We start from the raw sequence: 288,358 nt of genomic DNA on the forward strand, positions 1-288,358 counted from the left end.
ATTCTGTAATCTTTTAAGTGAGGGCAAACTGCTTTAAAGTTTACGACTAACTTCGTCAATTTGATCGTGCCACCCTAAATGCCTATACTTTACTGATAATACTTAAGTTTTTGACTGAAGTCATGAATGGAATTTCTGTACCATCTATTTTGAAAAGAGGAAGTGTGGAAAAATTCCCTTTTGAATACATTTGTATACTACCAACAAGGACAATTTGGGTTTTTTGGATTTATCAGAAACTACGTTATTGCTTAAAAACTTATAAACTTTAAAAATATTACATAGAAAAGTAAGGAAAGTGTGTGTTTTATAAGAAAAGTAGTTCGTTAATATCAATCCATATTACAGTATCGGGCATTTGAATATACACAAAAACCAGGTCTAGTATTCCAAACGCTTTAATTACGCAAATAAAAAAATTGACGAGAAAAACAGTTTTCTCGTGCCACATGAGTGGTTTAGAATACCACCCCAGTTAAAAAAAATGTGTTAAAAGTTCATGGGTTTTTTTTACAGAAAATAAATATTTGCGTTTTTATGACTAACCCAAACATTTTATGTTGAGGGCAATTTTTAACGGATTGTAAAAAACTCAGTATTCCGAAATGGGAATTAAATTCGAGTAGAGTGGGATTCAAACCACGGACCTTTGAGCCGTAAATCCGAGACACAAGCCGCGGTACCATAACCTGATTATATTGTCAAAGTTACATTCACAGATAGATAATTAAAGTTACATTTTCATCAAAATGTTTAAAATAGTTAACATGTAAACTTATAAATTTAAATAAAAAACAAACCAGTTTACTTATTCCGACGAAAACGCAACAATCAATATATACAAGGCTGTAATCTGATAAAAACATAATCATTTATATAAAAACACCGTTTTTTTTTTCTAAATTGCGCTTTTTTTATTAACTCAACCTTAAAACCACATTTTTTAAAGGTTTGTATATAAATATGATGTATACTGAAAAGTAAATATATAATTTCCGACCCGCAGATTTCGTATCTTGAAATTTTAACTATACTTTGGTACATTGGTACTTACATGAAAACATGATATAATATTAACGAAAAAAAATCTAAATATTCGAGCATATTAAATTGAAAAGGATAGTTATTAAAGAGAAAACATTAGTTTTGATTCAAGTCATACAAATTTTGTGATATTTTTCGTAAATTCTAGGTTAAATTCTTCTTCTATAACTCTTGAAATAATAAAATAGTTTAGTTTAAAGCCTTTTTAAGGAACAATTGTTTTTTTTACGAATATTTTGGTTAAAAATGTATTTCATTTCTACAATGTGTATATTGCAAAATTTAAAAATACATATCAGTTAATTTACGACATAAATTCACTATCTTTAAATTATAAAAAAAAATTGACTGAAATCATTTTTCCCTATATCAATACCAATATACCCAAAATGAACGTAGATTTTTTATCAGAAATATTTTTAAAAAAATGTTTTTTATGTCCTGTTTTTAATTAGAAAATTGACGAAGTTTATCGTTATTTTTATTATAGAAATAAAATATGAGTTAAACATTAATCCACAAATTCTGAAAAACTGGTGACTGGCTTCATCGCTTTCGAAACATTTTCAAAACTGGTATATTTATTTTAAAATTTAATGTATTTTTACAAAACAATAAAGATAAATAATTGGCAATTATATAATAGTTACTTTTATTGAATCGTTTTTGTGAGATGATATTTTGATGATATTTCAATGAGTTAAAATATTGTCAATGTAAATTCTTTCTGTGGTTTAAGCTCTTTATTGTCTCATTCTAATGAGGCTTGTGACTGTGAATTACGGTAGAGAAAAGGATTTTAAAAAATTTAATTAGTAAATTTATTACAATGGGTACAGTTTTATAAAATACGCATGAATTAACACTGTTCATTAAAGATTTTACATTGGGTTTATTTTTTGGTCTATTGTGTTTAAAGAATTTCTAATTTTTCTCATTTGTGGCCTTTGGGAGCATAATAAATTATTTTTTCCTATTTTTAAATCAAAAAAATGGTTATGTTCTATTTTGTGATTTGTGAAATTTGAGTTTTCATTATTTTAAAACCAGGATTGCCTTTGTTCTCTTATGCTATTTTTATTTACCTACTTTATTTTTTTATGGTGCGATTTTAAAAGAACTTTGTTATATAATGTCAAAACTGTATGACTTTCTTGCGTTTTATAACCATCATATATTAGTACAACAGGGCTTTGTCGATTTCCTGAAAGGCTTTGCCGAGTTTTCACGCTGTGAATTGCTCTCAACGGAAGGGTAAAAAGAAACCCGTTTCACTTTAACAGGGTTACTGAAATAACGGTAGATTAATCAGCACGATAGGCCTTTTTCTTTCAACGCAGCCTAAGTATTCTGTGTACATTTAAATAATATCTCCTACATGCAAACGAGTTTTTGTTCTAGCCGAGGCAGCTTGATACCTATCTAGTTCTTTAGCTAATATAAAACTGTTAGAACAGACTTCTTTAGCGATTGCATGTAATGATTTAAAGTTGAAAATACAGTTAAAATTACTTTCAGAGTATATTTTATGGGCTATTTAAATGGGAAATCTTTACGGTTATATAGCTTGAAATCGTGAATCAGAATATAGTAACTAATATATTAATTGAAACATGATTGCAACCTTACTGCAATTCTGGCTTCGCACCCTAGCAAAAAGTCTTTGAATATGCAGGTGGCAACTTTGTTGTTATTTATATTTATTTTTAGTTCTGCTTTATAAATGGCTTGAATAAATAACTGTAATTACTTCGATACAGAGATAAAAATTTAAGGCATATCGGGGCATATTAGCTGGATGTACACCTTTTTACAAATGTATATTGACGGTTTTTAATTATTTTTTTACTATAAATTTGAGATTGACAATACATAGCAAATAAAAAAATACAAAACGAAAAAGAAAATCCCACGTGTGCATAACCTATAGATGGTATACTGATTTAATATTTGTTAATTATTACGGCTTAACGCGGACCCTCCTTAAAAGGATTCAATAAATTATTGTAAAAAACAATAATAGGAAGAGAGTCTAAAATAAAGGAATGCAAGCCTACTCTAAGAGCCTCGTATTACTAAGATGTAACAGCGTATCTGGAACTAGATAAAAATGTATTAGATAAAAATAAGCTACCCACTCTGAACTTTCTTTCAGTGACATGAAATATATCGATATCCGAAGAGATATTTATTTATTTTAACACTTTATATTCGTATCCTGTTTATACACTTACGCATAAGGGCGGGCATATTGCCTTAAGGCAATTTCTTTCTACCATCCCAAACAGTTCAAAATCTGTTTGTATATTATAATATTTTCAATATGAAACAAAATATTTAAAAACATGTATAGTTTAAAAATAAATAAAATAGACTTAATATCGGCACTATACTATGAAAAGATTTGAGGGTAAAAAGGGAAGGAAAGAAGAAAGAGAGTGAAAAATTTCAAATACTCAGAAAATAACATTTTAAATGTGATTTGACTGTAATTAAAGAAGAGGCGTCTCTGGCATAAGTGGGTAGATTATCCCATAATCAAGCAGCTACTACTGTGAAAAAAGAGACAAAAAAATACAAAAATTAGAAACGATTGAGTAAAGACACTGTTTTTTCTACTGACATTAACTTTGTCAGACTGGTTCTGCAAGGAGAAAGATAAATAGATTAAACCACCCAAAAAAAGAAAGAGATTCCGATTTGTCTGAAAAGGAAAATTATAAACCATGTGTACTGCCAGTGACCATGAAACCAGTCAAAAACCATGGCCTTTACAAAAAGAAATGTACAAAATCTCAAATGCACACAGTGATCCATGGAAATATCTATGCTTGGTATAAGCCTAAGAGACAGAGTAAGAAATGAGAAAATTAGGAACAAAACCAGAATAGCGTGTATGATAGATCGCGTAGTGAAACTGAAATGGAAATGGCAGAACATGCTGCAAGATAAGGCTCCACAAGATGAACACCTAAAATTTTAAGATTGAGACCTTGAGAGAATAAGAGAGGCTTCGAAAGACCTTGAAAAAAATGGTCCGAAGACATAGCCGCTGTGGAGGGTAAAAACTGGCTGCAAACAGAATCCAACCGAAAGAAATGGAAGGTTATGGAAGAGGTTTATATCCAACAGTGGAGGGCAGAAGGCTGTAGAAGAAAAAGAAAAAGCCGCCAATGTCTAAAGTAGTCATTAGGAACAAACAAAAAATACTTGTCATTACTCCTAAGTTCAATTTCAATCGAGAAAAATACGTGAGCAAATATGCATTTCTTCTTTTCTCTTAACGAATGTATTCCCAGTATGAAGTCTGAGAGGTACAACTACAGAGAGTATCGGTACTCAGTAATTTCATCTAAACCATCTCCAGTATAACAGCGTACTTCAACTCGTGGGGCGTCCAGATCAGAGATCCTCACTCAAGTCCACTTTGAATGTTGCACTAATGAATGATAAAAAAGCATAAGAACACGAGTATTATACGAGTATACACGCAATTACACTGGCTCTGTATCCGGCATCGAAGAAACATTCACATTTTATCACTTATTTACAATATTTTTAATGATCCTACTTCGCCTGTTTATCTCTTAAAGAGCTCTTCCAACCTCTATCACAGCATGGGCTAACTCTTCGTTCTAGTAACAAAAATACCCTCACAATATCCATTCACCGCTTTATTTTTTTGCCTTGTCTTTCACAGTGGTAGATGCTCGATTATAGAATAATCTATCCACTAATGTGAGAGACGGCCCCTTCTTTATCAACATTCAAATCACGTATGAAATATCACTTCCTGAATATTTGAGTCTTTCTTTTTTCTTCTCTCTTTCCTTCCCTGCTCTCTTCATAGTATAGTGTAGATATTAAGTCAATTTCTATTTCATGAAAAATATATATGTTTATCAATATTTTTTTTCATATTGATAAAATTATAACATACCAACAATAATGTTCATATACCACTGATTTTCTAAAATTGAACAGTTTGAGTAGGTAGAAGGAAATTGCCTCTAGGCAATATGCCCGCCCGCCCTCATGCATATGTATGTCAACTGTATATGTATGTAAAGTAATAAAATAAATAAATGAATATTCCAAAACTCCTTATCTGTTCGGAGAACAAATCTCAACCAACGGACGCCAATGTAGTAAGAAATATTGTAAGCAATCAAAACATTGACATACGTTTTTATATTAAATGAATATATTTTTTATTCAAACACAGTATACCAAAGGGTTATGGCAAAGTTTTAGACCTCTAACTTTCAAGTTGCATTAACTATGCAAGAATTTCTAAGACATGTATAAGACCGAACTAACAATCGTCTTATATGTAATCTGAATCTAAAACGTGAGAGGCTTCATCGAAAGCTTTGGTGCATTCCACGAAAGCTCTCAACGACTGTATACTATTAAAACAACACTTTCTACACTGATTTACTTGAGTTATCTTGTAAGAATACTGTAGTATTGGAACTTGGTAGTATACAGGGTGAACACCCTTAGACCTGTACAATAAAGGTTAATTTTTACTAATTACAACAAAGGAGGAAAACGTTTTAGAGACGGAAATATTGAAATGTAAGGTAATGACCTGTCATTGGCTGGTTTAAGTGGCTACTTTACACATTGTGTAAAATACATTTTTTCTTTGTTTGGCCATCGAGATTTTTTTAATTCTTCTATCATTCAGTGAAAGTTTTTCCTTCACATACACGAACACTGACTATTTGAGTGAAGTTAAAAAGATAAACCTTTGTCGTTCTGAAGAGATTCAACTGATTGAATTATTTCCCACATTAAGGAACGCCTAAAAACAATTATTTCATTATTATTCCTCTTTTTTTCGACCAGTTTATAATAGTATTTTTAGTTTCTCCAAATGTTTACAGACAAAAATTTGATTTTACCCATATAGACTTAGAAGATAATTTAAATTTAAAATTTAAATTAGAATAATATAAAATATTCTCCATCTCTGTTGTAATTTGTTAATTTTAAAAGGGGGTGAAATTCGGTATTTTGTCTTCAAACACTTGAATAAACTCGAAATATTATAAGGTTAATGATTTTATTATAAAATTAAAACCTTCATTAAAATGTCAAATGGGCCTTTAGATAATACATACTAAAAAGAAACCACTTTTAACAACAAAAAAAGTTGAAAACTGCTCGAATTAAGAAGCCCGTTATTTAATATAAAAAGTTGTTTTCTAGAAAAAAACGTAAAAATTAAAATCTCGAACACAGTAAACATTTTACAGAACACGATTGACTTTTTTTATAGATGTACAATAAAAAAACTACCAAGTGTATGAATTACCAAGAAGAAAAATACCACGGCCGTGATTATGAACGATATCTTCATCGGTACATATCGAGACGGTATGAAGTAAAATGCATATTCATGGGTGAAAATGTGTTTATTTATATGAAAATTTAAAGTACTTTTGCTGGTAACCTATAATTGAACATGTTAAGGAAAAAAATAACGTTGTTTATTTTTCAAAGAGAAAATTTTATTAAACTAAGTAGATAAAATAATCACTCGGAAACGAATGGAGGCGTATATAAAAAAAAAAAAAAATAATAATTTTAACTTTTCATTCAAATACGGACTCTGGATCTTAAAACAAAGATTTAAACAGACATCTTCGACACGTTTTTTTAAAGAACACTATTCTTAAATAAAATATATTATTGAAAAATACTTACGAAAGTGCGATAGATCTCATACTTAATATTGTAAAGTATTTCATATTTTGTCATATAAAGAAAAATGATTTTTAAAAATTTCATTTTAAACTAAAATATAATTTAAGGTAACTAACACGAAATCAAAGATAAAATAACAGCAAAAATATAATATCTCGCAAACAGTATTTTATTTTAACAACGTCAGACTATATTTTAAATGTATAAGTTTTCATTTCTTTTACTTTGTTGACGAAATCAAGGTAAATTAATGACGCTCGGAGCAAAGTAGTTTATTCTAGGGCAGCGAAAGAATTATAACGAATACCCTTATTTTATTACCCTTCTAGTATACTGTTTTGTACAACATGATCATCATCATGATAATTATGACTGTTTTGTATAACGACTAAGCTTCAACAGATAATAAAACAAAACATCAACTTTAATGTTGAAGGCAACCAAATAAATTTATAGATCTTATTTATATTTAAAGTATTGATAATAAAGTCTGAAAAAAAAAGAAAATAAAAGAATTTTGCAATTTTTAAACGCAGTTCTTTCAAAATCGCGAAATAAAATAAAATTTGCCTCATTTAAAAACAGTCGTTTTCTGAAGTATTTCTGCGACATGTCTTGATTTCGGATACATCACATTTTTTTACCTCGAGTGTCTGGTCACCCTGTATAAGTATTATATTTTATGTCGTGGTAATGGAGTTTGCATGGTTGTCTTTGTAAATGTACGGAGTCATCTTTTCTAAGATTATAATTGATTTATGGATATGGTAAATGGCGGTTTGATATAATTCACTACGAGTGTTGTGAAATAGTGTGTAGGTGTCGCTTGAAACACTTGCATATAAAGAGTACAGGGTACAAAGGGTGAATGTCAATTTTTTATTTTTAAATTTAACTTTTTTGAGTTTTCAGACCTCTTGGATATAAAAAACAAATTCACCAATACAAAATAAATTTCCTGTTTTATGTTGTTTTAAATGGTTTTCGTTAATATTAAATTATCGGTTTATTCCCAGTATTTAACTGACGTTCACCCTTTATCCCCTGTATGCATTTTTTTCTTGTTCAATTATCTAGGAAAGTAGAGCCATATTAAAGAAATGTAAATCGTTGTGAACTGCCGTCAGATGCCATAATTAGTTCTGTTCTTTACATGCTGTACCCTTCATATATAATAGGGGTTCAAATCAAGTAAGATAAATAAATTATTTTTAAATTTGTTGCAACAGAGAAGAAAAACATTTTTGAGAAGGAATATGGGAGTCTAGGCATTTACAGGGCTTATGACCTGTCATTAGCTGGTTTAAGTGGCCACTTTACACACTGTGTAACATTCACATTCTGCCCATGTTTGAACATCCACATTTCCTCAACGCTTCCATTTGTTGAGTTTGCAAGCATTTGAACATACTCAAAACATTGTTGAAATTCTTATTTATATTATTTCTACTATCCAACAAAAAATCAATACTATTTTATGCGAAGTTAGAAAAGTCACATTTGTAAAATGCCTATTTATTGCCTATACAAAATCTAATTCAATTCTTATGAACCAGTTAAGTTTCCATATTATATGACATGTTTAGGTAATTAATTAACTGTGTTTTATATTTCTTTTCAATTACAAAAAAAAATGTTTTAAGGCGAAAAAAAAAATAATTTTACACTCGCTCAAAGTAATTAGATGAAAAAAAATATATTATAGGCTATTAAAAATTAAGATTTAAGCAAACATAATTGAAGAAGTGAAATCAGAAAAAAAAACTAGTAACTTAAATAAGTAAGATAAAAAAATATTATAAAATAATAAAGCTATACTTTTTAAGCAAGGACATATTGGCGAACAAAATGAAAACAATATTTTCAAAGCTAGAGTACATACATGGATTACTAAAAAGACTAGACAGGAAGCTGAGGAATATGTTTCATATATAAGAATGTAATTATAGTTTCCTGAAAATCCTTTTTCGTTTTATTGATGTAGATATGTTTTTAATTTTTATTTTTTTTATTTCTTTTAAATTTTTACACAATTGATGTGAAATTATGTACAATTATGTATGAATAAAAAATACACTGACACTCCGGAACGTGCCTGTGGGCCAGTGGAGTGGCTATATCCATAAAAATATATATATATTGAATGTACCTACCTATTGTATAGACATATTGTTAACTATGTATTTGTATTGTATTTTATATTGGATTAAATAAATAATAAATAAATAAATAAATTATTTATCATTAATGCAAAAGTTTTATTGAAAAGTAACATTAAATAAACATTTATAACATTTGTGAAAAAGGAGTGAAAAAAACAGGTAAATAAAGAAGAACAAATAAAAATATTTTTTAAAACTGAGATATCAGTTATTTAGGATTAATAAATATTAATATAATAATAAATACTCTTGAATTTTCAAAACAAATTAAACATAAATATTGCAAAAAGTCTTTTTGCGGATGATAATATTTTAAGACTAGTTATTTTCAAACCTATTGAATTTTATTTTCTAAGTTAAAAATGAAAAAAACAATTATCCACTAGATTAGTCTCCCAAATATTACTAAACATTATTTAAGATATTAATTTTGTTAGTTTTAATGCATATTAAGCCGAATCCCTTCAAAAGTTTTTAATTTTTGCAACGATCAATCCACCTTCACTTTTATGCAAGTATTTTGTTTATTGATGAACTTAATACAATATCAAAAAAGAAAAATAAAAACAAAGAAAGGATAACAAGTTAATAAATAAGAGGTTTTATAAAACAATTAAAAAAATATATACGAGTATAAGTCGTGATTTTCTTGGTTTAATGAAGGTAGAAAAAAGAAAAGCTCATACTCATTATAATAAGCGCCCTTGAGGTATTATATTACGAAAATGGCGCTGTATAAGTTATCCATAGTTATATTATTTATAATATGAGAATAATTGGGGTTTAATTTATACTGACATTTTTTTTTGACAATATACGAGTATGTTATAGGTACAATGGTTAAATGAAAAAAAAAACATGAAGATAAGTATTAAATAGGTCGAATAAGGACAAGAATATATTTTAAAATTTCTGAATCTCTAAATAGGGCACCCATAAACAATCATATATTTCCCCATTGTTTTGAGTATGTTCAAATGTTTGCAGACAGGCTGGATTTCCTCCTAAGGGAGTTGTTGGATCTTAATTTGTTGCAATAGAGCTTGCAACAGTTGCTTGAACTATTTTTTTTTCCTTCTCCGTTTTGTTAAAATAATTTTTCCCTCTTTGTTGCAACAAATTTATAGCTTAAAAACTACCTTAGGAAAAAATTCAGTCAGTTTGCAAACATTTGGATATATTTAAAACATTGTTTTCAGGCATTGACTAGTGGGTGAATTGGTTCAGCCGGATGAATCTCATTCATTAATCTCACCATATTATATAAATCAGAATTTTGTGACTTTGCTTTTTCTAAATGACAGTCTGATCTTTACGTTTTCTCTGATATTGTGAGCTGTTCATGTTGGTTTTACTAACTTTTTTCAAAAGTTCTTTGTTTTTATTTTTAAAATTAATAGAAACAAGACACAAAACATAAACATCATCATATTGTAAAATATTATTTACTTATATGTGATGTGTTCTGAAAATAACGGGAATTTTCAAATTTTGCGGTTTTTTTAATGCTTATTCATCTTTGTTGAGACATCAATATCTTTACTTTATGTATTGCTCATTTTTAGTTCTATGACTCACGATGACAAAGTTTTGCGGCGTATTTAAGTTTAGACGGCGTTTTGCAATATTCCATTGCATAGGTTTAAATAAGTCAGCAATAGAAAATGATTATTATAAGTGCATGTTTTCTTGGAGCAGTTCCCAATGCATAAACCGACCCAGATTTTTACGTCATTCCGCTTCGTGATTTCTTTTCAATGCATTCCAAATGTGTTTTTTAAATGTGAAAATTAATATTTTCAAAGGGAGGTACAAAAAATTATGAAGAGTTTTATTTGGGTTGAAATATGCGATTGATATAGGTAATTATTCGTTTTAATCAGGTGTTGCTGTTTTACAAAAAAATACAAAAGATTATTTTTTTGTATAGTTTTTCCCAATATTAAGTTTTATTTGGTGATTCGCGGCGTATTATTTTCTTCCTCATTGGACACCGTTAAGCTAAAAATATGGTTATACAAAACAACAAGTCGAAAAGTTTGACAGTCGTTAAAATTTTCATACGATCTGTGTTGATAGAACGAGGTCCAGAGCCTTCAAGCTTAAAACAGTCGGCAATAGCCGACTTTTTCGTGCTAGTAAATCTTAAACTTCTGAAAAAATATTATTTCTCATCACTTCCTTCAGCTGCCGTGCTGAATAGTAGCATTCAAATATAATATTAAAAATTAAACTTTTCCGGAAATTTGTTCACCGGACACTCAATTTGTTCACCGACATTTATAAATTGTTCAACACTGTATAATTCAACATTTTTCTCAAGTGAAATATATTTTAAGTAAAAGCAAGACCAATTTTCTTCAAATTATTACGGCCGTTCAGATGCACACGGAATTATTACAACGTGTGTCGTTCGCACTCTTTTCTTACGTTTTGGATCGCATTACAGCATCCATTATCGGAAGTGATGATGTCAATATTTAAACAGAAAATTGGGTACGATTCCTGCTTTAATTATTTTATCATGATTTCATTTTTTATTATATATATTTTATATATATTTATCTCATAAGGATATTATCGAACTAAATGTGATTCTTTACATGCATACGCGTACATATATAAATAATATAATATGGAAATATCACTTTTTTACATTTAAAAATAATAAAGGTCTATAAAATACTGCACAGTAAAAGAAATGATTGCTAATTATTAATGGCATAAAAAAAAACGTTCAAATTTGTAATTTTGAATTCTCGCAAAAACTGACATTCCATTGGCCACGCCCCTAATACGTCACGATTTATGTTTATTTGTTTCTTGCCATTAAAATTTGCGTTAAACAATATCACAAACCTTGACGTTACAACAACCAAGGCCAAACACGTCGCGTTTTTCTACGAACGTGTTTTTAAAAATGTATTATTTATATTTATTTATAAAAGCATTTCTCTAGAATATCGGTATTGATTTTGAAAATACAATAAAATATTCTAAGTCCATTTCATATATTTTTATTGGTATTCGTAGTTTGTGAAATTTCTCAATTGCAAAAGATAGCTTTACATTGCACCGGGAAAATGGTGAAAATATACAAGCTTCTGTAAATAAACACTTTAATTGCAGAATTTCTCAGCATCAATAATGTAGTGTAAAATTTCAACCCTCGATGGTAAAAATATTATTTTATGCAATTAAATATTCGGGGTAGATAAAAATATTTTATGTTAAAAGGCAGGCAGTGTTAAATTTTCTAATCTTAATAACCGTAAGAAAAAAGACCAAATTGACTAAAATCATATTTATTTTTCTATTTAATTACGCCTTATGAGAATTTTTATATAAAATAGATAAACTCTTAAAAGAAAGGGAAAAAACATTTTAAAGATTGTCAAACTCTTACCTTTATCTAGAAGTGCACAAGGCACTACAATTTTCAATAAAATCTCAATCATTTGTTACAGGAAGGTAATGTGATTAGTCTTAAGCATCATCTAGGGACAGTGAAATATTTTACAAAAATCACCTTTAAAAACAAATAGTCAACCCTTCCAGGAATCGAACGGAACCTCAAGCATAGTAGGCAAACGTATCACCAACCACACTAAGAGGTAAACGTTTCTTCGTTCGATTTCTTCTTTCAGGATTTTTACCTGAAAGCAGACATCGAGTCATAAACACTCGTCCAAGATTTGTGTTCTTTTTCACTTACACAACTGTATTTATTGAATATACCGCCTAAGCCAATTACAACTCTTGTATGAAGGGAAAATGTACTAGAAATGGGACAAAAATAACATATAACCATAAAGTAATGACAAACAAGGGCAGTAAAATATTTTTAAGAACACGATTAACATACAAGACTTTGAACTAAGCCATGGGAATATGTTTTCATCACATGCTGTATCAGTAGCGAAGAGATCTACAAAAAGCGGAAAGATCAAACCCAAAGAATTTCAAGTTGTGTGACGAATTGTCTAATTTCCGCATTCTAGACATTAAGACATAAAATCAAAGGTTGCTCTTAAAAGATTTGATAACTAGCGTACTTCGACTTCTGGTGACACGGTTAGGAAAGTAAAATCAAATTTATTGCAACAGCGATGGGACATTACTTATAACTTTTAAGTATTTGAAAAATGCATTAAGGGATTGTTCTCTATCGACATAAAAAGAATTACCATTTTGCATCCGAGTAATCATGCCACTTTTCTAAGAAATCGATGTTGGACAGACTCGACATAGTCAATATAAGTCCATTAGAATTTAGAGCATATAAGAGAAGCATTTTCTATGTAATTGTATGCTGTATTGCAGTGTATTTTTATCATATTTATAACAAGAATAATGTATAAAAGGCTAAAATTCTATGAAGAGATGCCTAAATTTATGAAGGATGAAAGAAAACTTTTTGATTTAAAAGATACATATTGAGTATTTTAATAGTAAGTGTAAATTTATAATATAAATTCGTATACCTATTTAAATGAAACTCATTATTCAAATATTAAAAATGTCTATTCATAATAAAATAAATAAATAATTGTTATTTAATCCAAATAAACTCTTCTACGGTTGAGGTTTCTTGGTACATATTGCAGACCTATTTATTTGAACACTTAAATAAACAAATTTCCTAAACTAGAGAACTTGCAAAAATACTCAATATAAACCACTGTTTACCAAAAAACAAACCAATCTCGTGTAAATTTATACTTAAATACAGATTTATGTTAAATCTTGAAGTCAAGGCATCATACAGGGTCTTTTGACCTGTCGTTGGCTCGTTTAAGTGAACATAATAGAGATAGTGAGATTAAGTATAAACTCTACGGTAAAGATTTTTTTTTCAGGAAACCTCTCCATCTGTGTTAAGAATATATATTTTTTAAATGCATGGAATGTTTTATGACAGTATATTTCAACAGAGAAGAATAACACTTTACAGAAGGAAATATTTAAGTCTAGGAATTAACTAGTTATAGTATTAATAAATTTTTCTTTGTATTTGTAAAAATTATATTTTAAAAGTACTGTATGCAAAATAAATAAATCAAACTAAACTTGAATAGTAAAATGCATTCCTTGGCGCAAGTTTTTCCAGTTTTTTATGGTTATTTTATTATTGACGAACACAAAAGAGCGTGTAAACTTGGGCATCCTGACAAATCTGCAATAGCGGAACACTTTATAAACATCGGACATTTTTTCGCATTTGAACCGAAAATATTGCATAAACCCAGAAATTACAGTGCACGAATAATAAAAGAGGCAATTGTAATACACAGACACCCAAATAACGTAAACAAAAACGACGGGCTTAAATTAAACTCAACATGGTTCCCAGTACTGCATACTACAAAAATAAATAGAAATGTGCCTACTGCCGACTGCGACACGGAACAAATTATTAGTAATTAAACACACACTTTTTTCTACAAAAACACTCAGTTTACCCTGAAGATGGCTCCTGCAACTGTAGCCAAAACGTCGGAATAAATCCAACACACACGGTATCACCCAAAAAAAACATATTTATAACAGTGACCGTGAAAACCTTCGCACCAATCTGCCAAGGATCCTCAGAACAGTTGACAAAATCACACTAAACAGTAGTGTTGGTGTGTTTTTGCAGCAAAAGTAAGCATTCAAGAAGCAAACGGTGTTATCACTCATGGGTAAAGGGGATATATACAGTTAGATTTTTTTTTTTAAATATATTTTTTATTATTTCATTTTCGTAACGAACATATATTTAAGTATACACACAGAAAATTATAGTTATTATTTTAGAAGTTTCACGCATATTTGCAGACGTGTCAGAGCGTTTGAAGGCAGACTGGAGCGGCGGCGCTTACCTAGAGCTCTGTCCCTTATATTTAACTGCATATTTAGAGCACACAAGAGGGAAGAATGGTCCGCAGACAACACCAACTCGAGTTATTAGAATCTGCCGAAGGGTGTATGATATGACCCTGGAATAGACAACTCGTTGTAAGTTGTAAAAAAATACTCTATGTAAAGTGCTTTTGAAACTTTAAACGGGTTTCTCTTAAAACTGTGTTTTTAAAGTCGATGACCAAGACTTATCGAAAACAAAATTATACTTTACTTTAACGAAAGTCGTTTGGCTTTTGTAATTTAGATAATCCAATGTAAAGATATCGAGGTCACCGCAAGTCACATTTTTTGAGAAGAGCTCCTGGAAATCAGCTATAGCAGCTTTCAAAATTATTATTTTTACAAATATTTTTTTTTTAAATGTTGTTGAAAGTGACCGTAATATGTGTACACATTTTAACATTGATGAATTTTAAAGTCTTCTAAGAAAAAAATCTTAAAATATCGCTTTTTTTAGGCCTCTTGACTGTATATAACCACTTAAAGATGACACACTTGCCATGTCTGCATAGATCTCGCCATGACCGAGCCTACTGTACTTTTAAATACTTTCAAAGACTCTTGGTCTTAAGATTGTTGAGATTGTAAAGGTCAGTTTATCTGTATATACATAATCCTCGGTACGTGTAATGTCAGCGTACTCCTCCTAAACGGCTTAACCGATTTACGTGCGGTTTTCAGAGAAATGTAGATCTTTGCGCTCTGCGTGTTCGTAGATATTAAAATCTTCAATCAAATATGAAATAAAAATTTAGGAGCATAAATGTTTTATTCATCGATCTACCAGGGTTGCATTCTAGGAAAATACATTTGCAAAAAATGAAGAGATGTTGTTTTTTTAAGTATTTAAAAGTTTGTTTTTGAATGTTTACAAACAGCATTTGTTTTTTGTGGATCTCAATCAGATTTTTTCCTTAAATTCCTTATAATTTCCACCCATTAATTTCTTTTTTTGGGTTTTTGGTAAAACTAGAATAATATTCAATTCAATACATTTAAAAAAATCATATTCCTACATAAGTACACTCCTTTGTTGGTGAGACGACCGGAGTTTGACGTTTGCGAAAAGAATGTTACGTTTGAAAAATTATTTATTTTATGTTTTGGAATTCAACCATAAACAAGTACCTACCTAAATTCAGTATTTGTTTAATATTTACAATTTTTAGTTATGGAATTAAATCACAAACGAGTACCCAGATGAAAAGTATTTTTCCAAGATAATAGCAGGCAAGTCAACGTTCGGGCAGGACAACGTCTGTCGGGTCTGCTAGTTTACTATATAAAATTAATTCCAATCCATTAGAGTTTTCATAGGCCTGTTGATTAGCTAAAAAACAACTTCCTATTATAATCGGGGCCTTTGTCTGCATAAATTTAAAAACATAAAATATTGTTGATTTTTATGAAATTAACTTGAGTTTATTTTGAACTTACCAAGAAAACATAAGAATATCAATATAATGTTACATTGGATATCGACAGAATAGCATTTTGAAAAGTGCATGCAACAACGCTGTTCTTATATTAGTGTGAAAAAACCCGTTTTTGCTCACGATTCTAATCCACAACAACCGCAAAAAGCACATCAAAGCCTTTAATACACAAGAAACCGTATCGAAAGGGCAAAACCGGTATATTTTTCTTAATATTTTTCTTTGAAATGATACTTATTTTTTGTGAGGTGTCGGCATGTTAGATGGCCGAGTGTTAAGATCGAGATGGAACATAGCAAGAGAATGCGGTACAAAAGAATAGAATTACCTCCAGGAAAATGTGATAGTTCATTTTATATGTATGTACTCGAATAGTCTTATTTTATACATACATGCCTGTGTATTGTGTTCATAAATTCTTGTTGATAACGCCACTACTGAAGCAATTTTCTTTTTTTTTACTTATTTTAATTTATTCTTTTTAGAAAACTTCTTCTTTTTGTTCCTCAGCCTTCTGTCCTCTACTGCTTGATATAGGCCTCTTCCATATTCTTCCATTTTTCTCGGTCGGTTGCTACTTGCGAACAATTTTTTCCCCCTACAGCAGCTAAGTCGTCGAACCATTTTTTTTAGGTCTTCCAACGCCTTGCTTTTTCTCCCAAGGTCTCCATCTTAAGGGTCCATCTTGTGCACTGCCACTTCAGTCCTGCTACCTGCTCCATATTATCCGTTATTCTGGTTCTGTTTCTAATTTCTTCATTTCTTTGTTTTATCTCTTAGGCTTAAATCAAGAATAAATCATTCTATAAATCGCTGCGTGCATTAAGGCGTTTCTACATTTCTTTGTGTGAGGGCTATTCTATTTTATTTTATTTTATTTAGGAAATCAACAGTTCTACATACATATTTTTACTAAACAAACAGATATAGTGTATAAACTCAGAACTAATAACAGATTTCCACATGGTATACAAAGTTAGTAAAGAAAATATATTACACATCAAATAAATACATACAATTTATACATATAAAAATGTTATTTTCATGTACTCAATAATCAGAGATTTTTTAATATTTATTTTAATAACATTAAGTTACTGTAAATTAGGCGGGATAAGGACAAAAATGCTTGAAGAGAGGATAAGGAGGGGAGGTTAGATGTACATATTTATTATTATAGTCTACTAAGTTACATAATACATTTTTAGTGTAAATTTTAAATCTTACAGAGTGATGTTTGTGTAATCTGTATTTTTTAAATTTTGTAATGTACATTGAAAAAGTCCTACGAAAAAAAGCATTTTTAACATACGATGTTTTACTTATTGGTACATATAACAGGTGGTACCGTCTACAAATCCTGGCTGGCACATGTATTGTTATTAAACCAAGCCGCTCTGTACAGTCAACCATTCCTGTCATAATTTTGTAAAGCAGTAGTTGGTCCGCACACACTCTGCGGTATTGTAGAGAAATGATTCCATGGAAGGTGGAGGCAGTGAGAGTAGATACATAAGAAATACCGGTTTTGTATTTAAGGTACTTAATAAATTTGTTTTGAATATTTTCTATTCTATTTATATATATGGCATACTGGGGATTCCATATCTATAGTCTCAAATGCGTATGTAGTCACTGGCAGTATTCATGATTCGTAAATTTTCAGATAAATTAGAATCTCTTTATTTTCAAGTATATGCCTAAGTTTTCCAAAAGCTGCCCAACTTATACCTGTTCGTCTTGGCAGCTTCGTCGTTTGGTTTTCATATATACATACGGAAATGTTAACGTTTACATATTACAACAGATATAAAGAAAATTTTAGAGAAGGTAATATAGAAGTCTAGGCATTTACAGGGCTTATGACCTGTCATTGGCTGGTTTAAGTGGCCGCTTTACAAACTGTGCAACATTCACTATTTCACCCATGTTTGGACATCCACATTTCTTCAATTCTTCTATTTGTTGATTTTGAGGTTAAACAGCTGTTACTTTTATTGTTGTGAGGAGATTCGTCTGATCTGACTATTGATTTTTTTAAAAGTTTGTTTTCATGTATTCGCGCATGAAACGCATTCAAAAGACATTAATAATTGTAATTTAAATCAACAATATTTTGAGTTTTATCAAATTTTTGTTGACAATGACTAGATTCAACTCCCTAGGGTGCTGTTAATATTCACATATTACAAAATAATATTTTAGAGAGGGTAATATAAATGTCGGGCTCGTGGTGTAATAGTCAGCGCGTTTGCCTACTATGTGACAGGCCTCAGGTTTGATTCCCGACATGGCTGATATGAAATTTTGATTCAAAAGGGTGTTTTCAAACCAGGATATTTTATAGTCCCTGGACTGGTACCTGAAGCGTAAAACTGATCATCTTACCTTCATGTAACAAAACATATCAAGATACTCTGCGATTAGTGTACCAATGCAGTGTCTTTTGCACCATTATGTGCAGAAAGGGAATGATGATGATGAACATAAAAGTCTAGGCATCTACAGGGCTGATGACCAGTCATTGGTTAAAGTGGCCATTTTACACACTGTGTAACATTCACCAATCTGCCCATATTTGAACATCTTTATTCCTTCAATTCTTTCATCCGTTAAAGTTTGTGAAGTTAAATAATGAATTGAATGAATGTAGATGTTTAAATATGGGCAGAATGGTGAATTTATAATATAAAAAATCAAACACTGATTTGAGTCTACCAAACACCTTATTTTATTTTCACAAATATTAAAAAAAAAAATTGTGACAATTGTTTCGCCTTGTTGGGGCATTTTCAAACGAATGTGAAGATTAGATGGATTGAATGTCCTTATATAGTTATATAATTCAAGGTGTTTAAGTAAAAAAATAAAATTAAAATTATAAAATCATTTCTCAATACAAACATGTATTTAAATAAAAACTTACTTTGTAATAAATTCTTCTGAAATTTAAATATAAATTCCTAAATTCCCCATTACCTATTAAACACTAAGCCATGCCCTTAACTATTAGTTTTTCCCACAATTATGATTAATGTTTATTGATATAAATTTATATTATCATCATCATTCCCTTTCCACACCTAATGGCGCATAGGGCACTGCATTAGTACACAAATCACAGCGTAAATTGATAATTTTTGTTATATGAAGATAAGATGATCAGTATTACGCTTCAGGTACCATTCCAGGGGTTACGAAATATTTTAGTGTGAAAACAGCACTTTAAATAAACATTTCATATCAACCAAGTCGGGAATCGAACCCGAGACTTCTTGCATGGCAGGCTAACGAGCTTACCATTACATTACGAGGCCGACATATAACGACATATAATTATACTGTGTTATATTTATATATGAGAATTACTAGATAGTTAATTTAAAATTAGTACTTTTAAAATTATAAGTTTTTTTGGGCAACAAAATTTTTTTTTTTTTTTACATAACTCAAAAAATACTTTTAAAAACTGAAAAAAGATAAAACAAGGTGCAGATACCTTACTGCATTTGGCCGTTTTTTCATTGCAGTTAAATGCAAATAATTTGCATCCGAGAAACTCGTTCATTCTTGTACTTACATGTGCTGCGAAATATATATTTTTAGAAAAGAGTTTCTTGCATCTTAGAAAGCAGTGGCGTATACTGAAATATGTTAAATAATATTATTTATAATATTTAAATTCAAAGCGCTAACTTTGTGGCTATCCACAAACGCCACTTGACATAAAGACTTGATAAATACCATAATATAAATCTCACGTATCTGATATATTTAGTGTAAGGTATTGTCCCTGAACAAACATTTTGAACTTTTTCACAGATGGCGAATGGTAATTATATTTATTTATTCATGCGTTTCATAATATATACAGTTTTTCGTTCACTTTGCATAGCTGTATGAAACAGTTCTTATGATTTTCTTGTAGTATTACTGTAGAATATTTTATTACTTAAACTTTCTACTGAATATGCCGTATAACTTTTAAGTTTTTTTTTTTTTTTTTTAGAAAAAAAGAAATATTTGCGTTTTATGATTTACCCAAATATTTAATTTAGAGGGCCATTTTCAACGAGTTGTAAATAACTCACTATTAAAAAATGGAATCAAGTTTGGGTAAAGTGGGATTCGAACCACAGACCTTTGGTCCGTGAGTCCGAGACACTAGCCACAGGACCACAACCCAATCATTTCAATTTAATCAAGTTAATTTTTCAAAGATAAATATTGTATGATTTTTAGGTTTGATTTTTTTTTTATAAATCTTAGGTATAAGGAAATTTATTAAACTTATTTTTTTTTTTTTAAATATATATATTAAGCCAAATATGTTAGTATTATAAATGTTTGTAAGAGGCAGATTTTTCAATTGTATTAATAAAAGAAAAATAAAATATCCATTAGATTTAGTATTTATTAGACTCTGTTAAAAATAGGAAATAGGATTATGTTCATTTCTATGTAATGCTGTGGAAAAGAGTACCTGGTCAGCACCATGTCAAGGTACACCTAATAAAGTGAAGGTTATCACTAGAGCCCGCCCAGGGCACAGCAGATTGAACTAACACCTTGCTGGAATGAACCTTTCTGAAGCTTCTAGATGTAGGTTCTGCAGTGCAGATAAAAAAACACCCCTACAAATCGTACGTGGATGTGATGCTTTGCATCATAAAAAGACGTTAAAGAGCTCACCCCCAACCTAATAGTCCGATACTTTACGGAACTAGTCTTGGAGAAGGAAATTCAACAAAGTGAGAACTCTGGCCTTCCACACAGTAGCCAGGATCTTTATAGACCTGGGCTTGAAAGGTGAGAACAATTCACGGGGACCCGTCACAATAAATCTTTACAGGTCGCAGTGATGTCAGAAGCTTGCATAGTACTGACCCCAACCATTAAGAATAAGAATTAGATGTTTATTTCTTAATTGAACGTAGCTATGCAGAAAGAAGCCAGTCTACAATTTTGAAGAAATGAGATATTGATGTTATCGGATGCAGTAAGGCCAACTCTAAGTTCTGCTAAAAACAGCCAGACCGCTTTCATACAAAACACGATATTAATCACCTCCTGAAAATGGTGTCGATCACATAAATGGCATTTCTCAATTTGCAGAAAACACCCACAGCACTAGAAAAATCTAATGGTTCTTTAAAAATCATTAAAACAGGTCCAATACATAATTAGATTCTTGATTTTATTATTTTTTTTAAAATGTGTGTTTTGTTTATTATTTGTTTAAGTCATAAACATTCCAGCTGTTGTGTAGACTTGATTATTTACTCTTTTCACAAAAGTCAACAGATGGAAGAGTTGAGGAAATGTGGATGTTCAAACATGGGCAGAATGGTAAATGTTACAAAATGTGTAAAGTGGCCACTTAAACCAGCCAAAGACAGGTCATAAGCCCTGTTAATGCCTAGACTTTCATATTCCCTTCTCAAAAATGTTTTCCCTGTTGAAATAAATTTAAATATGAATAACTCCCTAGGGAGGAAATCCAGCCAGTCTGCAAGCATTTGGACATACTCAAGCATTGTTGTTTTAACTAATATTTTACTTAAAAGGCGCATAGACATATGCGCACGCATCCTCGTGTAAAAAGAGGTTCCGGTACGAAATAAAAAAAACACGAAATGACCCAATTACATCTTTGAAAAGAAATTAAACATTTTTTTAACCTTTTAATCCACGCCAATGGATTTCAGTTCCGAGATCTTGACGCATACTATTTGCCTTTCGGTCGTTAACCCCATAAGCTCCGCGCAAACTTTATTTTTTATTTTTAAATTCGCCGGGACTTAATTCTTCTTTTAACCTCTCTCCTCTTCCCTTTTCCATTCCTCCCGCCTTTCTAAAGAAAACCCGTTTTTGTATCGCCAAGGAGAGCACAAGGCTGCTTCACAATGGACACGGAGTTAGAAAATGTATAAACAATATCGTTTTAGGCATGTTAAAACCCCTTTTTATAGAATATTTATCCGGGTGCATGAAATATACAGTATTGCCTGTGAAATTGAAATCAGATGCCTAGACGAGTACATATCGTCGCGTTGGGGAAACAAGTTTCTATCTGACAAAATATGATTTTTTCCATTGAACTTTTATTATATTTATATTTAAATATCAATTCTATGTAAACTAAAATGTTTGAGAAAACTTAAATAAATTCTAAATTATTATTAAGTTTATTACGACAAAATTAATAAAAAAATAAGACAAAATAATGTCTTCATTTCAAAACTTTTATGTCTCAAAAAAAGTATGAATCCACCTAAAACCTTGTTTTTTCCAACGCGACAATATACCTACTCTCAGGTAAAATCCTGAAAAGGAAACTAAATGGGGATGAGTCAGCCTCGTAATGTAGTAAATAGCATATTTGCTTACCATGCTTGAGGTCCTGGGTTCAGTTTCTGTTAAGGTGGACATGAAATATTTGTTTTTGCAGCATACAACGAAAATTGTTTTAGTCATGATTCATATTTGTTGGCAAACCAAGATTAAAGGTTTTACCTAAATACAAACTCATCATTATACTTAAATATGTACACTTTTGACTGTAAGTCTCTTTTTTAATAATAGCAATGTTTTGTATTTAAATGGAAGAACATTTACTTAAGCAGATGTTTATAGACTGAGTTCTAAACTTTGATGTGGGTGGACTATGTTTTTCTTTAGTTAAAGAAATGCCCCAGCACTAAAATTTCGATCGAAAAATCTCAAATTCTCAAAAATTTTCTTTGCCATTTTTCTCTGTACGCTCACGATATTTTATTTATTTATTTTATTTAATTAACATAAACGGCAAATCTGCGTTTTACAAAAATGTATAATACCAATATAACTTTTTTTTTTAAAAACAAATTTCCTTTTACCCAAAATTTATTTAAAAAATTAAATCTCAAAATTATTCAAGATTAAGAAAAAAAATTAACCTAAAAATTATACAACATATTCAGTAGAAAGTTTAAACAATTCAAGAATAAATGTAGAACACAAAATAAATAATAAAATATTTTAAAGTAATATAACAAGAAAATCATAAGTACTGTTTCATACAGCTGGGCAAAGTGAACAAAAAGTAGTAATATTATCAAATGCATAAATTCATAAATATAATTACCATTCACCATCTTTAAAAAAGGTTCTATTAGAACAATACCTTCATCTAATATATCAGATACGTGGGTATAACTATTGCCGAGTTCATGAAGTCTGTTTAATACAGCATTACAAGTATACACTGTCCATGAATTGTTGCTACAAAACGGTGGCACCTGTCTAGTCATTCTTCCGGGCACCCTGAATTTGATAAGAGATAATAGTTCAGGGCAATTCCATATTGAATTTACAATATGGATTAAATTTTAAAGGTCATTAATTTTACTTCTATCGTTAAGTTTTAACAAATTTAATGTTTTTAGTAAAAAATCGTAATTTGAAAATTCATGATTGATTCTAAGTTTAAAATTTATATACGTGAGAAATTTTTTTGGACTCTTTCAAGAAAATTTTGGTGACAGTTGTAGTAAGGAGTCCATATTGTAGAGTTATACTCTAACTGGCTTCTCACTAATGAAGTATACATCAACTTCAAAGTGCCTATGTTTTTTAAATTCCTTAGTCACACGTAACATGAAGCCTAACATTTTTAAAGATTTACTAGTAATGTTATTTTTGTGACCAATGAAGTAAATTTTTTGATCAAAAACAATACTTAGGTTGTGCATCTCAGAAGTTGAGCCTAATTGCACATTACCCATCAAATAATCAAATAAAATTGGGTTTTTTTATTCTAAAAAATCTCATTATGTGGCTTTTTTTGATATTCAATTGTGGTTTATTGGTATATATAAATAAAAACTTTAAAAGTTTTCAAAAGAATTTAAAAAAAATTTACATACAAAATAAACACTTAAGATAAACTAAAGTACCAACATTTGTTTAAAACACATTAAAAAAATAGTTCTTCATTTGCTCGTCCTGTTCCTAGATTTTAAAATGCGTGCTTTAAATCCTTGTGGTAATTTTTTGAACTCTTTGAAACATTGTGTTTCGAGGATCTAGTACCACACTTCATAGACTTCACTAATTGAATTTAAATTGTTTTTACTAGCCAAATTTGGTATTTTAAAATGATGTCTAGCACCTAAGTAATAATTGTTCAAAGTACATATTTTTAAAATAATTATTTGGGCAATAATGAAGCTGGCTTTATCAACCATGCCTATAAATGTATGTTTCGCATTGGTTTTTCATTTTTTTGTTTACAATTTCGTAGCACGAAATTCTTTCATCTCAACTCTCCAACCCCTTGGAACCCACACTAGTTTTAAAACAATTCCATTAATAAAATTTAAAACATAAGACCACGAAAATTTTGGGATTATTTTTTTTTCTTTGCAACTGATTTTGCATTGCGTAAAAAAATAATATAATACCATTTCTAAATTTATTTTGTTTTATGAGGAAAAAATACTTTCTCATTTATTTAAAGTATTTAGGTTTTAGTGAAAATTTTTCATAATTTTAATTTTCCGATCCTGTTCTAATAGTGCATAGAGCACTGTATTACTATACCAACTGCGGTGAATTTTATCATTATTTGTTACTCTTGAATATAAGATGATCCGACTTATCATTAAGAGACTAATGCAGGGACAATGAAATATTCTGATATAAAAATACGTTTTCATGTTTTTCAATATTTCATGTCAACCATTTTGGGAATCAAACTCGTGACATCTAGCATGGAAGGCAAATACGCTGACTATTGGATCACATTAAAAATAAACGATGTAATAGGCTAAGCCCAGTTTTTTTTTTAGGTGGGAGTTGCATTTATTATTTATTTTTATCAACACTTCTGGAGGATTGCGCCTCGAGCTGCTGTCTCAGAAAGCCAAAAAAACGGTAATGCATCAACAGGTGTAGGACATCTTGAGGTGTTACATCATCACATGGGCAGCTATCGATCTTGGAGATCTTAATGAGATGCAGGTAGCTTATAAACCTGCCGTGACCCTTAAGGATTTGAGTTTTTCCAGAGCCCCTCCTGAAATCAGAGACATGGTAAATGGTAGGGAAAACATCTCAATAAATAGTCCGGTAGTTTCATTTAACTAACGGTCATTTCAGAGTTGAAGGGTCCTGCTTCTTATTTTATTTTTGGCATAGTTAAGCTGAAATCGGGGGCTGTCTTTTAAATCTATGGCGGCTTTCGTGGGGTAGCGGTCAAGATGCTTGACTCACGCACGTAAGTTTCCGGGTTTGATTCTTGGTGACAACACAAAATGCCTGGGTGTTCTGCACTGTAATTCCCGATCTGTTGAGGTGTAAAAAAAACAAAGTAGGTAAATATTTTAGGTCGAAATTCTTATGAGTAATAGTTTTATACCGGGTATTAATAGCTATACCCAGTCTGTCTTTAGATAGTGAATAAGAAAATTGTGAAGAGCTCTATTCACCTTTTTGTGTATTGGTTGGCGTATTCACCTACCCAGGTATATAATACCCGATTCATAATTTAACAAATGAACAAAATGCGTTGCACTTGGTCGGCGGCCTCTGTGGTGTAGTGGTCAAGACCCTTGACTCACGCACGGAAGTTTCCGGGCTCGATTACCGGTGAGAACACAATTTTTTTTTTTATATGTGATTTTTCTCAAGCCTGGTTGTTCTGTAATGTAATTCACCACTGTAATTGGGCCTCCTGGCCTGTTGTGATGCAAAAAATGAAATGAAAAAAAAATGAAATGAACTAATGCAGTACCCAATGCACCACTGGGTGTGCAAAGGAGTATGATGATGATGATGAAATAGAAAAGCATGTCAAGCGAAAATCTCGTGTAATCTTTTAAGAATGTACATAAATAATCCTATTGGTGTATAACGGTCTTGAAGGGGTTAAAAAAACAGCGAAGATATTTTTTATTGAGGCAGGTCTTAACATTTAGGTGCAGAAATAGAAAGGGAAAAGGCGTTAACTTAAAAAATCTTAGGATAGGTCGGTGTTACACTGTACTCGTGTTGCACACAATTGAGTTACAGTTTATTTACAATACATCTCTCCTACTCTCACGGTCAAAAGTCTAAACCCATTTTTTAAAAATTTATTTAATTAGTTTTGTATGTCAACAATGCTTTTAATATGTTGAAATGTTGGTAAGTAGGTTGGACTTTTTCCGTATGGAGATTTTAATGTCTTGATTTGTTGCAACAGAGATGGAAACAAATTATGTTAACGGAATATGGAATTTTAGGTATTAAGTCATAATAAATGTAAACAACAAATGTCTCGAGCAAGTAGAAGAATTTGTGTATCTGGGAAGCATGTTTTCAAGAGATGGAAGAGTAGAAAAAGCTGTTGAAAGAAGAGTGAATGCGGGCAACAAAATGAACGGAGCACTAAGCACAGTAATTTCTAATAAAAATATGTCAATCGAAACTAAACTGGCAGTGCACAACGGAGTTTTAGTCCCAACACTTATGTATGGAAGAGAAACATGGAACTGGCAGAAGAAGGATGAAAGCCGTGAACGCAGTTAAAATGCGATCTTTTAGACTAATGTGTGGGAAATCAATGTATGACAGGGTTAAGAATGATGAAATCAGGCGATAGTGTAAATCTGAGACAAGTATAATTGATAAGATTAAGAAAGGGTCTCTGAGATGGTTTGGTCACGTAGAACAAATGGACGACGAGAGAATGGTAAAACAAGTATATATGGCAAAAATGAACGACAACGTTAGACGAGGACGACCAAGGAAGACGTGGCATGATCAGATAAACCAAAATCTTAAGTCTGGTCATGTCAAAAGCAGACAGAACCGAAGGGCATGTGTGACAAGATGTATGAATGTGGAAGAGGCTAGGATTGTATGCCAGGATAGACGTGTGTGGCGGTCCATTCTCTCTGCCTACCCCTACGGGGAAATGGCGTGATGGTAGTAGTAGTAGTAGGTATTAACAGGGGGTTACGACATGTCTTTGGAAGGCAAAAGTGTTCTCTTTACGCATTGTGAAACATTCACTATTCTTCATCATCATTATTCTCTTTCCCCACCTAATACTGCATAAGACACTGTTTTGGTACTCCAATCGCAGCGTATCTCAATCATTTTTCGTTACATGGAGGTAAGATGACCAGTCATACGCATCAGGTGCCAGTCCAGGGGACTATGAAATATTTTAGTTGAAAAACACCTTTTGAAATAATTATTTCATGTCAACCATGTCGGAGTCGAACCCGAGACCTCTCTGGTGGCAATGGTAGGCAAACGCGCTGATTATTACACCAGGAGGCCGACTTTACCATTCTTAACATAATTATAACCGAGATGAAGAACACTTTAGATAAAGAGTCCTGATCTATAAAAAATCAGACAAACTAAAAAAATTGCTGATACAACGTTTTGCCCATACATAAAGATCCATCCCAACTCTTTCAAATGTGCAAAGTAGCCATGTAATCCAACCAATGACAGGTCATAAGCCCTGTAAATGCCTAGACTTCCGAATTCCCTTCTTATTTTTTTTTTAACTCTTAGTTTACAAATTTATACCAATTTTGTATATTAATAAGAAATATTACGATTGGGCGAAAATATAAATGGAAATGTAAGGATTAAATATTTTAATAGCCGCCAAGTATGAATATGGTAGTATCTATCCTTCTTTTGGCACCCAGTGGTGCATAGAGCACTTTATTGGTAATCCAAATGCAGCATTGATCGATTATCTGTTACATGAAGGCAAGGTGATCAGTCTTACGCTTCATGTGCCAGTCCTGAAACAATGAAATATTGCAGTTCAAAACACATTAGAAATCAATATTCCACATCCACCCTGCCAGGACTCCAACCTAGGACCACAAGAATGGTAGAAGAACGCGCCAACCACTACACAACGCGGCGGAGTTCTCCGCTCGATTTCCATAGTGAGGATTTTTACCTTGGAGCAGCATTTGAATCGAAAATGTTTTGTTCTATTTTACAAACAAAATTGTTTTCTTCATCCGTCTGGACACAGAGTACATGCTTATACTTTTTAAAGACGGTTTTAAGATAAACAACCTTATATCATCATTCATCATTCCATGACCGCTCCCTTTTTGGAGCATATGGTGTCCACGATCAGTCTCCAGTCCCCTCTGCCTGCTGCTAAGCCCCGTGCATTGCCCAAGTCGGGTTTTGCCTTCAGTTGCTCTGACATGAACTGCTGACGAACGGTTAGCAGCAAATGTCCACAACGGACGTCGAGAACCGTATGTGTTGAAAAATAAGCAAGCGTGGTTAAGACTCTCCGGAGGCAACAATTTTATATACAGACCAACAAACCATCACGCCTTTCACCTTAGGAGTAGGTAAAAAGGATAGAATGCCATATCATTATCTCGTTGCAACCATATCTCGCTTACTTTATATTGATCCATCTTCTCAAGCACGCTCCCCGATTATTCCAGCATTTGACCATGGTCCATCTTTGAATAAGTATTTGTAGGATTGAGTCATACCGTGTCTTTCTTACTTTTCTTCGTTTTCTGCATCGTAAACACTATAAGCCGTTCATTTATCGTCCATTCGCTCTTCACCTGCATGTCTAAACCAACGTAGAACTCCTTTCTTGATTTAGTCGTTATCGAAATATTGAGATCCATGATAAGCATTATTGCTTTTTATGGATCTCAATATTTCGAGAACCATCGTACACAGTTAAACTACACATTCGCCTGAGAGATAGAATTACGGTAGCATTTAGCATCCTTTTATTTTGGTTTTTTTCAATTTCATATTTTGACTCCTTTATGCATAGTTTATGTCGCCTCCTGAGACAAATTTTTTTTTGCCAAAGTTAATTTTAGTGCGCCGTTCACCCTGTTCACGGCACTAGCCCTTATTTCAACATCTCTCTCAGTATTTCCATCTCTAGTAAACATGCATCCTAGATACACAAATTCAAACGAAAGGCTTTTTCCCATTGATCTAAGATTGAGTCATATTTTCTTCCCTTCCAAAAACCATCATATTAAATCTCAGCAAATCTCTCCTCTTGTACTCATCAAAGACCTTTGTGACCAAGAATTGATGCAGGTCCACTTGATTCCTATCAAAATGCACGGCCATCATCACTATTAAAAATGGTAATCCAGTTGTGATAGAATGGGGTTTAAATCTCCGTTCTTTAGCTCTTGTGTGGCTGTGATGTCACAATAGTCGACATAGGACACTAGACTCAATATATCCCTCTTATTTTTTAGAATGATGAATTCGTATTTTTTGTAATCTTCAAATGGACATTTTCACACCTGATTTGGAAAGTAAAATTTGTATGACTATGCTAAATGCAAAGAATTAAGAATAGTCCAGAAACCGCACACGCATATCAAACAAAAGGCGACTCAACTACTCATAAATGAGTAGGTTTACGTTTTGACTCATTAGTTTCTTTGTAGACGTCGCTCAGTACGCAACTCCTGATTTGAATTCAACTATGCTGTGTCCTTTTAAAGTGTAAAAATACTGCTAGGACATTAAAGAAACAAAATGGTATCACATTTCATGTATAATCAGCAAACGAATGTTTAAGTAGCAAATGCATTACTTAAAATTTGAATTATTTTTCCATCTGTCAGATTGTCGAAGAAACAAAATTGAAATTTTGTTAGTGATGCCAGGGTAGTAACTTTTTTACCCTACTTTGCTCATCTAATGAGAGAATTAATGAAAATTGGATCTCAAATTAAACAACTCTGTGGTGGACATTTGACCGACATTATCTTCAAAACAACAAATATTATTTAACATGATATAAAAACATCCGTTTTATGTAAAATAATATTTTTTTCATATTTAAGTTAAGAGTTTATTAATTTAATTACTCTTATTAAATGACCCTTTACTTATCTAATTTGTTGTGTCAATCAATATTTCCGAGTGCACAATAAAATTTTAGAAAAATTAATAAATTGATTTTTTACCTTACATTTGTGTTATGGTTATATTCTTCGTGATCTGGCAATATTACTCGGTGACTTCAAGTATGCGCGCGGCAAAAGTGTGTCTAAGAAGGGGAATTATGGACATAGTCCGATGTATTCAAATATGATTCTACGCTCCTTCTGGACTATTCTTAATTCTATGGCTAAATGTTAATACAAAAAATATTTATCCTTGCTACGCGAAGAATGAATTTCCGCTAATTCAGCAACATATCCATATAGATACCTTATACAAGAGAGAGCAGGAAGATATAAGTCATAACAATTAAGACAGAGACGCTGTTCTGCGGTGGGTGTCGTCTAAAAGAGATTTAGTCTTCAGTCGGTTGATTTCAATTCAATTTTTCAATTTTATTTCAATTTCAAAATGGAATATCTTTATTCATACATATAGAAAAAATTCAAATAGTTAGGTTAAATTAGGTATATATAAAAAAAAACACATTAGTGTACATAATATCCAGAGAATAATATGTTAAAAAAGTAAGAGAATCTTGTAACGAAAAGTTCCTTCAGAGACGTGAAAAATGTCAATGTCTAAAGTGATATTGTTCAACATAGAGATAGCCCTTCCAACAGGCATAACCATTGGCAGGTTGGTCCTGTATATTGGAATGTGAAACAGTCAATGCTGACGCTGTCTAAGATAACTATCCGGAACATAAAAGCTAATGCTCCGCATAATTTCAGGGTTGTCAATAATACCGCGCAACAATCGAAAGAAGTGCGTTGTTAAATACACATTCCTTCTAGTCTTCAAACTGCTGTAACCAAGCATACCCTGGAGGAACTCAGTGCGATAATGCCATGGATAATATCCGCACTCCCCCGTGTAGAGAAACCGAAGGATTTTTTTCTGAACCCTCTCCTCCATAAGAGAGTACTTCAACCAAACCAAAAATGACAACGATGAGGGATGCACGCGCATAACATGATTTGTGCGTATTTGTGATTTTTTATTTACTTTGCTATAACAGGGCTAAATTATATGCATATTCGCAGAGATTATGGAAAACACTCAGACATCGGGAAATATTTAAACTGCCTTTGTTTTCAAATAATGCTACATACCACACACCCATGGCCCGCATGTATCGAGAATATAATATATACTGCCAGAACAATAAAATTTACATTTTTCATGATACTCTCTCAGCTTTTGCGAATAATCTCTTAGAAATAAATCTCATTCAATAAGTACACACGTACAACTTATTTTATATTGCATTGTATCCTGTATAAAAAAATATGTATTACAACTTAATGTATAAATCTATTTTGTGTAATTCTATAATTGAAGATATATATGCATGTAAAATTGTATCGACGAATGCTTTCAAATTGTATGTTTTTTAGTATGCATCTTTGTTGAATTACCTAATAAAATAAAATAAAATAAATATGTAAATAAAATAAAAGGAATTATTCAACAGTATGTCTCCATGTCTTTAACTTTTTTCAAATGTCTGGACGTTAAAATATTCCGTCTTTTACTAGTGGTAACACGACGTTACATCACCGCGCGCAAATGAATTATTTGCGACAGTCTTTTAAGTGTTAATCTCTTATTCCATATCACTCCCACGGGACTACAACCCGGTTCACAAATATTCAGATTATACATCGTTAATCTAAATATTGTTGATGAGTACTATGCATGTTAAGAGATTTAGTTATTCGAGCGTCTGTTCAGAGTTTTTATATACATTATGCATTCACTACTACGCTCCTTCCCAATGCATATATGATTGCCTTAGGTCAGCTACAGTCGAGATGAATGCCCTGTAAAGGTCTCCATACACTTCCTACAACATCCAAGATTCATTTTTTAATAAATAAAAAATCTCAACAACTAAATTTTACAGTAAAATTTGTACGCCCCGTCCAGTGAGGTTCACGTGTTTGCTCACGTGCACGCAGTCCTGAGTTAAAAAAAATAAATTTTTTCATGGTTTTTTTTTTTTAAGAGAAATATTAGAGTTTTTATTATTTACTCAAATATACGAATTTTCAGATCATTTCCTAAAAGTCGTAAATAACTTGTGCTGGAAAAATGGAAATCTGCTGCAAGTACCTGCTCGTCAAACTATTATTAACAATTCAATTCCATAAATTAAAAAATACTTGTTTTTTTTTATTACCTTATACTTGTTTTTTTTTATTTTTCACTATTACATCAAATTACATTGCATATTTTTATGTCTTCTTTTTTCGCGATAATATATGCTTGCTTGTAATTTAACTTAAATTTGTCTTTCTTGCTTACCGTAACACTTTATTTACTGTGATTGCTTTACAGAATCTTATTACACAAGCTTATATCTTTGCTTTTTTTTTTTATATGCTCAATGTTTTTTATTGCATACCTTTGTTTATTGTTTTTTTTTAACTTTGTAAAACTTTTTATTATAACTAATTTCACATATTTTTTCTTTATATTCTGTATAATTTAGTATGTTAGCATATATTTTTTTATTTTTTTTGTAAATGCCTTTTGGGCGTTAATGAACAAAATAAATAAATCGAGCTGTGGTAGAGTGGGATTTGAACCTGGAACCTTTGGGTCCGTGAGTCCACAATACTACCTCGGGACCGCGACCCGATTTTTAATTCATGTTCGCCTCATTGTCTGGTTTTGTGAAGGCGTATTTACTTACGCAAAAAATACGCACCTCTTCGATTTTGCAAATGCAATATTTCAAAGACATTGAACTGGCGCATACAACGTGACTGACCAGCTTACCTTTATTCAAATGACAAATAATCACTGTTACGCATAAAATCAATTGGAATAACAAGACAGTTTCACTATTGCCCAGTGGTGAGAAATTATCGATAATAATCCCAGAATAATAATGCGTTAACCTATAGAGAAGCTCTATTACTATGTTTCATAGAACGCAAACGATGTTGGTTGGCGGCCATTTTGTTTTATTTGACAACGTTTCTATCAAATGCTTTTGTCGCTATGCTTGGCTTTGTTTGTAAATAACTTTAATGTTTACGTATTTTAAATATGTACCTGTGTATGTATTATTGTAGGGTTATTCCAATTTTTTCTTCTATAACTTGCCTATATTTATTTTATAAAACTGAAAATACATGTGTGTGATATTTTCTAAATTTATTTATTCATTTTATTCACAATATACTTATGCTACATTTATTGAGACATAAATCCCGACTCCGTGGAACTTAAGTATTGTGTTGAGTTTGTTTGTTTTTTTGTCCGTCACATCTCCGAAACGGCGAGTCGTAGCGGCCTGAAATTTGGAAACGTCATTATAGATGCGATTTCAAGGTTAACGTTGCTATTTTTGAGTAAAATTTGAATCGACCTCTACTCGATGAAGACTCAAATTTTACATAGATACCGAGTGCGGCCCCGACATATTGACCGTAATCAACTGTCATTATCAACAGTAAGAAAAAATAGTACCTGAAGTCAATATGTTGATATAATGATAGTTTTTAAGCAACATAACACACGTGTCGGGACGATAAATGCCAGAAATCAATTGATTGGATTGAATCCCGTCCTTGTCTACAAAAAATTGGATAAACACAAAACCATGTTGATGAATTCAAACTACTGTTGTTTAAAATTACAAATTGTATAACAGAGAAAATCACTATTTTATTGTTTCAGTTTATTAAATTTAAAAAATTCAATTTATTTATTTAAAGATAAGGTGTAGGCGCCTTTTTACATGCATCTCGTGAGGCAAAAGAATGCAGTGCAAAAAATATAAACAAGCAATGTCTGAGGTCAGTAACACTGTAAAACAACGTATCTCTTTGTTACTTTACACTCCTAATCCATTTAAATTATAACTAATTCCTTTTATGCTTATAATTTTTTATGACGTCATTTTTGTATTTTAAAAATAATTTTTAGTGATCAATGTCTCAACAGAGACGAAGAAAATAACTCTTTAGGTAGATATCTAAGGAAATCCAAGCATCTACAGGGCGGCTATGAGGTGTTATTAGTTTAGTTTAGATTAGATTAGATTTATTTGTGTATGACAAAATACATCGTTTTTAACATGACATATTACATATTTTATTTGTACAAAATATTCCCAATCAGCAAATGTGCTGGTATGAGCAGATATAATATATTATGGCAAAAATAAAAAGATTAATAAATAATGTATTATACTTTGTCACTTTACAACAAATTGTTAAAAATAATAATTTTACTAATTACTTTTTGAACGATTTCTAAAAAGCTCTCCCCCATCCAATTTTTCCATAAGAAAGAAAAGATTGTTCAAGGGCATGATTAACTCTTAAAATACTGTGGAAATTAATTCCTTTGCTCGCGGTGATGTGACATCGTGTTACCACAAGCTGAAGATGGAATATTCTAAAGTTCAGACATAAAAAAAAAACATAAAAAACATGCTGTTTGATAATTCTTTTTCCATAATTTATAAAAATATGCATATAAGTTAGCCCGTCTTAGAAAAATAAATTAAAAACGTGCGTCTCCTATCATTGTCAATAACCGACTGAATCTGTTTCACACAAACGTCGGCCACAGGAAAGCGTCTCTGTCTTCCTTTTCGTGCTCCCTTTTATGCAGATTTATTGCTGTATTGAAGTCACGTTCATTCTTTGCGTACCAAGGATAAATATTTTTTGTATTAAAATTTAGCATTTTTATACAAATTTTACTTTCCAAATCCGGTGTGAATATGTCCATTTGAAGATTACAAAAAAAAACATTTAACAAAAAAAGATAGATTTTTTTATTTATATATTTGAAAATTATCACGCAATGCAGACTGTAACATGAGTTAGAAATTAATTCATATAAATCAAAAAGCTGTTAAACTGCCGATATGTACAGAAAAATAGATTCATATTATCCATATTAATGGGTGAATTTTGACTTGCATTTGTACGGCTTTTGGGTGTGTAAAACAGTGCATGAGATCTCGCTCAAGTATAATTATTGGGAACACACAAACTGATCTCTTTCAGAATAGTAAGATTAAATATACTTCCAGAAATCAGCTTATAGAAATGTTTCCCCAAGAAAAAATTGTCGACAAAATTTAAGGGTGTTGTAATCCAGCATCCCTGCTAGAAATAATGATGGACACAATAATTATACCAAGTTTTGTATCGTATGTAAACTAGTGTGACATCACAGCCACACAAGAGTTTTCTATTCTGCCATTGATTTAAAATAGAAGCATTTTTGACAGTTAAAATAATAAAGAAGAATACATTATCGATTGGATTAAGAGAATTCGAGAAAAAAATTACAAGTAGTCGATAATTCATAGCATCTTCACCGTGCACTGCGCAAATATCGGGAGCCGCTTTGACAGAATTATTCTCACGATCGAACGCGAACAAAAAAAATCGTCTGAAATGCTCACAGTGTAAGAGGTAACGAAAGCAGTAGAATTAAATTCAATTAAAATAATTAACAATATTCGATTTTTGACAAAATACATACAAAATATATATGTATATTGTAAAGTGGCTATTCAAACAAGGCTGACAGTTCATAAGCTTTGTAAATGCCTAAACTTTATTTACTCTGTTCGGCGTTTCATGGTACCAATTATTTTTGCTTAGAACCCGACCCTACCCGAGACATAAGTTTTGACAGCTGTAATTGTGAGTTCGTTCGCTGTTTAGCTCCGATAATTTTGCCATATTTGTGTGTTTTTGTGATTGTTTTCAAAGTTTATTTAGTTTTGTAATGTTTGCTGGTAAAGGAGTACTTCCCAGATAAGCCAAATATATCTTTATTCTATTATTATGATCTTAATTTGAGTTTTTAATTTTCATACTACGGAAATTTTCATGTTCAATAGTAAGTTGTAACAATAACTTTTTTTGCTTATTTTTTCTTTGGTAAAAGGTTTTTTAGTTGTATATTGATTGATTATCTGGGAATGTGGAGAGAATCAAAACGCATCCTTACCCTTCGTTTCATATGTATACAAATTTTTAACTAATTCTTTAACTTTCATATATTTCGATATACGAGAATAATAAACAAACAACTTAAACATTTATTCCAAGCTGTATCTTATGAGCCTCAGATCTTTCAAATATTTTACTTTATTACTTCACCTGTAGGTGTCAGAAGTATTCTGGTTTGAGCGAAAAGTAACATGTCTGGACTTGACTGACTGTTTGTCTACAATTATTCATTTTTAGTTGAAAAATGATAGGATTCCAATTCCTTACATTTTGAACGTTTTTCACTGGCATTGTCATGATGGTGCATATTTGCAACAAATACATTTTTTTTGATTTGAATGAAAACTTTTGAACACTGAATTTTAATATTTTTGATGTTTGAAGCACTTACTTTGTGGAACATTATTATTTAATATGATAAAATAAAATAAAATCACTTTGTTTTTATGTACCACTTTTATTTTTTTTATAATCTGACAACCAACTAGTTTCGTCAATTTTATGCCTTTTTCAGGGTTAATTACAAACTAACATAACATATTCAATTTTTTCATTGAATTTTAAAATAAAACTGAATTTTAAAATTATTTTTCAAATAACCTACGAGACAAACTGCTATGAAAATGTATTTTTTTTTTAAGTGAAGTCATAAAACGAAGAGTTAAGGAATCTCCTGACATCCCCTCTACGTCTTCATCAAACACTTCATAATCCACTTCCCCAATTTAACCAAATAAAGTTAGAAAACTGTACATAAATTATCATGTCAAAGATATTTCAAATAATACTTCAAACATCTTAACCGTTAGTTCTTAGTTACCTTCAACATCAAACCAAACTTCGTCCTCTGATTCATTAGATATTATCATTAACAAATGTATAGAGAGAGACAGTGGACCTTTCTATGTTTTTGTCCGAAAAAATGTTCTTCCGACGCATCTTTCTCTTTAAATGTCATTGAACTTGTTAAACAGAATAAATGCATTCCCTTAAATATTCACAATATTGTCCCTCGTGCGGGAATAAAACTTAGTGGAGTAAACCATGTGTCAGTCTAATTTATCGACTTTTTAGCGGCAAACGCTTTTATGAATGATAATCTATTGATAAAACATAGGCTTAAAGTATTCATTCCGTTTTATATGTTCTCTCATAAGTAGTTAATACCCCTAATCGAATCCAATAGTCCATATGGCACTGCGTTTGTATATCAAATTCAGCATATCTTGATGAAGGTAAAATGATTTGTCTCACGCGTGGCAATCGCGATGGGAATCTTCCCCTTCAGGGAGGATTCCTTTTTTTTTTCCTTCAATCCGTCAGCTCTGAGAATCTTCTTGGGTTATTCCCGATCACTGGACTACGCAGTTTTTATCAGGTCATGGTAAATTTAATCAAAAATTATTTGTTTTTAATATTGTTGACTCACCTTTGTGCTGCTGCGGATATTCTAACCAATCTTTTGAACACATCCTGTGGTCTTGTCCCTTTCCCCTTCTCTATGATTACTGAATGGAGTTTCTCACTACTATCCGTGGCCCTGTTATAGGTCCTGTCGGATATACAGATCTAGTGGCTTCCAAAAAGAATTTCAAGGCTTTTAAAAAGTTTTTTAATCATTTCGGCGAATTGATCATGTCCAATCAATTTAATCCCAGTCAGTGAAAAATTCACTTCCCTCTCTTCTCAATCCAATGAAGTACATATTATGTACTTCTGGATTACTTTCTTTCAGCACAAATATGCTAAGGATCAGATTTCCGAGAGCTCCTTCGGGCAGCTTTTCTCGTTTCGCAACGAGCAAATTTTCCGTGTATGTGGGCACCGCCATGGAGACTTATGTCATTAGATGCGGTGTGCGGTATGTGGTGGGCAAGATATCTCACGCGTCAGATTCCAGCCTAAAGATATTTGAAAAAATCATTGTTAAACTACTTTTAAAACAAATATTTTTCGTCGAGCATACTAAAAATTGAACTAGGACCAAAGGCGCTGTAGGCAATCGCACCAATCACTAAACTTGTATCTACTCGATTTTTTTTTTTCAGGACTTTTACCTTTTTACTTAAGTCGACGACACCCGTCCAGCAACTCAATCACAATAGTCGCACTTGTCGACAAGTGGGACTGTTGTGATTGTGATACTGGGTTCTGGTTCTGTCACACAGAAAATATGAAAATATCACATTTTTTTGAAATTTTAAAGTGATAAAGGTATATGAAAAACAGTCCAGTAAAATTTTTTTTTTTTGATATTATTAGTAGGTAGCATAAAAAATATTTTTAAATTTGTAATTTTGAATTCCTGCGAAAACGGTGATTCCATTGGCCCCATCCCCTTATACGTCACGATTCGTGTTTTTTTGTTTCTGCCCATTCAAATTTGTTTAGAACATTGTCACGAATCTTAACATCACAACTGTCAAGGCGTTTGCGGTTGCATTTTTCTAGCGGCGCATTTTTATTAAATTTCTTTGTTACATTTATGTATGAAAACATTTCTTTACAATATCCATATTGATAACTTTTCTGAACCCATTTCATGTATTTTTATCTGTATTTATAGTATTTTATATTTCAGCTTTTTTATTTTGTTGAATATTTTAATTTTATGTTTTTTATTCATGATTTTACCACATGCTGTTCTTGCCATTATGGCGTAATTATAGTTTATCTGCGAAGGGCAATAATTTTAAATAGAACATAAATAAAACGAACAAATAAAACATAATCTTCTAGAAGTGCTCATATTAGACGTTTTTCATACTAGATAAAATGTATGTTATTTATTTATTAATTTTGTCTTTAACTAGTGTAAAGATTATTTTATGAATGCCTTAATACTAACGTAAATTTTACTATAAGTATATTCATTTTAAATTAATTTACAGTTTCCATATTCACGAAATTATCATAGCTTTTTAGTTATTGGTTTAAAAAAAATATTAAATTAAAATGCCTTATCCCAATTTCGGTTCAAAAACTCTAAAAAATGAATAGTTTAGCTAACTATTTGTAAATATTTATGTTTTCTGTCCTCTGTTAAAATACTTATTCGATCTTCTTATCTCCAAAATATGTTAAGAAAAGTATAAAAACTGTAAACGTTGTAATTAATTCACTAGTCTTGAAGATGCCTACTTAGTCAAAAGCGCTCGTCGGTCGAAATAATAAAAAAGTAAAACTAAACCAAGAAGTTTCATTGATAACTTTATTTATAATTTTATCAAAATCATTAACCATGGAGTTTTATCAAGAAATATTAACAAAAAACATCAATATTATTTTACAAGACACCAAACATTTGTTTAAAAAATAAACACGTAATTTCTTTGGAAAAGCAGCAAAAATATGTCAAGGTTTGTGAAAGTCAATAAATATTATGATGCATAATCAGTGTACACGGTGTTACATAATTTTCATACTAAGAATAAAATAATTATAATTATTCACTTTGTGGTCAAAGATTCAACATTTCAATAAATATGTGTAAATATTTGTATACGTACACTAACCAAAATTTATATGTCTACGACACTTATAACTCTCACATACAAATCCCAATTTACACATTTCACATAGTAGTTGCACATAAAATTAAAACCAACGTTCTGATATGACACATGCTATTAGAAGATAATACCAAAATGCATTATTATGAATAAAATGATTACTAAACATTTTTCAACTTTATAAAATACTCAAGTCTCAAGATTTTTTATTTTTTATTCCGACCGGTTTCGAAACGTACCCGTCTCTTCGTCAGGACATCAATTAAACCAACATGCGGGTACGTCTCAAAACCGGTAGACATAGAAGTGTCAATAAGTGGTTATATATATATATATCAATAAGTGGTTATTTTATATATAATATTAAAAACATTTATTAAATGTTTGACCGCAAAGTTGATGCTTGAAATATTAATAATATAAAATTATACATTCATATTAAGTTGCTTTGATTGTCTAACTAGGGTTAGTTACTCCGTTCTAAAACGGTCAAAAAATAAAAACAATAATAAACTACGAAAATTCTACTTATTACCTAATGAAATAAAATAAAATAAAATATAATGAAATAAAAAAATTTAAAAATGATAGTAAAAAAAAAACTAAAAAACAAATTAAAATAAAATAAATGAAAAAAATCAAAATAAAATAAAGAAAATAAAATCGCATTAAAAAACATTCTTAAAAATATAATCAAAAAAATAATTAATATATTAAAAAAATAACAAAAAGTTAAAATCATTAAAAAAAAAACAAAAAGACGAAAATCCGATAAGTTACTAATTCAAATTTTATAAAATATTGTTGTGAAAAACTTATTTGTTTAAAAATATAAAATTATACTACAATTATTATGATGTAATAACCTTAAGAGTAAAATTGCAACTTAAAAAAAAAAAAAATATATATATTTACAAACATATTATACTCCCAGAAGTTGTTTAAAAAAACTCATTTGGGACCGTACATATATAAAAAAAAAAATTGTGACAATACATAAAGTTATAAGTTATTTTATCTATGCTTTGAAATAATAAAGTGTCGTGTGCAGCTTTTTTACTCGTGGCAACGCTGAACCAAAGGTTATCTATGAAAAACTTTCGCATTTTTCTCAATTTTATCTTTCCATAACTAGGACTGAGATAATAAATTTAAAAATCCATTAGTGATGTGCAAAACTATGTCAAAATATTTATTCAAAATAGCAACATTTATTTGTCGATTTTTATTTTAACCTGTAGAGTATCGGGTAAAAAGTTGCAAGTTTACATGGGGGTGAATATTACGTGTCCCGGCGAATAAGGCATAGAGGTCAATGTGTAATATTCACGATACATTATTTTATGTTTACAATTGTGTTTACACAGTACATTTTTTGAGATATAAGTCCTTACTTCATGGGACCGAAGTCCTGTTTTAAATTTGGATGAATAACATATAGATGTAAAATCAGGAGACTGGACGAGTGTTTTCGAAAACATTAAGCGAGTGGTTATTTGTTGTTTTCAAAGTGTAGGGGTTGGTGAATTCGCCTTTAATGCTGAGGGTCCCATGTTGATTCCTGGAGCCATCGTTTTAAAAAAAAAAATTGCTTCCATATTTTTTTGTTTCTCGACTGGCACCTGAAGCGTACGACTAATCACCTTACCTTCCGTGTAATAATTGGACTGCCCTTAAATATTTATACCGAACATTTTTATTTTTTTTAGAATGTTTTATATTTTCCTTTCTCTTCCTTATTTCCTCCCCATTTTCTCTCTTCTCTTCTGTCAATAGTGTAGATTTTTTAAATTTTTGTTTCTAAAAAAATTGTATAGTAAAGTCTATAAACACATATAAATTTTATTATAAAATTATAAGATTCTATAATAATATACTTAAAATACGTTCATATATTTATTACTTATTTTCTTAAACTGAACAATTTCGGTTGGTAGGAAGAAATAGCTTTAAGGCAACATTCAGGCTCTTATGTTTTTAAAAAATGTATATATATTTATTTAATAGTGTTGAATAAAATACATGAGTATGTGGCCACTAAAACTATCAAATGCCAGGTCATAAGCCTTGTAAATGCTTAGACTTTCGTATTCCCTCCTTAAAAATGTTTTTTCTCTCGGTTGCAATAAATTTCAATCTTAGTAACTTCCTGTGCCGCGATTATGAACGATATCGGCACCTGTACATGTCGAGACGGAACACTTAACTTCTGTACTATCTCTATCTACCTCGGCATGTTCTACCGACTTCGTCTCGATATTGTATGATCGAATCCAACCAATTAATGACCCCGAAATATGTGGAGGAGATCAGTAGTGTATGTTCGTAATCGCTCGGGTGAATTCATCTTTAACTATGACGTCATAGTGAAGCTTTCTTACTTTGGTGAGTAGATGTGTGTGTCGCGAAGTACGCTTCCACTTTTTAGATATGGATGAAGGTGTAGGGGTCGGTAGTGTATCTTAGGAATCGCACGAGGGAATTTATCTTCAAATATACCGTCATGGTGAAGGTATGACGTCATTAGCGTCCCATCATAATCGCAAAACTGGAGCCTAAAATCGAGCCTTGTTTCTTCATTTAGAATTACTCAAAATATCATAGATTTTTATTACTTTTGTATGTATACATATTGAGATTGTGTATATACAAAAACATAACTGATTTTTTAAATAGAATCAAATAGTAGTTTTTTTATGATCAACCCAAATATCCAATTTCGAGGCCCGTTTTCAACGAGTTGTAAATAACTCACTATTAGAAAATGGGAATCAAGTTAGGGTAGAGTTGGATTCAAACTACGGACCTTTGATCTGTGAGTCCGAGACACTAGCCTCGGGTGGAACACAACTCTATTCAAATACATTACGTATATAAATTATTAAAAATATATAAACAATATCTTCAGTATGTCCAAATGTTTGCCTAAGCATTAACAGGGGTTATGACCTAGCATTGGCTGGTAAAAGAGGCCACTTTGCCCACTGTGTTTTTTTTTCACCATTTTGCCCAAATCCATCATATCTGCAATTCTTCGGGCACACTTGAAACATTATTGATTACACTTACCATTATTAGAAGCATAAAAATTTCAAAATTGTTTTCAGGCGTTGCCTAGTAGATAAAATGATTCAGCCGAATGAATCTCACCCACATAATAAAGGTTCTTTTACTTCACAAAAGTTAACAGATGGAAGAGTCGAGGAAATCTTGATGCTTAAACATGGGAAGATTGATGAATGTTACACAGTATGCAAGATGGCCACTTAAACCAACCAACGACAGCCCTGTAAATGCCTAGTGATCGCGCCACTTGCCCGTTAGCAGATGCACGCTCGAATTGCTGGTTCGCGGGATGCGTTATCCTTTATTTGCTTTGCTACATAACCCTAAATATAATGACTGCATTTTCTGCCTTATTCTGGGTTCTGGTACCATTATTGTCTGGTACTTCTGTCGTGGCAGTCATGATCAGATCCGATCTTGTTGTCGGGAAGGAGGAGCACTTGACGAATTACACAACACAGTGGATTAAATAGTTATTGATCGCAAAATATCTTCTTTGCAATCACGGTGAATTCCCAGACAATAATGCTTACATTCGTAAGCATTATTGTCTGGTACTTTTGTCGCGGCAGTCATGATCAGATCCGATTTTGTTGTCGGGAAGGAGGAGCACTTGACGAATTACACAACGCAATGGATTAAATAGTTATTGATCGCAAAATATCTTCTTTGCGATCACGGTGAGAATGTAAGAAATTACATGTACACACACCCAAGTCAGTTGTTTTTATGGCGCCGGAACAATATAGGTACCCACGGTAGGCAAATGCAACATTTTAACCAGGGTCCCGTAGGTAGCAAATAAATCCGAACGCCTCATCCCAGCAAATGTGCCATATATATAGATGTATGTACATAAAGTAAATGTGGCGTAACCACCTAGACTTCCATATTCCCTTCGTGAAAAAAAAATTCCCCACTGTTGCAACAAATTTAGGTAAAAATATATCGCAACATATCGACAAACGATCTAATAGTGATCGATTGGATATTCACATCCCTACGTGCTAAGGTCTAAGTCAAACAAAGTTTAGAAGAGCATAGATAAATGCATTCAACTAGATCAGTATCACTTATGTCATCATATCATGTTCACAATTCTGCACCATAAGAACTAAAAACGGCATGTAAAATCCAGCGATATTTGCGTGAAATGCAACGATCACTTATTCGCCAAATCGATTCGAATGGAAAATTTTATTTTTTCCCTTCTATGTAGTATTTTGTACCTTTTTCTATTACAATTTTATATTCAAAATACAGTATTACGTGATTTTTATACCAAAGTGGATGTGTTTGTGAAAAGCACTTTTTTTTTTATTTCAAACAAACTTCTACAATAAAAGTTTGTGGCCTTTGTGGTGTAGTGGTTAAGACACTTGACACACATATGAAAGGTTTTGGGTTTGATTCCCGGTGAAAACACAAAAAAGAAATGTAATTTTTCTCAATTCTGGGTGTACTGTGCTGTAATTCACCACTGAAATTGGGCCTCAAAGTCTGTTGTGGTGTAAAAAAAATTATGTATGTCAAACAAAAATAACGCACTTTTATGGTTTATTATTAAAATAAAACCGAGCGCCACATTATGACGTCATATTCAAGATAACTTTGTAAGGAGGTACGTTCTATCATTTCTTAACTTAAGATATTATTTTTAATGCATTTTTTATCTTATCTTATTTTACACCTAATGACGCATAGGGCTCCGCCAAGGTCTATCTTTGAAGCGTATTGCAATCTTCTTCTTTTTCTGCTTTCTGCAGGACTGGTTTCTGTTATTTCTCGGAGCCTGTTCCTGGGATGCGGATGTCCAACTGTCCCGCCACCTTTTTGGTAGTCTTCCGGGGTCTGCTGCCAACTAGTATTGCACCTGCCACTATATTCACCACTCTTTCTGAATCTGTTTTTTCCGCGTGCTCTCTTCTGAAACGTTTTTTGATCTTCTTCATGGCACAACATCTTTGATGTCGCAGATCCTTCTTATTTCAGAGTTTCTTACTCTGTCTGGGATTGTCGTTCCCGCAATGGGCCCGAGAATTTTCATTTCACTCGTCCTTACGAGGCTTTTTGTTCTAGTGGTGTAGACCCTTGTTTCAATGCCGTGTGTCATGATAAATATAATGCAGGTTTTATGTATTAAAGTCAAATAAAAACAATACATTTTGCAGTACCACAGGGATCTGTTTTGGGCCCACTATTATAAATTGTATATATTAATAACTTATCGCTCTACAATTTTAAAGGAAAAAAATATCTATCCCGACGACATTGTACTATTTTACAAAAATCGTCTTATGTCGTCAGGATAGATATTTACGGGATAGACGAATAACCAAACAATGACATAAACGAAAACCCAATTATGTTGACTAAATGGTCAAACACAAACTAACTTACATTTAATGAGTAAAAAATGTGAAATAGTTTATTTTTAATCGAGCCAAAAATGACAAAAAATAGATGCTTACATAAATGATGAACGACTAATTGAACGTAGCTATGCAGAAAGCAGCCAGTCCAGAATTTTGAAAAAATGAGATATTGGTGTTATCGGGTGCAGTAAGGTCAATTCTATGTTCTGTTTAAAACAGCCAGACCGCTGTCATACAAAAAACTGTAATAATCGCCTTTTGAAAATAGTGTCCATCACAAAAACGGCATTTCTCAATTTGCAGAAAACACCCACAAGCCTTGAAAAATCTTACGGTACTTCAAAAATCATTAAAACTGGTCCAATACATAGTAAAATTCTTGTTTGTAATATAAAAAAAAACTAATTTATTCATTGTTTATCATTTGTCAAAGTCAAAAACATTCCAACTGTTGTGTAGATTTGATTATTTACTCTTCTCACAAATATGCTATTATCTCAGTTTCAGTTTTCTATGGCTAGCTGCTTTCTGCATAATTACATTCAATTGAAATTGAACATGTTGAAATCGGCAAGCCTTGAAGATATCGCGAAAGCGACGAAACCGGTCACTGGATATTCCAAATTTGTGGATTTAGGTATCACTTGTCTTTTATTTCTATAATAAATTAAATACTTAGGACTAACAATAGACAGACAATTGACATGGACAATTCATACAATTTAATTAGCAAAATGGCGACATTATTGAGTCTTTCAATAAAATGAAAGACTTTGGTCCAAAAACGGAAATAAATATAATGTACGACTTAAATATGTTATATGCAACTGCTATGGGAAATAGGAAGTCAAAATGACATAAACAGACAACAAAGACAGCAACATGACTTTCCTTATCTAACAGCAACTAAAAATCTCTTTAAACAAACTAAACAATTGAATGTAACTGAACTCTCTCAACTAGAATCCTTCAAATTTATTCATAAATCAGCTACTGATGTAATTGTAGTCGAAGAACTAAAACTTGAAAAAAATGTCGTAAACATGGACACAATACAAGAATATCCGAACAATATTATAGACAACCTTCTTAAATGAGACAAGAACAGTCGAGACTCATAAACTAGGGACTGACATTTATAGAATTAACAACCAGACAAAACTAAACAATTGACTCCAACAACTCCGAGTGAACTTCAAGTGGACTCCAAGTGAACGGAGATATTCTGAATCAGGTGGAAGACTTTATGTATTAAGGTTTATGTATTAGATATAGAAAGACTGAGAAAGATATTGAAAGGAGGATGAGTGCTGGGAACAGGGTGAATAGTGCACTGAGTTAGCAAATGTTTATCGCAGGATACAAAACTAGTAGTTCACAATGGAGTTTATTGCCAACGTTAATGTATGGGAGCGAAGTATGGAATTGGAAAAATAATTATGAAAGTAGGTTAAATTGGGTTGTGGTCCGATGGCTAGTGTCTCGGACTCACGGACCAAAAGTTTGTGGTTCAAATCCCACTCTACCCTAACTTGATTCCATTTTCTAAAAGTGAGTTATTTACAACTCGTTGAGAATGCCCATCAAAATAAAATATTTGGGTAAATCATAAGAACGTAAACGTTTCTTTTTCTTAAAAAAAAAATTGCCATCGAAACGCGATCCCTCAGGCGAATATGTGGTAAAACGATGTATGAAAGGTGCATACATGTCAAGATCCGTGAACTATGTAAGGCTGAGACTTGCATTATCAACATAATCAAGAAAGGGGTGCTGCGTTGGTTTGGACATGTAGAGCAAATTAACAGCTAAAGAGCGGCTAAAAGAATCTACGATGCGAATGTTGATGAATGCAGAAAACGCGGAAGACCGAGAAAGACATGGCATGACATGTTAAGAGTAGGAATAATCAGCGTGCGTGCATGAGAAGATGTATGAATGTAGAAGAAGCGAGGTCTGTATGCATAAAAGACAGAGGGATATGGCGTTCTATCCTCTCTGCTGATGATGTGAAAAATATTATCGTTTACATTAAAGTATGCAATACATGCATTTAAAAAAGCAAAATAATTTAGTTAAATGCATGTAATCCGTAAGGGTTTATAAATAAACTTTCCAATAAAAAAAAATATTTACGTATTGCGATCAATTTGATATATTATCAACGCTAGGTGATCAGACTTGCTCAATTGAATCTTTGAATCACTTATCTCAGACTGTTTGGCTGTACAATGTCAAAAGTAAATTAATCACCGTTATTTAACAATGCGTATCTCGATCATTTTTTGCGATAGGTATAGAAGGTAAGCTGATTAATCTTACGCCTCGGGAACAACTGAATATTGCCGTAAAAGCACTTCCTCTACATACCCAAAACCGCTTTAAAGACCGTCGGTCTTCTTACCGGTTTTACTGATACAATTTTTTTTGCGTGTGTTTGCAAAAAAATTTTTTGCGCGTTTGCCTACCATGCAATAGGCCTCGGGTTCCATTCCCGTCATGATTGACATGAAATATAAATATAAAAATGTGTTTTTACACTATAATATTTTATAGTCCCCGGAATGGCACCTGAAGCGTACGACTGATCATCTTACCAACATGTAACTAAAATGATCAAAATACGCTGCAATTTATGTACCAATGCTGTGCCCTATGTACCATTAGGTACGGAAAGGGAATGATGATAATGATTCATATTAAAATGTAGCGAACTCCATGGTATATGATAGTCATACACGATAAGTAATTATATTTTGTGATGAAAATAATTTTAGTTGATATGTATTTTTTATTTACTTTTTTCATGGCATTATTTTTGATAAACCGCGTTTTAATATCGCGAAAAAAATTGATTTTCTACTTTTTACAGCCTTCAAGGTACTGCTTTATATGCTACAACGGAAACCTTTTTCAAACCATGTCTAAATCATTTCATAATATCCTCCCTTAACACTGCTCTCTCTTACATTTGTCTAGCAAAGACCCAAACCAATTTGGTTTTTAATTTCATCCCTAATAGTTTTTTACAGAGGAAAAATATTTTTAACCATTCTTCATCATGTGTTATTATGACTGTATAATGATTTCGATTCATTTACACCATCTGAGTTTCTGAGTAAAAAAGTAAATTTCATATTTTTGAAACTTTTTTCTACCCCTTCACAGATGTCAGCAATGTATTTGTATATTTTTTGGCGATTGTATAAAAAAAAAACCTATTTTGTTTTTAGTTTTTACATATATTTATTAAAATGCGTAAAATAAACATTTCATTATTAATAATAAGAATTATTGATATATCATATTTATCGTTCTCACAATTCCAACTAGATTTTTATTTCTAGTTAGATCTAGATAGTAAAAGTGTAAAACAGTTTTTAGGCATTTTCTAGTATGAGAAATATTTTACTAGTTCACATCAATAGAATTCAAGAAATTTTGACGTTAAGCTTTTTTCTTTGCAACTGGCACATAAATTCTTATGACGTTTTGTACCTTACTCTTGCCGGAATTTCAGATAGCGTTTCGGAGTCCATCATCAATTTTAAGGCTTTTTAAAAGTTTTATAATTATTTCGGCGAAATGATCACGTCCAATCAATTTACTCCCAGTCAGTGAAAAATTCACTTCCCTCATTTCTCAATTTATTAAAGTGCATATTATCTACTTCTGTATTATCTTCTTTCAGCACAAAAGTTACATTCCTTCGGTCAGCTTTTCCCGTTCAGCAACGAGCAACTTTTCCGTGTATGTGGGCACCGCCAAGGAGACTCATGTCCTCAGATGCGGTTTACGGTATGTGGTGGGCAAGCAAGTCCCTTGACTGGTACCTGAAGCGTAAAACTGATCAAATTATCTCTATGTAACAAAAAATGAACAAGATATCTTACGATTGGTTAACAAATGCATTACCTTATGCACCATTAGGTGCGAAAAAGAAAGGATGATAAACATTAGAATATTCCGTCTTATGTTAAATCACCGCGCACAAAGGAATTATTTACCACAGTCTTTTAAGAGTTAATACACGCACGTAAGTTTTATTCAATCACTTAAGCGATTAAATTTTTCCCTATTCTCACTTTCTTTCCGAAAATCCACTTTCTCCTGTTTCTGTCATTTTAGTCAAACACGGATTCCTTTCTCATCTTATTAGCGTTCTCACCCCGTTCTACCCTCAAATAAAAAATTCCCGTGACAATTTTAATTAAAACTTTTTGTCTGGCATAAAAAGCCCCGCTCCTAAGAAACATTCTGTCCAAATGTCTTTTTTCCGCCCGCTAATTAATTTTATTCAATTTATAAAATCCCTTATTTTTTTGAGCTTGGACCACTCTCATCGCAAGATGCTATGAGCGGTCCCTTGTCGGGGCGATGAGCATGTCACAGAATTTAGGGGGGGCTGTGAATAATTATTTTCCTCCTAAAAAACATTTAATAATATTTTCTGAAATTAGGTCTCCCCAGCATAATCACACCTACTGCATTGTTTTATTTTATTTACATATAAAAAAATAATGTCAGAAATTTATTTTACAAAAAAATACCAAATTAAAATTAATTAAGAAGAATAAATAAAAAAAACCTGTCTACTTATTAGTTTATAATATACAGATGCACATATAATACATATATTGCAGTGGAGAGAACGAAGGTGCATTTTTTTGCATTAGTTAAGAGTAATTTGAACATATTACAACAGAGATGAAGAACATTTTAGAGAAGGTAATATAGAAGTCCACTTTACACACTGTGTAACTTTCATTATTCCACCCATATTTAAACATATTTATTCCTGCAATTCTTTCATCTGTTGATGTTTGTTAAGTTAAAGAGCAGAAACCTTTATATATGCGGGTGAGATTCATATAATTGAATTATTTTACCTATATACTAGGCAACGCCTAAAAGTTTATATTGCATTTCATTTTCTATACTTCTTCATGGGTTAGGTGGATTTATCAACAATATTTTGAATTAGTTCAATTTTTTGTAGACAAGGACTGGATTCAACTCCATCCAACTCAAAATGGTTTTCATCTCTGTTAAAATATGTTAATATGAACAGCTCTTCGAGGAGTTAAATCCCGTCATTGTCTACGAAAATTTGGACAAACTGAAAATATTGTTTAATTAAGAGTAACTTAAAATCAAAATAAGTTAGGAAAATATTGATTAAGAAAACAGATTTAGGTTTTTTTTATAAGAATAAATATTAGCGTTCTTACAATTTGCCCAAATATTTCAATTTTTGTAGCCGTTTTCAACGAGTTTTAAATAACTCACTATTAGAAAATGGAAATCAAGTTAGGGTAGAGTGGGATTCAATCCTCGGACTGCTGGTCCCTGAATACGTAATATTTTATATCTACCGTGTCGGGAATCGAACCCGAGACCTCTTGTATAGTAGGCAAACGCACTGACCATTACACCACGAGGCCGACTCACAAATATCGCTTATATAACACGATATTATGATATTTTGAGTTTGTTCATTTTTTGTAGACTTTGATTGAAAGATTTGATTTCATCCCTTGGGGAGTTATTAAAATAAAAATATTACAACAGAGATGAAGAACTTCTTAGAAAAGGGATTTAAAAAATCTAACTATTTACAGAACTTTGATTTTTCATTGACCGGTAAAAAAATCCAGTTAGATAAATCACCAGAATTACTAAAATTTCAGCCCTTTTTCTTCACAAAAATCAACAGGTGGAAGAATGAAAGGAATAAGTATGTTCAAACATAGGCTGATTATTGAATGTTACACAGTGTGCAATGTGCCATCTTAAACCAGCCAATGATAGGTCGTCAGCCCTGTAAATGCCTCATATTCTATATTCCCTTCTCTAAAGTGTTCTCCTTCTCAGTTGTTATATGTTCAGATAACGTTACATTTAAAATTAGATGCAAAAAAAAATATAAAAACATATTTACTATGTGCAGCTGCTTTACTTTGAATGTACATGGGTTTATTAATAACATATCCGGACTTAGGTTAGGCGAAAAACCTTATTTAGAAATTACCGCTGTTTTGTCCCTAGTCTGGCGCCTAAAGCGTAAAACTGATCACCTTACTTTTAACGTCACAGCAATGACCCAGATTCGCTGCTAGTGAAATACTAGTGCAGTGTTCTATGTACCACATACTCTTTTATCATTTTATTATTTTTACATTCTACATTATTAAAAATAGTAAGGACACATGCCATAAAAGTAAACAATATAAAACAAAAAACTAAAAAATATATAAAAAGAGTTTATTAATTATTAACAGCGTTTGGAAATATTTAACTCATAGTTAATTCAAATCAATTTTTTTTTTTCTAAATAAAAAATTATATAAAATAAACAAAATATATTTTTTTATTTTACAAATTGGGTTAATATTTAAAGGGAATCAAGAAAACAAATAAAAATGTGAAATTATCGCCAATATGGAGTTGGTGTCGGTACTATTTTTTGGTGCACATTTGGTTGTTTTACTCTTAAAAGACTGTGGTAAATGATTTCGTTGCAAACTGTGATGAAACATCTAGTTACCACAAGCAAAATCTGGAATATTTAAAATGCACAATAAGTTTTTCTGGGTTATTATGCCACGTGTGGTAAGTAATATTTACCGACTTAGTGGATCTCATTACAGCGTTTTTCATCGGGGTTGATGTTGACGGACATCGGTAAGTAGTACAAACGACACACGGCATAATAACCCAATAAAACTTATAGTACATCTGAACGGCTGTAAAAATCTAAGTGGAATATTTTAAGTTCGGACATTTGAAAGAAAAAACATGGACACATGCTGTTCAAATTAAAATAAATACGTCGGTCATCTTACATGCGTGCGTCCCTCACGAACACCAGCAACTGAACAGCGTCTCTGTCTTTCTTGTTATGAGTTCTATCTTCGTGCTTTCTCTTCAGATGTATTACTGTATTAGCGTGACATTCATTTTTCGCGTAGCTAGGATAAATATTTTATGTATTGAACTCTAGCATAGTTATACAAATTTTACTTACTAAAACCGTCGTGTAAATGTTAATTGGAAGATTACAGAAAAAAGTTTTAAAAAAAGAGATGTATAAAGTTTTGTATTCTATGTTGACTCGTGTTACGCCACAGCCACACAAGAATTAAATTCCTATATACTCCGCATTCAGTTTGTATAAAATCCTCATTGTATTATTTCTTTTGGTAAATACATAATTGTTCATTTGTGGTATTGTTGTGAAATTGGAATTTCCTACTTTCTCAAAAATCAACAGATGGAAGAAATTAAGATAAACAGACGTTCAAACATAGGCAGAACGCTGAGTTACACAGTGTGAAAAGTGGCCACTCAAACCAACTGACAGATCATAAGCTCTGTAAATGTTTGGACTTCCATTTTTCCTTCTCCGAAAATTTTCCCACTTTTTACATTAGACTCAAAATATGAATGATTTTTTATTTTTGTGTTTTTTGTCAATATGGGCAGGATGCAAAATCAAATTGAAACTTATTTTGTATTTTTTTTTAAAAATGCATCAATTTATTCAAATTTCATTTTTTTAACTTAACTATGAATAAATGTAGTTATTTCATAATAATTTTAACCTACGTATAGGTATTGAAAAATAAATATTTATTTTTTAAGCCAATCAATAGGCTTACATTACTGTTAAGTGAGATTTTGATAACTGTTTTGACGATCCTTGATATAGGGGAAAAAAATCCACAGCAAAGAAGTTATTTGAATTTCTCCTTAGAACAGGTTATAATCTTTATTATTATTATAGATTATAACATTAATATTTTTTAAAACATGTATTTGAATAAATGTTCTAATTCGGACCTGTTCGCACGTGACCTGTTTAGGGTCAAACAATGGTCTTCCTGGTTTGAAAAGGTACTCTGGGGTCCGATGTACCCTAGGGTCATTGGACAATAGGGTCAGGATGGGCTACGAAGGGTTACCATACGCTAAAAGGACCAACTTCTCAATTGCATTGTTCGAGCGAACTCGCGTAATATTTTTCTAACATTTAAAAAATATAATAAGCGCATCGGGCAATCATTATTTAATATTCGAAATCTAAGCACGCAAATTCAAACATATTGTTTCGAATTTGCAGTTAACTTTCAAAACAATATTTTATATACACCCCACGAGCAACCAAAACTCCATAACTTAATGTTAACCAAAAACAGCGTATCCGGATCATTTCGCTGTCGTTCAGGTAGAAGTCACTCGCCCCAAAAAAGTAAGTTTTGAGTTAAATAATATTATTATTATGGATAACTTATATAGCACCATTTTCGTAATAAAATACCTCAAGGGCGCTTCACATAGTGATTTTATTGTTAAATTAATTTAATTGAAGCTTTTAAATTTGTAATTTAATTAAAACAATTTATTTTGTTGTCACGTGCTACTGATTTATTCAAATGATTTAGAGAACAAGTCGGTTTTAAGTTTTTTCCGAAACATCACTCCACTTTCACAGCCTCGCACCTCTGCTGGGAGAACATTCCATGCCATAGGGCCTGCGACCGCAAATGCGCGTTCACTAAATTTAGTGCGCTGTTTGCGTAGAGGTATAATAACTCTTCCTCTCGCCGTAGACGTAGCTGATCTAAGCGTGAGACGCCTGTCAGCTAGTTCATCTGAAATGCATAGTTCCCTTAGATATTCCGTAGCAGAGTTGTGCAGTGACTTATACATAAGCCAACAGAGTTTGTATTCGACCCTCTGTGGAAAACGTAGCCAGTGTAGTTCCCGAAGTAGTGGAGTGATATGACTGAACTTAGAGATTCCGAAAATAAATCTCGTTGCGGCAGTCAATACAGATTGTAGGCGAGTCATTTTGTTCATTGGTAGACCTGCATAGATACTATTACAATAATCGACTCTAGGCACTACAAACGCATTTATTAATTGACAGCGGCATCAAGCGGCAAATTGTTGCGTATGCATTTAATTTGTCTCAGCTGGTAAAAGCATGAACTTATCGTTCTACTAATTTGAGCCTCAAGATATAGGTCAGAATTAGGTAAAACTCCCAGTAGTTTAACGGTGGGTAAAGCGGTACTCCCTACATTGGGTAGAGCCGTATCCTGGATCAAATTCTGTCGTCTGGCTGAAGCCTCCCACAGTTGTTCAGTTTTTGATGGGTTTAATGTTAGTCTGCTTTCAGCCATCCAGATTCCTATTTTTTTTATGCATCCATCAATTAATTTGACAAGCACACTTCTCTCGCCTGGTTTGCAATAAAAATAAATCTGCGTATCATCTGCATAGCAGTGAGACCACCAAACCGTAAAATCATATCACAAGAGTCACTAAGGTTTTAGAAAAAAGTTAAGTCAGTTAAAATTATTTATAGTTAGTAAAAAACAATGGTTTAACCTTCAATAAAATCTCAACAAGCATATTTAAGTTTTGGCAGACTTTTTTTAAAGTACTACACTCTTCTTTCCAAAAACTATATTTTGTTTACGTTTGGGTATTTGTTAAATAAAACATGAAACCATGAAACAATTAAAAAATATTTTATTTCTTTAAAAAATATATTTTTAACCACAAATCCTTATAATTTTATTCAATCTGTTATTTCTTTCATTATCTTTTTTGGCTTGCATTAATTACATTATAAACAAGCGAAAGTCACAAAACCGAATTTTAGCTACCTTCCCTCATTACAAACCTTTAAATATGTGTAAATATTTTTGAAAAAAAAATTATCAGTGGAATTTTTTAAAAAGGTATTAAAGAAACGTAATGTATACATTCAACTTCTCAAATACAAAAAACTGATTAATCTTAAATTAAGACAATTTTTAACATGAAGAAAGGGTAACCAGTCTTTTGTTTTAGGCGGTAGTCCAGACTTAGTGAAATATTGCAGAGTAAAACCGACTTTCGTTTTTTTTTATTTTATTTAGTTTTATTTATTTTAAACGCCCTCAGCGGGCTTTTACACTTAAAAAAATATGATTATATATCCCATGTATGCTGGTAAAGTCCCCTTAATGACAACATTTGAGACAACAAGTTATAAATACAGTTATACGCTGACGTAATAATTCTCTAAAAAAGCCATTAAGCTCTATTGCATCGAACAAAAGCGATCCAAACTTTTGGTTTGTAAAAAATAGAAAAATTAACTCAAATAAATATTAATGGGACTTGAACACAACGTTATTAATTGAGTAATGTTTTCAGTTATGCTTAGCAAAAATTAATTCATTTTCACCATAAACTTGTTGAAGCTAAATCCTTACTCATAAACGTAATTATTTATAATTAATATGATTAAACTATGAAACGGATGTTACATAATTTCTGGGCGCTATGCCCTGTAATTTACTTGACCCTTTTGGGCCTCCCGTAGACCATCTGTTATTATTCATTTTAATATTGTAATATAAACAATGCGCCCAGGCTGAAAAGGGTTATTTTTTACGGAATATTTTGCAAGATGTAGTTACTTCTTACATTTTTTTTGTTTGACGAGGAAGTCAGATGTTCCAAAAAACTATATTTCATAAATAACTTCTGGTAGTTATTAATAGTTTATTGATTGAAATATTTTTTTTAAAACATGTAATGTTTTTTAAAACAAACAACTAAACAAAACAAACTATTAGAGAGGGTAGAACGCCTCATCACTCTATCTTTGCATACAGATCTCGTTTCTTCTACATTCATTCAAGTTCTCATGCACGCGCGCCGTTTATTCCGACTTTTGACATGTTCATCTTCGAGTATTTGGTCATGCCATGTCTTTTTTGGTCTTCCTCTATTTCTGCATCTATCAAAATTCGTATCGTAAATATTTTTAGCCGTTATTTCGCTGTTAATTTGCTCTACTTGTCCGAACTAACGCAGAGCTCCTCCTGATTTTATCGATAATGCTTATTTTAGCCTTATATAATGTACGGATGTCAACATTTATGCATCTGTCGTACATAGTTTTACCACACATTTGCCCGAGAGATCACATTTCGTCAGCATTTAGCCTACTGCATAGGACACTGCATTGGTACACCAATCGCAGTGTATCTTGATCATTTTTTTTTTGTTACATGAAGATAAAATGATTAGTCGTACGCTTCAGGTGCTAGTCCAGGGACTCTGAAATATTCTGGTGTGAAAACACCCTTTTAAATAAATATTTTATGTCAACCATGTCGGGAATCGAACCCGAGGCCTCTTGCACGGTAGGCAAACGTGCTGACCATTACATCACGAACGAAACTACAACCGACCCTAGTTAGGCAGTAATAATTAAAATTAGAAAGATTATTATTCACAGTTATTATTTTTTATTTATATTTTTTTTCTTTAAATAGTGAATACACCAATATTTTCTTCCCTAAAATGAGAGGGTGGGCTTAGCAGGTATATTTATATACTTACTTTTGTGTGTGCTTTACTATTTCTAATACTTAGCTTATTCCATCCCTTAGCCAAGACACAAACCTTTATATATTTCCAATGCATCCCTCCAACATAAAACAGCACCCCTATGACGTAAAATACAATCTACTCGTCGCCAGGTTCGCTTTTGTAGAGTTTCCATAATACTTACATTTTACACTTATTTGTTTATAAATTTGTATAAACCACTTTAATTTTTTATTACACTTCGACTGGTTGCGAGGTTACTACCTCATAGTCAGGAATTAAACTAACTTATAATTACACGCGTTGCTATTTATATAATAAAATATTGTATGAAAGAATTTCTTATTTCTTTCAATTTTCTGTCTCTTTCATACAATATTTTATTATATAAATATCAACGCGTGTAATTATAAGTCATTTAAATTTCTGACGATGAGGTAGTAACTTCGAAACCGGTCGACGTGTATTAAAAAAAATAAAGTGTTTTATACAAATTTATAAACAAATAAGTGTAAAATGTCATACCACAAAGTGAAAAATGTTTTTGATAACAATAATATACTTACATTTTAGTTAAAATTTATATTACGTAGACAAAAAATAAGGGACGTTATTTAATTTTTTTGATTGTTTTTCTTTTTGATGTAATTTTAAAAGTGCCTTTCAACAACTGTCATAGAAAGAAAAATGGAACAAATACTACTTTTAAGGATTTTTCTAAAATATGTTTGATGTAATTTAATCGAAAAAAGTTTCTTAGAAAAACATATCAATTATGTCCAAAATTGTGATTTATTTAACTTCACCTTATTCTCACCTAATGGTGTATAGAGTACTGAATATATACATCAACCGTGGCATGTCCGATAGTGTTAAATATTGCATGTCAACCATCATGGGAACCGAACCCGAGACCTCTTGCATGGTATGCAAACGCGCAGACCATTTGACCACGAAGCGGACAGTGTTTTTAAGTTTTTTGCAGTGGGATTTTTTTCCAAATTTACGATTTGATGTGTTCAAAAGCCTTAAAAGAAAACGTAATACATGAAAACTGAATAAAATATCGTAAATTAAATACGACAAGATTTAATACGAATCAAAACTAGATGTATGATAGCCAAATTAAATAGACGTCAAAAATATCCAATTTTACAATAAATAACAGAAACCTTTTATTTTGTTTGTTTTTTTATTTATTTATTTGATACCTTTGGAAGTATTCAATTTATTTATGTACATGTGAAAATATATTTTTATCAAATGGCATATTAATTAAGGTAACAAGAAATAAAATAAACTGTTTTTTAAAGAAGTTTTTTATTGATTTCAGTACCTCCATATTACCCACAAAACACCCACAAAACAAACAGATAATTTACAAATTTACCGATTCCATAGAAAACTGCATTCTAAAGCAATATTGACAAACAAACATATATTGTCATATTTATAAACATCCCTTTCGTATTTTAAAAATACAATTATTCCATTTTAGAAAAGTAAGGAAAAAATAGTAAAATAAAACTAATAAAGCAAGTTTTTCCCACACAAATATAATTTAAAAATGTACTTTTAGTACGTAAATTATTTTATTAACGTCTTTTTAATTTAATACACTATAAAAAATATATTTTTCTGGCTAATTTTTCAAAAATAATTAAATATTTTTTTGTAAAAATATTTGTACCCATAATTCTTAAATTAATAAAAAGTGTTACTTTAATGAATAGAAAAAAAAACAGATTAAAAATTAGCACAAATAAAGTATTGTAATTCGACAATATTCAACATTTCCTTAATAAACGGGTTTCTTTAAACCTGTATTTGTTATAAAACTACTTATTAAAATTATTACATTTTGTTTTATTTATTTACATACTGCATTTATGGTATTTACATAAAATGTTATTAAAAGACTGTTTATGAAACAGTCATGCAATTGGAAGTATAAATACATATAAATATAACCAAAAACATATTTCTTATTTTAAACTTTGTTATTTTATACCAATAAAATAATTTAATATATTGCACAAATTATAAATATCACGTAAATATTTGAAATACTGTTTTTCTATGTAATGTCTTAATTTGGTAAGAAATTTTATTTATTTTTTTACTCATTTAAGAACCTGCATTTTTAATCCTTATAATTTTTATAAAATCTGTTTTTTTACACAGCAGGTTCACGCGTTTGTAGTATTTACATATTGGTTAAATGAAAATAAAGAAGACAATAAGCTAGCAAATAATAATAAAATAAATCATGTACATTGACACATTGATATACCTTAAGAAAATTGCGTCAAACAATTTATTTTTTAAAAACATAAAAATAACATGCAGAACAAAAAAATTTTTTTTTATATTTAATACTTTTAATATTCTTTTTTTACCTTTTTTATCCAAAGCATAATTGCAATAATTTAAAACTAAAAACTATAAAAAAAAATATACATACCTTTACGTATTGGTTATCGTTCGTAGTTTAAAAATATAGGTCATAAACACAATTTTAAAAAATGAAATTTCGCATGCAAAATAAAGATAGGTATTTTAACTTGAAAAATGTAACCCCACCTCTCTGGCCATACGTACAAATCCGAAACCTCTAAAAAATGGGGGCGGCGTCAAAAATAAAAACTCACCCCTCCAAAAAAAGTGAAGAAAAAACACCAAAGGCGTTACTTCTGCGAAAAAATCTTATATAGAACGAGCGCGAGATACAAAACCCCACGCGCCAGAGAGAGACAAAAACATTTCTCATTGTACATATTTAAAAAGGGGGCGAAGAAAAAAATCTGAAAAGGCCAGTCGCATTCTTTTCTATTCTCTTGATGTATGTGTGAGGAGATAGATGTTAGAAGCGTGCTGTCTCTCTTTCACTCGCTTAGAATCAACCCCTCCGTATTCCTGAGTCGAATGAGCGCAAAAGGGATGCAAACACGTTCGTATTTTGATGGTGTGAGTGATATTGTTGGAGGGGTAAAATTAAAATAAGTTTTTTGACACTTATTAACATTAAAACAAATAAAAAATATAATTGAATATGACTTTTTTATTGATTTGTTTTTCCCGGTTCGAAGAACAGTTAAAAAATAATACTTGCTTTTGCCTTGAGAAATGATTTTTGTCGATGAAGTTAAAATTATAATCAATTCTACACGTTTAAAAAAATACACACGTCATTTTTTTACATTGCAATTACAGAACACTTTTTAATATGAAAATATTTGCACCTGATTTATTTTTTTGCAACGTCTTTGTGAATGTTGATGATTTTAACACAATTTTCGAATTAAAAAATCACTTGAAGAAGGATGCGCGCACATTATAAAACTTTGGTGAGAACTTTCGCAAAGAACGTACAGCCTTAAAGTCTATGGGTAATGTAGGTTGTCACTTATAAGGGAAACGTTACAAATTATTACTATCGTTCAACTGATTTGCGCGATTTAAAAAGTTTCTTTGATATCTGTGCCATAAAAGAAAGTTAGGTCAGTCCTTTAATTTTGCACGTTGATGTAAAATTTTATCCGATTTAGTTCGTCACTTCACTCGCCCAATTCCGCGCTCGAGATGGGAGAGCGTCGTATGGAAATATGGGATTTGTCTGTAAGCGCCTCCACGTACGAGCATATATCGCTAAGTGCTTGTTGGTCGAACTGCCCAGCGGATAGTGCGTTGGAAAAAAGGCGCCCCGACGCCGCACGGCGCCTGCGCGGGGGCGTCGCGGCGCTGGGACGGGCGGGGGGGCGAAAGTCCTTAGCCGGACGTCTAAGAGGAGAAAAATGCGCGGGAAAATGCTCCGTCTCACTCTCCTGCGGGGAGACAAACTTACCTTCTCTGTCTTTCAAGCGCAGCCATCTTACATACAGTAGAGCGCCGCTTGTGGGGCAAGACGCCGCTTTCCACGACGCCTTTTCACTTCCCGCTAGTGGGTGGGAAGAGTCTTCCGACAAGTTCGCTTCTCAAGAAGTTAGTTAGTGTCGTCATACCCCGCGAAGAAGGTGCGTCTTGTCTCGAGCGCTCCCGAAGCGCCGTCGAAACCCTTGCATTTCCAAACACTTAGAAAATTTTCTTACATTTTCTTGAATTTTCTTCGACGTCTTAAATCGCGCTTTTGAGATTTCTTGCAAGACAGTATATTTTTTTAAAAACCCTAAGTAAACATAAGCGTCTTAAAGTGTATTTTTTAATTTAAAAAAATTAATAAATAACAAAACAAATCAAACTTACAATACTTAAAATTTAGTGTATTCCAAATTTTCGTCTAAAAAATTCCTTAAAATCGTCAAATTAATTTAAACGCCATTTATATACAAAATATATTATAATACATTGTTTACTTGATGAAACGCGAATGAAAATGTTCATTAAATTTAAGGGTAGTTTTTCAAGGTTTTTTTTTACTTTTTAAATTCGATTACCAAGTATTGTTTCTTCTGGAAATATTTAAATTTTTTTAAGTGAGTTTTCAGTCAACGTAAATTATTTAAATCATTTTTAAAAGAGTCAAATATATCATTTTTCAATAATTTAATTTTGTCACATTTTTTTTATTAAAGATCTGTCAAACGTTGTACAGCGTGTGAAGGACATTATGTGTGCATTCGTTTTGTTATGTCAGGTATTGTACATGTGTGGGATGATTGTCGCTATGTGACATGTGCGTATGTGTGCGTTTTATACGTGTGTTCAGGTTACTTCCGGGATAAATTACTTTTGATTTATTTTATTTTGAACAAATAATTCATTTGATTTGGTTTTATTACGGATAGAAATAACTTTTTAAAATAAAACATAAATTAATCGCAAAAATTTAATTTAATTTACGTGAATACAAATTTTTTGAAAAAAAAACTTTGCACTTTATTTTGTTAATTTTTAAAATATCCTAAAATTTATATTTTTTAGCAGTGCAAAAAAGTGTTAATTTTGAAATGTCTTCAAAGTGCATTATTGTGTTTCTACGTTCGAAAAAAATCGAAGTTTGTTTTAAATTTTCAAATAATTTTTTTTTTGCTAATATTTTAATACAGTCATCGTCGTTTTGCAAGAAATCTCTTTTTAAAATATATTAACTTTGTTGGCGAAAATATCTAATGAGTTTTAATAAAAATAATTGCTTGGTCGTCTTGACATTATTAGCAAGTCAAGAGATAGAAATTATACTATCTCGAGTATTTTTAATAAATGATTTAATGTTTAAATTATGCATATTTATTGTTTAATTTAGCATTATATTTTTAAATGCTTAATTTTAATGGTGTTTATTTATTTTTCAGATTTTGAAAATCTACATACACACCCGCAACATTCTCGGAAGACAAACCAAGTGACGAATCATCAATAAAAATCATTATTGTGAAAAGTGAAAAGTGAAATAATATTATCGAACAAAAAATTCCATCACAATTTTGTTTAGAATAAAAAAACTTTATTTTAAACCTGACATTTTGATTAACATCAAGTAAAGTGCAATCGTTGACTTTTGTTTTTAAAATATAAATACTAGTCATTTCATTAAAATCACGTTATAATAAATTGACATCTTTGTTAGATATATTAAAAATATTTATTTAAAGTGATCGTGATTTTTTTGGAAACATAACTCGTAAAAAACTCTTGAGCATCAAATACATGCAGCGACGGCAAGTTTGCACTCAAATTTACTCACCGCGCTCTCTTGTTTTTTGATATAAAAGCATATTATTTATAAACATTTTGCATTTTTTTATTTTTGACGTGATTCACAATTGATAAATGAGCGTTAATATATAATAAAATAATAGGACGTAGCGCCGATATTCGGCGATATATTCTCCCAAAGTTTCCCAAAAGCCGCGAGAATTGATAATCAACGCCCGTTCGATCAATCTTCAAGCCTGGATTTCTCAAAGTTCAGTCAGGACTACCAGAGCCATACGGCCTTCCCGAGGCTCCTGAACCAGCCCCCGGAAGCCGCGGGTTCTAATCCTTTACACCGGTTCTTCAATCAGTCTGAAGACGCCTCCAACCTAAACCCTCTCGCGAGGCTGCTAAGCCAGCCTCAAGAGGGTCCGATCAACCCTCTGCAGAGGCTTCTCGGACAAGAGTTCTTGAACGGGATAGCCAGAGAAGGGATACGGTCACCGAAGGAGGAAGAACCTCCGAACGGGGCCCAGCGAGAAGGCAGGCGATCTCCGAAACGAGGGCCTGACCTCAGGCCCGAAGATCTCCCGTTGTATTTGCAAACGGCAGTCAAGATTTTCCTCAACGCGGACATTCTGGCTCCCGCCAAAGTGGAGGAGGAAAATTTCGTAGCAAATTGGCTGCAGAACTCTTTCAAAATCACGGCGGCCGCAGAGGGCGGGGCGCCGGGCCCCGCCGGACCGGGGGCCCTAGATCTACGTGCGGCACCTTTATCCCTGCAAATACCTAACCTCAGCACCATGCAAGACCTCCAGCACCAGCAGAGACAGTTCAAACCCAGTCCCGAGTTCTGGCAGCACAGCCGAGGACAGTCGCCTGTGGCGCAAGATATGACTCCCCAACCGCAAATGACACCAAACCAACAGCTCACCCCGAGCCAACAGCAGCAACAACTCACCCCAAACCAACAATTGACTCCGAATCAGCAACTCACACCCAACCAGCAAATGCCGCCAAACCCGCAGCAAATGACTCCAACCCAGCAGCAAATGGGACAGAGTCAGCAACAGCAGTCTCAGATGACTCCTGGACAGCAACAACAGCAGCAACAGCAACAGCAACAGCAGCAACAACAACTCACTCCAGTTCAGCAACAATTGGCTGCAGCGCAGATGAACCCAGCGGCTGGTGCTATGGTGCAAATGCTGGCCAACCAGCAAGACCATAAAATGATGACTGAAAAGCTGGTTAATGAAATACAGGTCAGTGATATTTTCTTATACAACTTACCTAAAAACATATTATTTTAACCATTTGTCCCATTTAATACCCATTACGTTATTTCCTTTAACATTATTTTTGTTTATTATGGTTAATTTTTCCTTCTGTATTTTGTTTTTTTAAATTTATTTTTAAACTTATTTCCAAAAAATTAAACAGTTATCATCGAAAATAACATTCTTAATTATTTTACATTATGTAATACGAGTGTATATAAAATGAACACTATGTTTTATATCAAAAAACTCCTTTGTTAAACTTATCGAAGTTGTTACTCTAGTAAAAGCAGAAAAAATAAAACTAACAAAGACAGCTATTTTTCTTGTATCCTGTTCTTATCATTTTTAATTTATACAAAACGATTAAAACCGGAAATACGTCACTTAACCTTTTTTAATATGTTATGTTCATTAATTTACAATCATCAGAACTTTACGATTTTTATTTACGCGCCTTACAAATTTTATGTAGATTTTTTTTCTACTGCATTATTTTTTTATATTTCTTGTATCTTGACTATATTACAGTATTTATTAAAACTATTGTTAAAATAGAAGTAGATACACAAAACAATACTCAGTTGAGATTTTACGGAAATAATCGGAAAATGGTTCAAAGATTGGCTAAATTAAAATGGGGTTGAAGACGACAGCAACCCTAAGACATCTAGCGGTCGGTAGAAAAAAAAACCAATTGACCCTTATTTTCAAAATTTTGTTGTATTATAAGTTTTTTTTACATTTGAATCAGAATTTTAAAATAATGGAATAAATAAAATGCTGTATCAATAAATTTATACAGTAAAGAAATCTTGTTTAAATATATAAAATATTTATTTATTTACGTATATATGTTTTTTTATCAGCAATTACGAACGCAGCTAAAATGCAATATCTTAGACAAATGTGTGGGAAATCAAGGTGTAACAAGGTTGCGAATTATGAAATCCGGCGAGAGTGTAAATCTGAGTCAAGTATAATTGATAAGATTAAGAAAGGGTCTCTGAGATGGTTGGGTCAAATATAACAAATGGACGACGAAAGAATGGTTAAACAATATATATGGCAAAAATGAACGGCATCATGAGACGAAGATGACCAAAAAGGACGTGGCATGATCAGATAAACCAAAAGCTTAAGTCTGGTCATGTCAAAAGCAGATAGAACTGAATGGCATGGATGACATGATGTATGAATATGGAAGAAGCTAGGAGTGTATGTCAGGATAGACGTGTGTGGCGGTCCATTCTCTCTGCCTACCTCTACAGGAAAACGGCATGATCGTAGTCAAAGTAGTAGTAGTATTTATTTAGTGTTTATGTTGTCCACAGAGTGCTATGTTGAAATAATATATAAAAAAAGCATAAACCTAACAGCATCAATGAGGTAGTTCAGTAGTTCGTTTTGTTTTTTTATTTATTAATGGACTATCAAACTAAGACAAATTAACAAATATATATCTTTGTGTATCGTGTTACTAGCGCTATGATTTCTTTAAGTTTTGCTACTTTGAAATTGTGATGTCACAAGTGTACTCTGCGTCCGACTTCACAAGTTCTCTTTGGTGAATTCTGCTGATTGGTGAGTTGACTTTCCTCATACGGGTAACATATCACACTTTCATTGGTTAATTCGGAGAACAAGTGACGTCGTTCAAAGTAGTTCATTTTTATTCAAATCTTTTTGATTTTTTTTTTTTAAGAAACTTTTCAAGAATTTTTAAGAAGCTTCGCCATATTATTTAATACTCTTTTTTTAATCCAGCGTAAGAAAAAAAAAAAAAATTCAATTTCCCATAGCACTGAACTTCATTGTTACGTACACAACACAATATATTAAATTTGTTTTGCGTTTTACATAATATACTCTATACCTACACTGGCACATAACAAACAAAATATATTTAAAAAAATGCATAATCACTCGGATAAGAATACATTAGATTAGATTAGATTTATTTATTTACGATAAAATACAAGGTTTTTAAACTTTTTAAATTACATCATATTGCATACTTTATTTGTACGAAATATTTCCAATCAGCAAAAGTGCTGGTATTAGGAATTAAAAGTGTTAAAAAGTGGTAATATTAAAACGTAAACTTTTTTTATAAAAAACAATATATATATACACGCTAAGACAGGCGCCGTGACACGTTGGTTAGACTGTGAAACTGGCGTTACGGGTTCGATTCTCGCCAGTACCTGGATCACGCACGACAAGGTATGGTATAAGGTCTCCGCTGTACCTTGCTTGTAGTGAGCACAACAGGCTACCGGAGTCCTATAGAACTCCAAAAAATGACTATATTCATTTAAAAAATTACTATTTGAGGTGGTACGTTGAAGGTGAAATTTAGTTTTAAGTTCTTCTTTTTCCTCTAATATTTTTTTCTTACTATATGTAAATGTTTAATATAATTTTTTATCATTAATTGTTTTAATTTATTTGTTTTATGTAGTTGCTCTCTATCTTATTTCAGTTTTATGTAAATATTATTCTGTCCCAAAATGAGTTTGTTGTAACTCCTGGGAGTACAAAAAAAATACATTTGTATGATTTAGTAAAAAAAAATCAAAGAATTTTTATTTTATTGGTCTGTTTAAAATTGTATTTTTTAAATTTGTTTCTATATCCATTCTTTCGCACCTTCTGACAAGTCTCTTAAATAGAGTCTTAGCGGGTTATTCCTTTAAAAAAATAAATTAAAAAGAAGATACTTAAGCTGTTTTTTTTGTCCACAATTATATAAAAATCTTAGCGAATTCAAATAATTAATCTTTGCTGTATTAAAAGATAATTCTTTAAATGCACATGTGTTTTTGAATTAACATTTGTGTATCAAAAATAGTCAAGACATGCCTTGGTGGTTAGTGTGATAAAGCATTAGATTCGAAAAGAGAACGATGATGAACGAAATACTCTGATATTGGTATGAAAATACTTTGCCCTTTGCATCATTAGGTGCAGATTTGACAATGGTGGTGATCCTGTCACGTTTTACGAATACTTCAGGTTATTTTTGATTATTAAATCACACTTTTGACAGTTTTTTTAACATAAATTTCAAGAATAAGTAGATAATTGACTAATAATAAAAACATGCTAATATTGCTGTATCAAAGTTATGCCCTAAGCATCATAAGATGATACTTATAATAAAACAATAGTTATTTGAATATTAACTGAACGAAATTTCAGAATATTAAATCACTTTTTTGCACTTTTATTAACTTAAATATATGAAAAAAAATTACCTGGAAAACCGATACTAATACACTAAAACTGTGCTCTAAGCACCATAAAATACAAATTTTATATTGATGGTTAGTAAAATATGAAATGTCAATTTGAAAAAAATATATATATGTATTTTCTGTCACGTTTTTTGACACTTTTTAAAGAATAATATAAGCTTAAACTGTAATACAGTATTAGACTATACGCGACAAAGACATTTAAAGCACTGACCGAAAGAATCTGAAGCTACCCCCATATGCTTATTAGGACCTAAATAAACCCAGGTATAAAATATAAGCGGGAACAAAGGTTGCCAGGTCCGAAAAAAAACAAGTTCCGGTTAATTTTGTAAAGCTTTTGAACGGGGACCCAAAAAACGTAAGTTTAGAATAGCGCGGAAGGAACCGGATTTAATTTAGGGGTCCGGTTCCGGGGTAATTGCCCTGAGACAACAAAAAAGCATATTGTCTCAAAAATATGCCCTACATAACGCAGTTAAAATTTATAAACGTATTAAAATATTACAAAACAGATGGATAACATTTAAGAAAAGGAATGTGGAAGTCTAGGGCTTATGACCTGTCTTTGGTTGGTATCCTTCTCTAAAATGTTCTGAATCTCATCTCATTAGTTGTAAAATCTCAATCTAAAGAACTCTTTATGTGATGAAATTCAGTCTTTGTCTACAAACAGTTGGACGAACTCAAATTATTGCTGTTTAATTAACGTAGGTTTTCAAGTATTATTTTTTTTAAACAGGTGGCCTCCGTGGTGTAATGACTAAGACTGACTTTTTCTGTTGATTTAAATGATACTCTTATTTTGTTTTTTCTTAATACTATTATATTTTACTATTATTTTGTTGATTTTAATGATACCCTCTATTTTGTATATTTGATTATGTGTGATTCTTAAGTTGTATAAATTATATTTTAAAAATGATTCCTGATTATCTTTTTTGCATTGTATTCTTTGGAATTTGATTATTTATTATATTTAGCTTTTTTTTCTAGATTTTTTTTTATGTCATTATAATTTGAACTAATTAATTTTACTATGTATTTTTATTGTTATTTATTGTGGCTTGACACGGGCATAGCCTAAAAAGCCTTAATAAGTTCATAAATATTTAATCTAGTGTAATTTTGAATGAATAAATAAATATTTTTTAAAAAGTCACATGAATCAAGCACGGAAGGTTCCGGGTTCGATTCCTAGTGAGAACGCAAAAATTAAATGTAATTTTTTCTAACCTTAGTATCCTGTGTTGTAATTTACAACCGTGACCTGTTGTGGTGCAAAAAAAGGTATTATTATATTTCGCTCCTGAGCAAAAATAATGGCATAAGTCTAAAATTGACGTTTTTGAGTTAAATATGCAGAAATGTTCCCATGTACATAATGAATGCCACCATGATTTTTGAAAATATTTATTTGGCATTAAAAGCAAAAATATCAATATCTTTCCGGGCACCCGCTGGCAAAGTGCAGGTTTAAACTGTGCAACTCGGCCATAAGCTGATACTATACTCTGCGTAATCTATAAGTTTAAAAGCGCAAAAATTTATGATATAAATCATAAATATTTCAATTTTAATCTATTACTTAAATACAAGAAAAAGATTTACAATAATCATTCTGCCATTATTATTTTTGAAAATACTTTAAACTAGATAACCGGAATTAGATCTGGATTGTGGCTCCGTGGTTAGTGTCGTAAATTCACGAATCAAAGGTTCGAGCCCCATTTTTCCACTATTTGATTTTCACTTCCAGGTAGTGAGTTATTTGTTTGTGCATCTTTTTATTGCGTTCTTCTGATTTGCCAAAGATTTTAATTTTGGGGCATTTTACAGCGAGAAGTAAAAAACGGGCTATTAGAAAAAACGTGAACCAAGATATGGTAGAGCGGGGAACCACAGATCTCTGATCAGTGCGTCCGCGACACTAACCACAAGACCACAATCTGGCTCCCAACGTAGATTAACGATCAAGTTCTAAACACTCGACAAGAGTTTTGATTCTTTTCCGTACGCTGAACTGTACGTATTCTTTATTCCGCCAAACACAGGAAAATAATATAAATGGTGATTAAATCAGACTAAAATCATTCTCTTTGGCCCATTTCACTTGTATCGTCCAAATCCAAACGTCACGGTAAAATTAGAGTGGATCGACATTTATAATATTTTTTCGTTTTTGAAAAAAAATCGTCTCATACTTTATGTAACCAAGAGGGTGAAGAATATGGCTACGTATCTAAAATAGAACCAGAGTTCTGGACTAGTGTTTTCGACTCGATGTTTTCCTTATAAAACTGAAAATACAAGTGTGTGTTTGTTTGTCTGTTTGTCCATCACTGCATCTTCTCCAGAACAGTGAGTACAATGCAATTTGCGTGCGACAACATTTTTAGTTCAATTTTAATATTTTTGAGTCAAATTCGACTCGATGACTACTCGATAAAGACTCAAACGATTAGTTGTCAACACTTGCTTTTATGTAATGTAAAATGCCATTTTTAAATCTCACACGCTGTTTTTTGACCATTTTTTTCTTTGGTCTCACTATTATTTTTTTATAAATATATTTTTATGTTTTTTTTTTTAGTTCTGTGATAAACATAGCCTCATATATGTTTACAAACTTATATTTACATTTATACTTATTCTAACATTAAAAAAAACTAAAAAAAACTATGATAAACATAGTTTAATGTATATTTACAACACAATATTTCCATCTTTACTTATTTTAACATTATTTAAAAAACTAACTTTTTAACGGTTAGTCGTAGCGACGTGAAATTTAGAATCAGCACTTGAAATGCTATTAACAGATTGATGCTATTTTTTAGTTCAATTATTTTTTCAGAGATTAAAATCTTAGATAAATAATCAATTGGATGAAAGGTCCGCGTCGTGTAGTGGTTTGCTCGTTTGCTTACCATTATAGAGTTTCTGAGTTCAATTCCAGACAGGGTTGACGTGAATAATTGATTTTAAAGATTGTAAACCACAACATTTCATTGAAATCGAATGAATATTAGTCGGCCTCATAGTATATTGCTTATTGCGTTTTTCTGGCATTAAATACATGCAAAAAAAAAACAATCCACCCTATGTTAATTTGTCGTGCCTTGGGCATTTGGATCATGATTACGGTTATTTAAAAACATTTAGTATTTGATTGAATTTAAAATTTTACAATTCAAATACCGTTTGTCTAATTCAATAATTTGATAGTAATTTTATTTAAATTGTGAAGAAATTGAGCTTTTCAAAGAAACAGCGCGCAGCCAATTTCAAATGCATTCACATTTATTTGTAACTGGCGTGCTTGTGACCAATAAATTTATTAGGAATCCTACAAAATATTTATTTATCAATTCAAATCATTTATTGTATACGTACAACTCGAAATGTTTTTTTATAAAAACAGATACAAGCCTAACGATTTTGAAAAATATAACAAAAAAGATATTTGGTTTAAGTATAATTCTATTTTATTTAACTAAGAATTTTTTTTTTATTGATATTTTTTTTTATCCTTTGTCTTAGTAGGCATTTTCAGGCTTAATTGCTATTTTATAAGATTTTCGGAGATACTTTAACTGATTTTTTTTATCTTACACCTTATAAAAAAAGCTGTTAAATGTTGTAGACGATTTACGAGTTCTGGAGATGCCTTAGGCGAAAGCGCTTGTTGGTCAAAAAAAATGTAACTAAGTAATTTTCTTGATATTTTTATATAAATTATTAACTAAAGAATTAAACAAAAAAAAACAATATTAGATAGAAAGCTGTTGAGGATACGAAAGTCTTGGCACTTACAAAGATTATGATCTTTCACTGTCTGGGTTGAGTGATTACATTACACTAGACGTGGTTAAAAAAATAAAGTAATTTCTAAAAAAAAAAGGCCGGCACATTTTTTTAAACTGTTACTGTTAGAAAAATCTAGCCAACATATTAAATTTAGCTGTTTCCAAAAATAACAGTTTAAAGCTGTTCTGAGTTGTAGTTGTTTTGAGATCTTCAAGGAATTCGATGTATTAGATACAAGACAATTATATAAATCTAGATTATTTTTTTTGTGAAAGCAAATTATTCTACCAAATCTCAAAAGGAACACTCCCACACTACCAGAATTCAAACCAAAGGTGGCCTCCGTGGTGTAGTAGTCTAGGCGCTTGACTCACACATGGAAGGTTCCGGGTTCGATTCCCGGTGAGAACACATACATGAAATGTGGTTTTCAGCAAACTTGGGTGTTTTGTGATGTAATTCAACATTATTATTGGGCCTCCTGGCCTGTTGTGGTGCAAAAAAAAGATGAAAAATGAAAAAAAAAAAAGGAAACTTACTTAATAATATATATTCACAAAAAAAAAAGAAGGTATGTCCAAATATATATGACCAAATTCTGTTTTTTTCCCTGACGGGATTGACTTCCTTACTTATTAATTGATTATTCCTTTTCCAAACCTAAAGGTATATAGGGCACCGCATTGGTAGGCCGACCAAAACATTTACTGATATTTTTTTTTAAATCAATAAAATATGATTAGTCTTATTCTAACGCTTCAGGTGCCAGTCCTGAAACAATAGAATAATTCAGTTAAAAAAACTAATATAATAATTTAATAACGTGCCAACCACTACGCGATGAAGCGGTCTCATCTGTATTTGATTTCCTTAGCGGACTCTACCTGAGAGCAACTCATGAGTCAAAATCACTCGTCCAGGATTCTGGTTCTCTTTCACACACATAACTGTATTCTTCATTCACCCGGACGCAGTCAAAAAGGCGTGCATAAATTACACGTTAAAAATAACGTCGTTTCTAATTTCATTTCTGTAGATGTTGACTTAGTCCGCCGGCGAAACCGGTTATTGAATAAAAGAAAAAATACGTCGCTCGATTCTTCCGTTCTCATGCGTTACACACTTGAAACGTCAAAAACAAAAGAAGACACTTTTTTACCCTCTACGGACCCCCACTGCGATATCGTGTTTGTTTAATAAACTAAGACAAAAAATCTGGGAATAATGGTGACACTTCAGCGGGCTCGAAAGGGTTACCTCAGGTAGAATAATAACATAGAGTTAATAATTATATTGAACAAAGGATTCTGTTACATTTTTTAAATTGTTTCACAAACTAAAACCGTTAAAGACAGTATCGAAATGAATTGTAAAAATAATTACCATTCGTGGTCCAGTGGTAGTGGTGCGTACTCCGGATCAGAAAGTCCAAATTTCGAACCCTCGCGATACTACAAACCAATTTTCTAACACAGTTTATTTATGAGTTACATATCTGTAATACATTACAATATTTTGCGTGTCTAAATCTTTGCAATCAAATTGTTTTGTCCGTTTTAATGTATTCCCTTTCCGTACCTTATGGTGAATAGGGCACTGCATTGGTTCACCGACCACAGTGTTTTTTGATCATGTTTTTTTTTTAATGTATTTTTTTCCAATGTATTTTTTTCCATTGTATTTTTGGTACACAATATTGTATTTTGCACATCAATAAGATGTACAAGAAAAAAAACTCACAATTAGAGAAAATAAAAAAATAAACTTAAAAATATGAAATATTACACATACCTAAAATTACAAAATATCGAAAACTTTCAAGAAAAAGTTAGTATAAAAGAACTTTAAAATAATAAAATTATGTAATATGGTTACGCTGAAGAATCAATAGTAAAATAGTATTACATATATATAATTAATTTATTGATAATATGGATAATTTATTTGTTTAACTTTTTGTACATAGTTTAATTTGTACATTGGCGGGCTTATTCCCAAATGGCAACCAAAGATAATGATAGTAGAAAATACGCTGTTGATTACGCGACGGTAAAATGGTCAACCTTACGCTTTTAGAGTCATCTGAATTATTTTTGCGTAAAAACACCTTTTTAAATAAATGTTTCATGTCAACTATGCCGTAAATTCAGCCCAAAACCTCTTGCATAGTAAGCAAACCCGCTGATCATAAGACCGCGGGGTGGATATCAATAATTATATTAAACAATTGTTAACTGTGTCCGGGCGAATGAAGGATACAGTTCTGTGAATGAAATAGAACCAGAATCCTTTACGACTGTTATCGAATCAATGGCTATTTTTAGGTCAAATTTAAGTAAGAAAATCGAATGGGGATAAGCCAGCCTCGTTTTGTTGTGGTTGGTGTATTTGCCTACTACCCTAGAGGTCCTGGGTTCAATTTCTAACCGGTTCAATGTGAAGTATTTGTTTTAAAAGTGGTTTGGCACTGCGATATTTCACTGTCCCCGGACGAGTACCTAAAGCGTACGACTAATAACCTCACTTTCATGTGACAGATAACAGAAATATGCTGCACTCGGTGTTCCAGTGAAGTGCCTTTTGTGCTATCGTGAGCGACTATGCGTATGATGATATCATAAATGCTTTTAAAAAAATATATCAAAATAAAACAGACAATATTTCAAAAGAGCAAAACTATTTATGCCACTGTGTGTAGAATTGCTACCAAAATATAATAATGCTTTCAGATAATAACAGACCGTAAGCCTTGTAAGTGCCTAGGTTTTTATATTTCTTTAAAAATAACCTTGTTCGTTGTACGTTCAAAACATTTGTACTAATTCAAATAAAACGCAAAAAAATGTCAATATAATTCAAATTTGTAAGCATAGCTTTATTTCTATCTCCCCTTTGCAAAAAAGCACCCTTTTTAACATCCCTTTAAAAGACAATGGAACTAGTTTAAAACTCATGCAGTGGGAAGTTTAAAAAAAGAACAAAATCCTTTTTTTGCACAAATTCATGTTTATTGTTTTGTAAACAGGTTTTGCACGCATCGTAATTTTTTTCTTGCAATTATGAAATATAATAACGGCTTCCAATTTTAAGTGCTTGTCATATTTCAACGAACCCTTTCACGTAAACAAATACATTTTTTTTAAATATTTTTTTAAAATATATATTAACTCGCAGTTAAAGTGTTACGGGGAAAAGAACCTACTGAAGCTTAAACCGCATTTAAAATAAACTTTGAAAAAATTGCAATAAATGCGTTTGATTTTATTTATATTGAAATCGTTATCGTCGATTGAATAATTTTAATGAATTAAATTGACTGTGATCTCAAAATAGATTATTATATATTTTTTTAATGTTAGTCTAGACATTTTTAAATTATGAATTTTATTTTAATGTTTTTTGTTTGTTACAATGTAATATACGAGGCAAACAGTGAGTTTTACCTTTAAAAAATGCATATCGCCGAAGAAAGCAAAAAGTTACCAAGTGAAATGTGGCAATTTTGTGGTGTAGAATAAAAAACTAAAAATATCTCGTTCTTTTTTTAAATTATGAAGTTGTCTTTTTTTTAATCCTCATTGGTCATTTTCACACTGGATTAGGAAATAAAATTTGTATAAATATGCATGATTTTAATATAAAAAATATTTATCCTTGCAATAGGAAGAAAAATTTTACAAATGAAATAAATGCCATAAAGTAAATCTGTTTTACTGCGTAAGCAAAAGCTCGAGAATATAACTTATAACACGAAAGACAGAGATGCTGTTCTGCGGCCGGTGTTTGGGCGAAAGAGACAAAATAAAAGGAAGGAATTCGTTCAATCAGTCGAATATTGGTAGTAAGCGGGAGTTCACGCAAGTTAAATGACCGGCGTATTTGTGACTTACAATATATTTAGCTATAACTGACCTTAAATATACTTTAATTTTTATAAATTATGGAAAATTATTTAACAAAATGTCTCCGTTATAAAAAAAATGTCTGATTTTCAGAATATATGTCTTTTGATTGTGGTAACACGATGTTACATCATCGCATGTAAAGGATTCTTTTAGCACAGCCTTTTAAAAGTAAATTCAATTAAATTTCCTAATGTGTGGGATAAGTTTAAATGCATAATACTTTCAAATAAATATAAGTGTAGTTTTTTTTTCAATACGTGAATCTTTTGCAAACCATGGTTTTAAAAAAATAAATATTAATCGTTCATTACAACTAAAAAAAATGTTTTTGCAATGTGCAGATCTGAAAATAGGCTACAAGATCCTTAAAACAGATCCGTTTTGAAGTGTATAATATTAAATACTTAAGCAGAGCAAGCAAATTTTGTTTATAAATTGAATAATTTGATACTAGTATTAATAAAAGCTCAAAAATAAAAGGAGAAAATTAAAGTAATGTTTAAAAACGGGACAGAAAACGTAAAAACTTACCACGACTTGAAAAGTTCGTCATTTATTGTATTTTTGTTTTTTATCTTGATTTTTTATTTATTTTTATTATTTTTATTGTGATACCCATATGATTTTTTTAATATAAGTTTTAATATAAAATGTACAATAATATGTGAATGTTTGTTGAAATGCATAGTTGTAAAATTATTTGTCCCATGTAACGTAGTGGTTAATATGTTATGCTACATTACAAAGGGTCCTGGATCCAATCCCCTGTAGAATTTAAATGAAGAATACATACTTTCAACAATGTCCTGAGTATGTACAAATGCTAGCAAACTGGCTGGATTCCCTCCCTAGGGAGTTATTCATGTTTATATTTGTTGCAACAGAGGGAAAACCTTTTTTAGAAGGGAATATGGAAGTCTAGGCATTCACAGAGCTTATTACGTGTCATTAGCTGGTTTACGTGGCCACTTCACACACTGTGTAACATTTACCATTCTGCCTATGTTTGAACATCCACACTTAGTCAACAGATGGAAGAGTTGAGGATATGTGGATGTTCAAACATATGCAGAATAAAACCAGCCAGTGATAGATCATCAGCCCTGTAAATGCCTTAACCTCCATATCTTTTTCTCCTAAACGTTTTTTTTATCCGTTGCAATATGTTAATAAATCAAATTAATATAAATTATATTTATTTAATAAAAAACTTGCATGTGTTATTAAATTCAAAAATTATTGGTATTGTAGTTGCCAGATGCGTGCAAAAAAGCATGTAAGTGCCTACTTAAGGCTTATTTATTATCTTGAAGTTGTGGCAACATTTTAGCTGCCGCTAGAACATTATAAATCTCACATACTAACAATATATGTCTGTCTCTCTCCCTCAATTACGCTTACCTTTGGATTGGAACGGGATAGCAACAACAATCTCCGTCCGCCGACTCATCGATGAGTGAAAGGTCACTTATGCCGTTTCCCTTGGTAAGGATCTTAATATTTTAAAATTAATTTATTAATTATAAATTCTGTGGCTTGGATCTAAAAGAGCTACAGTCAATATCATTTTTATGTTACCAACATTGTGTAGAGGGTCGATGTTAATTTTAAAATATACATTTTTAACTATTCAATATGCACATGCCTAACATATTGTCGCTTAAGCGGCACTATGACCTATCTCATTTTTTACCAAATTGATACAAGTATGTAAAAAGTTTTGTAGCCTCCTTCTGAATCCATCAATGTTCACAGTTTTGACAAACTCCCACTAGAGGCACTACAAATTGACTTTTATCAACACGACATGGATGCTGATATGCAAAAACCAATCAAGCGACACAACGCTGTGTTTTGGTTCTTAAATTTATTTTCTTAAAGAGGAATAACCCACTAAGCCTCTGTTAAGAGCCTTGTCAGCAGGTGGTAAAGATGAGATATGGAAGGAAGTTATGAAAAAGACATCACAACACCCAGACCGATAAAGAAAAAAACATTTCTTGGATTTTTTTCTTACAAACTGGCGGGAATCGAACCTGTGACACCAGTTTCACAGTTGACTGTCTAACCAACTGCGCCTTGGGGCCTGTCAACTTAAGACTAATTGTGTTTGTCGGTTAGCCTCGTGGTGAAATGGTCAGCGCATTTGCCTACCAAGCAAGAGGTCTCGGGTTCGATTCCCGACATGGTTGATATAAAATATTTATTTAAAAAGGTTAATCCACATCACCATAGTTATATATAGTCCTTGGTGGACTGGCACCTGAAGCGCAAGACTGATAATTTACCTTTATGTAACAAAATAAATATCAAGATACGCTGCGATTGGTCTACCAATGCCGTGCCCTATGCACCATTTGGTGCGAAAAAGGAATGATTATGATAAAATTAATATAAATGATTTAAAATTATTTTTTTGTAAAGGAATAACCTGCTAAGCCTCAATTTTAGAGGCTTGTCAACAGGTGGGAAAGACCTAATATATTGAAGAAAGTTATTAAAAATACACTGCAACCCCCAGACCAAATTAAAACGAAGTCTTTTTTAGATTTTTTTCTCGCAACTGGCGGAAATCGAACCCGCGACGCCATTTCACAGTTGGCCGTCCAACCAACTACTCCACGATGTTTGTCTTTTCACTTCATTTCATTCAATGATAAACAGTTTAAATATTTGAAATAAAGGTAAAACGTATTATACATATATCAGAATAAAAAGAAAAATTAATTCAATAATAATTAGAATTTGATAAACAAATTTGAACCTTAAATGCGATTAACACTAAACTTCAATTTGGCGCTAACATGATTGTTTCCTAGAATTTCCTAGAATTGTCACGGTTTGTCATACATGAAAAGTTATTAAATCACACGGTTTTTTGTCTTACAAAAAATGAGATTGGTCATGTTGCTGCTTAAGTGCCTATGTGTGGTACTGTTTTTTAATCAATATTCGTTTCAAGCATGTAAAACAGATCATTATAACGTCACAAAATAGCCAAAAAATGGCTCTTCTGTAATGATATTGGCCGTTTTAGATCCAAGCCGCATAATTTATGCTTTTAAAATAAAAATTAGTTCAAAATAAAATATTATTTCAAGTAAAATCCACCTTGCAATGTAGTGATTGGCCTAATCGCCCATCATGTTCGAATTTCCGGGTTCAATTATTTGCAAAGTTGACAAAAATATTGGTTTAAAAGGTAGTTTGTATTTGTCCGAGCGAATGAATAATATGATGTCAAGTGTTTTTGACACCATAGCTGCTCTCATGTAAAAACACATAAAAATAAAATCTAGTGAGAAACGTCTGCCTTGTAGTGTGGTGGTTGGGGCGTTTTCCTACCGTGTCTTAGGTCCTGGGTCGAATTTCCATGAATCTTGAGGTTAAGTATTTGTTTTGAAGGTGGTTTACTACTAAAGTATTTCACTTTATAGCGCCTGAAGCGTGATCTATAAAGCATAGATAATCTGGATTTGCCGTAATTGGAGCATCAGTCCAGTATCCTATGCGCCACTGGTAACGGATACGAAAACGATGTTGAATCTCAGCATCATCACTTTTCCCCTGCTGGCACCCACAGGCATCTAGAATCACTTTTAGTTTTATATAATGTAATTGTAATGTATATATTTAGACAGTTGTACAAATAAATTTTGTGCAACTAGTAATCCCTTCACTAATAAACAATATATTTTTTACAAAAATAATTTTAAAAACAAAACATTGTTATAAAATTCAGACGCTTTCCAATGACCCTCTATCTATCTTTATGGATGTATGTTTTGTAAAAAAAATCAAGGTTGGGTGACCAGTCTTACCCTTCAGGTGCCAGTCTAGGGACAATGAAACTTTCTAGTGAAAGAACACTTCTTTAAATCAATATTTTATCTTGAATTGAACCCAAGACCTCGTTTATTATCAAAGCAAACGCGCTGACTATTTGAACACGCGGCAGATAAAAACAAAAAAAATGTGTCCAAAGCTGTGTTATATTATTTTGGTTAATTATTATTTTTGAATTTTTTTTTGCACTGCAACAGGCCAGGAAGCCCAATAACAGTGGTGAATTACATCACAAAAAACCCAGGCTTAAGAAAAATCACATTTATATTTTGTGTTCTCACGAACTTGGAACTTTCCGTGTGTGAGTCAAGCGTCTTGAGCACTACACCACGGGGGTTGCCTGCACGGAAACAGCCTGCTTATAATGCATATCACTATCAAATTCTTAAAACTTGACATTATAAATTATTAACATTAGTTCATTTTACTATTTTTTTTACATTATTTTAATAAGATTTTTTAATGTTATTATATTTATTGTTAGTTTGTTCACTTTATTAACTTGGTGTATTTTTATTCATGCTTTCCTCTTCTGGATTGGATCATCTATGGTGTGCGTTGGACCCACAATGCTCGTGTTCCTGAAATGCATCGTGCGTGTCGGACCCGTGCCACTCATGACGCGCGCTGGACCTCTGCTACTCATGACGCGTGATGGACCCGTGCTGCTCATGACGCGAATCGGGTTCGGGCTGCGCTTGTTCCGTGGCCGTGTTTTTTACCTGGCTGGCTTTGGGCGCGATGCTGACTCGGCTCTCTTGCTCCTTGTCGATGTTGCTGGTCGCCGATGACGCCTTGAAAATGGATAACGACCGGGCGATGGACGACGCTACCGCCCTGACCTTGGACTTGGAACCCTTACTCAAGCTCTCCCGCTCATCATCCATTTCGGAGAGAACTCTGGAAGAGTGCTGGTCGACCCTACAACGTGTGAGTTGGCACCTGTTTCAATGTGTATTGTTATCTTCCAAAATATCTCTGCGCCAAAGCGTAAGCGAAATCACCTTGCAAAAAACAAATTCACCTCGTTGATAATTTTGGGATATTTTTTGTGGATATTTTTTGAAACCGAGCAATAAATAAACAAAAAGGCAGCTTCAAACATTGTCTTAGATAAATTATAAAATTGCCCGCTTAGCGCGATTGAAATAAATGAGGGCATTGGAAGCAAATATAGCAAACTCCCGTTATGGTGTTTTCGAGAAAAATAACAAAAACTGCTACACTAATGCCAAAGAAAGTCTTTGTGTTAGAAATGTTATTTTTATTGAACTTAAACTTTAAGATACTAATAAATTAGCTTCAATAGAAACATGAAATCAAAAAACTTTCTTAATATTTGTGTGGCACGACCATTTTGAAAATTTAAATCTCAAGCCTGAATAAAATGACTGATGGATATTGTTATGCTTACTAAACTCTATTATTAAACCATCAGAAATATGATTTCAAACTACATTTGCAACTCAACTAATGATTTTTATAAAAATAAACTTGAAAAACTACAGAATGACAACGTGACCAAAAAAAAAACATTTTTTTTAAGGTTGCTGTCTTTGCTTCCAATGCCCTCAAATAGTCAAACTTGATCGAAATGCTTGATCGATATTATACATCAAAATCACTAACTCATTTTTTTTAAATGTAAACTAAATTATTATCAACATGACTTAACTCAAAAGTAACTTCCATCTGACAAAAATAACAGTAACTTACTATGAAAACATGTTTTTAAGAATTATACAGTATAAAATAATCATTTTTCAAAAGAATATTTGAAGCAATAACCGTGTGAATTTCTATTTTTTTTTTTTCTTTGACAAATGTCATAAATTTTCAATAGTATGTTTGGTTTATAATGATCACAGTTTCATTTCTTAAATAAATATAATTCACAAGACTTCCAAAAATATATACAGAATCAAATAAAATCACACAAACACGAAATACATTCATTTCTGTGGGACTATTTACTCTTTAATTTTTTAGCCAATGAAAAGTCATATTTTTTATTGCCAAATATATTAATTATTTTTTATGTGAATCATCTTCTAAAAAACGAACGAGAACAAATGACATATTACATTTTTTCTGCCTGTTAAACACATGTTTTTTTTATCATTTTAACTAAAAAACTGCATAGTTAATAAAGATTGATAAAGAAATCTTGGTAAAAATAACATCTACAAAATATTTTTAAGGTCCAATCAAACAAATCCTGTCAATTACACGTTTTTATGCAAGGTAATTCCGCTTATACTCGGCGTAAGGGTATTGGTCAATTTTATTACTTAATTAACATACGGTGAGTTTAAAACATATACTATTACAGTAGATAATAAGTTTAAAATAAGAAATTACATGTTTTATTTTTCTGAGAGAAACAGGTACCGTGAATACATAAAATAAAAAAATAATGTTTTACTTTTGATGAAATATTTTCGTATCGAAAATAAAATTGCAATTGATTACAAAGTAACTTTTTAAAATTATTTCCATTAATTTTTTTTTTGTTGAATTGATTTGTAAGTATGTAATTCTTTACAAAAGACAATTTTTTTGACATTTTCGTTTTTATTGGTTCTCTGAACAAATCTTAAAAACTTATGGCCACATGAATTGTCTAGTTCGTCAATTAGAAAACTTTAATTTATTACAAATAAGTGTGTACTGTGAAAATAAATATTAAAATCGTCACCTGAAATCTAATATCGTGGATTTTATGTAAAAAGGTATTAAATCAACAAATGTTTTGAAATTTTTTACACTACATAAAAAAAATCCCCTTTATCGGAAGGATATTAAATTGTCCATTCAAATTTTTCATTTTTTCTTTTTCCATTAGGTTAAAATTGAAAAGTTGTCTTCATAGATAAATAGCAACTTTAACAGCAATCTGCTATTGAAAATGCGTAATATTTAAATGATTTATAATAGATAAAAAAAATAGGTAAATAGATAAATAAAAAATGAAAATCGGAAAACGAAAAACACAAAAAGACACCTTTAAGCAGACATGCCTCAAAAAATGAATTATATACAGAGGTTAATAATTTGACAGAAAAAAAAAATTTTTTTGGATGTTTGAAGCACTTATTTTGTGGAACATTATTATTCAAAAGATTCAAATGAAATAACTTTAAAGGACTTTTTTGGTACCCCTTATTTTTTTATAATATAACAACCAACCAATTTTAACTAAACACTATGCCGTTTTTGGGTTGATTACAAACTTGAAAAAAATAAATAATTTACTGTAAATAAAAAAAAAAACTAAATTATTTCATTTTGATCCATTGAATTTAACAAGTACCTATTTAATTCTTTTTTTTTTGGTATCTGATGAATAAACTGAACAAAAATATTGATCTCTTTAGATAAACTGATATCAATAGATATTGACCTTTCATAACAAAAAAAAAAAAATACCGTTCATATTTTATCAAATCAGCTATTCGTTGATAAATCGCTTCACGCAAGTGTTCATCCTACTTAATATTTAATGTACAGAATAATTATTTGAGTGCAATTATATCTGTATTGTACATATTATTATATTATTACTTACAGTTTATCTGAATGAGGATCAACGAGAAATTTAACTCCACATAACAGAATCTAAAAAAACAAACGAAAAATTTGAATAAAAGTATCGATGCAAAATATTGATTTTATCGTGAGTTACATTATACGAATTCGTTGTTCGACATATTTGTTATATGCAAAATATTTTTAAAGTACTCGTACGTACGTACTTAATATTGGACATCCGCTCTATAAATACATCATACGATATAATTTGACATTTTGAATGCGAAATATCAGGGGGAAGGAATGAAAATTGTTAACTGCTCTTTGAAACTTAAAAAAATAAACAATATACGAGTATCTTATGCTATTATGAATAATAATACATTGAGTTTTATTTATTATTTAAAACTTGATAAATTAGGAGCAAATATTCAAAAGTTCCAAAGTCAATTTTTTTTTTCAAATTTTATAGTTCGGTTTAAATTTATGAGAAAAAAACACACTTTTCATCCAAAATGCTTGTTGTTATATTACGTATAAAATGTATCTTAAAGTTCATACAGTTTAACAAATAGTGTTGTTGAAAACAAGTTTCTCTTTATTTTCACTCTCTTTATTTATGTGTCAAATCACTTTTAAGGTTCTTTTATCACTTCTTAAATATGGGAAATACCTACACGTGTTCTTTAGAGAACACTGTGGGAAATTACGAAAATACATTTAAAATTGAGAGAGCACATTATTATTTTTAATCTTTTTTGGAATATCATTTTTTCCTCCATAAAAATGTCTGCCTTAAAACTCTAAGGTTTTATTAAATAGAAATAATGCTTCATAGAACGATCGTTTGAAATCATGTTTTGAAAAATAAGCTTTATGGCGTCAACATTGCCGTACAAAACACGTAGTAGCGTATAAAAAATTGAGTACTATGTATGATATTTTGCATAGTCAAAAAAATGTTTTTTTTTATGTACGGTCCCAAATGAGTTTCTACAACAACTCCTGGGAGTATAATATGTACTTTTTGTATGAAATGTTTTATTAATAATAAAAAAAATAAAAAAAAGTGTCTATGCCAGTTTACTTTGAAGTAAAAACCGAATGTCCGGCCTTTTTACGCTGCTTCTCAATTATTGACTACAGGTTCAGGAACGTAAATTGAATGGAACAGAAGACGGATGCTGAATACATATATCAATGACTTACACTAGGTTTAACCTACTTAGGCGGACAGTATATATTGCGAAGAAATCTTTTTAAATCTTCTGAATGTTTACCAAGATTTATTTCAATGTAAATAATGTTTGTTTTTTAATGTAATTACGAAAATTTTATGTTTTCTGTATTAAAATGTTGGACTTCTTACCTCTTTCAATATTCAAATACTTAAATTCAACCTAAATGAATTATTTTTATGTGATTTATGCAAATAATATCGATAATTATAATTTTAACAAAACTCGAGATTTAAAACAAAACCATTCTAACGACTTATTTGACAGAATTAATCGTTTTCATAAAGACAGTACTTTTTGTTTTGAAATAACGTCTTTTGGAGCATTTATTCAAATTATAAAAATAAATCATTCGATCAAAAAGTACCTGATTTGAATAAGTAATTTGAAAGCGTCGATGTACCTAATTGATGAATGTCTATTTAAATTTTTTTTATCAACACTTATCGTGCATAATAATGTATCTGAAACTCAGTTTTCCTATTATAAGGAATATAAAATAATATAAACGTAATTTTTTTGTTAAAAAACACTTCGTTATAGACAAGTGTATACAAGAATTTATATTTTCCATGGATAACCTCTACGAACACAGCTATTTTAATAGAGTGAGAATATTTTTTAAAGGGGAGAATGGAAGTTTGGGCATTTACGGGCTTATATACCTAAATATAATTTTGCACACCTAAAATAACATATCAAAATTAATATAACTGTGTAGCGACCACTTAACTATCGATGATAGGTCATAATACCTAAAATATTCATGACTAAAAAAAAAAAAACAAAAGATATTACACTTGTAACAATTTGAATTAAGCGTTTTTTTCCTTTAAGAAGATGAGAAACATATTTCATTTATTTTTTAATGCGTTTTTGTAATACACGTGGTCCAGTCGTTAACAGATGTAAAAGCAAATTGAAATCAGCTTGTGATACAGCGAGGTTCGAACCTAAGATCTCTGTGAGCCGATAAAATTTAAAACAAAAAGTCAGCAGCACGTATTACTAATTTAGCTAAAATTCAAAAGGTGATTTCTTAATTTTTTTTAAAGATTTGATGTGACAATTGCTTGCGCAACTTTCATTATTATGTGAAAAGATGTTCATATATTCTTATTTTTTATTTTTCTTACATTTTTGTGTTCTTAAACCTTTGAATGCACGATGAAGCATATCGTACCCATAAACTAAAATATGAAATTAAAACAAAAAAAAACTTTTTTTTTCATTATTTTTCCTAGTATTTGAATAAAAAAACATACATAAAAATACGTTTTTAGTTAAAATTAGAAAAATTGAGCATTGAAGGGTTAGTGTCAAGAATTTTTTTTTTGACATCCCACCTTACCGTTTACTCGTTTTCAAATAGTGTAGCTCATTGCCACTTTATTTAAAAAAAAAAAAAAATTTCGGGATCAAAAGTTAGTAACCTACCTATTTTACTTCTCATCTCTCTAGCTATCCTTGCGCAAAAAATCTAGTTGATTGGTCGCCCCGTTAAGACGTGAAGAAAACACAAACAATTAATCACACATTCGCATGTACAGTATTATATTCGTACAGAAAGATTTGTGAGCAAAAATAAAAAAGACTATTTGGTTTTCGAAATAAGAAAAACGAACGCTTTGAGCCGCGTATTTAAATTAAGACGCCTAAAAACAGGCATTGAACGTAATCGAACCGAGCACCCCAGTATAAAAACAACATGTGCTAAGCCAATTGTTGTTTTCGGATTCTCTTTGTTTTTTTTTTATTTCTTTCCCAATTCACATCCAGTACCCAACTGTTAAAGTGAGAGCGTTGCGCTTTTTAAAAAAGGAATTGAAAAAATCGAGTACTTCCAAAATGGAACGCTCGTTCGATTCGCTCATTTGAATATAAAAAATGGCGGAAGCAGGTAACTCGTATCGAGTCAATCAAGTTTAATGCGTACAAGGGGTTACTTGTATTTTATCGATAACGCGTAGATAATTATTTGTAAATAACTGGATTATATAGTTATTGGCTAAATAACTGTGAAGTCGGGTTATTTAAAACCTTAGGAAGTTTGCCATAAATCGAGCCACTATTACCAAAACATCGTAACCGACGGTGTAAGGTGGTTTCACTTTGTAAGAAATGAAGTAATAAGAGAAAGGACGCAGCAAACTCCGGTGACAACTGTCATCAAGCGAAGGCGATATGTGTGTCTGAGTCATATACCGCAGATGCCTCCTGAGAGCCTTAACCACGCTTGCCAACTTTACTAGGCATCAGGTTCTCGACGTTCTGGACGTCCGCTGCTGATTATTTGTTGGCAGCTTATGTCAGAACTACGGGACGCGAACCTGACTAAGGAGAATGCACAGGAGCTAGCAGCCGATAGAGATGCATGGAGGCTCTTTGTGGACACCATATGCTCCAACTAAGGAGCGGACATGTAATGATGACGATGACGATGATAATGAAAAAATGAGTGTTTTTTATATACTATCAAACTAATCAATTTTTTTTTATGCATCGTACTATTAATGTCACGATTGTTTTTTTTTTAATTTTGAAATAACTTCGCCTTTTGACACCTAAGCTTTCCTCTCGCGGCCGGAAAAAAGCTTTTCGAAATATCTAAGCTGGAAATTGGAAACCTATCCAACGCAGTAGCTAATTGATTGATTAGCAAGAACTTGTGACGTAGTTCAATTTTTTTTTAAATGCTTAGTATTTATTTGCATACATTCCAGAAACTTTGCAATACAGGTATCATGTATTTTTTTATGTTTATTAAAAAATCTTGACAAAATAAGTATAAATTACAAAATGGTCGGAACAAACATAATTAATAATAACTATTCTACTTCTCTAATAGAGTGAAAACTATTGTTTAGAGAAATAGTTCGTTTTACATTCATTTGTATACATATGTTTATATTTATTATCTATACACATGTATTTTATATTTTATTGACATTTTATTTTTACTACGCAAAACAAATTTCTTAAAAATATATATTATTTTCTAAAATATACACAATTTTTTACTGTAAAGAGTTTAGGCTAGGGTGGGTCTCGTGTGTTTTTTAAATAAATATTTAAATTTTGATTAATTCATTGTTAAGTAATATTAAATATCCAATTTAATTTAATTAAATGCTCTGTTTTTTACCGCGTGTAAAAAAAGTCTTATTTCCCGTAGCACTGAACGTTCTTATGAATATACTTTAATAATCTACTTTTTTTTTCAAATTTGTATACAGTCAAGACCGAGTTTGATTCTCAAAGTGTATTTCATGTTAATTCAGAGGAAGAAAAAATATTGTTTTTGTCGATTATGATATTTTGACGTTTATGTCTCGAAACGTTCATTCACAAATGTATATAAAATTAAACACGTTATTGCCACGCTAACTGCATCTTTGCTGAGAGAGTGCTTTCTTTTTTTTTGCTTCTTAGAACAAAATCTACCATAAAGAACAATATGTAATGACTTTACGAAAGGGATAATAAATTCTTGGTCTTCGCCTATCTCAGCTTACCCCTGCGGTGAAACGGCGTTGGGTTTGTTTGTTTTTAGAAGCCAAATGCGGCACTACAGAACGTAGCAGATCCAAGATTTCAATTTCGTCTGTTAATTTAAAAAGGGGGCGAGTCAACTTTTAAATTATTTAAAACAATTACTTCCTTTTGTTATTGACGCAATCGACGTGATATACGTTCTTTTTTCACAAACGGACGGAAACTTCCGACTGACGTCCAACATCAGCGTACTGTAATGTGAAAAATGCGGATCCGAGAGTGGGTTGTGAGACAGTTTAGAAACGTATAAATGACATTTTAGGGGGTGACTTGACGTGACATCCTCACACAAGTTATATGGAATAAAAAATTTTACCAGACATCTAAAAAAGAAGTATTTGCGTTCTTATGATTAACACAAATATTTCAATTTTCGGGGTATGTTCAACGAGTTGTAAAGATCTCAATTTGTTGCAACAGAGAGGAAAAACATTTTTCAGCAGGTGATATGAAAGTCTAAGCATTGACAGGTATTGTTGAATTAATTACTTGGTAAAAGAAGAACAATAAAAAATTGGAAAATTGTTTTCGGGCGTTGTCTAGTAGGTGAATTGGTTCAGCCGGATGAATCTCACCTACATGATGAAGGCTTCAGCTCTTTTACTTTACATAAGTCGACAGATGGAAGAGTTGTGGAAATGTGAATATTATAACATAGGCACTTAAACCAGCCAGTGACAGGTCATAAGCCCTGTGAATGCCTTTACTTCCAAATTCTATTTCCAAAAACGTTTTCCCTCTCTGTTCATCTTAATAACTTCCCAGGGAGAAAATCCAGCCTGTTTACAAGCATTTGAACATACTTACAATATTGTTTAGTTGTAAATAACTCATTATTAAAAAATAGGAATCAAGTTGGCGTAGAGCGGGGTTCGTACCTCGGACCTCTGATTCGTGAATCCTCAACACTAGCCACGAGACCACAACCCACTTCACCAGGAACAGGGTGAATGGTACACTTAAATCTGCCTTGGAAAACAAATGTTTGTCGCAGGAGGCAAAACTAGCAGTTCACGGTGGATTTCTAATGCCGACCGAATTTGTGTGGGAGCAAATTACAGAGAAAAACGATGAATGTTGGCGGAAAACTGTAAAAATGCGATCTTTTAGGCGAATATGCGGTAAAACTACGCGCGCTGAGTGCACAAATTTCGAAATCCGTGCATTGCGGAAGGCTGAGATTGGCATTATCAATAAAATCAAGAAAGGAGTGTTGAGTGAGTTTGGACATGTAGAACGAATAGACGGAGAAAGAATGGCTTAATCGATTTACGATGTGGATTTTGATGGATGCAGAAAACGAGGAAGACCAAAAAAAACATGGCAAGACTAAATCCAACTTATACTTGAAGATGGAGATGTCAAAAGTTGGATTAATCGATGTGCTTGCATAAAATGTGTAAATGTAGAGGAAGCGAATTCTGTGCGCAAAGATAGAATGGTGTGACGTTCTTTCCTTTGAGCCTAACCCTACGAGGAAACGGCGAAATGATTCGTTTTTTGTATTAAATAACAACATTGAATATTTATTTATTTTCAAGAGAAATAAATATTAATATTAAGAAACGTCTACACTTTATAATGAGGAGAAGAAGGGGTAAAAGTAGGTAGGAAAAAGGAAAGGTTATACTTTTATTTCATGACATCAGTTATTTATTTAAATTGTGGTTTTATACTGCAATATTTATTGTTGCTGGATCTGAACCCGGAACGAAAGACTAAACATATGATTTGCAGACATTTAAAATAAGTGCATAGAAGACTAACCGGTAACGCCGTGTTAGCTTAAATAATACTTTGTTATATAGTATAGGAATCAAGAGAGAAAACAATTGTAAGGTAATGAGTTGAAAAGAGAAAGATGTATCGACTCTTGGCTCTTGAGAGCTGGTTTTTAAATGCGAGTTTAAAGTTTACTTTTAATTTTATCAACATTATTTAATATCCGTTCTCTAATTGGAGCATATTTTGTCCCCGGCCTCTCTGTTGGGTGCCAGCTCCCGTGCATCTTAAATCATGTTTGCGTCCCGTATTTTTACCATTAATTGCCGACGAACGGTAAGCAGTGGACGTTCAGAATGTCAAGAGTCTGATGCTTTGTAAAGTAGGTAAGCGTGGCATAGGCTTTTGGGAAGCATCCTCAGTGTTATCGCTTCTGTTTGATAACAGTTGTCACTGAAAATTGTTTCGCCCATTCTCTTATATATTTATTCCTCATAAAGTCAAACCACTGATTACCCAAGATTATTCTTGGACACCGTTTCTGGAAACTCAATATTTTGCTATTAAAATATTAAAAAAAAAATATTTCAGGGTGAAACTTCACATCAAGACTCATAATCGGCATCATGACTCTTGCAATATCGTCAGATTGATACAATTGCTAAGAAGCTTATTAGTTGTTTTCAAAAAGATAATTAATTTTTATGTCCTCATTCACGTGACAATAAATAAATATCTATTCCATCGGCCAGTCTGTGGCACCAACTATGCAAAAGACTCTTTTCTCTGTCGTTCTTGTTCTAATTATTATTATTTTTATTTATCTATTGATATATAGGTATTTTACAAATCTTTAATTTATTTAATAATAAATTAAAACACATTCTATCTGGCTACAAAACACTCCAACTTTTTGTGTTTAGTATTAATCGATTTGATCACATCTTAACTCTTTGTATAAACAACTACCCTGGGTCCGTATTACAATGGGAAGTTAACAAAGTCGTCTTCAATTATCCGTAATGTAAAAACAAATTTTCTAAATTAACAATTTAAGATCAATATAAAATATTTTAAAAACATATCAAATTCTATGTTTAAAGCGAAGCTCGTTGTAAATTTTCAAATGAACACGTTTTTATAATCAAAATTATATTTTACTGTATATACAGTTGAAGATAATTCCATTAACTTCCTATTTAAATTGCGACCCTGGTACCGAGTAAAAAAAAATCATTTGAAAGCGTAAACGGTGAAACGATACAGAACTCAGGTTAACAAGTTGCATTTAATAATGACTTCTTATAGCACAAATTCTCAGCACATAACGTTACATATCTACACAAATAACGTCGCCGTAATGCGATTTAAAATTTCGAAAAGGAGTGCACACGGCATATTAACTCAGATAACTTATTGTGTATTGAGCTAGTTTTTCTAGGAATAACAAACGAAAATCAAAACGCCCTGCTCTGAAAATGACGAAGAAGATACTTTTTCTTTAGTTTGCAAGGATACTTTTAACTGTAGTCGATCTGAAGAAAAATAGAATCAGCGCATGATCTGAAAAATGTGGGCCCAAAAAGAATGAATTCACCGTGCCAATCGCTTATTGGATATTATGTATATCTGACCGGTCGAGAAAGTCTAAGAAATTTAATAATTTTGAACCGTGATTTTAAAACCTGGCCATTGTACATGATCAACAAATACCGGCATACGAAAGGTCAGTTAAGGCTTAAGCTAAACTGTGTGGGTAGTTTTTTAACCGTTAGCTTGTACCAACAACAGCTTTGCACATTCTAGCAGGAAAATATACTCACAATAATAAAAAGTAATAGTAACAGCCATAAAACAATTATAACGCTCCTGTTTACAATAAGCTTTTCATACGTATTTAGAGATTGATTATTTTGATAGTATCTCTATTATTATTATTTTATTTTTTTTAATATTTACAATTCCAAACATTTAAAATCAATGAGGTAACACTTACGGAGGACAAAATTTTTAGAGTTTTTATAATTTACTCAAATATTCTAATTTTTGACCATGTCCTAAAAGTTGTAAATAACTAATGATGGAAAAATGGAAATCAAGTTGTGGTAGAGCTGGTTTTGAACCTCGGACCTTTGGTCCGTTAGTTTATGATACTACCACGGGACCATAATCCAGTTTTTAATATAGATATTGAATTAATTACAACAGTGTAAATCCATTTCTTATGATCAAAATTTTACGATGAACGTGTCGGGAATCGAAACAGTGATCGCTTATCAAATAACAGATTATAAATTCTATAAAGTCTTAACTCTGTGTCCGGAAAAGTTAAGATTATAGTTCTTTGTGTGAAATAGAACCAGAATCCAGAATCCCACTCCAAACGAGTGGTTTCGTCTCGTAAAAATCCTGAAAAGAAAAATTGCGTGGAAAGAAGTCCGCTTTGTAAAGTAGTGGTTGGCGCGTTCATCTACTATACTTAAACTATTGGATTTGATTTCGGGCACGGTTGACGTGAAAATTTTTGTGTAAAATTTTGTTTTACACTGAATTATTTCTTTTTTCATCTTTGCGTAAAATCTTAGTATAACACATAATATACACGCGCAGCATTTAGTGTAGTAAATCAGTGCCCTATGCACCGCCAAGCATTAACAGAGGTACGACGATAATGATAGTTTTAGCGTTTCATATTCTCTTTTCCAAAACAAGTTGGGATATCTTTTAGCTACATTGAAAATCTTTATCCTATGGATCACATAATTTCTGGATAAAAAACCATTTCAATAATATAATCACTTTTAAAGCATCATTTTACTCTAGCAAAAAAATCAATGGAAACAATCGAAATGTTGAACTTCATCAAAATTCTTTTAGCGTCGAAAATCATCTAAAAATATGTCACACCCTCCAACACCACTTTCCGGGCAATTTGCAAACTGAAACCCCATTAAACGATGGTGTTTTTTTTACGCGAACGCCATAAAAATGTCCTAAAAAGTCGACTTACCACTTCCAACCCTTTAACCACGTCCCATTATTAATGGGGGTAATTTTTTCGGAAGGCTGTCGAGGACTCGTAATAAAAATGGCATGAAACGAGTTTTTACAAGTTTGACCAATATTTAAGGGTTGAACTTTTAATACTTTGGGAAACGTTTTTTTTTAATTTTGTATATTTTCACGGACATTAAGATATAAAATGAGCTATTTCTAAGTTATAACGCCGCGTGTTATTCAATGTTTTAGATCGCATTTCAGCGACCATAATCAAAATTGTAATAATTTCTATATCAACGTAACACATATTTGAAATATTCGAGTTTGTAAGCATGAAAATATTTATGAAATTTAATTTGGCATAGTAAATGTTCGGTGTAATCGCTTTCGTGACGTCTTCGAGGCTTTAATAAATTGCAATTGTAGAAAACATAATTTGTACCCTGTAAAGGGATGAAGAACTTAAAATTTTAAAATATTTATTAAATAAAATAAATTTGATTTGAACGACCTTTTAAAGATGTATTACAGGGTACATTAGTTTAGGAGTGAGGTAACATAAGTTTATTTAATGTTTTAAAATTCACTTGATATTTATATTAGATTATTGCTATCCTTCCTTATTGGCCACTTATTGGATTATCCTAGTGAATTAAATGATTATCAACAAAATTTGGTATGTCCAAGTGTTTTGTACATAACGCTGGATTCCAATCATAAGAGAGTTATAAAGATTGAAATTCATTGCATCACAGAAAAAAATCTGGTGTTAGAACAAGTATAAAAATACTAAGTTATTTTAAAACATTACTCACTTGGTGTATTAATTTAGCTAGAGGCATCTCACTCATATCTGAAAAAGTTTCACCACATTTACTTTACAAAAGTCTACAGATGGATGAGTTTAAGAAATGGGGATGATTAAACAATATAACAGTCTATAAAGTGGCCATATAAACCAGTCAATGATAGGTCAAAAGACCTGTCAATGCTACATATTTACTTTACGACTGTTTTTCCTGTATGTTGTAATGAATTAAAATTAATGATAAATAAGACGTCTGAAAAACAGACAAAAAAGGAGTTAATTAATTTTTTTATTTATTTAAGTACGTGCAAAGTTTCCAGAGGTAGATTTCTGATTTTGAATTTAAATAATGTACGATGATGATGAATGATGTGCAAGAGAGACATAGAGGGTCGTTTTGATATCGCGAGCGTTGTGGGTTTGTCAGGCACAATGGAGCGTTGGACATGAGAGCAGCGTGCTTACGCTATTGAGGCGTACCTTACCAATGGTTTTCGGCCATTACCGCGCGGCGTAAGTTTTGTGCTCGCTTCAACATACGCCTCATTCGTGATATGCCATCGACTAAATTAGTTAAGAACAAGGTATCATAGGTAAGAACTTCAGTTTCAGCAATAAACATACCGAGGCCTAGACCAAGACCGACGGTATCAACCAAAGAAAACTTACAATGAGTCAGTTCTGTGCTAGAAAATACGCAACTTTCGATCTGCAAAAGCTCTACGGTTTTGGGAATCCCCAGGTCGACTTTGCAAACATTTCTGAAAAAGAAATTGATGTTCCGCCTTTGCAATATTTAAAATTGTGCAGAATTCAAAAGATAATGATAATGAATAAAAAAAACCCTATGCCGAACAGATGTTGGAGAGATTTTTGGCTGATTATCGAACGAAAAACATTTTATTTAAAAAGGAACAACTTATTTGGCAATGAAGCACATTTTCATTTTGATGGTTGTCAATAAACAAAAGTGTCGGTACTGGAGTCCAGATAATCCGAGAAAAATGCATGAGATGTCACTGCACATTGAAAAACCACTTTTTGGTGTACCGTTTCACTGAGATGCATTATGGGCCTTCCTTTTTTGAAAACGAGCGAGGCGCAGCCGTTACCTTAAATTAAAAAAAAAACTGCAAAATGATTGACACGTTTCTTAGACAACACGTAAAAAAATGGTTCTTTCTTCAATCGAAATATGATTCCAAAAAAACGGTACAACGGCCCACACAATTCGGCCATCAAAGAATGAAGCTAGGGTATTATTCCCAGGAATAATAATCTCCAGATTTAGTGACTTCACCTGGCCTGCAAGATCTCCCGATCTCACTTAGTCCATGTGACTATTTTTTGTAAGACTATCTAAAAAATCTCGTTTGCAATAATCAGCCTGCCAGTATCGTACAGTTAAAAGACAATATCCGATCGGAAATAAACGTTATTTCCAGTGCACTGTGTAGGTGTGTTTTTGAAAGTATGCCGAATAGGAATGGGTACAAAACAATGGTCGACATTTAGAAAATATGATCTTAAAAAAATAAAATCCGCTTTTGTATTCTATTCAAAGCAATAAATTCTTATGATCTAGGTTTATATTTTTGTTTTTTCAAAATCGGAAATCAGTCCCCAACCCGTTATAAAAACAATAAGCAAGCATGTTTTTTCATGTTTAAGAAAATTTTGTATTTTTATGTTTATATTATTATATGGGTATTTAATTTTATTTTATTTATTATATTTACGGCCTAAGCCAATAACAAAAGTTACATGAAAAACATAAATGCAAGAAACTGAACAAAAAGAACATAAAACTATGTAGCAAAGACAAACAAGGGAAAAACAATAATTGTATACAATATATTCATAAAAACGAAAGACATAAGACTTCGAGCTAAATCAAGCCAATCCAACTTCATCCCACACTGTTTGGTCGCGAAGAGATCTACAAAAAGCCGGAAGATCTGTTTGATGAATTGACTAATCTACACATTCTGGACATTGGGGCATAAAAACAAAAGTTGCTCTTAGAAGATTTTATAAATAGCAGATTTGGACTTCTGGTGACATGGTTGGAAAAATGAAAAGAAATTGATTGCAACAGAGATGGAACATCACTTAAAGCATTAAGTATTTTGAAAATGCATATAAGGTTCATCTCAGTTCTACGTTTCTCCAATGAAGACGGATTAAGAGATTGCTCTATTTCAAAATAGGAATAATTACCCTTTTGTAATCCGAGCAACATGCCACTTTTCTTAGAAAACGGTGTTGGACAGACTCGATATGGTCAATATGAGTCCTGTAGAATAGAGACCAAATAGGAGAAGCGTATTCTAGATTGGGTCGAACAAGTGAGCAATAAAGAGTTTTAATTTATATGTTTTTCTTATATGTGTTGCATTCCCGATTTTTTTAAACTAAATATTTTAAAGAATTTTTCAATTATCATACATTTGTACAAAATAACATGTGACTATTTTCATATTACAATTAATCCCGGCCATAGTTGACTAAACACGGAATTTATTTTTATTATACTTGATGGACATAAATATGAAAGCAGATTTTCTTTTTAAATAAAATAAATGTAAACAAACATACAAAAATAATTTAAGTAGGTATATCCCTTACAATATGAGATATGAAAGTTGTAAGGAGGAGTATGGTTGTATAAGCATCTAATTGAAAAATTATTATATCGTATCTATATGTACATATAAGTACTGATAAAGAAACTTGTGGATGCTCACAATATTTAAAAAATGTTGTTGAAATGTTCATCCCTTGAAACTCCAACTCTCATACTACCCTTTCTCCAACGAGTCACTTAAGGCTTCCATTTTTTATGATTTTCTTTCATAATTTTTTCCGTTTTTCTTCGTCGACAGAAGGTTGCTTTTACAATTTTTCTCATATTTTGATTGCTTGTATAAATAAAATGAAACGATGTCCAGAGGCAACATAAAATTATGTTTAAAACATGTATTTTATGATTTAAAATATAACACAAAATACGAAAACTTGTTTTAAAATCATAAGAGTTTTATTTATACAAAAATACAATTCAATCGTTCTGAACTTCTAAATCTTGTCCTTTTGATATCGAAAAGCGATAATTTGTTTTAAAAACTTTATTTTTGGCAAATCGTTTAGTCAGTATTTAACTATTTTTTATATTAACCGACACAAGGAGACAGATTTTCGTACATTAATATCGATTCTACTTTATACCAACCCGATATGTACCGATGAATACAGTGTTTGCAATCGCGGCACTGGGTTCAATTCCTAAGAAGGTAAATATGAAATATTACTGAGAAAACTTCATATTTTTCAATAAACATTCCAGAAACCTGGGACATAATCATGTACTCTAAGCTACCCATAATCCGCTAATTAGCTAATAATAACCCAAGTGTGAATTATTTTGGTGATAATTTTTCTTCATTTAAGCTATCATTGAAAAAAACTTATTTTTTAAAGTATTCATCAACATCAATTAATCATCTAAATCATCGATAGTCCCAGTCAGTTCAGATCCCAACTAAAGTTTAGTTAGAATGTAAGTTTAGATATACAATTTTAAAGCGCCCTTGAGGTGATTTTTTACAAAAATGGCGCTTTATAAATCAGCCAAATATTATTATTATTATAATATTTGATATCTTCTTACCATCTCAATTCATGCAATTGTTCTTAAATTTTAACTTCTCGAAACGAAACGAATCTTATAGTAAACTGTTATTTTTTTAAACACATCTTAACAGAGACGAAGGTTGAATTCTGATTTTTCGTTTGATTTTTTTTGTCTAATTTTATTTTTTATTCCTTGAATTTTGAATATTATTTTTTGTTTCATTATTTTAACTTTCTCGTATCCTTCATAGCAATTTCTTTAACTTATATTTTTAATATGTACCAACCATATTTGCCGGATTTAAAAAAATGTTTGGTGTAAACAAACCACACAAATAAATAAATTCTAATATAAAATGTCCAAAAATAAAAATTATTATGAATCTTATAAGCTCGTGGTAGAATTGTCCAGACCCATTTTTATGCAATGGCTTTTTGCGTCGTTTTGATAAAAGACTTAAAAAATTAATAACCTTTACATTTAAAAAAAAAACATTTTTATCGTGATAATGTCTTGCCAAACAGAATGATAAATATAATACAGCGATAAAAACTCGGAAGCCGTGTACGCGGTGCTTAATAATTCCGTTTTCTCGATTCTGGACATTAATAACGCCAGTACTGTATAAAGGGAAATTCGCAAAACCATTTAGAGAGGGTAAATTTTAAAATGGTAAACGATTTTCGCAGAAAGAATAATAATCGAATGGAGAATTTTAAGGGTGGTTTTCTTAAGGGTGGGTAATAGAACTTAATGTCTGCTTCCTGGTATAACGAAAATAATCATGTGATAGTTCGCTATGTTTAAGCCCCTATTATTGATGAAACTATAAAAAAGACGGCCTTTTGTGATGTTCTTTTAAAAAAAAAATGTTCCAATCAGTTTTATCAACTATGCTCAGTAACTGTTTTAACCAGTTGTTGCAGCGGTCTTTATCTTATTTTTAAGTTCCTTATATTAAAATAAAACTAAAACTTAAAACACATCAACTTAAACCTTTTTTTTATAATTACCTACCAGTTTCAGAGCTACACGTGCTCATGCGTATTTTTTTCTTTTAAATTATACCTTAAACAGGGAGCAAGTATTGCCCCGTAACCGATCGGTTGTTAAAGAGATAAATAAAAAGCATTTAAAAAAAAGGTTTTTATTTTAATTTGTATTTTTTTAAATTGTTAAATTTTTGAAATAAAAGAATGTACATAACCTCTTACCAACGTTTCTATTTTACAAGATTGCAACATACTCGTCTCTTTGTCATAACATTAATTTTACTAACATGCAAAACCCACTATGATACTTCACCCGCTAGACACAAAAAACAGAATTTTTTTTTTTACTAAGATTAAATGTTTTAATTTGATACAACTCGTTTAAATAAATCGTATCTAAAACAAATAAAAGATTGGGGACGAAATTTAACATCTGCGCTTCTAAAAAACATTTCAATTTTAATTTCCAACGAACTTCACAATATCTTACATTTTAAATTATACTTAATAAGTTTTTAAATGGCAGGACAAAATTTCGTTCGTCTATTTATCTTCGAGCAACTCCTAATTTCTACGATTCCAAGAACGCTTGAAAAATACACCCGAAAACATCCCTTATGTACGCGCATGAAAGAACTAGAATCGCGCAAAATCGGCGAGGGATGTGTTTGCATCTGAAAATCTTGCCTAACACCCCTTTCTCTTACAAAAATAAAATAAAAGTCTTGAAAAATCATATCTCTTGAGTACCGATTTGAAAGAAAGGGGAAGATGAGACTTTGCAAACAAGCCCTTATGTTAATGCTCATTAAGAGCGAAATTTCAGTTTCATGCGTTTTTTATTACCATTTTTAAAATATTTTAGAAACAGGATGCTAAATTATTTTAAAACCAAAAATATTTTGAATCTACTGGAAAACTGATTTCTGAATGAATACAATTTTTTTCAACAGTACATAAGTAGATAAGTGTAAAATTGTGTCTAGTGATTAAGTGGTAAGTACATTTGTCTACCATGCATATATAATTATCATATATATATGATAATTTAAACTCATTTTAAATCATATTAGTCAACATCGCGAGAGCAATGAAATTGATATTTTAAACTAGTTGATTAAAGTGTCGACCTGTCATTCACTAAAAAAAATCCAACATAATTAAGTATCTTTACAATCAAACTATTTGTACAGGTGTTTACCGTGAAATGTAGAACTTATTGCTACTGAAAATCTTTTACCGTCAAACCCACATCAAAATATAGCACTGATTATGACAACATACCTTGTGCTTACAATATTCACTTCCAAATTTACATTTTTCAATCACGTGTCCCAAATATTTATTTATACTTTAATAACATCACATATTAAAAATGCCTTTTTTTTCATTTTTATTGGCATCTTTTACGACCATGCATGTAGGCTTTTTTTGAAAGAATGAGTTTTTTTCAATAAATGTTGAGTGTACTCTTCTGGCGTTATAAAATTGTTTTTTTTCTTTTTTACAAAAATATTCTAGTTTTAATTTTACAATAAGACAAATTTTCATAATAATCGATAAATACCTGTCAATGTTAGTAAATTTTATCTAATAAACTAATGGTCCATACGAATACTATCGAATCTGAGAGCAAAAACAAAACTTTGATTTTTTTTTAAGAGGCTATCAGATACTGTTGAATTCCAAAACTTGTATCCATAGTATTTCAATAAACATATGTTTGTGCAATTCTACAATATCTGATAGATTCTTTAAAATTATATCAAGCTTTGTTTTTGCTCTTTTGTAAACCTTGCAAAATGCAGATTCGATAGTATACTAGGGCCCGTCAAAATCTTCTATTTTTCTAACTGTAAAAGCATTATGATCTATCGTATTTCAAAAGACAAATGTTTGGCAATTCTACAATATCTGATAGTTTCTTTAAAATTATATAAAGCATTGTTTTTGTTCTACCGTAAACCTTGCAAAATGCAGATTCTATAGTATACTAGGGCCCGTTGAAATTTTATCTTTTATTAATTGTAAAAACATCATGATCTATCGTATTTTAGAAGACATATGTTTGGCAATTTCACAGTATCTTATAACTTCTTAAAAACAATATCAAACTTTGTTTTTGCTCTCTTGCAGACTTTTCGAAATTCAGATGCAAAGAGTTTTTTTGTAGGTGTTAGATAAAGGGGGTCATATACTAGCTTTATTATTTTATTTTGCTGTCGTTGTAGTCTGTTTATATCACTAATTGTTAACTAATGAATTCCATCCTTTTTTATTGTACCAGTATAATGCTGTAAATAGAAACGAATATGCTGTGCTTGGACCTTGATTAAGAAGCTTGTATAGCTTTAAAACCGGTCGGTAGAAAAAATAATAAATAAGTGGTTAAAAACAAAGTTGCTTTTATTTATTTTATTAAAATGAATAGGTAACCACAAAGTTAATGCTTCAAATGTATATTTATTTTACAATTCTACAATTCTAACCAAACAAGATGCTCGTGATAAGGTATTCGATTAGGTGCAGTTTGAATACAAATACTTTTTAAAAAAGCTCACTTTTTTTCAAATCAATTTAAAATCTTATTATTAATATTTATTATAAGAATTGATGAATACTAAAGTGACTAAATTAAAAATTTCATCATCCGCGTTCTTTGTGTATGCAGTATGTAAATGCAGTCATCGGAATGCGTACATTTATTTTTTCTTCTTGTCTTTGTAATAAATGCAGTCAGCGCAGATAAAAGTGCATCTCGGATACGCGTTCAAGTGCACTGGGTGCGTCATGGATAAAAAAATATTTACACTTACATAAATCTGCGCAGTCTCAAAAAAGTAGAACAAGGTTTGTCCGTGACCCTATAACGTCTAGAGACTGCTGCCCACGCCGTTTGGTGGTGCATTTTTGGCCCAATATACTAAATAATATGTTTTTTTTTTCTCGTAATTTCTTTGTCAACCAATTTTATCACACTATCGACTGCCCGATTGTCTGTCAATTAAAGGTACTATGATTAATCGCGTGCTTAAGATGTCAGTCCAGAAACATGAGAAATTGCAGTGTACAACCAACTTTTCATAATTTTGATTCACTTAGATCATTTGGTCATATGGTATCAATGGACGACGAAAAAATAGTAACACAGATGTATTTTATAACGATAATGAATTTTGACGTAAAACGAGCATAAACAAGGAAGACGTATTTATTCTTAAATCTTACGAGTTCACTAAAATAAGTGTTTAAAAATACACAATAAAATAAAAGGTATGAATTTAATTAATAAATTGGTTTATTTTCAGCGCTTTTAATTAATTGTAAGGACTTTAAATTATCAACTAAAAAGGCAATACAAAAATATAAATAAAAATGATATTAGAATTACTGACTATAGTCAACAAATCAAGGGTCACACGGCTCACGGGCCGTAATATGCACCCGAGTACAGTCGAACGTAATCCGAAACATCCCGACGGCAAGTTTCGGCTGTGCCAAAGTTTCAGTCAATTTTTGGTCTAAACCAAAACCATGGCCGAAACTTGTTATACTGGCCGAAATCGGCTAAAACCAAAACTGAATTCCAAACCTCGGTCAGTCACTATGTAAAATAATAAATTAAGAATAATTTTACTCTTGAAATCCTTCACTTGAAATCGAAGGTTGATTAATCAGCAATAAAATTTAACATTTTCCGTATACTATTGGAAAATTCTACGTCAAAGTTTTCCCCATAAAGTAGACATAAGGTTTTTTTCTTTTTCCACGGACTTTTATCGGGTCATTTGAGAAATTTCCCCGCAGACTACTCCCCACTAGGGGACAATGTTTCATCGGAGTTTTCAGGCAATTTCAGGGGTTTTTCAGGACTCTTGCAATAAGTGGACACAATTTCTAATTACGGAGCCTTCCTCGCTTGGACTTCAGTACAGTCAAACAAACATATTTCTGTTCATAGAAAATAATAAAAACAATTTGTGAAGCTAATACATTATGACAGAGAAGAAAATTTTAGAAAAAGTGATATAGAAGTCCAGGCATTTACTCTTTCTGTTTGTTTTCGATCGAAGGAATAAAGCTGCCAAAGCTGCTCGTGATATTTGCGTAGTATACTTTTTTGTTTTGTCTACATGTTCTCTTCATTTGGAAATAAACGGACACAATTTATGTTAACCCTTAATATTAAAAAAAACCCATAAAAATATATTGTATGTTATTCTAAAATGAACGATTAATAAAAGTGGTTGATTGTCAAATATTTTTAACTCCAGTTCAAATAAAATGTGGCTTTTGATAATGTTTAGTATGTAGGGAGAGTTTTTTAATGAATTTATTCCTGGATACGAGTATATGCAACTATTTTCAGAATGTATTTTGGTGTCAAAGAGAAAAGTTTGTAATATTTAAGATTGACATATTACATATTGTGTAACATTTAACATTCTTCTTATGTTTGTACATTAATATTCCTTCAGTTGTTTTACTTGTTGACATTTGTAAAGTAAAAAAAGTGAAACCTTTATTAATGCCGTCTGACTGAATTATTTCAACTCCTAAAAATATTATTTTGCTTCTTGAATCAGTTGGTTTTATAAACTATATTTTGAGTTTGTTGAATTTTGACAAAAACATTTTTCATCTCTGTAGTAATTCACTGATATTTGTATTTTACTTCAACTTATAATAATTGCAATATACAAATCTAATTTGGTTATATTTTTATTGTGTAAAAGTAATACTACCTAGGTTAAAATATAACAAAGTATTTAAAACCACCGATGCTTTTGTGAAATAAAAGAGTCGAAACCTTTATTGATGAGGGTGAGATTCATCTGACTGAGCCAATGACAGGTCATAAGCTCTGTAAATGTCCAGGCTTCCATATTCTCTGCTTAAAAGTGTTTTCCCTCTTTGTTGCAACAAATTCAGATATTTGATCACTTAACAATAAAACGTTTGTAATATCAAAATTTCAACGTGTGAAATCTCTTTTTAATTTAAAAAGTATCCTTGTAACTTACCCTTACATTTCGAAAAGGTCGAGAGAGAGAAAATGAAAGAAAAATGTCAGATGTGGGGATGAAAAGATAAAAATTAGCAGAAATTAAAACTAGGGGTGGTAGGGACGAACAGTAGCAGTGAGAGAACTGGGAGAGGAAAGATAGGGTGGAAGAAAAAAGGAAAGGGGTATTCTAAAGACTTTCAGAGGAGCTCTGAAACGATGAATTTTGGCTTTTTTTATTTTGTTCTGAAAAAGTTTTCGGTTTTCATGTTTTCAATTGGCTGAAAGATATTTAAACGTTTCAGTTTTTTTTAAACTAGTAAAAATTTTTACAGAAAAATATATTTTGAAATTTGGAAATGATTTATTTATATTGATAACACATAAATATATTTTATGTTTGTTTACGTATACGTTGAATAAGAAATGAGGCATCTTATTTTTTTATTTTTTTTAATAAATACTGAAATATTAAAATAACACCATAGAATTATATCAAACGGGATAATACAATTTATTAATAATATCATTTTTACTAGAACAATGTTCGTAATCTTAAAAATAAATATTATTCTTCATCAAGAGGTTGAAAAAACAAAGAGAAGTTCGATTAAATATATTTTTCCAAATTATCATTTTAAATTCAAGCTGGCAATTTAAATTTTATAAACGTTTATAAATAACTTTGTACTTTCAAATTTGTAATAACTTAATACCAATGATTTATTTCATAAATCATATACGAACAATATTTAAATCCACAAATTTTAAAAAGGTAATGGGATCATTGCTTTTGCGACATGCTTTAAATTGGTATATTTATTTAATTTCAATTCAATAAAACCAAAAATTATCACTAAGAAACTTGAACATCTTATCAATAAAGGAAAGTTTAGTGCTACGGGAAATGGCAAATAAAAATTAAAGCATTTTTAATCATACGGTGAAATTTATTAAAGATGAATAAAAACTGTATTAAAAATTAACTACATAGAACAACATCACACGTTTATCCGAATCAACCAATGATAATAATACATTTCCTGTATACGGGAAACAGTAGAACTCAGTAGAAGTAATAACAAAACTAAAACGATCATCATCATCATTTCCTTTTCGCACCTAATGGTGCCTAGGGCACTGCATTGGTACACCAACCACAGCGTATCTTGATAATTTTAGTTACATGAAGGTTAAATGATCAGTCTTACGCTTCAGGTACTAGTCCTAGGTCTGAAATATTCTAGTGTGAAAACACGCTTTAAAATAAATATTTCATGTCAACCATGTCAGGAATCGAATCCGAGACTTATTGCAGGGTAGGCAAACGCGCTTACTATTACACCACGAGGCCAACGTAATTAAAAAAAAAAGTAAATTAAAAAAGCGCTTATAAAAAGATTTATAAAATATATATTTATTTATTTTCTAAACACGTGACATAAGGCTGTAGTCTGATAAAACAACCGCAAATTGAGGAAATCATACGATTTTGCCATTTTAAAATTAATGTTTTTTTTTTTAATCGGGCAATAATGAAAAAAAAAATATTTTTTAAAGGTATTAAAAATATACTCAAAAGTTTTAGGTAACTTTTTAATTAATTAATTTTAAAAAACATTTATTTTAAAATGTCAAAATCGTATGATTTTCTCATTTTGCGTTCGTTTTAGCCTCAATGCATCTTTTAAATTCCAAATCACAGTAAAATATGTACCTCGGACTTCACTGATTTCACATAAAAAGCTTATAATTAGAACGCTCAGAGAGATATTAGAGAGAAAAACAACAAATGTGTCCCCTCCTTGTTTCTCCCCTCCCTTCTCATACCACAACTGTCCACACCCCTTTTAAATTTCCCGCGAAAATGTCGTGAAAAACCCAGTTAAAAGAGAAAAACACATTTTTTAGGTTGTGCGAAAATTCTTACAGTGTAAATTGCTTGAAATTTATTGCAAAAATATAAAATTAAATGTCCGAGATGTTTTCGCTCGTGTTTTTAGGGAGTAAAAACATGGAGAATGGTTGTAAAACAGGCTTTCACAATCATTTAATTAAAAAACTGTACCTCTGGCAGATTTATTGTTAAATTTTGTGACTGTGATTTACTTTTATAAGGTTAATGAGATCTAATATCTCGCTTTTGTATGAGGTACTTAGTAAGTTTACAGAAATAGTGAGAGAAAAAAAAAAAAAAATTGTTGGTAGTCATTTGAACATTTTTGCTATTTTCGTGTTTTTTTTTTATCTTTCATAAATAAAATTATTTTACATTAATTTTTACTGAACAACTGGGTCTCAAAATGATAATGAATTACAAATTTCATAAAAACATGTCTTATCTTCTGCGTATGTTTGTTTAATTCATTAAGTTTAATTTTCATAAAATTTATAAAAAACATTCCATTGGGGGAACAATGAAAAATTGTTCTAAAATAAATAAACCAGCAGTTGAATTGGAAAATTTAACTTTGTGTGTAACGCTAACTACCAACATAAGCAGAAAAATAGGTGATCTTAGAAATATCTGGAAATAAAGAATCAACGCCGCTTTTGAATTTCGTTTGGTATTTAGATCGTCGATTTTGTTTATTTTCTTTTCTACACCCAGCGGTTCAAAGAACGCTGATTGGTAAACCAAATACAATTTATTGTTTTCATCTGTTACATTGAGGTAAGGTGATCAGTCCTACGCTTGAGGTGTAAGTCCAGGAGCAATGAAATCTTGGAGTCAAAAAACTTTTACTGTCAATATTTCACATCCACCCTGCCAGGAGTCGAAATCCCTCAAGAATGAAGGAAAAAATGATAACCACTACATTTTGAGGCAGACTAAGAGTAGCCACTGAGTTGAAAACACGTATCCAGATTTCTGATTCTATTTTACACACAGAACTGTATTCTTCATCTGCTTGGATACAAAAATATGTTTTAGTTTTAGATATGTTTTATTCCCAAGAAATACGAAACAAAAATCATCAACGAACGTTACAAGTTAGAAAAGGTTAAATGCACTAGAGATAGGCAGTTTTAATGGATAATCGACAATCGTATGCAAAACAGGCTGTGGTCATACCTCAAACAACGGTACATTCGCACGAATATCGTACATCTGCGTATTTATATTTCTTAGTACCTACATGAAAAAACGAGTTTGTTCACGTCTGATGCACTTATTGCGTTTATGTAGCGACAGTGTGCATTTCAATGCAGCTGTGTGACAACTAAATAGCGAGACTGACATCAGGAATTTAACTTAATTAGTAAGATACAAATTTAAACAGTTACGATTTTTATTTTGATTGCAAATTTGCAAATCTAGGCACTAGTCGGGCTATATAGTATAGCTAGATTAACTGATAACTTTAAACTTAAAAGTGATATTCACAATATTGCATCATTTGGAGAAACCGCAATTTGAAAGCTTGACGACCAAGGAAATATCAGATCTGTATGATTTGTAGGTTTTATGTACATATACAACTTTATTTATTTATGTCTCTTTAATAAATTCCATTGGTAATTTTTTCTTTCTGATGCCTCCAATTTTCGGCAATCATGTTGATAAAACAAGTTTAATAAATACCTTTTTTTTAATTTTTGCAAACGTACCCAGTGGTGTATAGGGCAGTGCATTAGCACTCCAATTTTGGCGTATCAGCCGCTCAATCACAAATAACTATTGACGTGCTTAAAAACATGCTAAGCATTTGAGCGATCTCAATGAACAATAATGAACATGTTATGTTATCGCAGTCATAAGTCGATACTCGTGTAGGTTTGTTTTTTGTTTTCCTCGTAAATAAATACAGTTAACTGACAAAAAATTGGCGCTTACTATAAAAACGAATACAATTATTGGGTCCACGTGTAGTATTTAGTGAACATGATAGAAATAAAATAAAAAGGAATCAATTCATGAGATACGTAAACCTTGACAAAGAAGCTTGTTTGCTTTAAAACAGGTCGGTGAAAAATAAATATTCGTGGTTAAAAACAAAGTTGTTTTATTTATTTTACTACAATATATTGCATTTGCAAAATAGTAAAAAGTATCTAATACCAGAAATTGACAATTAAATTACAAATAATTACTATGGAAACTGCTTTTCTTGACATTTGGCTTGCCAACCGCCGGCTTAATGCAATAAATAGCACCATAAATAATAAATAGTAATATTTATTTTTTTTGTACCCTTTAGTATTGTAATTAATTAATTTGTTTGAAAGAAGAAAGGAGGGAGGGCTGATCTGGGGTTACTCCATATGGATCCGCCGGCGAAAGAATTTTTAAGTCCTGGTAAACAATAAGCTTTTTCTTTTATTTTTTTATTATTTCATAAGTAATGTAATATTTTATTAATATTTTACGCGTGGAATGATGCGGAGTATCTTTTTTAATTTTTTTGACATTGTATTTAGTAATGTATAGAAAACTATAATTGGCCTATAATAGCTGTTGTTTTCTATTAGTAAATAAAATAAATAAAAATAGCTGTATATGAATATATTCATATTTACATCGGTAAAATTCAAATATGTGATTATACGTCGCAAAACGTTAATACTTTGACATTTAATAATAGGTGTTCACGGATGTTCTATTGTGATCGCAAATACGATAAACAACCATGGTGAGAATTTTTTATCACTTCGCTTATTAGCACGTCGATAGTTATCTGTGATTGATCTACTGGATCATATATTTTTCCGCGCTACCAGGAATCGAACCTAGTACCTCGGCATGGTAGGCAAACCAACTGACGACGAAACAATAAATGAACAATAAAAAATTGAAAAATGGGTCTAAGTGTTTTAAAGGCCAACCAAAAAATCTACTCAGTATAAAATAGAAGAAACGAATACCAAAGTATAAATTTCATTTCCAAATGCAATAAATTTTATTTTCTTAAAAAATCTGCATACATAAATGCAAACTGAAATGCAAAAATAAAATGAACTGGTTTTTTACTAGAATTGAGCCAACAATATTTTAGGTGTTATAAATGTTTGTAGACAAGGTAAAATTCCATCCCCTAAGGAGTTATCAAGTTTAAATTTATTGCAACGGGGGAAAATTAGTTTTGAGAGGGGAATATGGAAGTCTAGGCATTTTGTCATTGGCTGGCATAAGTGGCCACTTTACAGTGTAACAATATCATTCTGCCGATGTTTATGCATCCACATTCCATCAACGCTCTCACGCGTTGGCTTTTGTGAAGAAATAGAGCTGAAACCTTTATTGTATTCAAACAAAGAGAATGTTACACATTTTGTTAAGTGTCCTATCAAACGATGGGCGCAGCCTAAAAAGTATGTGAGTATTTAATCTGTTGAATTTGTTGCAACAGAGAGGGAACACATTTTTGAGAAGGAAATATGAAAGTCTAAGCATATACAGGGCTTATGACCGATCATTCGCTGGCTACTTCACACACTGTGTATGGAAGAGTTGAGGATGTTCAAATATATGCAGAATGGTTAATGTAACACAGTGTGTGAAGTGGCCACTTAAACCAGCTAATGACATGTCATAAGCCGTGTAAATGCCTAGACTTCCATATTTCCTTCTCAATAATATTTCCCTCTCTGTTGCAATAAATTTAAATACGAATAATTCCCTAGAGAGGAAATTTAGTCAGTCTGCAAACATTTGGACATACTCGAAACATTGTTTATTTAATCTGTTAGTTAATTTTAAATGAATAAAGAAATGGTACAAATAGTAATATTTCCCTATTACCAAGACAGTATGATTTACGATCGTCTGCATTTATCTACCGACCAATAACAAAGCCGGCTCCTTTAACATCTCGGTACGTACACTCAAGAAAATGGTGAAACAGGTGGAATTTTTTTTAAACTAAATTATTTATTTATAGGGCACATTTTTACGGCTAGATACTCTTATATGTTAATAGAGCAGAATTTAAACACATTATCTGTGCATCCAGGCGTTCTTTTTAAAAACTGACTCATTTGTCGGAATTTAATTCTGCTTCAAAATTCACCTATTTCTCTCTCATATTTTTAATAAGCTTTAAATACAAAATTTGTCAACCTCAGAAAGATTAAAAATTTAAATAAATCGTAACTAAGGGAAACTTGCTTGCTGGAATATTTTTTTTTTCAGTTATATTGCGTAGATATGTGTTTTGAGTGATATTAGACCAACGAACAAACCGATGAACTTACATCAAAACTTTAACGTGTTGTTAAAATTCAGATGCTAAATAATTGAAGAAAAAATAAGTATGATCGAGCATGCCCAGAATGAGTATCGCAAGGTGAAATATTTCGGATGGATTTCACCCACATCGACATTTTCAACATATTACAACAGAGATAAATTACATTGGAGAAAAGGGGATTTAGAACTTTCGATATTTACCGGGCTTGTGATCCGTCATTGGCATATTTTTTAGGCTTTGTCTGATTGGTGGGGGACTAATTCAGTCCAATGACTCTAACCCGCATTTAAAAAGCTTTTAGCTCTTTAACGTCATAAAAATCAACACCTTGGAAGAATAGCAAAAATATATTCATTCAAACATTAGCAGAATAGTTATTGTTTCACTTAAACCATCCAAAGACAGGCAATTAGCCTTTTAAGCCTAGGTGTCTATATTTTATTCTCTCAATTGTAATTGATCTTATTTGTAATCCTTTAATCTTAATTCCTCCCCAGGTGGTAAAAATTATTTAAGGGAAGCAATAATAGAAACATGAAAAAAATCTTTTTTTTGGTTATGATGTCATTCTGTAGTTTATCAGCTTTATTTTTATAAAAATCATGAGTTGAGTTGCAAATGTAGTTTAAAATCATACTTCTGATGGTTCGAAATAGTGTTTGGAAGCAAACATAGCAATATCCATCAACCATTTCATTCGACCAATGACAGTCTTGAGATTCAAATTTTCAAAATGGCCGTGCCATACAAATTTATTGAAGTGTTTTGAATTCGTGTTTCTATTAAAGCTAATTTATTAGTATCTTAATGTTTAAGTTCAGTAAAAATAACATTTCTAACATAAAGACTCTTTGGCATTATTAGTGTAGCAGCTTTTGTTATTTTTCTTGAAAAAAAACAACATGGAAGTTTGCTATTATTGCTTTCAATGCCCTCATTTATTGTCTACAAAAAATTGAACAAATTCAAAAATATCAATGATCTTTTATTTTGTTAATCAACTCATTTTCAAATTTTTTTTTTCATTATGTATTTTCGTATTCTTTTATTTAGTACTTACTATTATTTGGAATATTATTTATTACTCCTATTTCTTACTTTAGTATTGAGTGAGTTTCATTTCAATTATGTTTTTACATATGTATTCTTTCTCTGTTGATTTAAATTATACTATTATTTAGTTTTTTTTAATACTGCTATGTTTTACTATTATTTGTTGATTTTAATGATACCATTATTTTGTAAATTTGATTATGCGTGAATCTAAATTTGAATAATTTATATTTTAAAAATTATTTCTGATTATCTTTTGTGCATTGTATTCTTTGGAATTTTATAATTTATTACTTATCCCTTTTTTCTATATTGATAAAAATAATAATAATAATTATGGATAACTTATATAGCGCCATTTTCGTAATAAAATACCTCAAGGGCGCTTTACATGGTGATTCTATTGTTAAGTTAATTTCATTGAAGCTTTTAAATTTGTAATTTAATTAAAATAATTTATTTTGTTGTGACGTGCTACGGATTTATTCAAATGATTTAGAGAACAAGTGGGTTTGAAGTTTTTTACGAAACATCACTTCGCTTTCACAGCCTCGCACCTCTGCTGGGAGAGCATTCCATGCCATAGGGCCTGCGACCGCAAATGCGCGTTCACCAAATTTAGTGCGCTGTTTGCGTAGAGGTATAATAACTTTTCCTCTCGCCGTAGACGTAGCTGATCTAAGCGTGAGACGCCTGTCAGCTAGTTCATCTGGAATGCATAGTTCCCTTAGATATTCCGGAGCCGAGTTGTGCAGTGACTTATACATAAGCCAACAGAGCCAATTGATATTTTATTGCATCACATATCATTATAGTTTAATCTAATTAATTTTACCAAATATATTTATTATTTTTTTATTTTTAATTTGGGAGTTGCTTAATTATTTGCCTTGTTTATAATATACAAGGTTTATATATAAAAAGGTGGATTTTTCTGCAATTAAATTTCTTTAAATTTATCTTAACTGTTAGTATCAGGAGGGACATACTTATGTGGACCAATCGGTAACTTTTCAGCATTTGCTCTTTTTATTGTTAATCATTATGGCTTGACACGGGCATAGCCTCAAAAACCCTTATTAAGTTCATTCATATTTAAACTAGTATAATTTTAAATGAATAAATTAATAAATGGGCAAAACATATGTGAATTTAGTAAAAGAAATTAATGTCACACAATCTATTATGTGATCACAGCCAATGACGAGTCATAAGCTTTTTATTTGCTTCGACTGCAAATTTCCTTTGAGAGAGGTTCTCAATTGCGTCTTTGTTAAAATCCTTTCGCGACGTGCATTTCAAATCGCAATACCCGGTTGAAAAATTCAAAGTAGAAAGCGAATCGAATTTTTATATGCACTATAAAAATCGTGACCTACCACAACGCTTTTTGCGCTCAAGGCAAAATAAATGCACTCAGCCGCCGGACGGGGACGGCGCTACGCGCCAGACAGCGGGGGCGAGCGAGTCCGCGCTAGTCAGGGTCGCACTGTGCGACAGAGAGGCCGGTACTTCAATACGGAGTTGGAGCGAGACAGAACGCCGTAGGCGGAAGAAATGATAGGGCAATTTATCGAGATGCATTATTTCAGTTTGTTTTTGTCGGATTAAAATTATTTTATTAATTTAAACTGATTTAAAAAATAGTTTCGGCGCGAGCCACAACGTTGAGTCAAATTCAAAAATTTAATAACAATAAGTTTTCGTGTAAATATTAAATATTCGAACGCACTGTCCCTACCAAATTTAACGTTCGCTATTTATTTACTCTTTTTATTACTGTAAATGACAAATTTCTAAGTTGTTTTTTTTCAAAATTATTCGTCTCTGCTCAGATACTAGTCTCAGCTTATCAAATCATAACGTTGTCTTGCTTTAAATAATAAACAAAATTAAATAAATAAAAATCACATCTGTGTCCAAGCGGATGAAGAATACAATGTTGTGTGCGAAATAATGTTTAATAATCATCATAATTTTCCTGGGGCAAATATGATGATTATTAAACATTATTAGGGCACTGTATTTGCTCTCCAATTGCAGCGAATCTGGATTATTTTTTATATGAAATGTAAAGTGATCAGTCTTTCACTTGTACTGTACAAATATTACTGTGTAGAACCAATTTTTCACGCAACCCTGCCAGAAATCGAACCCTGGACCTTAATGATGGTAGGCGAACGTGCCAACCACTACACAACGAGGCAGATTTATTTCTACTCGATTTTCTCAGTCAAAATAGTCGTTCAGGGTTTAGTTTCTATTTCACACTCAGGATGTATTTTTTATCTGCCCGGGCACAGATAATCAGGTCTTAAAAATTAAAATATTATCAAAAATAATGTTTCTATATGCAGTTAATTTTTTACGTAACTTTTCGCTTACTTTTATTAAAATTGCCCGAGTTACCAAATTTAATTTAACAGCTGTTTTGTTTTTCAATAAGAACCGATGTAACTATCAGTTTAGTTCTGCTTTTATATTTAATTGTTATAAATTGTATACAAAGTCTTAAATTTCTACAAAAAAATAATAATTTACATTTATTAATAATTAATAATAATTTTTACGGCCATTTTCTTTTTAAATTCCTGCAGTCTTGCGCCTTTATATTATAAACAGAATCTATCTCTTTTCCGCCAATTGCATTTCGGTATTCCCGTCCTTGTCGCTCTCGCACTTTCCTCCCACTCCGTGAAATGAACAAGCGCCAAACGCATTTTTTCCATCGTTCGACATTTGAAAAAATCCCTCCGCGAATGGTGTACACGTATTTTTTTTAATAATTCGCGGTAACGTAATACCCACCAATCGGCGGCTGTGCGGCGCGCGGGAAATCTCCAAATTTGGAACGCGACTCGACATCTGTCAAAACGAGGTGCCGAAATTCCCGCAAAAGTGACAGTTGACAGTTCTTTTTTCGAAGTGAAACGTCAAAAGGACCAAATATGACACACACCACTTGGGAGATTTGTTGATTTTATTTTATTTTATCAACTTTGTGTATTTTTCTAAGGCAACAAAAAATCAAAATGGAGCTAGTGAGTATAAACAACCCGAATTTGATTAATACGTAATTTTAAATATTTTTTTTATATTTGAATCAAATATTCATCTTATGCAATTTCAAATTGCTTTGAAAAGATATCAGTTTTTGAATCAAATGTAATAGAAAAGTTCTTAGCTATTATTAAATAATCATTAATCATTAATCATTAACTTTTCCGACCGCAACGTTTCTCGATATTTTTTATTACATGAAGATAAGATGATTAGTCTTACGCTTTAGGTATCATTACTAGAGCTACTAAATATTCTAAGGTAAAAACACCATTTTAAATTATAAATTACAACCAAAAATAACATTCAAGTTATATTGTTTTAATATTTTAATAAATAACTTATATAGCAGAAAAATTAAATGAATGTTTATTACGAAAAAACAGACATACGTTTTTTTAAATGAGTTAGTAATTTACAAGTCAAATTATTGTTATTAAAAATCAACTTATCAAAACTCAAATTAAGAACATTTTGAGGAAGGGAATATGGAAGTATGGGCATTTACAAGGCTTGTGACCTGCCAAAAACAACTGATTGAAGACTTTCAGAAATATGGATGTTCAGACATAGGCAGAGTGGCCACTTAAACTAGCCAACGACAGGTCATTTAGCCAGGCAAATGCCAAGAATTTATGAACACATGCATTCCCAAAAATATTTTTCATCTCTGTTGCGATATGTCAAACCAAAAAAATGTATATTTAGATATATTTCTCGATATTCAGATTTATTGTGAGTTTTCATGTACATGTTTTATGATATAATTTTCGTTGCATACTGAGATGCTTAAACTTAATGAATGCCTTCAGATCGACCTATGGGTCAATGATTGAAACCCACACATCGACTTGCAAGACCCAGCCTATTGTTATGTTCCAATACTATTGCAATATAATATACCTACGTGTTTTCTTTCAATACACCCTATTTTATAACATAAAGTTATAACGTAAATAAAATCAAATAACAATTTTATTACTAACAACCGTTCTTTAAACAATATATTAGTAAGATCAGGTGGGATGAGAAGGTCATATTTTTTTGTAAATTTAAATTACACGCTCTCTGTGTCCAGAATATAACTTTTTTTTTACCACAGAATTTAAGTTAATTTTTTGTTATTTAATATAAAGCTAATTTTTGCGCCAAAAACATCCGAAAAAAAAGGGTTCTTAATAATTATCTAAAAATCTGTTCATTCTGCCCCGTTACCCGGGGTTAAAATATTGTGGCTAAATATCTCCTGATATAATCATAAAGTATATATTTTGTCCTTCAATTCAAATAACAGTATCCGCCGATGAAATTTGTACCTTCAATCATTCAAGTGAGCAAGAAAAAAATAATTCGGTTCTAATTTGTGGCAAGAGCGTCAAACAAGAACACCGTTAAAAAAACTTTCGAGTTAGACTGGTCTTGAAGATGCCTACTTAGGCGAAACCGCCGTTGGTCAAAATAATAAAAATTTAAAACTTAATCAGAAAGTTTTATTGATAAATTTATTCATGATATTGTCAAAATCATTAACTATGGAGTTTTATCAAGAAATATCAACAAAAAACATTAAAATTATTGTCATGTTTAGTACATTGTCGGGTATTCTATTGTGGAAGCGTACGCAGTGCCCCACAAACGAAGTGCTTACCTTGCTTAGCTTGAATTCCAGAATTACTAATTTGTCTTTACTTCTAGTAATCTAATTTTATCATTTTAAAAAAATCTGAATCAATAAAAAAGCGCGTAGTCATATTTCGTGTACGATTTTACAATTTTATTAAGGAAAATTACGTATAACAAAATATTTTTAAATAATTGAAATTTTTTAATACAAATGGGTCTAATCAGACCCATCTTCGCTGGGTACAATAATAGTATATAGCTGTACCTCAGAGGCAGACGGATGCAAATCCAAATGTCAAATGTTCAACAAAAGCTCAAATAATCTACTTTCTCTAAGTGATTTCTAATAGTTTATGGCATTCATTTGTATTTTCATTATCTTGATACATTGGTTCATTCATTAAAAGACTTTCAAAATTTCTTCAAAATCAATAGACATGATCATTAACTGGATACAAAAATCGAAATATTATTTCATCAAATTCTGGATTCGCATCCGTCTGCCTCTGAGGTACAGATAATATCATCAAAGTAGTGCAACCAATCAGAGAATTAAATTATTAAGCATAGACGCTTAACGTATAAAGGTGAGCTTTACTGAATGACACCATGTTATTTTCTCAAAGAGGTTTTTTGTTATGTAATTTTTTCACTACTTTCAAACTAGCTCTAGTCTCAGTACTTTCTCAGCATTCTGCCGGTTCGACAATTTAATAATGCGACTGTCGTATTCAAATTTATACTTTCAGAGTTCAGAAACAAGGCTTTCTGTCCGGCATTAAAAAGCAATAAGGTGATGCATTTATTCAGTGACACTTCTCGCTTATTCTCTGTGCTCTTGTGTTTATGCGCACTGCGCTACCTCCCTTGACCGTGACAAACGTCATCAGCATACATAATTCAGATCCTAGCACAAAACCCATGTATCCACAAGCTGGTGATAGGAAACACGAAGATTCTTACTAAAATTGAGAGAATTGTAATATTTTAAAAATAGGGTTGCCAAAAATCCAAGAATATTAGCAAACATTAAAAATTAATTATTCATAATCATTATATCACACATTTATATAGGTGCAAACCGCCCTGAATTGGTACTCTAATTACAACGTATGTGAATCTATATTATTGACTGGAAGGTCTTTCGTTTTAGGTTCTAGTTAATATTTTACGTCTCCCCTACTAAAAATTAAACCAAAAACCTCAAGCATAGTAGGCGAACACGCCAACCGCTGAAGTGCGAGGCAGAATTATTTCCACAAGATTTTGTTTTTCAGGATATTAAACTAAAGGTAGCCATCAAGTCAACCTGTATTTTTTCTCCGACTAGACACAAAAATTTCAAACCATTATTATCTCATCTCATTATATCCCTACCCGCAGCCGATGGCGCAAAGGGCGCCGCATTACACCAGATGCGGTGCATTTCGATCATATGTTACATGAAGGTAAGATGATCAATCTTACGCTTCAGGTACTAATTGAGAGCTAACGGTGCTCAAATATAAAGGATAGAAAAAGGAAAAGAAGATCATATTATGATGTAAATAATTTATAATATAATCTATAGGTACATTTAACAGGAAGGAAATTTAAACATGAAAAAGAATGGCAAGATCCGACATAAACCCTCCATAAAATTTTGCATTCTCACACTGAAAAGGGTAATAAAAGCACTGGAGATAAAAAATATTGAAATCGAAATCAAAATTCAAAAATAACACTACTGGATTTTTGGAAGCAGAAAGTGTTTTTGGTATGAATAAAACTTAATACCCCCAGTCTTTAAAACGATTTTTTAGGTCTTTAGAGAGAGTGCTTTTACCAAAAAAAAATGGAAACACAAAAATATAGATTTAGTTTGTTTAAATTATACTAAATGAATTAACTAATTTGTCAGATAATTCCGCTTCTATAACAATTAGTCATGCAGTTTTTTTGTTTATTTTTCATTCATCTGATTACTCAATATATTACATTTGACAACCCTATCCGCCATAGGCTGATTTGGTCCGAATTATTTATATACCACGAAGGAACAAATTGATTCTTATTTAAATTCGAACCTGACCTAGGACACTGCATAATACGTTGTCTGGCACGTTGCAACGGAGATTCGTGTTATGCATTTTGTGAAAAGTAAAATGGCATAATATGACCTAGCTCCAAGTTCTTAAATAAAATATAACCGAATCGAATGAAATAATTTTATATCATTATTTAGAGTTTGTGGCGAAATCATAAAAAATCTACAGCCAGTAGCCCAAAAAAAACTTCCTTTCCAGCAGGGTAGTTTTTGACTGGAATAAATTGACAAGCCTAGTTGTCCATTACAGTTCGGTCAACTATTTCAAAAACAGTTTTGATGATTTTTCAAAGTTAAAATAACGCAGACAAAAGCAGTACACAGAATATAGGCGTATTAGCAAAGATTATAACGAATAGCACATTTCTACCATTAACTATTGACTTTTTATTTATTTTTATTTTTAAATACAATCCCTGGTTACACATAGCAATTAAAACTATAACAAAAATGTTTTTATATGCTTTTAAGTGACGTGGCGGTTGCGCAAAAAAGATTTTTTTTTTTAATAAATGAAAATAAAAGCATTATTACGTTTCCGTTTGCGTTTTTGTTAAAAAATGACATATTTAGTTGCATGAAAAAATTTATTATTATCTTAACTATTTTAAGAAAATGCAAATAACTATCTAATTTAAAACATAAATTAGAAATTAGAGCAGAATGCAAGGCTGAGTTAAGCATTATCGACAAAATTAAGAAAGGTCTTTTGCGATGGTTCGGTCATGTGGAGCGAATGAATGATGAAAGAACGGCTAAAAAGATTTATGATGCGAATGTGTCTGGTTGTAGAAGTCGAGGAAGGCCGAGAAAGACATGGCATGATCAAGTACAACAAATTCTTGAAAGTGGTCATGTGAAAAGTCGGAATAATCGACGTGCGTGCATGAGAAGATGTATGAATGTGAAGGAAGCAAAGGAAGTGTGCCAGGACAGAGTGGTGTGGCGTTCTACCCTCTCTGCTTACCCCTCTGGGAAAATGGCGTGATGGTTAGTTAGTTAGTTAGTTAATTAATTATTTAACTAAAAAGAAAAAATGTTTTTCTGTGGATACAATATCACATTATACTTTTAATATTTTATTTGTTGATTTTACACATGTAAGCAGAGTCCATTGGCAAAGTGAAGGGTGTTCATTTGATATGGTATCCAAGATAATTGTAATTATCTGCAATTTTTTATCTGTCATATCCTTAGTTCAAGGAACAATACACACTAGATAAACAGTGTTTTATTCAAGTGAATAAAATAAGAAAAATTATCACTATTCTTTATCACGTTCTTTTATTTTTTTATTTTCCTTTTTGTACAGTTATATTTGCATATCGGCGGGCTTTTTATCCAACGGCAATATCTTCCAACCGACCAATAAAAAAAATCTGCATATTTTATCTGCACCCAGCGGTGCATAGGGCAATGTATTGGTAAACTAATGAGGAAGTTCAAGGCTTTTTACTATTTTTTTGAATTGTTGATGGACTTTTAAACTAAGCTCCATTTGTATTATTAAGCTTTGTCAGCGTCATCGTATTATCTGCGCTTTGATTTAATAAAGCTACGTATTTTTAAAAATACTCCGCGTATTTAGTCTCTAGTTCTCTTCTTCTCAAAAAAACGGTGGTCAATCTTTTTGAGGTAGTCCAGGAAACAAATAATATTGCGTTTTTAAAAGCCTTGAAAATCAACATTTCAGATCCACTTTTCCCGGAATTTTATCCAGGACGGAAGTATAGTAGCTGAACCCATCAACCTATTTTGGTGCGGATTCATCTCTTTAGTCACGGTTTTTATCCAAGTATTGGCACCGAGTCTAAAGAACTCGTCCAGGATTCTGATTCTATTTCACACACAGAACTTTACTCACAGAAAATAGTTGCTCAAATATAAAACCATCGTACTGCTAGGGCGCATATGTACCTTTTAAAAATTTGTTCGTGGATTAATCTTCTTCTGAAAACCGGTCATTTCGGCGTCTTCAAGCAGTGTCCCCGAGGACATCAGAATATTCTAACTAAAAAAAGTATAGTCTTGTTCTAATCGGAACGCAATAAATAAATAATAACTATTGAACCAGAGCCATAGGACGAGTGCTTTCGACTCGATGGCTGGACTCAAGTAAAAATCTTGACAATAAAAATCGAGTGTGGATAAATCGGCCATTTAAAGCAATGGATAATGCGTTCGCCTATCATGCTTTTTGAAGGTAGTTTCATATTAAAATATTTTACTGTCGCTGGACTGGTACCTGAAGCGTAAGACTGATTGCCTAACGATCATGTGACATATGATCGAGATAAACTGCATTTGGATTACCAATGTTTTACCCTATAGCATCATCAGGTGCAAATAGCGACAAACGCATTTTATCAGATAGTTTTATAGTCAAGTCACATTACGTTACGTGATTTTATTTATTATTCTTAATACGCTTGCACAATACTCGAACAAAATGAAATGGATTCACAACTTTTTTTTGAGCGTGAGAAAGTTCAGTCATATGTACAATCGTTTTTACCACGAAGTTTGTACCCTTATGATTTCTGATTAAGCTTTTTTTATTTCTTTTTTATTTTAAATAGCTTACCACCTTTTATTGTATACACCTAACCTAACCTTATTAACCCGTAGTGGAAGGTTCCGGGTTCGATTCCCGGTGAGAACACAAAAAATAAAATGTGATTTTTCTAAAGCCGGGTGCTCTGTGATGTAATTCACCACTGTAATTTAGCCTCCTGGCCTGTTGCGGTGCAAAAAAAAAATCGAGCGGCTTAGTAGCCAGTAGTTTGTAAAAGAGGAGGCAAGAAAATTAGAGCGATGACAGGGTATTAAAAGGGTTCTCTCGTTACTAGAACGAAGAGACGCGGCGTGTGTATGGCGTGACATCGGTAGGGTATCGTACCAAAAAATGTTACGCTTCGTCTTTTTCTGACATTTTCGTTTTCTGCATCCATCAACATTTACATAATTAATATTTTAGCCACTCTCTATTATATATGTTTAAACCTATCTGACAACTTTTTTAATTTTGTCGATAAAACTTATCTTCGTTTTACGTTCTGCACTTTTGTGCCCCCCACCATAGGTCAAAGCAATACAATATTTAAAAAACAATTAAAATGAAAGACAATTAAAAAAATACTATTTTAAGGCGCTTGTGACAATGCATCGTGTAAACAGTTCACTGTATTTAGGTAAGTATTGAAACAATTTTTCTTATCTTTATAGATAAGAAAAAATAATAAGATAAATGTACTGCAAATATCGAGCATTGTCGTAGGTCGTGTTACGATATAAAAAATAACATTCTAAGCCACACATGTGTTGGATGTGTCAATAAACTTACTAATGATATCAGGGCTGAATAAAACAAAAAATATTATAACTAAATGGTAATAAAAAAAATTTTTTTTTTGCACTTGTTAAAAATTGTGATTTTAATGCAATTTTAACAAACTGAAAAAATAGTGACTGCATACCCACATAATTTTAAATACAATATATACGTTTATTTATATATTCTTCTACAAAACAATGTACAATAAAAATATAAAAAGAAAAGTTTAAATATGAATTATATCCATTTTTCCATTTTTTTAAATAAAATTTTACTACCTACCTTTTTCGAGTGGCAGCTGTTTTTTAAAAATATATATTTATAATTTCGTGTACACGAATATACTTTATTTTATATCTTTAAATGAAGTGTGTTTTTTTTTGCAATAAGCAATATTTATTTATTTATTTATTATCTACATACGCCCAGAGGGCTTTAACATGACAGGTAAAAATTAAAATTAAAAAGTATTATGGTATATCAAATAATGTGTATGTACTTAATAAAATATACAAACAATAATAATGAAAAATTACCGTCATAATCGTGTGTCACATTAAAAAAAATGTTCTTTTGAAAAACAGCTAGGAACAAAAGTGTCCCAATATGTTCGTCAAGAAAGATTTACTTCAAAATATTAAACGATGGTCATCAGAAGAGAAATGTAAAAAATAAAAAATACAGTTATGAAATATGATATAAATTTTTTAAATTACTAGATTATAAAAACAATAAAACGCTTTGTACTTACAGCCAATCTGCCAAACAAAACGGATTTTTTACCCTTGAAAATAGACGCACTGTATCTGAATTATGCTATTTACATAAATTATTAAATAATAAAGTAGACTCTTTTAACCTACTCTCCAAAATTAATCTTAATGTCCCCTTTCGCGTGACAAGAAATAATTATTTATTCCATCTGCCAGTCTGTAGCACTAACTATGCACAACACTCTTTCCTCTATTGTTTTTGCTCCTAACTATAATGCTTTTATTTCATCTATTGATATATTATACACGCCCCTTAATTTATTTAAAAATAAATTAAGACTCATTGTTTCTGGCTCCGATACGATCCCACTTACTATTTAATGATGCTCACACTTACACACCTGAACACTTTCTCCTACACTAATACACACAAACACACATCTACACTTATTCTCATACAAATGCACATAAAAGCACGCTTTTTTGCTACACAATTTAATAATATGTATGATTCTTATTTAGAAACTTTGCTGGTCTGTCTTTAAACTGTATTTTTTTAATGTTACTATATTATTGTCGACTGTTTGTTTCTTTAAAATGAATGAATAAATAAATATGTCCATTTGAGTAGTTCCTTTGAGGAAAAAGTGACGATAAACGTGATTTACAAAATACTACTAGAAAATGAAAGCAAAAAATACTTTTCATTCTTTTTTACTGTTAAGATGTTTTGACGCCCCTTAGAAGAGTGGGGTTCGACAACCTCACAGGACCTACCACAATACAGAATGACAAGTTCTTCTACATACATAATATGCCTGACGTATACAATTCAATCTGTTTATAAAATTGTTCATACATGGTGTGCGATGTACGCAATTTAAATATTATTCAGAGACCTTTCATACTAAAATTGTGTACAAATTATTTACAAAAAACTTAATATCGTCGTTGCGCCTGCAAAAATTTTCTATTTGGTTTTAAGTAAAGTTGATTTTTCTGTTTTTTAAATATATTTAATTTCTCATTAAGATTACACAACTTTGTTTCAGGAAAATAATATTAACAAAGGGTATGTAATTTATGTAATGAAATCTTCGAGTAAAAAGAATGAGTACTTTGGCGGACTCATTGCTAAAAGCAATGTCTTCCGGCTAACCAAAAAACAGACTGGTTAAAAGAGAAATTGTTCGAAAATTTGTCCCAAAAAATAAAATATTTATCAAAAGATACATTCTATAAAAAACCTAGTTAATTATCAATAAAAGTTCTTTTTTTAATCGGAATATAAGGCTTGAACATATCAACTTAAATAAAATTACATTATGTTTGAGGAATGTGGAATCAGGTAATGAGCCTGAAAGGAGAGAAAAAAAGGAATCGAGGTAAGAAAAGGAATAAAAATAGGTTTTTAAAATAAGATTATTTTTTTTTACTTTTATTATCAATAAAAAAATTGTCTACAAAAATAATCCATCGTCAAAAGGTACATTGTTAAATTAATTATCTGTTAATTTTTTTTTCACTTAACGGATATTGCTGGCACATTGACAATATATTTTCAAATAACTTTTTTGGGCTATATACAGTATTAAAAAAAATAATATAATGTGTCCTTACTAAGGCGACCCATGCCGAGGACCCTTAAAAACACAGAATTTATTTGTCTTTTATCTAAAAAGAAGAGCTAGTTAAATAAAATAAAAAAGTCCGTGTTTGAGCGGGTAAAACATCCAGTTGTGTGTGAAATAGAACCAAAATGAAAATTGAAAACTCAGGTGAAAATCTCTGAAGAAGGAAATCAAGTTGAGAAAAGTCTGTCTTGTAGTGAAGTCGTTCGCGCTTTTGGCTACCTGGATTGAGGTACTGAGTTAGATTCCCGGGAGACAACACATAAAATATTTTTTCATAAGTATACAATACAATATTCATACAATACAATATTTCTCTCTTCTCGGGACTGGTACCTGAAGCGTAAAAATAATCATCTTACCTTCACGTAACAGATGATTGAGATACGCTGTGGAAATAATGACAAATAATTGTTACGTTATAAATAATCACAATGGGCACCGTAAGTGTTTTTTATATTAGTAAAGACCTTCGTAGTGTAATGACTAAGGCGCTTGATTCGCACACGGAAGATTCCGGGTTAGATTCCTGGGTGTTATAAGCTGTTCGCCACTGTAATTGGGTCTCGTGTCAAATAAATCTACACGCCGGTAAACATCCTGTTAACCTGAGAGCAGCCATCGAGTCGAAATGGTGTGAATGTTATATTCCACGGACAGAACTGTATTCTGGACAGTAAAATATTGCATATTTTATTTATGTTTAAAGTAACAATTTCTTGATGTAATGCCCTGTTTTAATTTTTTATCAAGAATTAATTACAATATATTTGTGATTTACAATTTTTTGTTACTCAATTTGCATTTGGCTGCTAACCTTTTAGGTTGAAAGTATTTTTAATGTGACCTTATTCGCAAAAAACAAACTCTAAAGGGCCCAAGGAAGGTTTTCGTGAATTATTTATTGAAAAAGTATGGTAATCGATTGGTTTAAGCCATATAAGCTATTCAGACAAAGAGTCATTGGGGATAAATTTGCATGCATCGTATTATTGAATACAGCTCAAAAGTCTTGCGCAAAAAATAGATGATTTTAAACGCAAACGAAGAAAATTTAAGAATACATTAAATATATGAGCATACAATAAATATTACTTAGTTTGTAAGTAACTACTTACCGACTTTTCATGTCTATCTATTTCAGAACGCGTTAGTCTCTTCGTCAGGACACTCACTACACCAACACGCAAATACTAAAATAGACTTTCACCTTTTACCATCACCGTATGCATTTATGAGGAAATACGTTAATTTGGAGAATGCAATTACAAAAAGATAACACCCACCCAGTTTCCACTAATTATCAATAAGGTGATAACAAAAAATAAGATGAAAATTTTTTTTGTTTTTTACACCATTTTGTGAAAAAGACGTAAATTATATTGGTATGGTATTTGTAACAATCAATTTAGTGTAAAGTTTCCGCAAACTAGGTTTTGTATAATTACCATTGAAAAAAAACTTAAAAATAGCATTTATCTATAAAAAAAATAAAAAAGTGCCATCAATGAATAATTAGTTTCATATGCTCATTTAGAATTTCAGTAACCTAATTTTTAACAAAATACCTAATTTTGTATAAAAAATCAACTTAAGCATAAAAATAAACAAATTCAAAAGTAATTATTAGAAAAATGGAAACGCGCTTATTATTTCACCACGTGGCGTGACGTATTTACGTGAAAAATACGCGAGATAAAAGTGTTTTCTACGGCCGCGAGAGCATCTGGAATATCACCGCTGGTGTTATTTCACACACAACACTATCATTTACATCTGCACACAGAGAAATATACCTTACATGAATACATTTTGTCGGCCTCGTGGTGTAATGCTCAGCTGTTGCCTACCATGCATGAGGTTTTGGGTTCGATTTCTAACATGGTTGATGTGAAATATTTATTTTAAAGGGTGTTTTTGGACTAGAATATATAATAGTTCCTCGACTGGTACGTGAGGCGCAAGACTGATGATTTTATCATCATGATACGCTTCACTTTGTGTACGAAGGCAGTGTTTTATGTACCATTAGGGGCAGAAAGTCAATAATGATGATGATGTGTTTTTTTTGTACGTTTTAAAACGAATAAATTTCTGCATTTTTTTTTATTTGCATCTGCACTTTCGGATACCTCCGTATTAGAAGTCCATGCGAAGCGCATAAACTGAAAAATCCTTGTACGTCTGGGTTTTATTTTTAACTGCATACAGTTCACGGCCAGTCATTATACAGTCAATATTGTTATAATTTTATTTTTCATCGTATATGTGCAAAGATATTTGTATTTATCTGTTTATGTTATTTTTATTGATAGCGAAAAATACAAGTGTTTACAAACTATCACTGACCTCATAGATTAAAAAATAAATATTATTTTAAAATTTAAATTTGAAGCACTATGTTTGTGGTTAGTCATTATAATAAAATATATGTAACACACTTTGTTTATTACAACATTTTTTTTTTTTTCTACCGACCGGTTTCAAATCAACACAAGCTTCTTTATCGAGGTACAGTTTAATAATAATTAGGCATTTACAATCAGTATATCGCAAAAGGTAAAGCTAACAGTTCACAGTGGAGTTCTAGTGCTAACTCACATGTATGGGAGCGAAGTATGGAATTGGAAAAAAATAATGAGAAAAGTAGGTTAAATGCTGTCAAAATGCGATCTCCCAGGCAAATGTGTGGTAAAACGATGTATGAGGGGGTTGTGGTCCTGTGGCTAGTGTTTCAGACTCACGGATTAAAGGTCCGTGGTTCAAATCCCACTCTACCCCAACTTAGGGTAAATATATATATACAACAAGGATTTAGATTGGTATAAGATTAGGATAGGTTAGCCTCGGATTTCTACTCTTTCTGATATTTATAAATGATATTACTTTAAAAATTAAATTTTCTGAATATCTTTAATTTGCAGATGACCTTAAAATATTCAAAATTATAAGATCAATTGATGACTGTCTTAAACTACAAAATGACATACATTCTTTGTTATCTTGGTGTCATAAAAACGACTTCTTTTTAAATATAAATAAATGAATGTCTATAAAATTCAAGAGAAAAATAAATAAGATCGTTTTCAGTTATTCAATCGACAACACAATTTTAATGAACGTAGAGACAATTCGAGATCTTGGGATACTTTTGGGATCACATTGACCACATTTCAAAGAAAGCGTCCAAAATCTGTGGATTTATTTTGCGAATATCTAAGCCATTCAAAGGCCCAAAAATTGCAAATACATTATTTAAATCATTTGTTTGTAGTTTGTTTAAATCTTATTCTATAATTTGGTATCCTAATTATGATCGTCTTCAGTACTTTCATATCTTTAGTTTAGAATTCAGAAGGATTTTGGCCAGTTTGATATTCTTGCACAAATTAATATCTAACTGTATAGATGCCCATGATATACTTGCTCAGATAAACCTTAATGTACCTCGCCGCAACTTGCGTACCGATCATGTCTTTGTTGTGGGAAATTATAAAACTGACATCGGATTCTTTTCCCTCTGCCAAGGATCCTCAGAACAGTGAACGAAATCTCACTAAACGGTACTGTAGGTGTGTTCCTACAGCAAGGGCAGGCATTTAAGAAGCAAGCGGTGTTGTTTTTCTTGACTTGCGATGTCACTCTTGCCATTTCCGCCTAGATTATGCTATATACATACCTTTTGTTAATTATACACTTTGTTAATTTAAGTAGATTTTAAGAATGTTTAGATTAAGTACTACTCATTAATGCCAACTATTGGGGCTTACTTAAGCCTGTTGATTGGTTAAAAAAAAACAAAATTTGATTCCCATTTTCTAATAGTGAGTTATTTACAACTCGTTGAAAATGACCCTCAAAATTTAATATTTGGGTAAATCATACGAAAACACATATATTTTTTTTATTATTATTTGATAAAGAGACTTGTGTAATTATGTAGCTCCAAAACCGATTGAAAAAAAAATTAATATAATGGTAAGTGGTGAAAGTCGAAATTCAATTTATTTATTTGGTTTTATAGTCTAATGTAATATTTACTACACAATATTGACATTTGTACTCATTCGAACATTTAAAAAAAATATATTTACACAATAGTCTTAAAATTAAAGTTCTGCTGAACTGTCAGCATGGAACCTGTCAGCAGGTTCTTATATATTGCTTCGATTTTTCATACGTAGCCTACATTTATCATAATGTTATTTGAAAAACATTACATACTTTATAGAATTTTATATTTTATTATCTTATTAAAAATCAAAAACTTGAATTCATTATATTACTATACAAAAAACTTTTTTCCACTATTTAACAATACCCTCAATTTTAAATCTGAAAATATAATATATCACTTTAGTTTATTTTGAATGTGTGTTTAGATATACAATAGTAAAGCGCCCTTGAGGTGATTTTTTACAAAAAAGGCGCTTTACAAATCATCCAAATATTATTATTATAAATTATTTATGTCTGTATTAGGATTCGCTACCATAAAAGCGAATACTTAGTACTTACTGCAATCAACAATATCATAAATAAGTGCATTGACCTTATGTTATAATGAGAATTAAAAATGATCGAATACGCAACGTTTATAACATTTAATTAATGACGTTTTTTTAAATAGCTGAAATTTAACAAGAGGCGTGGTGGCAAAAATTAAAACTTCAATTGTGTTTGACATGAGCTTACAACCGTCGACAGTGAATCCAATTGTAAAAATGACATATTTGTCAGTTTAATGTATGTTTATGTTACCATTTTCGTAATTACAATATGGTCATAAGGAATTACTACAATATCCGAAATTAGCATTGTATGTATTTTACAAACTTGCTATGGAAGGGACATTGAAAGCAGTTGAGTTCAATTTAATTAAAATCGCAAATTATGAAATTCCAACATTTAATAAGTAACTCGTTTATCGACCAAAAAAAGTTTTTTAGTATGAAAAAAACATAGGAAGGTCCAAAGTCTTTAAAACGGTTTTCGGGTATGTGGAGGGAGTGCGCTCACTGTCACTCTTAATTTACAGATCTGGTTACGTTAGATTGTTAAAATGTTTTCTTATCATTCGAATTTATCATGTACAATCAATAGTATAATCCCAGTCAATGAAGAATTTACTTCCTCTATTTTCATAATCCAATGACGTTCGTGTAATATTTTTATTAATCTTTAATAGGCAGTGTTACAAAATCCTTTAACTCACGGTGATGCAACATCGTATAATCTTAAGCAAAAGACAATATTCTAAATTTCAGACATTTGTAAAAAAAAAACACAAAGAACTACCATTGAATAACTAACTTCTTTTTTAAGTTTATGAAAAAATATAATGTAGTTTAGCCCTCTTATAGCAAAATAAATAAAAAATGAAAAATATGCCTGCCTAGCTTATTGCCAATAACCGACTGAATATTTCTTTTATTTTTTTTCTCTCTTTCACACAAACACCAGCCACGGAACGGTGTCTCCGTCTTCCTTGTTATAAGTTATATTCTCATGCTCTTTCTTACATTTACAGAAAAACAGGTGTATTGTGGTATTGTCATCACTTTTATTCGTTTAATTATTCTTCGTATAGTAAGAATAAACAATTTTTGTATATTAACCCAGCATATTTATATAATTTTTACATTCTAAAACCGATGTAAAAATGTCCATTTGAAGATTAAAAAAATACAATTTCATAATTTTAATAAATAAGAGAGATATATCAATTCTTATATCCTATGCAGACTCGTATTTGACCACAACCACACAAGAGTTAAAAAAACAAGGTCTATAATCAATAATACATTAGTTGTTAGTATAGGTTGGGTATGTCTTTTTTTCTTCTTTTTTTAATGTAAAGGTTTATACGTCATTGCTCATTTTTTTGCTCTACGAAGTATTGTAATGCATGTTTTATTTGATTTGATTACAAGTCTTCAAAATGGGATGCAAAGTAGATTAAAGTGAGCATTTTTACACCTCTATCTGTTTGCGTTCAATCGTGAAAATACAGCTGTCAAAGCGGCTTTTGATATTTGCCCAGTGTGGGGTAAAAATGCTATCTATTATTGGCTAATTCGTAGTAAAATAATGAACGAGAATACATTACTGACTAATAACAAAAATATCTAAATGCGCTGCGGTTGATGGATTCAGTGCCCCATGCACCATAAATTGCGGAAAATGTTTTTTTAAATTATTTTAAATAAATGTTAGCGCTCGTTTAATAGTCATCTATATATTAATTAATTACAGAAACGACGGATCAAAAAAATAAATAAAATAATAACAGCCTTTTTTTAAAATCTGAACCTAACATGGTTATTTAAATATTTTTTTATAACATGGTTTCTTTTGTAATAATATAATCTTCATAATGTTACTTAAAACGCCTTTGAATATTTTAGCTCCCTGACTGTTTGTAAACATAAACGATACATAAATCGCATCCCCGAATAACAATGGCACAACTCAAAAACATATTTCTTACACTAGATCAGTTTAACATACTCTTGCGCTACCAGTAAACTCCCAAAAACAAAGGCACAAATCGTCGGGATCATAGAACAACGACGCATGTGATTTTTTTTCAACTTTAAATGAGAGGAGTTTAATTATTTTTTTGACACTATATGCCACAACTTGATAAGTACAAAAATATACTTGGGTTAGTTTTATACTTTTTTTTCCAATCATGGAAAAGATACCTTTATATAACTTTTTTAATTTCAAATATAAAATAAAGTCAATGTCAAATTTTTCTCGCATCCGTTGTTGTTCTATGATTTCGACCAATCAAAAGTTTGTACCATCTTTATTTTTCAAAGAAAATTTTGCAACCATTTTCGACGAGTTGCAAATAACTCCGTATTAGAAAATGGATATTTATATTAGGCAGAGTGGGTTCGAACCTCGCACCTCTGACTCTTGAGTCCGCAACACTAGCCACGGGACGACAACCCGATTATTTTAATAATCTAAAGTTTGGACGCCTTGGTATTTCGCCGTGTTTTTATTAATAAATAGAAGCAGACATAATGCGATACGCAAAATAAACACATGTAAAAATCGGACGTTGAACTTTTTCATATTGCGCAGGGCATGGTCGGGAATCGCTTATTGTATAAGTCAAACGCACACATGCATATAACGATTACATGTGTGCGTGTTCATACAACGTGTATTATGAAAGTGTACGTAGTGCGCGCCGTGCGCGTGTATGTGTTGGGTTACTGACTTCGTATGCGAACGTCATAAAAATATTAGGGTTACCAAAATTTAGAAAAATATATCAAGGTCAAAATAATTAATAACCTCATATTATCTCAAATTTATATGTTGATCTGACCTTTTTAGTTTTATACATTCTTGTGTCTCACATAGACAAGCTACCGTATTTTGCGGACGATAAGACGCAGCCCATTTTTTGGTTAAATTTTCAGAGTAAAAAAGTGCGTCTCCTAGTCAGAAAAATACGGTATTATATTATTTGCGTTCTTGTGATTTAATCAAACTTATCTCCGCTAGATTTATTTATAAGTATTTTTATGACAAGAGTGTCGTTTACGTGTGGACAATACAATACATATGACGATAGCGTCTCGTTCCAGCTCCGAGAACAGCCTCGACCGCGGAGGATAAAACGCAGGAACAATACGCAAATTTGGCCGCAGTTCTTTTCTGAGCACTTCTAAAAACTCGAGAGAAGGGAAAAAATAAGTTAAAGCATCTTTCTGAAATTTGGTCGAACTAAAAATATTGTTGATAAATCCACCTGGTTCATGAAGAAGTAGATTTTTTTAATCCAGGCGTTCCCTAGAATGTAGGTGAAATAATTCAATCAGACGAATCTCATCCGCTTATCTTTTTCTTAATTTATTTTTTTGGATTTATTTACTTATGACAAAATACATAGTTTTTACTTTATATATTACATATTTTATTTGTTCGAAATATTTCCAATCAGCAAAAGTGCTGGTATGAGGAGATATGATTTATTATTATGACACAAAAATTTTAATAAAAAGTCGATAAAATAACATCACATATCACTCGTCACACGGGCTGTAAGAACTGTTTTATTTCAGTGTTTTATAAGTGCGTTTAGGTTTTGTATATTTTTTAGGTCATTGGAAAGTGAATTGTAGAACTTTATTGCTGTATACACTAAACTCAGAATTCACTTCCCTCGCTTTTCAATCCAATAAAGTACATATTATGTACTTCTGAATTACTTTCTTTCAGCACAAAGATTTATGTATTTATTGTTTATTTATTTTTTTGCACTACAACAGGCTCAAAAGCCCAATTACAGTGGTGAATTACATCAAGATGCTAAGGCTACCAGATTTCAGAGAGCCCCTTCGGGCAGCTTTTCTCGTTCGACAACGAGCAAATTTTCCGTGTATGTGGGCACCGCCATGAGACTTATGTCCTCAGATGCGGTATGTGGTGGGCAAGCTGTATACACACAACTGTTTCTTTTTCTATGAGTCCTGGGTTGTTCGCAAGACTTAACAATGTTTAAAAAATACCCAATATGGTGAAATGCCTCTGTAAAAATGCAGTTCTTCTTTAGGGTGCCCTAGAGGTAATGCTCGTTGCACATTGTATTTCAATATTTTGTTTGGTTTTATTCTCAATTGAAAACTAGGAGTAAGTAATTCTTATTTGAAAGATAATTTTCTCAATGAAAATGATAATTATTTAAGTATTCAATAATGATGTACGTCAGCTTACTTTTCTTTACGAATAAATAAATTAGCCACAATTTATATTTCAAACTCTTACTTCAGGTATAAATGGGTACATAAATAAATTAGCATTATAAGTAATGAAAAAAATGATGAAGTTAACACATTTTTAAACACGGGTAATAACACGTTGTTATTTTAAACATAACAAGACAACAAGTAAGTTGAAACACTTTATTATAACTCACCATGTTTAACTTCTGGTCAGTTAACAACTAATTATCATACATTGTCTGATGATTGTTGTTTTTTCTTCTTTTTTTATTTATAAAAACACCATTTTACTTTTATGTGCTCATGACTCATAATAATAGACTGATCACGTATGAGGGTATTAAAAACGAACTTCGAAAGCGAAATCTCCACCAAAAATTTAAAATGAGTTATTGATGCCAAAATAAACTATATATAAAAACCTACCTACTTAAGTAATAGCGTAATTCAAAACCATCTATAAATCTTGCCAAAACAGATTTCAGTAATTATGCTACTTGACACCGCAAACTTAGCCTTCTCCATAATTAGAAATCTCACAATAGTATATTTTCAAAAAAAAGTTACATTAACTTTTTTTATTTACGCGGTTAGTTTTGTTAAAAAAATATTTTTCACTTAAGAGCATAAGTCAGTTAACAGATCGTAAACCATACATTCTTAAGATAATTAAGATAGTGATAGATTACTAAAAAATTCACGCTCTCATTTGAAATATTCGTTTTTATTCAGCTATTTTATTCATAATTTGCCGTAAAAATAATTAAACCTTGTTCTTTAGCTCCAAAATAAAAACATGAATGAATCTGAAATTGGTCAACACAAAAAAAAATATTTTACGCCCAACCCCTCACCGACAGGAAAGTAAAATAGAGCAAAAAATACTCACTGTATAATTTTACAACTTTTTACACGTCCATTCATCTCCATTACTGTACCAACTATTTCACTAAACCGCATTTCCTACCCCTTTGGTAGGAAAAAAACTCCGTTGCGTTTAAACGGTTTTAATTATTTTTTTCTTGTCTGCTTACCCTGGGGCTTAATATAATTTAAACTCTATTTTTTACAGTGAAATTTTAGTGTAATGTTTTTGTCCGAGCAATTTGATAACACGATTGCACTATTTTTTATGGAGATTTACTATGATTACGCTTTGTAATTTAGTAGTTTTTGCATTCAATCATTATCGTTTTAAAAAAATTCGCAAACAGTGGTGCATTGAGCACCGCCTTGATACTCTTTCAGGTAAGTTTAGCTGATTAGTCTTACGCAAAAACACGCACATTTTTTTCAACATCAGAATATGCAAGGGGCACTGCATTTTCAAATCAAATGCATCTTATGTAGATATTCTGTTACAGGAATTAGGGTAATTACTTTAACGCTAGTTCAGAGACAATGAAACACTTTAAGTGAAGCCAACTTTTTAAAAAAACTTTGTTTTAATGTTAATTTTCATATGAATCAAACCCATGATCTCAACTATGGTAGACGAATGCACAAACCACTACACTATGACTCGGATGTTTCTCCGCTAGATTTCCTTCTTCAAAAAATTTACCTGAGAGCAGCCATCGAGTGTCTATTTCTATAATTCACTCGTCCACGATTTTGTTTTTTTTTCACACACGCCATAGACTCAGCCTGGGCATGGACTTTTTTAAATAAAGAATAATTTACTAAGTAATTTAGTTATTTTGTGTTAAACTTCCATTACGGTTTTTTTGATTTTATACATACGTTTATAAATATTTTTTGCATTTGGATTTTTGAATTTGAATATCTAAATGCAATTTACAAATGAATATATTAATTTATTCAAAATTACATTTGTTTAAAGATTCGTGAACTTATTATGACTTTTTAGACTGTGCCTGTGCTAAGCCATAATAATTAACAATAATAAAAAATGCATACTAAAATAAATTAAATGACAATAACATGTGATGCAAAAGAATGACAATTCAGAAAAAAAAAGTATACAGAAAAAACTACAAAGAATAATTTTCCAGAAAAATAACATTCAAATTATTTGATATGAGTATTAAAATATAAATTATACAAATTTAGTGACAGACATAATTTAATGTAGTTACAAAACAAAATAATCATTGAAAACATAACTGAAATGATAATCGAGAAATATTTTTTAATTAATAAATTAAAGTAATAAATTATATACCAAATAACAGAGAATAATAAATTGAAGAATACAAAAAAGATAATGAAAAAAAAATAACACATAAAACTACTTATGTATTTTTTTTTAATCAACGAAAGGCCGCTGAGTTCGTTTAAAATGTAAAAATAAAAAAGACGTCCTATTCTCCTTAAAATATATAGTTAAATAAATAATAAAAAAAGATAGGTAGCTATTGACAGTCCATTAAAATCCTTCATGGCATTTATTTATGTGTAAATAACAAAACGTTTTCAACTCTAATATCATAATGTGTATACTCACACAAACAATAATTGTATGATTATTTGGGTCGCCGACAGGCACAAACACATTAATGTAGGATTATTAAACATTCGAACGCTCTGTACATTTTTTGTGTAACCTATAAAATTAAATTTCAAGAAACAAATAAAAAACTTTTTTCAACATCACACGCGTCATATTTTCGTTTTCTATTTACCCGCTCCAGTAACTTTAATAACATTTTTTAACCCCTTTCACCCTAGTTTTTTTAAGGTTTTTTTTGACACGCTTATTCACCCCTCAAGGTCTCATTTGATTACTCAATATTTGTAAGCGGGTTTTTTATTGGATAATAATGTACTTCCTGTGTTTCGCGAGTATGTTAAGCCCTCTGAAGTTAAACATTATCGTTGTCAACACCTTCGTGTTTATTTATTCACTGAAGGTGTTAACGTGAAGATTTATCGCGATAAAATTACTCCGACCTAATGAGTTAAATTATTATTAATGAAGTACTTAAACGAATGGACTTTCTCTTCAATCCACTTCGTTGTGTAATAGCTAACATATTCATTTACCGTGCCTATGATTCTGGGTTCGATTCCCAGCAACGTCAACTTAAAATATTTATTGAATACTATTTTATTTCATAGTACCTGAATTGGAGCTAAAAACTGAACATGGATTACCGAACATTCCTCTTATTATGATCGAGATACGCTAAATTTGATTCAACAATTCAGTGCCCTATGTGCCCTATGTGATGATGATCATTTGTTATTTATTTTATTTTTATACGACACTTTTGCCGTTTGCAATATTAAATTTAACAGTATAATAATTTTATTTATATTAAAACCAACGTAAAAAACAAAGATATTAAAAGACAAACAAAAAATTTAAAAATTGTGACTTCAAAAAAAAACTTTTTGAAACTCTGTAAAATAAATTATTTGTAGCAATCAAACAAGTTTATGTTCGTTTAATTACGTTCATGTTATTATCCTATTAAAATTTTGAATTGTTCAACTATATTATGAAAATCCCTCTCCTTCACTCCACTCTATTTCTTAATCCTTAAACCTTCCTTACTTGCTCTTTTTTTCTTCATATATTATTTTTTCTCTTTACTGTGTAACATGTTCTCTCGATATATTTATAAAAAAATTTAACTGGTTTTGTGTATTTTTTTCATATTCTATATTCTTATGTAAGAACTGCTGTTTTTCTAAATTAATAAAATAAAAAAAATAATTAAATATAAAAAAAAACATTTAAAAAAATAAAATATGTATCTACAGTGAAGCTAACTTTAAAATAGAGCCAAGTTTTTTTTCCGTAACAAAAAACTTTTTTTTAATTATTTGAGAATCACGCCAAAATAATAGGTTTATATGAGATTTTTTAAATTAATTAAAAACAAAAAAAAAACTTTATTGACTTTGTTAAGTTTCTACACTTAGCTTAGAAATTGTTGCCTTTCCGCCATCTATATATGTATTAAAAAGTACGTTTAGGTATGTATGAATACACAAGTAAAACACCAGACTTCAACAACACTACCACATTAATAAAAGCAAAGACGAACGATGACAGTCAAAAATATTATACAATGGGCTTAAACACCACAATGACTTACCTTACCACTTGAAAAATTACACTGGAGACAAATTTAAAATCAACTTGAAAAGGCACATGATGACTTCACTAACCAGACATGACATAACATTGACTTGACTAAATAATATTTCTTACATAACCCTGACGGGTTTTTAAAAATAATAAATAAATAGTTTTTAAAAATACTAGCTACTGAGCAATTACCGATTTTTAGTTTGTAGTACAGTACGTCTCAAAATATGTCTATAGAGCTGAATTATATTTATTTACCTAATTATAATTTATTATTAATATTTGCAAGCCTCGTGGTGTAGTGGTCAGAGTTACCTACCATTCAACAGGCTGCGGGTTAGATTCTCGGCACGGTTGACATGACATATTTATTTTAAACGGTGTATTTACACTGAAATGTTTCAAAGACCCTAGGCTAGCCCCTGGAGTATTAGACTGATCTTACTTTCATGTAGCAAAAATGATCAAAATACGTTGCGATCACTGTACCGATGCAGTGCCTTATGTACCATTAGGTGCGGAAAGGGAATAATTATTAACAATTTTTATTTATTTTACCCCGTGCGGGAAGCAAGTTTCTTAGCCAGGCACCACAATGACTAGAGCAAATTGTGTAGTTTTTTTCAAATACATTTAAAAAAAATGATTATACACTGCTTACTTCAGTTAATAATATCCAATAACCTTAAAATTAAATAAACCTACAATCCATGTTTTTTTATAGATGATTGAAAATACCGAATAACACAAAATATTATACAAAGCACAAATCAAATATATTATAATGAAAAAGTTAAATGGCTTTATTACATATTTTTTTATTTGTTAATTAATAGACAATCAAACTAAGCCGATTTAAAAATAAATAAATAAAAGAATAAAAGAAGATGAACACTTTTAATATAATTAAGGAAAAAAACTAGTTACGAGGAATTATTTGTTTGTCCCTTGAGTTAAAAATGTCAAAAATATTCCCAAATTTATTACGAATAATTGCTTACACATTTTTTACTTACACACAAAAGTTGGTTTGACATTTTATTCCTGAAGTAACATTTGTAGCCTTTAACTTGTTTATTCTAGTAATTATCTGTAAAATCAGAGATTAATTTATTTAAAAACGTTGTCTTGTTTGCGTGATCAAAGATATTATGTTTACTAAGCTAAGAAAGCGTATCGTGATACGCATTAAATTTTAAGTTCAATTTTTAAATCTAATTTAACCCTACATCGATTAAAAGACGTAAAAAATAACCCTTTCGTAGTCGAATGATAAATTGCCTTCGAAAAGGTAACATCGCGTCAACCCTTCAAAGGGTAGTTAGTTTTATTCAGGTAGATTGTATTTAGCATATCAAGGGTTAAAACAAAAAATATCGCATGAACAAAAGAACGGGAGATTTTGAATAAATTAATCTTACTTGTTCATTTTTTGTTCCTAGGATTTGTTTCATGCAAAATAATATCGTGGGAATAAGTTTAATTTTAATACGTTAGAAACATTCCACGTTTTGTGTAGTGGTAATTGCGTTTGGCTGTCTAAAATGTATCTTAAATATATAAAACAAAAAACTGATTGATAAGATAAATATTCGAAGAAGGTAATGAAGAAAATTATGGAATTGTTGCGCTTGTTAAAAGATCAATTAGCAAATATATGCCAAAGGGGCTTTTATAATAGAAAGGGTAATTGGTGCCCATAATAAATACACTTGACAGAATAATCATTTTAAGTATACTGAACAAATTGAAAGTGAAAAAAAACAATAAATTACAATAAGGAAAAATGTTTAGTCGTCATCGTAATTTATCTCTCCGCACCCAGTGGTGCATAGGGTACTACAGTTTAATTCCACTTTCATTTATAATTTTTACCAGGGTTTTATCGTGACCGAAATCGTCAGACTGGTATTATTTATTTATTTTTACACTTTATATACACACATATGAGGGCGGGCATATTGGACTGATCGGTCGGTCGGTCGGGTACTGCATAGGGTACTACAGTTTAATTCCACTTTCATTTATAATTTTTACCAGGGTTTTATCGTGACCGAAATCGTCAGACTGGTATTATTTATTTATTTTTACACTTTATATACACACATATGAGGGCGGGCATATTGGACTGATCGGTCGACTCGGTCTTCCTCGTATCCATCAAAATTCGCATCGTAGATTCTTTGAGCTGTTCTTTCTTTGTTCATTCGCTCTCCAAACCAACGCAGCACCCTTTTTTGGATTTTGTGGATAATGGATGTCTTTTTGATTTTATCGCCTTAAATTAAAAATCTTAAAACTGACTGAATTTCTTCATGTTTGTTTCCGAGCCAGTGTAGTCTGACGATTGGTAAAATAATTCTTTACCAGGCTCCATATTACTTTTTTTTGCACTACGTGATACAAATATCAGAATTATTTATTCCACGATAATTATCTTGAAATTAACCTTATTGTTTTATTAAATTTGAGTCTGCCTTAAAGCGAAAATTTTTCAGAATATTTCTGACTTCTTTAGGTATTCAAAAGTTAAGTTATTAATTTTCAAATAATTTTTAAGACATTTTACAGTAAAAATGAACGAATTCCTAATTTTTAAACGCAAAGCAAAATGGCTTCCAAATGAGCTTTTAACCTGGAAGTTTTATATAGTTCACGTTTAAAAATACACGTTTTAGAGATAAAGTTTCGATCGGTAATCTAAACTTTATGTATAAGTAGGTAGTATTGTTTTTTTAATGCCTTTTGTCACGCGATCTTCGTTTTTTGTATACCCAGTTCCCTCCATATAATTCTATCTAGAACACGCGTTTCCGAATAAACAGTAAAATGATAACAAAAATGCTCAGCTCTGGAGAAAAATATTGATTATTCAACCCGGGGACGTCGCACAACCCTTTTAATCCAATCTATTTGTATGTAAATGTATGCACTAGTGATGTGATGATTTGAATCGATGCCCGTCTTAGGACATTTAACTTCATTGGTTATAAAACGATAATTTAAATGATACTTTATTGCCTTGAATTTTCTAAATTAAATGATTTCATTTAAATTTAAAATTGCAACTGATGTTCCTTATTACACGTAATTAATTCATATTTTGGAAACGAAGATGAATATTACCACAATCTTCAAGTACGTCAACTTTAACATACAAATAAAAAAATATCAAGTATGGTAAACTAAATAATTTTTAATGAAACATTTTGTCCATTAGGATCTACAAATATGGCGAAATATCGAGTAACCTGAGACAAATAAATAAAATATACATTTAAGAGAAAGATATGTTATCTAGTTTGATCGCTAAGCAAGAACACGTATAATTTTAATGAGGTGAAAAGAGACACTTATTATCAGGCAATCATTAATGTCATCTCACGTAAAGTAACCTCAAGTTACCACACGGTGACTTGAGAGAGTTTTTTCACAGAGTAGTCGAAGGTTTAAGTCCCACGACAACTTGATTTCTATTTTCTGATGAATTAGGTATTACACTCTAGGGAGTTATGTGATGTTATGATATACACTGCAAAAAGTGGTCACTTTAAACAGCCTGGTAAATGCTCTAAAACTTATTCTTCATCTCTATATTAATGATTAAATTTCAAGTGGAAAGAATAATTACTTTTGCGGACTTATGTTTAAATGCAATGTCTTCTAGCCAGCCAAAAAACAGACTGATCAAAAGAAGAGTTGGTTAAAACTTTGTACCAACGAAAACAAAATATAAAATATATCAAAAGCTACATATATTAAAAAAAACTAATAAATTAAAAGCAGACTTTTTTATGGGGAGATAAAGCTTGCATTTATAAGCTAAATAAAAGTGTACTGTGATATATACATTAAGGGATGAGGAATGTGGGATCAGGTAATGCGTTTGTAGGAGACAGGAAGAGGAATCAGGAAAGTTAATCTCTATAACTCTCTACCCTTGCGGGGTGAAATCAAGTTCCTCTCTACATTAATTTGGACAAACTAAAAACACTGCTGATACTTAAAAATACTGTCGAAAGCAAAATGTGTTTTAAACGTTTTGAATTAATTTTTCTTTCAGCTTTCTTTTTCCTTCTTATAATTATTTTCTTCCGTGACTCGGTACACTTAAGGAAGAAAGGTTGAACCACAGTAAGAACAAAGAATCGTGAATAAAGAAATTATCGAATAACGCGTTGGGTTTTCTTTTTAAATTACAAAAACGATTTTCGTAAAAAATACTACCTATTTTTCAATTTCCTCGAGAAAACTTTTAATTGATCTACAAACAAAACGTTTATGCACCAATATTGATATCCTCCCTCTTTTTTAACCCATACACCTTGTAACGATGTAATAACTTACATTAACATATAGGTAAGTTATTAATTAAAAAATACTTTGTACACTTCCGCTTATTTATTTGACCAATTAGCGCTTTCACCCTCTAATGGGCATCTTCAGACTGAACTGGACTTTTAAATTTATAACTAATATGCAAATATAAGTTATTACATCATCACAATGGAATTCCATCAAGAATTGTCAATAAATAATTTTAAAATAACCTAAATTCATTTTTTTTAAATCAAAAAATTATTAAAAACAGCAAGTGAAACTTAAGTGTGCATAAAAATACATTTTATTATTCATTTATTATTAAACTATGTACTTACTTATATATACATATATTTTAATGTAATGTAACCCGCAGACAAGCTTCGGCTTTGCGGGAACAAAAATACAATTATGTATGTTACTGATTTGTCAAAATAAATAAAACTTAAAAAAAAAAAAAAAAAATTTATGCATCTTGTGTAGCACCGCGTTGGTATTTTTTACAATTTGATTAAACTGAAAAATGGTCTTAGTGTAAAATAAAAATATTTTTTTTATCGCATTGCCTAGTATGTAGTAGAAATAATTCAATAATCTTTTCGGATTTTTATCCTTAAAAGAATTAAAGAAATATGGATGTTTAAACATAGGTTGAATGAATAAAAATATACAGAAAGTAATGTGACCACTTATGAAATGAATAATAAATGATTTACAAAAAAAAAATGATATTGTCATTAAAAACTAGACGAAGAATGTTTACAAACAATTTTTGTCATTTTCATAATTCACTTTTTTTAGTGTTAGTCCATATTTATTAAATTTATAAATATGAGTATTTTAATGACGGTAATTAAATCTTAACAGAAAAAACAAATGTGAATAACTATGAGAATTTTCAAACTTTTTATATGTGTGAGATTTTGTGGATGTGTGCTTGTAAGAGTTTTGGGTTAAATTTTAACAGCTGATTGACCATGGTGTGAAAGTGAAGAAAAGAATGAAGATAAATTTTGATGTTCAGTGCCCCGATTACGATGAGAAATTAACAGAGTTATCTTCAATTGTCGATAAAATATAATCAAATTTTCTTTTAAAATATATGTACGTTTAATATGTTTTTTTTCGAAACGTATTTAATTACAGGTTACCGACGAAGATATATTAAATTTGTAAACAAAAAATATACACATTTTCTTACAGAAAACTCGATTTTAATTTTCGTACGAAAAAATCGATTATTGGATCGGGGTCCGCATGACAATGAAAATTTAACAGAGTTATGTCCAACTGTATAGAAAATAAAATAAAGTTAAAGTATGAAAAAATTTATATTCGTGAAAAATTGTTATTTAAAATATTTAATTATAGATTGTCTACGAAGCTACTTACTTCAAATTTTCGTAAATTTTCCCTCATAAAATTTGATCTCACTTAATAAACCATCATTACTCCCCTTTTTGCACACAATGGTGTATAGGGTACTGCATTGGTACACCGATTGCAGCTTATCTTGATATTCTTTTGTTACATGAAAGATGATTAGTCTCATGGTTCAGGTATAAGTCCAGGGATGAAGAATTATTCTAGTGATAAAACACGTTTTTAAATAAATATTTCCTGTCAATCATGTCAATAATTAAACTCAAGACTTCTTGCATGGTAGGCAAACGCGCTGACCACTACACCACAAAACCGACAAAACAATAATTTAATGAAGCTTTACTATCCGAGAAGCAAACAACTTCATAAAATATTGAAGATAACTCTGTTGACTTTAAATTGTAATCTGGGCCAAGAAGTTAGTATGAGGACAATAGTTAGCTTAATCACTAAGTTCATTTCGTAATGTTGATGCAGTTTTTAATTTAACCCTTAACTGTTCACAGATCTTCATGCACAAGAACGCCATGCAGATGCATGCGCGTGAACTGCAAAGGGGCTTGGCAGGCGGAGCTGGTGGGGAAATCAAGCCTCATCAATGCCAGCAGTGCTTGAAATCCTTCTCATCCAACCACCAGCTCGTACAGCATATCCGAGTGCATACTGGAGAGAAACCTTACAAGTGTTCATACTGTGACAGGCGCTTTAAGCAACTAAGCCACGTTCAACAACACACGAGACTCCATACCGGTAAGCATTTTTTATTACGGGGTTTTACCACCCTCTTTTCCAAGACTTGGGCACTGACAGCATCCTTAGTGGTAAAATTTGCTAAAAAAAGTCCAGGAGAATCTTTACTGTAAGCCAAAGTGTTATACTTTAGGAAACGTATTTAAGCATATTACTTTCTGCTGAACAAACCGCGATTCGTTTGCGTTTTTTTTTTGTTTTAAGACGGTAAATTGCTCTTCTAATGAAAAGCATTGTTTTTTTTGTTGTAATTTATTCATAGAAGATTCTAATTTAAATCATGAGGACTCTAGTACTGCAGGGACCCTCAAAAATTGGTGACCGATAAACAGGACTGTTGTTTCAGGAGCTAAGCAAGAAAAGCTCTTATTCTATATAGCTTCAGTGGGTAGCTCCATATTTAAACCCAAATATGCATCTAGTGCACTTAAACCTACCCGCAACAAAATAAATATTAAGGTTCGATAGTTTGAAAACCTATAGTCAATATAAAATCACGATAATAGTGTACAAGGTAAAAGTTAAATCAAACTAAGAAGTATTTTTTTTTAAATGATATCATTTTAAATACTGCAATGAATGTTTATGATGACGCTGAAGTTAAAAAGTTTTATTTTGCTTCTATTTGGCGATTTTAATGAGGCACGTGTTACTAAAGAGATGTTTGTTAAAGAATACGTATATACTTATAATTCAAATAAATTTAATTTTAGGGAAATTTAAAATCAATCAAGACTTTTGCCGATGAAATTATTTTATTTTTTATAAAAAAAGCCAAACTAAAATGGTCGTTAATTTTCAAATTATAATTCCATATTTTTATTACAATATACGTAATTAATGCAAAATTTTCTTTTAACTTATTTTTAATAAAGAAACTTGTTAAAACTGTCTCGCCTACTAGAAATAATCTAAAACGTGTTTTTTTTATTATTTATTTACTCTTTATTAAGTAAGTTCAAAACATTTTATTTCTAAATAAGTTTATTTTATTTTAAGGTCAATTTTTTTCAAGTTAAGTAAAACTCATAGATATTACTTTTTTATTAATATATAATAATATCCGAAAAACTACCGTTTCGAAATATAACCATTTTAAAATACAGTTACATATAATATAATGATGATTTTAAGAGTTAAATTGAACTATCTGTAAAGTTTACTGATGTGAGTTATGGTTAAAAACTGAATTTGTAGCGTTACAAACAATTTTGTTTACCTCGATTTAAAATACAAACAGATCCTGAAAAATTCTGAAATAAAAATAAATCACGTTAAGTGTGGGTGGAACCTAAATCCAGGCTGAAATACCACGCCTGGAAAATGAAATAAAAAACTTTCAGTTACGAGATCCAGCTAATGGGGTTGGGTGTCCATCGCGGCGGCGCATTTTTCACGACAGAACTTTTATTTTTCCGCTTTTTTACGATTTTTCACGCTTTTCTCTCTCCCATTGGCGGAAAATGTACACGCCTATCGTAAAAAAAGAAAACTCGAATTCCCCATGCACGAAAAAAGTTCTCCGACCAATAGGAGGCCTAGAATTCAAGCGTGCTACGTTCAGATGATTAATTACGATCTACGTTTTCTTTTTTTTTTAAGGGGGAGTGTATTTATAAATATATTAAATCCTTATAATAATAATTGAAAACGTGAGTGGATGAAGGCGTTATGTCACAACTTCTTAGAGGATGATATCCAGTCTTTTTTTACAAACATTTGGACAAACTCAAAACACCGTTTTAAAAAAAATACTGGATTAGATCGTTGTGTATTTTGAAAAATTGGGTAGTTTACATAATTAATTATAATTAATATTTTTCAGTATCTAGATCCGAACAAATAATTTTCAAAACATACTGGGACTAATTTTGACAGTTTTCTATTTTTGCCATCATCAAAATTCTTTTTCGCACCCAAATATGCATAGGGCACTGCATTATTACATCAATCACAGCGTATCTTTATCATTTTTATTACATGAAGGTGATAATCAGTCATATGCTTATCAGTCCAGGGACTATGAAATTTTCTAGTGTAAAAACACCCTTTTAAATACCTACATATTTTATATCAATCATGTCGGGAATCGAACCCGAGACCTCTTTCGTGGTAGGCAAACGCGCTGACCATTACAACACGAGTTCTGCCTTTAAGTTGAAGTAATTTTTTTTTTTTGATTTTTGTTTATCTAACTCATTAAATTGTTATAATATTTTATATTTTAAAAGGCACTTGTGCCGTATAATAAATAATAAATAATTAAATTACTACCAATCATTTAAGATTTAACGTACGTGATATCAATATTTCGTTGCCAAATGACTTTTTTGGTATCTGTTGAAATATCTATCAGCCTTTTTCATAATAATTTTGTGTTTTATCACCCCCTCCTCAAATTATATGATACCCCTTTTTTATGCAAAATAATAACCCTTAAATTAAATATTACTTAACGAGTACAATAATTGCCTTAAAAAGGGTTCCACTAATTATACTTATATTAAATAATTGATTTCCTACCTAAAAAAAATATAATATTAGGCCAGTATTTTTTTTTTAAAAGTTCAAATCGAGAAATAGTTAAGATTATTTAAAAGACTACTGAGAGATATGGTAAAGATTTAAATACTATTAAGCGTGATGTCTCGATTTTTATTGAAATATATGTTTATTTTATAATGTTTACTTTTGGTACTGTTAAATAATATGGATGCTTCCATTTTTCATTGTGTTGTATCCCAAATCAACATAGGGCAAGAGCCTCATAGATAATGTATACGTGATTATTTTTTGGTAATTGATTTATTTGATAAATGAATAAATATAAACAAATATATAAAAGTAAATCCTCCAAAATACAATTTATTATTAATGAAAAAACTTTTTTTTATTGACAGTAGAAAAGCATCCATAGGTAGAGTCCATGCCAATCTTTAATAACCTCTGCTTTAGACGCGAGTAACAACTAGTTGTCATGTAAATTATTATAATGTGCCAACTAACACACATACATTTGAATGTTTACAAGGCGAACCAAAAGGCACTAACACATTTACATAAGGTTTTTAAACATTTGAACACACGGTACGTTTAAGAATAAAGCTTAACTTTTAAAAAGTAACTACTACATACTACATCCTTGTAAATACAGTTTCTTAGTTTTTTTGTCTTTTTTAATATTTTTTTGTTACTCTTTATTTTTATCGAGTTTTGATCTTTATTATTATTTAATATTCCGTATTAATAATGTTTTTTAAAAGCAAAAATACGTTTCATTGAAACATTGGTATTTTTGGGTTAATTTATTTAGTTTATTTAGAAAACGTCGTCCCACGTGTACTAAAATATTACTGAAATTATAAAAAGACCCATCATTTTCATAGCTTGTGTAAAAATATGAATATAAATTATTGTTACATTAATATGCATCTTACGACTAACCAAAATTAATTTCAGTTTCGATTCAATTATTTTTTCATAAGATTAATTTAATTTCGGAGTTATTTTAGACTACCTAGATGTAAATAAATATTATGTAAAAAAAATATAATCAAGCTCTAGATTCAAGTGAACTCTGTTTAAAATTTAAAGTTTATCAGTGTAATTATTGTCGAAAGTTCTTTGTAATTATATTAAATAATAACTAATAGTCTCTTATATAAAATAAAAGACTAGTGATGCTAAAATCTACAAATTTGAAATAACCAGTGATGTTAATAAAGACATTTATTAACACATCGACGCTGGAAAGAAAAGAACCAGTTACCAAGCGACGTGTAGCAATTATGCGGAAGAGTCAAATTGAGTTTTTTTGTTAAATTAATTAATAATCTCGTATTTAAATAGTAAATTAATTAAAATTTCATGACTTAATAATACGTATGTATATTTTTTTTTTATAAATAAAAAAAAACAAAAAACTATAATTCTTATCTGCATGTCACGTCGCTTAATAACATTTTTTTTCGTGTGTTTACTTTCACTTTGTAAAAAATGTCTTTCTGATGTAAAAATTCAATCTGATTTCTTTGATATAACTTAGAATTTTTTATTCTTACCGATTTTGTGTGAATAAATCAAATTTTATAATGATGTCCCAGTCTGCAAGATATTATTGGTTATTCAAAATATGTGAGTTTTATTAGTCTATTAATTCTTATTAGAAATATATTCAGCAATAAAAACGAGAAATTGTTTGAACTTAAATTTAATAATAATAATAAAAATATTTTATTTTACTTTTATTTAAATAACTATAAAGTGTTTTTATTTTTATAATTTAAATGCAGTTCCACCAAGAAATGTCAGTAGAAATACTCAATATATTATATTTAATAAATAAATAAATAATTTGTTTCCTTCGATGGAACAATTTTAAAGCCTTTAATTTTCCATTTCCAAGCCTTAATTATGATAGAAACCTTGTATTAAAAACAGCCAGGCAAGGTTGTATTTAAAAATCCATTAGGTAGAATTTTTGAAGGGGTTTTTAGAATTCGGTAGAATTTAATTCCTCTGCCATTTATTGAAAAACGATCAAAATCGAATCAACCGTGTTTTATTTAAAGACATCTTTAGTGAAGTGTTCCACTTAATTCATTTATAATTTATTTTGCTAGAATATTTAATTATTTACTTAATTATATTTTCTTGTTGTCTGGGCGGACGTAGAAAACAGTTCTGTGTGTGAAATAGAACCAAAAACCTGGACAAGTGTTTTCGAATCGATCTCTACTTACTCTCAGTTACTCATCGCGATGGTCGCACTGTCGTAATTATCGATGTGATAAAAATTTCTCAGCATGATTGTTTATCGTTTTAGCGATTCCAATGAAATATCGAGTATATTAAGAATATTAACACCGGTGAAATTCAAATAGGTGATTGCGCAGCAGGATTATACGTCGCAAAACGTAAATATTTGTACATTTAATATTAGGTGTTCACGGATGTTCCATTGTGGTCGCGAATACGATAAACAACTATGGTGAGAAATTGTTATCACGTCGCTTATTAGCACATCGATAGTTATTTGTGATTGAGCTACAAGCTCAATAAACAATATCACTGTCAATATTTATCCCATTAACACGACATTTGGTCAAAGATGCGAGTATTATCTCGCTGCCAAATTGTTCAATATGCATGTCCATGAAATTGTTTAACAAATAACAAAAAATATTTTAAAAGAGAAATAAATTTGGCTGAAGCAAATTAGCAGCATTAAAGAAATAAAATTTATTTCTGAACACTGTACAGTCCTGCTTTGCCATGTGTGAATTTTTTTGGTAATTCTTGATTTTTCTTTTTAGTAAGTATTAAACACTGCATTTCTTTATCAATGCTATAAAATACGGTATCATATTGATATCATTCAGAACGGAATATGGGTCAACTGTGACAGCTTATCACAGAACTATGTTAATATTAAATAGATATAATGCAGTGTAATGTAATACTTTGTTGAATAAAATCCAGTTACAAATTAGCAAAACGATCGCACTGAAAAACTCACAAAACGACCAAGTATTTTTATTTTTTCCATTAAGTACAAAAATAAATGCTTTTGACCGGCTTTTTGCTTAAAACCAATATCTTGCAGTCAATAAAAAAAAACGGTGATTAAAAAAAATTTTTTTTCACTTTAATAAAATGTTAAATTATCATCATCATCCCAGCACTGCATTGGTAAACTAAATTCATTCGTTACAGAAAGTTAAAAGCGATGTCTCACGCTTCAGATTACGTGGAACTGAACCTAGGACTTCAAGAACGGCACGTGAAAGTGTCGACCACTAAACAAGTAGGCGGACTGCTCCACTCGATTATCTTAATCAGGACTTTTACCTGAAAGCCGCTATCAACTCAAAAATATTAGTCTATGCTTACGGTTCTATTTTTAACTCAGAACTATGTTCTTTTTCTACCAAATATGCATCTTTATTTTTGAATTACACTTGTTTTTATGTAAAGAGATAGAGTTCGTACATAAATATTACCTTATCAATAAAAAATCGTTTTGTCAATCTCGTGGTTTAATAGTCAGCGCGTTAGCCTACCACGCCAGAGGTCTCGGGTTAGATTTCCGACATTGTTGATATTAAATATTTATTAAAAAGGGTGTTTTTACACTAGAATATTTCATAGTTCCTGGACTGGTACCTAAAGGTTAAGACTAATCATCTAACCTTCATTAGAAAAAAAATATCAAGAAACGCTGCGATTAGTGTAACAATGCAAATGCCCTTTGCAACATTAGGCGCGGAAACGGAATGATGATAATAATTAATAGAAATGTTTTCGTTATACATATTATAAATATGACGAATGTGGGATGAATGACTACAAAGATAGCAAAATAAAATATTAAAGTTAGTTTATGACCTACCCTATCTAACAGCAACTGAAGAACTTTTTAAACAAACCAAACAATTATTAAAGCAATTAGTAATAAGAAAATGTTTAAAAAGGCTATAAAAAAATGGATAGTGGAGCTAGATAGAAGTAAAATGGATTGTCTCATTTGCCCATACCAATACTGAATCAACTGCTCCACAACTGTATGGTTTATGTTAGGTTTTTGTTATTTTCATTGTGTGTTTTGTAATATAATTAATATAGATGTACATAAATACCTTGTTTTTAAAGCTGTCTGAATATTCGTTAATTATGTTTGTTTTTTAAGTTAGTCTTCTTTGTTTATTCTCAAATGTTATTTCATAAAACTAAATTGTTAAGTGTCCTCGGCACGGGAAACCTCAGTGAGGTCACATTATTTTTATTATTAATTATAGTTTGTAAGCGAAAAATATGAATAAATAAAAGAAAACAATTAAATGTAACTGAACTCTTTAAACTAGAATCCTTAAAATGTATTCATAAATTAGCCACTGATGTAATTGAAGACGAAGAATTAAAAGTTGAAATAAACTGTATTAAACACGAACACAATACGAAAATATCAAAAAATATCATATGCAACCTTTTAAAACGAGAAAAGGACAATCGAGACTAATAAACCATGGACTAAATTAAACAATAAACTACCTGACAAAACTAAACAAAAGACTCAGACAACATTTACAAACGATGTTAAAAATATTATTTTTGACAGTTGAATGTGAATTTTAAAAGTAAAAATTTTTGTTAAATGTATGTAACCCGTAAGGGTTTATCAATGAAAAATTTTCATAAAAAAAAAATTCAAACCATTGATTTGATTCATTGAACAATATACTAAAACAGAGATAGATAACATTTTAGCGAAAGGAATATTCATGTCCAGGGATTCACGGGGTTTACTTGTCATTATCTGGTTTTAACATCTTAATTTTCTTTGATTCTTCCATCCGTTGATTTTTGTGATGCTAAAGAACTGAAGTTCGTGTGATTTTACTATTTTTTCTTCATCCTATACTCTCGCAATTTATAAATATTTGTTATTTATTAAATGCTTAACGCCCAATTCGCTTTTTAAATGGTACAGTTTTTTTTTTGACAGTATACTAATAAAAGTAAATCAAAATTCAAAAGTAAAATAAACACACTTTCTTTTTCATTTCCCTTACTAATTACTATAGGGTTACGTATTCTAACAAAAGACCACCCCCAACTTTTCTCTCTTTAAAAGACTTTTACACACCTCCATTGAACTAACTGAAAAAGGTCTTAGCATTTAAGAATGGTGACAAAAAGAAGGCTTTTATTACAAAGAGCCCATTGTTCTTCCCTTTTTCTATTTTGTAAAGAAAATTTTGTGAACTAGGCTATTAGTAAAAAGGTTTTTTTCTAGTCCGAAATATTGACCCTGTTTTGCTTCATATTTTTTTTTACAATAATATTTTGCTAAATCATGGTTTAACAACTTCTAAATATTTATTTAAAATCTGTTCTCGTTGAACTTCAATACGTTTCGTAATTTTTATTATTATTTTTACTAAACGAATTAGTTCTTTCTTATAAGCTTTTGAAAGTTGTAGAGAATAAGAAAAGGGGTAAAAATTTCGTAAGACATTATATTTTAGCAAAAGCTGTACCATCAACATTTTTACAATAAATTTCCCCTTAATAAAATCTGATCGGGGGAAGCATGGTCGTTGAAGCGTCATAATTGCCACGCTATAAAAATAATTGGTCAAATCATTGACAGTTTTAAAATATCAAAGAAACAATTAATTTACATGAACATTATTTTGTTATTCATTTTTAAACGACGCCGTAAAGTACTTGAAATAAATAAAATGTTTTTCCAAAGTATTAGGTACTTTTTCAACGTTTTAGAACATCACATTTTTGTTTGTTTTTTTATTTATTTATAATGTCGAGATCCGTGCATTATGTGAGGCTGAGATAAGCATCATTGACAACCAAAAAAAATGAGTTCTGAGTTGGTTTGGACATGTACAGCTGTTTCATGGCGTTCTATTCTTTCTGTCCACCCCTATGAGGAAACGGCGTATTTACAAAAAAATAATAAAAACAAAAAAGGAGCAAAAAAATATCTTTAGATTAAATAAATATAAAACTACTTGGTTTTTAACTCTTTTTTTCTTCTATCGACCGGTTTAAAGCTACACAAGCTTTATAATCAAGGTTTAATTAACTTATAATTTATATCCTATTTTATTGACAGTGATTACAAAGTATTACATCGATAAATATGGAGCAAAAACTTCAAGTATTTTTGTAATGTTGTTCTTGTAAAGATAGCTTTTAGGTCAGTAGAAAAAAATAAAAATAAGTGGTTAAAAACAAAGTGGTTACATTTTTTTTTATTATAATGTATAATCACAAAGTTATTCCTTCAAATACGAATTTATTTTAAATGTCTTGAGAAAATAAAATTTTTAAAAATAAATAAAAAAAATGATTGTTTACAATACAATTTTGTTATTTTTTTTCAAATCAAAGTCCTTATAGTACCTTGACTCAGCATTATATAAAGTTATGAAGCTAAATATGAGAAATATATTTTTTTCTTATAATTTTAACAAACACAATTCTAAACAAGTTTTTTTTAAGTTTTAAATTGAAGTATTGAATTATGTTTCTTAAAGATAATAAAAATATTTCATAAATAAATTGAAGAAATGCAAAGTTTAAAAAAAACAAAGAAGCATTGAATGCTAAAGAGAACTTGGCAAGTCCACTTTTTAAGGAAATTCAGTTGTTTTCTTTGGTCTAAGAAGCGCCACTGAAAACTTTTCTTGGGAAGCTTTTTCCTCTCAAGTAATTGTGTTAGCGTCGGGAGGAATTTTTCTTTTTCCTTCTTTGAAAATTCAAAATAAAGAATACAGATTCTTTTTTCATTGAAACTCTTTTGTTTTTCTTACAAATGTTTCTTTTGAAAGAAGCGAAGGAGTTTTGTTTTGTAAAAACAATCATTAAGAATTGTTTCGCGATCTCATTATACTATAATTGCAAAAATATGTAGTGCTGTTAAAATAAAGGTTATAAAATAATTTAAAAAAATATTTATTTCCGAAGTACTTCGAATAAATAATATATGTTGATCCAAAGAATGAATATCTTGAAATTGTTATGTTTAATATTATACCTTTTTGGCTTGTATATATATAATTTTAAATACTCTTAAAATTATTTTTATGCTTTTTCATACTTTTTTAGTTTTTATTATGTATATATAATTTTAATATGCTTTTTATAGTCTTTAAGCGTAATTGGGTTAATATTTTGTCGATTTTTAAAACTTTTTCATTATTTTTTACTGTACTATGTATGAACATATTACAATAGAGATGAAGAACATTTTAGAGAAGGTAATTTAGAAGTCTAGGCATATAGAGGGCTTATGACCTGTCATTAGCTGGTTTAAGTGGCCACTTTACTCACTGTGTAACATTCACCATTCTACCCATATTTGAATATCTATATTCCTTCATTTCTTTAATATGTTGATTTTTGTGAAGTCCAAGAGATAAAACCTTTATTTATGCGGGTAAGATTCATTTGATAAAATTATTTCATCAACATACTGGGCAACGCCTAAAAAAATTTTGTTTTCAACAAATTTCAATCATCAACAAAATCACAAACATCAATAGATGAAAGAACTGTAGGAACATTTATTTTGTTTTTTTTTTTTTAATATTTTTTTTTGCACCACAACAGGCCAGGAGGCCCAATTACAGTGGTGAATTACATCACGGAACACCCAGGCTTGAAAAAAATCTAATTTTAATTTTGTGTTCTCACCGGGAATCGAACCCGGAATCTTCCGTGCGTGAGTCAAGCGTCTTGCCCACCATACCACGGAGGCCGCCGAATACATATACGAATATATTCATTATCTAAAACGATTAGTAGTTAGTCTTATGCAAATGAAATCAATCCTTAATCTATTTACCTTTTTAACTAATAAATTTGGTTATCGATGAAAATTTTACATTTACCTCCCAATATTAATAAAACATTGTAAAATAACATTTTTTTATTAAAAAAAAAACACTAACGTTCATATTAGAAAGTTTAAGAATCATTCCCGGCTCTACCACATCTTAATTCTTTTTTTTTAATGATTATGTAGAACGAAAATAAAATGACTGTCGAAACGTGGCGCCATATAACTTATTACAATATGTATGTTCCTACTTCTGAATAAACATCTACTTTTTTAATTTTTAATTTAAAGTTTTACATCATCGCCACGTTTTAAAGAATGGCGCGTTAATTTTGAAGCGGTGCACGTTTCAGCTAGACAGTGCAATTTTTTACCCTGTGCAATTGCAACATCTCTCACACCCCCTTTCCCTTAAAATCAGGCCTACAACGCCAAACTGCATACTGAATGCATCGTCGACCACTCCCATTGCATACGACCGACCAATGCAATTCACCCACGCACACATGTACAGACCCACATACACAGGCCGACACATGTGAGATTACAAACACATTTTCAGGGTGCACAGAGGGGTAGTTAGTTGTACATGTGTGGTCTGTTGATTTTTGCAATCCAAATAACTTTGATTTTTGAGTATCCATACAAATAAAACTTTTAACACTATTCTGTACTCAATTGAACTTATTTATACATAAAACAGCCAGCCATAAAAAAGTGAAACTGTGATAATAGCCATTTTGTGAGAACAAAAACTTTTTTGTCTACACAACAAGTGGGATATTTTTGACTTTTACAAACTATAAACAATGAATACATGAGTTTTTTATAAATATTAAAATCAAGAATCTTAATTGTATTTGACCAGTTTTTATGATTTTTAAAGTGCCATTAGATTTTTCCAGTGCTGTGGGTGTTTTCTGCAAATTGGGAAATGCCTTTTTTGTAATCGACACCTTTTTACGAAGAAGATTAATATAATTTTTGTTATGAAAGCAGTTTGGCTGTATTCAGCAAAACATAGAATTGACCTTACTGCACCCGATAACATCAATATCTCATTTTTCCAAAACTGTGGACTGGCTGCTTTTTGCATAACTTCGTTCAATTGGCTTATGATTGTACAGTCGTTATTTGCATTTTATGGTGCACAAGTCACTGTATAAGTTAATTATATGGAGCGTATCTCAATCATATATTACAGAAAGGTAAGGTTATTAGTCTTACGCTATATTTATTTAAAATAAAACACTGTGTAATTTTTACCACAAAAAATTTAAAAATAATTACACTACTAGTTAAAGGTATTCTTATTTTTTCATCATCATGTATAAATATACTTTTAATATGGTTTGCCAGTCATTCACACTACAATGTTTTATTATAAATATATATTTTATTTAATTCCACAAAGTAAGGGCTCAAATAATCAATAATATAATTACGCTATATTATATAATATATAAAAAATGCAACTAAGGAATTTCATGGGTCAATGTTTAAATATATGTAAAATTATAATTATTACACAGAATAAATCTATTAATTTCAGACTATAAAACGTGGTGGCTAGACTTCAATTATTCACTTCTCAAAAATATTTTTTTTTCTTGAAATTTCTTTCAATGATATGTTAGAAACCATTTTTTTATCAATCATTTTTTTTGGAAAAGGGCGGGCACTTAAGTTGTACACATATGCACCCCCTCCTCTCGTTCATATACCATTGCACGTGGTGTATGCATGCGTGTATGCACGCATGCGTTAAAGGAAACATACACAGTGACGTATCGTGACGTATAGTGACACGTCGCGTCGCGTCGCATCGAGTCGCGTCGACCCTCCATTATAACCATAGAAACGTTTTTAAAAAATGATTGACATTGCAATTATCTCAGCAGACACTATGGAGTTATTAAATATTTTATATTAATTATGACTTAATTCATATTAATATAAATGTGAATGTAAATATGTATGCGTATGTTTTTGTAGGTACGTTTTTATCGTAAGAACTTGACCAACTTGCTATTCTGCAAACAACAAAACGAAAAAAAAAACATACAGATCTCGCTTCCTCTACATTCGTACATCATCTCATGCACGCGCGCCAATTATTTCGACTTCTGACATGTCCATCATCAAGTATTTGTTGCATTTGGTTTCGCCATGTCTTCCTCGCTCTTCCTCGATTTCTGGGTCCATCCACATTCCCAATGTAAATCTTTTCAGCCGTTTTTCGCTATCCATTCGCTCTACACCTCTAACGCAGAACTCTTTTCTTGGTTTTGTCGATAAAGCTTTTTTAGCTTCACGTAATGCCGTACATCTCGATCTGCTACCCATCATTATTTAAAGCAGATATGCTGGATTACAACACCCTCGAATCTCGTGGTTAAATTTTTCTTGGGAAGCATTTCTACAAGCTGATTTCTAGAAGTAACTTTAATCAAAATGTACTGAAAGAGATCAGTTTGTATGTTCCCAGCAATTATACTAGAGCGAGATATCATGCACTGTTTTATACACCCAAAAGCCGTACAAATACAATTCAGAATTTACTCATTAATAGGGCAATTCGCTTTCTGAATACGGCTTCTGCGGATAATATGAATCATTTTTTTTGTACATATTGGCAGTTTAGTATCTATCTGATTTCTTTTTATTGACTTCTTACTTAGTTTTACAGTCTGCATTACAAAATGGGTTAAACAGCCCGTCAAGTAATGCAGACTACAAATTTTAAAATAAATAAATAATAATTATAAAAATTATAATAATTTCTTTTTTTTTTTTTTTCACATAAGCATTCTACTTTACAATTTTTTTAATTCCCGCCAAACTGCAAAAGCAGTTTTTGCAGGGATTTCTCTCTTAAAACATTTTGGTAACACAACATAATAATGTTTACATAAAGTATTTTTTAAAAATTCTTAAAAATATCAATAAAATAAAAGTTTTAAAAAAATTCAATACAAGTAAATCAAGTCTTTTTTGATAACGAAATATATAAAAAATAATAAAAAAACACTTTTTTTGACACTGTTTTAAATTGTTTGGTTTCCCCATTTTTTTACATTTTTTTTTTATACACTTAACTTAGAATTTAAGAAAAATATTTTTCAAACCAATTTTACTTTGTTTTTATTCATATCACTATTCTTTATTTCGTCCGGGAGTCTCTTTACTATGCGAGGGAGTATATACGCCCTGGTCGTCTCTCCATACGCATTTATGGGTCTTCTTTCTATGAAATTTCCTCTCGCTTTTTGGCGCGTTTCCTGCCTATGTGATATTGGCGTTTTATAGAAATCCATGAAGTCCTCTGTTACCAGACGATATTATATCATATTCTGTACAGTCAAAACTTTACGCATCGGGAAAAGACTTTCCTAGTCAATCTCGTCTTGTCCCATTCTTACTATTCGCTTCTATCCGTAGATCTGTTAAAGGTCTTGTCAAATATCTCGACATTTTCATATTGGATTTCGAAAGCAAAAAAAAGGATTTTAATACGAAAAGTATTTGTTCTTGCTATGCGAATAATAATTATATGAAACAATAGGATGCTAAAACCATAGTAAATCTATTTAAACTTATAATTAGAAATCAAACACTGATTTAAGTCTACTGAACACTTTAATTTATTTTTACAAATATAAACATATAAAAATAAAAACTTCGTGACAATTGTTTCGCCTTATTAGGGCATTTATTTATTTATTCAACTATAAAGCTTCATTAATTATCTCACAATACATACTTGTTTGTCAATAAATACTGACTTTGTTATATTTTCCCCGGAATTCAAATATAAATACCTAAATTCCCTATTACCTATTAAACACTTATCCTCACCCTTAACCATTGGTTTTTCCCTCGATTATGATTAATGTACATGCTATAGTTAATAAGATTATTTTTATTTTCTACTTAAGTACCTTGAATTTTATAACTATATAAGGACATTCAATCCAAATAATATTCACATTCGTTTGAAAATGCCCTAATAAGGCGAAACAATTGTCACGAAGTTTTTGTTTTTATATGTTTATATTTGTAAAAATAAAATAAAGTGTTCAGTAGACTCAAATCAGTGTTTGATTTCTAATTATAAGTTGAAATATAGAGTTCCACGAAATAAACACCAAATCAATCAATCAATCAGTAAATCTATTTTATTGTAAAATAATGAGCGGGAGAATATAACTTATACCAAGGAAGACAGAGGCGCTGTTCTGAGGCCGGTATTTGTGTGAAAATACAAAAAAAATCGTTCAATCAGTTAATTATTGGCAATAAGTGGGAGATTATTATACCTCTACGCAAACAGCGCACTAAATTTGGCGAACGAGCATTTGCGGTCGTAGGCCCTACGGCGTGGAATGCTCTCCCAGCAGAAGTCCGAAACTGTGAGAGTAAAGTGATATTTCGGAAGAAACTTAAAACCCACTTGTTCTCTAAACCATTTGAATAAATTCCCAGCATGTGGTGACAAAGTACATTATTTTTCTAAAGTTAAAATTAAATTTATATCTTGATATAATCACTTTGTAAAGCGCCCTTGAGGTATTATATTACGAAAATGGCGCTGTATAAGTTATCCATTATTATTATTATTATTACGCTAGTTATATGACGGGTGTATTTTTTATTTTTATATATTTTGCTACAACAGGCCTCAATTATATAATATTTGTTTTAAAATATTAATGAAAAGTTATAAGTAAGTGTGTCTCTATGTTTTTTTTAATGTCTGAACTTTAGAATGTACTACTTTTTGCTTGAGGTAATACGATGTTACATCTCCATGTGTAAACGAATTTTGTAGCACAGCCTTTTAAAGGTTAATAACGTGTGGTTGCGTTGGTTAAAATAATTATATTTTAACATTCAAATTTATGGTGTTAGGAACCAAATTACAGTTGCATTGATTTTCTATTTGCATAAATTTTCAGTGCACCAAAGTTGCATATTCAAATATTTATTGAAAATGCTAATTTTATCTAAAATATTTGGTAACTAAATACGCCAGCATTTGCATTTATTAACAGCTGAAAAGCATTAGGACAACGCTCCACCAATCATTGGATTAGTTTCAAAATGCGCCAATCAGACTGTTCGATTCAAATACATATGTAGAATGCGAAATTTTTATAATCGAAAATAAATCATTATTGAAGGATTAATAAAATTTCTAGTTTGATTTCCAAACTTTATAATTTTATTTTTTATTTTAAAAAGAGTGAAAAAAAATTTTGGAATGTAATTTAGAAGTCTACGCATTTACAGGGCTAATGATCTGTCATTGGCAGGTTAAAGTATCCACTTTACCCATTGTGTAACATTCACCATTCTACCTATGTTTGAACATCCACATTTCCCTAACTCTTCCATCTGTTGACTTTTGTGAAGTTGAAGAGCTGAAACCTTAATTATGTTGGTGAGGTTCATCTGGCTGAACCGAATATTTTCCCTCTCTGTTGCATCAAATTTAAATCTAAATAACTCTCAAGGGAGGAAATTCAGTCTGTCTACAAACATTTGGACATACTCAAAACATTGTTCCAATTCGAAGGAAACGAATACCGTTCTGTATGTGAAAAAGAACACTTATGGATTTTATTTAACAATTTCAGGGCCAACGAGTTGTCAATAACATATTATTAGAAAATAAGGATCAAATTGGGGCAGAGTGGGGTATAAACCTTAAACCTCTGATCTGTGAGCCCACAACACTAACCACTGGACTACGACCCAATTCAAGTCGATTATCGAGTTTTTTCAGCTTAGTGGCTATATCATCATTCCCTTTCCTCACCCAGTGGTAGGTACATAGGGCACTGTATTGGTACACCAATCGCAGTGTATTTTGACAATTTTGTAACATGAAGGTAATATGATCAGTCTTATGCTTCAGGTACCAGTCCAACAACTATTAAATATTGTCAACCATGTCGGGAATCCAATGCGAGACCTCTGGCATGGTAGGCAAATGCGCTGACCACTTCAACACGAGGCCGACAACTAGTGGGTTCTCTCGTGTAAAAATCGTTAAAATGAAAATCAAAGTCATGGTTTCCTAAGCGCGTTTGCCTGCCATTTTTAAGGTCCTGTGTTCGATTCCTGACAGGATCGATTTCAAATATTTGCCTGAAAGGTAGTATTGCACTTAAAAAATATATTTTTTTATTTATATTGCCACCTAAGACTGTTCATTTTACCTTTGTGTGAAATATTATCGAGATACGCTTCGAATTGTAATATTTATTTATGTATTTATTATATACATACGGCCTAAGCCAATTACAACAGTTACATGAAGAAATATAAATGCAAGAAACTGAACAAAAAGAGCATAAAACTATTGAGCAAAGACAAACAAGGGCAAAACAATAATAGTAAACAATATATTCAAAAAAACAAAAGACCAAAAACTTTCAGCTAAACCATGCCAATCCAACTTCATCCCACACTGTTTAGTCGCGAAGAGATCTACGAAAAGCCGGAAGATCTATCCCAAAAAATTCTAAGTCGTGTAATGAGTTGACTAATCTACACATTCTGGACATTGGGGCATAAAAACCAAAGTTTCTCTTAGAAGATTTTATAAATAGCAGATTTTGACTTCTGGTGACACGGTTGGGAACATGAAAAGAAATTGATTGCAACAGAGATGGGACATCACTTAAAGCATTAAGTATTTTGAAAATGCATATACGGTCCATCTCAGTTCTATGTCTCTCCAATGAAGACAGATTAAGAGATTGCTCTATTTCAAAATAAGAATAATTACCCCTTTGTAATCCGAGCAACCATGCCACTTTTCTTAGAAAACGGTGTTGGACAGACTTAATATGGTCAATATGAGTCCTGAAGAATGAAGACCAAATAGGAGAAGCGTATTCTAGATGGGGATGAACTAGTGAGCAATAAAGAGTTTTGATGGTATTAATATTTTTGAAGTCCGCCGTCACTCTATTGATAAAGCCGAGAAGTTTGAGAGATTTGTTTACAATATTATCAATGTGTTCACGATAGGAGAGTTAACTATCTAAAGTAATGCCAAGATCCTTTATTGACGAAACTATTGAAAGGGAAGGTAATATTTACCCTTTCTGGTAATATACTCCACAGGATACATGTGATTTTATTTTTACTCATCTACTAAAACACGATTAAAACAGCATTAAAGTTAAACAGTTTTATCATATTTTTATCAGCATTTTCACAAATCATAATTAGTTTTAATTTTTTTTTAAATCGCTTGGGATTCTGAAATCTTTTTAACCCATCAAATGTGTAAAAAAATATGATTTCGTTTTGCCAAGATGAGAATTAAAGCAGTAACTTATGCTCCATTAGTGCCAAGATATTATAAATTGTCTACAATAATTTAGGCGTACCGAAAATATTATGAATTATTTTTTATTGTTCTTGATGTATCTGTACAGTGATGTAGTGGTACTGATAGTGGTAGAGGTGGGGGTGGCCAGGGTAGCATTCTACTACATAGTACCTACCAGATCGATATAATCATCACGGCTACACCCCTTTCCCTCCAAAATATTGCACGCGTTACCTACGCAACGAAACGCTACATAAATCTCATGCTTTTATTCCCAGTTCAGAAAACTCTTCAATATTGCAGTGCCAAATCTATATCATGATCATTATTTATCATTCCGCTCACAGCGGTGCATAGGGCACTACATTGATGCACTAAATGCAGCGTTTTTTGAACATCCGTTACATAACAAAATTAACTGAAGAACTCTCTTATGATAGAGAAAATCCAAAAGAAGTTTCTGAGATATCTCTACATGAGAGAATGTGGGTATTATCCTTGGCTCTGCCCGACCGAGTTTCTCCAGGATATCCTTGGCTACAACAGTTTAGAGACTAGAAGGAATGTGTATTTAACTACACATTTTTATCGATTGTTGCACTGTATGATCGATAATTCTGAGATTATGATGAGCATTGGTTTGTATGTTTCTAATAATTACCTAGGAGCGTCAGCATAGATTGTTTCATATTCCGATATACAGGACCGACCTGCCGATGGTTATGCATGTTGTAAGGGCTACTGCTATGCTGAACAACATCGCTCTGGATGTTGATCTGTTCCATGTATCCAAAGGGGTTTTCCGAAGCAGGATTCTCCTACTTTTTTGACAAGAGTCTCGTTATGTATTTTTTGTCTTTTCATAATATGTACGTATTTAATTTTAGATTGTCATGTTTATATTATTCAAAATCAATTAATTGAATCAAACAGATATGGAGAACATTTTAGAGAAGGGAATATGGAAGTGTAGGCATTTACAGGGCTTATAACCTGTCATTGGCTGGTTTAAGTGGCCACTTTACACACTGTGTAACATTCACCATTTTGTATATGTTTGAACATCCACATTTCTTCAATTCTCAAATCTGTTGATTTTAGTGAAGTTAAAGAACTGAAACCTTTATTGTAGTGAAGAGATTCATCTGACTGAATTATTTCACATACTAGGCAACGCCAACGCCTGAAAACAATTTTCAAATTTTTGAACTTCTTCTTAGACCAGTTGGTTTTATAACAATATTTTAAGATTGTCCAAATGTTTGTAGACAAAAGACTGGATTTCACTCTCTTGTGGTGCTACATTTTGAATAATAACAAAAGTTTTCGTTTTTTGATAATTTAATTGACAGACTGTTATAAAGCTGGGTTTCAAGAGGATTAATTTTTTTATTTCATGATTTATTTTATTTAAATAATACTTTAGAGTATACTCTGAAATACAATATTTTGTTCGAATCTCCCGGGAATGGGTCTTATTTCTATCCAGATAGTACAAGGAACAGCTCTTTCCCTAATCTGTCAGACATTTTAAATAATGGATTCCTAGTGGTAAAAATAACTTATTTTTTACGTAAACATCCCGAGGGAAACTTTGGTCCCACCCCCTCAAAAAAAGTAATGGCGTATAATAGTTACACAACCCTTTCATATTTAATCATACTTACCCCTTTGTAATTGCTATTTACCAAAAAAGATCGGTTAATGGAAGAAAAAAGAAGCAATGGAAAGCCTTAAAATATTTTCATTTTTTATTAAAAAAAATGTATTTACGTTCTTTATCATTTATTTACCAAAAAAAATCTACTATCTATCGATTTGTTAATAACCTACTATCAGAGAATGGCAAACAAGTTATGGTAGAGAGAACTTCGAACCTCGGATCTCTGATCTGTGGGTCCGTACCACAACCCGGTTCGAAGAACCCAGTTTTGAATATGTTCCTAATGAATTTTTATATAACCTTAATGTAATGTAATCAAAGGTTTATATAAGTTTTTAGAATGTTATAAAGTAACGTAAAAAAGCATTAGTAAATTAATTATTTTCCTCAATACGCGTAGGTGCTATTTATTAACATATATTTTTTTGTCTTCTGTATGCGAATTATGCCGTGCTTTTTTTGCTAGCAGCAAAGAAGACCTGCAATTCTTCGTAACAAAAGTCTACGACGTATGCAAGAAAAGCGATTTACTTATGAATGTTGATAAATAGAAAGTGATGGTTTTTAAACGGGACGAAAATACAACTAAATGTATGATCGGTGTGAACAAAGATATTTTGAATCAGATAGAAGAATTTGTGTATCTGGGAAGTATGTTTACTAGGTCGGTCAAAAAAAGAAATAATCGGCGTGCGTGCATGAGAAGGTGTATGAATGTAGAGGAAGCGAGTTCTGTAGGCAAGGATAGAGTGATATGGCGTTCTATCCTCTCTGCCTACCCCTACGGAGAAACGGCGTGACGGTTTGTTTGTATTTTTAATTCTTTGTGCACGAATTAAATATTGACTTATTAAAGCATTAATAAACAATAACAATTTTAAAAATAATTCAACAGAGAAGGAGAACCTACTTTGGAAGAAAACGTGAAATTTTAGACACATTAAAGGCTTATGACCTATCAGTAGTTGGTTTAAGGGATATTAATAATAATTGAGACGGTTGTGGTCTCGTGGATGTGTCACGGACTTCTCGTCCGGAGGTCGGAGGTTCTCTTTTATTTACGACTGGTTTAGTTCCGGGTTCGATTTCCGGTGACAACCCAAAAAAATATTCGAGCCAGAGTTCTGTGCTGTAGTTTGCTAATGTAATTCAGCTGTTTGGTCTGTAATGGTGCAAAAAAATAGCCGTCAAATTAAAATAAATAAAATTAACACAAAAATTACATTTATAAAAAAAAACACCTTAAATTTTAAAGGAAAAAAAGGTAATTTTAGAATAAGTATAGATGTAAATATTGCGTCGTAAATATAAATTTGACTATGTTTATCGTCGAACTAAATCAAATAAATGAATAAAAAAATCCTTTGTTAAGGCACAAGATCACAGGGATATGTATGTGACTTGATAAGTGAGATTCATTGTAATTTTTTTTATAGTTTTAATTATTATAACTAGCGTCAGATTAATCACAGTAGGGTATTTAGTAACAAAAGTACCATTGACGAATTAAAATTTAATAAACAAATATTTATGAAAGCTTTTTCTTGAAAAGCATTTTCGAAAATATAAAACGTTTTTTAATATCCTAAAACATCCCCTTTGTATTATAGTAATAATGTTTATAATGGCATAAACCATTACTGACATCAATCATTATTACGAAAATATATTTTCTTTGCTAACTTTTTCAATATCTTTGAAGAGATTCACCTTCTATCGTATAAAGTGTACAAAGAAAAATAGCCTTTATGACCTGGTACCAAAGGCCTTGATTGCCTCAAATAAGATTTTCAAAGGTACCATGAAGTATGTAGGTAATTCCCTAAGGAAACCTTTTTCAAAGTTTGACGAACTATTTGCGAACGAAAACAGTCATTAAAACATACAGCTTAACATACTGTTACGTCATTTATCGCTTGCATGTGAAATGTCTACCTGGTTTTTCAAACAATGTTTTTAATTTTAAATTTAATTATTTTATAATTATTTAAATTTTAGGCTTTGTACATAAGAGTTGTTATTTTTCATGGTTTTATTTATTCATTTAGTCTATACTATGCTTACATAGTATAGTTAATATTTCTACGCTTTGAATTTGGTTTAATTTGTTTGACTTTCATCAATATCACACACTTATCTACACCGGATTGTTAAATTAAATGCATCGTATATTAATTAGCTGTTTTGGAAAATTAAGGTGATCAGTCTTACGCTTCAGGTGACAGTCCAAGCGCAATCAAATACTTGCATGAAAACACTCCCTCTACATGCTCGAAAACCATTTTAAAGACCATGGGTCTTCTTATCAGTTTTGCTCGTACTTGATGCAATGTATTTTTATCAATAAACGAGGTACTTTCTCAAAAATAACAATTTTCTCTAATTCATAAACTGCGATTTTAATTGAATTCAACTCTACTGAATTTACTGCCCCTTTCACTGTAAGTTAAGCAAATTATTATCATTCTTCCTTATGATCATATTGCAAACACGAATGGTAACAAAAATTGAATTTAGTTATCAAATTCAGTTCCAAAGTCTATTTACCAGACAATGTTTTTTATAATTAATATACTTACATTGAAAGCCGTCGCCACTTACCTGGTACTGTTTTTGAGATCTTGTGGCCTCTATTCAGATCTACACGTTACAATAACTTTTTTTTTCTCTTTAATGAATAGTTTGAATTTGCATTTACTGTTTTTAAATATTGCTAGTGCGCCTTAGAAAATAAAGTCAATTCGTCAGTCACCCTTAATCTAATTTTCCCAGTTCTGAAGGCAATGGTATATGTTAGTTAATTAGCTTGTTAATAAACCGGGAGATACAAGTCTGACGGGGAGAACTAGAATCGTCATGATCCCTCTACAGCAACCTTTTTGCGTTATTTTGCCTGTTTTGAAGACACCCTGATTCATATAAATATAAACAAAAAAAAATTCAAACCTATCAAGCCCAAAAAAAAAAAAAAATAAAATACTTGATGTATAAAACCACTTTAGAAATCAAATATTTCATGCCAAACTTCCTGGGGATTACACCAGGTACCTCAAGCATGGTAGCCGAATGCCTTATCACTACACTACAAGGCGGACTTATTTCGGCTCGATTTTTTTCTGTAGGACCTAACCTGGGAGCAGCCATGAAGTCAAAAGCTCTACTGCAAGACTTTGATTTTATTACAAACATGGAGTTGTATTCTTTATAGCCCAGACACAAACCATTTTTTTTGTTTAAAATGACACTTTGTTTATGTTGTGGCTAGCGATTCAATTTTACGCGATGATTATCGTTGTCAAAAAGGGATAAATCAAATCAATTCATGACTGCACATTAAATTCAATTCTTCAATTAAAAATGTAGTTGAATTATTTGCCCAGAGATGGCGGGCATCGTTTTTGTTCGGTCGGTATCACCACGCCCGAGAAAAATCCGTATTGTTGTGAAAAGTACGACCCAGACTTGTCAATTTTGGTTCGGTCTGACTGGTTTTTCGAGATTTTCATCACGCATTGTGCTCATCAAAACCATACAAATCACAACATTTAAGTGGTAAAAAAAACGGATCGAAGTGGACGCCATGGGATATGGTATTGACGGGTAATGATTTGTCGTGTGTTGAACTGCTGGCAATAAATATTGTATGACATTTTCTATTGAATATGAAAAACTAAACGCAAAGCTTAAAAGGGTATAAAAAGTAAGAGTTCTATTAACACGCACCAGAATTTATTGTACAGTTAATAAAATGACCACTTTGGCGAAAATAAATATTTTTAAAACTGTTTTGTTAATCTTTTTGCTATGCAATACTTGATAAGCTCCTCCTCCAAGTAAATTATTATTATTTCTTTAAAGAGACGATTTATTTTGTAACGCTTCGCAGACCACGTTAATTACACCAATATATACCTGAGTCTTTACGTGCATGGTACTTATACAGGTAACTTGAAAAAATCCATTGTTGCGTATGATCATACTGTACATACATTAAAGAATTTGTTTATGAACATCATGATTATAACTGAATAAGTAAAGAAAAATTGGAATAATTAGAAAAGGCTCATTTAAAAAAAGGCGAAGTCACAAAATTAAATTTTATATAAAGAAGTAAAAAAATTATGATGATATCGGAAAAAACATTCATGAAAAAAAAGAAGGTCAAAAACATGTGTTAAACAACTTATTAATGATATGTATAATGTACGTTGTTCTTATTAGAGCACACTTAAGAATACGTTTATGTGTGCTCTATTTCAAAACAACTAAAATAAATAAATAACCTTAATTATAAACAGTTTATGATATACAAACCATACTTTTTAAATCATGTTTACTTAAAGATTATGATAAAATGTAACGCTGTCAATTTTTAACCTCTCGTCTATTTTTATTTAGCTTTCTTATACAACTACTACTACTACCATCACGCCATTTCCCCGTAGGGGTAGGCAAAGAAAATGAACCGCCACACACGTCTATCCTGGCATACATTCCTAACTTCTTCCACATTCATACATCTTGTCATAAATGCCCTTCGGTTCTGTCTGCTTTTGACATGACCAGACTTAAGATTTTGGTTTTTCTGATCATTCCACGTCTTCCTCGGTCGTGCTCGTCTCACGTTGCCGTTCATTTTCGTCATATATACTTGTTTAACCATTTTTTCGTCGTCCATTCGTTCTACCTGACCGAACCATCTCAGAGACCCTTTCTTAATCTTATCAATTATACTTGACTCAGATTTACACTCTCGCCTGATTTCATCATTCGTAACCCTGTCATACATTGATTTCCCACATATTGTATTGTAGCTTTCTTATCCTTGTTAGAAAGTTCCTTTGACTTTGAAACCGGTCAGTTAAAAAAAAAAATTGTGGCTTAATACGAAATCGTTTTATTTTTATTAAAATAAATAATCACAACGTTATGTAGTGCTTCAAATATAAATCTTACTTATTTATTTTATTCTTTTATTTTTGTTTCGAATTCTGATTTCCCGTTAAACTGCCCTCGCAAAACCGTTTCACTGAAAAACGATAAAACCAGTTACTGGTCTCAAAATAAGTATTTAAAATTTTAAAAAATTCAATAAGCTTTTATTGAAAAAATTCCATAGTTTTAAAAGTTTACTGGTTTTTTTCCTTTATATTTGAGCATTATACTTGGTTTACTAGTATAGGTAAATAGAAGTATAATGTTGTATTTACTTTAAGAATTTTAAAAGCTTTTTAAATTTATTTTGTTAATAAAATCAAAGACAGACTTCAGCGTGTATATGTATTTTTAAAATTAACGATCAAAATAAAAAAAACTTTATTTTTGCGAACTGTAGAACTTCAGTAAGAAAATATCAATATTCGCCATCAAAAATAAGTAATAAAAATATAAATACGTATTTTTAATTTACATTTTTTTTAAAGTTTACATGGTAATATCTAAATAATTTCTTCATTTGTACTTATTATATAGGGCAATACATAACAGCGTATCTGGATTATTTTTGTTACATGAAAGGTTACCAGAAGTTTTTTTGTTACATTAAAAGGTGGCCAGATTGGCCAGTTTTGCGCTTCAGGAGATTTAAGAACAATTTAACTGGAACGTAGGACCTCAAATAGGTTTGTCAATTGTCAATAAAAAAACACTTTTTCATATGTGTGTGTATATAAAATTGTTAAAGATGTATATTTTTGATCGACATCAAACCTCTCCAAAATCTCGTAAGAAAAAAACGAAATCCAAAATTAGCTCTTTTAGACACAAGACAGACACAGATAAACCCTTTTTTATACTAATAATATGTATAAACATTTGTTTTTTTATAACGCAATAATGTGCAACTTTTTTAGATAATCTTTTTTTTATGACTTATTCCGATATATTACTCGAGACTTTTTTACGCATACTCACTCGTAGAACTTCATTTATTCAGTTTTATATAAACCTCTTTGTATTTGTGCATACATACACGTGTATCTACATAGATTCTAAAGTATTCTTGTTTCTACGATTAGAGGCTATTTTACATAATGTTTTGTAATTAAAATAGTGGGAGTTCCTACAGCGAACACGCCTATGTGCATTCTTTGTTGAATGTTGAATCAAACGTGAGTTGAATGAGATATTTATGCAGAGTAGGAACTTTGATTTACTATTCCGTTTCGAAAAATCTTCACTATTAACAATTTATTTGATAAATGTTTTTCTGTCTTTAAAAATGCCAAAACAATATTTATAAAACGCCTGAAACATTACCATATATTCTTTGAACCCCAGCCTCCCTTTGATATTTTTTTAATTTTTTAAATTTCTTCTCTTTCCTGGTTCCTCATCCCGTTTCCTTTCCTTAAACAGAACTAATTGCCTGATACTACACTCCTCATCCTTTGATGTGTATAACATAATGTTATTTCATTAAGTTTATATGTGCAAGCCTTATCTCCTTATTAAAAAACAAAGAAACATCAGTTTTTTTTTATTAATTAGGTTTATTCAAACATGATTTTTTTATTTACTTTTTATAAAAAAAATGTTTAACTCTTCTTTTGATCAGTCTGTTTTTTGTTTGAGAGGAAGATATTGCATTTGAAAATAACTCCGCCAAATTTTTAGGACCTGAAAATTTAGATAAATATTATTTTTTAAATCCAGTAACAGATTATCATGTGCCAAATGTCAAGTTTTCAATGACCCTTTTTCAAAAGATGTCATTAAATCATCAGTTTTTCCCCTTCACACCTAGTGATGCATATGGCACTGCATTAAAAAAAACAAATCCAGCATAGTTTGGTCATCTGTTACATGAAGGTTAATGTAATCAGTCCTACGTTTTAATAGCATTTAAAAGAAACAATTAAATATTGCATTCAAAATAACCTTTTAAATCAAAATTTCGCGTCCAACCTACCAGAAATCGATCCCAGGACCTCAAAAATAGTAGTTGAAGACGCAAACCACTTCACTATTATCCGGAATTATCTCCACTCGATTTCCTTTCTCAGGATGTTAACTTGAAAAAAGCCATTGAGTCAAAAACACTGGTCTAAAGTTTTGTTTCTTTGTCACACAAAGAACTGTATTCGTATGATCTTAACATTAGCTGGTTTAAATGGTCACATTTCATCACCATCCTTCCCATATTTGAACATCTGAACATTCTTTCAATTCTTCCATCTGTTGATGTTTGTGAAGTAAAAGAGCTAAAACTCTTATTGATGCGGGTGAGATTCATAAACTACAGGCAGAACGGTGAATGTTACAAAGTGTTTAAATTAAATCAGCCAACGACAGGTCATAAGCCCTGTAGATGGATGTCCATACATTTATATTCCCTTCTCTAAAACGTCATTAATTTCTGTTGTAATGCGTTAATATTAACTGCTTCCGAAGAGGTTTAATCCAGTCCTTGTCTACAAAAATTTTAACAAACTCAAAACATTGCAAAAATATCTTTGTATTTACATTGCTAAAATTATTCGTAACAATGTATGGCTTTGGCGCAAAGTGTATCAGGCAGGCGCAAATTCACCCCGGTTGACGCTACTTGTCTACAAACATTTGGGTATTCTTAAACATTTCTGAAGGCACGCAGTTGAGATCGTTTGAATTTGGAATTAAGATTCGAATAATGAATGGGTGATTTTCTTTTGTTTTTCTTGTGAGCATTAACCGTTGAGAAGTTAAAATAAAGAAATTTAAAAAAAAACGTTCCAGAACGGATTCGATTGTTCTCAAATTGGTTTTTAATCACCCTGATGGATGGCAGAAGAGAAATGGTTAAGAAGAATTACTTACAGAGATACCTTCTGAAATTCAGGAAACGCATAGGAGGAACTTCGTAACTACATAAATGTAAAAAAAAAAAAAAAATTTATGTTATTCAAAAAAAACGTGTTTCGTAGTTCTTACGTACATTATTTCCAAAGACAGTATAAATATACTGATTTAAAAAAAAAATTTAAAAAATACATACTTACATCTTTTTTTTAATTCAAAGATTCCAATCACAAAAAAAACGTTATTTTATACAATACTTTACAATATATTGCAACAAAATATTACAATATTTTTGTTATTCTAAAAATATTATTGATTAAAATGAAATGATCTATTGTAAAACGTCACTCCCCATTATGTACACAAGAATTCTTTATTTCTTTTACGTAATGGGAAACGTCAATGTAAATATGTATTTGATTAATGTCAAAAAAAATATTTAGTTGTAATATTGTATTTTCATTTGTTGTTAATAAAATAAAAAAATGGTAACAAGTGTAGTGTTCATGGTGACCGCACCACAAAACGTGCGCTTCTATGCACTAAGAATTAGTTTTTAAAAAAAATATTTTCATGTATTTCGAAAGTGTACACAAATTAATAAGTGATTAATTTGTATTTATATGTGAAAATTGAAATGTGAAATCCAAATGTTTTGAACGATAAAACTAATTATTTGCAATTTTTGTGTGATTAAAAGTCGAAAATGTCAAGAAGTTTTTTCTTTAGGTTAACGATAAACATATCGTGGGGTAATTTGTCCATTCAAATCATCATAATACGATTTGAACGCATCACGACCTGTCTATTTGTAGCGTTCACAGGGGATGATACAAAGTTGCGTTTTTTGCGGTTAACTCAAAAATGCTGATTTTGAAGTAACCTTGTTGCAGTATATGAGTTATGAGGCTTTCGTTCTGAAGTAAAAAACCTGAATGGTTAACGAGCATCGGGTTGAGCGCTACCCCTTTTTTATTATTTTCATTACTAAACGAAGGAAAATATTTGAAAAAGAATTATAGGGACTTAGAATAATAATAATTAAGTATTGCGGCGGTTATAAGAAAGGGTAAACCATAATAACTCGAATATTAGATTGAAATAATCCATCGCAGCCAATTAAAAGAGAGATAAGTCCTACCCCCGCCACTTTCTGTGGACGAAATAATCTTCGGATTACAAAATTGAAAAACGATTTTATTTTTTGCGAATTTGTTTAAACCGAGTTATGGCCGTGTGGTAAGTACTCGCGGAGGTTCGAGTTTTAAACCCTGCTCTGCCATAACTTGATTTTCATTTAACTGTATTGATCCGGTTTTTCTACTGACATTTCATAGCGAAACTGCATTTTTAATTATAAGCATTAAAATACTTTGCATAGTATTATTCAACTCCTTATTTATTTACTAAACCACTTTTTAAAATAAATATTCTATGTCAACCATGTCGGGAATCGAACACGAGACCTCCTACATGGTAGAATGCGCCAACCATTAGACCAGAAGCAGCAGAGAGTACGACAACACCGTATGTTTTTGCTGAATATATTGTTTTATTTTATAACGCCCTAAGGGTTTTTTTTACATATTCAGAGGTTTTAAACAATTTAAAACTATAAAAATACAATTTGAAATAATAAAAAAATGTATGTTATATGCATGTTAATAACAAATTAAAATACTTTAAACTTAAAAATTAAAGAATAATTTAACGTAGTTATGCAGGAAGCAGCGTGTTTACAATTTCAATAAAATAGATGTTGGTGTTATTGGGTACAGTAAGGTCAATTCTATGTTCTGCGAAAACAATCAGGCCACTTTTATACAAAAAAAAAACTGTAATAATCACCTTCTAAAAATAGTGTCGATCACAAAAACAGCATTTCTCAATTTGTAGAAAACACCCACAAAACTAGAAAAATATTACGATACTTTAAAAATCGTTAAAACCGGTCAGATACATAATAAAATTCCTGTTTGTCATATTAAAAAAAACTAATGTATTCATTGTTTATCATTTGTCAAAGTCAAAAACACTCGAACTGTTGTGTACATTTGATAATTCACTCTTTTCACATAGGTGCTATTATCTCAGTTTTACTTTTGTATGGCTGGCTGCTGTCTGCGTAACTACGTTCAATTGGTTCTTAAAGTTTGATATTGTTACAGGCAATATATCTATTTTTTGCTTATCTGTGGAACAGAGAATTAATGTGCGAATTTGACTTAGATATATATTAATATATCCAAAATAAATATAATACCCCAGGCACATTAAAAAATATACTTTTGACCAAATCGCGAACATCGAAAAGATTATTTATAACTTTATACAAAACAACCAGATCAGATATTTTTATTCTGTAACTAATTTTACGTAAATTCAATGTTCCCAAGATATGATTAAAGTTTACATTTTCTCGCGGTAAATGCAGTTTTAAATTTATGAGCCGGAGAAATTCATGCTGGATTTATTCGATTTCGTTATAATGGGTTCGACACTTTGTTTTTTGGGTTTAAATTTCAGAATGACAAGTTTTGGCGCCCTATCAAATTCTGAGAAAGAATTAAAATTCAATTAAAAGAAACCTAATTTAAATATTTTCCCAAAATATTTCATTTTAATTATGTAAATCGAATCGACACCCTAAAACATCTTTCCTTGGTTTTTTCTCCCCTCTGTTGATCGATTACGTCACTCCTTTCAGAATTTTCGATGAGGAAAATAATGTTTCTTCTAGAAATAATAATAAGATAAAAGTATGAAATAAACAAATAAAAATAAAATATCGAAGAAAATTTATATGAACTGGATAGATATTATACTTCTAGGGTGCGTATTCTGACTGGTAGTAAAAAATAATCTTCAATTTTATCTACAAAGTAAATATAAGTTTTCTGTATGAAAAACAGAATATGTAACAACTTTTTTTTCTAAACATGTTCAATTGCCAGTTTCCGACGAAGGTATTTTAAATTTTTATACAAATATACACACATCCCTAAAGAAATATCAATATTAGTTTATACCGTATAAGAGAAAAAACTAATTGGGGATGGTACATAGAGTGAAAACATTTTTGTGACAATAAATAATATCACCATCATCATTCCCTTTCCGCGCCTAATGGTGCATAGGGCATTGTATTGGTACACTAATCTCAGTGTACCTCGATCATTTTTGTTACATTCTAGGGTACCAGTCTAGGGACTATAAAATATTTAAGTGTGAAAACCCCCTTTAAAATAAGTATTTCATATCAACCATGTCGGGAATTGAACCCGAGACCTCTTTTTTGGTAGGCAAACGCGCTGACTACTACACCACGAGGCGGACATACATACATACATAATATCAGTTAGTTCAATCCAAAAAAGTAAGCACACATAATATTAGAAACATAAAACACAGTATTTTACAGTATTTATATAAATTATATTTATCACTTTAACTATCAAAAAGATTTAAGTAATTTTTATATTGCAACACTATTAGGTTTAATTAACATATTACAACAGAGATGAAGAAAATTTTACAGAAGGTAATATATGTATATAAGTCTAGACATCTACAGGGCTTATGAGCTGTCATTGGCTGTCATGATCAATGTGTATTTTAAATTTGTGTGAGCAGAAAAGTTTATTATTTTCAAAATAGTGTTGGTGATTTTAGACGGTACCTTTACCTCATTTAAATCATGTTTTCGTAATATCAGCATATGTTAATGTGGTTTTTCTTTAATTTTTCTTTTCTTTTCTTTTCATGGTCATGTCATAACATTATGATATGCTTTAAACTTTTTAATAATTAAAAAAAGGAATAGCCCCCGCTCAGACGCTGAAGTCTTTGTGGATATTTTTTCTAATTTATGTTATAGCTTAATTTTAAGATGTATTTTTCTACGTGTATTTTTGTGATTATATTTCTATATAAATAATATATTTATGGGAAAAAAAAAGTAAGTTAGTTATTGTATATAACCACTTACTAACTTTCCTATGTCTACCGGTCTTGAGACTTACCTGTCTCTTTATCAGAACACTAAATACACTCACATGTAAATTCTACTTTACCTACACCTCAACAAATTTGAAGTTGCACAACAATATATCTTACGCTCCACGTGTCAGTCTAGGGACTATGAAATATTGCTGCATTAAACACCTTTTAAATTAATACTGTTTCACGCCAGGGCACATAAGACGACAAAAAATTAGCACCCTTAGTTCTATCAAAACCCTAATAAATTTTAATCAACTACCCTTAACCCTTCTGATGCCAGGAAGTCCTTATCTGCCACCGACAGATTATTTTTTAATCATTTTTCTATCAGTAAAAGCTTCTTAAAGGGTTCGGGGCGTAAATATGATTGTCTGCCTCGTTATGTACTAGTTAGTTTAATTATCCACCATGCGTGATTTTCCAGATGATAAATATAAATAAATTTTATTATGATTAAACTAATTATTTTAATTACATAACATTCAAACTAGTCTAAAACAACAGCTGGTAAAAAAAGAATCAGAATTTGGCAAAGCGGGAGCAAACGTCAAATTTTTAATATTGGATTCTGTAACATTTCTACGGTACCATAACAACTGAAGATAAATTTCTCAGGCGTCTTTTTGACTATTTCATTAATTTATTTTATCTTAAAAAGAATTCAACCAATCAAAAACTCACCAAAAATCTCGCATTCTCAATCCACAGCAATTAAAATGAATCTTGAAACTTAAAAACAAACCGATACGTTTTTTTCAAAAGGCTCACATCATTCGAAGCCAACAGTTTTCGGCCCAGCTGTTGTCGAGGTATTTTTACTACGCGGCACATCTCTGAAACGAACTTTTGAACTGTTTGGACAAGTCGTTTGAGGAATTTTTACACTTCGACACTTCGTAGAGTGTCCGCGGGACTTGGCAAATATTTGAAGTGAGGAAAAAACGTACTCTGGACCCCTCTGTAAAGACCATAAGCCTACGGCAGGACGGCAGTATAAAAACCGCACGATGCAATAGCCATTTTTCAAAGAAATATTTTTTTTTTTAAAGATGAATAAACACATTAAACTTCGAAGATATAATGAAGAAGTCGATACAAGTTACAAATAATTTACGCCACATACGGATTTAATATTTGTAGCTTAATATAATTCACATATTAATACAATACAAAACAAGGGCAATATATATCGGTAGTCAGATAGCAGAAGGGACCATCTGTATTTTTTCTGTGTTTTAGTTTTCAAAAGTTTAAATTAATATTTCAGTAAACACAAATGGAAAAAAAAAACAGCATTAGTTCGGATGGTATTTTATCATTGAAAAGCAACTTGAAAATATTTTTGTTTGTGGATTAAAGTCATGAAATTAAGTCTTATTTCAGCTTTTCTAAACCTTTTTGAAAATTACAAATGGTTCTTTCTGCCATCTGACTACCGATATATATCTCATATTTTTATATAATTAATTTATCACTACCCAACTATAAAAACAACGTCAACTTCAACAGATCGAATTTAAATAGTTATAAGTTGTGTTTCAATTTATTCGACCTTGAGGTTGTCCATAATTTAATTACCTCGGTTCTTGAAAAACGGATAATGAGAGATGCAAGCTTGAAAAAAAAATATAAAAAAAGCTGGGATGGCCAAAAGTGCAATAGCAAGTTGGCAAAAGGACTCGAGTCTTTTCAATTTTCAATATGGGGTGAAAAAATACATAGAATAGGGGCAAATGAACGCAACAGGATAAATGCCTTTGAGATGTACTGCAGGAGGCGTATGCTAAAAATACCCTGGACCACAAAAACCACCAACCTACCATTCTTTTCATTTAACTTTTTGTATATAACGTTATTTGTATATTGGCGGGCTAATTGCCAAATGGCTATTTCTATCAACCAACTAATAAAATAAAAATTTTATTTTTATAATTCAAGTTACAGAACATTTTCAATAGAAAAAAAAGATTAAAAAGCCAAAGATATTTAAAAATAGAAATAAACTTATTTGTTTATAAATAACCTTTAATCAAAACTATTACTCAATGGGAAAAGGGAAAAGAAGAGGAATAAAAAAAGGAGGAGAGATTAAGGAAGGGAAAGGAGATGTTTCTTCAGACGTGATTTAAACAGAGATAATGTAGTAACATATTTGATGGTGGATGGGAGATGATTCTACAGTCAAGCCGGATGGACACTATATGAGAAGAAAGAGGAATTGTGGATGGGTATTAAGAGAGTGCCTTGAGAATTAGAACGAAGAGGTAAACCATGAACATTCTTTAGGAACTTAAGCTGACTGACGGACTCGTGACTGTATGCCTCAGAAGAGAAGAAAATTGCCCGGAGAAGCTGGTTGGCAGCATAGAGGAAATAAGAGGAAGAGGGAGGTCTCCCATGCACTGGTCTGAGCAGATAAAAGGGAACAAGCTCTTCTTTCGTGACAGATCTCAGAAATTCAGGGTGTTGAGACAATCAAAGGACAAAGGAATCAAGAATAAAAATATTCTTTCATTTTTAAATAATGATCGCGTACATCCCATTTCCAAGACAAACAAAAACGATTTTTTCCGAGTACTTTAGCCTTGTACATGACACGTAAGGCTACTTAATACAGGGGTCCAAATATTTTATTTTTTTTAAATAAAAATAATAAAAATGGCAGACGCCCCATTTTCCTTACAGATTCCACTTAGTCGTCTTTCATTAGCACCCTCCCACCCTATGAGAGTTTTATTTTTAAAAAGGAGCGAACGTTCGATTTTCGAATAAGAGTTGAGGGAAGACGCTCATTGGCGCGGGATGATTTGTTCCAATTGTGAATTGTCTTCTGTAAATGGATGGGCGGACTTGCCATTAAAAATTACTTCCAATCAGGGCTTTCCACCTGACGTTCGAAAAAAGAATAATTTGATAAGAATAATAATCTTAAAATAAAGAACTTTTAAGTACATCTATGTATATGTTTGTAGACGGGCTGAATTTTACCTAAGGGTACTAGTGTTTTTATAGTCGTTATCCAAAGTTTTCTCCTTACTTCCAAAAATCGTTTATTTCCTTTTCTGTTAGCAATTCGATATCTATCCTAGTTAATTATTATTTTGGATGTTTTATTGTTTACGTACAGGAAATGCATGATTCACCTTCTGCACTGTCCATGACAATGGTACATTTTGTTTCCGAACATGTGGAGATATTGCTTTTACCACAGCATTTAAGGAAGCTTAAGACTGACCAACTTACCTTCACATAACAAATAATCAAATTTTACTTTTGTTTATTTGACTTTTTAAAAACAATATAAATTAATTTTCATAGGCGGTCTTATTGCCAAATGGCAATTTTGTTCCAAGACCGATAAATTAAATGTTATAATTTTAGTAACGAAACGTAATAAATTTATTTTTTTATTTATTTGCATGTTTTAGCAACTTTTATGAAAGGCTTAAGAATTTTAATTAAGATTATTAAATTTATAAAATTACTAAAATGGCTATTGTGATGCAAATAAGTGCAGTTATTGCTACTATTCGAGTTTGCAATATGGTCATAAAGATAAATGACAATATTCCATAAAGGTCTTTCGTATAATTTGCCAAACTCGCGGTGAAAGGGGCAGTGAAAGTATATAAGTTGAGTTGAATTAAATTAAAATCGCGATATGTGAAATTAAGCATGTTAAAATGTAACTCATTTATTGACAAAAAAAGTTGCTTGTTTTTATGAGTGAAACCGATAGGAAGACCCACGATCTTTAAAACAGTTTCAGATATGTGGAGGAATGTATTTTCACTTAAAAAAAACAGAATATAAAATAAAAAGCTAAATATGTACAAAAATATGAAATAACACATAATAAATCGGTTTATGGTCCCGTGGCTGTTGCGGACTAATGGATCAGAGGTCCAAGGTTCGAACCTCACTCTACCCCAACTTGATTTCCATTTTCTTCATTTCCAATATTGAGAAATTTTGGTAAATTATAAGAACGCTTATATTTTTATTTAAAAATATATATTTAAACAAAAATTAGTTACTGAGTTTGCCCAGTGACAGGTCATAAGCCCTGTAGATGCCTAGACTTCTATATTACCTTCTCGCAAATTTTATCCGTCTCTGTTGTAATGTATCAATAAAAAAAACGGTAATTGTCTTGTTTATACATGTTCTTAAATCAATGCTTTTTTGAGAAAAGGGAATAAAGAGGAAAGATGAAAAGGGGAAATATTAAGGAAGAGAAAGAAGATGTTTCTTCAAACGTGATTTAAACAAAGATAGGTACGGTAGAAACAACTGTTGATATTTTATTGAAGGTGATTCAACAATCGAATTGAATTATCGACACTTCACTTTGTCCACACGTCTATTGTCCTATGCACCATCGGGTACGGATAAGGTAATAATGATGGTGAAAGTTTAGACCACCAAAGTCATAAAGATTTCCATAAGCCCTTTTCGAGAATGTTTTCCATCTAAGTTTAAATACATTTCAATTAAATTTTTTGTAACAAAAAAATAGCGTTTTGAAAGAAACAGCTATTGTTACAATAAGGGATGAAATTAAAAAGACAATAGGGTTGAATGTTAAAGGTATATGAATGGAAGAACGCACCCTTGTAAGAAATGTATTATTCCTAGTTCAAAATAAGAGCAAGGGCTGTTGCATCATTGTTTTATTTACGTAGCTACGATATTTTTTTATTTATTTTGTAACAGAACTGTGAGAAACGATTAGTATCTTTTGATTAAAATTAAATCTTAACACTTTGACGTCTAGAGTAAAATTATTTACGAAGCTAGAAAGTAACTCAAGTATAAAAAACCCTTCTCTTAAAGTTATTATCTTAATTATTTGGTCTTACTAAATTCATACTGAAAACGAAGCTTGTGTAGCTTCGAAATTGACCGGTAGTCAAATGACATTCAAATGTAAAAACTGCCCAAAAAATGATTCAAGAAGATTTTTCAAATCTCACTAAATGGGCGCATGACATTGTCTAGGTAATAAATTCTAAAATCACTAAACTTTTCATGTATCCTCACCGTTTATTACTAAATGGAATTTAAAATAGAAATACAAGCTCATTTAAATTTTTAATTTAAGAAATCAAACACTGATTTGAGTCTACTGAACACTTCATTTTATTTTTACAAATATAAATACAAAAACTTCGTGACAATTGTTTCGCCTTGTTGGGGCATTTTCAAATGAATGCATTTTAAATAATTTTAATTTTAATTTAATTTTCTTTTTATATTAGTAAAAATAAAATAAAGTGTTCAGTAGACTCAAATCAGTGTTCGATTTTTTATGTTATACGTTTAAATATGGAGTTCAACAAAATAAACACCAAATCAATCAATCAACTCATTTAAATTGTTTAATTAAAATCAACCGGTGAAAAAAGGGAAGAGATGTTTTTCGGTTTACGGGAAGTCAATTTACCAATCAGCAAAACTCACCAAAGACAACTTCTGACGGCACACTCAAAAGAAATTTTAAAATAACAAAACGTTTTACAATCATAGTGCTGATAATACGATACATAAAATATTTTTATAAAAAATGCGTTAGTTTGAAAGGCTGTTCACAAAAAAAATACCTACCCGCTGAACTTCCCCATTGTAGCGTAGTTGGATCATTTTGTTACATGAAAGGTAAGTTGACCAGTCTTACGTTTCCGATACCAGTCAAGGAACATTGAAATATTTTATGGTTGTTTTAGTGTGTTTTTGAAACCAATATTTCACGCTAGGAATGGCACCCAGGAACGCATTCTACGCGATATTTTTTTTTCCTTATTTACGAGTAAATATTTTGTTAATCTTCTTTTATTTTGTTCTTGTTTTAACTCAACCCGTTCTCGCCCTACTAATCATTTGTTTCTTTTGTTCGAAAACAATTCCTTTTTTCTCCTTTTCTTTAATTGTTGCAGTAATCCTTTCTCAGTAAGGGGTTAATTTACTGGTTTAACCCGTTTCTTCCGCGAAATTATTTGACAGAAGATATAAATTCCTTTTATATTTATATTCATTCATGTTCATTCATCCACCCCAGAATCTTTAATTTTCGCTTTCTTTATTATTCCCAGTAACTTCTACCCGGAAGAAAATAATTCAATCGAATTTCTCTGTGATTTAATCTTTTGTTCACACATTAAGGAACGCAATTATGAATTATCTAATTTCAAATTAATTTTCTCTGCAAAATTATTCCTTTTCAACAATGCTACATCAATTTTTATATTTTGGTACTGTATTATTTATTTTTAAGTACACATGTGTAAGACATAAATGAGGATTGAACGCAGTACATACGTCTCAAGATACAAACCGGTATTAGATTTAATAATAAATTTATTTTTTGAGTGAAATTTATTTATTTATATTTACGCCCAACGGGCATTTTTAAGGACATATTATTGCTTAAAAAAATATTATGAAGGAAATTAGAATGACACAATAGTATATATTTTAAATAATATGTATTACATTTACATTTACATATTTAGTAATATTATAAGTTTTGTATGATTAGATAACATTTACAATAACAATATTATGTGGAAGCATCTAATTGGACTTTATTATATGCATTTATTAAATAATTTTATCTTTTAAATTTATAAATGTATGTTGGCTTTGTAATGAAATAAAATAAAATAAATGAAGTAGACTTGGTGGGAGTGGAAGCGGGAGAGAGGTATTTATAATTGAATTTGATTCAGTGATCGTTTGAAAGAAGACAACTTTTTATCAAAGAAATCAAGACTGGTATGTTTTTTGGCAGACCTAAGAATTCTAGGCATAGGGGAATGATAACCATAGTTAAAACCATTTGATTTTTTACCGGAGTTTCGCCTACCGTTACAGGAGCCATTTTTAATGTAAAATGTATGTTTTTTAGAAAAAGTATTCTAACAAATTACAAAAGGGATGGAGGACATTTTAGAGGAGAAGGGAATATGGAAGTCCAGGCATTTACAGGGCTTATGACCTGTCATTGGCTGGTTTAGGTTTTATACACTGTGTAACGTTTACCATTTTGCCTATGTTTGAACATCCATATTTCTTCAATTCTTTTACCTGTTGATTTTAAAGAATCAACAAAAATATTTGATGATTAATGCCAAATATAAAGGACTCAAAATGTAAATGAAATTTTAAAATAAAAATAACTACACATATAAATAGAGTAGAGAGAGTTTTTTTTGAAAAATATATATAGATTGAGAAACGATTACTTTATATAATTTGTATTTATATTATTAAAAATTGTATGTATTACATTACTGTATATTTTTTTTATTATATATTTTTACAATATTATTTATGTTTAAGTTACATTATGTATTTTTAGCACATATATAAATACTTCATATTTATAAAATAATGATTATTTATTGCGTACATTTAATTAGCTATGAATTTATAGTTTAAAAAAATCTGTTTTTTTTTCTGTTATTGTTGTATTAGAATAGAACCACCTATACTTTAAAATATAAAGAAACTCCACCTTAGATACAGGCTGAGCCATATTAGATGGCGACTATCCCAACCAGAGGACGCTCCGTGTTCATTTTGTCATTTACTACTTTTATATAGATTCCCTAATATTATATACGAACTTATATGTGCAATAAATTTATAAATAAATAACAAAAAAAAAATAAAAAAATTATGAACTATGATTTTAATTTGCCATTGGAAAATTAAATAAAATGCTCGTCGATGTAATGTTTAATACGCTAATTCACTTCCCTGCATTTCTTTATCCAAATCAAACTAAATTTGCATTAAAACAATGAATTTCGTTCAATTAAGTACACTTTTTAAAACCCTCCATACACCATTGTTTAAAATCATGGGTTCATAGCTCAAGGGCATAATTAGCCCAAATTAATAAGAGTTAACTTTTTTTAATGAAATACGTTACGTTAATAGTTCTATTAGATTAATGTTTACTAGGGCAAAATACTATTGCAGGAGATTGGTGCGCAACATTGCATACATTTGTTTAATTTCAACCATATCCTTATACCTACCCTTAAACTTTCTTCGTCTCTGTTGTAATATGTTAATATAAACAGCTCCTCGCGTACTCCTCCTAAACGGCTTAACCGATTTACGTGCGGTTTTCAACGAAATGTAGATCTTTGCACTAAGCGTGTTCGTAGATATTAAAATTTTCAATCGAATCCATAAAAAAAAGTCAAAAGCATAAATCTCTTTTTATCGACCTACCAGGGTGACATTCGAGAAGAATGCATTTACAAAAAAATGGAAAGATGTTATTTTTTGTGTATAAAAAAGTTTTTTTTTAATGTTTACAAACAGCATTTGTTTTTTGTGGATCCCAATCAGATTTTTTCCTTAAATTCCTTATAATTTGTATCCATTTTTTTAAATGGAAATACTAAAAAAATATCAAATTCGATTCATTTAAAAAAAATATATTCCTAAATAAGTACACCCCTTCGTTGGTGCGACGACCGATGTTTGAAGCTTGCAAAACGAATGCCATATTTTTAAAATATTTATTTTATGTTTTGGACCATAAACAAGTACCTAGGTACATATTTATCAATGAATAGTCTTTGTCCAACGTTCGGGCAGAACAAAGTCTGTGGGGTCCACTAGTATTTTATATTTATATATATTTATATATTTTTTTTAATTTTATGCTTTTATTCGTTTTATTTTTTTATTTACTGGTTTTATTGTAATTATAAATAATTGTAAAAAGGTTCATGGAACCAAAAATATATTTTCTTAAATATATACATATTTACTAACTTTATATTATTTGGTAGATTCAATTTTTTCAAACTTCATTAACATCATTAATTAAAGTATTAGTATCAGTATCACCTAAGGTGAATAAATCAATTTTTAAGTACTTAAATATAGCGTGACTTGATCATTCAATACATAAAGCCCAAATGATCAATCTTACGTTTCGGTTACCAGTCTGGAAAAAAATAATTGTTAGGCCACCTCAAAAACAAATACTTTACGCCAACCCTGCCAGGAAACAAACCTGAAACCTTAACCATGGTAGGCGAATGCACCAACCACTACACTACTAGGCCTACTTATCTCTACTCGATTTCCATATTCAAAAATTTTACCCGAGGGTAGCCATGGGAGTCTAAAATACTTGTTTAGGGATTCTGGTTCTATTTAAAATTCATAACTGTATTTTTCATCCGCCTGAGTCAGAAAAAAAGTACTATTTTAGTAGTTTTTAAGACGTTAGATGACTTTTGCATAACGCTGTCAAAATTGACAGTTACAAAATGGACCCTGTCAAAAAAGTCACAATACTCTAAATTTAAATTCAAATGAGTGACGTTAAAAATATCGATTTTCCTTATTTGAACCAACCGGAAGCGATTATTTCAAATATTACAACAGAGTTCTAAAATCGTTTTTTTAACCCTTCGCAACCAAGCTGGTCCTAAGTTGACCCTTTCACATATTTAATAATGATAGAGGAGCGTTTCAACGCTATAGTTAATTTAATATCAAAATCAACCCTTTATTGACCGTACCCAGTCATTGTTTTCTCCTGTATTCTTTTTTTTATGCACAACCCTCGGATTTCTAGTCTTTTGTCCGTAAACTAACCCATCTTTAGATGTAAATTTAAAAACGAAACTTTCATTTGAATGCGGTTATAGACTTAAGTCTACTGTCAATTTACCTCTCCGGATTAACTAGAAACAGATCCAACGATTGAAAAAATATAAATGTTCATCGTCATACTCTTTCCACACCCAATGGTGTAAAAGGCACTGTATTGGTTTACCGAATGCAACGTATTTCGATAATCGGTTACATGAAAGAGTAGTGATCAGTCTTTTACTTCAGGTGCCACTCCAGAAACGTAAAAAAGGTGCATAATGCAATGCATTTACAAACCAATTACTCAGAAAGAAACTTTATGTATCAATATTATTATTCAAAGTGTTATTTTTTAGAAAAATTATGGATTTATTTTAAAATATATTATTAAATTTAACTTGGAATACGTTATTTTTTATTTCTTCATGTTAGACATAATTTTAAATTGTACATTGGTGAATTTATTGCCAAATGGCAACTTCTTCCAACCAACTGATGATGATGATTTAACTAAATATAGGTATTATTTAGTAATTTAACTTTTTTCATTTTTGTTTTTTTGCTCAAAAAACTTTTTTTTTTAAAGCACTTATGTTGTATTAATTTTTTGAATTATTATTTTCTAGTTATTCTCATCTTTACTGTGGTATATGTATATTTCGTACATAAGATTTTCTCATGGTTATTGCTATCTTTTATTTAGAAAGGTTATGTTAGAAACTTTTTGTATTATATGTTTACTAAATTGTTTAGTTTTAATTATTCTATTATTTCATACTATAAACTACATGATTATTGTGCACTGCTGTGATTATTTCTGTGAATTATTATTTTTTTGTGAAAGGATTTATAAACCGTTGGTGTATAAATAAATGAATAAATATTTATTTTCAACCCTGTCGGAAATCAAATCCAGGACCTACGAAATGAAATATTGCAGAATTAAACCACCTTTACAAAATGTATTTTCCGTCGACCTTTCCAGGAATCGAACCCGTGGCCTCAAGCATAGTAGGATAACACATCAACCACCACACCACGAGACGGACCTATCTCCACTCAATTTTCTCATTCAGGGCTTTAAGCTGAAAATAGCCATTGAGTTAGAAGCATTCGTCCAGGATTCTTGTTTTATTTTGCATGAACATAGTTATAATCTAAAAATAAACAGACAAAATGATGTCTTTGAAAAACAATAGTTTTTTAAACATATTTAGGATTTTTTCATTCAACTTGAGTTTAAAATAGCAAGATGTCATTGAGTACTCCAACATAAATAAAATATTTTTCTTATAAACCTAAAGAATACTTATAAAAATACAAGCTATACAATAATAAATTAAATATAAAACAAGTTATCAAAAATAAAAATTTTCATCGATGCATTAATATTTGTGTTGGCCTCGCGGTGTTATGACCAGTGCGTTTGCCTACCGTGTGAGAGGTCTCGGGTTTGATTTCTGCCATGGTTGATTTAAAATATTTATTTATAAAGGTGTTTTAAATCTAAAATATTTCATAGTCTCCTGGACTGGCACCTGATGCGTAAGACTGATCATCTTGCCTTCATGTAACAAAAATGATCAAGATACGCTGCGATCGGTGTACCAATGCAGTGCCCTAAGCACCATTAGATGCGGAAAGGGAATGATGATGATGATGAAATTATTATGAGAGGAAAAACGACCAGAAACTCTTCTTAAGCTTTTCCGAAACATTAGTTCTGATACTTTAATAAAAAATATTTTTCCATCAGAATTTATTTATTTATTCATATTTTTTTCATTATAAACTGTAATTAATAATAAAAATAATGTGATCCCAGTGGGGTTACCCGTGCCGAAGACACTTTTCAGTATACTTTTTTAATTTATTTTTACATTTGAGAATAAACAAAGAAGACTAACATTATTTTATTATTTTGTGATAATTTGAAATTTTGTGTTATTTACTTTAAAAAAAAAAATGTTTTAGAAAAGCGCCAATAAACTTTGATTTATCATTTGTTTGGCGTGATCAAGATTTTGTTTACTTTTGTACTATAATTTTAATATATAATAAAAAAAATATAAAAAAACAGAGATAATTAACAAAATTTACAGACAGTTTTAAATACTTCGTATTATGTTTAAAATTAATTTTTATACATCTATATTATTCATATTAAAAAACGCACAATAAAAGAACAAAAACATAACACAACTATACATTTGTGGAGCACTTGATTCAATATTAGTTTGGGCGAATGAGACAATCCATTTTACTTCTACTTATTTATTTATTCTATTTATTTTTTTATTTTCTTTTATTTAGGAACCATACAGTACAATAACAAAGTTTAATATTTTACACAATTAGACTTAATTCTAATGGACCAGTGAAGTCTCCATATTAAAAGAAATTATATGTAAGGTTAATTATTAAAGTATAAAAAAGAGAAGGAAAAAGAAAACATAAATGAAAGTTGTTTAAAAATTAAAATTTAAGTGAAAAAAATATATTTTAAGGTTTGTAGTTTGTAGTGAGTATTTACAAATGGAAATAATATTAAAAATGAAGAAAATTTGTAAGAGTAATTAAAAATTAAGAATGGAAATAAAGAATGAACAACATGCTCAGATGTAAAAATAAAATAAAATAGTTATAACATTTTTTTAAAAAAATGAAAAACATAAACACATATTTATTTTAAGGGATTCAAAGAAACGATGAGAAGAATACTTAGCTCCACTATACATTTTTTATAGCCTTTTGGACATTTTATCGTTACTAATTGTTTTTATTTATCATGAAATGTTACGAAGTGAATACTTATTCAATTGAAAATAAAAATAATACTTCCAAAAATTTAGGTTTTAATAGATTTTTTCCGCGTTGAATCTGGTTTTATAATTTGATCTTTTTGGGCAGATGCGCCGGGGTCAGCACCTAATGGCCAGGTATTCATTGGCCGTATGCCAAAGGGTTGGGGTGATAACGGCAAGCAAGGCGTTTTCTACCCAAGTGTGATTGATTCCGGGTTAAAGAATAACAGAAATGTCAGATTAACATGCGTTCTGGAAACAAACGTGCGTACATCACGGACATTATGACATGTCATGTAAAAATATTTTAAGTATCGCTTAAAATGGAACCGTTCTGTTTTAAGTATGGTTTCGAGACTCTTTATTCTGAAATATATTTTTAGTATATACAAATACTAGAGGCCAAAACCGGTATAACATTTTGTAGAAAGGAATATTTTTTTAAACTTTTTTTTAAAAAGAAATATTTACGTTCTTATAATTTGCGCAAATATTTAATTTTGAGGGCCATTTTCAACTAGTTGTATATTTACTCGTTATTACTCACGATTAGAAAATGGGAATCAAGTTGGGGTAGAGTGGGATTCGAACCACGGACTTTTGATCCGTGAGTCCGAGACACTTGCCACATGGACATGAAGGTAAAATATCTATATTTCCATATTATTTCCGACAAAATGTTTTTCATCTACATTCAAATAAATTTCACTCTTTACCTTGCTTTGGGGGAGGGGTCAAAAACGTTCACTTGACATTTCATTTTTAAGGTTCGTAATAAAATAAAATAATAAATATAGTAATAGCAAACAAAATGTTGTGGAGCAGAAAGTTTTCTTTTAATTGACGCATGATCTTTACAATTTTGATTTCTTTTTGGGGCTCGTTTTAAAATTTAAAAAAACGGACGCAACTAATGTTAGTACCCGATACAAAAATAGCGAAACAGTTGTCACTTATTGCATCACAAATCATTCTACAAGATAAGGATTGAAATTAAAAATACATTTCCCCTTTCTGCACTAAAAAAATGTCTCATTCCGAACAATAAAATTCATTCTTTGTTCCGTTTTTGAATACCCAAAATGCGAGATGGCCGTTTTTTGCGCGAATCATTGTTGGTTCGGACAAGTTCCACATGCGAAAGGGGGTCAATCCAAACAATGCTTGTGGAATTACGCGCTACGGATTTGGAGATAAAAAAACTACGGCCGGAGATAAAGGGTTAAAAGTTGACCGTCCAATGCAGCTGCCATAGATTTTAATATCTGATTTAATTAATTATATTTATTAAACGAATATTTATTTGTGGAGCACTTTTATTTTTTGAGCACGTCCAATTTTCGTAAGACAAATAGGATCTCTATTTTATCATCTTAGGATTATTTCAACGTAAACTTTAAAAAAACATTTTTATTTTTATTTTACACCACAACACGTCTAAAAGGGCCCGACTATGAAACAAATCCGAAATGTTTTTTTTAATTAATATTTTTATGTATCGTATTATCAGCACTGTGATTTTTAAAAGTTTTTTATTTCTATTATTCCGCATGTGAAGTCATAAGTTATCTTCGGTGAGTTTTGCCGATTGGTGATTTGGCTTCCCGCGAACCGAAAATCGATCACAACAATATATTATTGGTTTATTCGAAAAAACTAGTAATGCGTATTTGATACATTAATTTTTATAATTATTTTAACCGGAGCGTAAGAAAACAAACATTTTATATCCAATTTCCCGCAGAACTGAACATCTTCATAACAGTGGTGAATTAAGGCACAGAACAACCAGGCTTGAGAATAATCGTATTTAATTATTTTATTCTCCCGGGAATCAAACCCGGAGTCTTTCCTGCGTGGGTCAAGCGTCTTAAACACTACGCCACAGAGGCCGCCTTACTAAATATTATAAGAGAGAACATAGAAGTCTTGACATTCACATAGCTTATTACCTATCATTTGATAATTTAAGTGGACACATATAGCAATATTCACCACTGTGCCTGTACTTTTACCTCCATAAGTCTGAAATTATGTCTGATGATTTTTGTTAAGTACCGACATAAACGTTTTTTTGTTCGTTTATCTAAAAGTACGCGTTGCGTAATAAATAACACCTTTGAACCTGGTAAAAGTAAGATGTTACGTAAGTACCTTAACACCTTGCGTCCCGGCGTGTGGCCATCCGGCGAAACGAATTCAAATTAGGAACACTGAAATAAAACAAAATTAAGAGGGTACATTGCATTTATCGGACGTGTAATTCACCATAAATTTATTGTCTACAGATTGTCTGAATGTGTTATTTTTAGCCTTTTGTACGTCGCTCAGTGGGTACAAGATAAATAATAACACCGCGGTGTTATTTTAACGGGTACTGAATGCGTTAAATAATATTTATGAAGAAATGTAAAATTTTCATCCATCTTTAATGTGTTTTTATTTTCAATCGAAAAAATGTACACATTTTTTCTAAATAATTTAATTATTCCATTTCCGAACCTAATGGTGGATGGACACTATATCTGTACTCCAATTTCAGTACTAACATCTTGACCATTTATCTTACATGGAAGGTAATATGATTAGTGCTACGATTCATATGCCAGTCCAGGGACAGTGATATTATATTCTGGTGTAATAACACCTTTTTAAAAATAAAAATATTTTTTCTCAGGAATCGAACCCGAGATCTTTTCCATGGTAGGCAAACGCGCCAAACATTTGACCACGAGGCGAAAAAAACATAATCAATTAAATATGCATTAAGTGTATTTTTTAAAACACCCATAAAGGAGGTAATATCGCCTTTGTTACTTCAATACTTTTAATATTTTACAAAACACTTTATTTTTTGTTAATTTGCTGCATACCTATGTTATAATTTCTTGTTTATTTTTTTTTATATGTTCCATATTTTCTGCTGATTTTATTTCATGTATTTATATTTTCTATATTGTGTTCAGGTTTTTTTTTCATTTAAACTGTTTTTCAATATTTTATACTATGTTAAAGGCGTAAGCCGTCGAAATAAATAAAAAAATATATATTAAAATCAGTATAGAAATTTTAAATGCTGAATTAGTTGGTTTATGTTACGAATAGAAGAAATTGGTGATTCAAACATTTAACATGATTATATTGTGTCAAGTGAAACATATAAAGTCACTTATAATGACAGGGTATAAGCCCTGCGAATGCCTTAGCTATGTTAAATATCAACATTTCTTTAATTTTTATTTTAAACAATCCAATGTAATATTTTAAGCCCAATAATATAACTTTATTTGTTTTTATTGATTTTTCAGCTGTTTAATATAAAAATTTAAACACTTATTTACGGGTAACCTCAGTGCAGTCACATTATTTTTATTATTTATCTTTTTTTAACGGAAAAAATATAAATAAATTGAATTTTTCTCGTGTTTTTTTAATAAACTTTTATATTGTAATTTGTAATTAAATGTTTATTTTTTATTTGATATTTCACAAGAATACATTATATAACTTCATTGATAATGTATTTCTTAAAATCAAAACTGGCAAAGAAAAAAAGACCCAAAAAATTCGAAAAAGGAGTAAACTGATATAAAAATATTGGAATATTGGAAAAAAAAACATTTTTAAAAATACGACTCACTGTCAAAAAATTATATAATATTGGTCCCTAAGGCTTTTATAAACAAATAATTTCTTAGGCGTAGGTATACATAGTTTCCTTTAAGAAAAAAATCTCATTCTCTGTTGAAATGTATATATTAATATCCCGAGTATTGTAACGAATGCACGACAATCGTATGCAAAACACACCGGATCGCCTATCAGCCAAAAATACTTTATTTTTAGTGTACCTATACCTACATGTAGCGCTTAGCAGATGGTCGATGGGGATGCGCATTGCGGTCCCGGGTTCGACATCCGGTCCGGGCAAATACCATTTATTACAGTAACAAGTGCCTTATTATCGGATCAAATGCCCCGCGGATCAGTAAATAAATTTTAAATAATTGAAAATAAATAAATATTCTTATTTTATGAATTATGAAGTGAATTTTCGCATATTTGAACAGAGATAGAGTTACAAAAATAATGTTAAAAAAAAAACATTTACATACCCGTTTAAGGATCACCTTACTTTATATGTTTTAATTTGATTTTTTGTACAAAGAACACATTAATACATTAGCGGGGTAATTGCCTGGTGGCAATTTCTTCCAACCAATTGATAAAAACATGTATTATTTTTACAATTTAAGTTTCAAAATAAATGGGAGAAAAAATAAAATAACAAACCAAAACACATACAAAATCAGAACTAGCCATACGTTTTTTTAAAATTAAAAACAAAATCTCTATCTAACATCAAAACATACAAAAAAAGGAAAAAAAATAACTATTCAGCTTGAACCCATTAAGAAAAAGTAAGACTTCTTGTATATGTGTACAAAATAATATAAATATATATTTTTTAATGTTTTTGTTTCTGTTTGAATCTAAAATGCATAACAGATCAAGAATAACAAAAAAGTAAATATTTTCAAAAATTTTAAATAGACGACGATTTTTTTTTAAATATTCCAATTACAAATATATACCTACTTATTCAATACATATATTGCATTGGCGGCCTACATAGTATTGTGTATAAGACCTTTGACTCACGCTCGGAAAGTTCCGGGTTCGATTCCCAGTGAGAACACAAAAATAAAATCAGATATTTCTCAAGCCTGGGTGTTTTGTGCTGTAATTAAGCCTCCTGGCCGGTTGTATTTTTTTAAAAATAAAAATACACGTGTCGCATAATAATAATACATTAAGAGTTAACTACGGAAGGAAGCATTTTTTTCATCAATTTTTAAATTTTTTAAACTTTATTTCTTCCCACAGGTTTTGTGGCAAATTATTGAAAAGTTTTTTTCTTTTATACGTCATACCGATTTTAAATTAATATCGATGCTTATTTTCAACAGGTTTAATTTTCACAAACATCATAAAAAATACAGTAAAAACAAGATGATTTCAAATTTACTAAGAAAATTATATAATGAAACCTATAAACCAATAAATTTCTTCGTTTCTTTTTAGATAGTTGTCAGTAGGTGCTTAAAGATCCATTACATTTCAATGATACTATAATTATTCGGTTGATTTAATACGTGTGTAACTATATTCATATTTTAACATTTATATCCATTTTTTATCTATTGTTTTTCTTTGGACTTTATCGCATCACATATTATATTTTAATAAATTTTACTTTGTATTTTTTTTTAATTACTGTAGGACACGGGTACAGCCTAAAAAGCCTAAACGAGTGTGATTTAGAATGAATGAATAAACAAATAAATATGTTCAAAGATTTATGTGATACAGAAATGTTAAACTAAATTTTAATTCATATTTTGACTCAGATGACTTTCATGTGAAAATGATTTACTTTTACAATTTTTATTAGTGTAAAAACCTTAAGTGGCTCATTCATTTTACAAGTTTAAAACACAAGACATATCTACCCTTGAGAGGAAGAGCAAGTTTCTACCCCTCTCAAAGTATTTACTTTGCAAATAAAACCGCGTAAAAATCACGTTGGAACTCACCCCCGGACCATACCACCCCTATTTACCCTCGACACAGAAATGGAAGAAATGAATAAGAAAAATTGCTTAAGAGTGTCTTTCACGAGACTTTCGTGTACTTTTAAAATATCGTCTTAAATTCAAGATACTTTCAACTAAAGAAGCTGTTGAGAATATGCATGTTTCGATATTTACAGAACTTATGATCTTTCACACTATTTTTCCACATTCACTACTCTGCATATGGGTAGTAATTTCCACATCAACATATGACATTTTTTGACTTTTGTATATAGATAAACTTAGTTTGGATACCATATTTTTCAAGTACTTATGTTGGTATCACATAGATTCTAGAAATTTTTATATCTGGCCATTTTTTATTTTAAAATATTTTAATTTATTTGCCTTTCGGAAAATGTAGATATTTTTCTGTCAGTCTTATTTGTCTATAACTTTTTGATCAGCATTTCATCATTTATCAACTCAACTGATTTAATATGTACATAGTGTACCAATGTGATATGGTAATATTAAAAATTACACCGTACTGCTGTCACCAATTGCGCTTCAGGGCTATGCGTTTTTTTTAAACAATTATTAAAAGCACATAATTTTACCTGGAATTTGAAATTTCAACTCGCCAAATTTTGTGTAATGTAAAATGTTGCTAATTTGAAAAATTCAATATTGAAGTTCTTTATTTATGTTCAATTTCAAATTTTCAAATAATTTTAACAAATTTTACTAATTAGTGTAAAACTTCAATAACCCGGATTAATGAGTGCCAGACGTTATCTGGATATGCAAAAATCCCGATAACTGGATTAACCATTAAATTAAGACAATATTTTTATAGAAAACGCAAAATTTATTCTAGGATCACTTTTTAATTGCTCATTATATCTTTTATCAGAAATATGTAACAAAGAAAATGTTTTTTTTTCCTTACTTTTTTTTTTTTTAAAGAATAACTGGCTAAGTCTCTTCTTTAGAGGCTTGTCAGCAGGCGGGAAATTGGGTGGAGAAGTAAGTTATTAATACACCACAACACCCAAGCCAATTGAGAGAAAATCTTTTTTTTACTTTTTTCTCGCAATTGAACCCGCGACACTAGTTTCACAGTTAGCTGTCTTACCAACTGTACCACGGCGCCTGTCTGTCATGTTCATTTACACGATTATTTTGATGGCGTTACTTTGATGGAACCGTGTTTTGATCAAGCAAAGTCTTATGATATCCGTACTTTTTATTAGACTACAGCATTAATTTAAACATTTGTACTTTCTGTAAGATCATTTCTGGCGAGTTTCTTCAGATAAGGTAAAGACTGAGGTGGGGTGTGGAGAAAGCCGAGGGTGAAGAAAAAATAAAGAAATTGTATGAAGAAACGTAGAGCAAAGTGCGAGTGGTTGGTTTTATCTTTTTAAAAGTTTCTTGTTGGGATAAAAATTCCCGACTTCTGGGAAATTGAAGAAAATTATTTTTCTCTGGAGTTTTGTAACTGTGGGAACTTAAAATTAAAAAGAGTCTGCTTGATGAAGAAGGTATGAATTAAGATAGAAGTGAAAAAAGAATTCTCCGCTTAATGTGGCTTTTTAATTAAATTTAATACTACAAGTGTCGAATGCAAAATTTTGTTGATTATTTATTAATTAATAGCATAATTATACATTTTTACAATTTAAAAAAAAATCACTTGTTATATTTTTACTCAAACTAAAATCCCACCAAGCCACTTTGTGTAGCTTGTTGTACTTTAATTATTTGTACTTTCGCGAGCTTTTTATCAAATGGCATTTTTTTATGTACCTACTTTTATATTTTTAGTCCAAGAAACAATGCACACTAAATTAAGTGTTTTTAAATCATTTGATACCTAAATTATTACTTTTAAAGGGCTGTGCTAAAAAACTGCTTTCCATGCGGGGCTGGTAGAATACAAGACTAAATATATCTCTCTTATTTATTTAAATGATGAAGTTGTATTTTTTGGAATTTTTATATGGACATTTTTACATTGGATGTCGTAGGCAAAATTTGTATGAATATCCTGGATTTAAATACAAAGAATGTTTGATTAATAGTTTATATATAAAAATTATTAATCAAACATTCAAACAAATATAATGATTATACAAATGAAAGTGATGCCAATACCACAATAAATCTGTTTTAATGTACATGCATGTAAGAAAAACACGAGAATAGAACTTATAACAAGGAAGACAGAGATCCTGTGATGTGGCCGGTGTTTGTGTGAAAGAGACAAAACAAAAGAAGAAATATGTTCAATCGGTCCATTATTGGCAGTGAGCGGGAGTGCACGCTAGTTAAATGACCGGCGTATTTATGATGTTTAATTAATTTTCTATAACTGACTTAAATTATATTAAAACTTTTTGAAATTATGGAAATTAAATTATTTAAGAGTCTGTCTGTGTTTTTTTTTATGTCTAAACTTCGGGATATTCTATCTTTTGCTTGAGGTAACACAATGTTCATCACCGCGTGTAAAAGAATTTTCTGGCACAGCCTTAAGAGTTAAATCCGATACAATATGCAAATTAATTAATCGTATTGAAATCACTGAAATTGACATTTGTGACAGCAGATTGTTTAGGTTTTAGAAATAAATACAAACTACGTTTTTCAGTTAATTTATTGATTTAAAAAATAATTATAAATATTTTTATCACAAACGTTATTAATTTGTTTATTCAACATATCTTTTATTGTTTTTTCATTTAAAAATTTGTTTCTTATCAGTTTTTGTATGTAATTTATACCACATTTAAATGTCCAGTTTTATGTGATTATTTATATTTTTTAACATTATTTTTCATTACTCACAAGTACTCACGCTTCACAAAGCGAATCGATAAACTTCTTGTTATCAAAATATCTAGTGACCTCCAAAATGATACACTTTTTGCTTGGTATTTTTTCGTGAACTTTTAAGTCCAGTGAGCTGAAGTAAAAAACCTAAGAGGGTTGGACATCTTTGAATGGATACTTGGCTTAGGGTTTTTACTATCTCGCTAAGGGTTGGGACTAACTTGCTAAGGGGGTGAGATGGCCGCACGTTTTCAATTAATGAAAGATTCTTTTCAGGCTTTTGGGATAAGTTGTTAAGAACAGAATCATAGAACGTTTAAATGTTGAGAGAATTTTCTCTTTTTACATTAGTTTATTTTCGGAAAGTATTTGAAACGTTAAAAGACCTGCCAAAGTTGTCTTGAAGTGTTTGTTGAACTTTCGTTTATTGAATTGAAATTGTAATTAAAAACTATAATAATATCACCTATGCAACTGAATATTCAGAATTTTATATGTGTAACAATATTTCATTAATTTATGTTTTTATATTCAAATGCCGTTTAAAAAAAAAATACCCCATAATCTCAGTTCAGCATCAAACATTTATGGCACTTAAAATGCATAGGGTTGGCATTAGTTCACCAAATGCACCGTATCGCAATAATCTGTTAGATGAAGGTAAGGTGATCAGTCTCACGCTTTAGATGCCAGTCCAGGGACATTAAAAATTAACAAATATTTCATCTCGACTTTCCAGGAATCGAACCCAAGATCTCTATTATGGTAGTCAAACGCGCAGATCTACTTCATTACTAAATGGACTTTTCTCGACTTGATTTTGAATTTTTTTTAGGATTTTTACCTAAGAGTAGAAATCGAGTTGAAAACAATCGTCCACGGATCTGGTTTTATTTTCGCAACTGTTTTTTTTTCCCTGGACATATATTCAATACTTTATCTATCTTGAAATTTAAATTTATACAAAATTAATCTGTACATTTCTTACATCCATTATCTACCTGGATTTCACAATATTTGTAAATAATATTTTACTGTCTTTGATTTTTTTTTATTGTTTCGTTTCTAGTTTTTATTGCTTAGTAAAATTGCTTTTTTTGTAATAATATAAAATGTATGTTCAAAATAGACTTTACCGTTTATTTAAAAAAATAATTTTAAAAAGTACAAAATAAAATAAAATGTCACATTATTTTATTTCACAATTCAATTTTGGGGGGGCACAAGCAATGCACCAATCACATTTGCTTTAGATCAATGCATATTGATTTATAGGGGTTGTATGGATGACGGCTAAATAGGTGCTTTAGTACATATTATTATTTGTGGATAGTTAATAGTGGGGATGAATTTGTAAATTGTACCCAATGACGTCTACATAAATGGGAGAAATCATTTTGATTGAAAAGCTTAAAGCCAATAATAATTCCACAATTTAAATTGTACATCCAAATGAGTCCAAATCATCATAATCATTATTTTACCAGCGCTTTTTTGAGCATGTTTAAACCAATGTAGACAAATACTGGATTTTATTGAGAATAAAATGCAAAATATAGTATATCACTGTCCCTGGGTCTTGAATATGATAGGAATATAAAATTTATCTTCAAGATAATCTTTAAAGTAAAATTAAGTAAGCTGTTTAAAAAATATATTATGATTACATTTTTTTTCTAAACATGTTCAACTACCGGTTACCAACGAAGATATTTTGATTTTTCATACAAATATACACACTTTCCTACATAAATATTGATATTAGTTTATACCGTCTCGAGATTTACCGAAGAAGATAGTCGTTCATAATCCCGGCCCTGGACTGGAACCTAACTGGAGTGTCACATTGATCACATTATCTCCATGTAGCAGATGATCAAGGAACATTGCATTTGGTGTATTCATGTAGTGCAGTGCCCTATGCACCATGAGGTGAAAATATGATTATAATTTTGAAAGTACTTACTTGAGATGGGAATATAACTTTTAACAAAACTAAAAAAATCAATTATTTTTTGTTACAAATCGTTTTATTGCTTTTCAAAATATATTCTTAAGTTTTATACTTTGCTTGTGCTTTAACCGATTTTCGAAACAGTTCAACCTTCTGAAAGTGGTATCTTCAAAACATGATTTTGAAAGACTTCAATAGCTTTTTGAAGTGATGAAAATTCCTATCCAACTGTTTTATTATTTCAAATAATGAATTGTTTGACTTGCTTTGTGAGAGCTGGCATTTTCACAGTGAAGGATAATGCAACAATTTTGTTTGTTTTTCTAGACATATTTTAGGAAGTCATATTTAAACCGCAAACACCTATTGACGCATCACTGGTTTTCACACTTTGATACTCGGTAATTAACAAATCTTCAACCCTTAACCGAGGACTTTGATGAGGTCCTCAATTAAGGTTTTGAGTGTGATCGTAAACACTCCAGCATTATTGGTGTCACCCTGGTGCCCGCACATCCAAAGGTACTAACAAAACACATGACAAACCAAACACAATATTTTTCACCGTAAACATGAAGACAGTGGCCGCGATTACAAACGTTATCTTTATCGGTACATATCGAGACGGTATAAACTAACATCAATAATTATGCACGAAAACGTGTAGTGACCTAATAGAGTCGCCTTTACGGAGAAAAACCATTGAATGATTATTGACCACGAAGTAAGCTGCAGATTACAGCAATACAGTGGGCCATAAATACTTAGAGAATTGCAAGCGGTAGAGAATTGCAAGCGCAAACTAAAACCGTCCATTACATGTTTGTTGTTAAACTAAAAACCAAACTAAAACCAAACCGAAAATTTGGAACGCATTAAGCTTAAGGCTTCTCTAGAAAATTATTACTCTGATGTTTATGCGTAGAAAAATTCAAAGTATCTTCGCCGTAACCTGTGATATAACATGTTAAAAAAAATAAATACTTTTATTTTAAAATAGAAAATGAAAAACTTAATGAACTCACTGAAATTAAATATTTAGGTGTAATATTGAATTCAAAACTTACATTTCACCAAAACGCTAAAATGGTAATAAATAAGATTGCAAAAAAAATATCAATTTTGGGAAGGATCAGAAGATTTATTGATAAGGACTCCTGCAAAACTATTTACAAAGCAATTATTGAACCACACGTTAACTACTGTAGTAGCATTTTATTTTTATCAAACAAAGAAAACATAGATAAACTAACTGTATTACAAAATAAAGCCTTTAGAATCATTTTGAAAAAAAACAGATACACGAGGGTAAAGTCGATGGTAAATGAAATGAAGTTATTAACATATAAACAAATAATATTTTACAATACAATGATATTTGTTCATAAAATTATAAACTCTAATAAAAAAACAGAATTTTGGAAAAAAATTGATCGGAACCAGCATGAACACGATCACAATACTAGAGAAAAGAACAAAATTAGACTTCCATTTAGGAAAAAGGCAAAGTCACAAAATTAAATTTTATTTAAAGCAATTAAAAAGTATTACGAAATGGAAAAAAATATTAATGAAGAAAAAAACATATCAAAATTTAAAATAATGGTCAAGACATATGTGATTAACAACTTATAAATTAAATATATTTGCAATGTTATTATAAGAACACACATAACAATATGTATGATATGTGTGCCCTACTTTAAGATTTAAATTTTAAAAAAATTAAAAAAATACTTTAGTTCTTATCATTTACTCAAATATTCAAATTTCCAGATCATTTCCTAAGAGTCGTAAATAACTTGTGCTGGAAAAATGGAAATCGTGTCGTGGTAAAGTGGGATTAAAACCTCGGACCTTTAGCCCGTAAGTTTACCATACTACCACGGGATCACAACCCGGTAATAAATTGTAAACATATTCTATTTTTCATACGGAAAACTTAATTTTTCATTGTTGATGAAATTGAAAATACATTCTGACTTTCCAATCTTTCCGTATGTACGTATGTGTGTATGTACATGTGTATATATGTGTATATTTATATACATGTGTGTATTTATGTGTATGTCTGTATGTATATGAATCAAAATGTGTATCCGAATAAGGTTATATTTTGTTTGTCTGTGCTCTATATTAATTTGTTAACTATTATTTTTATTTTATTTTTTATAATATATTAAAATGTAATTGCCTAGCTTGGAACGGGGTATGTATCCTTGTTAGCTGGGCAAAGTGAACATGGAATTGTATTTTGATAAAGAGTGTGAATAAATAAATTAAAAAAATAAATTTAAAAAAAAATACTTTCCCAGCTCCGATGGGCTCAAAAATTTGTCAGTTCACCAATCAGAATGCCTTACATGCAGGAGTCCTCAAATTCTAGGCATTAAGACAAAGTAAGGTTCTTAATCAACGGTGCATACAAACACTTTTTTTTTCAGGAATGTTTTTAGTGCTCACGTAATGGAGAATAACACATTTAAACCATTAAAACTTGGCTTTAATTTTATCTTTCCATTTTAAATTTTAATTCTTAATTTTAACTTTTAATTTTAACTTTTCATTGAAACTTTAAATTTGAATTTTAACTTTTACTTTTAATTTTAACATTTAATTTCAACTCTTAATTTATACTTATTTATATGTACATCTACTACCTGCATCTAATCAATTATTGTTAAAGTTGGAGCTATACAATGTCTTCTCCCTTTTATGTACATTTTGTTAAAAAAAAAATCATTTTTAGAATTTAATTTTTTCCCCTCTCCTCCTGCATTCATAATAAATTAGTGTGAAATCTGTAATTGGTCTTACTTTTTTAAAATTTTTCTTTTGTACCTTGTATTTATATACAGATTGTATGATTTCTTTAATAAATAAAATAAAATAAAACATAATTTGCCGAAATTGTGGTTTAAAACATTTGCCTTAAACGCAGTCGATATGCAAATTGACTCAAATTATAATTTGCTTTATTAGAGATTAAATAGTATTATTTAAATAATAATTTAATGCATACTGAATAAAATTAGTAAATAATGGTGGCATAATTTTCACAATAGAACATAATTTAGAAGTTTTAATTCCTCCATTGGAATCAACGCATTAAAATTCGCACTACACATCGCATACGCCATTCAACCCCATTAAAATCACCCCCACTCCAACACTATTGATGATTCCTAATTCAAAATGGCCGACTGAATGATGCCATGAAAGGGAGGGGGGGGGAGTAATTCTAATATGGGAAAACTGCAAACCAATTTACTGTAGCTGGAACATACTTGTTACCGATAATTATGCTTGATGGATATTTATTTAATCAGAAAACGAAAACATTTTCGGGAAGAGAATATTTCAGTTTAGGCACTTACAGGACATATGATTTATCATTTGCTAGTTAAAGCGATCGTATTACATGCTGTGTAACATTTCAGTATTCCTTCATTGTTTAATCATCAACGTTCAACCCTCATTCAGTGGTTCATAAGGCTCTGCATTAGTACACTAAATGCAGCGTGCGTATATTGATCATATGTTACAAGAAGATAGGCGATCAGCCTTTCGCCTCAGTCCAGTCACATGAAATATTGTAGTGTAGAACAACCTTTTTACCAATATATCACAACAGAGATGAAAAACACTTTTGAGAAGTGAATATAGAAATCTGGTCATCCACGGGGCTTTTAACCTGTTATTGGCTGGTTTACGCTGTATATGTACGCAATGAAATTCAGCTCTTCAACTTCACAAACATCAGATGGAAGAAAAAGAAAAAATATAGTCGTTCAAATAAAGGGAGAACGGTGAATATTACACAGTGCGTAAAGTGGCCACTTAAACCAGACAATGATAGGTTATAAACCCTGCAGATGAGCAGATTTCTATATTCAGTTCTCAAAAGTGTTTTACAGCTCTGTTGAGATATTTTGGTATTAATGACTCCCCAGGGGGTTGAATCCAGTTCTTGTCTGCAGGAATTCGGACAAACTTAAAACGTTGCTGACAACCTTTTTATTCAATATTTTGGGTCGATCTTCACAGGAATCCAACCCAGGACCTCAAGAATGGGAGGCAAACGCCCCAACCAGATCTAGATTTATTTCACACACAGAACTGTATTATTTACCCGCCCAGACACAAAGAGAAATATAGCTTAGGTGTGTCGAATACTCTTATAACTAAGAATCATCGTTTTACCATCGCATGATGTAAAGTCACTACTCACGATGTAATTTTCTTCAATATGTGCTTTAGCTACGTAGCGTAAAATACATAGCTGTTTCTATCATTATACGTCATTTTGATCATTACACCCACATGTTTTATGTATATGACAGAACGTCTGATTTATTATTGGCTTATTTTGTAGGTACAGTTAGGATACAACTTAAAAACCCACACAAAAGAGCGAAATTTATTTAAACTTCGTCAATTTCATCATTATTTTCTTCGTGTCCAGGCAGATAAAGAACACAGTTCTGTGTATAAAATTGAACCAGAATTCTGAACAAACGCATTTATGTTTTCAAGTAAAAAAACAAAAAAGGCGAATGTATTATTATTTATTTATTTTACAGAAACAAACAGTCGACAATGATATAATAACATAAAAAAGATACTGTTCAAAGACAAACCAGCGAAGTTTCTAAATAAAAAAATTACATATTAAATTGTGGTACAACAAAAGGGTGTGTTTATGTGTATTTGTATGAAAATAAGTGTATAGGTGTGTTTGTGTGTATGTGGAAGAAAGTGTTCAGGTGTGTGTAAGTGTGATCATCATTAAATAGCAAGTGGGGTCGTATCACAGCCAGAAAGAATCAGTCTTAACCTATTTTTATATAAATTATTATGAAAATAAAACTTTGTTATCGGTGTTACACAATTTTATTCTTTTACAAAAACACAACTATAGTTTCGGGAGAGCACTCCTCCCATCGACGGGTGATATAAAACTAATATAATAAACACAGAATATTGTTCATAATGTCATCGAATCTAAACATATTTCTTAAATTCTTCCATTTGTTGATTTTAGTGAAGTTGAAGAGCTGAAACCTTAATTGTTGTGAAGAGATTCATCTGACTGAATTATTTCACATACTAGGCAACGCCTGAAAATAATTTTTCAATTTTTAAACTTCTTCTTGGACCAGTTGGTTTCATTACAATATTTGAGTTTGTCCAAATGTTCGCAGACAAAAGACTGGATTTCACCACCTCGGGAGTCATTAAGATTAAAAAACTACAACAGGGATGGAGAATACCTTTAACTAGGGAATATGGAAGTCAAGGCATTTACAGGGCCTATGACCTGTTATTGGCTGGTTTAAGTGACCACTTTACACAATGATCTTAATGACTCCCGAGGGGGTGAAATCCAGTCTTTTTTCTGCGAACATTTGGACAAACTCAAATATTGTATATGTATGTGCAATTTAAAACAGTGTCAAAAAAAATGTTTGTTTATTATTTTTTATTTATTTCGTTACCAAAAAAGACTTGATTTACTTGTATTTAATTTTTTTAAACTTTTATTTTATTGGTATTTTTATGATTTTTAAAAAATATTTTATGTAAACATTATTATAGTGTGTTACCAAAATGTTTAAAGAGAAAAATCCCTGCAAAAAAACTGCTTTTGCAGTTTGGCGGGAATTAAAAAAAATTGTTTAGAAGAATGCTTATGTGAAAAAAAAAAAAAAAAAGAATACATGTTACTTAAACATAAATAATATAGTATAATACATAATAAAATAAATATAAAGCAATAAAGTGCATAAATATATAAATAATATGTGTACCAATTATATAATGTTTCGGAGAAGCATATTACACATTAATGTGGTGTGTTTTAGGTATTTTTACGTTGAAAATAAATAAATATTGTTGTTTCGTTGGTTGTTTTACACTCCTCGAATGCAGGAAGCAAGCTGCATGAGAAACACACGACCTATCCAACATTGAACGCGTTGCGAATTGAATTTTTCCCGCTTCTTCGGCCGTCGTGCATTTTTGGTCCAGAGACTCGGCATCTCGAGGCATTGCCCCTCGGTGGAGTAAAAATACATTATTGCAAACTGGATAATGCACGCAACGGCAATATGCACCCAGGACCGCACCGACAGATGACCTAGAGCTCAAATTCGAACCCAATCATGTTTGAGTATGTTCAAATGCTTGCAGACTGGCTGGATTTCATCCCTAGGGAATTATTCACATTTAAATTTATTTCAACAGAGCGGGAAAACATTATTGAGAAGGGAGTATGGAAATCTAGGCATTTACAGGACTTATCACCTGGCATTGACTGGTTTAAGTGTGTGAAAATCATCACAAATAACATCAATCAGGATTGATGTTATTTGTGTAGATAGGTAGTATTCTTGAGCTTCTTTACTCTCTAGAGAGTGATTAATTTGAAGATTTTAATTTATTTTTGGCAATAATGGCAACACTGATGGTTAAACGTCAAATGGCGTATAAAACTGCTTCAAAAATGGAAAAAAACAAAAACAATTTGGTCAATTCAACCTAATTAAGTGTTTTTGGTAATGCTTAATGTCGCAATAAGTAAAAGAGCTGAAACCTTAATCATGTGTGTGAAAATCATCCGGCTGAAACAATTCACCTATGATTCTTCTTTTACAGGTAGTTAATTCAACAATGTTTTGAGTATGTCCACATACTTGCAGACTGGCTGGATGTTCTCCCTAGGGAGTTGTTCATATTTAAATTTGTTGCAACAGAGAGAAAAAACACAACTTTTAAGAAGCCACTTTACACACTGTGTAACATTCACTATTCTGCCCATATTTAAACAACCACATTTCCTCAACACTTCCATCTGTCGACTTTTGTGAATCAAAGGAGCCGAAACATTTATTGTGTGGGTGAGATTCATCCGGCTGAACCAAATCACCTACTAGGCAACGCCTGAAAACAATTTTCCAATTTTTATACTTCTTATTTTACCAGGTAGTTAATTCAACCAGACAGCCAGTCTGCAAGCTTTTGGACAATTATTTATTAATTCATTCAAAATTACACTAGTTAAAATATGAATGAACTTACAACGGATTTTTAGGCTATGCCCGTGTCAAGACACAATAAATAACAATAAAAATACATGGTAAAATTAATTAGATCAAATTATAATGGCATGTGATGCAATAGAATAACAATCTAGAAAAATAGGTTTAAGTAATAAATAATAAAACTCCAAAGAATACAATGCAAAAAAGATAATCATAAATAATTATAAGACATACTCAAACATTGTTGTCAATTATCACAAAAGCATTAATACGAATAAAACCAATAGGCTAATAAAGTCGCCCATACGGACAACTCCTAACTCCATAAAACCAAAGCCCTGTGTTGAGTTGGGACGAATATATGCAAAACGCGTCAACAACAACTATGAAGTTAACTACAGTTTACAGCAATACAACGGGCGGTATGTACTCAGGTCGAGAATTACAAGCGCCAACCAAAACCTCCCGTTACACGTTTGTAAATAAATACCAAGCCAAAAATTTAAAACGCTTTTGTTTTATGCAATAGAACTAAAGTGCTTTTTTTTTAGCGGGAGCGAGCATTATGCTTATAATTTTTCAAGATCAATAAAAATTGTAACAAAATATTTATTTTTTACCAGTTAGAACCAAAAATATAATAAAGCATTTCTTAGTTCTGCCCTGTTTTTTAAATCACTAATTCAGAATTCAAAAAACGAATAAACTCAAAAAGTTCCCGCGTAAGACGAAAATAGGCGCTGCAGTGCGTACGCGAAGAATGCGCCATTTTATTTCCATTTGTTATTTCGCGGTCTTTTTTTAAAAATAAAAATGGCGGCTTATAAAATGGTCTCGGGTTCGATGATCGAGCTTGTTCGGTTCATTGACATCCGAGTTGGTGTCTCTCTCTAACTTTGTTTGAGTTAGTGAAGTTTTTCTATCGTTATACTGCTCTAGCGGCACTGAAAAATCAAACCAACAAGAGCAATTCGCGTTGTTACTTTTAAGGCGTCGACAACCTTTTTTTCGCATTTATTTTTTCGAATTCGAAAATGTACTCACAAAAAAGAATACGAAAGTATTAAAATGAAAGCATGGCAAATATCTCTAACAATACAATGGAAACACTTAAAAATCTAAATAAGTGGCATTATCTAATTAGGTACCTACAGTGCATGAAAATCTTTAATGTCCTTTGTTTGTGTGTGCGTTGTAGATAGTTTTTAAATAAAATATTATACATAGTGTGCATCCTAACTCAAACGAAATTTGTTACTTGTTTTACCGACAGGCACTAACACATAATTATAGGCTGTTAAACATTAGAACGCACCGTTTGTATGTAGGTATGACGTATGTAAGTTGAGTCCGTTTATTTTCAAATTAAAATAACTTAATTGAATCGGCATTCACTTCGTATAACTTTATTATAAATTATTTTAAAAATAAAACTTTGTTATTAGTGTTACACAGTTTTATTCATATACAAGAACACTACTCCTCCCATTGACTGGTGATTAAAAGGCGGAGTGCTCTCCCGAAACTGTAGAAGTGTTCTCGTATAAGAATGAAATTGTGCAACACTATAAACAAAGATTTATTTTCAAAAAGAGATCCCAGCAGAATGCTGGTACGAGGTTTTCCTGTAATTTGAATTATTTAATACCAAAAACACGTACAACTTTCGTTCAGAGTAATTTCTCTTTTGTGGCTCAAAACGATTTTCATTTTCAGGAGAGTTGTACAAGTTTGGATTTTATCTGGGGGAAGAGACCATTGCAGGAGACTGTTGCGAGACATTGCATAGACTTACAAATTAATTTATCAACGGACTTCCATTAAAAAAAATGGCAAACACAAATCTTTATAATACATCAGACACAATCGAAATAAAATACAAAAAAAGAAAATTAAAGCTAGGACATTTTTTCAAAAATAATTACTACCTCAAGACAAGATCTGGTCTATCTTAGTAATTGTTTAAAGCTAGAAAGACTTACACCAAAAAAGTCCAGATCTTGTCTCGAGTTTACAATGCGACACAATCGGGACATTGGTGCATGCAAGCCATAATTTGTGCTGTGCTGATCAAGGAACTACAAATTTTTATTTCGCAACCGGTGGATCGAAACATTTAATGCCACTTGTTACTATTGCTATATAGTACTATTGAACGGTTTATCCAGATGTTTGTTGAAATTTATGTTTATGTAATAATTTTTATTTGTAGATTTATTTAATAATATGCACAAATTTACTTTCTATTTTGATGGATCTAAACTCAACATAGGGCTTTTATCGTATTTTGGTATGATTTATAAAAAAATAAAATAATATATATGAGCATCAAAAGTAAAACAAAATGGTAACGGTAAACCGTAAAATAATTTGAATAATTGTTAAATAAATTTTTGGTTGATTTATAATAAAGATCACTAATCGAAATATTTCATATTAAGTTTAATAGTTCATGTACTTAAATATTCCATTTTTCGACCGTTTGAAAGTTGAAAAAAATGTTCACGGTTTAGATAAAGCTATTAATTTTTCAGCCATAAATCTGAACCCACAGTAAAATAAATTTATTGCCCCGCAAAGCAGTAAGAAATTTAGTCTCGCGAATAGATAAAATAAATTCCGCAGAAAAGGTGATTGTGATGCGGGATCATAGTTCGCTCGAAATATTTACAACGGCGATCGTAAAACCGGCCTAAGATTTGCATCTCTGCGCAGAACACATTAATGTGACCGTTGCGCAGCTCGCCTGACAGCAAAATAGGCGGGAAAAGGAACGCGGACGCCATTTTTGTTGCAACATTTTATTTACTGCGAAACGCATGTTCAAAGTTTAAGAGCGGATAAATAAACTAATTCTAAAAATGGTAGTTTATTTAATATATTTTATGCCATAAAACATGCAAAACTTACGAAACATCTAATTTTTTGAAAATCTTTTGTTGTTTTGTCTTGTATTATCGTCATAAGCTCGACAGCCCTGGGGGAGCCTTGGCTGAATCTAGAAGTCTCCTTCACTTCACTTAAAATGTGTGTTTCTTTTTACGTTTTCCATTGTTTTTTATTTTTTTCTTAGAATAATAATAATAATAATGAAGGAATAGACCCCATGTGACCTGGATCATAACAGGTGAATGAGCCAACCGCTTAGTACGAGATGGACTAATCTCCACTAAACTTATTTTTTTAGGATTTTTACTTAAAAGTGGCTATCGAGCAGGGCCCTCATTTTTTAAAAAATTCATTCAATTTTTTAACAATATACAAAAGAGATAAAACCGAGTATTCAATAAAATAATTAAAAAGCATTGAAATACATTTTAATAATAAAAATAGTAAACAAATGTCGAGATTGGTGAAATGTGTAAGGCTGAGACATGCATTATCGACAGAATCAAGAAAGGGGTGCTGCGTTGGTTTTGACATGTAGAGCGAATGGACAGCAAAAGAACGGCCTAAAGGATCAAAAATGCGAATGTTGATGGATGCATAAAACGAGGAAGACCGAGAAAGATATGGCACGATCAAGTCCATCAAATACTTGAAGATGGACATGTCAAAAGTAGGAATAATCGGCGTGCATACATGAGAAGATGTATGAATGTAGAGGAAGCGAGGTCTGTATGCCAAGATAGAGTGATATGGCGTTCTATCCTCTCTGCTTGTTTGTTTGTATGTAAACCAAAAGTCTCGCTTTTTCTAAAAGGGTCCGAAACTCCGTGTGACCAAGGGCCCCTGCATAGCCTAAGACAGTCCAGCCATCAAGTCGAAAACCCTCACCCGGGGTTTTGGTTCTATTTCACATACAGAACTATATATTTTTCATCCGCCTGCACGCAGAGAGCAACTATTTTAATAACTTTACAAATGGGTGCCTACAAAGATTGCACAATAAACTTTTTTTATTACTATGCCGTGTGTCGTTCGTACTACTTACCGACATTTTGGATCGCATTACAGTGTCCGTCGCCATCAGGATTGATGTTATTTGTGTAGATAGGTAGTATTCCTGATCTTCTTTACTCTCTAGAGAGTGATTAATTTGAAGATTTTAATTTATTTTTGGCAATAATGGCAACACTGATGATTAAACGTCAAATGGTGTATAAAACTGCTTCAAAAATGGAAAAAAAACGAAAACAATTTGGTCAATTCAACCTAATCAAGTGTTTTGGTAATGCTTAATGTAATAATGGTCTAAATGAACATTTTCATATTTAGTTGCACGCGTCCATATTTGTTTGTCTTCATCAATCTTCAAATTAATCACTCTCTAGGAGGTAGAGAAGATCCCGCATACCGTCTCTGGATGATTTTAGATGCATCCCATCATCTTTATTCATATTTTCGGGATGTTTGTAGATCTCGATCGCATCTTTTACCAATCGAATTCGGAGGCTCTTTGATCTCCCTAGAATTATCGCGTTTTGCCTATACAGATGTCGTGGTTGTCGTACGCGGCATGATAACCCAAATAAACTTATTGTGCATCAGAACGGCCTCAAAAATCTAAGGAGTTTAACCTACGATGATTGTTTAAAGCCCAGTCCCTTACATTTTTATACTTGTTAATTTCTACGTATTTTTCAACCAACCGATACAGTTATTTATTTACATAATATTCGTTCGACACAGTTTCGTGACTCGACGCATTGTAGGCGAACTGACCACGGACAAGTCCGTCTGGATTAAAAATAAGGCGGCAAAAAGAGAAAAACAAAATGGCTCCACGCTCCAAAATGGCGGCCTACATATTTTTGGCGGGAACTCGTGAAAAACGCGCGCATGTTTACGACGCGCATGCCAAACGACCAAATTATTCTAAACGATGCCGATGTACGTAAATAAATTTATGAGTATTCTCTTTTTAAAGTGAATGCCTTGAATCAAAGAACAGCGCGACATTTGAAATGTTTTTTGTTTTTTTTTACAACTTTGCTTCCATAACTTTTTTAAAGGTAACTTAACGTTTTTAAATGAAAATTATAAAATACACACTAGTGTTAACCGTCAAGGGCCAGTCGCGTAGATTGGATTTATGATTTTTCACGGGTTGTTTTGGATTACCACTTTATATGTTGTGTAACATTCACAAAAATTGTATTAAGCTAAACAATAAACTATTAAAATAGTGGACATTGATTTCCTAACCCTATACTTCTAAGATTCTTAGTGCAGATCGTACTAGAGAGCTTTTTTGCCAAATTTTTTTTTGTAAAAATTTAAAATATAAAAAAGCTACTTTTAATTCATGAAAGAAACTAAATGAAATAATTGCTTAATGTTTGTAAAGGTTTAAAGGTAAATCGTATTGAGTTGAGCCATGTAAAAACACTTTATTCCCATCTGAAATTTTATTCGTTTCTTTTGAAATATCTGCATTTATACATTTGAAAAATAAAAAATGGTTTTCAATAATAAAGTAAATGGGGTGGGTGCTATATTAATTGAGCATGCTACAGTAATTGAACATTCTAAATCTATTTTTTAAAAATAAAATAATCTAATGCGTTCATTGTAAGAAAAAACTAAAAAAGTGTATATTTTCTGGTGTAGATATATTAATTTGCACGTTTTTGATTTAGAGTATCCAATTACCATAGCATCCGCCCTTTACGTTTTAGAATGTCTATAGTGATTTAGGTTTTTACAATCAACGCAGTTATTGTAAAACATTTTTATATCGCGTTACAAGCTACGTTATTATGTTTTGCTCTTTCTTATATCAAAGAGTAAACGAGACGTTTATATTGTTATGTAGTCTGCAGGCGCACGCGAGAAAACACGTTTTATTGTGATCAACGACCTATGCGCCGATGCGATACTAAATTAATATTGAACATAACGAAGGTATTTTGCATTTATATTTATGTATTTTTATTTTTCCAGGACATAATATTGATATACAAAAAATTTTCATCATCTTTTGATTCATTTATTAAAAAAAAATAAAGATTTTGAATAAAAAATTTTAGTGATTGAATCTGAAAACAGTCCATTTTACAAGTAACACAAAAAAGGGAATTTTCAAAAAACTGCGAAAAATGTCACAACCAAAATAATTAACAAAGAAAGGTCAATCAAACGGATAGCTGTTTTTTTTATTATTTCTTGTTAACAATAAAGCCTTATTTCCTCAATGGTAAATAACCGTTAACACAGATGTTCAACGATGTTTTGCTAGGTTAAAGTTTTTCGTTAGAAAATATAATTATTATCAAGTTATTTTAAGGGATTTGACTAAAAAATACCATTGTTTTTTGTACATAAATCAATTTTTCCAGGTTTAAGATTTTCTTTTCGATTTCGTTTATAACAGGAAAAAAACTGTTCGTTCCTTTCAGACGAACGTCCGTACAAGTGCTTCCTTCCTGATTGCGGCAGAGCCTTCATCCAACTCTCCAACCTCCAACAACACCTGAGGAACCATGATGCTCAAGTCCTGAAGGCGAAGAATAAGATCCAATGTTCTACCAGTATGTCAAATTTATCCGAGATATTCTTTTATTATATTGTGCGGACTTAACACGATCCAAAATTGAAAACCTCAAAGGTCAAAATGCGCAAAACGCAGCACCCATCCTGCAAATGATTTTTCCTGGCTCTCCAAAATTTTGATTGCGGTCAGCATGTTTAAATTCTAGAAACATCACAAAAATGAAGAATCTCTCGGATGACTTTTACATGCCCTTATCCCTTGTCTGTACCTTGGATCCGATTTCAGAATTGCTGTTGCATTTCGAAGGAGATATCAGTTTCAAGAACTACTCAACGCCTTGACCTTGAATCGAAACGTTAGGTCGAATTTCAGAACGATCACCCAATCAACAATTGTGATGTCTGTTAACTTTTGTATACGCTGCCGCATTAGCTTTACCTCTTACATCCCATTGCATGTTGTTCTTTATTTTAATTTAGGTGTTTAAACATTTGTAACAACAGCAACAGCTGGATATTGGTCATTCAAGAGAAAAAGAAGGACTGGACCAAACTAATTAGATGCCGTTTTGAAGATATTTAACTAATTCGTCCAGAGAAAATGTTATCTTTACATCTTCCTTGTAGTTTGTTTCGATGATTTCGATGAACAAGATTAACCTTTGATTTTTTCTTACCCAGGTGAAAGACCGTACAAGTGCCACCTTCCAGACTGTGGTAGAGCCTTCATCCAACTCTCCAACCTTCAGCAGCACTTGAGAAACCATGACGCTCAAGTGGAGAGGGCAAAGAACAGACCCTTCCATTGTAATATCTGCGGTAAAGGCTTCGCCACTGAAAGTAGCCTTCGGACTCACACGTCCAAGGTCAGTCATGTATGTATTCCCGAACCACTATCCTGTCTTTTCTTTTATTTAACATTATTTTATTTTTATTTATTTATTTAACCTTTTGCTCACACATAAATTCAAAATGCATTTATTAATCTTGATATTTCTTTTTTTTTAATGGGGTCAAGCATTTACGTAATTTTGAAAACGTTTATATATTATGATAATTTATATTACATATTTAGTTTGATATTTCAAAATCTTACTTTCGGGGTTCGCATATTTTTTTTATTTATAACAAAGCATATTTTTATTGTTTTCTTTTGTTTTATCCCCTCCTAAAAATCCTTTAAAACTCTTTAATTTTATTTTTTCCTTCCTTCCTAAATTACCAATAATATTGTTAAAATATGAATACCTAGCATGGTTTTTTTAAAAAAAAAACGTGTTGTTTTAATCAGTGTTTTACAAAAACTTTAGCATTTTTACAAAACAGCCATTTTAAAACTACAAAATAACATGAGTTCCAAAAAACAGTATAATTATCAGAATAAAATTACCCTTAAACAAAAACTATACTTCAAATGTATTAATTTGTTGTAAATATGTTTATTTTATGTTGCAAACATACAATTGGTTATATTTATCCTGGTGACGATAGATTCTAACCAATATCAAAACCTTATATTTTTTAATTTGTGTTTAACTTGTCTACATTTTTCTTTACATAATCAATTCTTCATGCTGGTTATGCTTCAACTTTATGAGCTGTTGAAGCAACAAATTAATTCTAAAATAAATTTACTATATCTCGTGGTCTTTTTGTTGAATTGAAATAAATTATAAAGATTTTTATTTATCTCTTTTTTTTACGTTATCTTGAGTCTAATTTTTCAAAATTTTTAGCATTTTGTGTTTCTATTTTGGCATTTTATTAAAATTTCTTTACGTTTGATTGTCGCCCGCCCCTCCACACCACACCACCAATTGACCGCAATCTCTGATTGGCTGGTCCGATGCAGGAGCTACAGCTGCATCTTGGTGTGTTGCAGCAACACGCCGCGCTGATGATCGGAGGGCCCAACGCCACTCCTTGTCCGATTTGCCACAAACTCGTGTTCGGAGGAGAAGCCCTCATGGAGCACATGAAGAACACTCATAAGGACCCGAACGCATCCGGTGTTGCCAGTAAGTGTTTAAGCGTCGCCCGCAGTGGTTGTCACATCCTGTTTCTTACCAACCGCGTTTTGGGGACTTGCAATACTTTCTTATTTCCAGGTCGCAAACATCATTTAATACTAATTTGATATCTTAAAACACTTGATTATCATTCAATTTTTATATTTTATAATCTTAAAAGCATCTTTATTTACAATTTTACGAATTAGTTTTTTGTTTTTTTTTATGTTTTATTACTTTCTTATTTAACAGCGACCGTTTTATTTTGATTTTAATCAATTCAAGAAGTTTTTGTTTTTTTTTATAATGCTGAATCATTGATGAAAGACTTTATGACTTTTTCGTCAATGATTCGAAACATTTTTTATTAGTATTGTTGGGGGGTATTGGTAATAAACTACCACTTGCTTATCTCGTTCTGTACAAAAAGTATCGTTACCAAAAAACTAATAAGCTTTATGTTAAGATTATTTTTCATGTTTAAAAAACTACAGCAGATTGAAGCAGATTTTATTAAAATATCAATTGTTTACATATTGAACTTAATCTAAACTAATTCAATTAAATGCTTTTGCATCCATTTGCTGTTAATTTATTTATTCAGAATATTTCATTAAATTTAAAAAACTGATTTTTATTAACAAAACTTTGGTTTTATAAAAAAATTCATTTAAAAATAAACGTTTCTTAAATTTGATGAAATATTTAAAAAATGTGCTTTTGTGTCCTTTCCCCGAAATTATTTATATCCTTTTTGGTGATGGGATTTCATTGGGAAGCTTATTTGCACAAATTTAAATCACATCATTTTAATTTTATCTCAATTTTGTTTTCGAATATATTTAAATCGCTGTGGGATTTTTATTTTTTTGACTTTTCCTACTAACAATAATGAGAATAGTTCATGTTTTGTATTTCATAATCAAATTCATATTAAATTAAAGTTATTGTCAGTTTTTAGTAAACGTGATAATTGGTCTAACTTTTACCACATTTATGAAAAATTGACAATGTTTTTAAAAAGTTTTTGATAGCTATTCTCATGATATCCTCCTACCAAAAATTCCTTTAAAATTGGTGTTGTCTCGTAAATTATCAATTTCATGGCTTCTTGCATTGACCTTGTCTGTTTGTCTCTTTTGTCTACCCAAACCTCCCCTCTCCCCTTACTAACACCGCCCTGCCAGCCAACGGCGGAGCTTCGATGGGTTCTGGAGCAAATGACCTTACGATCCCATCGCAAGTCCCCCAGTCACCATCGCCCTACCCGCCACAAATGAAGACTGACCCCTATATAGCCAAGCGGAGGACGGCCAACCACCCATGCCCCGTCTGCGGCAAGCACTACGTGAACGAGGGTTCCCTCAGGAAGCACCTGGCCTGCCACCCTGAGACGCAGCTCACCAGCAGCCTTCGAATGTGGCCTTGCTCAGTATGTCAGGCTGTCTTCACACATGAGAGTGGTGAGTAACATAATTTATATCAGCTAGTCTTTTCAATTTGTTAAATCGGATCTTTTGAATACAAAAACTCCATTACTTGTGAGCTTTTAATTTTTATTTGTTAAATAAATATAATTTTATGATTGTTACTAGAAATTTCACAAGCTGATATGCTTGTCTTGTGTTTCAAGTACTTATTCTTTCATGGTACCATGATTATTTTTGTATGCAGATATAGATCTGTAGATATTTGTTTAAAACTCTTGTTTTTTTTCTTCCAGGACTTCTATCTCACATGGAACATATGCGTATGGAGCCCAAACATCAATTTGCTGCCCAATACGTTCTATCTCGAGCAGCTGCAGAAAGAAGAGAACGTGAAAATGCACTTCTTGCTGCTGTCTCGGCATCTGGATCTGGTCTGCTTTTAGGAAGTGGATCACTTTGCGCCTCTCCATCAGCTCATTCCGATAGTTCATCAACCGGTCGACCATCATCGGCAGGTTCTGATGCTCCACCTAATAATAACAACAATTGCGCCCCGCCTAAACTCGGAGATTTATTAAGGACCGCTACAAATAATGGGCATCACCAACAGTATGCTCCCGAAGATCTTCATAACGCCAATAGAATGGCTGCTATTGCAGCAGCCGCTGCTGGAATTATGGGACAAGCTCAAGGTGGAGTTCAAGGTGCTTTGGGATCTCCCGTCGACCCAGCTGTGCAAGCAGCTGCAGCAAGTCTAGCTGCAGCTATGAGAATCAATAACGCTCACAATGCACATTTGCAGCAACAACACCACCAGCAACAGCAGAATATGCTGGAAAACCAGAGTGGCACTCCCCCAATGAGAAGTGACTCTCCTAGTGCCGCTCAAGCTGCCATGAATGTAGCGACAATGAGGTCGATGGCAGATTCCATGCGGTCGATGGCCAACTTTGAAAATCAGTTAAACCAACAGCAACAGGCGGATCCGACTGCCGCTCTCAGAATGCAACAAGCCGAAGCTTTACTCCGCAGTCAAGCTGAAGCCGCTCTTCGGTTAGCGGTGTCCCAAGCCGCTGCAGCCGGTGCCGAAGCGAACGTCGCTCGTCACAACGGAGGCTTTCCTCAGGGCCTAGAAGGAGGACCGGGCGGTCCAGCTAGACTCTCTCCCGATCTGGGAGAGGCTCTGAGAATGGCTCAAGAACAGCGATTGGAACAAGCCTTGCGACTCCACGGCGATCCTAGGATGCTAGGATTCGGATTGTCTCACTCTCCGGCACCTTCTCTGCAGCAGCCGTCTCTGATGCACCAAAATCAGCATCAGGCACAGATGCAACAGAACCAGCACCACAGCCAACAGAACCAGGGTCAGCAACCATGAAAATTCAGTTATTACTAATTGAACGCGCCTTATTTTTCCAAACTTGTTTTGAATTCTTCAGATTCAGTTTACGTTTAGTAAAAATAACATTTTAAGAACAATTAACGTATTGTTTCACACAGAAATCTGTTGAATTATTCTTTGTACGTTTTTTTTTGGAAAGGAATGCGCGTTCGGTTAGTAATAACTATAAAATGAAACTAGAGGCGTAGGGAGAGGATTAACGGAAAGGGTAGAATGATTTCAATGTTGGAGTTAACTTTATTAATTTGCCCTTCGAGAGATTATGCCATAATTATTTTCAATTTAATTTTAAGTATATGTATGTTAAAATTATATTTTAAATAAATATTATAAATTATGAGAAATTTAATATATAATAAACTGTGGGCATTCGATAAGTGATAAACAAGTAAACATTGGTTCTTGTACTTTTAGGAAAAAAATATTTGTTGCTAGAAATAAAATTTACGCAAAAAAGTCGACAGTGGAAAGAACTCCCTTTTTTTGGATGTGAATTTCAATTTTTAAAATTATAAATAAAAAATAAGACGGTGAAAAATTAAAGATAAATAAATTGAAAGGTATACAAATCTCAAAATATCTCATAGTTGTTTTGAATAGGAAAGATTACTTGTAAATATAGAAAACTGTTGTAAGTTATAAGGATAATCTTGTTTATACCTACACTAATAAGAATATGATATAATATTTTGTAAATAATGTATAAAAACAAATTATAATAAAAAGGAACGTACTCTCGCCAACGTAGTGATAATTACAATTTATTTCTCCCTTTTTTTATGAAAATTCATCTTCTTTGTTTTGGATAGCGATTTTATTTTTTTGTTTTAATTGAGTACAAATTAGTGCCAAAATAATGAAAAAATTTATAGGTGCCAATATTTTTTTAGTTTCGCCATATTTAGAAAGTATTCCTTTCTAGCCATAAAAAATAGTGGTTACCTAATTAATCACAGATTTCTGGTAAAAGAAAAAAACAATGTTCCTACAACTCAAACCTCATACTTCATTTAAAACATAATTTTAAAAATGAAAAAATATAATCAAGGCAACATTTTTTATCTCTGATAATGAACTGAGAAATTGTAAATAATAAAAATTGTATATAGTCTTTTTTGATGTTTTGAAACTGGATAATTTTTGGCCGTTCAAAATTTTATTTTCTGTGATTTTATTTTATTTTTGTGTATGTGACATTCAAAATAAACATTTTTCTCTGTACATATTGTAAATGAGCGTAAGATATCGCTTTTAGGAATAATTTTATAATAATTGACCGAGAACAAAGAAATAGAATAACAACATAACAACAACGTCAACTAATTATGCAAAAAATAATACCCACTCCAATAAAATAACATTAAAATAGTCACAATTTTAAAATAAATCAAAAAACGTAACGATGTAATTATTTGATGTTAAAAATTCAATTGACCATTATCCAAACACTGGATTTGTTTTGAATTTTACCTACAATTACGTCTATGTACATCTTATAGTAAAATATTAAACAATTTTTTGGTCTAATGGATAGCGCTCTTGATTGTATTTTGTAAAAATTCGGGTTCCTATACAACTGGAGCAAATTAATTGTTGTACTCAAATTGCGACCCACAATCAAATATATAGTACAGCAAGCGTGTTCTCATGCTTTGAGAATATTTATTAAATTAAACGAGTCTAGTAAAAACGTAGCATCATTTCTAATACTATCATTATTGTATTTCAATTCGTATTTGTTGCTTTGATATCTTGTTTGTTTTTATGGTAAATAAAAAAAATCATATTTCAAAATCTAAATTTTGCATTTATATGTTTTTCAATCGTGGGTTTGATTTTTTTAATCGAAGTTTAATTTTAAAGATGTGACTATTTTTAAGCAAAAATACCGTGTGTCGATTTCATCTGACACTTTGACAAAAACACAAATCCATACAATCGAACGACATCCTAACTACTGAAATAATAGAAGAATTTACCGTTGAATCTTATCCACGAAATGGAGGAGATTAGATAATGATTTCAAAGAACAATAACCCAGATATTATGAATATTTATGTATTTAAGATAATGCATTATGATTTACCACAATTGTTTATATTATTGATTGATTATACATACACAAGCATCAATAGCCCAGAATATAAATGAATACTTGCATACAGTATTTCTTATAGCCCACACAATGCAATAGAAAATATTAAGTCTCAATACTCATCACTTGAACTAGCATTTGTTTACAAATGTCCCGTGCCATGTCAATAATTGAATAAACTACAAAAATTCAATCATTGAAATCGCAAATATAATAAAAAGGATTGTCAGTTGATTAATAAACCAAATTCAAAAATGATATTGATTTAACATCTTGGTAAAAATTTCGGTAAAATGTGTATTTGAAATATGTAAAATACTAATTTTAATGCTGTGTAACTAACTAGATTTCGTAATTAGTCAATTACGATATTCAGATACTGATTTTATTATAAAAGAATGATATAATCATGATGAAATGCAGTCATCCACTCTTAATAAAATTCAGATTTTATTTACTAATCTGTAACTTCGATCCTGTATTTTCTATCAGAAATAATACGTAGAGTGATGATCTGATACTTAAATGATGAAAATTATATGTTTTCAATAAATATACAGTGTTTTTTAATGTCTGTGAAAACTTTTTACATCGGTAAATTTTATTAAGAATTCATTAAAAATCCGCATCCAAATATTATAATATATCTGCAGCATTTGAATTACTATTTTAAACAAATCAAAAATGACTTTAAATTACGTGTTTTGTTATATGAATTAATATTAAGATGTCATTTGATTAATAATGACGTTTTAATGTACGAAATAAAACCAATTTGCAATAGCCCAAGATATTTGAGATTGTTTTTATTAACTTTATTGTTTCGAAATAATCTGTAAGAGTTTTATTGTTTGAATTACTTACCTTTTTTTAAAACACAAAAATTTTTGGAATTTGATTATTATTTATCAAGACACGAACAAAAATGTGATAAACATTCGGATTTTATGGAAACCAATAAATATAGATGTTAATTTATAATAATGTGTAAAATATATCTCGGTCAATGTTCATTAGACTAGAAAAAATAATAAATATGCAATATCAAATGTGTTTTGGAAGATATTTCGGTCGAAAATGCATTTACGATTTAAAACATTTCACGGAATTTTAACTAAATAAAATAAAAACAAATAAATAGTTCCTAAATTGTATTTCGGTCGAGTTAAGAAATCGTGTATGTATCATTAAAATTGTAAAAAATTGATTAAGTAGAAAAATAATAATAATTAAGTATTAATATTTGGCATTATTAGTACTTATAAAAATTAATGTTTAAAATTAATAAACCGTATTTATTGAGTTTCCAAAATATGAATAAAATGAAAAAAACTCAAAAAGAAATAACCTTTGGAACGTGGCGTGTTGTTATTCCTAGAAAAAATCATTTTTAACTGAAAATATTAAGTTTATTGAGTGTAAAAAATTATGTTTAATATTTTTTTAATAAAATATATCAATAATGTGCTTATTGTTTAAGAAATGTTACATATTTTTAAACATTTTTGTTCAAAACTGATTTTTTATGACTCTTGTGCTTCATTTGTGCATTTGTGAAAACAATTGTTACAAACTTAATTATATTTTTAAGAAAATATATAATTCAGTGCAATGATTTTTTTTATAAAATACTACTTAGGTAAGATTTTTTTATATTCAAAAGACTAATTATTGTTTTTTACATGATTTGTATAAATAACAGTGTTGGTATAAATATTTTATCAATTTAATTAAATTAAGTACAAGTTATAAACAATAAAAAATACGACTCACGCTGCATTTAGAAAAAGAACGAATAGTTATACCTACGACTAAAAACCTAAAGACGAACCGAACAAAATTATTCATACAACCGAACTACAAATTTTACTTATACACTCATAAGTAAGCAAAACATGACAGACAAGTGAAATTTCGCAAAGACAAAAACAAATTATAGTGACTAAACCAACACAATAGTCTGTTTTATTATATTAAGTTTATAATTACCATCATCAGTTGAATTATAAACTATTTCTTGTGAAGTTTTTAATGAATAGTTGCAATAGAACCGGATTTGGTTACTATTTTTTTATGTTATATGACTATTTGTAATAATTATAATGATCTTTTATACATGTTTTATACACGTGAGCGCTTGATAATACCGTATCTTACACATTCAAGTACGAAAACAAAGATTTTCGTTAAAAAACAACGATTTTAAAAGAGATATATTTTTAGCACTATTTGTATTTCATTTGCCCTTGTATCTACATTATACGTAAACTATTTGAAACACGTTGCCATATTTAATAAAATATAATTTTAATTATAATTATTATTGATCATATGATTTGCAGTAATCGAATGTAATGGCCTAGAATTAACGAAACATTCTCATGTTATCATCGATTATACAGTAATGCATTTTGTTGTTATAAAAAACATATAATTATGTTCAATTTAATGTTATATTATCATAGTTATTAAATGAATTAATTATTTTTTAATTGTTTACTGTCGTGATTATTCTTTTGTTAACGATAATCTTTATTAAACACTATTATTTATTCACTTAAAGTAAGAAATACATACTTAACAAGTCAGTAAATATTTTATATGGTTGATCTATTTAACACCGCTTTTAACGTTAGTTAAGAACACAAGTATATTCCTTAATGTTTAGCAGTAATTAATGATAACTTTTAGACAAGATAGACAGGTTTTTGATTACATATTACACACATAGATATTAACTTTTAATTATGCATTTAAACATACTAACTCCATAGCAATTAGGTTAAGAAATTTGAGCATAATCGCGTCAAGAAACATCAATAAGAATAATTTAACTCTTTCATTCGCGTTTGTTCAAATCAATGTTCAATTTAATATTCATTATTGTAGTCTCCGTGTTTATAGTTATTAAGACTTTATATTTATTGAATATTTTTCCAGGTCTACCATTTTGTAACGTCGTTACTACCGTAATTTTAAGAATATATACGGGCATTCTGAAATACAAATAAATAATTGATTATAAGTGCAAAAAATATATAACATAAGATACGTCTCAAATTTACTAAGGTGTGAACGATTTTTAAAAATTAAATAAAAATGTATGGATTGTTTAAAGAAATGACAATGTTGCATGAAAAACGCGCGATTTAAGTGCGGCGTTTTGGTTTTAATTTTCCGCAATTTATTCAACCCATTGGGAGAAATAATTGCATATGAAATGCAGAATTCACTACAAAAACGGCGCAAATCAAAAAGATGCATAGATAGCGTCGCATTAAATCAAAGTAAACACATATTATTACGATTCGTACACGGGAAATTTTAATATGTTCTTCATTTCGTAACATTGACTTCACCTGTTATAACCGTAGACCCTCAAACTACAAAACTTGTAGAAAATATACATTTCAACTCAGGTACTCTGTAATAAGAGTATTTTTTCAATCTGTTTGGCAAATTTATAAAAAATACGTAAAATTTTCTTGCATTATTTTTACCACTTAAGTTAAATGATAAAATTAAATGATTTATTTTTTAATGGCATTATGTGGTCCCATAAAAGTGTCTCCGACTCGCAAATCAAACATCCGAAGTTCAATCCCCATTCTCCAAGTAAATTCCAATCTACTTCAAACCTATTTATAAATGGCCCCAAAATTGGAATAATACATATTTGGTCAAATGAAAGAATATACAGATTCCATTCGAATAATTGGCAAAAAGTGCTATCCAAAATAGCTTTCTGTATGAATGTGTTTGTTTGATTATTTTTTATTCACGAAAACATTGGAATATTTTTGAAGATGGTTCTCAGCAATATTTTACTATTCCCGACGATGACGATGAGTCATCTGGCGTCTGAAGCGTGAGGCTAATCATTAATGTAACAGATTAAGGGAATACGTTGTTATTGGCCTGCCAATGCAGTTTCCAGGGCCCCGATTACAATGGGAAGTTAATAAAGTTATCGACAAATATCTATAAAGAAAAATCTACACTTTTGTCCAAAAATGAGTATATTTGCATGAACATTTAAAGTATCTTCATTGGTAACCTACAATTAAACATATTTAAAAGAAAAAAATGTATGCATATTCTGCTTTTCATACAGAAAACTTAATTTTAGTTTGTAGATAAAATTGAAGATAAATGTTCAGTTCCCATTCTGGGCCCAGGGCATAATTACCAAATTAAGTGCAAGTACGAATTTTGTGAGATTAACTCTTAAAAGACTGTGGTAAATAATCCCTTTGCACGCGGTGATGTAACATCGTGTTACCACTAGCAAAAGACGGAATATTCTAGAGCTCATACATTTGAAAAAAAGATTAACAACTATTTTTCCATAATTTATCAAAATAAACACCCAATTTAGCCCTGACTAAATTGAGTTTATCACAACAGCGGCTACGGCACGAAGATAAGATAGAAATCATTACAAAGAAGAAAGAGACGCTGTTCTTTGGCGGCTGTTTGTGTGAAAGAGATTCAGTCGGTTATTAGAAGTCAGCAATATTGCACGCATGTTGAATGACCGGCGTATTTATGTTTTTTAATTTATTTTGCTATAAAAGAGCTGAATTGTTTAAATATTTTTTTTAAATTATGGAAAATATAATTATTTAACGGTAGGTCTCTTTATTTGGTTTTCAAAAGTCTGAACTTCAGAATATTCCATCTTATGTTTGTGGTAACACAATGTTACATCACCGCACGCAAATGATTTTTTTGCCACAGCCTTTTAAGAGTCAAAAACTATTAGCCAAAGTATGCAATGCAGTGGTGAAAAAAAGTAAGCAGAAGTACTTTTAACATTAATGCCATAAATTGTTACAATTTTTTTTTTAAATATCGAACATCAATCACACCCAAGCGCTCACATGTTCATTCATAAAAGATAGCATACTTAGAAATATTAAATACATTAAAAAATATTATCATAATAATGGACAAGTATACATACAAACATAATCAATGTAATGCAGAAAAAAAACAACAAAAAAAAACAAAAAAAATACAAAAAATAAATACATAAAAAAATCTTGTACTTAATCAATAGAAAATCACAGATAACTAATTGCATTGATTTTAAATCAACATTTTATTTCTGTGTTGATGTTTTTTTTATGTTTTCTGGTCATTTTTAGGTAGCGTATATTCGGAAAATATTTTGTGATTTAATTACGCAATATTCGGTGTTCAGTAGAAAATAATAACATAAATGTATGTACCATTTAACTGTGAACAATTTTTATTTTATAATTATCGCATTTTAATTGTGTTATTTAGTTTTAAATTTAATTTAATTTATTGGTGATGACATTTTTGAGGAAAGTATGTTTGTAAACCTTCTACAAAAAAATTGTAAAAAATGTAAATTATTCTACCAAAATGTCAAACATTATAATAGTAACAAAATTTATTTAATGGTAATTTTAAGATTCAGGCGTAATAGTTATTTAATACATTGGTAAAAAAAAAATTCGGAGAGTAAATTACCATTATGTCATCAATTTATGTTCAATTTTACATAATTATTGTGCTTTGTAATAGAAACATTTTATTTGTATAATTTAAACGTTTATTATTTTCTGTGCTTGGATGTCATTACTGATTACAAAATTACTTTTAATTATTGCCGAGATTGGCTAGTTATAATTATTTTTAAATAAAAACAGTGTTTAAAAATAAATCAAGCATTTTTATTGGTTTTCATTCAGATAATATTTACCTGATAAAAATATAAACATAAGTTGATAATAAAGCTGGTTCCTGGTTTTGACTAAAATGTGTGATAGCGAAGTATGAAATTGGCAAAACAATGGTTAAAGCAGGCTTATTACTGTTTAAATGCGATCACTCAGGTGAGTATCTGGTAAAATTGTGTACGAAAGGGGCACTAAGGTAAAATGGGAGAGTGGCGTTCACTTGTGAGGAAATCCAAATAATTATGTACGGTACCTAAAGGGCTTGGCGAACATTTTGCTGGAATGAACCTTTCCGAAACTTCTAGATTTAGGTACTGCAGCGCAGATGACCGAAACACCTATACACATTCTATGTGATTGTGATGCTTTGCATCATAAAAGGAGCCTCATCCTCGTGGGACCACTGGTTAAATCTGAGGATTTTAAAGAGCCCGCTCCCTGCCTAATAGCCCAATGCCTCACGGATCTGAGATTGGAGGGGGAGATTTAGCAAAATGTAAACTCTCGCCTTCCACACAGTAGCCAGGTTCTTTATAGAACTGGGCTTGGAAGGCGAGAACTATTCACGGGGACCCGTCGCAATAGATTTCAACAGTTTGCAGTGACGTCAGGAGCTTGCGAAGCACTGACCCTACCTCTAAAAGTAAGAAAAAAGGGCTTGGCACAAAAATAAACTTTCAAATAGTTAATTTAGTTTACCGTGTCTATAAGATAGAAATTACAAACCTTTATAGTGTTTGACATATTTTCATACATTTTAAGAACTGTTCGTTGACCGTAATGGGGTATTCTTACTTTTTTATATTTTTTATTTTGAAATAAGCAAAAAATTATGATTGTAATGGTATCAATATTTATTTCGTGCCGAAAACGAGGCGTTTTGCGCCCTGTGGTAAAAACGGCATGAATGACGTTTTAGCCCCAAACTTGCACGCAATGTTTATTAGAAGCGCAGTCGGCGGTCATAACACGTGACGTCAGAATGACGTGATGCCAACTGCGAGCAATTTTGTATTTGCTGATTTTAAAACCTGAAACTTATAAATGAAAACACATTTAAAATACAATGATGGTTGTATTATTAGAATTGTAAAAATCCGCTTAAAATTTATATGTAATCTTGACGATAACGTCAATGTACGTCAATAATGTCGGAAATAATTCCAACTTTTGAAATATCGTATTTTCCGCACCAAGGGGGTAATGACAGTCGGTCGAAAACAGTATTGGCATTGCTTCATAATCAAACTAATTTACAATACAAATAATGTTTCAATAGTAATCCAATGTTTATTTTAATAAAAATTGTTGAAAATTATTAAAATAAACATGACCCGTTCTGTATTTGGGCATTGCCTGGCATAACCTCAAAATTACTAAAACGTTTTCTTTGATCGTAACTAAAAACCTAAATAAGTTTCAAAAGATCGAATCGGCACATCAGATAAACCAACACATTTGGAATAACTGGTAATTAAAACATATCGATACTTATAAAGTATTATAAGCTCCCTTTGACTAAAAATTAAGCTTTTTACAACAAAACACGACCCGACTCCATTGACGCTCTCACTCACTCTGTGAGCGACATAAAATGGTGGTGCCTTGTAAATAAGTTGACTTTGATGTGTACTAAAGAGTTGCACTAGTAAATGAATCAAAATGTTCCGTACGGAATTTGACAATGACGGGCACCATCTCCTGACCACCACTCCCCCATTTCACCATAATTTCGAGATCCGTACGTTATGTAAGGCTGAGATGAGCACTGTCAACAACTTCAAGAAGAGAGTTCCACGTTGGTTTGGACGTGTAGAGCAAATGGGCGGTGAAAGAACCGCTAATTTTAATGGACTCAGGAAACAAGGAAAACTGAGGCCTAGGCTGAAGGGCAAGAACTAATTTAAGAAGATTCATCAGGACAGATCAGCTTAGGTTGCAGTGGCGCCAAGATCTTATTTAGTACTGCACCCCATTTTTTCAGTATTACCAAGCAGGCAAGCAAACCTCCACAAAGTGAAGGTATGTATAGTAAGGCAGAGTGATATGGCGTTCCATCATATCTGCCTTTGCATACATACCCTGACATTCCCAAAATTCATATGCACCCACGCCAGGGGCAAACCGTGTTTAGAAGCGATTAAGCGCAGCTTACCCTTATATTTTACCAACCATAATAATACTAACATATGACAACAGAGATGAAGAACATTTAAGAGAAGGTAATATAGAATTCTAGGCATCTACAGGGCTTATAACCTGTCAATGGCTGGTTTAAGTGGCCACTTTACACACTGTGTAACATTCACCATACAGGCAGGTCTTATGAACAATATTTTGAGTTTGTCCAAACTTTTGTAGACAAGGACTGGATTCAACTTCCTGGGGAGCTGTTTATATTAACATAGTACAACAGAGATGAAGAACATTTAAGTGAAGGTAATATAGAAGTCTAGGCATCTACAGGGCTTATGACCTGTCAATGGCTGGTTTAAGTGGCCACTTTACACACTGTGTAACATTCACCATTCTGCCTATATTTGAACATCTATATTTCTTCAATTCTTTCATCAGTTGATGTTTGTGAAGTTAAAGAGCTAAAACCTTTATTTATGCGGGTGAGATTCATCTAATTGAATTTTTTCACCTACATACTAGGCAACGCCTGAAAAAAATTTTTTTTCATTTTCTATACTTCTTCTCGTGGACCAGGTGGATTTATCAACAATATTTTGAGTTTGTCCAAATTTCTGTAGACAAGGACTGGATTCGACTCCCTGGGGAGCTGTTTATATTAACATATTACAACAGAGATGAAGAACATTTAAGAGAAGGTAATATGGAAGTCTAGGCATCTACAGGGCTAATGACCTGTCATTAGCTGGTTTATGTAGCCTCGCTATCACTATTCTGTCCAAATTTAAACATTCACATTTCTTCAACACTTCCATCTGTTAATTTTTGTGGAATAAAAGAGCTAAAACTATCCTTGATGTGAGTAAGATTCATTCTGCTAAACCATTTCACTTACGTTAAAAGAGTTGAGAAAATAGAGATGCCTTAAAATAGGCAGAATGGCGAATGTTACACAGTGTGTAAATTGGCCACTTAATTAGCCGTTAACAAGTCGTAAGCCCTGTAAACGGCTAGACTTCCAAATTCCTTTTTCAAAAATGGTTTCTCTCTATGTTGCAACACATTTGGATCAAAGTAACTTCCTAGGGAGGAAATTTAACCCGTCTGAAAGAAAACAGCCCCCCATTTCACCGATTTTCCCCTCAGCTTTGCCAAAAGAAAAATACGAAGCAGAACCTTTCAACTCTGGAACGGTCATTTTTTTAGTGAGACTATCGGAAGTATAACTAAAATGGTTTTCCCTGCCATTTTCCATGCCGATGACTTCAGAAAAATGCAGAATGCTGGCTACGAGCTCACCCAGATGCTTACAGGTCACTGTGGGTTCATGAGCTACCTGCATCGCTTCAAGCTCTCCGAGATCGACGACTGCCTATGCGACAATGAAACTCCTCAAGATGTCCCCCACCTGTTGATGCATTGCCCCTTTTTCAGCTTTCAAAGACAACAGCTGGAGGCGCGATGCAGAAGCCTGGGTGAAGATCTATGTGACATCCCATCGGTGATAGGTAATAAAGAATTCACACGGGAGGTAGTATCTACATGATCAATATAATGCAAGCAATTGGTAAAATAAACCAAAGTAGGGATCAAAATGCCGAACACTCCTCTAGTGGAACGGAAGGCCTGTTGACTACTGCCAACAGGACGGCTTCTCCTGAAGAGTTTTAAGTGGTTTCCTCATCGCGTGAGCAAATGCTGAGAAGTTCCTGATTAGCCCACATTAGTATATCTCTCCTGATCCCAATTGTTTAGATAAATTTTACGATATTTAATTGCGGAAAAATCCACTTTTTTTCATTATTAAAAGCAAGGTAAATAATAAAGCAACTCTTATATTAAAAAACCTGTCTGAAAGCATTTGGACATATTTAAAACATCTCCCTAATCAGTGATTAATTAACGAATTCTTATTTTGTGCATGCGGCTACACTTTGCTTTATACATGGTCACAAAAATTGCGTAAAAATAATACGAACACGTGAAGCTAAACATGATGATTTTCATTTAGAACATCATTGCGACTTAAAGTACTCCTACTACCATCACGCCATTTCCCCGTAAGGGTAGGCAGAGAAAATGGACCGCCACACACGTCTATCCTTGCATACAGCTTGTCATACATACCCTTCGGTTCTACCTGCTTTTGACATGACCAGACTTAAGATTTTGGTTTATCTGATCAATTTCACCTATTTCAGATTTGCACACACCTGATTTCATCATCAGTAACCCATACATTGATTTCCAAGATATTCGTCTAAGAGATCTTACCCATAACGGTTAATTTAGTTGAATTGACTAAACGGGGTGTTTTCCGTTTTTTAAAGAGTTTTACACATCATTTGACGTTCAATCAGCAGTGTGACCATATATGAAACAAAATGTAGCCGTAGCAAAAAAATGAAATCCCCAAATCAATCACTCTTTAGTATAAAGATCGAAAATGACATAGCATTACATTTTTTTTCTAAAACACTAGAAGGTAAATTATACATTTATAAGTTTATTTTTTTAAATCTGTACTTAACAACAAAACAAAACATTTAAGAAAAAAATATTAAATAGTTTAGGTTAAACTTTGGGTCTTGTGTTTGGCAAGTGTACAAAATAAAATAAAAACAAACATTCTAATAATTAAATTGCAAAAAAAAACATGCTTCTCAAACATTCCTTTTTCACGCCTAATAGCTTATAGGGCTCTGCATTAGTACACCAAGCGTGGCGTATCTAATTTGACTTGTTACGTAAAGGTAAGATGATCAGTCTTTCGCTTCGGGTGCCAGTCCAGGACTACGAAAATAGAAATTCTGGTGTAAGAACACCTTTTCGAGTAAATATTCCATTTCAACCATGACGGAAATCGAACCCAAGATCTGTCGCACGACAAGTAAACGCGCTTACCGTATATAAAAAGCGGTGTAGCGTTCAATTTTTCGCTCAAAAGTTTGATCGTTTTAGCTCCATTTGATAATGGTTTTTAATCCATGAATAAATTAATAACCTGATTATTAAAATTGATAACGTATAACAACATGCGCGTAGTAAATAATTTGTTTGTTCAATAAATTTCTTAAATTAACCCTTCTATTACCTGTGTACCTATATACTAAGTCCATCGTACATCCATTATCTTCACGACACTAGCGTTCAATAGAGAAACTAAAATATATGAAAAAAAAACAAACACAAATTAGAAATTAGAGACATCTATATTTCAATAGAAAAAAATGGTTCGTTTCTCAGCGAAATGAATTGCTTTAGTAGCGCCACTAAAAGTTGCGAGTTCAGTAGATTTAATAATGATTAGCGCCCCAAAAAGTACAACGCTCGGTAGATTTATAACTGTATGGTTCGAATACAGAATAAATCAATTACAATAAATTATCGTAAAAACCTAGTAGTTGTACAAAAATTAAGTTTCTTTAAAAATTCCACTCAAAATACATAATTGTTTTCATCAAAATATATGCTTACATAAACGAGGAACAACTAATTGAAATTGAACATGTTAAATATTTAGGACTAACAATAGACAGACAATTGACATGGACAGGTCACATCACTAATTTAATTAGCAAAATTGCAATATTATCGAGTATTTTTTTTTTAAATCATTTTTTTTTTTTACGAAAACGGAAAAAAATCTTATGTATGAACCCTGTGTCAAATCTAAAATACGTTATATGCAACAACTATGGGCAACAGGAAACCAAAATGACATTAACAAACTACAACGACAGCTAAATAAAATATTGAAGCTAGTATATGACCTCCCGTATCACCAACTAAAGAACTCTTTAAAAAGAACAAACAATTAAATGTTAATGAACTCAACTAGAATTTTTAAAATTTATCCATCGTTAGCCACTGATATTATTGTAGACAAAGAACTGAAACTTAAAAAATTTGTAATAATCATGGATATAATTTATTTAAAAAATTTATTTACTGTCAAACAATTGTACTGCACTTTAGTAAGGAGTAGACCTGAATACAATTCTTCAGTTTGGTCACCCTATTATGAAATTCATTTTCATGCTATTGAAAGGGTAAAAAATACATTCTTGCGCTTTATAAATTAAAAATACCTGTTGAAGCCTTAAATAGTGATTTTCTTTGAAGTGCAATGAAATTACTTGAATTGTCAGACCGAAAAGTTGTGGCTAATTTGTTATTCTTATTTAAAATAATGAAATCAATAATTGACAGCCCTGCTTTACTTGAACTAATTTAAATTTGAATACCTGGTAGGTGCACTAGAAGTAGAGAATTATTTTATTGTAACAATTCTCGTACCAACTTTGAAATGCATTCACCTATATCCAGAATACATAGGTATGGAATTAAGTTCGAAAAAATATTAGATATTTTCAATCCTAACTCTGTTAATACATTAAAATATAATATCATTCGTTATTTCTTAGAAAAGGAATGAATTTATTTAAAAATATATTATTAAATTTAACTTCGTTTTCTTGGATACATATTTTTGTTAATTTCTTTATATATAAATTATACATTTGTGGATTTATTGCCAAATTCCAACATCTTCCAACCAACTGATATAAAAAGGTGTTATTAAGATTATTTAAGCTTTCATGTTTATCCATAAAACGTATTATTTATAAAGTATTATTGTAATATTATTTTCCTTTTTCATTATTACCTAGCTAAATACTAGCCACTTTATGTTTATGTTAAATTATTCTTAATTTTAGTTTGTTCTATTTATATTTAGAGCATAAGTTTTTCTCACTTCAATTGTTATCTTTTATTTATCATCTTGGATGTTTTATGTTTCTTATTTACTTATTTGTATTTAAGAAAATAAAAAAAACTTTAACTAATTTGTTTAGTTTTAATTGTTCAGTTGAATTATATTGTTATATTTCATATTATATAATGAATTGTTCACTACTGTGATTATTTCTGTAACACTTTTTGTTGTAAAAGGTTCCATGAACCGTTAATATAAAAATAAATAAATAAATAAATAGTACTAGTACTACATACAACATTCCACAATAAGACAAGGACAATCGAGACTAATAAATCAGGGACTGAGATCATACAATAAACTACCAGACAAAACTAATCAACAGACTCAGACAAACTTTTCAAAAGGCGTAAAAAATACAATTATTAACAAAAGAGTATAAATAAAAAAAAATATATTATTTATGTAAAATAAATGTAATAATACTAAGGTTTAATAAATAAGCTTTAAATAAAAAAAAATATATGAAAAAAGATACGGAACGACACACATAACTAAAATTTTGATTGTTTTTATATATTTTTTATTTAGTTGTTATTAAGCTCTGTGTCCAGGTGGATGAGGAATACAGTTATGTATGTGAAACTAAAAATAAAATTCCATTACGTAAGTAAATAAAGACACAGAACTCATTGATGCACCATTAAAAATAAGAGAACAAAAAAAATTCATTTCATTTAAATGTAAGTTTAAAAAACATGTGTGAAGCAGATAAGTTAACCCTCAAAAAGCAATTGTATTCGCGTTGGCTTTAAAGAAGTTTTTTTGTGGGTTTTCCAAAATTATGAAGTAATGATTTTTTTGAACGAAAATCGTTGTATTGAGGGATTTTCTTTGTTTACAATGAGTAAGTACTTTAATGAAGTAATTTAACATATATTTTACCCTTTAGTATTTTTCTCGGGATTATTCTTAGAGCTTAATTTTTTAGCATGGTGAATTTGTTTAAAATTTGTCGTGGTTTGATAGTATAATGTGCTGCGGCGGTGATTGGTGTGTGGTTCAGTGATTGTGTTGAAGGTTATTTTACATGAACATGGGTTCAACAAATCTTCTAGTCCTTCCCAAAAATTGAAATTAAAAATGTTTTGTTTTCTGCAATAATTTAATAATAATCTGCAATAATGCTTTCATGGGTTTATATTGTTTGAAAATGTTAATAATTATTATTTATTTTAATTAAGATAAGATATAAGTTAATATTAGGACATTAATTTATTATGTTTGTACTATTTTAACTCTTGTGATTTCACACTGGCCGACATGCGATACAAGACTTGATATATCTCTCTTATTTTTTTAAATTATGAAGTTGTATTTTTTGTAATTCTCAAATGGACATTTTTACACCGGATTTGGAGGGTAAAATTTGTATAACTATGCTGGATTTTAATACAAAAAATATTCAACCTTGCTACCCGAAGAAAGGTGCCCGCAAATAGAGCAATACATCTGTATTAGAGAGAGCACGACGATAGAATACATATCAAGGAAGACAGATAAGCTGTTCCGTAGCCGCCGTAGCCGGTGTTGTGTGAAACAAATTCAGTCGGTTGTTGACAGGACGCACGCGTGAATTATGTGCGGCAAATTTATGTTTTTCTTTTTTTTACTATAACTGAACTAAATTATATTTATATATGTTTATACATTGTGGAAAAAGAATTATTAAACTGTATGTGTCAATGCTTTTTTTTTTTTTTAATTTCTGAGCTTTTATGTTCCGTCTTTTGCTTAACCGCGCGCAAAGAGATTATTTACCCACAGCCTTTTAAGAGTTATGACTACATAAAAAATAAATAAAAAATGGAATTAGAACCCTGAATGAGTGTTTTTGACTCGATAGATGCTCTCAGGAAAAAAATTAAACAAAATATGTGTACATTAAACTGTGAATAATATAATTATTTTTAAATTTTAAAAATTCAAAAATTATTAATTAATACAAAATTATTAATTATTCTTCTAAATAAAGAAAACGAATCAGCAGGCCGACGGCCGGCGCTCAGCTGCTAGCCTAGCGGTCGCGTTAAGTAAAATTGTAACAATAATCATAAATGTATTTGCGGGTGGAATGTTTTCTATGTATTACTTGATAATTATTGCGTTTATTATAATATTTACAGCAATTAACATAATGATAATCTTGAATGAATTTTAGAAGTGTCAATTTATTACGAAATAATTTTATTTTATTTCATATCGAAAAGGGGCTTTCGATGAATGAATTTTACAATCGAAATATTTTGCTGAATTTTTAATATTGTTCCAATATTTTGAGTTTGTCCAAATGTTAGCAGACAAAATACTGGAATTTACCCCCTAAGGAATCATAAAGATTAACTAATTACAACTTAGATGAAGAACATTTTAGAGAAGGAATATGGAAGTCTAGGCATTTACAGGGCTTACGACCTTATGAACTTTGGACAAACTCAAAATTTTTCAACAAAACCAACTTGTCCAAGAAAAGATTAAAAAAATTAAAGATTGGTTTCAGGCGTTGCCTAGTATGTGAAATAAATCGATCAAATGAATCTCTTTACAACAATAAAGGTTTCAGCTCTTTAACTTCACCATAATCAACAGATAAAAGAATTGAAGAAATGTGGCAAAATAGCGAATGTTACACGGCGTGTAAAGTGGCCACTTAAACTAGCCAACGACAGGTCATAAGCCCTATAAATGCCTAGACTTCCATACTTCCTTCTGAAAAATATTATCCATCTCTGTTGTAATTTGATAATTAGTATTGTTCGTTAACATCATCATCATCATTCCCTTTCCGCACCTAATGGTGCATACGGCGCTGCATTTGTACACCAATCGCAGCGTATCATGATCATTTTTGTTACATGAAGGTAAGGTGATCAGTCTTACGCTTCAAGTACCAGTCTACGGACTATGAAATATTCTAGCGTAAAACCACCATTTTAAATAATATTTTAAATCAACCATGTCGGGAATCGAACCCGAGACCTCTTGCATGCTAGGCAAATGCGCTGACCATTACACCACGAGGCCGATTGTTCGTTTACAGTTTAATGTAATTCGGTTCGGAAGGCCATGTTGAGGCGTGAACGAGGTGTGAAGAATACCTCGTCCCGGGAGGAGGAAATATTAGTGGACTGAATTGTTGGAGAAGGAAGGTCGCGCAACTTCACTGACCTGCTGTTGATGAGGCGTGACGTGTGCTGGAACCTGGCGGCTGAAGCTGGCGGCCGTGAGACGCTGGAACAGCTCGTATGCAGCTGGCGGTCTAGCTGGACGCTGGCACAGCTCGCCTGTTGAATGATATCTTGGAAGTAGGAAGCACTCCACTTGTTTGATGTTAGATTAGTACTAAAAATTTATTGTTGTTTTCGACACTCACACGTAAAATTATTGTTACGTCGAGTGCGCTAGGAAATGGGAAGGACGGGTTTTAGAGCAATACCCACACAATTTTTTTAAAGCATTTATATGTCCCGACTTTTTAGAAAATTCAATACATAAAATCAATACATTTATAGGTATTATGACTCGTCAAATATACAAATATACAAAATACAAAAATTTATACATGTCAAAAAATACAATACAGATAAGTTATTTAAGAATACATATGATGTAGCAAAATTAAGATCATGTATCTAAAATATTTAATATTAATTCAATTTAATAAATAATTATGATAAAATAAGAGAAAAATAAAACAATTCAATAAAACATTAATAGTAATATTATATGGTACAATATATAATTTAGTAAACAGATAATAGGTGCGAAGGTTTTCACGGTCAATGTTATCAATCTGTTGTTTTTTTTTGGGTGATACCGTGTGTGTTGGATTTGTTCCGACGTTTCGACTACCATTACAGGAGCACTCTTGAAATTCACAGACACCCAAATTCAGTGAGTTCTATTCAATATGTCGCTCCCTTCCCTGAATCTTTCATTTACGCCTGGTTAGCTGAAAAGGACAAAGGCAAGAGATAACTCACGACTAATAAATACTGGAAACAGTGGTAACCTATAAATAAAACGTTTTTTAACAGTAAAATAGCTATTATAAACAAATATTGTTTGAACTTATTGCAACAGAGAGAGAAGTTTGAGATGAAAACATTACCTACCGGTAAAGCTTATATTATCACTGTTTATATCTTTTCTAGAATTATTTGTGCAGTATCTTAGCGTACATGTTAGCATTTTAGTAATTGCGAGAAGTGACGAAAGTTCAAAAGTAGCCGAGGAATGCTCGCAACAGACTATAGCCCGTTCTATCAACACATATATGCCAATTGGCCGCAGGTTAAGGGACCATATTTCGAACGCCTATGCTTACTTTATTTATACACCTCAATCTCAATGTTAATAAAGGAAAAAAACGCAGTAAAAAATTAAAAGGCCTAAAAATGGGGCTAATATCATGTCGTAAGTGACATCTAGCGACAATATAATAAAACATTTAGCCACTTTTTTACTAGACATCTATTAAAAATAAATGTAACTAAATTCCTAAATAGAAAGCATTGTAAACAGGTCTCCTTATTGTTAACAGATAAATAGGTACGTATCCAAGTAATTATTGTCGTACCTACGTGTTTTTTATTGCTTATGACGTAACAATTATTGTGTCAACTTTAATATTCAATAGATGTCTCTAGCAGCCGCATATTTTAAACAAACAAACAAACCATCACGCCGTTTTCCCGTATGGGTAGGCAGAGAGGATAGAACGCTATATCACTCTACCTTGGCGTACAGACCTCGCTTCCCCCACATTCATACATCTTCTCATGCACGCACGCCGATTATTCCTATTTTTGACATGTCCATCTTCAAGTATTTGGTGGACTTGATCGTGCCATGTCTTTCTCGGTCTTCCTCGTTTTCTGCACCCATCAACATTCGGATCGTAGATCCTTTTAGCCGTTCTTTCGCCGTCCATTCGCTCTACATGTCCAAACCAACGCAGCACCCCTTTCTTGATTCTGTCGATAATGCATGTCTCAGCCTTACACACTTCACAGATCTCGACATTTGTGCACCTTTGATACATCGTTTTACCACACATTCGCCTGAGGGATCGCATTTCGACAGCATTCAACCTACTTTCATCATCATTTTTCCAATTCCATACTTTGCTACCACACATATTTTATTTTATTTAAAATGTATTACTTCTTAATAAAATATTTTTTTATTAAGTCTGCAATCAGAACCTAACAGTGCTTAAGGTACTGCATAGTTACAACAATGGCAGTATAAATAATTTGGCCAAAAAGAGTAGTGGCCTGGGTTCATCCAAATATTTGTAGTCAAGTAAATACTTGATTTCCCCTTATAGGTGGAAGAGGATACTTACAATTAATAGATAGTACAATAATGCAATGATATATTACCTCTATGCAATAATGGAAGAATTTATGAAATTGAACCGAGTTGTGGTTCCGTCGTAATGTTATGGATATACAAATCGAAAGTCCTGAGCTAGAATCTCAATAGAGTGGGACCACAAGCTGAAAAAAAATCCTGATAAATGCGCCAACCACTACACTGTGAGACGGGCTTTCTACGCTCGACTTGCGTATTCGAGATTTTTACCTAAGAGCAACCTTTGAGTCAAAAACACAGTCCGGGATTCTAGTTCAATTTTACACACAGAACAGTATACTTAACCCGCCTGGACACAGACAAAATTATGTTTAAGTACTTCTTTCATTAATCGTAGTCTAATACAATATGGACTACTCAATATTTTTTTTTATATTAATTAAAGACCTCATTCCAAAAAAGGAAAAAATCATTATGTACGAAGGAACCAAATGTCGCCTATATAACTCCTGCATAACACCTATTCTCATCTTCGGAGGTGAATCGTAGCATCTCACTTGGCCCAAAACAGCAAAATACAGGGTTTTGAAAATAGATGTCTCAGAAGAATCTTGGTTGTGATTTTATAAGTAATAAGAAAACGGACAGAGCAAACTCGGGTGACAAATGTCAGGAGGCGATGGGGTTGACTGGGATGGCATATGCATATGGATGCTGCGAATGTCTCCTGGGAGCCTTCACCACGCTTGCTTACTTTACAAAGCGTCAGGTTCTTAACACCCTGAACTTACCCATTAGTACTAAATGCACTCTTGTACAAGCATTACTACTACCCATTCTAGATTACGCTGATGTTTCCATGACTGATTTAAGCTGTGAGCAACTCGATAAACTTGAACGACTTCAGAATACATGCATAAGGTACATTTTTGGTCTTAGGAAATATGACCACATTTCTGAGTATCGTAGGCAACTGAAATGGCTCAAAATTAGACAGCGGAGAGACTATCACTCCCTCTCACTTCTGTTCAATGTACTTCATAGTCCTAACGCTCCTATATACCTGTGTGAAAAATTTCAACGCTTCTCAGTTCATAATTAACCTCTTCGTTCTCATTCTCAAGGCACTCTCTTAATACCCATCCACAATTCCTCTTTCTTCTCTAACTCATATAGGGTCCATGCGGCTCGACTGTGGAATCATCTCCCATCCACCATCAAAGATGTTACTACATTATCTCTGTTTAAATCACGTCTGAAGAAACATCTCCCTTCTCTTCCTTAATCTCCCCTCCTTTCCTTTTTCCTCTATCCGCTTTTTTCCTTTACCCCATTGAGTAATAGTTTTGATTTAAGGTAATTTATAAAAAAATATGTTTATTTCTATTTTTATATATTTTTAACTTTTTAATCTTTTTTTTTTCTTTTGAATATGTTCTGTAACTTGAATTATAAAAATAAAACTTTTATTTTATTGGTTGGTTGGAAGAAATTGCCATCTGGCAATAAGCCCGCCAATGTACAAATAACATTATGTATAAAAAGTTAAATAAATAAATAAAAACGCCCGCTGCAGACTGTTCGTCGGCAGTTTATGTCAGAACTACGAGACGCGAACTAGACAGAAGGATACACTGTGGCTGACAACCAACAGAGATGGCAGGAGGGTATTCGTGGACAGTGCACACCATGTGCTCCAACTAAGGAGTGACATGGAATGATGATCGTGATGATGACGAACACTGTTATTCAATTATTTTTCTAATATATATTAAATGCATTTTTGTTTTATAGACATTTTTGTTTTAGACATTTTTTATTTATTTTACTTTTTGTACACAAAAAAATTAATGTGATTTTTCTCAAGCCTGTCTCTACTGTTTTGTAATCTACCACTGCTATTGGGCCTCAAGGCCAGTTCTGATGCAAAAATAATAATAACAATGACAATAGGGAAATAGCACTTTACCACTAACTGAAATTATGTCGAGTAAAAAACAAATTTTTTTGCTACTTATTAGTAGCATAAAAAATAATTTCAAATTTGTAGTTTTTAATTCCCACAAAATCGGTCATTGTATTGGCCACGCCCCTTATAAATCACGATTCACGTTCATTTTCAACTTTGTTCCTAACTTTTTTTTTTTTTATAGAACATCGTCACGAATCTTGATGTCACAATAATCAATGCCAAACATGTAATTTCTTTTTTAAAGATATTTATCAAAAAATTTCTCCACAATATCCATATTGATTTAGAAAATACAATTAATTCTTTTAAATCCATTTAATATATTTTTATCGGTATTCGTAGTATGTGATATTTTCCTTTTGTGTTTGACGGGCTATTTGCCATTTATATTAGCATTTATATTAATATAAATAAAATAAATGTATTTACTACGAATAAAAGAAAGGATATATATATTAAGGATATATATATATATATATATATATATATATATATATAGTAAGGATAAGTATATTCACTACTTATTTTATGTCTTACTTAATTTTTGTTACATAATTACTCATCGCGTTTTATTTTTAATGTAAGTATTTACGCTTTCTCATTTCTATTTTTTTCCGGCATTTCTTCAAACAACTGTATTTATACGTACATAAGACAGTGAGCACTTTAAACTGCCTAACTTCAAGTATTTGTTGAATTTGGTAGTGCCACCTGTTTTTTGATCTTCCTCGTTTTCGGCAGCCATTAACAACCGCAATGTAAATATTTTCAGACGATCTCTCGCTGTTCGTTTGCTCTACATGTTCAAAATGAGGTCCTAGGTTGGACTCGTGGCTGTGTGGACGTAAAAAACAGGTTTTAAATGTGGTTCTACACTGCAAAATTTCGATGTTCCCGGACTGGCACTTGAAGCGTAAAACTGGTCACCTAACTCAGGTAACAAAATTGATCTAAATACCTTGTAATTGTATTGTCAATGCAGTATCCAATGCACCATTAGGTGCATTTAGGGAGGAAATAATGAAAATGAAATAAATATATTAAATATATTTGTATTTTTTTAAAAATTTAATGGCAAGTCACTTTCAAATAATAAAAAGATTAAAATATCGGAATAATTGGGGTGCATGCATGGTAAACGTATTAATGTATTTTCATTAAAGTTAATATGTGCACGCCTTATCTTACTAAAAAGACTGCTATTATTTTTAATTAATTGGGTCTTTTTTCATGTATGTATCTTTTGATATATATTTTCATTATTTAGTACAAATTTTTGACCAGTTTTTTGGTTGACTAGAAGATATTGCTTTAAGCAAAAAGTCCGCCAAAGTGCCTATTCTTTGTACTTGGAGATTCTAATAAATAAATGTAGAGGAAACAAGGTCTGTATGCAAAATTTTAAAGATAGCGATGTGGCGTTCTATCCTCGTTTTTTCGTATAAATTAAAACAAATGCGTGCTTTTCTCTCTTAATGATGAAATAATTACTGTATTATAAATATGCGCATAATTACACTCGCAGAAATAAAATGTGTTATAATAGCTTTATACCAGCCCTACACTGCAGGAAAATGACAATCACCCCCATTAAAAAATCTAACATTTATAGATATGTATCTAATTTATTAATATGGTTCTTGGTGCCTTCGTGTTCCTTGGCAGTAGAAAGATATCCTTGCGCAGGATTCCTAAGTAGAATCGAATACATTTACATAAAATGAGCATGAAAAGTCTCAACTAGTTAGTGGCTGCTTGGGGTATAAATAACAGCTATTGTTAAACTTATATCGCAATAATTTCAATTTAATTAGTATGATTCAATCTACACTGGAAAAACTAAAAGTTACTTTAAAATTAGAGTAAAGGAACACTTAAGGTGCCTAAAGATATTTTTTTTCTGAATTCGCAAACCGTCTGATGGGGAATAATCTTAATTTTATTAAAAGTTATTCGTGATAAAAAAAAAAATTGACATTAGACAAATTCAAAGTTAAATTTTTTAAATAAAAAGACAAATCAGAAATTTAAGAGTAGTCTCATTAAAAGTAAGGAAATCATACGATTTAGCCATTTTAAAGCTCTGTTTTTTTCAAATTCGCGCCATCAAAAAAAAAAAAGTCAAAATGCATATTAAAATGGTTTTTATTTCTACAGTATTTTAGCAAAATTTGAACTCTATTTGACGGCCGATATGAACGTAAATATTTTGTTAAAAACGTACCATTGAAATTAAAAACATACCATCAAAACAGTATTCTTAAAAACTCCATATAAATATTTCAAATGTCAATATTAAAAAAAAAATTATTGATTGCATGATTTTACGTAGAATTAAAGAAAAATACCAAAAAATTTATGATTTCTAAATTGCTTGTGTTGCTTTAAAAAAAATTGTTGCTGCAGTTCTTTTGTTAAATTATTATTTTTAAGCCATTTGAAAGAAAAAATCTTTTATATTAAATCTTTGATGAGAACCAGTGTACGATACTTCGATCTTAATTTAAAGAGACGTAATCTGCTGGTTAAAAAGTAATTATATTTTAGTTATCTAAAACTGTTAAGTATATTTTTTGAACAAAAATACGTTTGTAAAAAGAATTTGTGTATCTGGGAAGCATGTTATAAAGAGATGGAAGAGTAGAAAAAGGTGTTAAAAGAAGAGTGAATGCGGGCAACAAAATGAACGGAGCACTAAGCACTGTAATTTCTAATAAAAATATGTCTATCGAAGCTAAACTGGCAGTGCACAACGGGGTTTTAGTCCCGACACTTATTTATGGAAGTGAAACATGGAACTGGCAGAGGAAGGATGAAAGCTGAGAGAACGCGGTTGAAATGCGATCTCTTAGACGAATGTGTGGGAAATCAATGTATGACAGGGTTACGAATGATGAAATCAGGTGAGAGTGTAAATCTGAGTCGAGTATAATTAATCAGATTAAGAAAGGGTCTCTAAGATGGTGTGGTCACGTAGAACGAATGGACGACGAAAGAATGGTAAAACAAGTATATATGGCAAAAATGAACGGCAATATGAGACGAGGACGACCAAAGAAGACGTGGCATGATCAGATAAACAAAAATTTTAAGTCCGGTCATCTCGAAAGCAGACAAAACCGAAGGGCATGTATGATAAAATGTATTAATGTGGAAGAAGAAGGAATGTATGCCAAAATAGACGTGTGTGGCGGTCTATTCTCTCAGCTACCCCTACGGGGAAATGGCGTGATGGTAGTAGTAGTAGTAGTAGTAGTAGTAACAAAAATACCTTTAAAAAATAATGGTTTTATCAAATGCACGTTTATTATTTTTTTTAGTGCGCATTTTTGAAAAAACACTGTTTAAAATAGCTAAATTGTATGACTTCTTTTCTTTTCTTTATCAGACTGTCTTAACACATAAACAGTATCTACCGCCGCGCCGTTTATTAGAGGGTTAAAATTAAAACAAATCCAATTGTTCAAGCGCGCACCCAATTAAAAAAATCACATCATAACAGATTCGCATGTAAAAGATCACGTGAGAATACCATTTAGAATGTTAAAATGCATGAAAGTTGAAGAAATTACATGTTCCGTGGTTTAATTATTATTATGGAGTCTGCAAATAGTGATTATTATGATTTTTTTATTTCAATTTATTAAAACCTGTTAACCCAGGCAAAACGACACGTCGAGTATTTAATTTACGACCTACGTACATTATACAAAAAATATGTTTTAACTGTGTCAATAAATTTTTTGAGTACCGGGTTTTATTAGTCGATAAAATTCATATAAAGAAGTTGAGTTTAACAATACACCTTTTTATATGGATGCAGATCAGATTTTAGCATGTTTTATGTATAAATGTTTGTTGCGTTGGCGTCACACTGTCGATATGTCTGTGTTGGTGTGTTCAGGCGGATGAAGGATACTGTTCTGTGTGTGTAATAGAACCAGAAAACTACCCCTGGACTCTGTGACAGCTGCGGGTGGAGGTGAGTTTTTTCCCTTAATAATAATGCTGTAAGAGCTGTAAGAAGCCTGAGACCATACGAAAGAACTGATACAAGGGTACTTGATGTTAAACTAACAAAGTTCAGCCGAAATCAAGGGTTATCACTAGAGCCTGCCAAGGGCACTGCAGATTGAATAAACACCTTGCTGGAATGAACTTTTCCGAAACATCTAGATGTAGGTTCTGTAGTGCAGATGAGGAAACATCAACACACATTTTAAGTGAATGTGCTGCTTAAGGAGCATCATCCTCGGGGGACCACTGGTTAAACCTGAGGATGTTAAAGAGCTCGCTCCCTACCCAGTAGCCCGATACTTTTCGAGTCTCGGCTTGGAGGGGGAGATTTAGCAAAATGTCAACTCTCGCCTTCCACACAGTGGCCAGGCTCTTTATAGACCTGGGCTTGGAAGGCGAGAACTATTCACGGGAACCCGTCACAATAGAACTTCACAGGTCAACAACATTCGTTAATTTTACCTTCATAAATAAGCTTTTGTAACTTTGAAACCGGTTGGTAGAAAAAAAAATAAGTGGTTGAAAACAAATTTGTTTTTTATTTATATTTCTAAAATGAATAATTACAAACTTAAAGCTTCAAATATAAATTTTACTAAACATTTTTCTTCTGTCATACAATGAAGGTAGTTTTAGTTTTGTTTGTAATTCTTTACAGTTAATCATATATTGAGCTTTTAGTTAACGTCTCTTAGAAATCTTCACTGTATCGATTCAAGAAGTTTGATGTGTGCTTTATAATGCGGAGACCATATTTGAGGACATTTCAATTTATAATTATTATAAAAAAATACGTCTACAGTTTCATTACACTTTCATTTATCATTTTTACGACTGACTGGGTTTCATCGTGACCGACTTTGTCATACTGGTTTTATATGGTCAGACTGCAATTAACAATTATTTTTTTACCTGTTGATTGACCAAAAAATTACAATTGGAATGTACGTAGGTACAAAAATTGAATTAGCGTATTACGAAACTAAATTAATTGTTTGTTTTAAAACTACTGAAGGGAGACTACTCAAACTACGTGCCTCGTGTGTTTTTCTTTGTATAACAATAGCACAACCTTTAACACTTTCACTGATTAAAGCTATCGAGTAACATTTTTGTTTTAAAGTTATATTTGAAGGACTAACTTACGCATTCTAAGAATTGAGTTTCTGAAAAATAACTATAATTCATTTGATATGATCATCATTCTCTTTTCTGCATAGGGCACTGCCTTGGTACACCAATCGCAGCAATCTTGGTAATTTTTGTTACACGAATGTAAGAATTTCAGTCTTACAGTTCAGGTGGCAGTCCAGGGACAATGAAATATTCTAGTGTGAAAACACTTGTTTCATAAAAAACTAATACAATTCTTTTTACCTAAGATTTAGAAACAAAAATTAAACTTAAAAATTATGCAACACATTCAGTAGAAGTTTTAAACATTTTTTTTAAAATGGTAAAATTAAATTAAACAATAACATATTTTAAAGGATTAATACAACAAGAAAATCGTAAAGCACAGTATTTTTGATATATTATTTGTACTAGAGGTTTATTTACCATTCACCATCTTTTAAAAAGTTCAAAAGGTTTGTTCATTAAGAAAAATACCCTACATTAAATATATTATATATATGGAAATAACTTGACTATTTATCTACAAGAATCTATTTAATACGGGATGACAAGTATACATTGTCCGTGAATTGTTGCTATAAAATGGTTGCACCTGTCTAGTAATTCTTCCAGGCACCCTGAAGTTGATGAGAGATATCAGATAATTTTCACCCATAAAAATAAATCTTTTTTTTTTATTCAGATAACAAATATGAATACAATATTACTACTTAATACAATTTTTAAAGTAATTAAATACACACATTTACATTCACGTTTCCCATTACGCAAAAAAAAAAAACAATTATTGTGTACATAATGGGGAGTGGCGTCTTATAGTAGTTTATTTATTTTGTTTTAACTTTTTTATATTTCAGAAAAAAGATCAGAATTGTATGTTATGCTGACGACGCTGTCATAATTGTAGAATCCGAGGATGATCTACATTAAATTTAATGTAAATTATTTTTCAAATTATAAAAGATAACTTAACTTTAACTAAAGAAGTGGTCAACAAGAATTTGGGCTTCAGACTATGTGGAAAAAAGATCAGAATTGTATGTTATGCTGACGACGCTGTCATAATTGTAGAATCCGAGGATGATCTACAAATAATGAATCATCAGCTCCACTTAACATCGCAAAAATACAACATGAAAGTATCTACTAATAAAATGGAATCCAAGTATCTCTTAGTCGACATCGGGAGTAAAAGGTGATTTGCCCAATGAAACTCTAAAGCAAATTATAAGGCTGCAAATATATATGGGTGGCTCTGGAAAACTGTGTGGAGTAATAAGCACATGAGACTAGACAGCAGAGGCGAATCTTCAAAATAAGCGATTATGCACAGCTTGCCATTATATAAGACTTTCGATAATAATGTTTTATAGTAACCACGTTTATGGGAAAATAAATAAAATAATTTTTAGACATTATAAATCATCACCACCGTTTATATTATCTTTAAAAAAATATCTATGAAGTGCGCCCAGCACCCAGCCCGTTCTCAGTAAACTGTAAAACAAGATGATTACCTAAGCTTATTCCTCCATACAAAAAAGTACATTATATTTTACATCTTTAACCCAAGTCAGTTTTTTTAGTACTAAAACAAGCTTGCAGATTCTCTATTTGGAAACTAGTATTTTGAACACTATTTCCGAAGAACTATTTTTCTTTGATAGGATACCGTTGATAAATTATGTATCATATAGGACATGTGGAGTTTGCAGTGGACGGTTTTGGAATTATTCATTTTAAAAGGAATCGGCCAGTGCTCATTGTTGACAGTTAAATCATAATGGAATTATCTGCCAAATGTCATTGTGGTATTTGTTAATAAACATTTGTACAAGGATCGTTATTATTATTTATGCTTTATTAAGTTAGTTCATAACATCTTAAGAACAAGCATAAATTTTTAATAATATTACAATTTTTTGATCAAAATTTCAAATTTTATTTCCTTTATTTCTTTAGGTAACTCATTGTACAGCTTCAATCCCTTGTACAACTAGTTTTGAGATTCCGTTTTTCTTCTCATTGGTAATCTTATATTTTTTTTACCCCTTGTTTCATATGTATTTAAATTTTATTATTGTTTTTATTGTATTCATCCCCTTAATTATTCTGTTTATAAAAATTGCTACATTATATTTAATTTGTTGCTTTACTGTGAGCAAGCCAGTTACTTTGTGCATTCTTTCTACATTAAAAGAATTTTTTTTTGTATAATCCTCATTGCCTTATTTGAAGAATTTGTATATTTTTAATTTCTCCTTCATTACATAAAATAAGAATGTAAAAACAGTAATTTCAATAAATAAATAAATTTATTTATTTTATTTATTGTGTTAAAATAGTGTAGAATAAAGCTAGGTATATCGCGTGGTTACTAATAATTGTTGTTTGAGTTAATTTTTACAGAACCACAGAAAAAATAGTCATTTATAATTGTATTACTTTTATATAATATTTTGTGCTTTTATGCAGGTACAAATAATTGAACATTATTTGTAGATTACCTATAAAATAAATCACGGCTCGCCACTGCTAGACAGTGAGTGAGTATATGCAAAAAATGTGTTAGACCCATAGCCACCTACGGAATAGAAGCAAGGGCAGACACTTTCAAAACATAATCTCGGCTGAGAAGTTCTGAGATGCGAACTCTCCGATCCACAACTGGACACTCGCGAGAAAAACTATTATTCGGAGCGCGTGAGGTACAGAAAATTATGTAAGATGGGAAAAACAATGAAAGCGGTACTGGGATGATCATGTCAGCAGAAAAGCGGAGGACAGACTTCCAGGTATAGTGCTTCAAGAACACCCTGAAAGAATAAGACTTCCAGTGCCTCGATTATAAACGCTATCTTTATATGTTTATATTTAGACGGTATACTTAACTTCTGTACTATCTGTATCTTACCTCGGTATGTTCACCTACTTGTCATATCAACATCATATGATCGAAACAAGCCAATGAATGACGGCAAACAATTAGTCCGCGTTCCTTACATCATTATCATTCAAAGTAGTTTTCATTTATATTTTAAATCGAACTTCGAAGCGATTATAAACTCTAATAAATCCCAATTCAAGCAAAAAAAGCTCACTTGAACACGATTTTTAAAAGGTTTTTGACACTTGCCAAGAGGATATGCTTAACAATCGTTTGTATTTATCTACCGAGCGACTACAAAGCCGGCTCCTTTAACGTCTCGATACGTATACTCTGGAAGATAGTAAAACAGACGGAAAAAATATAATAACTAAATTTATTTTTTACATTGGTAACATTTTCCGGATAGATGCTCTTGTATGTGAATAGGGCAGCATCTAGCTAGTCTAGCCACTGCATCTAGCCAATCGTTTCCAAAACTGACTATATCAAAATGATGTCAGACTGATATCAGAATATAAATCGACTTCAAAATTTACTTATTTCTCTTTCATATTTTTAACAGGCTTTTAAGAAAAGAAGTGCCAACCTCAAAATTGCTCGGTGGAACAAAATTTTGACACCGGTAATGCGTAGATAAACGTATCGAGGGATTCGAGACCCGTCGGTATAAACCGATGTACTTACATCAAGACGCCTTCTATCCAAGTCACCAAAAGAATAATTCCAAAATCATGCAATGAACACCGCTTATTTCAAAATTATTTACACCTTAATGTAATCTAGTCACAGTGAAGAGATAAGTCACTTTCATATTGTTGTACTTTGCCAGTCTGGCTTCGATTGAAATATTTTCAAAGGGGATGTGTATGTTCAAACATAGGCAGAATGGTGAATATTGCTTTGCATTAAATCAGTCGGCTAATGACAAATCATACTCGTCACAACTCCAAATGACGAGATTGAGTGAATATTGCCTTGGATGAATATTGCCTTGCATTAAATCAGTCGGCCAATGAAAAATCATACTTGTCACTCCTCGAGAACGGGATATGTAGCCTTGTTAGCTGGGCAAAGTGAACAAAAAATTATGTTTATAATAAAATGTTTAAATAAATGAATAAATAAAAAATGAAAAAAAAAAATCTTATTACTTTTTTATAGGGGTAATATCTGTTGAAATATTTGTCAATAAACTCTTACTTCTTTAGAAATCCTTTTAAAATATTTAAAATTATATCATAACATAAATGAAATTAACCGTTAACCTTTATGATAATATAAAAAAATACACAACTTTGAGGGACAAGTTTAATAAAATATATATTTTAATCAACTTTAGTAATTAAAAACAAAGGGAATGCACTGTTTGTGCTAATCAAGTACACGCTGAGACATAATGAAATATATTTGTTAAATAACTAAAAATACGTGTTTAATGACTTATAAATTAAACATACGTACATTGTTTTTATTTGAGTAGCCATAATAATATCTTCATGAGCGCCCTATTTAAAGATTCAAAATAAAATTTGTAAATAAAATAAAAAGAACTTTGAAAACTCAACAATAGTTCAAGTTGGTCCAAATGTTTGTTGACATGTACTGAATTTTACACCCTAGGAAGTTATCAATATTAACATATCGTATTACAACAGAGATAGAGAACATTAACAGTAAGGAATATAGAAGTCGAGGCTTATGACTCGTGGCGCCCTCCGTGGTGTAGTGGTTAAGACACTTGACTCACTCACGGAAGGTTCTAAGTTCAAATCCCGGTGAGAACACAAAACAACAAAAATAAAATGTGTTTTTTCTCAAGCCTGGGTGAAGTGTACCGTAATTTGGCCTCAAGACTTGTTGTGATACAATAAATAAATATAGCCATACCTTCCGAAATGCTGCACGGAGTCATACAAAATTGGCGTCACCAAATAATTTAAACGATATTTTGCTTAACTCATAAATGGCATTCATACATTGATAGAATTTACTGTTTTTTATTTCAATTTTAAATCCCATCGTTCTTATTTGTACACCTTATATATTCTTCTTCGCAGTCTCAATCCTGGGGATTGGTTTGCAGCAAAGTCCTGCATCTCATCCTAGATTGGTCTCTATTTTCTGTAGCCCTCTTCAGCTCGACATATGAGGCGCAGTTTAAATCTTCGCACACTTGCTCCAAATATTCCCATCGGGGGCGCCCTCTACAATTTTTCCCCTCTGCCATTCCCTCTATGATGTTGTGCAGGAGACGCTCATGGCGCATAATGTGGCCGATCCACGGGGCTCGCTTCTATGAGATGGTTTTGATTGGGTGCCTACCTTCTTCGATTCTGTTGAGAACCTCGTCATTAGTGATGTGGTCTCTCCAGCAAATTCCTAATATGTTTCTGTAGCACCACATCTAGAAGGCCTCTAGTCTTTTTTAATCTCTTTCGGTAAGGCACCATGTCTCACAACCGTACATCAATATGCTCCATACATATGTCTTGGCAAGTTGCTTTGGAGTTTTAGATTGATATTATTTGAATCAAAAATCTTTGATTTTTTGTTAAACGCAATCCTTGCTTGGTGTATGCGGTCGATGCAGTCGACTTCTTTTTTTGTTCTCCCATCCCAGGTGATCCTGCTTCCAAGGTACACAAACTCTTTTGCGTTTTTCAGAGTTGCTCTTGACATTACTTTATTCATTCGTTGCTCATTACGGGCCACAGTCATTACTTTGGTTTTGTTCCTGTTTATTTTCATATTTTATTTGTTATTTAATACATTCTCCATGGATGTTCAGAGCCTCAGTGGGTTCTTCTTCACATTTAAAAATCAGGGCGATATTTGTTTATTGTGTAAAAGGGTGTGTTTGTGTTTATTTGTATAAAAATAAGTGTACAAGTGATGGTGTGTGTATTTGTGTGGGAGTAAGTATTTAGGTGTGTGCAAGCGTGTGCAAAAAAGCAAGTGTATCCTGTTAGATGGAATGATTCCACTTCATTTTAGATTTTTTTAGTTTTAGTAGTTTTTTAGTAAGTAATTTGAACAAGAACGATAGATGAAAGAGTGTTGAATTAATAGTAAGTGCCACAAACTAGCAGATAGAATAAATATTTATTTTCTGTCACGCGAAATGGGACATATAAAATTAATTTTGGAGAGTAGGTTTAAAGATGAGGCGTACTAAGTATTAAAGTTTTTTAATGCTGTCAATATGCGATCTGTCAGGTGAATGTGTAGTTAAACTACGCATGCCAGGAGTACAAATATCGGATTTGTGCATTATGTGAGGTTGAGACAAGGATTATCGACAAAATCAAGAAATAAGTTCTGCTTCGGTTTCGGCATGTAGAACGAATGGAGGCCAAAAAACATCCAAAAAGATTTACGATGCGAATGTTGATGGATGCAAAAAACGAGGAAGACAGAGAAAAACATGGCATGACCAAATTCTATAACGATTTGAAGACGGGCATGTTAAAAGTCGGAATAATCTGCGTGCGTGCATTAGAAGACGTATGAATGTAGAGGAAACGACGTCTCTATGCGAAGACAGACAGATATAGCGTTCTATCCTTTCTGTCTACCCTTTATGAGATACGCCGTGATAGTTTGTTTGTTTGTTTGTTTTTGTTTACTAAGACCTTCTAAAATTTGTAAAATAATTGTTTTTTGTAATAACCTTTGGTCATTCATCTTAATAAAAAAAATTAAAAACTGTTCAATTTTAATGCCCTTTTGTTTTGCGCCACCATGTTCTATTTTATATAATGGCAAAGAAGAGAAGATTTTTCACACAAACTGGACAGTAATTAAAAAATGTTAATTCCGTCAGTGTCAGAATTTTGAAGGGATTGCGTGACGTCATGGAAGGTAATTGAAGTCAAGAGAACTTTAATGTACTTTGAAAATATATATTATTGGACGAAATAATTCAGAGGTAAGGGCGCCAAATAGCGACTTAGTTAAGCAAATATATGTTTTCTCTTTTCTTTTGTTTATCAAGGAAGACAGCAGCATAACAAAAAATATATACAATATTGTATCAACGCATAAAATCAAGCCAGTAAATTGTTCCACAGAAATACAAGTTTCAAAATCCGGTAAAGTTAGGGAAAGAAAACATAAAATATACTTACAATAACAATGAAGGTGAGTGTATGTGTGTGAGGTTGCGTGGGTATGCGAGTAGGGTTTAGTGTTGGCGAGTGCAAGGGTGGGTTTGAATGTGTGTGTGTGCGTGTGTTTGATATGAGTGAATAGTTAAGGAGTTATAATAAATAAAAAAACAATGATAAAGAAACAGAATTTATATAATTTAAAGAAACGTAATGTAAAAGAGAGATGAAAAACATGTTAGGCAGGTACATAAGTTGTGTTAGTTTTTTTTGTTTAAATATAATAATGAGCACCAAAAATGAAACGTAACAACATTCAATTCGACAATTTGGTCACCTTATTACAATGTTCATATTTTAAAGTTAGAAAGAGTACAACGTAGATTGATTAGATTCATTAATTACAAACTTAATATACCCACTGAAAATATTGATTACGATAATTTATTATGTACACTAAATATGTCAACTCTTTGTCAAAGAAGAATTGTAAATGATTTATTAAATTTATATAAAATAGCAAATGGCGTATTGGACGTCCCGGAATTAACTAGTGTTATCAGCTTAAAAGTACCAGTTCGAAATACTCGGCAGCTAACGTTATTTTTTGAATCTCCTGGCAGTCACAATTATTATTACAATTCACCAATACGTAGACTACACCGGCCAGCGGCTAGGTAACGAGTATGGTGAAGTTGATATATTTTGTATGTCTTTATATAAATATAGGTCAAGTATTCAAAAGGTTATAAATATATTTTTTTAAATTTCTTAATATTGTTCTTTATATACTTTTTTTTTCTCATGTATCTCTATAATAACGTATAAACTTATATGTATGCATATGTATGTGTGTATGTTTTAATATGTAAATTTATTAAATATGTTTCTATGTACCCTATACCTATGTTGATACATTTCCTTATTTTTACTTATTATTGTATCTTTTAGTTTTTCTTATGTTATCTTTAATTTTAATTAATGTTTTTCTTATGTTATCTTTAATTTTACTTATGTTTTACTGCTGCTCTTGAATGTTATTTCTAATATATGTAAAAGCCCGTAGGGCGTGTAAATTAATAAATAAATAATCATTAAGGTTAAAGGTCACTCGATTTTTTTTTCTCTGCTCGGTAAAATACTGTTTGTTTTTAAGTTAGATTTATTATTTTATTTTATAACCAGCCTTTAAAACGGAATGTCAAGTAAACAAAAGTGAGCATTTTCGGCACCTCCTTGTCTTCGCGTTCGATCGAGTGAATTAAGGAAAAACAAATAAAGAGAATACATTTTTGACTATTGTAATTTTTGTTTGTGATCTTTTTTCTCTTCATTTGGAAAAAAAGGATGGAACTCATGTTAACACTTAATATTTTTTTTAAATATATTAAAGTCTATGCATTTAGGGGTTTTTAAACTGTCATTTGCTGATTTCAATTACACACTATTTAAAAATCATTTTATGAGAGTTTCACAAAAATCCCGACAGATATAATGTCGAATATTATTATATCTAACACAAGACAAAGACAAAAAACAGTACTTCTGTTACCAAAGACAAAAACCATTTACGGACAGTGACACAACAATTTGCTGGCGCCTTGTTTTTTATAATTTATTGAGTATAGAGATACCTATTGGTAATCAAAATAAATAAACGTGATTTCAAAATATTTGTCCTTAAATGGATGGATAAAAAAAATAAAAAGGAAGTTGAGGAAGGAAGTGATATTATTTGCATTGAAAACCCTTTCTTTTTGTTCTTTAAAGTTTTTTTCTTTCTTGATTTAAAAAAAAAATACATTTAAATCTTATTTTTGAGCCAAAATTACATTGTAATTTCTTTGATCAAACTGACCCTTAAATAATGCCTTAGACACCTGAGTTGTGACAAAGAATACTGAGAGAACCATTGCATCATTCGAGAGACGGGTCTTCAAAGTTGTTTATGGCCCTGTGAAAGAAATCAGCTATTTTTTTATTTTTTTTTATAACCCGCTAAGCCTCTATTTTGAGGCTTGTCAGCAGGTGCGATAGAGGGGAATGGAAGGAGTTAATGAAAAATAAACCACAACACCCAGACCAATTGAGAAAAAAATATCTTTCTTGGGTTTTTTTCTTGCAACTGGCGTGAATCGAAACCGCGACGCCAGTTTCATAGTTGGCCATCTTACCAACTGCGCCACGGCGCGCGGCGCCTGTCTATTGGCATCGTTGTTGTAATAGGGAGCTATATGACGTCTACGGAACGCCCGATGTGATCAGCTTTATCGAGGTTGGGCGTTTGAGGAGGGCTGGCAAAATAATTAAAACAGACGACTGCAACCACATAAAACACCTAACTTAATCCATGCCACAAGGACAACGAAGACCAGCAAAACCTAAAATTCCTTGGATGGACTGTATCAGCGCGGATACGACTTCGTTGGAAGTGGGGAGAGAGGGGAAGTAGCAGACTGACGAGAGTGGAGAAGACTCCTGTGTACCGCCAAAGCCCACCCAGAGCTGTTGAACTTATGATATCATTATATTATAGAAATTATGATAATTATGTAAGAGTACATGGGTCAAGGGAGTGGTTACACAAAATGTGCATTATTTAAAATACTTTTTCTTATGATAGTTGGCATAAATAAAAGTAAAAATATTTTTTTCATTATAACAAGTTTTTAAAAATAATTTTGATATCATTGAGGAGATTCAAATACCCACATTTGACCTGCAGTTATTTAAGAGTCGTGGGAGACTCTCTTTCAGCTGCGATTATAGGAAAGTTGGCAAAAATATTCCCAAGGAATACACACTTTATGCTTATTGATTAGGGGAGAGGAGGATGTATGCTCAAAGATCAATCTTCAGCCCTCAAGATTCCCTTAAAGACTGTATTTTTTTTTCAGTAATACAATTTCCACATAAATTAAAAATAACTGATTTAACAAAAATAGCAAACATGAGGAATCAAGTATACTAAAAACTTTACTAACACAAAATAATTTTCAATAAAAATGTTTAAAAAATGAGTCGTATTCATAAAAACAAAATGAGTTTGATATCATATTATTTACATAAGTATTGGAAAAAACATTACAAAACATGAGTACCAACATACACAATTTTATTTTTATCATATTTACAAAGATAGCGGATGAAGGGATCGATAGCACTAAAATTCTTTTCGTTGCAGAGACAGCGCAGTACGGTATTGGGGACGTTTCCCAAACCTAATAATTTAATGATTAAGTGCACACGCCAACATATCCTTGAAGGACGATGGACGAATGCGAAAGGAGGAAGAAAAAGGTGGACGGGGCCGTATGACAGGTTGATTTTAATATACAGGTGATAAGGCGTTTGAAGCGACTTCGAAATTGGGGCATTTTAGCGAAGAGCGCGAAAAGGGGCATTATAGAACACATCCATCGTTCAGTTTATATATATATATATTGATAATTTATAAAGCGCCGTTTTTGTGAAAATCACCTCAAGGGCGCTGTACAGTAAATAAATATCCCACCACGTCTTGCAGCTACAGAGCGCATGGATGGTTGGGATTTTTGCTCCTCGTCTCCAATTATGATATACAGGAGCTAGATTACAGCACGTCTTGCAGCTACAGAGCGCATAAGAAATCTAGCCCCTATGTAAATTTTTCAATTATTTTTTTTTGACAGTAAAGTTAAGAGATTTAGTGATATTTAAAAAAAATATATAACAAACAAATTTATAAAAATAGAAGTTAGATAACAACAAGTCTTGCAGCTACTGAGCGCATGGACGGTTGACCTAGACCTCATTAACTAAATTAGTATATTTGATAGTTGAAAACATTTACCTATTGAAGCTAGATTACTAATCGTCTGGCAGCTACAAAGTGCATAGACGAGTGAAATTCTGGCAACTTAAAATTATCAATAAATTTACAAAAACAAACATTGAGCATAATAGTAAATTTGTAAGGTGTTCGTGCTAAAAAGTAAACAATAAAAAACTAAACAGATAAATCACTTCAACACTATGGATGACATAACAGATAAAAATATCCCAAGGGTAGCCCTAGTCGTAGTCACTAGTCACTGTTGCAGTATCGCACATGTGCAAACACATGTTTTTGCTAAATTTCTAGAAGATGGTCCGGTCCACGTGTATTTGCCGAAGGGGGGAAAGAAGTTTATTGTTCCAACGACTTTGTATCCATTTTAGTCTGTATTATTTCGTTTTATAATGAGATCGAAATTCCCGCTCAATTTTATTTATTTTTTACATTATTATTAGACAAACGGACAAATTTATGTCAGACATGCCTAAAAAACAAGATTCAAGTTAAGATCAACAAAATATAACTGAGATGGAGAATATTTTAGAGAAGGGAATGTGCAAGTCAGGGCATTTATCAAGACAGACCTGTCGTAGGCTGGCTCGAGTGACCACTTACACGCTGTGTAACATTCACCGTTCTGCCTATATTTTAACATCAAACAACAATTTCGGAAAAACTCTTGATAACTACATATCGAAAATAGTTATTTTATAAAAAAGCGGTGTGTATGAAATGACGTGTGGAGATTGAAACAGTAAATATATCGGCCAAACTGCGAGAAATTTAAAAATTATAGTTAACGAACCCCGCCGTGGACTTTCTAGCAATATTTTTTTCTGAATTTGCAAACCATATTATGGACACAAACTATTATTTTCCTTCACATAAAATTAAACTTTTACATTCTCTCACAAATGAAAGTATAATAAATAACTTAGAGAATATTGAAATCAAAAAAAAAAAAAAAATTCATACAAAATTTTTATTAATGATGTATATAAAAAAAAAATTAAAAAAAATATTTGCGTTCTTATGATTTACCCAAATATTTAATCTTGAGGGCCATTTTCAACGAGTTGTAAATAACTCACTATTAGAAAATGGAATCAAGTTGGGGTAGAGTGGGATTCGAACCACGGACCTTTGCTCCGTGGGTCCGAGACACTAGCCACCCGATTATTATATATTATATTTCTAAATTCATCCCCCTGTTATATTTCTCTAATTATATTCTCCATAATTTGAAAAACCCCACCCCTCCACCACACACGGCCTTGCCTCTTCCACCCGACCCTATCAGTACCTAAGTACTCGTACTATTCTGTTATTGTTTGGTAACTTGTAATTTATTACACATTATTTGAGACATAAGTCCTAACTCCGTGGGACTAAAAGTGATGTGTTGAGATGGGACCAGCAATTAGTTGACACAGACACATGAGTATATTACTACAAATGTAGGATCAAAAACACAAAAAGTAATTCTTGAAAATTTAAAATCATTAATAATAATTCAATATCTAGGAATAGCTAGCCCTTTCATGCTATTAAACCTGGTGTTGTCATCATGTACCAATTTGTGTTTGTACTCGTTTAAAAAGACGTGTAGCTTTTTTATTATGAAATTAGAGATGATGAATAGAAATTCAAAATTTACAATATTTTCCCACTTAAAATGGAATGCCTTGTCTTTGAAACAATTAATATGTTTTTTTTAAATTTATTTTTTTATTTCTTAAGTAACCGTATACTCTCTCTCTTCAATCCGTGCCTCATGTCTGAGGATGGTGATTACGCCTGACTCCAGACAGTCTCACTCCATCTGGAAGGTTCTTGTGCTCTTCTATAGCCTTCGTCAGTGATGATTCTGATAATTCAGTGATTGTGCCGCTCCATCTTGTCGGTTGACGTCCACGCGACCTTGCCCCTTCGACACTTTCCATGAGAATAGTTTTCTCCAAACTATCAGAGTTCCCCCTGGAAATATGCCTAAAGAACTGCAGGATTCTTTTCTCGCACATGGATATCAGTCTTTCTCCTATGTCCAGTTCCTGGAGAATAGATGCATTCACACGTTTGGCCTTATACTACAATTAGTTAATAGGCTAATATTTACAGTTACTCTAACTGCATATATTTACATCATCCAACAGTAAACATAACATTTATTTTTTAATTCATTCAAACTTTTTTCATTCTTCCTACATTCAGGATTCTCTTCATACATTTTTTAACCTTTATACTTAATACATTTTTGTTTTTTTTTTTTTGTAATTGTCAGTTTTATTTCTAGTTACATAATTATGAAACTTTTTGTTTAACACTTTCTTATTAGTAAAGTATTTTGGCATTTTGATTATTAAAAAAATTTCGTTTAAAAACAAGCATATTACAGCAGTATCTTTTTAAATTAGAATCCAATTTATTTCGTCTAGCATTTTAAAAATTCAATTATATGTAACTTTCGTTGGCACTGTTCTTTCACTTCCAAATTATTTCAATTTCCTTTATTAGCTAAAAATAAAACTGTGGAGCAGTACTCTATATGTGGAATAATTGCTGTTTTATATGTTGAGGACCTCAGTATCAAAGATAGCCAAACGATTTCATAAATAATTTAGGAGTATCCCAAGGCTCAGCGCTAGGGCCCATATTATTTATAATTTACATAAATGACATCGGTAAATCTCTAAAACATTGTAAAATCCAACGTTTTGCAGATGATGCGCTAGTTTAAATATCAGGAGATAATTATGATACAGTGATAAATATAATTAATTTAGATTTTGGAAATATAGCAAAATGGTTAAAAGTAAATAAATTAAAATTAAATATATCAAAAAGAAAATATATGAATATTGCGAAAAAAATAATACTTCAGAGTTACAATATAAAATAAATAGATTATTTAAATATAAATTCTGTGGACGAAATAAAGTATCTCGGGATTTACTTGGATAGATATTTTAATTTCAAAACACATTCTCAATATGAAACAAAAAAAAAATCAAAAAAATTTCATTTATGGGAAGATAGCGTAATGTAATAGATATAAAAAGTAGTATTCTTATATATAAAACAATAATATGTCCACACATAAATTACTTTTCTTCCATTTTTTTATGTAAGGAAGGAGAAATTAAAAATATACAAATTCTTCAAAATAAGGTGATGAGGATTATACTGAAAAGAAGTATCTATTCTAATGTAGAAAGAATGCACAAAGAAATTAACTTGCTTACAGTCAAGCAACAAATTAAATACTATACTATTATTGTTTGCCCTTGTTTGTCTTTGCTAAATAGTTTTATGTTCTTTTTGTTCAGTTTCTTGCACTTATGTTTCTTCATGTAACTGTTTTAATTGGCTTAGGCCGTATATATATTATAAATAAATAATGTAGCAATTTTTGTACATAAAATCATTTGGGGGATGAATAAAATAAAAACAATAATATAATTTAACCAACAATGTTATACATGTAAAACAAGGGGTAAAAAAAGGTAAGATTACCAATGAGGAGAAAAACAGAATCTCAAAACTCATTGTACTAGGGATTGAAGCATGTGCAATGAGTTACCTGAAGAAATAAAGGAAATAGAAAAAATCTAAATATTTCAAATTAATTTGAAAACATGTGTGGTCAAGATATTTTGATAAAAAAAAATATAACTGAATTAAAATTAAAAGTTCATATTAGTTCTTAAGATGTTATGGACTAACTTAATAAAGCATAAATAAATACATATTTTCGAGAAAATTTTGAAAATCAGTAATGGCACTTTAGATTAAAATATTTCAAAATAAACAAGTTATTTGATAATTTTTGGCGCCATTAACACTTTAAACAATTAACCTAAATTTCATTTAAATTATTTATTGTCAATTCTTAATGGAATTCCATTGTAATTATGTAATAACTTATATTTCCATATAAGTTATTAATTTAAAAAATACTTGGTACACTACCACTTATTTATTTTGACCAATTAGGGCTTTCACCCTCTAATGGGCATCTTCAGACTGGTGAATATTATACAGTGTAAGGGTAATTTGGTTTAGATAACAAGAAACATTTTTTTTATCAAGTATTCAACATACAGTAGGCCGCTTTTGATACTATTTTTATCGTTTGGTCATCTTTCTGCAGTATTTCCATTTTATTTATTCCTCCATCTACCGAGAAAGATTTTTTTTTTTTAGATATTTTTTTTAAACATTCTCAAAATTTGCATTCGAAATTAATTTAGAGTCAAATATTATACGCAAATACGAGTACTTATTATAATATTTGAGTTTGTCCAAATGTTTGTAGACAAAAGACTGGATTTCACAACGACAGTTGTAATTTGTTGATCTTAACGCCTCCCGTGGGGGTGAAATCCAGTCTTGTGTCTACAAAAATTTGGATAAACTCAAATATTGTAAAAAAACCATTGAAAAAGAAAATAGAAAATTGTTTTCAGGCGTTGCCTAGTATGTGAAATAATTCAGTCAAATGAATCTATTCACAACAATAAAGGTTTCAGCTCTTTAACTTCACTAAAATCAACAAATGGAAGAAATGAAGAAATGTGGATGTTCAAACATAGGCAAAATGATGAATGTTACACAATGTGCAAAGTGGCCACTTGAACCAGCCATTGACAGGTGATGAGCCTTGTAAATGCCTAGACTTCCATATTCCCTTCTGTAAGGAATTCTCCATTCCTGTTGTAATTTGTTAACGAGTACTTATGATTGATCTGTAGATGCGTTTTCAATGCATCAAATAATGTGAAACCATACCTCTTTTGTAGAGTTTTTTTTTTTAAAGCCAATCAACAGGCTTAAGTTAGCCCTAATATATTGGCATTAATGAGTTTTACTTAATCCAAACTGTCTTAAAATCTACTTAAATTTACAAAATGTATAATTAACAAAAGGTATAAATATGGCATAATTTGGCGGAAATGGCAAGTGTGACATCGCGAGTCAGGAGAGACAACACCGCTTGCTTCTTAAATGCCTTCCCTTGCTGTAGGAACACATCGACAGTACCGTTTAGTGAGATTTCGTTCACTGTTCTGAGGATCCTTGGCAGGGGGAAAATGAATCCGATGTTAGTTTTATAATTTCCCACAGCAAAGACAGGATTGGTACGCAAGTTACGGCGAGGTACATTAAGGTTTATCTGAGCAAGGATATCATGGGCATCTATACAGTTAGATATTAATTTGTGCGAGAATATCAAACCAGCCAAAATCTCTGAGAATTTTTTTCACTAACTTACAAGATAAAAATAAAAAAACAAAAGATATTGAGCCCTAGAAGAAATTCAAAGAATTTTAAAGAAAAATAAATCAAATTTTGACGAGGTATTGTTAAAATTTGGCTTATACTACTAAAAGTATTTTAAATATCCCATCAAAATATCACATTTTAGCATTTTTCAGGCCACTCTCCCTTAAATGCCTGCCCTTGCTGTAGGAACACTTACAATAGAGTATGTAAACATATTACTTAAACCAGCTAATGACAGATCATAAGCACTATAAATCCCTAGATTTCGACATTCCCATTCATTCCTTCATAGCGGTTGAAATATTGGTATTTTTGAATTGCAAGTATTTTAACATACTCAAAATAACTTTTTTCGTAATTATTTTACGAATGCTTCGCTAGATTTATAAGATCGTAAAATAATTTAATTACCGCTGGTGTTTTTAAATAATCTAATAAATTGTGTTGTTTATTTAAGTAATAATATTATTGGATAAGTGGTTATATTTGCACTTACGGCGAAGTTATAGGGTTCGAGTCCCGTTTAGGAGCTTCCGGCTAAACGGGTTAGGGCGGGTGGAACTTACACGTTGGTACGCGCGGGTAACTTAGTTAAGAAACTGACGAAAGAGTGGCTCATAAAATATTGCAATTTTATTTATTTTTTACGATTATTAAACTCTTAAAAACTGTACACTTGACTACGCAGTTTTTATCAGGTTATGGTAAATTTAATGAAATATAATTTTTTAAACTTAAATTTTTTTTTTCAATTTTTTAAAAAATTATTAAAATGTTCTCTTTGCATTTTACATAAGTTACAAATACAAAAAAACCTAATATTTTTTATTTTTTTAATATTGTTAACTCTCCTTCGTGCTGCTTCGGATATCCTAACCAACCGCCTGAACACATACTGTGGTATTGTCCCTTCCCCCCTCTCTATGAATACTGAATGGAGCTTCTCGCTACTTTCCGCGGCCTTGTTATAGGTCCTATTGGATACAAAGATCTGATGGCTTCCAAAAATAATTTTAAGGCTTTAAATAGTTTTGTAATCTAAATATAAAGTTTACATTTTAAGCACTAACTTTGTGGTTATTCATTATAATAAAATAAATAAAATCTACTATTTGGTGAACCTGATAAAAATAAAATAGGAATTAATTCATTAGTTACGTAAACCTTGATAAAGAAGCTTTTTTGCTTTGAAACCGGTCGGTGGAAAAAAAAATGTGGTTAACAACAAAGTTGTTTTATATATTTTATTATAGTTTTGTAATCATTTTGGCGAATTGATCAGGTACAATCAATTTAATCTCAGTCAGTAAAGAATTCACTTCCCTCTTTTTCTCAATCTAATAAAGTGCATGTTATGTTCTTGTGGATTACATTATTTGAGCACAAAGATGCTAAGGCTACCAGATTACTGAAAGCACTGTCGAGTACCTTTTTTTGTTTGGCAACAACTAATTTTTCCGTGTATGTGGGCACCGCCAAGGAGACTTATGTCATCAGGTGCGGTACATCTATTTTAGAAAAACGGTGCTAAAAAATCTATCTCCGCTGGAACATCGTGTTACATAAGCAATATTCAAGATATTTAAAATACAAATATTGAAAAAAAAACAATTAAACAAAACTATTAATAAACTGTTATATAATAATCTACTTTCCTTCATTTGTAATCATAATCATATAATTTAGGCCTGTAATACCACCCTTCACTACCGCAACTTGATTCCCGTTTTCTAATTGAGTTATTTACAACGCGTTGAAAATGACCCGCAATGTTTAAATATTTAGGTAAATTAATAAAGGAATTATTTATGAATTAGTGATTTCAAAAAAACATTTGTACCTTAATGAGTACGACGCAAAATCATGTGTTTGTTTACAAAAATCTGTATAAATGGGAAAAATGAGTTTTTAATAGTTTATTGACTATTCCATTTTTGCACCTAATGATTTCATTTATTTTTATTTATTTATTTATTCAGATATTTAGAACATTACAGAAAAAAGACCCGATTCATTCTAAATACAATAATAGATCACAAATTACATTAGATAGTTATGTTATTAAAATAATATAACAAAATGGAAAAAGAAAAAATTAAAAGTTGGAAAGTGCTTTCCTAAGGGAAGGCCCACTGTCGTGAAATATGTCGACATCCAAGGCGATGCGATTAAGTAGCAAGATTGCTCTACCAACCGGCATAACCATTGGCAGGTTGGTTCTGCATCGCGGTAGGTAAAACAATCGATGCTGTCTTTGTCGAAGATAGTTATCAGGTACAAACAGACCTACATCCATCAGAATTTCTGAGTTATGTATGCGACCACCGATCACCTGGAAAAAGTGAACACCCAAATAAACGTCCCTCCTCCTCCATAATGACTGATAGACTAAGATGCATATAGCACTGTATTAATACACCAACTGCAGCGTATTTTGATCATTTTTGTAACATGAATGTAAGATTTTGAATGAATGAATGAATGAATGTGAAATATTCTAGTGTAAAAACACATCTTAAAATAAATATTTCACCTTAACCATGTCGGGAATCGAACCCTCGACCTTTTGCACGGTAGGTAAACAATAAAAAACATCAGTTAGATAATTTAGAAAATTTTAATTAACCTTTTTATGTGCAACCAATTCGTTATATTAAAACGCCTTTTTTGTTTTTTTTACCTTCCTATGTTTTAATGTTTTTGCATGAGAGTGTGTTAACTCTTAAAAGACTGTGGTAAATAATCCCCTTGCGTGCGGTGATGTTACATCGTGTTACCACTAGTAAAAGACATAATATTCTAAAGTTAAGACATTAAAAAAAATAAACATGGAGACATACTGGTTAATAATTCCCTTTTCATAATTCATGCAAATAAACATCTCATTTAGCCCTGTTGTAGCAAAATAAATTAAATATCATAAATACGCCGCTCACGTTACGCGCGTGCGTCCCCCATCACTGTCATCAACTAACTGAAGACTGAATCAGTTTTATATAATACCTGCCACAGAACAGCTTTTCTGTCTTCCTTGTAATGAAATTTATCTTCGTGCTCTCTCTTATACAGATGTGTTGCTGAATTAGCGAAAAATTTATTCTTAGCGTAGCAAGGATAAATATTTTTCGTTATAACATCCAGCATAGTTATACGAATTTTACTTTTGAGGTCCAGTGTGAAAATGTCCATTTAAAGATTACAAAAATACAACAACAACAAACCATCACGCTGTTTCCCCGTAAGGGTAGGCAGAGAGGATAGAACGCCACATCACTCTATCTTTGCATACAGGTCTCGCTTCTTCTACATTCATACATCTTCTCATGCACGCGCGCCGATTATTCCGACTTTTGATATGTCCATCTTCAAGTATTTGTTGGATTTAGTCATGCCATGTCTTTCTCGGCTACCCCTATTTCTGCATCCATCAACATTCGCATTGTAAATATTCTCAGCCGTTCTTTCGCTGTCCATTCGCTCTACATGTCCAAACCAGCGCAGAGCTCTTTTCTTGATTTTGTCGATAATGCTTGTCTCAGCCTTACATAAGGTACGGATCTCAACATTTGTGCATCTATCGTATATAGTTTTACCAGACATTCGCCTGAGAGATCGCATTTCGACAGCATTCAGCTTACTTTCATTCCTGTTTTTCCAAGTCCATACTTCGCTCCCATACATCAGGGTCGTGACCAGGACTCTAATTTTGCCTCTAGCGACAAACATTCATTTGCAAAGGTTGATTTAAGTGCTCCGTTCACTCTGTTCCCAGGACTCACCCTCCTTTCAATATCTTTCACAATCATTCCATCTCTAGTAAACCTACTTCCCCGATACACAAATTCCTCTACTTGTTTTAGTATAACTCCATTCACAGTGATTTCACATTTAGTCATACTTTCATTACTTTCAAAAACCATCACATTCGATTTATCGACATTCATCAGCAAATCGCTTCCCTCGCATATATCGTAGACCTTTGACAAAAAATACGAGTTCATAATTGGAAAAATAAGACAGATATATCAAGTCTTGTGTCCTATGTCGACTAGTGTGACATCACAGCCACACAAAAGTTAATAAAAACATAAGAAGGTACCTAACAAAAAGAGCGCAATAAATATTTTACAGTGAAAATAATACGTAACCTGCCTGCATTTTGCGTACACTGTCTTAGCCTCACGATACTCGAAGAGCTTATCAAAAGAGTACGCATTTGATATGCAGCAGAGTTGCATATTTATAATGCTTGAATACTTGAGGGTCAGATTTTCAATAGTGTTCAAAATGTTAATTAAAAATATTTTCACATGGAGAATAAAAATTATGAAATACTTGATTGTTTTTAATATCGACACAAGCTCATTTGACAATCACGCCAGATCTATTAATTTTCCAACATACCTTAGCACAGCGCTGTCCAACTTATTTTAGGCCGCAGGGCAAGTTCCTGATTGGCCCACTCTAGAATATCTTTCCTGAACCCAAAAACATAGCTAAAATTTTAAGTAATATATATTAAATAAATAATGCAACTGCTATTTAAAAAAAATTAAATATTGATTTACTTGCGATTTTCAGCAAAATGTAGATCTTTGTCACAAGCATATGTAATGCTCATAAAATTTTTAATTAATTAAGTAGATAAAACATTAGGAGCGCAAATGTTTTTTTCATCGTTTACCAGGGCTACGTTCGCCGAGAACGCACATACAAAAAAATAGGAATAATGTAATTTTTTTGTTAGTAAAAAAGGAAGTTTTCAAATGCTTACAAACAATTTTAGTTTTTTACGGATTTTTATCAGATTATTTCCTTAAATTCGTTATAATTTCTACAGATTTATTTATTTCTAATGGATTTTTGTTTATTAAAATGCATATCGTGGTGGTTCTATATTTTTGTCCAACAACTATGGTGAAGGTGTATAGTGGATTTTGCATGTTGGTTTACATACCCGTCTCTTTGCCAGGACATCAAGTAACTGGTAGATGGAGGAAAAGTCGGTAAGTGGTTATATTCAAATAAACGTTGATTATTATTGTAGGAGCATACGTAAGAATATGTTTATGTGTGCCCTACTTCAAAATTTAAAATAAAAATAAATAGATGAAATTTAAGTTTTTTTCAAACTCGAAAAAATATTACTGTTTATTTTATCATTTGGCGCCTGTCTTATTTCAATATTTCTAATTTTTAATCTACATAAAAATAACATTAAGAAACGTGCCTCTGTCGTCCTAGTTGCATCGCGTGCATTTCTTGACTCGCCACTTGCATTATTGCATTATCTTACTGCAAACTCGCGATATTTATGTTATTGTTTTAAAAATGGCGAATGCAGAACAATAAAAAACCAAACAGCATAAAATATTTCTCATTTTCTCACCGATTTTGGTGTATTTATTATTGTGAACGTAATATATCTAGTGTTTAAAGACGCAATAATATATATTACATTGAATAACGCGACAGGAGAGATTCAGAATATTTCTTTGGAAAATATTATGAAAGATGTTCAAGGCAACAATGTCTTGAGTATGTCCAAATGTTTGCAGGCTGCTGGATTTTCTCCCTGGGAAGTTATTTAAATCTAAATTGATTGCAACTGAGAGGGAAAACATTTTTGAGAAGAATTTATGGTACACTTATTTGTTTATAAATTTGTATAAACCACTTATTTTAAAAAATACAGAATAATTAAAAAGCAATAAAATACATATTAAAAGTGAGAATAGTAAACAAAAAATCCCACAAAGGCATAGCCTGTTCGTAGGTTTACAATAAATGTTTATGAATTTTTTGCTTCTATAATCAATAGACAGGTATCTATTTTTTTTATTATATAAGAAAGAAAAAAGAAAATATTTTGTAAGATATAAAAAGATATTTTTTTATTGTTTAGTAATTAAAAATTAAAAAAAGAAAATAAAAAAAAACATGAAAATGTTCCTTGAAAGGGCAACAAAATATCTCATAGAAAAAAGTTTGTATCTTTAGTTAGAATCCAGGATAGTGCGTGTTTTTTAAAAGGAAAATTTTGATTTACTATCAGTAAAAAATGAATTAGTCATTTTTGGGCCTATAAAATATGCATGTCTCTGTGCTAGCCTCATTTTACCTACTATGTGGTATTTTTTGCACAAGTTTATTTCTTAGACTTGATGTATTTGAATTACTTGAAAATGAATTTCGGTTCTTAAATGTATATTTTAAACATTGAAAACAACATATTTGTCTAATTTCCAAAAGTTTAGTTTGCTTCACAAAAGTCAACAGATGGAAGAGTTGAGGAAATTTGGATGGCAGTCTGGTGAATGTAACACAGTGTGTAAAGTGGCCACTTAAATCAGCCAATAACTGGTTGAAAGCCCTGTAAATGCATAGACTTCCATATTCATATCTCAACAAAGCTTTCCCTCTCTGTTGCAATAAATTTAGATGTTCAAAGGAGAGTAAAAGCGGACAGTTAAATAAACAGCGCACCAAGCACAGAATTGCTCATAAAAAAAATGACAGTCGAAACTAAACTGGCAGCGCATAACGGGTTTTAATCCCATCACTAATATATGAAAATCAAACTAGGAACTGGCAGAAGAAGGTTGTAAGCAGAGTGAACGCGGTCAAAATTCGTTCTTTTTTTTTTCTTTCAAAAGAAAAAGACTAAGAAAAACGTGGCATAATCAGATAAACCAAAATCTTATGTCTAGTCATAATTAAAGCATCACAATCGAAGCGTATGTATGAGAAGATGTATGAATGAGATGATAGACGTGTCTGGCGGTTCATTTTCTCTGCCAACCCCTAAAGAGAAATGTCGTGATGAAAGTAGTAGTAAAATTTACCGTTCTGTCTATGTGTAGACACCCATACTTTGATTTTAACCGGGTTATGATCCCGTGGCTAGTGTCGCATACTCTTGAATCGAAGGTCCAAAGTTTGAACCCCTCTCCACCTCAACTTGACAGTTGAAGTATTTGGGTAAATCGGAGGAACGAAATTTTTTTTTTCAATCTGCAATTTGTTGATTTTGAAAATAGTTCATTAATGCCAGTAAAAATTGTATCTGTATACATACCGTATTTTGTTTAATGTCTATTCCTTTGCGGCGTACTCATTTCTTCATCAAGACACTTACTACACGAACATGCAACTCCCAAAAAACACCTATGAAAAAAAAGAAATGGACTGTGTTTTTTAATAAAAAAATAGGTTTATTAACATTGTATTATTTTTTAAATAAATAAACATTAATACAAGAATATCCGGCATCTGTTGTTTGTAGATATGCATTAAAAATACAAATTAAATTTGATGGAATTATTATGACACATTGACAAGTCGAACTCTTCCAATGAAGTTGATTTTATACAATTACCTTAAATGGTCATTATGGCTAAATAAATGGCACGATGCAGCTGCAAATTCAGTAATAATTGGGTAAATTAATTATCATTTAATTAGGTAAGTAGTAATTAATAGTAAATATTCCAAAAATATTGTTTTAACAAACAAACACACCATTAATTATGTGTGTAAATGACAACCTCCATAGAAAACGTTTTTACTAGCAAAAATTGTTTGTCTTCTTCTTCATCTTTTAACTCTTGGGTGGCTGTAGACACGAGTCTACAGCCACACAAGACTTGATATATTTATCTTATTTATTTGAATGATGAAGTTATATTTTTCTTAATCTTCAAATGGACATTTTCACACCGAATTCGAAAATTAAAATTTGTATAAATATGCAGGATTTTCATATAAAAAATATTTATTCTTGCCATGCGAAGAAAAACTGTATTAGTAAAGGGATGCCAATACCACAATAAATCTGTTTCACTGTATAAGATGAAGCACTAGAATAGAATTTACAACAAGGAAGACAGAGACGCTGTTCTGTGGCTGGTGTTTGTGTGAGAGAGACATGAACAAAATAAGAAATTCGTTCAATCAGTCGGTTGTCGCAAGGAGCAGGAGTACAGTTTCGTTAAAACACCGTTATTTTTATGATTTTAAATATATTTTTTTATATAATATGTCCTGGACGTCTACTGCTGACTGTTCGTCGGCAATGCAGAACTATGGGACGTGAACCTGACTTGGGAGGACAAACCGGAGCTGTCACCCAAAAGATATGGATAGAAGCTCTTTGTGGACATCATATGCTTTAACTATGGAGCTGACCTGAAATGATGATTGTATATAAAACTTAATTATGGTTTTTGTACTATTAATATTTAACGCATTAACTTTGTGGTCAAGCATTTCACGAACTGTTGTCAAATATTTGTAAAAAACCTTTTAACTACTTTTCTATGCCTACCGGTTTAGAGACGTACCCGTCTTTTTATCAGGACATTAATTAAAATAACATGCAAAAACCACCATAGTTTAGTACCAGTGCATGTAAAGATTGTGCAACAACTATACATGGTCAGTTCAATGCCTCTCAGGCACTGAGCAACTGATAACAGCGGGATTAGAGTTTAGTGGACTGTATGGAAATTGTTACTCACTTTTAAAGTTTTCCGATTGTTTCTTATATGGAGCACTTCACTATTGCTGCAGCGCGGATACCGGTATCGTGTAGATGATGATGAACTGTATAATTGAGGTTGTTTAGATAACACTAAACTTCACTTTCTACAAAATATGCTGTCGCAGGATTATTATTATTATTATTATGGATAACTTATATATCGCCATTTTCGTAATAAAATACCTCAAGGGTGCTTTACATAGTGATTCTATTGTCAAATTAATTTAATTGTAGCTTTTAAATTTGTTATTTAATTAAAACAATTTATTTTGGTATCACGTGCTACGGATTTATTCAAATGATTTAGAGAACAAGTGGGTTTTGAGTTTTTTTTTTTTTTTTTTAAAGATTTATCAGAGAAAAGTTTTTACACGTGACTTGCTCATAGTACGGTAGAAGCACAATAATTTGAAATAGGAAGGATTTGGGAAGGATCGGGATATTTTCATTCTTATATGAGTTGCCAGTATAGAAAATGTACATTTAGTAGGTAACAAACTATAATATGGGGTGTATAGTGGGTTTTACATGTTAGTTTAATTAGTGTTCTGACAAAGAGACTGCTACGTCTCGAAACCGTAAGAACCGAAGACATTAAAAAGTCGGTAAGTAGTTATAAAGAAATATTTAACTAATTAATTAATTAATTTTATTAGGTAAACAAACAGTACGTACACATATATTGCCAATTTCTTTGTATACAAGTGAAAAAAACTGATGCTCACACCAATAAAATTGTATACACTTAATACAATAATGTAAAAAAAACGAAATGAAAAAATATGTTTATAATTATGATAATAAAGTTAAATATCTGCTTCTCTCAAAATTTCTATAATTTTTGACCTAAATTTACATACATTGTCACAAAAAATATCAGCTTTGGTAAATATATTGTTAGATTGGTCGCATATTTTAGGTATTGTAGATTGTTTGAAATAGTTTGTTGACGCGTTTTCAGTGTAAAACAGAAGATTTTGTCTTGTCGGTCTAGATGGCACACGGAATGGAAGTCTTTGAAGTAGATTAGAGGAATCCATTTAATTATTTATTTATTTGTATAAAAATAACTGGTCTAACATAATTCTTCGATTTTAAAGAGTTCATTCTATGGTACTGCATACTTTCAGCATGATTAGAAAAGTTAATGTTTAACCGGTAGTCGACCCGCATAAAAAAAATTGTTGGACACTTTCTAATCTATTAATACTTACATTATAGTAAGGTGACCAAATAGAAGTACAGTATTCTAGTTGGGGACGAACAAATTGCTTTGTAGATTTTAATAATATTTAGCAATAGGTTTTCTTTGTGTTATTTTGTAAAATTGTCTATGCGCTAGTATGCCTGTTTATCGAATAAAAAAATATAAAAAAAAAATATTTAAAAATGTTCTTCATCTGTCTTGAAACATCTGGTCTATTTTGAAAAGTAAAAGGAAATCACTATGAGGATGTAAATATTTTTACTAAAAACCCGTTCAACACAGTAACACATAAATTTTTGCTTCAATTATAATTTTCCTAAGCTTTTTAGAAAATCTTTTTCTTTTATTATTCTTTATGAGAGGCTGTATTATATACATTTATAAGCAATGTATTTCATATGAGAAAAATCTCGTCTTAGGTTTTCTCTGTGAGAACCCGAATAAAGAGCACAGGGCGATTAAAAAGAATCTACTTATTTGATTTATTTGTAAAAATATTTAAACAAACATTTTAAACAAGAATGGAAAAAAATATGTTTGTAGGGTCCATAGTCCATGGTCGATGACACACACGTGTTAAATTCGTTTACCTAAAATAGACTAATGACCGACGATGCAATGTCATCATTTTCTATCGAATCCAATACATTCGTAAAATGCAACTCTATGAGTATTTCACATGAAATCGGAAGGCATCGTTCTACAGTACATTCACATCGTCCCTACCATGAAGAAATGAACTACAAAGGAACGTCGTCTATAAAGAAACCAGAAGACGCAGCTAACGTCAGTCAGCTCGTTCAGTCAGCCCAACAAAATCAGTGCAGTTTGCTCAGCTCCAGCATGTAGTTCAAATGCAGTTACTTCAACCCATCATCGCCGCTATGCTCGCGCTACACAACCAAGAGCTGTATCTTATTCGCCATGTAATAAATACGCATGAAACAGCAACCTCGTGTCTTCTCTGTCAATCTCTAACTGGGATAGGAACTCAAACTAACACCCAGCAACTACTTTATCCTACATGTTCAATGAAAATCGGGTTCGAATTTCAAAAAGATCGCAAAAATTAAATGTCGTTTTTCACAGTTTAATATGTTCTGTGTCCCTGTATTGCTATGGCCGTTCCGAAAAATTTTTGGCAATTTTTATAAAATCTCTTTTGGACCGCTGTCGTGTCGACAGTTTTAATAATTCCTCATGTCCTAGTAATTCATCAAGCTTCTAACAGATGTCTCCATGTGTACGAAATCTAAAATCGTTCAGAATACTTGACCTATCTCGAAGCGTACACCCCGAGGAAACGTAAAGCGCGTTAACGCGTTTATGACACTTAACACTCAGCCATTTCCAACGAGTTCTAATTAAATCACTATGATAAAATAGGAATCAACTTCGGATAGAGTGGGATTCGAACCACGGACCATTGAGCCACGAGTCCGAGACACTAGTCATGGGACCACAACCCGATCTAGAATGCATAGCAACCGTCCTTAAACGATTAAGCATCACTAAGCTAGCATCAGCAAGAGTAAAAGTTCCTACCCGAATAGCATAATCCATGAGGCAAAACGTATAGACAAATGTGTATACTTTAAATTCTGTAATGTCCTGCTGGTAAAACAACTTTGTGACTACAAATTTATTGTAGATCACATTATTGATCCGGAATATAAAAAAAAAGAGTTTCTTACACTCACAACACTAGATTAAAAACTAAGGGTTCCTTGGTTATTCCTAAAATTACAAATTACTTCGGAGAACGAATATTGAATTGCCGTATTCCAAGGCAAGTTTAATGTTCTACCACAAATCATCAACAACATGAATAATCTTAAAATGAAAAAAAAACGAACTGAAGAAATATCTTCTTAATACTTCAAGTGTTTCAAATATCTCTTAAATACTCAAACGGTAATAAATAAATATGTAATGTATTAATTAAATAATTTAAGAAAAAAAAATGCCTACCAAAAAGTCTTTTTACTTCTAAGTGAGTAACAAATTGTGATATGTATTTAAAAAAATATAAAATAAACGCTGTTCTGCAGCACTAAAATTGAGTTCATATAGGGAAGAATTATTTCTACAATGTTTTGAGTAAATCCAAATGCTTGCAGACTGGCTGTATGTTCTCCCTAATGAATTTTTCATATTTAAATTTGTTGCAACAGAGAGGAAAAACATTTTTGAGTAGGCAATATGGGAGTTTAGGCATTTACAGGGCCTACAACCTGTCATAAGCTGGTTTAAGAAGCTACTTTATATACTGTGTAACATTCACCACTCTGCCCATGTTTGAACATAAACATTTCCTCAACTCTTTATCTGTTGACTGACTTTTGTGAAATAAAAGAGCTGAAACCTTTATCATGTGGGTAAGATTCATCCGGCTGAACCAATTCACCTACTAGGCAACGCCTAAAATTAATTTTCCAATTTTCCGAAATTCAACAGATGGAAGAGTTGAGAAAATGTGGATGTTCAAACAGTGGCTGAATGGTAAATGTTACACAGTGTGTAAAGTGGCCACTTAAACCAGACAATGAAAGGTCGTAAGCCCTGTAAATGCCTAGACTCCCATTGAGCCTTCTCAAAAATGTTTTCTTCTTTGTTGCAACAATTTTAAATACAAAGAACTCCTTAGGAAGAAAATCCAGCCAGTCTGCAAGCATTTGGACATACTCAAAACATTGTTGCAATAATTCTTATCTATATGCATATTTATTTATCTTTCAGCTTTTTAACTTCGCAAACATCAACAGATGACAGAATTAAAGGGATATATATGTTCAAATATGGGCAGAATGGTGAATGTTACACAGTGTGTAAAGTGGCTACTTAAACCAGCCAATGACAGGTCATAAGACCTGTAAATGCCTAAACTCACATAATCTCTTCACAAAAATGTTTTCCCTGTCTGTTTCTGAATTATCGCAGTTTTTTTTTGCTCTTCACTAAGACAGCAATTTTGGGTAAGTAATTTTACAATTACCCTGTGAAAAACGTATACAGTGTGTATAAAAAAGGGTGAGAAATGCCGGAGTCTCAGCACGCAAGGCTGTGGGCTTTTTCTAAAGGATAAACTATGATATATCATATATTATTATTCCAGAAAGTTTTTTAATTTGTGATTCTCTCAAGACTTTTTGTATGTATTCCGTTTCTCAATGAACAATTCCGATTGCGAACTAACAATAGCGTATTTTAATTTTTTTCTAATGCCTCCGCGAAATTATTAATTTCAATTAAATTACGCTCGTGATATAATTGTCGAGGAGTTATCAAAAGTCGTGTACGATTGAATAAAAATAAAATATGAATTAGGAACTTCAGCCCTTCGGGAAATTGGATAGAAAAAATGTTTTCTTGCGCGCGGTAAAAATTAAAGCATTCAATTGTACTACAAAGTTTCATGAAAATGTACGAATTTTTTATTTTATTTTTAAAATAAAAACGCACTACTTTTATTTTATATGTTCATTTACACCTTTTATCAAAATACAATTTTACGTTCACTTTGCCTAGCTAACAAGGGTACATATACCGTTCCAAGCCAGGCAATTACATTCTACTATATGATAATAGTTAACAAATTAATAGAGAGCACAGACAAATAAAATATAAACTTATTCGTATACACATTTTGATACATATCTATACACACATACACATATATACACATATATATATATATATATATATATATATATATATATATATATATATATATATATATATATTTTTTTTTTTCCCTCATTGATCATGTTTCTGTATCTGTACTTTAGAAAACTATATATAAATTATATGCCAACATATTCAATAAGTGGAATAACCACAGTGTTTTTGGTTCCATCACTGATTAATTCATATTTTTTCATAGATTCTATAAGGACACCGTATTTCTGTATTTACTATATTAGTTTTCCATCACCAGTCGATGGGAGGAGTGCTCTCCCGACACTGTTGAAGTGTTTTTGTAAAATAATAAATATTGTGTTGCACTAATTTATCAGTAAAAATATATTTAAATACACAGGAATGCCGTTCCACATCTAAAATAACACGGCGCTTATAAAAAAAGTTGGTCCGTTATGTACATGTATGTAAGTGTATGTATATATGTGTATGTTTTTATTTGTAATATCGAATACTATTTGTCGAATAGTTTTATTTTTTATTTAAAATTATATAACTTCAAATCCACTAAATAACTTTAACACTGTAAGCCAAAAACAAATGAAAGATCTAGTCCCTTTTTTGGATTGATACAGCTTTTAGATTAACTTAATATATAAAAGTAGAGTGTTATAAATAAAAACAATGTAGGAATTAGGTTGTTAGAGGTTGGCGCTCCTACTCCAGTTAGAGATTAACAGAAGACACATGGTTGCTGTTTATTTATTACTTGGGTAATAAATAATGAATTTTGTCGCACGTGTGGTCGGCGATTAGGAGTTGGAGAGACTGCACTTAAACTACATGCTGGAGCTGTGTGACTGATTACACTAGACTAAGTGGACTGCACTGAGCGTTGACTGGACCCTGTGGACTCTCGGATCCTCGCTGGACCTCGAGATCCAATGTGGACAAGCCCGTTAACACCGGGAGTCCATCCGATGAGCTTGTCTTACGTATATACTCTAGCATGAGATAGAAGAGGTTGCCATTATCCGATTAAAATAATTCGCCCAAAATATATTACAAATAACATCGGTGTGCCCAACAACCAGCTGCATAGCACACGATGCATAATAAAATGGATTTATAATAGATTGTTAAAGTTTCAAAAGACAACCCCCAACTGGCTCTGGCCAAGCCTGCAACTTTTTGGAAAGCCATATTTCCCAAATCCACAAATCTATAAATAAATTATTGTTAAGATGTATAAGAAATTAAAAAAAAATTATGACAAGAGACCAAAGCCCAATAAACTTATATATAATAATAAAATAAACAAACAATCTGCTTTACATAAGCGTTCTTATCCAGAAAATCTCAAAGTAGCTAATGATCTTACAGTAATTCAACAAAATCTTTTGAAGCAATTGCAGAGTGAGGTGTTTGATAGAAATCAGACAGGAGGAAACGCGAGGATCAAATATATCATGGGAACTCCAAAAGTTATATTAAACAAATGTCCAAAAAACTAAAATGTTTTTATAAAGCACTCTATTGCTTACTAGTTCATCCTTTTTTAAAACATGCCTCCATAATCTGGTGTCCCTTTTATGTAGGCCAGATAAAGCATATAAAATTGGTGCAACATAATCTGCCAAAAAAAGTAGAATGGATGATTGGCCTCGAGAGGGGAGACTACACTTACGGAGAAATGGAGTCAATTTTAACAATATCAAATCTTCAAAAACGTAAAAATAACACTGACTCCGTATTTGAATCATGTTTTTCAGAAACAACACACAAGCCAACTTTTAGGATTTCAACTTAATGATGCCATCTTGCTTTTTTAAGCTAGACACACGTTCTGAGCAGAAATAACAAACATCTGATTATTAGTGAATTTAATTCAATTGTGTAACACTAATAAAAAAAGTTTTAGTTCATATATTTTTACGCATTACTTATGTTTTCTGCTGTATATGAGATTAATTTAAGGTGTAAGGTGCCTATCTCCTTAATCTCATTGCGTTTTGATCGTTTTCGTAGTATCTAATCATATGCTCGGAGTTACGTTTATACACGTACGTACGTATAACAACACGCTACATTTTATATTGTTATTCGTATTTCTATAAAGAAGTTACATCGTGTGAAACTGTATTTGAAGCACTAACTTTATGGAATTTCTTCTTCTTTTTGTGGTGCCTCGTCAGGTCCCCTGGCGTTGGCAATCACAACTGCGAAAGCATCTTGATCCTGCGCTACTCTTATATTCCCCAGCCAGGACAACTGCTCGTTGGATGTACTCGCCATTGTGATTCCTGGAAAAAGATGACCAGAATGGTTTCCCTTTACTCCTCTGGTGGATTTTTCTGTCGGGGATACCTTCCCTTAGCTGGTTGGTTGTGGTTTGGAGATGCCAAAAACTCACCTTTATTCTTCTCATTATCTGCTGTGATCACACCGTTATGAGTGTGATCCCATTGCCCGGGGTTCGCGACGTGGACGCTTACAAGTTGGTGGAATGCAACTGGGCGTTTGCAGCATTTTATAAAATCACACCATTCAGCAAGATGTGACTCAATGCGACCCTACTAACAATTCAAAACCCTTTGTGGTTAATTATTATAATAAATAAAAAATAATGACAAAAAAATTATGCAACATTGTTCAAGTATGTCCAAATGCTTGCAGACTGGCTGAATTTCCTCCCCAGGGAGTTATTCATATTTAAAGTTATATTTAGTTGCCTAGTAGGTGATTTGAATCTCACCCACGTAATAAAGGTTTCAGCTCTTTTTTTATTTATTTATTTATTTACTTAAGTTAGTTAATATTACATTGTATATTAACTAATATATTTACAATTATAACAAATACTTATTAAATATTTCTTACATAACTACATTATTACAATTAACATAACATTTTTTTTTTAAATCCGTAAGTTTTCTTTCATTCTTCATACTTTCAGGCATCTCATCATACAGTTTTAACCCTTTATACATTAAGCTATTTTGTGATTTTGTTTTTTTCTTAAGTGGTAGTCTTATCCTATTTCTATTTCTTGTCCTATATTTATGTACATTTCTATTTAATATAATTTCACTTATAAAATACTTTGGCATGAAATTATTAAACACTTTATATATAAATACAAATACATTATACAATAAACTTTTCTTTATTCCTATCCAGTTCAATTGTTTTCTCATTTTTTTAACACTATTATATTTGCTTTTTTTCAGTATAATTCTCATTGCTCTATTTTGTAGTATTTTAAACTTGTTTACTTCAGAAAAGTCAACAGATTGAAAAGTTGATGAAATGTAGATGTTGAAAAATGGGCAAAATTGTGAATATTACACAGTGTGTAAAGTGGCCACTTAAACCAGCCAATAACAGGTCATAAGCCCTGTAATTGCCTAAACTTCCATATTCCCTTCTCAAAAATCTTTTCCCTCTCTGTTGAAATAAATTTAAATAAAAAATAATTGTTCTAACAAACAATATTTTCTATAGCTCGTTTTAGAGCTTAAGTCTCGACACAAATTTGAATCTCAAGACTCAATACTTCATTACTATCAATAATTTGTATCAAAAAACAATGTATGCAATGCAATATAAAATTACAGAACACAGATTCAAAACTATTCTCATACAAATGAAAGACATAACCCCTACAATAAATCACATACAAATAATAAAATCACTAGATCCTCAACACAAAGACAACTTAAACAAATACAAACCAATACCACTTTCGGAGAAAAGGATTTCGAGTATTATGCAATTAAAATCTATAACCAACTTCCACTATCTATGAAAACAATAAGTTACGAGAAAATGTTTAAACGGCTATAAAAAATGAATAGTGGAGCTAGGTAGAAGTAAAATGGATTGTCTCATTCGCCCAAACCAATATTGAATCAACCGCTCCACAAGTGTATAGCTTATGTTAGGTTTTTGTTTTTTCATTGTGCATTTTTTAATACAAATAATATAGATGTACATAAATTAATTATTAACCATAGAATTAAGAATAGTCCAGAAACTGCATACGCACATCAAACAAAAGGCGACTCAACTACTCATAAATGAGTAGGTTTACGTTTTGACCAATTGGTTTTATTCTAGACGTCGTTCAATTCAACTATGCCGTGTTGTGTCCTTTTAAAGTTTAGAAATACTCTAGGATCTCAAAAAACAGGATGCGATCACATTTCATCCTTAATTTGCAAATGAATTTGTATATAACAAATGCATTACTTAAAAATTGAATTATTTTTTCCATCTGTCAGATTGTCGAAGAAACAAAATGGAAATTTCGTTAGTGTTGCCAGGGTAGATTTTTTTTTACCCTACTTTGCTCACTAATAAAAGAACTAATGAAAATTAGACCTCGGATTACACAACACCGTGAGGGACATTTAAACGACATTATCTTTAAAACATAAAATATTATTTAACATGATATAAAAATATCCGTTTTATGTCAAATATAATTTGTTTTATATTTAAAGTTCAAAGTTTATTAATTCTATTACTCTTATTATATGACCCTTTACTTATCTACTCTGTTGTGTCAATCAATGTTTCCGCGTGCACAATAAAATTTTAGAGAAATTAACAGATTACTTTTTTTTAACCTTAAATTTGTGTTATGATTTTTTTTTCTCATCAAGCAACATTACCCGGCGACTTCACGAATACGCGCGGCAAAAGTAAGCCGGAGTAGGGAAATTATTGGACACAGTCCAATATATTCAAATATGATTCTACGCTCTTTCTGGACTATTCTTAATGCTATGTTATAAACATAAATACGTAGTGTTTAAACTGTCTGAACATTTTGTTACTGATTATTAAGTCTTTTTTGTTTATTCTCAAATTCAAAAATATTTTTCAACAAGTTTATTGTACCTCGGCACGGGTAACCCTAATGAGGTCATTTTATTTTTATTATTAATCAAAGTTTATCATGGAAAAAAAATATGAATAAATAAATATTTTTAGTTTGTCCAAATATATTTGTAGACAAAATACTGGATTTCACCAGGCTGGTAAAGTGGCTACTTCAAACAGAAAATGACAGATCATAAGCCCAAATTTGATCCAAAACTCCCCCAATTTTCCCCTTTTTTCAAAATCACGCACTATCCTGAATTCAAACTAAAGATATTAACTTTCTATCATGTATTTTTTTGCCCTTTAATAGTAAGGTATATTTTTATGTTTTTTTATATTTTTAATTACTATAAAATAAAAAGTACCTACTAATCTTTTGCAGAATATTTTTTTTTCTCTCTTTTTTATAACAAAAATATATGATACCCATCTATTTATTTAAGGTGAAAAAAAAAAACATAAACATTTCTTGTATACCACGAACAGGCCATGCCATTGTGGGATTTTTAGTTTTATTTTTGCCATTAATATGTATTTCAAAGCTTTGTTATTATTCTTTATTTTTTTGAATTTCTGTTTCACCTGTTATGTATATTGTAATAAAAACAAAAAATAAAAATAAAATAGCCCTGTAAATAATGCCTAGACTTCCATATTCCCTCCTCTTAAATGTTCTCCATCCCTATTGTAATTTGTTGTTATTATTATTGTTGAAAATATATTTAGTGCCATTTTTGTTAAAATCACCTCAAGGGCGCTGTATGTGTATGCAGTAAATAAATCACACCATAACATGCTTTTAATGAAACCTTTAAATTAAATGAATACAAAATATACCAACTATATATCCCTATATCACCAAACACACATGGTTCACAATAACCTAACTAAAATAACATTAAATCTTCCTTGATCAACAAATAGTAAAGGGTGAAGTCGGTGAGCAACCGGCAGCCATCGTGCTCCAAGGAGAACTAAGGGAAAATATGTCCAGCGTTAGCATACATTCGAGCAGTCCCGTACTGATCCAGCCTCAGTCTAATTAAAAAGTTGCAGTTTTGACCTGGCGAGTTTTTTTTGCTTTGGATTATTATTTTAGCCTGCGCTAACACCGAGATTGTAATATGTGAGATTAAAATATTTCATGCTTTTGATTTCAAGAAAACGCAGCAAGTTGGATACAAACTGACTCAAATCCATAGAGGCCACGGAGGTTTTATGAGCTATCTTCACCGTTTTAAGCTCTCAGAAATCAATAACTGTCCATGTGATGACGAGACACCCCAAGATGTCCCTCATTTGTTGATGCATTGCCCCTTTTTCAGCTTAGAGCGAATGCAGCTAGAGATGCGATGCAGAAGTCTGGATGAGGACCTAGAAGACATCAGAACGGTTATAAGTTATAAGGACTTATCGCATGAGGTAATATCATACATGGTAAAAATAGTAAAGGTGATTGTTAAAATAATTTAAAATAGTACACAAAATGCCGAACGCTCTCAAAGTGGAACGGAAGATCTGCTTATGCCTTTCAATAGTCCGGCTTCTCCTGTATTAGTTTTTACTACCAGATCCTCACACTATAGTCAGAGAAATTAAAAGGAACATACATTTTGCAGTTAATATAAGCCTTGTACATTATAAGCAAGGCAAAAAAATAGGCATCACCCTTATAAAAATAAAGAAAACACTGAGATTGTAAAATTCTACCTCCATTTTCATTATTATGTCATGTAATATGAAATATTCTCCATCCCTGTTATAATGTGTAAATCTCAATGAATCCCTAGGGGGTAAAATCCAATCTACAAACATTTGGACAAACTAACAATATATTTTTTTTATTCGTTCAAAATTACACTCGTTTACATATTCGTGAATTTATTACGGCTTTTTAGGCTAAGCTTGTTTTAAGCCATAATAATTATCATTAAAAATACATAGTAAACTTAATTAATTATAATAACACGTGATGAAAAACAAAGTATAAATAATAAATAATTGAATTCCAAAGAAGACAACGTAAAAAAAAACCAGATATTTATATTTAAATATAAATTTTACAAATTTAATTACATACGAGTACATAATCAATAATACAATACAACATTATCGTTAGAATCAATTTAAAAAAAAACATAATTGAAATGATAATTGAGATATGTTTTTTTATATACTCAGTCTTTACTTTAGTATGAAATTGGAGTAATAAATAATCTGTCGAAGAACAGTGAATAGTAATTAAATAAATATTAAAAAAAAATCCCGATATTATTATAATAAGCAAATAAAAGTATGGAAGGAAAGCAGATAAATTAGTAATTATTAATTATAATTATTATTATTAATTATAATTATTATTTTTTTTATTTGAAAATTTATTTATAAACCCTTACGGATTATAACATTCATTTTACATAAAATAATACATACATTTTTCATTTATACTCTGTTGTTTAAAATAATATTTTTTACATCTTTTGTAAAGTTTGTCTGAGTCTTTTGTTTAGTTTTGTCTGGTAGTTTATTGTATAATTTCAGTCCCTGGTTCATTAGTCTTGATTGTCCTTGTCTTGTTTTAAAAAGTTGTATATGGTATTTGTCTGATATTCTCGTATTATGTCCATGTTGACTACAATTTTTTATTAGTTTTAGTTCTTCGTCTACAATTACATTAGTGGCTAATTTATGGATAAATTTTAATGATTCTAGTTGAAAGAGTTCAGTTATTATTAGTTATTATTAATTATAATTATTATTATTAAGATTAATATTGCAATGGCTACTTGTATTTGTCTTTTTTTTATTCCTTCTCTTTCCTGGTTTATCTCCCTTCCAAACATGATCCCACATTTCTCGTCTTTTGAAGTGTAAGACATAACTTAGTTTTATTAAGTTTATAATAATAAAAATATTTGGCTGTTTTACATAGCGCCATTTTTGTGAAAAGTCACTTCAAAGGCGCTTTAAAATTGTTTATTTTAACTTACATTCTAACTAAGCTAAAGAGACATATTATATTTTCTGATTTAAAATTAATTCAGAGTATGATAAACTAAAGAAGTGAGATTTTAGTTGGGATCTGAACTGACAGGGACTGTCGATTATTTGTCAGTTAAAAGGCAATCGATTCCAGGTATCGGAGGGGCCGGCAACGGCAAAAGCATGATCTCCGAATCTAGTGTTTGGGGAGCGCCGGATTCCGAAAAGTTTTCCTCTGCCCGAATCAAATGCTGGCCTAAAAGTAGATTTTCTTTGACATGTATTTTTCCTAATACAAAGGTGCAATAGGTATCTTGGAGCCATTTCATGAAGGGTTTTGAATTACAGTATATGTATGTGCAGGCTTCATCTCCTTACTACAATACAGATATTATTTTTAATTTATTTGGTTTATTCCTGTATTTTATTTTATTTTGTTTTTATTTTATTTAGAAAACATACAGTCATACATAATATGTAATGAAAACAAAATATTCTTAACATAAAAAGACCAATGTGACAAAAAAAAAATAATTTCAAGTTAAAAAAGAATAATTGTTAACATTTGCGTTTTCCATGGAAGTAATAAATTGAAATAAATTAAAATACCGAATGTACACTCCGTCTCATCCACGCACACACATAAACGCACATATAAACCATACACAAACATATACATTACATGCGGCACATATACATAGCATAAACCACTCAAGATGCACATTCAGCAACTATCCCAAATAATCAACCCCATGAAGAAATTTTCTGTACAAATGCAACGTGCAGTTAAAAATGTCTACATCAATACTGAGTATATCTATTGACATATTTTTTAGTACACATTTTTGACCTATTTTTCTTTTGGCCAGTATGCTTTTTGTTGGCTAGAAGACATTGCTTTAAGCAATAAGTCCGCCAAAGTACTTTTTCTTTGTACTTAAAGATTCGAATAAATAAATAGACAAATAAACTAAATATTTATTCAAAAATCTAGTTTACTTGAAAGACATAAATTGTATTAAAGCTTTTAATTTATTTTCAAACACATAAACAAAAGATCCATATCGCTATTCCTGTGTATTGAATAATTTTCCAAGCCCTTTGTAGTGTAATAATAATAATAATAATATGTTGCTGATTAATATTAAGGGGAGGGGGCGTGGTCGCGTGGGAGGAAAGCAGGGGGAGGGGGCGAAGATAGGCGGGGCCGAGTTCCGATAAAAGGATCTCTTGAGAATGTCAAACTTTGATTGCGATTATCAAATTATTAAATTGACAATCTTCTAATTCAACAATGTTTTGAGTTTGTCCAAATGTTTGAAAACTGGCTGGATTTCATCCCTAGAGTGTTATTTAGATCTAAATTTCTTGCAACAGAGAGGGAAATAAATTTTGAGTAGGGGATATGGAAGTCTAGGCATTTACAGGGTTCGTGATCTGTGATTGGCTGGTTTGAGTGTCCATTTAACACACTATGTAACATTCATCGACCATCATCACAACATGGACTATCTCTTCACTCTTGTAACGGGAGAACCCTTTTAATACCCCTTTACCGCTCTAATTTTCTTGCCTCCTCTTTTACAGTAGTAGCGGCTTGATTGTGGAATAATTTACCCACTAAAACAATTCTTGTTATTAGTGATAGGGGTCAATGCTATGCAAGCTCCTGACGTCACTGCGACCTGTGAAGACCTGTTGTAACGGGTCCTTTAACAATGCACATGGACAATTATTTGCACGTCCTAGGTACTGCTGTGCCTCCGAAATGTTTACAGCTGGACTAGTGGAAGGAAGACTATGGAAATAACTGAAAAGCTCCAACAATACGCTTCTTCAAACCACTGCAGGGTAAATCCATCAGTGGCGAATGGTGATTTTATTTACAGGTAAGCTATAAAAAAATATTATATATTTGTACCTACATAGAAGGTAAATATTATAATGGAAGTAATATTTACTATAAATTCATATTTTTTTGTGGTTCTGTGTGAAATCAACTCAAACGATGTAACTTCGTGATATATTATATTATATAGATATATTATCCATCACTTCAATATATAATTCATTAAAAAATAAATAAAAAATACCACTATGAATTCAGTCGATATTAGGTATTTAATTTAAATGTCAACTGGCCGCATTGTTCAAGTAATTAATAGTGCTAAAAACGGCCGCGTGGAGCGCTATATGTCCTGCAATATGACGCATGAAAGTAATTTTGGACTTATGTCAAAAGTACCATCTCAAAGAAAAATAGTCCTTAAGAAACAATGTTTGAAATATTGTTTTCCAAATCAAGAATCTTCACATAATTTGTGTAATCTGCATGTTTAATCTAGGAGAAAAAACCCGCAATGGGGTTAATACTTTCAAAATATAGTATACTTATTTGTGTGAAAAAATAAGCTGGAATAATCAGCTAGTTTCTTGGCTCACCGCGGGCGCTGGGCGCGCTTTATTAAAATTTATATTAATATTAGGATAAGAGTACAAACGGTGGAAAAGATTTAAAATAAATGTTAATTATTTATTTGTTTTTCTGTAAATAAAGTTACAATAAAACATTATTATGGTTGGTTAAATATAATGGTAAGCTGAGCATAATCGCTTCTATACACGGTTTGCCCCTGGAATCCATTCACCCTTGTTCGAGCAATGGCTGCAAATGCTGAAAACACAAAATGAAGACATAATATACTATATCATATTCATTCATTTCTTTCCTTACTAGTTGATTATTTTGTTAGTGTTCTTTTTATTTATTAATTTGTTTTCATAATAAATTGCACATATTTGATAAAATATATTATTACATTTTTTTATTTTTACAGGACTCACCAAACGAATTTATATAGTTTGTTTGTGAGGATCCTTTTCATTAAAAAATATGATGACACTATTTGTATAATTATTATTACAACTAACTTAACTATAAGGAGCAAAAATCTCTTCTATATTAAAAAAAAATCCAATTATAAGATTTAAAAAAATATAAAAATCAATACACAGCATGGGTAGCAAAATTATAAATATAAATTGTAGTAAATAAAAAATCCTGTATATTACAAGCGTACCTGACAGACGTTGTCTGCCCAAACGTTTGCTTGCTGGCAGGTGGTTCAGCAATCGTTTTTTCGATATTAGAATTTTCGATAAACTATATACTTAGTGATATTTGACATTGAGTTGGACATTTTTATCTTTTCGTTTTGTCATTGTGTGATTTGCTGTTGTCCAAGGAAAAATTAAGAGAAGAGTGCAACATCTTGTTATCCTGCGCCTTTCAACTTTTTGTTTGTTTTTACAGCAAAGTTTGTTATAGATTGCAGCGCCACTTGCCGGGTCCAACTGTGGTTTTAAACCATCCAGAGACCCATTCAAACACACCCAAAAACTTTCATCAAAATCGGTTCAGCCGTTTTGCGCCGGTCCAGAGTTTAGTTTAGTGACTTACACACGTACGGAAGAATTACATATATTTATAAAGATGTAAGTTATCTCTGCATTGTTATATTACAATGAAATATGTTTTTTTGTTTTACACGGTAGAATGATGAACTTCAGCCCTACGGGAAATTGGATACAGTAAAGTTATCTTGCGCTCGCTAAAATTGGAGCATTAAATTGTACGGCAATTTTTCTCGAAAACGTACGAAAAAATAATAAAAAATATTTTAACGAAAACCAACTACTTTGAACGTCGTCACTTGTTCATATGAATGAACCAATGATGAGAGAGTTATGCAGATTTCCGGTTTGCTTACTGTCAATGGACCAATGGGCAAAATTGATCGAGAATAAGCGGAAGAGAACCTCTGAACCTAACTTTAAAAAATCATGGCGCTGATAATACGATATATAAAAATTGAAAAAAAAATTGGCTTAATTTTAATAATCTATTTTTAAAAAAAACAAAATAAAAAAACTTATCTTTCTCAGTGGCTTGGCACTAATTAACCATTTTACTGAAATAAAAAATATTATTTTAACTAATACACAACAACAATATTCTGAAATAATTCAATTAGATAAATTTTACCCGCATAAATAAAGGTTTCAGCTCTTTTACTTAACAAACATCAACAGATGAAATAATTGAAGGAATATAGATGCTCAAATATAAGCAGATTGGTGAATGTTCTACAGTGTGTAAAGTGGCCACTTAAACCAGCCATTGACAGGCCATAAGCCCTGTAGATGCCTAGACTTCTATATTACCTTCTCTACATAACAAGATTGATAGAATAAATTATTTTTTATCCTAGTGTAAGGATATTCAAATAACTATCTACTGAGTAAAATCCAGCAACTATTTTTTTACATACAAACATTTGGAGTATAATATTGTTTGCTTCATGTTAATTGTACAAAACGTTTGACATTCGCAGGGTTATTTCGATTCTGCGCACGATCCTCACATCCTTACACAGCCTGTTTTTACCGCCCCTCCTCCCGCATCCTGGCGTCCCTTTCTAGGACCTATCCTGTCGCTGTGTGGGTAGGCAGAGAGCACCCACACACTCAGCCGGTGCATAGGACGCTATTTAGGACAGTTCCGGCGGATCGAAGGCGGGCGTATAGAGAAAAACACCAGTCGCTCATAGGTCAGGACTGAGCTGAAACTAAATAAAATTTTACCCATACGAGCATGAATTTGAAACGTTCGCGATGTAATTCTTAAAACCGAAATCGTTGAAAATAGGTTTACTTAACGAAAAAAAATCTTAGTGACTGGATGACACTTTTATTCATTTAACACATTACAATAGAGACGGAGAACATCATAGAAAGAGAAATTATTATAATGGATAACTTACATACCACCATTTTCGTAATATAATACCTCAAGGGCGCTTTACATAGTGATTCTATTGTTAAATAAATTTCATTGAAGCTTTTAAATTTGTAATTTAATTAAAACAATTTATTTTGTTGTCACATGCTACGGATTTATTCAAATGATTAAGAGAACAAGCGGGTTTTAAGTTTTTTCCGAAACATCACTTCACTTTCACAGCCTCGCACCTCTGCTGGGAGAGCTTTCCATGCCATAGGGCCTGCGACCGCGATTGCGCGTTCACTAAATTTAGTGCGCTTTTTGCGTAGAGGTATAATAACTTTTCCTCTCGCCGTAGACGTAGCTGATCGAAGCGTGAGACGCCTGTCAGCTAGTTCATCTGGAATGCATAGTTCCCTTAAATATTCCGGAGCAGAGTTCTGCAGTGACTTATACATAATCCAACAGAGTTTGTATTCGACCCTCTGTGGAAAACGTAGCCAGTGTAGTTCCCGAAGTAGTGGAGTGATATGACTGAAATTAGAGATTCCGAAAATAAGTCTCGCTGCAGCATTGAATACAGATTGTAGGCGAGTCATTTTGTTCAAAATGGAAGACTAGGCATTTACTAACAGGTTGGTTAAACGCCCAACTATGAAACTGGCGTGACGGGTTCTATACCCACCGGTTGCATGAAAAAAATAAACAAATATTTTTTCTCAATTTGTCTGGGTGTCAGTGGCGAGGCGTGATTTATTTTACAGGTGATCTTCATAAAAATATTATTTATTTGTACTTGCATATAAGTACATAATAAACAAGTATATATATATATATATATTTATATAAATGACTATATATTATGTGGTTTTGTGAAAATCAACTCAAGCAACAATTATTATTAACTTTGCGATATACCTAGCTTTATTCTAAAATATATAAATACATTTTTAAAATACCACAATCAGTAGTTATTTCCATTATGATGTAAATTTGAATACTGAACACTGGCCAATTCCGTTTTATATGAATACTGCCAAAAAAGCCAATTAGAAAGCTTCATACCCTATGTGATAAATTATATTAAGTCAACGGTATCCCATAAAAGAAAAATAGTCTTTTGGAAATAATGTTCGAAAAACTAGTTTCCAAATAGAGAATCTTCAAATCATATTTGTAATCTGCAAGCTTTTTTTTTTCCAGAATAACTTGTAATTCGGGGAACAACTACATACACATTTTAATATTAATTTGTAGAAAGAGAAAAATAAATGAATGAATAAAAACATGTTTAATTTATAATATATATACGTATGACGAGATTATTACAACATTAGTTTCTAACTATTAAATGAGTTTAATATTTTTAAATTGTTGTGAACCCCTGAGGTTTTAGCACAAAAAAAAAATGTTTAACTTAGGCTATTCAATATCTTGTAGAAATTAATAATTTATTAAATATCATTCCTAATTTACTGCGTTATATGTATTTACAAAGTAAAATATTAATATTTTTTAATTTTTAAACTTCAAGTATGAATAATAAGTACTTTGGCGGACTTATTGCTTAAAGCAATTACTTCCAGCCAACCAAAAAACAAACTGGTCAAAAGAAGAGTTGGTCGAAAATTTGTTATAAAAAACGAAAATACAGACAAATAATTCTAAATTCAAAATAACGGCGTTTTTCAATTGGGAGATAAGATTTGCTTAGAAAAGTACATGGTGTTATACATTTTAAGAATGAGGAATTTTGAATCAGTTAATGGGTTTGGAAGGAGAGATAAAGAGGAACTAAGGAAAGAAAAGGGATAAAACTCACATTAAAATACAGGGAGTTCTGGATTCTGAGTATATAAAATAATATTTCAGGCTTTTCTCTAATGTGGTTAGAGAAGGTGCATTTTGTATGTAAAGAGATAGCTCATTGTTAAGTCTGGTACCTTGAACGGAAATGGAATAGCTGCAAAATAATGTGCCATGTCGAGGAATGGAAAGTGTTCTCTCCCGAGAAAAACGAAGCGAAGACCACGATCAGAAAGGTAAAAAAAAATTAACCAAGATATTTCGGAGCACAAGGGTTGTGAAGAATATTATAGAGAAGTGAAAAATAAAAACGAAGCCTCTCGAGTTCGGAGCGAAAGGGTGATACATGGTTATACTTTTTGAGATTTAAAATAAAGCGGATGCTTTGATTCTGCAAACGCCTCTATGAATTAATATCATTTTTTAAATTGACTTATATGTATGACTATATTTTTTTTCTGTATTATTTTATAGTTTTGTAATTGCTCACAATTATGTTAAATCTATATAATATGTTGTGCAGTGTACACTAATAAAATTAAAATTAAATTTTTTGTGTTTTCTTCCTTTCTGTATTTTTAGATATTCTTTTTTATTTTTATATGCATATAAATATTTTGTTAAAGCCAATCAATAGACTTAAGTAAGGCCTAACAGATATTCATTAATGAGTTATACTTAATTTAAACAGTCTTACAAAATGTATAATTAACAAAATGGCAAGTGTGACATCGCGAGTCAAAAGAGACAACACTGCTTGCTTCTTAAATGCCTGCCCTTGCTGTAGGAACACATCGACAGTACCTTTAAGTGAGATTTCGTTCACTGTTCTGAGGATCATTGGCAGAGGGGAAAAGAATCCGATATAAGTATTATAATTTCTCACAGCAAAGACATGATTAGCACGTAAGTTACGGCGAGGTACATTAAGGTTTATCTGAGCAAGAATATCATGGGCATCTATACAGCTAGATATTAATTTGTGCAAGAAAATAAAACCAGCCAAAATCCCTCTAAATTCTAAGCTAAAGATATGAAAGTATTTGATCCGATTCTAAATATTTACGATTTAAAAATTGTATTATAGATATATTATATATATATTCTAGTTTATTATCTTTATCCCCACCCAATGGTGCTTAAATCACTGCATTAGTACACAGACTCCAACGTTTATAGATTTTTTGTCATTTTCTTCTAATGAGTATCCCGCATCAGATTCTTGTTAATATTTCAGTGAAATATTGCCGTTAAAAACTAACTATTAAACAAATATTTAACTTCAACCTAGCCGGGAATTACGCCTGGGACCTTAGTCGTAATTATCCATCACCATAATGCACATATTAAAAGGCAAAATAATCTCTCAATTCGCATTTTCTGGATTTTGATCCGAATTTAGCCATTGAGTCATAAACTCCTTGGGAATAAGACAGTTATTTTTTCATGTTTTTTTTTCTTTATTTACATTTATTGTGTACATAGACACAGCTTATAGTGACGCAACCGGAAATGACCATTTATAATAATAATTATTTATTCTAGTAAAAATGTTTAATAGTGCATAGCCAACTTCACAATTTTATAAACAACACAGTATGTATTAATATCATCAACATTAGAATTATACTTATGTTCTTAGAACAACTGGTTTCAATATTATGAAATATTGAAAGAAAACTTACTAACTGCGATAAGTGTACATGTTTAATTTCTGAGATGCTCGATGAAACTAATGTAATTTGCGTTGTAAATTATCTTCTGATTCTGCCACAATGGTTGCATCGTCTGCGCAGCATATGATGTTAACGATCTTATCTCCCTTAGTCCTAGGTTTACCACGGCCTTCATTCTTGAAAGCGTTTTTGTATGTTTATTTTGTTTGTGTAAGTAAAGTTTTTTTGTGATACGTTTAGTTATAAAAATATTAAACCTACTTTGTTTCTTTGTTGTTCAGAATATGCGCCTTTTAAAAAAATTGTAATATTATTAAAATCCCGATTTGAGTTTGAGAATGTAATGCCTAATATGTAACTTTTTTTGTATTATGTTATTTACAAAATAAAATCAATAAAAAAAAACCCATACATCAATAACTCCTCTTGCCTCATCAAAAAATATAATGACAAAATTAATATTCATGGCGAACTTTCGATAATTTTAATGTAAGAACAAGATCATTAAACACATTTTTATTTGCAAATAGCCATAGAAATAATTTTGTGGTGTTTTTTTTCTTTTGAATTTAGATCATTGTTTTTTTTATGTTTGAGAGTATTTTAACTTACAGTGAAGCTATTTGTAAAAACCTGTAATTGGCTTATTTGTTTTTTGTTTTATTCTTTATATACGATAAATGTAGCTGTTGATTATCCGAATAAAGAACAAAAAAAATATAAATAAAAAAAGAAAAAAATATATCCCAGAAAGTAAAAAGTCCTATCCACCTAACAAATAAATAAATTGGAACAAAATAAGAGCAAAATAAACAATGGTAATAAATTAATAAATCTTTTTTTTTTCTAAATTAAAGAAAATCAACAATTAGATTAAAATAAGATAAGATGGTTTTTTATTTACCCCTCCATTATTAAATTCAAATACCGACTAATTTCAGCAACACATTACCTTTTTCAGGGTTAATTGCTGCTAGAATTATGTCCTAGCGGCGGCTCCTTAACGGGGCCTTAGTTACAATAAGTAAACAGAGTTATCTTCAATTCGCCTTTAAAGTAAAGTAGAATTCTTTGTATTAAAAATAAAATGTTAAAAAATAAATAATAAATGAACGTGTTTTTTTACAGGTTGCTGATGAATATTTAAAAAAAAATGCTACAAACATACACATTTTCGTATCGAAAATACGATTTGACTTTATAGAAGACTGAAAATAACTCTGTTAAGTGTGAATTATAGTATTAGGGCGAAGATGTGAGTAGAGAAAAGTGTTTTTTTAGGATCGTTTTAAGCTTTTCAGAAGCTTCAGGCTCTTTACCAAAGTAGTGCAGTGAAAAAGAATCTTCTTCTTCTTTTGCCGTATCAGGTTTTCTCGAGATTGGCAATCACGTCTTACGCTGCTCGAAACAACTCCTCACACCTCATTCTGGTCCAGTTTATTATTTATTTATGTATTCATTTATTTTAAAGAAACAAACAGTCAACAGTGATATAGTAACATGAAAAAAAAATCAGTTTAAAGACTGACCAGCAAAGTTTCTAAATAAAAATCATACAAACTATTAAATTGTGTCACAACAAAAGGATGTGTTTATAAGTATTTGTATGAGAGTAAGTGTAGATGTGTAGTTATGTGTATTAGTGTAGGAATAAGTGTTCAGGTGTGTTTAAGTGTAAGTGTGCGCATCATTAAATAGTAAGTGGGATCGTATCGCAGCCAGACATAAGGAGTCTTTATTTATTTTTAAATAAATTAAGGGGCATGTAAAATAAATCTATTGATGAAAAAAAAAGCATTAAAGTTAGAGCAAGAACGATAGAGGAAAGAGTGCTGTGCATAGTTAGTGCTTCAGACTGACAGATGGAACAAATACTTATTTTTTCTTGTCACGCGAAAGGGGATATTGAGATTGATTTATTTGATTTAATAGCATAATTATACATTTTTACAATTTAAAAAAATTTCACTTGTTATATTTTTACTAAAACTAAAATCCCACCAAGCCACTTTTCGTAGCTTGTTGGTGAAGATTATATTTATACTGACTTAATAATATTATTTACATTTATAAAAACAATGAATAACATATAAAAATTAACAGCCGGAAAGATCAGAATAAATATGTTTATACAAATAATAATTTATAAATTTATTTTTTAAATACAAGAAAATATATGAAAAAATTAAATATTTACACCTAAGCTACTATTCATATATAAACTCTTGATCGAGGAGTGATTAATTTTGGATAGTATGTTAAAAGAGTCTACTTTATTATTTAATAATTTATGTAAATAGCATAGTTCAGATACAGTGCGTCTATTTTCAAGGGTAAAAAATCAATTTCGTTTGGCAGATTGGCTGTAAGTACTAAGCGTTTTATTGTTTTTATATTGGGCAGCCAAGGGGTTTGACTTTTTCCAGGTTCATGATGTCCCTAAATCTTGCCTACTGAAGTAATTTGAAAGATTTAGTACTTATCTCCACGCAGGATGTGGCCCAGTTGGGAAATTTTGATGAGCTTCATACATTTCGACAATTCCCTGTTGCAATTA

At 31.2% G+C, this 288,358-nt stretch overlaps 1 protein-coding gene and 1 long non-coding RNA gene across 2 annotated transcripts; one reads left to right on the forward strand and one right to left on the reverse strand.

Moving 5' to 3' along the window:
- Positions 1-60,151: 60,151 nt before the first annotated feature.
- dati (zinc finger protein datilografo) lies at positions 60,152-220,803 on the forward strand. The gene is made up of 8 exons (XM_088227227.1): positions 60,152-60,550; positions 62,368-63,468; positions 140,497-140,740; positions 208,079-208,210; positions 208,854-209,038; positions 210,055-210,190; positions 211,480-211,644; positions 211,905-220,803. Exons 1-8 carry the CDS (start codon positions 60,152-60,154, stop codon positions 212,987-212,989), a joined length of 3,447 nt encoding a protein of 1,148 aa, XP_088083353.1. The 3' UTR covers positions 212,990-220,803.
- LOC148285315 (uncharacterized) lies at positions 79,119-84,477 on the reverse strand. Its single transcript, XR_015822406.1, has 3 exons — positions 83,205-84,477; positions 81,873-81,922; positions 79,119-79,225 (listed from the first exon to the last, which is right to left on the reverse strand). It is a non-coding gene; the product is annotated as an uncharacterized LOC148285315 (long non-coding RNA).
- Positions 220,804-288,358: the final 67,555 nt, after the last annotated feature.

Source organism: Micrasema longulum, unplaced genomic scaffold (assembly GCF_059751315.1).
Source record: "Micrasema longulum isolate JH-2025_06_02 unplaced genomic scaffold, ASM5975131v1 h1tg000041l, whole genome shotgun sequence".
In the NCBI taxonomy this organism is placed as follows: Eukaryota; Metazoa; Arthropoda; class Insecta; order Trichoptera; family Brachycentridae; genus Micrasema; species Micrasema longulum.

Excerpts from the sequence above, each read along its gene's own strand:
- dati (XM_088227227.1), top strand. The coding sequence starts at position 60,152 with ATGGGAGAGCGTCGTATGGAAATATGGGATTTGTCTGTAAGCGCCTCC. Across the intron at positions 209,039-210,054 it reads TTCGGACTCACACGTCCAAG|CAACACGCCGCGCTGATGAT; the intron begins GTCAGTCATGTA and ends GGTGTGTTGCAG. Across the intron at positions 211,645-211,904 it reads TGTCTTCACACATGAGAGTG|GACTTCTATCTCACATGGAA; the intron begins GTGAGTAACATA and ends TTTTTCTTCCAG.